The 241892-nt window shown below is 38.3% G+C and overlaps 4 protein-coding genes and 1 pseudogene across 7 annotated transcripts; 3 read left to right on the forward strand and 2 right to left on the reverse strand.

The window, feature by feature from the left end:
* Positions 1-57796: 57796 nt before the first annotated feature.
* Positions 57797-58994, reverse strand: LOC112651216 (SUMO-activating enzyme subunit 1-like; annotated as a pseudogene).
* Positions 58995-95051: 36057 nt separating this feature from the next.
* MYOCOS (myocilin opposite strand) lies at positions 95052-95304 on the forward strand. Its single transcript, XM_035714859.2, has one exon. It carries the CDS (start codon positions 95052-95054, stop codon positions 95286-95288), a length of 237 nt encoding a protein of 78 aa, XP_035570752.1. The 3' UTR covers positions 95289-95304.
* Positions 95305-117480: 22176 nt separating this feature from the next.
* Positions 117481-124080, forward strand: MOCS2 (molybdenum cofactor synthesis 2). 4 transcript variants are annotated; one of them, XM_025435421.3, is made up of 5 exons: positions 117481-117622; positions 120207-120334; positions 120895-121045; positions 121901-122024; positions 123961-124080. In XM_025435421.3, the coding sequence occupies exons 1-5, from the start codon at positions 117525-117527 to the stop codon at positions 124027-124029; spliced, it is 570 nt and encodes a 189-aa protein (XP_025291206.1). In that variant the 5' UTR covers positions 117481-117524; the 3' UTR covers positions 124030-124080. The 4 variants fall into 4 exon arrangements, with proteins under 4 accessions (XP_025291206.1, XP_048965236.1, XP_025291205.1 ...); XM_049109279.1 differs by having other exon boundaries at positions 121955-122024; XM_025435420.3 differs by having other exon boundaries at positions 117525-117631.
* Positions 124081-126730: 2650 nt separating this feature from the next.
* Positions 126731-228985, reverse strand: ITGA2 (integrin subunit alpha 2). The gene is made up of 30 exons (XM_025435416.3): positions 228734-228985; positions 202073-202193; positions 187514-187623; positions 184955-185046; positions 181915-182029; positions 181618-181745; positions 178644-178792; positions 173706-173856; positions 173255-173420; positions 171152-171228; positions 168791-168929; positions 167165-167310; positions 165175-165318; positions 158480-158683; positions 157625-157761; positions 154861-155000; positions 151577-151728; positions 149720-149830; positions 149073-149155; positions 148524-148665; positions 147287-147379; positions 146597-146673; positions 146426-146509; positions 142849-142951; positions 140984-141094; positions 139922-140026; positions 137622-137735; positions 134089-134178; positions 131311-131427; positions 126731-130616 (listed from the first exon to the last, which is right to left on the reverse strand). The coding sequence occupies exons 1-30, from the start codon at positions 228789-228791 to the stop codon at positions 130536-130538; spliced, it is 3540 nt and encodes a 1179-aa protein (XP_025291201.3). The 5' UTR covers positions 228792-228985; the 3' UTR covers positions 126731-130535.
* A 6010-nt stretch (positions 228986-234995) lies between these two features.
* On the forward strand, positions 234996-235367 carry LOC112651555 (60S ribosomal protein L36a-like). The gene has a single exon (XM_025434850.3). It carries the CDS (start codon positions 234997-234999, stop codon positions 235318-235320), a length of 324 nt encoding a protein of 107 aa, XP_025290635.2. The 5' UTR covers position 234996; the 3' UTR covers positions 235321-235367.
* The last annotated feature ends 6525 nt before the right edge of the window (positions 235368-241892 follow it).

The raw sequence follows: 241892 nt of genomic DNA on the forward strand, positions 1-241892 counted from the left end.
TCTTTGGGGTAAATCCCCAACAGTGCAATTGCTGGGTCGTAGGGCAGGTATATTTTTAACTGTTTGAGGAACCTCCACACAGTTTTCCAGAGTGGCTGCACCAGTTCACATTCCCACCAACAGTGTAAGAGGGTTCCCTTTTCTCCGCATCCTCTCCAACATTTGTTGTTTCCTGCCTTGTTAATTTTCCCCATTCTCACTGGTGTGAGGTGGTATCTCATTGTAGTTTTCATTTGTATTTCCCTGATGGCAAGTGATGCAGAGCATTTTCTCATATGCATGTTGGCCATGTCTATGTCTTCCTCTGTGAGATTTCTGTTCATGTCTTTTGCCCATTTCATGATTGGATTGTTTGTTTCTTTGGTGTTGAGTTTAATAAGTTCTTTATAGATCTTGGAAACTAGCCCTTTATCTGATATGTCATTTGCAACTATCTTCTCCCATTCTGTAGGTTGTCTTTGAGTTTTGTTGACTGTATCCTTTGCTGTGCAAAAGCTTCTTATCTTGATGAAGTCCCAATAGTTCATTTTTGCTTTTGTTTCTTTTGCCTTCGTGGATGTATCTTGCAAGAAGTTACTATGGCCGAGTTCAAAAAGGGTGTTGCCTGTGTTCTTCTCTAGGATTTTGATGGAATCTTGTCTCACATTTAGATCTTTCATCCATTTTGAGTTTATCTTTGTGTATGGTGAAAGAGAGTGGTCTAGTTTCATTCTTCTGCATGTGGATGTCCAATTTTCCCAGCACCATTTATTGAAGAGACTGTCTTTCTTCCAATGGATAGTCTTTCCTCCTTTATCGAATATTAGTTGCCCATAAAGTTCAGGGTCCACTTCTGGATTCTCTATTCTGTTCCACTGATCTATGTGTCTGTTTTTGTGCCAGTACCACACTGTCTTGATGACCACAGCTTTGTAGTACAACCTGAAATCTGGCTTGTGATGCCCCCAGATATGGTTTTCTTTTTTAAAATTCCCCTGGCTATTCGGGGTCTTTTCTGATTCCACACAAATCTTAAAATAATTTGTTCTAACTCTCTGAAGAAAGTCCATGGTATTTTGATAGGGATTGCATTAAACGTGTATATTGCCCTGGGTAACATTGACATTTTCACAATATTAATTCTGCCAATCCATGAGCATGGAATATTTTTCCATCTCTTTGTGTCTTCCTCAATTTCTTTCAGAAGTGTTCTATAGTTTTGAGGGTATAGATCCTTTACATCTTTGGTGAGGTTTATTCCTAGGTATCTTATGCTTTTGGGTGCAATTGTAAATGGGATTGACTCCTTAATTTCTCTTTCTTCAGTCTCATTGTTAGTGTATAGAAATGCCACTGACTTCTGGGCATTGATTTTGTATCCTGCCACGCTACCGAATTGCTGTATGAGTTCTAGCAATCTTGGGGTGGAGACTTTTGGGTTTTCTATGTAGAGTATCATGTCTTTTATGGACTTTTTAAAACAGATTTTATTTATTTATTTGTGTGTGTGTGTGTGAGAGAGAGAGAGAGAGAGAGCAAGAGAATGCAAGCAGGGGGAATGACAGAGGGAGAAGGAGAAGCAGGCTTCATGGGGCTTGATCCCAGGACCCCAGGATCAGGACCTGAGCCGAAGGCAGACACTTAACCAACTGAACCACCCAGGTGCCCCTCCTTATGGGCTTTTTATCAGGGAGGACATGTTTTGCTATAAAATGCCAAATGAGAAGCAAAGGATAAAAGATTCTAGAGCAGCTTCCATAAGGGAGGACCAGAGAACAGAAACAAGGAGTTTAAAAATTATAACTCTGTGTTATGAATTAGATTCTCTTTATTGGTCTTTGCATAATGCAAGCAAAGAGTAGAATTATTTTAATTACACTTAGCTACTTTACTGGATTGTGTTTCTTTGAGTGAGACACCTTGGCAAGGTTAAGTCACTTGAAGCCCTGGGATTTATTTGGATCACAGTTGGAGGAAAGACACATTGTTCCTGAAAATTCATTTATTTGAAGTAAGTTTGGGCCTGGCTTCATGGGTATGCAGCGCGTGCAATGGCACAGGTCCCTGTACACATAGAACCCCATGTTTGCCAAATGTAGTCTGAAATTCTTGATAATTCTACCTCAGAATTTGTGGATTTTTTTTTTAGTTACTGAAAAGATTTTTAAAATTTAAATTCAATTAGCCAATATATAGTACATCATTAGTTTGAGATGTAGTTTTCAATAATTCATTGATTGCATTAACACCCAGTGCTCATCACATCACATCAAATTTGTGTTTTGTAAGTGAGGTCTCATGGAACAACAGAGCATGGGCATAGTTGGAGTCAGGCCATGTTTGGGAGTGGGGCCTAGTGGCAGCTGTCCTAATGTCAATAATATGGAGCATTAAATGGCACAGCAGAGTACAGCCTCCTGCCCACTCTGATTCATGAACTGAGCTATTCCTGGTGCAGAGTTTTTTTTTTTTAATTTTTTATTTATTTATGATAGTCACAGAGAGAGAGAGAGAGAGAGAGGCAGAGACACAGGCAGAGGGAGAAGCAGGCTCCATGCACCGGGAGCCTGATGTGGGATTCGATCCCGGGTCTCCAGGATCGTGCCCTGGGCCAAAGGCAGGCGCCAAACCGCTGCGCCACCCAGGGATCCCCCTGGTGCAGAGTTTTTAAGATCCTTGGGGTCATTCATCTGCCCAGAGTTGGGCCAGTGGGAAGGGGGTAATGGTTGACTGACTTTTTCTAGGGTAGCTCTTGGGAGGGGGAACCCCTGCTGGAACCTGATGAAGCAATTGCACATACTCTACTTCCCAAGGCCAGATATTCAGGGTCTGAGGGTATAGGGTGGGAGTGCTCTGGGAAGGTCTTCTCTCTCCCCCCACAAGTTTTCTTGTGGCCTCGAGTGCTCCTTTGATTGCTTTTCATTTGTGGGCATGCTCTTCCTACTTCCTGCATTGTGTCTGACTTGTGTTGGTCTCTTCTAGTCAGTTCAGAGGGCCTGTGGGGATTAACCACTAAATACAAACTGAATATTTCTGGTGTTTCTCCACGTCAATTAAATACTCAAATATTTCCATTTAGAACTGGCACTGTGTAGTATAAATATGGATGGTAACATTCAAGCTAGTAATTTAAAATGTTAATTTTCCTTTACTTAGGATGACATTAAGTAGCAAATATAAAACAACATGATAAGTAAAGAGGGATCATTGGGAAAATGACAAAACTTTATATTTTAGTTTATTTAATGGCATTCCTCACCCCTACCCAGGTTTTTGAACAAAGGCTCTGTGTGTTTGTGCATATTTGTTTTGTTTGCACTGGGACTCCCACATTATGTAGCCAGCTTTCACGAAAGAAATTTATTAATTTTATTTTATTATTATTTTTAAGATTTTATTTTATTTATATAAATAAATAAAATAGAGAGAGAGAGAGAGAGGCAGAGACACAGGCAGAGGGAGAAGCAGGCTCCACGTAGGGAGCCGGATGTGGGACTCAATCTCGGGTCTCCAGTATCACACCCTGGGCTGAAGGTGGCGCTAAACCACTGAACCACCCAGGCTGCCCTACGAGAGAAATTTATTAGACGTCATTGATAGAAGAAGGGAGAAGGCTTGTAGAAATGGATTCAGGCTTGAGATGGAAATGCACTCAAGATGCTTTACTGCTGGAGATGATAGAATTACTTTGAGTGGATAAAGTGCTGCAGAGCACAGGATGGCGCTAGGATTCTATGGTATGGCATTTCAAGCCATGACTTTAATAGTATATTTATGGAACTTTCATTTTTTTGGGAAAATGAATCCTTCCATCAACTGTAGCATGGAGCGTTGCTTGAATATAGGGGCCATTTGAATATTTTGACACTTAATGAATTTTCCCAAGATTTTTATATAATTCGGATGGTGTTTGTGAGGTTGTCTACCAAAACTTGTGTTCCACCTTCCAAAATGTAGTTATCACTGCAAAGTGGCAACCCAGCCAGGGACTACATTTCCTAGTCCCTCTTAATGCTAAATAGGATCATGTGATCTGGCCAGTAGAATACAAATAATGAAAATCGGGTGTCATTTCTAGGCAAAGGAGTTTAAGAAATGGGCGTACTTTTCTTGCTGCTTCTTTACTCTTTTTTAAAAGATTTTATTTATTTATTCATGAGAGACACACACACACACACAGAGAGAGAGAGAGAGAGAGAGAGAGAGAGGCAGAGACACAGGGAGAGGGAGAAGCAGGCTCCATGCAGGGAGCCTGATGTGGGACTTGATCCCAGGTCTCCAGGATCAGGCCCTGGGCTGAAGGCAGCGCTAAACCACTGAGCCACCCAGGCTGCCCACTGCTTCTTTACTCTTTTGTGGGTCAGGTGTAGAGAGATCCAAAGCTTAGGAAACAATAGAGACACAAGATGGAGGAAATCTCAGTTCCCCAATTGACACATGGAAGAAAGCTACCTGTAATGTGCTTATGGAACTTGGTCGTGTAATGACCAGTAAATAAACTTCTCGTGTTAAGCCTCTAAATCTGGGAAATTTCATTGTTATATAACTAGCCTGCTCTAACAGCTTTCACCAAACTCTGTAACAGACTGTCTGTAATCTTTTAAAAAAATTGAATCTATACTCTGATTTTACAGATGAGGAAATCAAAGTCTTGGCACCTAAATTACTTTTTCATATAAATGTAAATAGCTGCTAGCAGGAACCAGAGATAGATACTAGAGCTCCAGTCCTCTAGTCCAGCTTTCTCCTTTTGGTGATAAATTCTAAATTTAAAATATTTATCTATGGCATGCTTTTGGAAGCATTATTAGGTAGAGAACTGCAATAGCATTTCTTACTTAAACATCATATTAGTACTAAACTAGTCAATATATATTTTTTTAATGTTATATTGAGCATTATTCAATTTTATTAATCACAAAGTCAATCTTTTTCCTTTAAACATAATTTTAAAAGTTTCATAAAATTTTAATCTTTTGCTGTGCATGTTTAATTTTAAATGAAAATCACAAGAGGGCTTGATTCACTTATGAACAATTTTCTTTACGGCAAACTTTGTTAGAATGTTCATTAAAATCTCCTAAATGAAAAAAGAAATGCCAGTGGTGAATGCTATAGTTTAAAATTGAATGGCATTTTTGGAGAATGCCAAGAGATTTCTATGAATTCCATCACCAAACACTCTGCTCCATCAAACAAAGGAATCAGATAAAGAAAAAAAAGCACAAGAGAAAGAATGTGGACCTTGTCTTCTGCTTGAAAATTGAAAAGGAAAAAGGGTAAAAATAATCTTGTGCTTCTAGATTTTTGGTAAAAATCTTGGTCAAAGAATACTTTTGTAGGAAGATAATGTAATGATATATCCTTGTATAAGTATAGGAAAAATATTTTGGGTGGAAAATAGTGAATGTAGTGTATGTTGAGAGTGGTTCTCCTGGGGGAGGATTAGGAAGTTTTCATCATTTGTGTTAAGTATTTCTGTAATAATAGAATTTTGAGAATTAATAACTGCTTCTAAAAACAAAAAACCTTAAGTTAGGCACAGAGACTTGAATCAGACTATGCACTGTATCAGTTTTGCAAGATATTGAGCAACGTGTTCTAAAAATCCGTTATATCTTATAGTTAAGGAAACTATCAAAGGTGAGGTTTTAAGGCATAAAGTCATCCATTTGAGAGAATTTAGAAGTTGTAACTAAAGGCTTCTAGATGGAGAGATAGAGAGATATTTGTTAGGATTTTGTTGTGATGTGAATATATCATCATGCCCTTTACCCAAATTTCCTTTCCTGGTTATTCAAACTCTCATAACTATTTCCATAGTTAACACTGGTTTACTACATTCTTGGAATGGGGGTGGAGATGGAGACAGGAAGGAGCAGTATTAACTGAGAGAGAAAGCATTCTTCAAGGCAGGCCATGATCTGCAAAAATATCTCTGAGGTATCTCTCAAAGGCACTCCTGTTCTTAATTTTTGTTGAAACCATGAACACCTCTTTGATGTACTGGGTCTAGTAATACACACCTTCTTCCTTTCCAGCCAGCCATATGAATTTATTTACATCACAAGCCTCTGCCAGAGGCCAGGAAAGAGATCTGTAGTAATTCCAAACACAATCAAAAAAGGAAGTGGCTCAGTAGTTTTCATAAAAGTCAATGACACCTATCAAATGGCATTAGAAATATTTAGGAAAGACTATTCATAATTGCCTCAAACTAACATGATAGTACCTGTCTCAAATGAAATTGCACATCACTGGATGGTCTTTTAAACATTCATCCAAAGTCATGCAGTCAGCAAGACAGTTCTAGCTGCCCAGCAAAACAGATGTTAAGTGGTAATTGTGCTTTCAAATAGAAATGAAGTCAAGGGTCTTCTATTGCTTTTGAGTATCTAAAAGGCATAACAATTTAAATGGAAACATTCCTTTATATTGTACTTTTTTACTCATAATTCACATTGTGTTGTCTGTGTGTACAGTCCCATCTATTTTTATAATTAGGAGGAAATCCTAAAAGCAGTTTCTACATAGAACTGCTAGTAAAATCAGCTGTATAACATTAGGCCTGTATTCACCTTATTATGTTGGAAGCAAATTTAATTATAAAAACAACTATATGCTGGCTAGGCAAACATAAGATGATTAATTCTTCAACTTATAAATTAAACAATAACTATGCCATACCACATCATACATTGATAGCTCCATTTTTAAAAACCAAGTCTTTTTTATCTAAAAGAAGTTTTTTCTGGTTCTCAAACTAATACTCTCATTTCTAATATCATCACTAATTCTTATGTACTGATTTCAAACATGCTCAGTAGTACCAGGAAGCATTTATTTTTGCTCAGTTGTATTATTTTAGCAAGTCTTACAGTACAAGCCTTTAAACAGCAATTTGCTTTCATAATCTGTGCCTCTGTGATATTTCATTCCAGCAGTTTAGAGAGTCTTCCAGTCACTCTCTTGTATGATTCAACCTCAGGACTTCCTAAATGAGAACAGAAGGCTCACTCAGCATTCTTTCCCCACTTTGGGGTAACAATGACCTTTCCTCATTACTTGAGGGCAGCCCAAACTCATGATTATGATGACATCTGCCAAAGATGTAGGACTGTTATCTTGTTCTAGCACTGAATAGTCAAGGGAGTTTGGCTAACTCATGTGTGTATGTGGATGCACGTATGCATATATATTGTATATATATATTTGCCTCTTTAGAAGATCAACATGTATTTACACAACACACTGATTTTAAAGGATCAATTAATCTTTAGATAGTAATGAATATATTCTATGTAAGTATACAAATTGCTAAGGTACAATTTAGTAAAGTACTGTTTTGACATGCAAAGCACTGACAGCCAAAATCCTATTTATCAAGTCTTAGGCTGTTGCTCACATGTTTCAAACAATATTCCATATTTAAAAAAATGTATCAGGGCACTTCCTTGAGATTGTGTTAGTAATATTTTCTAAAATTTGAAGGCCCAAAATTTAAAAGAATCAGCTGAATATATCCAGATACCCATATGTTTGGCATTATACCTTAAAACCCCTTGATATTTTTGTAGAGAACTCTTATCCTAATGTTTGAAGGCAGGTAGGTATGATCTATGTTAACTATGAAAATAAGCATTCATCCACAAATGGCCTTGCCCAGGCTTTGCCCAGGACTTTGCCCAGCATATGCTTAAGGGAGTTGGGCAATGCATTTAATGGAAATCAGGTGTTATGCCTTAGACACATAAAGTAGACTCTCATCATTACCTAAACATGGGATTTTACATTTGAAAGAGACACAAACTGCTATTGTTACCCATAGATACTAGTACTTTCTTGGACTAAGTTCCATTCAATGATAAATATATGACGACTTGTCTTACTTTTCTTTTTTTAAATAACTGTCTCTTTTTATTACTCTTGCCTTCCTCTCTTTCTATCTCCCCTTCATCAAGTTTCATTGGATATATCTGCTCTATTCTATCATCCAAACTTAGAGAACCAATTACGGTGTATTTCTTTAGGTTTCAAATCTAGGCTCTCTTAAAGAACTTAAACTGATACATACAGATGGCTAATCGACACATGAAAAGTATTCATCACTCATCATCAGGGAAATCCAATCAAAACTACAATGAGAAATCACTTAGCACCCATCAAAATGGCTAAAATGAACAACACAGGAAAAAACAAGTGGTAACGATTATGTAGAGAAAGAGGAGCCCCCTTACACTGTTGGTGGAAATGCAAACTGGTGCAGCCACTCTGGAAAACAGTGTGGAGGTTCCTCAAAAAGTTTAAAATAGAACTACGCAATCCAGCAATTGCACTATAGATATTTACCCAAAGGATACAAAAATACTGATTCAAAGGGATACATGCACCCCAATGTTTATATCAGCATTATCAACAATAGTCAAATTACGGAAAGAGCCTAAATGTCCATTGATTGATGAATGGGATGAATGGGTAAAGAAGAGGTTATATATATATATATATATATTCGAAGAGGTTATATATATATATATATACACATATATATATATATTCGAATAGTACTCAGCCATCAAAAAGAATGAAATCTTGCCATTTGCAATGACATGAATGGAGCTAAAGAGTATTATGCTACGTGAAATAAGTCAATCAGAGAAAGAAAAATACCATATGATTTTACTCATAGGTAGATTTTAAGAAATGTAACAGATGAACATAAGGGAAAAAAGAGAGGTAAACCATAAAACAGACTCTTAACTATATAGAACAAACTGAGGATTGCTGGAGGGGAGTTTGGGGGGAGAATGGGTCAAATAGTTGATGAGTATTAAGGAGGGCTTGTGATGTGCGCTGGGTGTTGTATTTAAGTGATGAACCACTCAATTCTATACCTAAAACTAATATTACTCTGTATATTAACTAACTGGAATTCTAATAAAAACTTGGAGAGATAATAAAAAACTTAAGTTGATTACTCATATTAATCAACACTAGTATATTGATACATTATCCTTTCCAGTTAAGCTCTTTGTAAAATTTTATTTTATTATTTTTTAGAGATTTTATTTATTTATTCATGAGAATACACAGAAAAGAGAGAGAGGGGCAGAGACACAGGCAGAGGGAGAAGCAGGCTGGGAGCCCGACGTGGGACTCGATTCCAGGTCTCTAGGATCACGCCCTGGGCTGAAAGTGGCACTAAACCATGGAGCCACCTGGGCTGCCCTCTTTGTAAAATTTTAATGATGATTCTTTCTATATCAGCTTTCAGACTGGTTGTGTAGTACAACAGAAAGGAATATAGAATTTGTAATGAAAATATTTGGGTCAAATTCTGATTTTTCTACTTAATCCTAGACAGTGAATCTTCCAGAACTTTAATTTTTCATCTATAAAATAGAAACACAAAGAAAATCCTGCAATATGTCATAATATGGATGAAACCGCAGGGCATTATATAAGGTTAAATATACCAGTAACAGAAGGATAAATATCAAATGGTTCCACTTATATGAGGTACCTAAAATATTCAAACTTATAGAGCAGTGAGTGGAGTGATAGTTGCCAGAGGCTGAGGAAAGATGAAATGGGGGGTTGCTAACAAGTATAAAGTTTCACTTATATAAAATGAATAAGTTCTAGAGATCTGTTGTACAGCATAATGCCTATAGATAATACTGTATTATATACTTAAAAATCTATTAAGAGAATAGATCTCATGCTAAGTGTTCTTAAAACAATAAAAATAAAATTAAAATAAATTTTGAAAAATCCAATACACTTATACTTGCCTCAGACATAATGGATACATTTTGGGGTTATCTGCATAACTTATTACAAACCAATTGCTCTGAAATTTCCCATTGCCCATAGGTGGGCTATGGCAGCCATGTTTTCAGTACCTAGCCCCAGCCTGCCAGCCAAAAATGATTGGATCAGGAAAGGATATCTTTTCCAACTGGGCTGATCAGAGTATACTCTCCTGGGAACTTGAATTGATACTGAGTAGTTATAATTTAGCTGGGCTGGTCACTTGATCAGAGGAGGAATAAACTGGGAGTCTTGATCGTCAAGTTGGGCATAATGAAACAGATGTACAGAGAGAAACAGAGCCAGAGATGAAGAGTGAGACCCTCAGATCCTCCTGGCCTTCCCAGGTCCTGGTTCCAGCCATTTTTGAGACTGGTTGCCGTTTGGGTTTCATGAGATAATGATGATGGTGATGATGATGGTGATGATGATAATGATGATGATGATGATTTTTTTTTTCTTAATATTCGATCTGGGTTTCTTTTATTTGCTACAAGAAGCCTTGACTAAGCCATCATAGGTGTGCTATGAGGATCAAATAATATTTAGGAGCCTTTGTAAAACCATATTGAACTATATACATATATATATATATATATATACACATTTTTTATATAAATATATTTTTAAAAGATTTTATTGTTTATTTATTTATTTATTTATTTATTTATTTATTTATTTATTTAGAGAACAGGGGGAGGAGCAGAGGGAGAGGGAGAGAAAGAATCTTAGGAGACTCCATGCTGAGCACAGAGCCTGACTCAGAGCTCTTTCTCACAACCCTGAGATCATGACCTCAGCCAAAATTAAGAGTTGGTTGCTCAACCAACTGAGTCACCCAGGTGCCCTGAACTATGTGCGGTGTAGATAGCTATTGCTCTACCATTTCCAGTTAAAGAGAGAAGTAAGAATAAATTTGGCCTAGAATTGAAGAAAAGTAGCCCTGAAAAATTGGAATTGCCTAATTTAACATTTTTAAGCCAAATAAATTTTGTCATCTATATTTTTGGAAGTGATTGGCAAAAATCTAATAATATAATAAACTGAGAGAATTAGTGGAGATCCTAAATCTTCATATATAAAAACATCAACCAGTAGAACTGAGATTAGTGATTGAGAAGTGGAGGCATAAAAACAATTGTTAACAAATATGCTCTTTTCTTATGTTTTTTATTATTTTGTTTACCTGTGACTTTTAAGTATATATTTTGTGTTCATTCTTTCCAACCTGAGGGTCAAGGTTGCCTGGCCTGAAGACATGGGAGTGCAAGAGTAGATTTAGAGAAAATGGCCCTTAAGTTCATATATACACCAGTCATTATCTATAGATGCGATAAATATTTTACTTTGTATTAAAAATGGCTGATCTTTATTAAACGATTACCTAATGAATTGTATGATTTAATTCTCACAACAAGCCTAGATTTCATCTCCATGATATAAATGTGGTATCTGGGACTTAGAGTGATTTGGTAACTTTTCAGTGTCAGTTCTCCCAAACTCTTAATCCATAATTTCCAGTATAAATATTATTAGGTTGAATGAAATTGCCATTTGTATAGGCTGAGAACATGCAGATATTAGCAATTTCATGATTCATGTTATTATTTTCTATAAGCTTAGGTGAAGCACTAATGCATTTAAAAACATAACTGAATCTAATGTAGTTTAGCAACATGTATTTTCCCATGATGCAGAAATTGAAAATATAGTTAAGGTCTTATGAACACTAATGCCTTTGGTTTAATTGGGAGATGACATCTCAGAATAACATGAATAAGGGAATAGGCGAAGTGAAGCAGGGAAGAAAGAGAAACAAATACTAGATTATAAATTTCTGAGCTTGCCACAGCTTAACACACACCCAGACACACAACATGCACACACACACACACATACACACACACAGAGCTAGTTACTCAGGCATACAGGGCATCTTCTTATGCACACTGTACCTGGAACAGTCTGTTAGGGACTTGAAGACAAAGGAGTTTATCTCCTGGTCACTTTCTGTTACCTCACTGAGATACCCAAAGGTCAAAGTTCAACCTCTCCAGGGTAAGTTATCTGGTCTGTATGGGAAGATCTCTCTCTCATCATCTGCATCTGGAAGTTGTGGGAAAAGTCAGAACCCACCATGGGTTTGGTCTGACTGGTCTATATCCACTATTGATTCTGACATAGTATGCTGACTAAAGGTGGTGTTGACACCTAGTTCTCACTTGGGGGAACCGTGAGAGAGCATTAGACTATAGGCCAGGGCGGGAACAACTGAGGACTCCATTCAGCAAGTGACTGAGGCCCAGATGGCTGGGTGAGCCAAGAAAATCTGGGCAAGCTCATAAACTAGATCTGGTATGGGAGAACCTCAATCTTATTTGAAGCTTTGAAGAATTCCTGGTAATCTACAAGGCTGAAAGTTATAGAAAAACATAGCATCCCCGTCCCCCCATTAAAAGATTGATTATTTATTTTTTCTTGGATTGCCTTGCAATCAGTCATTCCTAATGAAACCACAAAGTTTTAATATTATGCTTTTAGATTAATATAATCTCCCCCCCCCACACACACACACTGGAAATGATAGCAAACTAACGAGCAAAAAACTAGTGTGCAATTTAGGAAAGATTGACTAAAACCACTTATCTGGTACAAAAGGATGTTACATCATTCATAAATATTCAGGGCTCATCTCTATTTGAGAAATAGAGATTTTCTCTTTTGTCCCCCGGGGACCACAAATTAAGTTTTATTGAAATATAGTCATGCTTATTTGCTTACATGCCATTTTTGCTTTTGTGCCACAAAGAAGAGTTAAATACTTGTAACAGAGACTATATAACCCACAAAGTCTAAAATATTTACCATCTAGCTTTTTATAGGAAAAGTGTGCCAACTTGTGCTTTAGGTTGCTATCTGTATTCTGAGATTCCCCAAGGATTCCACAGACACAATTTTATATAAATACAGCTTGCCATCAATTGCCCAAAATAAATTTAAAATTCGGCTAAGATGCAAGGACATTAATAATTACCTGTTCTTAAAGCTCAAACTTATATATGCTTTTATGAAAAAGAACTGGGATATGCAAACAAAGTGCATATGTGTATTCCTCTATCTGAAACAACTTAAAACTACTTGAAGACTTTGGATGTGTGTTTCTTCCCACACATAATTTAGAGCAGTTCTGAGTGAATGTTCTCAATTGGACATGAGGTTCTGAACACCCTAAGAATAAAGACAGTGTGTACTCTTGGCCAGTTGAGAAGAGTTGGTTATTTTTTGTTTGCCCTGACAAGTTGTCCCACCTCCCTCTTCAAAGACTTGTCTGAGTCAGCCACCTTTTCTCTAATTTCTTTTCTTAGACTCTTCCTACCTCTCAAGATCAAACCTGTTTCTGATAATTTCACAAACTAATCAACAGTCATTGTGCATAAGGCTGGGAAGGAAAGCTAGCAACTAAAAAAATACTTTGACTTTTATTCTCATTGGAAAGACAGCACTTTTCATGACACAGTGACCCTAAACACTGCTGTATAGTATAGATCCTGAGAAATATTCAATTCTTCCAGATAGCACTTGATCACATTACTATTGTTGTTGGATAAGTCCCATTTCAGTATTGGCCAGAACTGACCTTTCATAGTTGATCCATTCTGAACAGCCCATGGCTTGAGGTGTTAGGATGTTAGCCAAACTGAAAGAAATATAATACTAGAACACTGTGTATTTCTATTTTTTTCTCTTTAGATAGGTTTTCAAGAAGAACCTAGGGATGGGAAAGTTGAATGGGGAGGAAGAGGCAAAAGAAAGGAGAGTAAAAGGCATTTTTCCATAATCCTGTCTTAGGATGTTGCCATTACAGCAGCAGCCATATGTTGGCTGTTAGTAGCATTGTCCCTACTGTTCTGCTCAGTGATATTACAGCAATCCTTTCTGGTGAACAAATGACAAGATAATGTGTTTGTCTGCCTGAGTGTGGAGCCTGCTTATGAATAGAACAGAGTAACTCACTTTTAGAAAAATCTTGCTTGTTCATTTCTTTCATGAACAAAAATCCTTTTCCTACCTAAGACCTATACCACAGAAGACAGACATGTTGGAAAAGGTTCCCAACAGGGGGGCTTTGGGTATCTGGAAACCTCATTTACTTGGCATGTACCTTTCAAAACTACCATGTTTTCTAGTTTTAAGACTATTTGTTAACTTTAATTGCAATTCACTGTGAAGCTGGCTAAAATTCAATAGCTAAATGGGCTAAAATTCAATAACTAAAAGGTCAATTACATAAGGAGTGGGCAAACTCGACCAGTTTGGAATTGGCTCAGGTTTTCATCTTATTTCATCTTATTCTTTCATGGTTTCAGATTTGATTTGAATATTTGAATATTTGGAATTGGCTCAGGTTTTCATCTTATTTCATCTTATTCTTTCATGGTTTCAGATTTGAATATTTCTTAAAGTTTAGAGCATAATATTTTAGAAAAACATACACAAGAGGAAAATAAGATTAAGTCCCAGTGTTGTGTGATGATATGACAAGTGACAGCATGATTTTTAAAAGTTCATAGTAAATACTTGAGCAATATATTATTTTATCTGCAACTTTCCCCCACCACCCAGAATTGTACTACTTTTTTTGAGACCATTTTGGTTCCTCTATATCAATTCATTTTTGAAATATTAGGATATGGAAATAGCCACACAGGAAATAATGTCTGAAGGTTGAAGAAAAAGACTGAAATATCTTATCTATTCAGACTGAATATCAATGTCTGGCTACAGTTTATCGATTAGCTTGTGACAAAATTAAGTCCTAGAAGTAGCTTGAGTCAAAGTACTGGAGGTTTAAAATAAAAGGCCAAAATGTCATCAGTTAACTCAATTTAACATTGTTATAATTTTTTAAAACACTTATTGCCTGCCCAATGATCTGGAAGACAAGGGAAGGTATCCAACTCTGTCATTGTCCTTGAATAAAGCAAGGCACAGGAGATAATTAATGACCCTTTAAGGCAAAATGGGATGTTAATACATTTCCAAAGCAGTTCATACTTTTCCAAGACTCTCACTTCACAATAAGTGAAACATAGATGGGTCAAGTGTTATTTTTCAAAATTTTACAGATGGAAGACTGAAATTCCAAGGGAATATTTAATTTGTCCAAGATTATGCAAGAATAAATGGTATACTGTGAGTTAAATAAGGTAACATAGTTTTTTTTCATTATGGGACTCCTAAGGTAATGGACACCAATGTTGAGAGCCAAAGGACATGGCCACTTAGACAAAGCTACACATATAAAAAGAGGTTAATGGCAGCTATTTATGAATCCACTTGAGTGAGTTGTTTCCTCTCCTGAAGCTAGAAGTGCTCAGCTGGTGCTCCAAAGTTCTGACATGCCCATTACTAAAAAGAAGCATAAAAACAGGAACAGACAATCCATATACTCTGTGTGTGTATAAACATGTGTACATATACATATATATGCATATATTTAATAAACCCGTACATACATTTTTTTATCTTATCAATTATTTGCTTTATGCCAGACATTGTTCTGGGTGCCAGGAGCACAGCACTAAATAGTAATAAAATAAATAATAATAAAATAAATACATATTAAATTAATAATATGAAAATTTTTTGTCTTTGTTGGCAACTAAGTTTAAGATTATAATTAACAAAAGCACAATAAACACACTCATATACCATTCATGAAAACATAAAGTGGTACCAGCATTTTGGAAATGGTAATATATATCTAAAGCATTCTAAAATGATAGCTTTAGCACCAGGATTTCAATTTATAGCAATCTGTACTAAGTAGATAGGGATGTATCCAACCATACTGTATATATGAAAGTTGTTTAGGAGAATAGATGCCTGTGGTGATGGATGTTAACTAAACTTATTATATTGATCATTTCAAAATATATATACATACATCAAATCATTATGTTGTACACCTGAAGTGAATACAATTATATCTCAATAAAATTTTAAAAATGAGGGTATGGACCAGATCAGTGATTGCATATTGGTGGCCTAAAGAATACTTGAAGTCCACAGATATGTTTTGTTTGAGCTGCATATTTGTTTTGGTTTAGTTTTTTGGGGCAATGAGTTGTATTAAATTTGAATTTCTTTATGGTGGCCAGTTTAGACACTGGCCTGATGACTCCTTATAGTCTTAAGTATGATTCACAAATTTATGTACTTGCCTATTCTCTTGTAGGCTTTTTAGATTGCAAATTGAGAATTAAATTGTCTCTCAGAGATAGGAGGGCCAAGAAGGCGGAAGAGTAGGGTCCCCAAATCACCTGTCCCCACCAAATTACCCAGATAACCTTCAAATCATCCTGAAAATCTACGATTTCGGCCTGAGATTTAAAGAGAGAACACCTGGAATGCTATAGTGAGAAGAGTTCGCGATTCTGTCAAGGTAGAAAGACAGGAAAAAAGAAATAAAGAAACAAAAGGCCTCCAAGGGGGAGGGGCCCTGCGAGGAGCCGGGCTGAGGCCGGGGCGAGTGTCCCCAGGACAGGAGAGCCCCGGCCCGGAGGAGCAGGAGCTGCACCGACCTTCCCGGGGGAAAGGGGCTCGCAGGGAGTTGGAGCAGGACCCAGGAGGGCGGGGATGCCCTCGGGCTCCCCGGGACAGTAACAGACACCTGCACCCCGGGAGAGTGCGCAGAGCTCCCTAAGGGCTGCAGCGCGCACGAAGGGATCCGGAGCAGCTCGGAGGGGCTCGGGCGGCGGCTCCGCGGAGGGGGCTGCGGGGCGGGAGCGCGAATCCACCAGCGCAGGCTCGGGAGCACAGGGCGCCGGGACACAGCCCAGGATCCGGCCTCCCCCGGGGACAGGCAGAGGCCGGGAGGGCCCAGGACAGCAAGGACGCTCCTGCCCCAGCTGAGCAGATCAGCGGCCCCGCCCGGAGCCTCCAGGCCCTGCAGACGGAGAGCTCCGTGGTTACTGCGGGGGCTGAATCCAGGGCTCCAGAGCTGCCCCGCCACTGGGGCTGTTCCTCCTGCGGCCTCACGGGGTAAACAACCCCCACTGAGCCCTGCACCAGGCAGGGGCACAGCAGATCCCCCAACTACTAACACCTGAAAATCAGCACAACAGGCCCCTCCCCCAGAAGACCAGCTAGACGGACAAGTTCCAGGGGAAGTCAAGGGACTTAAAGTACACAGAAGCAGAAGATACTCCCCCGTGTTTTTTTTTTTTTTATTTCTGATTGCTTCCCCCACCCTTTTTTCCCCTTTCTTTTTATTTCTCTTTTTCTTCTCTTTTTTCCTTTTGTTCTTCCTTTTTTCTTTTTTTCTCTTTTCTTTCCTTCTTTCTCTCCTCTCTTTTTCTCCTTTTCCCAATACAACTTGCAAGGCCACTCTGCACTGAGCAAAATGACTAGAAGGAAAACCTCACCTCAAAAGAAAGAATCAGAAACAGTCCTCTCTCCCACAGAGTTACAAAATCTGGATTACAATTCAATGTCAGAAAGCCAATTCAGAAGCACTATTACACAGCTACTGGTGGCTCTAGAAAAAAGCATAAAGGACTCAAGAGACTTCATGACTGCAGAATTTAGATTCAATCAGGCAGAAATTAAAAATCAATCGAATGAGATGCAATCCAAATAGAAGTCCTAATGACGAGGGTTAACGAGGGGGAAGAACGAGTGAGTGACATAGAAGACAAGTTGATGGCAAAGAGGGAAACTGAGGAAAAAAGAGACAGACAATTAAAAAACCATTAAGACAAATTAAGGGAAATAAACGACAGCCTGAGGAAGAAAAACCTACCTTTAATTGGGGTTCCCAAGGGCGCCGAAAGGGACAGAGGGCCAGAATACCTATTTGAACAAATCATAGATGAAAACTTTCCTAATCTGGGAAGGGAAACAGGCATTCAGATCCAGGAAATAGAGAGATTCCCCCCTAAAATCAATAAAAGCCGTCCAACACCTCGACATTTAATAGTGAAGCTTGCAAATTCCAAAGATAAAGAGATCCTTAAAGCAGCAAGAGACAAGAAATCCCTGACTTTTATGGGGAGGAATATTAGGGTAACAGCAGACCTCTCCACAGAGACCTGGCAGGCCAGAAAGGGCTGGCAGGATATATTCAGGGTCCTAAATGAGAAGAATATGCAACCAAGAATACTTTATCCAGCAAGGCTCTCATTCAAAATGGAAGGAGAGATAAAGAGCTTCCAAGACAGGCAGGAACTGAAAGAATATGTGACCTCCAAACCAGCTCTGCAAGAAATTTTAAGGGGGACTCTTAAAATTCCCCTTTAAGAAGAAGTTCAGTGGAACATTCCACAAAAACAAGGACTGAATAGATATCATGATGACACTAAACTCATATCTGTCAATAGTAACTCTGAACGTGAACAGGTTTAATGACCCCATCAAAAGGCGCAGGGTGTCTGACTGGATAAAAAAGCAGGACCCATCTATTTGCTGTCTACAAGAGACTCATTTTAGACAGAAGGACACCTACAATCTGAAAATAAAAGTTGGAGAACCATTTACCATTCAAATGGTCCTCAAAAGAAAGCAGGGGTAGCCATCCTTATATCAGATAAACTAAAATTTACCCCGAAGACTGTAGTGAGAGATGAAGAGGGACACTATATCATACTGAAAGGATCTATCCAACAAGAGGGCTTAACAATCCTCAATATATATGCCCCGAATGTGGGAGCTGCCAAATATTTAAACCAATTAATAACCAAAGTGAAGAAATACTTATATAATAATACACTTATACTTGGTGACTTCAGTACTTGGTACAATACACAATACTTGGTAGCTCTTTCTACCCTCGATAGGTCTTCTAGCACAACATCTCCAAAGAAACGAGAGCTTTAAATGATACGCTGGACCAGATGGATTTCACAGATATCTACAGAACTTTACATCCAAACTCAACTGAATACACATTCTTCTCAAGTGCACACGGAACTTTCTCCAGAATAGACCACATATTGGGTCACAAATCGGGTCTGAACCGATACCAAAAGATTGGGATCGTCCCCTGCACGTTCTCAGACCATAATGCCTTGAAATTAGAACTAAATCACAACAAGAAGTTTGGAAGGACCTCAAACACGTGGAGGTTAAGGACCATCCTGCTAAAAGATAAAAGGGTCAACCAGGAAATTAAGGAAGAATTAAAAAGATTCATGGAAACTAATGAGAATGAAGATACAACCATTCAAAATCTTTGGGATGCAGCAAAAGCAGTCCTAAGGGGGAAATACATCGCAATACAAGCATCCATTCAAAAACTGGAAAGAACTCAAATACAGAAGCTAACCTTACACATAAAGGAGCTAGAGAAAAAACAGCAGATATATCCTACACCCAGCAGAAGAAGAGAGTTAATAAAGATTCGAGCAGAACTCAACGAAATCGAGACCAGAAGAACTGTGGAACAGATCAACAGAACCAGGAGTTGGTTCTTTGAAAGAATTAATAAGATAGATAAACCATTAGCCAGCCTTATTAAAAAGAAGAGAGAGTAGACTCAAATTAATAAAATCATGAATGAGAAAGGAGAGATCACTACCAACACCAAGGAAATACAAACGATTTTAAAAACATATTATGAACAGCTATACGCCAATAAATTAGGCAATCTAGAAGAAATGGACACATTCCTGGAAAGCCACAAACTACCAAAACTGCAACAGGAAGAAATAGAAACCTGAACAGGCCAATAACCAGGGAGGAAATTGAAGCAGTCATCAAAAACCTCCCAACACAAAAGTCCAGGGCTATATGGCTTCCCAGGGAAATTCTATCAAACGTTTAAAGAAGAAACCATACCTATTCTACTCAAGCTGTTTGGAAAGATAGAAAGAGATGGAGTACTTCCAAATTTGTTCTATGAGGCCAGCACCACCTTAATTCCAAAACCTGACAAAGACCCCACCAAAAAGGAGAATTAGAGACCAATATCCCTGATGAACATGGATGCAAAAATTCTCAACAAGATACTAGCCAATAGGATCCAACAATACATTAAGAAAATTATTCACCAAGACCAAGTAGGATTTATCCCCAGGACACAAGGCTGGTTCAACACCCGTAAAACAATCAATGTGATTCATCATATCAGCAAGAGAAAAACCAAGAACCATATGATCCTTTCATTAGATGCAGAGAAAGCATTTGACAAAATACAGCATCCATTCCTGATCAAAAGTCTTCAGAGTGTAGGGATAGAGGGAACATTCCTCAACATCTTAAAAGCCATCTATGAAAAGCCCACAGCAAATATCATTCTCAATGGGGAAGCACTGGGAGCCTTTCCCCTAAGATCAGGAATAAGACAGGGATGTCCACTCTCACCACTGCTATTCAACATAGTACTGGAAGTCCTAGCCTCAGCAATCAGACAACAAAAAGACATTAAAGGCATTCAAATTGGCAAAGAAGAAGTCAAACTCTCTCTCTTCGCCAATGACGTGATACTCTACATAGAAAACCCAAAAGCCTCCACTCCAAGATTGCTAGAACTCATACAGCAATTTGACAGCATGGCAGGATACAAAATCAATGCCCAGAAGTCAGTGGCATGTCTATACACTAACAATGAGACTGAAGAAAGAGAATTAAGGAGTCAATCCCATTACAATTGCACCCAAAAGCATAAGACACCTAGGATAAACCTAACCAAAGAGGTAAAGGATCTATACCCTAAAAACTATAGAAAACTTCTGAAAGAAATTGAGGAAGTCACAAAGAGATGGAAAAATATTCCATGATCATGGATTGGCAGAATTAATATTGTGGAAATGTCAGTGTTACCCAGAGCAATATACACGTTTAATGCAATCCCTATCAAAATACCATGGACTTTCTTCAGAGAGTTAGAACAAATTATTTTAAGATTTGTGTGGAATCAGAAAAGACCCCGAATAGCCAGGGGAATTTTAAAAAAGAAAACCATATCTGGGGGCATCACAATGCCAGATTTCAGGTTGTACTACAAAGCTGTGGTCATCAAGACAGTGTGGTACTGGCACAAAAAACAGACACATAGATCAATGGACAGAATAGAGAACCCAGAAGTGGACCCTGAACTTTATGGTCAACTAATATTTGATAAGGAGGAAAGACTATCCATTGGAAGAAAGACAGTCTCTTCAATAAATGGTGCTGGGAAAATTGGACATCCGCATGCAGAAGAATGAAACTAGACCACTCTCTTTCACCATACAGAAAGATAAACTCAAAATGGATGAAAGATCTAAATGTGAGACAAGACTCCATCAAAATCCTAGAGGAGAACACAGGCAACACCCTTTTTGAACTTGGCCACAGTAACTTCTTGCAAGATACATCCACAAAGGCAAAAGAAACAAAAGCAAAAATGAACTATTGGGACTTCATCAAGATAAGAAGCTTTTGCACAGCAAAGGATACAGTCAACAAAACTAAAAGACAACCTACAGAATGGGAGAAGATAGTTGCAAATGACATATCAGATAAAGGGCTAGTTTCCAAGATCTATAAAGAACTTGTTAAATTCAACAGCAAAGAAACAAACAATCCAATCATGAAATGGGCAAAAGACATGAAGAGAAATCTCACAGAGGAAGACATAGACATGGCCAACATGCACATGAGAAAATGCTCTGCATCACTTGCCATCAGGGAAATACAAATCAAAACCACAATGAGATGCCACCTCACACCAGTGAGAATGGGGAAAATTAACAAGGCAGGAAGCCACAAATGTTGGAGAGGATGTGGAGAAAAGGGAACCCTCTTACACTGTTGGTGGGAATGTGAACTGGTGCAGCCACTCTGGAAAACTGTGTGGAGGTTCCTCAAAGAGTTAAAAATAGATCTGCCCCACGACCCAGCAATTGCACTGTTGGGGATTTACCTCAAAGATTCAGATGGAATTAAACACCGGGACACCTTCACCCCGATGTTTCTAGCAGCAATGTCCACAATAGCCAAACTGTGGAAGGAGCCTCAGTGTCCATCGAAAGATGAATGGATAAAGAAGATGTGGTTTATGTATACAATGGAATATTACTCAGCCATTAGAAATGACAAATACCCACCATTTGCTTCATCGTGGATGGAACTGGAGGGTATTATGCTGAGTGAAGTAAGTCAATTGGAGATAGACAAACAGTGTATGTTCTCATTCATTTGGGGAATATAAATAATAGTGAAAGGGAATATAAGGGAAGGGAGAAGAAATGTGTGGGAAATATCAGAAAGGGAGACAGAACATAAAGACTCCTAACTCTGGGAAACGAACTAGGGGTGATGGAAGGGGTGGAGGGTGGGAGGTGGGGGTGAATGGGTTATGGGCACTTGATGGGTTGAGCACTGGGTGTTATTCTGTATGTTGGTAAATTGAACACCAATAAAAAATTAATTTATTAAAAAAATTGTCTCTGAGACTAAAGTCAATTATGTTTATTTTTTCCTGGGATCTCTGGAAAAAAAAAAGATGTTCTCAAGACTTAATTTCTAGGAATTGATCTCATTTACAATTGCACCAAAACCCATAAGATACCTTGGAATAAACTTAACCAAAGAGGTAAAGGATCTGTACTCTAGAAACTACAGAACACTTATGAAAGAAATGGAGGAAGACACAAAGAGATGGAAAAACATTCCATGTCAAGGATTGGAAGAATAAATATTTTTAGAATGTCTATGCTATCCAGAGCAATTTACACATTCAATGCAATCCCTATCAAAATACTAATGACCTTTTTCCACAGAGCTGGACCAAATAATCCTAAAATTTGTATGGAATCAAAAAAGACCCCAAATAGCCAGAGGAATGTTGAAAAAGGAAACGAAAACTGGTGGCATCACAATTCCAGACCTCAAGGTCTCTTACAAAGCTGTGATCATCAAGACAGTATGGCACTGGCACAAAAAGAGACACATAGATCAATGAAACAGAATAGAGAACCCAGAAATGAACCCTTAACCCTATGGTCAGCTAATCTTCAACAAAGCAGTAAAGAATATCCAATGGAAAAAGGACAGTCTCTTCAACAAATGGTGCTGGGAAAATTGGACAGCCACATGTAGAAGAATGAAACTGGACCATTCTCTTACACCATACACAAAGATAAACTCAAAATGGATGAAAGACCTAAATGTGAGACAGGAAACCATCAGACTCCTACAGGAGAACACAGGCAGCAACATCTTTGATCTTGGCCACAGCAACTTCTTGCAAGACATGTCTCCAAAGGCAAGCGAAACAAAGGCAAAAAATGAACTATTAGGACTTCATCAAGATAAAAAGTTTCTGCACAGCAAAGAAAGCAGTCAACAATATTAAAAGGCAACCTATGAAACGAGAGAAGATATTTGCAAATGACATATCAGATAAAAGGCTAGTATCTAAGATCTATAAAGAACTTGTTAAACTCAACACCCAAAAAAACAAATAATCTGTTAAGAAATAGGCAGAAGACATGAACTGACAGTTCTCCAAAGAATACATACACATGGCCAACAGACACATGAAAAAATTCTCCACATCACTTGGCATCAGGGAAGTACAAATCAAAACCATAATGAGATACAACTTTATACCAGTTAGAATGTCTAAAATTAACATGACAGGAAACAACAAATGTCGCTGGGGATTTGGAGAAAGGAGAACCCTCTTCAACTGTGGTGGGAATGCAAGCTAGTACAGCCATTTTGGAAAACAGTATGGAGGTTCCTCAAGAAGTTAAAAATAGAGCTACCCTATGACCCAGTAATTGCACTATTGGGTATTTACCCCAAAGAAACAGATGTAGTGAAACAAGGAGCGCCTGCATGTTCATAGCAGCAAGGTCTACAATAGCCAGTGTGGAAGGAGCTGAGATGTCCTTTGACAGATGAATGGATAGAGAAAATGTGATTTGTGTGTATATATACAAATATTACTCAGCCATCAGAAAGGATGAATACTTACCATTTACATTGGATGGAACTGGAGAATATTATGCTAAGTGAAATAAGTCAATCAGAGAAAGACAATTATATAGTCTCACTCATATGTAGAATATAAGAAATAGTGCAGAGGATCCTAAAGGAAGGGAGGGAAAACTGAATGGTAAGTCATCAGAGAGGGAGAAAAACCATGAAGGCCTCTTAACTCTGGGAAACAAACTGAGGGTTGCTGAAGGGGAGGTGGATTGGGGGATGAAGTAACTGGGGGACAGGCATTAAGGAGGGCACGTGAGTGATGAGTGCTGGGTGTTATATGCAACTGATGAATTATTGAACACTACATCTGAAATTAATAATGTACTATGTGTTGGCTAATTGAATTTAAATTAAAAAAATAAAACAGAAAAGCCGAATGGTTGAGGACAAATTTCATTAGTTAGGTAAATTGCATTATTCAAGGAGAATTAGGTAAAATGAATAGTCTCAAGATCAGGTAAATCGAAGTATCAACTTGAAATTTAAAAAAAATTGGGGATCCCTGGGTGGCGCAGCGGTTTGGCGCCTGCCTTTGGCCCAGGGCGCGATCCTGGAGACCCGGGATCGAATCCCACATCGGGCTCCCGGTGCATGGGGCCTGCTTCTCCCTCTGCCTGTGTCTCTGCCTCTCTCTCTCTCTCTCTCTCTCTCTGTGTGACTATCATAAATAAATAAAAATTAAAAAAAAAAAAAAAAAAGAAATTTAAAAAAAATTAATTAAACTTAAGAATTCTGCTATAAGTCAGTCACTTTTGAATTTCAGAGATATAGAGTATTTACTGTAAAAAGTATTGCAAATGTATACAGGAAATATTTACTTTTATATAATATATCACAATAATAACAATCTAAGTATCCATAGATGGACAGAAAAAGTGTTAAATATAGAGACAATAAAATATTATCCAACCATAAAAAAAAACAATAAAATACTGCCTTCTGTGACAGTGTGTATGGACCTTGAAGGCATTATGCTAATTTAAATAAATCAGAGAAAGACAAATACTATGATGTCTTACTTATATGTGGGATCTAAAAAAATCCAAACTCATAAAAATAGAGTAGAACAGTAATTATCAGGGGCTGGGTGGGTGGGGAAATGGGGAGGTGTTGGTCAAAGTGTACTAACTTCTAATTATAAGATGAATAGGTTCTGGGGATCTAATGTATAGCATGATAACTATTGTTAACAATACTGTATTATATAGTTGAAAATTACTAAGAGAATAGATCTTAAATGTTCATAACCACAAAAAAGAAAAGTTACTATGTGAGTCAATGGAGGTGTTAATTAACCTTGTTGTGGTAGTTTTTTATGATATATACATATATCAAACCATCACATTATACACCTAAACTTACACACTGTTATAAGTCAACATATGTTAATAAAACTAGAGAAACAATAATAAATGTTGTATTTTAGATAGCTAATAAGAAAGTAATCATTAAAATGGAGAGAATTGTATCCAAAAGAGGCAAAATTTGATAAATGACATATAAAGTTTTTACATTGAGAAATATATATTAAAAATAGGAAATTGGGAGAGGAGCAAGATGGTGGAAGAGTAGGGTCCCCAAATCACCTGTCTCCGCCAAACTACCTAGAAAACCTTCAAATTATCCTGAAAATCTATGAATTCGGCCTGAGATTTAAAGAGAGACCAGCTGGAATGCTGCAGTGAGAAGAGTTCGCGCTTCTATCAAGGTAGGAAGACGGGGAAAAAGAAATAAAGAAACAAAGGCCTCCAAGGGGGAGGGGCCCGCGAGGAGCCGGGCTGAGGCCGGGGCGAGTGTCCCCAGGACAGGAGAGCCCCGTCCCGGAGGAGCAGGAGCTGCACCGACCTTCCCGGGCGGAAAGGGGCCCGTGGGGAGGTGGAGCAGGACCCAGGAGGGCGAGGATGCCCGCGGGCTCCCGGGGACAGTAACAGCAACTGCGCGCCCAGGAGAGTGCGCCGAGCTCCCCAAGGGCTGCAGCGCGCACGGCGGGACCCGGCGGGACCCGGAGCAGCTCGGGGGGCTCGGGCGGCGGCTCCGCGGAGGGGGCTGCGCGGCCCCGGGAGCAGCTCGGAGGGGCTCGGGCAGAGGAAGAGGCTCCGTGCGGAGGGGGCTGCGCGGTTCCAGGAGCAGCTCGGAGGGGCTCGGGCGGCAGCTCCGCGGAGGGGGCTGCGCGGCCCGGGAGCGCGAATCCAACAGCGCAGGCTCCGGAGCACAGGGCGCCGGGACACAGCCCAGGATCCGGCCTCCCCCGGGACAGGCAGAGGCCGGGAGGGCCCAGGACAGCGAGGACGCTCCTGCCCCAGCTGAGCACATCAGCGGCCCCGCCCCGGAGCCTCCAGGCCTGCAGACGGAGTTCCTGCCGGAGCTGACTCCAGGTTTCCAGAGCTGCCCCGCCACTGGGGCTGTTCCTTCTGCGGCCTCACGGGGTAAACAACCCCCACTGAGCCCTGCACCAGGCAGGGGCACAGCAGCTCCCCCAACTGCTAACACCTGAAAATCAGCACAACAGGCCCCTCCCCCAGAAGACCAGCTAGACTGACAACTTCCAGGAGAAGCCAAGGGACTTAAAGTACACAGAATCAGAAGATACTCCCCCGTGGTTCTTTTTTTGTTTGTTTGTTCTTGTTTTTGTTTTTGTTTTTATTTTGTTTTGCTTTTTGATTTGTTTCCTTCCCCCACCCCCTTTTTTTCTCCTTTCTTTTTCTTTCTCTTTTTCTTCTTCTTTTTTTTTTTCGTTTTTTTTTTCTTTTTCTTCCCTTTTTTTTTCTCTTTCTCTTTTCTTTCCTTCTTTCTCTCCTCTCTTTTTCTCTTTTTCCCAATACAACTTGCTTTTGGCCACTCTGCACTGAGCAAAATGACTAGAAGGAAAACCTCACCTCAAAAGAAAGAATCAGAAACAGTCCTCTCTCCCACAGAGTTACAAAATCTGGATTACAATTCAATGTCAGAAAGCCAATTCAGAAGCACTATTATACAGCTACTGGTGGCTCTAGAAAAAAGCATAAAGGACTCAAGAGACTTCATGACTGCAGAATTTAGAGCTAATCAGGCAGAAATTAAAAATCAATTGAATGAGATGCAATCCAAACTAGAAGTCCTAACGACGAGGGTTAACGAGGTGGAAGAACGAGTGAGTGACCTAGAAGACAAGTTGATAGCAAAGAGGGAAACTGAGGAAAAAAGAGACAAACAATTAAAAGACCATGAAGGGATCCCTGGGTGGCGCAGCGGTTTGGCGCCTGCCTTTGGCCCAGGGCGCGATCCTGGAGACCCGGGATCGAATCCCACGTCGGGCTCCCGGTGCATGGAGCCTGCTTCTCCCTCTGCCTGTGTCTCTGCCTCTCTCTCTCTGTAACTATCATAAAAAAAAAAAAAAAAAGACTCTGTTAAAAGACCATGAAGATAGATTAAGGGAAATAAAAGACAGCCTGAGGAAGAAAAACCTACGTTTAATTGGGGTTCCCGAGGGCGCCGAAAGGGACAGAGGGCCAGAATATGTATTTGAACAAATCATAGATGAAAACTTTCCTAATCTGGGAAGGGAAACAGGCATTCAGATCCAGGAAATAGAGAGATCCCCCCCTAAAATCAATAAAAACCGTTCAACACCTCGACATTTAATTGTGAAGCTTGCAAATTCCAAAGATAAAGAGAAGATCCTTAAAGCAGCAAGAGACAAGAAATCCCTGACTTTTATGGGGAGGAGTATTAGGGTAACAGCAGACCTCTCCACAGAGACCTGGCAGGCCAGAAAGGGCTGGCAGGATATATTCAGGGTCCTAAATGAGAAGAACATGCAACCAAGAATACTTTATCCAGCAAGGCTCTCATTCAAAATGGAAGGAGAGAGAAAGAGCTTCCAAGACAGGCAGCAACTAAAAGAATATGTGACCTCCAAACCAGCTGTGCAAGAAATTTTAAGGGGGACTCTTAAAATTCCCATTTAAAAAGAAGTTCAGTGGAACAGTCCACAAAAACAAGGACTGAATAGATATCATGATGACACTAAACTCGTATCTCTCAATAGTAACTCTGAACGTGAACGGGCTTAATGACCCCATCAAAAGGTGCAGGGTTTCAGACTGGATAAAAAAGCAGGACCCATCTATTTGCTGTCTACAAGAGACTCATTTTAGACAGAAGGACACCTACAGCCTGAAAATAAAAGGTTGGAGAACCATTTACCATTCGAATGGTCCTCAAAAGAAGCAGGGGTAGCCATCCTTATATCAGATAAACTAAAATTTACCCCGAAGACTGTAGTGAGAGATGAAGAGGGACACTATATCATACTTAAAGGATCTATTCAACAAGAGGACTTAACAATCCTCAATATATATGCCCCGAATGTGGGAGCTGCCAAATATATAAATCAATTATTAACCAAAGTGAAGAAATACTTAGATAATAATACACTTATACTTGGTGACTTCAATCTAGCTCTTTCTATACTCGATAGGTCTTCTAAGCACAACATCTCCAAAGAAACGAGAGCTTTAAATGATACACTGGACCAGATGGATCTCACAGATATCTACAGAACTTTACATCCAAACTCAACTGAATACACATTCTTCTCAAGCGCACATGGAACTTTCTCCAGAATAGACCACATATTGGGTCACAAATCGGGTCTGAACCGATACCAAAAAATTGGGATTGTCCCCTGCGTATTCTCAGACCATAATGCCTTGAAATTAGAACTAAATCACAACAAGAAGTTTGGAAGGAACTCAAACACGTGGAGATTAAGGACCATCCTGCTAAAAGATAAAAGGGTCAACCAGGAAATTAAGGAAGAATTAAAAAGATTCATGGAAACTAATGAGAATGAAGATACAACCGTTCAAAATCTTTGGGATGCAGCAAAAGCAGTCCTAAGGGGGAAATACATCGCAATACAAGCATCCATTCAAAAACTGGAAAGAACTCAAATACAGAAGCTAACCTTACACTAAAGGAGCTAGAGAAAAAACAGCAAATAGATCCTACACCCAAGAGAAGAAGGGAGTTAATAAAGATTCGAGCAGAACTCAACGAAATCGAGACCAGAAGAACTGTGGAACAGATCAACAGAACCAGGAGTTGGTTCTTTGAAAGAATTAATAAGATAGATAAACCATTAGCCAGCCTTATTAAAAAGAAGAGAGAGAAGACTCAATAAAATCATGAATGAGAAAGGAGAGATCACTACCAACACCAAGGAAATACAAACGATTTTAAAAACATATTATGAACAGCTATACGCCAATAAATTAGGCAATCTAGAAGAAATGGACGCATTCCTGGAAAGCCACAAACTACCAAAACTGCAACAGGAAGAAATAGAAACCTGAACAGGCCAATAACCAGGGAGGAAATTGAAGCAGTCATCAAAAACCTCCCAAGACACAAGAGTCCAGGGCCAGATGGCTTCCCAGGAGAATTTTATCAATCGTTTAAAGAAGAAATCATACCTATTCTACTCAAGCTGTTTGGAAAGATAGAAAGAGATGGAGTACTTCCAAATTCGTTCTATGAAGCCAGCATCACCTTAATTCCAAAACCAGACAAAGACCCCGCCAAAAAGGAGAATTACAGACCAATATCCCTGATGAACATGGATGCAAAAATTCTCAACAAGATACTGGCCAATAGGATCCAACAGTACATTAAGAAAATTATTCACCATGACCAAGTAGGATTTATCCCTGGGACACAAGGCTGGTTCAACACCTGTAAAACAATCAATGTGATTCATCATATCAGCAAGAGAAAAACCAAGAACCATATGATCCTCTCATTGGATGCAGAGAAAGCATTTGACAAAATACAGCATCCATTCCTGATCAAAACTCTTCAGAGTGTAGGGATAGAGGGAACATTCCTCGACATCTTAAAAGCCATCTATGAAAAGCCCACAGCAAATATCATTCTCAATGGGGAAGCACTGGGAGCCTTTCCCCTAAGATCAGGAACAAGACAGGGATGTCCACTCTCACCACTGCTATTCAACATAGTACTGGAAGTCCTAGCCTCAGCAATCAGACAACAAAAAGACATTAAAGGCATTCAAATTGGCAAAGAAGAAGTCAAACTCTCCCTCTTCGCCGATGACATGATACTCTACATAGAAAACCCAAAAGTCTCCACCCCAAGATTGCTAGAACTCATACAGCAATTCGGTAGCGTGGCAGGATACAAAATCAATGCCCAGAAGTCAGTGGCATTTCTATACACTAACAATGAGACTGAAGAAAGAGAAATTAAGGAGTCAATCCCATTTACAATTGCACCCAAAAGCATAAGATACCTAGGAATAAACCTCACCAAAGATGTAAAGGATCTATACCCTCAAAACTATAGAACACTTCTGAAAGAAATTGAGGAAGACACAAAGAGATGGAAAAATATTCCATGCTCATGGATTGGCAGAATTAATATTGTGAAAATGTCAATGTTACCCAGGGCAATATACACGTTTAATGCAATCCCTATCAAAATACCATGGACTTTCTTCAGAGAGTTAGAACAAATTATTTTAAGATTTGTGTGGAATCAGAAAAGACCCCGAATAGCCAGGGGAATTTTAAAAAAGAAAACCATAGCTGGGGGCATCACAATGCCAGATTTCAGGTTGTACTACAAACCTGTGGTCATCAAGACAGTGTGGTACTGGCACAAAAACAGACACATAGATCAGTGGAACAGAATAGAGAATCCAGAAGTGGACCCTGAACTTTATGGGCAACTAATATTCGATAAAGGAGGAAAGACTATCCATTGGAAGAAAGACAGTCTCTTCAATAAATGGTGCTGGGAAAATTGGACATCCACATGCAGAAGAATGAAACTAGACCACTCTCTTTCACCATACAGAAAGATAAACTCAAAATGGATGAAAGATCTAAATGTGAGACAAGATTCCATCAAAATCCTAGAGAAGAACACAGGCAACACCCTTTTTGAACTCGGCCATAGTAACTTCTTGCAAGATACATCCACGAAGGCAAAAGAAACAAAAGCAAAAATGAACTATTGGGACTTCATCAAGATAAGAAGCTTTTGCACAGCAAAGGATACAGTCAACAAAACTCAAAGACAACCTACAGAATGGGAGAAGATAGTTGCAAATGACATATCAGATAAAGGGCTAGATTCCAAGATCTATAAAGAACTTATTAAACTCAACACCAAAGAAACAAACAATCCAATCATGAAATGGGCAAAAGACATGAACAGAAATCTCACAGAGGAAGACATAGACATGGCCAACATGCATATGAGAAAATGCTCTGCATCACTTGCCATCAGGGAAATACAAATCAAAACTACAATGAGATACCACCTCACGCCAGTGAGAATGGGGAAAATTAACAAGGCAGGAAACAACAAATGTTGGAGAGGATGCGGAGAAAAGGGAACCCTCTTACACTGTTGGTGGGAATGTGAACTGGTGCAGCCACTCTGGAAAACTGTGTGGAGGTTCCTCAAAGAGTTAAAAATAGACCTGCCCTACGACCCAGCAATTGCACTGTTGGGGATTTACCCCAAAGATACAAATGCAATGAAACGCCGGGACACCTTCACCCCGATGTTTCTAGCAGCAATGGCCACGATAGCCAAACTGTGGAAGGAGCCTCGGTGTCCAACGAAAGATGAATGGATAAAGAAGATGTGGTTTATGTATACAATGGAATATTACTCAGCTATTAGAAATGACAAATACCCACCATTTGCTTCAACGTGGATGGAACTGGAGGGTATTATGCTGAGTGAAGTAAGTCAGTCGGAGAAGGACAAACATTGTATGTTCTCATTCATTTGGGGAATATAAATAATAGTGAAAGGGAAAATAAGGGAAGGGAGAAGAAATGTGTGGGAAATATCAGAAAGGGAGACATAAGGTAAAGACTGCTAACTCTGGGAAACGAACTAGGGGTGGTAGAAGGGGAGGAGGGCGGGGGGTGGGAGTGAATGGGTGACGGGCACTGGGTGTTATTCTGTATGTTAGTAAATTGAACACCAATAAAAAATAAATAAATAATAAAAAAAATAAATAAATGGATTTTGAATTTAAAAAAAAATAAAGTATGGGATGCTGTAAAAAAAAAAATAAAATAAAATAAAAATAGGAAATTAAGGGGCATGCTTTTGGATTAATTGACCCAATTACTTTGAAATGCTCAAAAGTTAGCAAAATAGAAAGTGATATATAGAATACAAACATTTTATAGACATCAGGAACTACTGTAAAGGCAACAAGTATTTTTTAAACTATGACTTCAGCGTATGTGTTTATAACCAATGTGATCCGATTCACAAACTCAGGTACCATTAAGTGGACAAATATTTATTTGTCCTTTGAGCAGGAAGCCCAGTCTTTTCTGCTTTCAAATGCCAGATGAATAAGTTTATGACAGCCATTGCTGCTTATCTCCACATGCTGCCAGTGTTTCTTCAATGATTGCCAACGGCTTGTTATCTTACAATGATGTCTCAAGCATGAAGCACCTTATAAGTAGAAATGTCTCAGCCTAGAAGGAGTATCACTGCAAGATGACAAGTTTTTTTCTACTGTCATGGTGAATTGTTAATAATACTCCTTTTCTATTTAAAAGCATCATGGTTTAAAAGGAATTACACAGCCTCCTTAGATTTAAGGTTAATGTACTATCCGTTTCCACTGCACCTATTTCTCCTCAAATTGTACTCACTTAACTCGAGTTGTTCTTTCCAGAGAGCTGCCAGCATCAATTACATTAACCTTTACCTCAGAACCTTAGATATTTGCTTGAGCCTGAACCACAAGCTTACACTCCTCTCTTTCTAAGGATAGTGTTATATCAGAGATCTCCTTGCTCCTCTTATCGCTACTGGCCCTGAGGTCTTGATCTACCCCAGTTGGTCTCCCTAGTTTTAAAACCAGGTTTGGAGCCTCTACCCTAAAAACCTCTGGACTCATTGTGGAAATTGATCTATCACAACCTTTGTGGTTAACTTCTCACACCAGATCTCTTACATGATGTAACAGTTTTGACAAAGCCCCAAAAGATTTTGTAATAGCTAATCCTGGAGCAATGAATGTCTTGTTCTCAAGAACAATAAGCAAGAGGGTCATCCACTCATGTGATGCTTCATAGGACAATAAAAGATCAACTTTTCTCATTTAAAATATTATACTACTTAACAATGAAAAGATAAATAACCCAATTAAAAATTGGCAAAAGATTTGAATAAACATTTCTTCAAAGTCGTATGAGTGGCCAATAAGTATGATGAAAAGGTGCTCAGCATCATTAGTCGTTATGGACATGCAAATCAAAACCACAGCAAGACACAACTCATACTCATTAGGATGGCAGTAATAATAATAAAATAATAATAATAATAATAAAACCCAGACAAGTGTTGGTAAGGATATGAGAAAATTGGAACCCTTATACATTGCTGGTGGGATTGTAAAATGGTGTAGCCAGATTAAAGAACAATTTGACAGTTTCTCAAAAGTTAAAATTTAGAATTACCATATGGCCCAGCAATACCCAAGAAAAATAAAAATTTATGTCCATACAAAAGCATGTATGCAAATGTTCATAGAAGATTATTAGTAATAGCTAAAGAGTAGAAACAATCCAAGTGAACATCAATTTATGAGTGGATAGATTAAATATAGACTATTTAATGGAATATTATTCAGTCATAAATAAGAACAAAGTACTGATATATGCTACAACGTGGATGAACCTTGAAAACATTGTGTTAAGTGAAAGAAGCCAGACACAAATGGAAAAATATTGTCATGATTTCATTTATATGAAATGTTCAGAATAAGCAAGTATACAGAGACAGAAAGTAATTTAGTTATTTCCAGGGGGTGGGAGGAGAGGAAGTGGGGAGTGACTGCTAATAAGCATGATTTTCTTGGGAAGTGATGAAGTTTTCTGGAAATAGATAGTGATGATGGTTGCACAACTTTGTGAATATACAAAAAAACACTGAATTGTATACTTTTATAGGGTGAATTTTATGATATGTGAATTACATATCAATTAAAAAATATATTTTGTTGCTTTGAGTCATTGGATAATTTGGTTTTAGTTCAAGATTGATGAGTTATTGTTTTTTTTTAAAGATTTTATTTATTTATTCATAAGAGAGAGGGAGAGAGAGGCAGAGACACAGGCAGAGGGAGAAGCAGGCTCCACGCAAGGAGCCTGATGATGCGGAACTCGATTGCGGGACTCCGGGATCACGCCCTGAGCAGAAGGCAGATGATCGCTGAGCTACCCAGGAGTCCCTGATGAGTTACTGTTAATGTATTTTTAGAGATGATGTTAAACCTAGAACTAGAGAGTGAGGGAAATGTTCTGTTTAAGGCAAACTTTGTTTGTTAAGTATCTCTTCAACCCCTACCCTACACCTATACAGACTTTGTATTATACTTCCACTACACATAATATAATTCTTTTCGGATTGGTCTATCCAGGTATCCCAACATAACATGAATACTTTTTCTTTTTAAAAAAGATTATACAATAGGTAAACCTTTAGGATGATTCATTGTCATTCATTTTCATAGGGTTTCCATTAAACAGTGAGATTCTTGTAATTTAAAATATGATGATATTCACAAAAGTTGGTTTGTATATACCATAAGAGATATATGAAAAAAAGTTATATTCTGAAAGGAATTGCAAACTGGCAGCTCCAGATCAACATCTGGCCTGCAAAGATGTCATACATCCTATAGGCATTTGAATTTATGACTTATTTTGAAAATTTGAGTTTATCAGAATTACTGGTATTGTCTTTTTTCCCTTGCCATTTCTCTTTTGTTCCTTTATTCCCATCCTCCTTTCTGTTCTTCCCTTTTTCTTTTCTTTCATTTTCTTTTTGTTTGCAAATTTGTGTTTATCACTTAATTAGCTCAAATTCAGAGACTGGATTTAGGCTCATTAATTCCTTTATTTTTGGGTTAGTATAGACCAATTTGGGTAAGGTGATACGTACAGAAACTCCCAGTGTAGCTTCCCATACAGATCAGGGGGATTTATCTCCTTCTGTATGATATTAAAATACAACTTTTATTATGACGGTAGTGACAAAGGTATCTCCATTTCCTCTTCCTAAGTTGGAAGAAAGTTCCACTTTAAGTAATGGCTTTCTCTGTTACATTACTTAAACAGAAACATAAATTAGAGGCACTGGGAGCTTGGAGTGGCTGATGAATTTAATAATATTACAGAATTTTCATAGATAAGATGGGCTGTCCTTAAGAGGCACATTTCCCACAATTCTCTGGTTGAGTTAGACAAAGGTCCATGTGAATCTAATATGGTAACACATTTGGTTTTTCTGGAAAGAGACTCCGAGACTGACTTTAGTATGTGGCATATTTACTGATGATGAACACCTGTGGAAGTCAAGCTGCGCTACAGGCCTGAGGAAGCCATGGCTGACTGCAGAGGAGCTCTGCAATTAGAAGGGCCCTTCAGAGTTGTTCCCCATTAGGCCAAGATGTCCAATCCTTTATACTCCCACATCAATAAATTATGAGATGTCAGTTGTTCCAGTTAACCCTGGGTAAGGAGATTTTCTGCAGGTGAGACAGTCCCTAAAGAGACTCACAGCTATAGGCATCAGCTGATGGAACCCTTAGCCGGTGGAACTATAGGCCCTTCTTTGAAAGGGCATCTGGTTGGTACATTATAGTCACCACCACAAATCACACGTAGAACGTTGCTATCGGTGTCAAGCAATTAATGAATCAATTAATAGCTGGTTTATGCACATAGCAGATATTTATGGAAATGGACTTCATTTTGTTTTTAGTTACTTGATGATTAAATTTTTGATTGATTGATTGGAGTTCGACTTGCCAACATATAGTATAATACCCAGTGCTCATCCCGTCAAGTGTCCCGGCTCAGTGCCCTTCACCCAGTCACCCCAACCCCCTGCCCACCTCTCCTTCCACTACCCCTTATTCATTTCCCAGAGTTAGGAGTCTTTCATGCTTTGTCACCCTCTCTGATTTTTCCCACTCATTTTCTCTCCTTTCCCTTTTAATCCCTTTCACTATTTTTTATATTCCCTATATGAGTGAGTGAAGCAAGTCAATTGGAGGACAATCATTATATGATGATGAATTTTAAGTCTCTTTCTCCCTCTCCTTTTCATTTTTAAGCTGGGAAATCAATGTGGACTGAAATGCCAACAACATGCATGTCAACTCCTTGGAAATCATAATTAGCTAGTCCAGGAATCCTCTCACCTAAATACCAATACCCTTTTTAGGACTAGGAAGAAAAGTAAAATGAAGCCAATAAAAGCTTTTCTGGGAACATTCCTGATCCCAGGAAGCATGAACTCTTCAGGATGTGTCTCAGTCATGATACATCTGCTTTAGATGTTCAGGAACTGGGTCCTTGTGAGTTTGAGTTAAACTGTGACAGGTGTAAGCTCTTCTGCATCTGGCCTAGACTTATTGATACACAAAATGCTTGGTAAGCTGGCTGGGTGAAGACCACTTATTTCTTTGCTCATTTTTTCCCCTCTTTTCTCATTTTCTGCAACCCTCCCAACAGTATGTTGTATTTGAAAAACAAATGATAACTCACAAATTCTGATTTGTGTTATATCTAGAATATATATTTAAAATATCCTTGGGCAATGCCAAACTAAATAAAAATTTTTCCCCTTCTGTGCTTCATTTGAAATGATTTATGCAAAACCTCCCTCAATAGTAATCTTTATATTTCAAAGACTAAAATATTTGTTTTGGTTTTGAAATAGTCTCACAATCTTTGTCTTCAGAACTATACTTAATGTCTTTGCAAATGTCAAATCTTCTACATAAGGCTTTTCCTTATTTTATTAAACACTAAATATGTATGCATGAATAAAAACTTTATATTGCATTTTGAAGTCCTTAAGCTTTCTAAGATTTTATTTTAAACATATTCTGGATGTTAGTATGCCCAATATGCATGTAGTTATTTAAAATAACTTCTAAAACAGAGTCATAGTTAAATTCAAGACTTCTCAAACCACAGAATAATCTTGGATATAAATTTAAGCCAGATAATCTGTTTTTTCACAACTTCCCTATAGCAGATTTGGTCTCAATTATTTTTTCTACTTTATTTCTTTAGATGTGGACTTTAAGTATCTTTATTTTTAGTTTGAATGCTGCTGATATTTAAGAAAAAAATCATCCTTGATGGAGAAAAGTACTGTATTTCCTCCAATTTATAGTTTGCATGAACTGATTCCTTTATATCTCTATTATCTCTGCAATCTAGGCTACTTAAAAACTTTTATCAACCAGCAGTCTGTTCTTAGTTAAAATATTTGAAAAGTTAGAAATAATAATTTAGTTTGGAGTGTACATTCCTCTGCTTAGATTGACAAAGTATATGTAAGGGAAAGTTTTGTCCACTATACATTTAGGTCTGTTCATCTAGTTACAATACATATAGTTGTTATAGTCATTAATCCTTATAAAGACAAAGAGAATGAAAAGATCATATCAATTAATTACAGATCAAAACTACAGATTAAATGCCAGATCAAAAATCAGAAGCTTGCATGCTATAGGGCATTGGGAGATGACTTTTATTTAAGTATTTGGCTTATATTTTCATTAGCTTAAATTGTAATGGGACTATAGGAGGCAGGGGAACATTGTTAGAGGATAGTTTCAGAATGGAGGAAGTGAATGATAAATAGAAATCACTTGTCTATTAAGTTTTATCAGGTGTGAGGGCAACATTTAAAAATATGTAACTTTTTTACATCTACTAAATTCAAATAATCTATTTCTTCACTGGATGTTGCAGTACCATATCTGTGTCATTTCCCCACACCTGCACCTTTTTTTTTTTTTTTTTGCATGCAGGGAAATGCCAGATAAGTTGGGTGAAGTGAGCCTCCTACCCTCTATAATCAGTGTCTGTGGGGGGGAGAGGAAAAAAAGATTTACTGATGACCATAATTTCACTACCAAATCACTAAGAAAATATTTCATTTCCAAGAACCCTAACATAAAAAAGAGAAAACTCCTATATTGCTGATGATTCAGTGTTGGCAAGGAAGACTACAAAGGCTTTGTCTAATAATGAATCATATGATAATGTCATGTTAGGTGACAAATAACTTAATTACCTTTAATCATTCACAATTTCAGTGGTCAGCTTATATGTTGCAGATGTGAGATACATTAAAAACACATTTCATATTATTGCACATTTTGGTTTGCTTTTTCCTTAAAACCTGAATGCTTTTCTCTGTCTTTGTGCACTGGAGTTGAGGAATAACATCCACTACTTCTCTAATACTCTGTCTTCAATCCCTGTCTTAGTCTGCTTGGGCTGCTATAACAAATATACCATAGACTGGAGGGGCTTAAGCAACAAACTTTTGTTATAGTTCTGGAGGCTGGGAAGTCTGAGATCAGGGTGCAGGAAGATTCTGTGTCTCATGAGTCTACCTTCTGATGGTTCTCTTCTTGCTGTGTCCTCACAAGGGAGTTCCCTAGGGTCTCTATTACAAGGTCACTAATCTCACTCATGAGAGCTCCAACCTAATCATCTAATCACCTCCCACTGGCCTTATCTCCAAATAACATTACACTGGGGATTAGATTTCAATATGTAAATTTGGGTGGACACAAACATTTCCTAAGAGCAGTTTCCTTTATTATATATACTTTTTTTCACTCTTCACCAGAAAATATCTCAAACAATAAATTAAGATTGCTATTTTTTGGAGGCACTCTCTGTAGATCCCTCACCCCTCCAGTCTGTGTTTGCAAATCTGTTAGACACTGAGAAAATCTAATAGAATTAAAACTGTGTTTCCTATTGGGGCTGCCTATAGCCTATAAAGATTCTTTGTGCAAATTTGAAAAAGACACCCCTTCCCCTGGCAGCTACAGCCCTGCTTTAGGGCCCAAAGCTGGAGGGCAGAACACAGGCCAGATTTCAGCCCCTGCTCAGCCTTCAGCTGGGCACCTGTTTGGCATGACCTGAGCAGCAATATACAGGGTCTTGTTTCTACCTTCCTTTCAGGACTGTTCACTGAAGTTGGGAAGAATGATAGGCAATAGCTAGAGCACAATGTTATTATTTACATTTAGTAAATATGGGAAATGTGATATAAACTTGGGATAGAAACCCAGAGAAGTTAAAAAATACAGTGGAGAGGAAGACTGGGTTTCTACTCTAAGTAAGAACTTTTGATTTTATTTCAAAACATGTAAGTCCACTTGGGTCTTGCTAAGCATGGCTCAAGATAACCCTGGATATCATTTATTGAGAAGCAGAGGCTTCTTTCTAAAGTGTATGAGTTCCTGAGTTTCATGTGCTCTCCAAGAGAGAAGGAGAGGACTTTCCAGATGCCTGATATCAGACTTTCCACCACATGTTGGCAGATGGAGGTTCAAGCCAGTTCTAATTAAATCTGAGAAAATCAAGAAATGCCAGACATTATGCTAAGAATTTGACATGTACTTGCTCAAATGATCCTCAAAACACTCTATGAGGAAATTGCTTTTCATGTCATCCTCATTTTACAGATAGGGAAATTGATATTTAAAAGAGTTCAGTAACTTACCCAAGGTCCCCAGCTGCTAAATGTTAGAGCCTAAGTTTTAACTGAGGCAGTGACCACAGGTATCACCATCTGGCTACACTGCCTGGCTTTACCAGGTCTGATGTCATAGTCTTAGTATGTATTTTATGGTAGGCATATAGGCTTGGCAAGCAACTCTATGACTCAGCAGTTCTAGCACAAGTCAGAAGGACTTACATTAAAATATTGGCATTATGAACCGAGTGAAAATAGCAATATATCAATATCAGTCATGTGCTTGTTATTTCTTGAGGTGGACAGATACTGAACTGGGTTTACTTATGGTATACAATGCAACATAAGCCTATGTACATATGACAGTTGTGTAGCATATCATCAGCACATCTATAGAAACAGCTCAAATGTTTTTCAAAGCTCTCAAGGGCTCCCCTGATCTTATTTGTTAATTGGTGATCTTTTGAATTAACATTTATTTTATGCCTTTTTCACATGTACTTGTCACTCATGGCTTCAATCCACACCTTCCTTCTTCTCTAAGCAGGAAGAAGGTATGGGTGTAGAAGTCTGGGTAAGAATTAGGTATTAAATTTGAAGTCTGGGCAACTTTCACAAGAGTCAATAGGAGGTGGTACTCAGCTTGCTTGAAGGATCTTGTTGGTGTGAGTAGAGAGTTTGAGGTAGGAGCTCTAAGGCACAAAACCCCTTGGAGTTTTCTAAATGTACAGGCAGGATAAGGAGGCATCTCAAATGACTGGTATTTCACTCCATACCAATTTCTGACAGACTTAGTTTCAAGTTGGTTTTAATTAAATCAGAGAAGGAAATGAAGGAATGTGAAATTGCCTCTATCCTGAATATCATAGGAAGGGCGGGCCACAGAATTTGTAATCCAAGCTGAGATCCTTTTGAAGGTAAAAGGGCATTCTATTACTGTAGGCATGAACTCTGTGTGTCCCAAGCAAATTAGGAGTGCAGCTCACATCTGCCGTATCCATATTTGTTTATCTTTGCACAGTATTTTAGAGTTTGGTAGCAAATCCATTACCATATGTAGAATATAATACCTATTTCACTCATGCATTTGTATAATTTATAAAACTAATTCCCTGAGCATCAACCACCACAGGCTCAATTGAACAGCTATCTTCTTGCTGGGTCATCCTTTATTTCTATTTAAAGTTTATCAAGTGTCCTTCCACCTCAGCAGTATGTGCTTTAGTCTATTTTATACATTGGGATATCTAAAATGTGGGTCTGAAAATTAAAAGTGAAAGGAAAAGCTAATCAGTGAAGTCAAGTATAATACACAGCTCTCCCAAATGAACTCCTAAATGCACACTATCCAGCTGGGTCTTCAAAGCCCTTGATAACGTATCCAACTAGCCAGTGTTCCTCCTGCTTCTCTGTTCTCTTGACTCCTCTGCCCCTGCCTTTACCACAGGCTTTTAAAAAAAATTTAAAGTGATTTATTTGAATTAACAGTTTACTGTTCATTCTGAAATCACCGAATACAATGACTTATATAGAACCCAATTAGAATATCCAGAAATTTCTCTAAAATTTTGTCTGAGACCTTGAACTTTATGGCAACATGGGTACCATCTCTACCACCATGCTAAACACATTGCTCAGAATGCAATGAAAATCATTAGCAATAATTAAAAACAAAAGTGAAAAGAATATTATAAATGAGCTTCACACAGTAAGATCTTAGGAATAGTTTTCTATAATAATGCTTACAGGATTGATAAACAGCAAACACTGAAAAAGTGCCATCAGAAGTTTGTACTATTTGCTGTGCAGTGAAGCAGAGTTTTACATGGTGAATGAAGGCTGAAACCAGACTGAGCAGCGCACATCACTGCATTCTTTGTTGCTGGTTCTACTGGCTGCAAACCATGTATCTACCAGAATAAGAAAACATAAACAAATCTAGGCAATAAATCATTATCAATGTAGTTTCAACAATGCCTTTACCACCCTTACCTTAATCTGCCTACCAACTTCCAAACTATCCTACTCACTTCTACATTGGTAGAAGTGATAAAAATGAGAGATACTAGAATGCCCTTCACTCCAAACCTCATCTGCGCTAATACCTGCCTAGCAGAACTGTATAAATTCCAGTTCAAGTGATCAAATTCTTCTAGTAGGATTATCTTCTCCTTTTCTAATGCCATATTTCCGTGTTTCCTATATTATTTATCATAGACTATTTTCTCTCTAGTTTGTGGGTAACCATGTAATTTATTACCCAAATCAAGATACTTTTGAAACTGAAATGATGTGCTGAAAATAATTAACAGATGTTAATTGTTCATAATGAAACAAGTGAAATGTGTCATCGGCTGATGACATCAACTGAAACATTATTTCATAATGAAACAAGTGAAATGTGTCATCAACTGATCAGAGATTTTTAGATGTGTGCCTATCTGCTCCCACTAGAATGTGAGCTCCAGAAAAAGGCAAGTATATTGGTCAGGATTAGTCAAGTATATACTTCAATAACGAACAATTCTAAAATTTAAGTGGCTTCATTAAGAAAAATTATCACACTACGTCCAGCGTGAGACAGTAGGAAGACTGGTCCATACAGTTACTCAGAATTCCAGCTGGCAGAGGCTCTATTGTGGCACTGTACCACCTAAAATAGTTTTCTTGATTGTCAAAGAAGGGGAAGAGCAACAAGCTAAGTAATGAGCCAACACTTTCTATGCTTTGGCCTTTCTTTAACTGACAGATCTCTGGTAGAACAAGCCACATGGTCTTGTCTAATTCCAAGAGGTCTGAGAAGTGCAGGAAAGCAGCCTAAATGTTTTGTGGGCACCATTACCTCTGTCAAAGAAAAGATCCTTCAGGGCCATATTTTTATATATTTATATCTCTACAGTGCCAAGCATAGTGCTCTATACGTAGAAAACACGCAATAAATGTTTGTCATATTGACTTTCGAGTGGTTTGACTTGACTCTTTTTGCTATATTTTTGTATATTGCTTGCCTACTCTAAGAGGAAACCTGAATTTTTGAAAGTGAGGTGTATGTCTGGAAAACTTACCTCTGTGTATCAGAAACAAATGTCTAAAAATAAAACTGAAAAAGGGCAGCCCGGGTGGCTCAGCGGTTTAGCGCTGACGTCGGTCCAGGGCCTGATCCTGGAGACCTGGGATCCAGTCCCACGTCAGGCTTCCTGCGTGGAGCCTCCTTCTCCCTCTGCCTCTCTCTCTCTCTCTATCTCTCTCTCTGTCTCTCATGAATAGATAAATAAAATCTTAAAAAAAAATAAAACCGAAAAAAAAAAAAAAGATGAGGAAAGGGTGGGAACTGGTTTTCACCATCAGACACTGCCACTCATAAGCATATGGAGGCTCTTCTCTTTGCCAAAACATCTGTTTGTGATTGTGTAGACATGGCCTCCCCGATGTGATCCACATTTAAAAATATGTTATTACATATTGATCTATGACTAAAGGTCACACATGGAATCTTGTGAAATTTACTGATGGCTTTATCACTGGGAGGTAGCACATAAAATTCATTCAAGTAACTCTCAAGCTGAATTTTTGAGGTTGTGTGCAAAGAGCTGGAGATAAAAACACATATTTGTTCTAAAACACATGGGCAAAGGTATTTCATGTGGGTTGCAGGACTTTTGGAGCATCTAACCATTAGAGGACTTCATCTGTGCCCACTCTGTATGGGACTGACATGGGAAGTGGAAGGGAATTAGGGAAGAAACAATCTTTGATATTGTTGAACAGCTCTTAACCCCTTGGTCTTTGAACTTATTCCTCTCTTTTCTTTTGTGACTCTCTTTCCTGTTTTTTCCTCTTACCTCTCTAACCACTTTTCCTATTTCTTTTCATAGCTCCTCTTCCTCCAACTTCTCATTTAATATAGTCCCCAAGGGAAGTTTATCAACTTGCATGGTTTTATGTGTTGCCTTTCTGCAACAGATCCAAACTATATTTACAAGTGATAAGTGAAGAATTCCAGTCTCCTAGTGCTCAGCGTCCAGGAGATATCAGCCTAAATTTCAGAAGGCATAAGTGTGGCCTTGTAATTATCTCACAACATGGACTTCAAACAGATTATTTACCTTCTCCAAGTTTTCTTTCATGTAAAATGGGAATAAAATTTGCTTTGCTTACTTTTGCAGAGCTGTAGTACAAGTAAAACACAGAAGTGGTGAGAAAGTACTTGGTTTAATGTACAGAACTATTAAAAACATCACTCTAGGGACTCCTGGGTGGCTCAGCGGTTTAGCACCTGCCTTTGGCTCAGGGCATGATCCTGGAGTCCCAGGATCGAGTCCCACATCAGGCTCCCTGCATGGAGCCTGCTTCTCCCTCTGCCTATGTCTCTGCCTCTCTCTCTCTCTCTCTCTCTCTGTGTGACTATAATAAATAAATAAATAAATAAATAAATAAATAAATAAATAAATAAAAATCTTTTAAAAAATCACTCTAAAATAAATATAAAACTATAGCCCTGACTACTTTCCTTACACCAGTTCTTAATTTGCATCTTTTTGCTGGACATTTATCTCCACATGGTTGTCTTCCAGGCACCTCAAATTCACCATTTCCAGTAGTAAATTTTCTGTTTTCTTCCCATGGGATTTCCCTTTCCTTTGTCCTCTGCCTCCTGCATTTCCCCTGTGAGTTTAGGCATTACCATCCACTCGTTTTTCTCAATCAAGAGGCTCAAGGGCATCTGTAACCCATCTTTTTATTGAATTTTCATACTTGCTTCTCCAAACAGTTTATATATCTTGTGGATTCTTCCCCTAAAATGTCTCTTGAATACACCCACCATTTCCTTCAGACGGTTGCCAGTCTTTTGTCCTATTCAGATTCTGATCTTTTTTCTTTCTTTGTTCAATCTATCAACAGTGTATTATCTCTAGCAATTATAGCATGCTATGGGAGAGGATCAGTGCTTGTAGACACAATATGTGCAATATAAGATAGACCTGGTATTTCATTTTTTTCTGATATCACTATGTGCCTCAGAGTCTGCAGTCATATTTCAGCCAACGGAAATATATTCCCTTAAATAATATACAGAGGCATCCTTGATGCCCTGGTCCAGGGAATTTGGTGCATGGTGAATCTTCTGAGAGAAAAAATGGGCTGGTGTATTCCCTTAGTTCAACCAAAATCTTACCTGCAAACAAGGACAACAATTATGGGATGGCAGCAATGCTACAGAACTCTACTGGTGTCACTTTTTTCCAAGTTGCTAATCCATGAATTACAATGGGATTTTTGGTTTCTTAAGTTCAGGCAGTGGTCTCTACATTCTACATCTCAAGCTGTGCGTTTCTGTATCCTGAAATATGTATTCATGGCAAAAAAAAAAATCTGTGTTTACTTTGTGAGACCAGAAACAAATGAAGATAAAACAAAAGCCAGCTTCAAAACTTTTTGTTATGTTTATCCTTCATCTGTATGTCTCCTAAAAACTCTCATTTTTCACTTATTTAACAAAAACTTGTGAATCAATTAAAAACAACATCAAGTCTCACATGCAAACAGAAGAATTGCTCTTTTTTCTCCACGTGTTTCAAATTAATTCAGTTTGTTCATCAGTGAGAAATAAAGCAGTAGACTGAATTCCTGGCAGAGGCTAATCTAGAATATCAAAGTATTGAAAGATTAATACAACATCAAGACTCAGAGTTGATAAGTTTCTTTTCCTGGAAATTCACTTGAGATCTTCCACAATGGTGCATCTTAGTACTTCTGAAATGCTTTCTTCTACTTTCGTTCAAGTAAAGATTATACTGAAAGGCACTGACCTTTCCAGTTTTATATGAGGCTATTGAACTAAGATTTCATTTCAAGGTTAAATTCATAATCATGAGATTGGTTTTGTTTTCTACCAAATCACAAAATTATAAAAAGTAGTTATTGCTTTAAAACTTAGATTATTTACTTTCCAAAAACCCTCCCTTTTAAAAGAGAATACTTACATAGCTCGGACTCTGTGCTGGTCATTTTCTAAGCCCTTTACATATGTTAAGTCATTTAATAGTCACTGTATAAAGTAGACACCATTATTTTACCCAATTACTTATGAGGAAACTGAGGCAGCATAAAAAAATGGAAAAATGACTTCCCATCTTCCATCTCATCTTGTTCCAACATGAAACTCCAAAGACCCTCAGACTTACTTACTATATTTATTTAGTCCTTTCTTTACTTAGGAGTTATTGCGATGTCATTCATTCATTCTACAAATATTTTTAAGCACAGACTGAGCCATCAGAAAGATCTGGTGAACAAAGATAATGGCACAGATCCTGCCATAGAAGAGCTCATAGTCTAGTAAGAAGAAAGACAAGCTAAAGGATGACTGCATGGGTGAGACAAGAGTAAAGGTATAATGGGACCCTGAAGCCAGGGAAGGAGGTCAGGAAAGAAAGAGTGACCTGAGTCCTTGAGATCAAGTATGGGTAGACATCTGGTGCTAGGAGCAGACTGCAGACAGCATGGAGATGGGAAAAGGGATTTGAGTAGATCTGTGTGGCTAGAGTATAGGGTGTGAGAAAAGAGCTTGAGCTCTGGGATTCAACTGAACTTAACTTTCTACTGTTTGACAGGTGACTTAGGACACTTATTCTGACCCTCAGTTTTCTTATCTTTAATAAAATAGGGTTAATACCTATCTTAAAAAGTCATGAGGATTAAATGAGATAACAAATGTATACTTGTTTCATATGGCTGTTGTAAGAAGTTACCACAAATTTGATGGCTTAGAACCACAGAGATTTATTCCTTCATGGTTCTGGAGGCCAGTAGTTTGAAAGCATGATCACTGGACTGAAATCTAGGTGTTAGCAGGGCTGTACTTTTTCCAAAAGCTCTACAGGAGAATCCATTACTTATCTCTTCCAACTTTCGGAGCTGCTGATTTTCCATGGCTTTTGGCCACATCACTTCAGTCTCTACTTCCATGGCCACATTTTTTCTCCTCTTCTGTATCATTTCCCTCTGGCTCTCTCTTATGAGGACTCTTCTGATTGCATTTAAGGCTTTCCTGGATAATCTCCTCACCTCAAGATCATTACTTGAATTTCATCTGCAAAGACTCCTTTTCCATATAAGGCTAACATTTACAGGTTCTAGGTATTAGGATCTGATCTTTAGACGGTCAATATTCAGCCTACTACAATATGTAAAAGATACTGGCACATCAGAGGCCCTCAGTGCATGCTAATTCCTACCTTCCCTACCATCCCTACCATTGCTACCATCGCTACCATCTCAAGTAAACCTGGGCCGTTGATGGGTCCTAGTCTCTTGTATCTGCTGGCCTTTCTATTTCTACAAAGGTTAAACAACTTTGGCTTCCCAGATAAGCCTGTCACTATAAAAATAAAAGGAACACAAAGATGAATAGCTTTGTGTTAATGCAGGAAATAATTCTTTTTTATTTTGCTAATGCGGTCCAAACCATTAAGATGATTATGTTGAGGACCCAGTGGTACATTTCAGAGAGGGCTTTTCTTCCATGTTTCATTTTGCCAGGCATGGCAATGGGCTTTGGATATGATTAGAGTAGATATATATTGATCTTTTTTCTCTAAGCATTACTCATTCTTCTTTGCCCAACAGCTCAAGTAGCACTTAGGAACAATTTAAGAGTCGAAGCACTAGGCTATGAGCTTTGGGATAATGCTCAACTTTACACAGACCCATCAACTCTTACATTTATTTTGATAAAGAGACAAATATTTTCATAACTCACCAACCCTAACTCAAGAGGATTTGAGATAAAATATTTATTGCCCTGAAAAAGTAAAAATTTGAATTCACTTATAAAATTACTGGTAATGGAGTAAAGAAGCAATTGGGTACCTGAAACAAATAATGACTATAAGAACATATAATGTCAAGGATGTGACCCACTCCAGGTTCCAAGGTTTGGCTGACTTGAAATTCTTTTACTTTGGCCACTGGTCATAACTTTGCACATTAGCACTTTAAAAGTCATCTCTTTACTTAAAACTAGTACACTAGCTACCAGTATATTTGTTCCATATTGGTAGTCATCTTTATTGCTCCCTTTTTTTCTTTTACTCAGATTATATCAATAAATATATCTTGGATACCTTCATGTGCTGGAGACATTAAGTTTACCTCCAAGGAACTTTGAGTCTTAACTTGAGTTTCTCCCAAAAAAAGCAGAAATTAGGGTAAGTACTTAAGGATGAGTGGTTTGTTTGAGCAATTGATCCCAAGGAACAGAAGTGTTGTATTGAGAAGTTAAAATAGAAACAGAGGGAAACCCAGTCCAAGAGTTGCGATTAAGCTAATTATTGCTGTGGCCAATTGAGTCTCAATCCTGAAAATTCATATAGAATGTGTCTTGAAAATTTTGGCTCAGGAGATAGTAAACGAAAATATTTATTCATTGGTTCCTGTCCCCCATTGGTCAAGGGGTCCTTGTACTTTAGTGTTTTCATGCTTCCGATTGCCTGAGTGGCTCCCTGAAGCAGGGATCCCAAGTGATGGTAGCACAAAAGCATTGGGGCAGAAAATGAGAGAGTTAGTCCTCTTAGCTGAGATGGATGAGGTACCGCCAAGTGCCAACTGGCCATAGGTGATCGCTGCACCAGTGTCTGGACTGAAAAGATAGGCCATGAAAATATGAGGCTGGGCATTATGTCCAATGCCTACATAGAAAGCTATGAGTGCAAAGTATAAACAGTAGTATATGACAGTTAGGTACACAATATCCCGGGCTATGCAGAAGTTATTACCAAAGGAGTAATAGATACAGAAAGTATATTTGGGGGTTTATGATACAGGTTTTTGGGACTGGATGTTCAAAAAAGTTTAACTGAAAAGGGTGGGTTTTAGTTTAGTACTTGAAGGAGTAACATGGTGGACATTAGTTGGTTTTCCACTCAGTGTCCACTTGTCCTTCTTCTGGTAACCAAATAGAATTATCTTTAAAGAATGACTCCTCCTGGGGATCCCTGGGTGGCGCAGCTGTTTAGCACCTGCCTTTGGCCCAGGGAGCGATCCTGGAGACCCGGGATCAGTCCCATATAGGGCTCCCTGTGCATGGAGCCTGCTTCTCCCTCTGCCTGTGTCTCTGCCTCTCTCTCTCTCTCTCTCTCTGTGTGACTATCATAAGTAAATAAAAATTAAAAAAATAATAAAAAAAGAATGACTCCTCCTTTTCCCTTAGTCCATATGCTTTAGCTTCCTCTAGGCCAGGGGTAGAACATATGACAGGAGCCAATGCAAATCAGATCATGGTGCTCCCTGGCCACTGGGATTGAATATAAGAGCAGTTATAATGAAATGAGACGTTTCCTGAAATTCTAGGCAAGAGATTTCCTCTTATTTGCTAGATTTAAAGCCAAGATGATGCAAGGTGTAGAATTGCTATAATTAATCTGTTCCTTTGAGGGTGAGGCTGCCTGAGGAGGTGGAGTAAAGAAAGAGAGACACTAAGACCCAGACAGAGAAGATGTTTGAGTCCCTGCCTCATGTAGTACTTGAAGCCAGAAGTTCCTTGGATTTTTCAAATATATGAACCAATAATCTCCTTTTTCTATTTAAGTCAGGTTTAGATGGATTTTCAGTTGCCCCCAACAATAAAAACAGCAACAAATCTTATAACTCAGGTAACTTTTAGGCACTTTCATCTTCTCTATAATTTATTCAATTTTTAGCTTTAATTGTAATTATTCCAGTGTTTTCTTCCTTGAGAATTAAAAAAGAGAAGGGACTATTTTCAAAACATAAAGAATCAAAATAGGGTAGAGGTAGGTAAAGTGTGACTTGGAAGTTTAATTGCGTAACGTGGCAGACAGATCTGTGTGCACGTCATATTTATAAGTATCTTGTAGATCAATCATATAGAAGAAAGGATCAGTAAAACTATAGTATCTTTCTCCATCTGCCTGCAGTGACCTTATAAATTTGTTATTGGCTTTATATGAAAACTGCTAAGGTTGCAATATTAACCAAGAGTCTAAACCAGACTGTCTCTGAACAACCTACAGTTCCAAGCAGGACACAAGAAAAGTGAAGATGAATTTGCCAAAAAAAAAAAAAAAAAAAAAATGTATCCTGATGCTAGGAAAACTTCTAAACAATGAGATGGCTATTTACTTATTTATTATATTTATTGGATTTGCCCATCACTTACTAGCTTCTAGCACAGTTGAGCATCAAAAATCTAAAAGGTTGAATGGTCACATCTGACATTATACCTCACAGTCTATAGTAAACATAAAAAAGTAAACCTGAGATGCAAATAGCATTTCAAATAGAGCTGAGTAGAAGCCCTAGGAAGGAAATTGGCCATGACCATGTTGATTTAGGTTGCTCAGTGGAAGGCAGCTCCATCAATATATCGATATTGATATATATTGATATCTGTATATCTATAGGTATGTCTACTATATATCCAGTTATACCAGTATGAACAAGAAATGATTTCTGAAACAGAGCAGAAAAAAAAAAAAGGAATGCTATGTAGTACTTGGTATAAAAATTGAAGTTTATGGGATGCCTGGGTGGCTCAGAGGTTGAGCGTCTGTCTTTAGCTCAGGTCTTGATTCTGGGGTTCTGGGATCAAGTCCTGCATTGGGTTCCCTATGAGGAACTTGCTTCTTCCTCTGCCTGTGCCTCTGCCTCTCTCTCTCTGTCTCTCATGAATAAATAAATAAAATCTTTTTTTAAAAAATTGAAGTTTATGAAATCAAATAGCATGCTTCTCTCTAACAGAACAAAGAATCGTTGCTCTGAACTAATGAGGAGGTGGCTTGGTTAAACAAAAATATTTGGATTTATTTTGGCTTGGTTTAGATTATCAGAAATACCATCTTCACATAGGGAATCATTTTAAAGATGATTTGGCTATTTAAAATTGCTCACCAATAGCTTGAATCTTTTCTGGTGTGACATATCACTATATCTGAGACAAGTTTGACTTTGTTAACTCCTGAGTCCCATGTTTGGCCATATTAACCTGAAAGCATGATTAGAGTTAGAAAAGCAACTCTGTAAAAGCTGTCACCTTCCTACTGAACCATATCCACACCTCCCCATGTGTCTCTGGAGCACATCTGTTTACTGACAGAGGTCCAACCAGTGTCCTCATTCACTCACACGGAACATCAGTGAGGGTTGCGTGTATGTTCTGACAATACATGTTGGCCTCAAACATAAGTTGTACAAATATTAACTGAAGTCCCTACAAAAATGACCTGGATTTTATCTACTTAACTCTTACATCAAAATGATTCCCATCCAAGTTCCTGCCCTCGTAGCTTCACGGTGACAGAAACAACAACAACAACAACAACAACAACAACAAATACTGCATTACAATTTGATTTTCACATCTCAAATAGCGCTATTTTAAGCTCACTGAAATAATAAAGTTTGTATATCCAGCAAAGTAAACTACTTTGGTAAAGAAGTGAAAATTTACTTAGGAAAAATAAAAGTCTGCCTTTCTCCAAAGTATATAAAGGCACATTTCTCCATCTTTTTCCCCCCTACCAACCCTTGAGACCCACAAATAGAGTTTTTTTTTTTTAAAGAGGAGTTTCTGGAGTTAAAAAAATAAGCATGAGATATTGCCTCAGATAATTTCAGCATATTTTATAGAGGAAGGATTTCGTGTTTGAATGATGATAGATACAGAATCCTACTCTTATTTTCAAATAGTTTCATTTAATGTGTTTTTCTTTATAAGTGAGAATAAGATTATGCCTTTCCTTTTAAGACTGGAATAGATTTTCTCTACTTTGGTAACTTTTTCTAGTTTTAAAAAAGAATATCAATATGTAACTATGTAATTTTACTTTTACCTAAAGCATATTGCTGTAGAACAGCAGTGGATACATAATGACTAACACTATGGTGACCTAGTTTGAACCAAATTCTTTCTGCTTATGAGGAAGAGAAAGGTATGCAAATTACCACAGAACCACAGGGAGCAAATGTAAGTAGAAGTCAAACAACAACTTGTGATCATAACCAGGACACCAGTCACACACCGATGTTTGCACATACACTTATTTATTCAGGAAGTAAAATAGATAGAAGCATCTATTTTCAACATAGTATTTCTAAGTTTGAAATGATGTGCTACGTGAATGGCAAGTAAATGGAAGAGTAAACTCGGGACTTTTGTTAGATTATTGAGCAATTTTATTTTTCTTTGGTTATATACTGGTTTCTTAAAGTAAATGTGGACTTGTTAAGGCTTGGTACCATGTTGACTCATCATCTGGTGTACAGATTACTATTTAAGAAATTATAACCCATGTATTCATTCAGTGCATATTTATTGAGAGTCTATTATGTACTAGGCACTATGTTAAGTGATGGGTATAGGGTAGTGAATGAGGGGAATAAAGAAGAAGAGATCCCTATCCTAGTCAATGAGGTTGTAATCTGTTTTATAAATTTGTAAGAAAGAATCAGGCACAGCAAACTCAATGCTTTCTTTCTTTCTTTTTTAAGATTTATTTATTTATTTATGAGAGAGAGAGAGAGAGAGAGGCAGAGACACAGGCAGTGGGAGAAGCAGGCTCCATGCCAGGAGCCCGACGCAGGACTCCATCCCCGGACTCTGGGACTGTGCCCTGGGCCAAAGGCAGGCGCCAAACCTCTGAGCCACCCAGGGATCCCCGTCAATGCTTTCTTCTATTTGGAGTCATCCTCCTGTCAGAGAGCATATTTTATGATCAACCTTTTGCCATGAGGTAGTAGGGGCCTTCCCTCAACAGGGAGGCCTGAAGTTTCCCACCTAATTACTAGATGAGTAAGATTCTTGATTCTGGAATGAAGTATCAGCATACCTGTTTGGTCTTATGCCTAAGATATTTTTCTTCCAAACATTCTCATTATTAGAAAAGTTAGCACTTTATCTGCCTGACTCCTAAGTTTCTTCTTACTTGGTTCTAGACTTGAATGGATAAGAGAAGGATAGTAATATTGACCTCTTAAAACAACAAGATAGACATATCTCTGCCCACTAAATAGCAGGACGACCAATGTCAAATTACTTAACTTCTGAGTTTCTTTACTTAAAATAAGACTAGGAAGTGATTTCTAAATTCCGTGGCTGCTCACATATTCTGTGATTCTATGATTAGTAAAAATTGTTTTAAAATGTAATTGATTAAAATTATGTTTTTACTATTAAGAGTTTAGAAAATTTTTAGCTTTAAAACTTATTATTGGTTGTGTAGTGCAAGTACTTAGTACTATGGTCAAATTTGGGAAAATACCGGTCACATGCAGTTTCTTTTACATATAAACTGTTCCATATATACTTGCTTTTTGTTGCATTGCTACAAGTTGTGCCTTATAAGAATTCTGGGAAATTTTGTTTTGCATGATTTCTAACAAAAAATGTTTAAGTATGACACATTTATCACTGTATTCACTATATTATTCAATGTATTCCTAAAGTAAAGAACTTCCCTTTGCAAAAGGCATTGATAAGAACCAAATCCTTTTTCCAATTTATACGTACAATGATTAGAAATATTTTCCATAGGCTAGCTTCTTGGTCCTCCTCCATTGTCCATATACTTCCAACTGCTATTGGAAGTATGTGAAATTGACCTACTTGAGAATACAGGAGGATAAATATGTAAGATGAGAAGCTTACATTTATTTGTTCAACATAAATATTTTTACCCTAAAAGGATACTCACATGAAAAACTCATATTATGGTAGTCTTTGGCCTGGACCTTCCTACTATGATGTCAGAAGGTCGGAATGTTCCAAAAAACCATTTCTTTTTAAAAAATCATTTATGTATTCATTCATTCATTCATTCATTCATTCATTCATGAGAGACACAGAGAGAAAGAGGCAGAGACACAGGCAGAAGGAGAAGCAGGCTCCATGCAGGGAGCCTGATGTGGGACTTGATTCCAGGACCCCAGGATCACACCCTGAGCCAAAGGCAGATGCTCAACCGCTGAGCCACCCAGGCGTCCCTAGAAACCATTACTATACTAAGATATGTAGAAACAATTTAACTACATAGAAGTAATTTTTTTAATTTTTAAATTTTTGTAAACAAAAATTTTTATTTAAATTCAATTAACATATAGTGTATTATTAGTTTCAGAGGTAGAGTTCAGTGATTCATCAGTTTTATATAGTATTCAGTGCTCATTACATCACATGCCTTCCTGAATGTCCATCACCCAGTTACTCCATGTCCCCAACCCCCTCCCTTCCAACGACCCTCAGTTCGTTTCCTATGATTAAGAGTCTCTTATGGTTTGTCTCCTTCTCTGATTTTGTCTTGTTTTATTTTTCCCTCCCTTCCCCTATGATCCTCTCATACAAGTAATTATTAACTACATAAATATATACCACTAAACCCAAACTAAGTGTATCATCAAGTTGGGTTCCCCTTAGTTAGATCTCAAGTATGCCTGGGCCCACTCTAGCTCCATGCAACACAAAGATAAATGTGACAGAGGATATCATGGACTGAATTGTGTCTCTCCAAAATCTGTATACTGAAGCCTTAACCCCCATTGTGACAACTATACTTGAAGATAAGATTTATGAAGAGGTAATTAAGATAAAATAAGGCCATAAGGATAGGGTCCCAATCCATTAGGACTGATGTCCTTAAAAGAAGAGAAAGAGATACCAATGATACTTGTGTATATATAGAAGAAAGGCCATGTGAGGACATAATGAGAAAGTGATCATCAACAAGCCAGAGAGAGTGGAGTTAGGAGGAACCAAACCTGCCAACACCTTGATCTTGGATTTCTAGCCTAGAGAATTGTGAGAAAACAAATTCCTATTGTTTAAGCCACCCAGTCAGTGATATTTTGTTATAGCAGTCCTAGCAAACTAAGACAGGGAGGAAATTTAAGTGGAAAGAGTCCGTGATTCTAATTGATTTTGATTAAAATATCTTAATTCTGAAAGTTTTGCAAAAATATGACTCAAATTCTGTTCCCACTCAGAATGTAGCAAGATGCAAGAAAACATTAACCTCAACTAACAATGAGAAAAATCTGTACAATCTACAAGCTCACAACTTTTCTTCAGCTTATCACAGAGTGAGATTGCAAGGCAACTAGGTGGATTGGATTCCAGAGGGTGACAAGCCCCTCCTGTGAAAGATGGACATAAGAAGTATTTCACCTTTGGCAGAGCACTGGAGGAAGGGACAGCCAACATAAAAAAGGGTAAGAGGAAAACAGCTGAAAATTCAACAAATTTGCAGTGGCAGAGTCCAAGTTAATTTGATGGTTTAGAGCAGAGGTCAACAAGTTTTAACCCATGAGCCAAATCCAGCTTTCTGCTTACTTTTTATATTTTTAAATCACTGGGAAAAACTCAAAAGAGAAATAATTTGTGACATATGAAAATTATATGAAATTCAAATTTTAATGTTTATAAATACATTTTTAGAACACAGCCACCACATTGTTTACTTATTGTCTATGTTTGTTCTTTGTACTACAATGGCAGAGTTCATTAGTTGCAATAGATTGTATGTTCTGCAGAGCCTAAAATAGTCACTAGCAGGACCTCTACATTTTTTGACCCCTGATTTAGAGCCCTATGAGCCCAGGATACACTGAAGTTGCACTTACTTGCCAGCTCTTTTCCATGCCAAGTCTCTACCATGTTCTTATAAGAAAGATAGGGGAAGGGCAGTGGAACAGAAAAGTCCCTTGGTGATATACAGACATAAAACTACTTCCACTTCCCCAGAACTTTCTCTGATTTGAGGCAAAGGCAAGTGCCAGGGGAGTTCCAGGAAATCTTTCCACTCTCTAGCTCAGGAAAAGAGTCAACATCTTTTAGGGAAGGGTAGAAGTAAAAGCTTCTGACGCTAGAAGCATAACGGAAAACTCTTCTACTTCACCAGTCTCTGGTCCTCACTGAAGAAGAGGTAGAAGCAAAAGGCATCTATTGCTGTTAGAGTGTAAGGAAACACTCTTATGCTCTGGATTTTGTATTTAAACAAAATAGAGATCTACTACCACTGAGTGAGGACTAATAAGTTCTTGTTGTGTAATACCTTTCAACTATACAAGAATTATTAGGCTGTGATAGGGGAAGGGACAGAAATGCTGAGTAAGTCCCTCTTCTGAGATCCAGATGTACAGAGCCCACCTATACTAAGGCTGGACTGGAACAATAGAGCTCACCACAAGCCTTGTACCAAGTACCAGCAGTAGCAATCTACTAGTTGAAGAGATACAACTGCCTACAAAGAGACACTCTGTGTGATATAGGTGTATAGGACTTGCTGAAAGGCATTGGTTGATCAGGAACATAGAATAAGAAAAATCCAACAATGCTACAGGTCATGAATTAGGTATAAGATAGCAGCTGACCACCACTGGAGGAAATTGAAGTCTGTGGTGCATTATAAGTAATTCAATCAATGGCAAACCAAACTCAGTTCAAGTATTGAGTAAATTGACTTAGCTCCCTACACAATAGTGTTTCAGAAGAGATATGCCATGTTCCAACTACAAGTAGCACTTACTTCGTCTTTACTGGTTTTCGTTTTTGTTTGTTTTTACACAAAATATTAAAAGACTGACAGAAAATTATGAGACATATTTAAAAAGCAAGGAGAAGAAAAGTTGACTTATTGTCAAGAGAAAAAGTAGTCAATAGAAGCAGATGAAAAGATGACTTACATGTTAGAACTATCAAAAACTTTAAAGTAATTATAATCAACATGTTAAAAGCCTTATGGAAAAGATGAATAAATTTAATGAACACATAAGAAGTTGCAGCAAAGAGATGGAAACTTAAAAATTATATGGAAATCCTCTGAATAATTCAGATATTGAATAAGTCTTTTGACAGGTTAATTAGCAGACCAGACACAGCAGGGAAAAGAAAAAAAGAGCAGGGATAGTCAATAGAAGTTATGCAAATTGAAACAGAAAGAGAAAAAAAACACAGCCAAAAAGTAGAACAGTGCATCAAAGAGCTCTTGATCACCATCAAATGGGGTAACGTGTAAATGGAATCTCAGAAGGAGAAAAGAGAGAAGGTGAGGTGGAAGAAATATTAGAAGAGTTACTGGCAAGAATTTCCCCCAGATTAATGAAGACAACAAACCACAGATCCATGCAACTCAGAAAAACACACAGAAGATACATAAAAAGAAAACACAATCAGACACATCTTAATCAAACTGCTGTAAACCAAAAAAAAACAGAACATCTTAAAGGTAGCCAGAATGAAAGGATTCACTGCATTTGGCAAATAAGAGAAGAATAATAGTAAACTTCTTGTCAGTAGCTGTGTATATCAGAAGACAATGGAGCATTGTCTTTTAAGTACTGGAGTGATCTTTTAAGTACTGAAAGGAGGGGGGAACTTCTCAAGCTAGAGAAGACACAAATTACAAATTATGAAGATCAATAATGAAAGAGAAGTCATTGGTTTAGATACTACAGACATTAAAAGGATAATAGAGACTATTTTCTGTCTTCTCCATTTCTACTTCATGTACATAGATTTGACACCTTAGATAAAAGGACAAATTCACTAAAGGCACAAATTCCCAAGCTTTTGCAAGAAAAAAAATAGGTAATTTGAATAGCCTTATACATCTTAAATACATTGAATTCATATTTTAAAAACTTTCTTATTGGTGTATTTTGCTAAACACTTTTTCCCCTAAAACAAAAATCTTGTTTCTATCATCCCTTTTTCAAGAACCAAGGAAATATAGAAAATATGAAACAACACAAACAGCTGCAATTGGGAGTGGGTGGGTAAATGAAGGAATGGCACAGCCCTTGAAAGCAACCTCTGGGATGGCCTGAACCACATCAGGGGTGGGGTCCCTGAGAAGACAGGCTCCTATGTCCTAGCTTGGGCCCAAATCAAAATCCTTATGGGGTGGGACCCTGGAGTCTGCCTTTATAAAACAAGTTTTCCCACTAATAGTGGCAAAGTCTGCCCTAATGCCCAAGGGAACTTTGGTAACATTTCCTCTCTTCCAAAATCCAGGCTGAAACCCAAACTAATCCTGAGCTAAAACTCAAGAACAGCACACCAGATGCCACCTGTTGTTTTTCAGGGTCTCAAGCTCTGGAGGAAATGCATTCTGTCTGCCATGTCTTTTCCTCTCTAGGGCACCTGTCTGCATTTGAAACTGTGGCTCCTCTAGTGTTTCATCGGGCCAGGACTTATTCCCCACCTGGAGTCATGCTCTTTTCTGTATGACAGCAGACGGGGAGTAAGTCCAAGAAGGTGGCAAGAGGATCCTAAGCAACAAGGCGTGTTGGTTCCTGGCAGGCATCTCCTGTGGGACCTCAGAAGGCTGGCGATGCTGCGGTGGCACCAGGACAGAGGGATGCATCAGCGGGGGCATTCAGGTGATGGCTGGCAAACAGCTCTCGATAGTGCTGCAATGGAGATAGCCAGTCCCTGTGCCCTTTGCTGAGCAGCTGCTGGTGCTTGGAAGTTGCACATCTGTACAAGCTTATTGCTCACAGGAAATGGTTTGTACTGGTCCAATGGCTTCACTTTTTCCCCACCTGGAGCTGCCTGCCTGGGGGTAAGGGGACAGGGCACACATGCGGGCAGCCTGCAGGTCAGCATCCTCAGAGCAGCCAAGTCTTAGGTTCACTTGGGGTGGAGGTATTCCACAAACCCATTCCCCTTCATGCCATCAAAAACGAAGAAGTTGTTGTGAGGAGGGTCCCTTTGAAACAGAACCTTCACAATTTCCTGGGCCAGGATCCCTCCAACCACTGCACACACACTGGGGCCATCTAGGAGAATAGTGTCTTCAGGGAGCAGGTCAGGACTAACAACCAGGGAGTCAAGCATGTTGTTTCAAACCTGGAGCAACAACTCAGAATCTCCCCCAAAGGTAACAGAACTAGTATCTCTTCCTTTACTTGTGCAGAACTTCAGGAGCTCTTGAAGGAGAAAGTAACCCAAAGTTGTGAACTTCAGAGCTACTTTTGCTTTATCACTGCTCCAGTCCACTTGTGGCCCTTCCTTAATAGAGCAAAAGACCACCTTCTTTTTGACCTAGTTGTTTCAGATGAATCAAGTTTTGCTCTTGGTATCAGGTCCATCTTCTTCTACCCATTGGCTAACTTTGGCAACTTTGGTTTTCTCCTCTACAAATTCATGCTCTCCAAGATTGGCAAATGTATACCCATTGTAGCCAAAAACATCATCTCCTCTAAAAAACTTGATATTATTTTTGTGACAGATCTGGTCAACTTTGACTTTGACATCCCTGGAGCAGCAAGTCAGACAGGTCATGTCAAACAGAGTGAAAAATGACTCAGGTTTCTTCTCTGTATTCTGGGTGTCCACCTTCATATCCACCACTGGGTTGAGATTTTGGGCTTGTTCCAAAGAGGCTTCAGCCCTTGTTACAGCCAACAGATCCAGTATGGATAAGGAACTGAGCTTCAGGGTCTTCTGGAGATACCTGTTTAGGATCCAACATGGTCAGTCCTTTCACTCCTGCCAGAATGAGATTCTTAGCAAAGTTAGCCCCAAGTCCTTTCATGCCAACAAGGAGCACCCTGGCAGCCGTTTCTAGGCCTCCAATCCCCACGGACTGTGCTACCTCCTCCTGGGTGATGTTGCTGCCAGCCTTCTCCTTCTGCACCATACCATGAGCTCCAGCTGCCTGTACTCAGGTTCTGTCCACAGCAACCGCCCATCAGCCCCACCATGTGCTGCCAACCTATTTTGCTAAACATTTAAGGAGGAAATAATACCAACTTTGTGTAAAATCTTTTAGAACATAGAAGAGTGAACCCCTCCCATCACAGTTTATTTATGAGGTCAGCATTACTCTGACAACAAAACCACAGATCAATATTCTTCATGCACAAAGAAAAAAAATCTTCAAAATATTAGTAAGCCAAATCCTACTATATATACTATAATGAGATGGACTTATCCCAGGTATGTAAAGTTGGTTCTAATTAAATAATCAATCAGTGTAATTTACCATCTCCATATACTAACTAATAAGAAAAACCATTATGCTCATCTCCATGGAGGCAGGAGAACATTTGACTAAGTTGAACAACCATCAGTGATAGAGTCATTAGAATATAGAAAACTTCCACAACCTGATAAATGGCATAAAATACCGGCAGATAACATCATATCAAATCATGAAAGAATAAATGCTTTCTCTCTAAGATAGGACACAAAGCAAGGATGTCCACAAAGGCATATAGGTAGGAAAGAAAGAAAAAAGTCTTTATATAAAAATGACCTCATTATCTGTGTGGAAAATCTAAGGAATTTATGAAAAGAATTAGAACTAATAGGTGACATTAGCAAGGTCAGCACACAATTATGCAAAAGAACAAAGTCAAAGGAGATATGCTGCCTGAATTTAAAATTTAATATAAAAGCTACAGTAATAAAAACAGTATGATATTAGAGAAAGAATAGACATATAGAGCAAATGAACATAATAGAGAATCCAGATGCATTAAGTGAGAATCTGCATTTTAATAAGATTCATAGGTGATTCACAAGTACATTCAATTTTGAGAAGCATTAAGCTAGAATGAGGATGAATGGTCTTAATCTACAATAAAAATGATCTCTTATTAGTTCACATCTCTTAAAGTGATTTTACCATTGATTAGGTCCTCAAGTCTCCAACTTAGGTGTTATCCTTGATTTTTCCCTTTTTCTCACCCCTTCCTCCAAGATCATATCTGCAAGTTCTATTGGTTCATACCTCCCAAACAGGCCTCAATTCATCTATATCCCTATTCCATGGCCATCCTATTCCAAGATGCCATTTTCTCTCCTATACTACTGAGGCATCCTGATTTCCTTACTTCTTTTTTCCCCTACAGACAAGTTATAAAACAGAGTGATCTTCGTGGAGCTTGTGTCCTAATGGAGAAGACAAAATAAACATATGAATAAATAAATGAAAACAACCATTATTAACTGTAATAAATACAATGAAGGGCATCAATACAGTGATGTGATAAACAGAAAGGAGGCTACTTGCCTCTTGTAGATAAAGACTATATAAGTAAGCTTGGGTTGTCCTAACAAAATACCACAGACTGGGTGGCTTGAACAACAAAAACTTACTTTCTCACAGTTCTGGAGGCTGGTAGTCTAAGGTCAAGGTTACCTCAGGGTTGGTTTCTGGTGAAACCTCTCTTTTGTATGTAGAGAGATGATGATGATGATGATGATGATGATGATTATTATTATTATTTGCTGTGTTTTACCTAGGCTTTCATGCAGGATAGGGGGCAGGGAGCATACTGCTGTATCTCTTCTTGTAAAGACACCTGTCAGTCCTATCAGGTTAGGGCCCTTATAACCATTTAACTTTACCTATTTACAGGCCCTATCACCAATAGTAATATTGGAATTAAGGCTTCCCTGCATAAAATTGGGTAGGTGGAGATACAATTCAATCCACAGGAAGATTGGGAAGGCTGCTCTATAGAGGTGGCATCTGAGGATCTGAGGTTTGAGGTGGGGCCAACCATATAAATAAGAAAAAGAGCATTATAGTTAGAGGGAGCCCATGGACATAGGACATCTTCAAGTACTGGAGTTTTGGATTATCAGGAGAAAAAGTAAATCTACCTATTCCAATCCTGGTTGGAGGTGAGACTTTACAATTAGACCTGACATCTTTGTATTTCTATTCAAAAGTCACTCTACCAGCATTTGAAATTGGCATTTCAACAAGGACAGAAAGAATACAAAAAGCAGCAGCCAATTATAGGCAGGTGGAAATTGCCACTTTATTTCCAATCCAAAACTAATACCTCTCCCTGAGACTGGTTCACTTAAGAGCCATCTCAATGGAAGATGACTTCTTGGGACATTTTATTAAGTATTCAATAGCTATATGGCTGTTCCACTGATGGCAATTTAAAAACATTACCATGAAGGAAAATTCCTTAGACAGTTCTAAAGTTCTCATTGGCTGATATACATGGAAATTCTTAATTTCAGACTAAGTCAACTGAAAAATATTTGACATCACATGTCAGCAAAAACTTATGGGTGCTCCCTGCAGCTCTCCACTGTTTACTCAAGCAGCAGCTCCCAGTGGACCGTGGTTGAGATGTGCTCTAAGGCAGGAATGGGGAATGTGAAATTCTGAAATTTTTCCACATTTATTCAACCACACCCCATTTTCATTATCTCTGTGCAGGGAGGTGAACAGAGAGAACTACTAAATACCACAATAAACATGATTTACTTGATTGATTCACTCTTTTCCCAGTGTAATCATTAATAGCATCATAGTGATATAAATGGGCTGAGTTCATGGGCAGGGAAGGGTTGCTTTCATGGCAGATCTTTAAGCGATTGAAGTCTTAAATTACTCACTTCCCATATGTTGTATTAGTGTTACTTTGTAGCAATCAGTTGACCAAATATTGTATTTGAAAAATTACCTTAAATGTTATTATAAGACATAAATTGTGTTGTTTGTGAAAAGAATACAAAAATAATACATGTTGAAAAATGCATTTGCTGTATATGTTTTCAACAAAACTTGTATATTCTTGATTTTCTCTAAGGACCAATTTCTGTTTTTGGTTTATACTAATAATTTTTTTTTACAAATAATTGAAAGTTTACTTTATTACAGATGGTATTTGTCTATAGCCAAAAATACTTTCCAAGATGCACCTTAGCTCAAAAAACTAGTTTAAAAAGCATCTTCAATGAAAACAGTCAAAACAGATGAACAAGAATCAAAATCCCTATGAGCATCATAATTGGCTATTTGCACCTCACTAGCCCTAGTTTTTTTTTTTAATTAATCTAGAATCCAAACGTGTAAGAATCAGAAAATCAGTTGTGTGACTATACACATGATTTAATGTGACACAGTTACTTGAAGGGCTGCCATTTGTGCTATGTTAAAAACAGGATCTTACACATCTCTCTAAACTGTACCAGATTAAACTGATCACTGAGTTTAATACAGTCGAGATTACCAAGTATTGAATAGTTTTGGCTAAAACTCTGAACAGTTGGTTGAATAGGCAGAAAAATTAATTTTTCTACACTCACAACTGTATCTTTAGATTTTTATATCAGCATGAAGGCATTTAAAAAAATGCCCTGAGTGCCTACTGTTTATGAAGCACTGAGCTAAAATGAGGAAACAAAATACATATGACACATCATTATATGTTATATTAATGTATATTACATATATTATACATCAGTGTATAATATACATTAGTGAATAAAATATATATTATCCATAATCATTAATATATAAATATCTGAAAGACAATTGATCTTTGATCAATTATACGGGCAATAAATTGCCTTTATGATAAGATTGTTATTAGAATTTAAGTAAATGAGATAAAAATTCCATTTCAAAAATGTTTTAAACTAGCAGTATTAGGTTGTTCTGAACATGTACTGCCACCCAATGGAGATGTGCCCCAATGGCACCAGTGTGTAGGTTCAGAGACCATACATCCTTTTGTGGAAATAATACAATGTGCAAATCATTCCGTGTGGTAGGTTTTTGGGTTTAGAATGCACTGGATTGCCCTAGGGGAGGGACAGATGGTGAACTTTAGGTAAAACTATTTTCTTCTGTAAACCCAGGGGGGGAAAAGCCTTACTCAAAATCTGATCTGAGGGGACTATAGTGAAATAGTGAAATTGCCTATAAATATCTTAGTGATATCAAGTAAAAGTGACTATTTCTTAGAAACATTACTAATATGCTAACAATAACCTTTTTGTGTTATGTAGAAGTTGTATCATGAAAAATTGAGGCTGGGGAAAAAAAAACACTGGAATAAACTACAGGTCTTCCAGGCTGCAGGTCTCCAAATTTTCAGCTTGATCCTTCTATTTTGTTTTTTGTTTTTTGTTTTGTTTCATTTTTCATTGAATCTGGTTCTTATGTATCATGGGTAGTTTGTAAAGAGTTCTGACTGCTCAAGAAGAGGTATGGATTAGAATGTCCCTTATGGTCCCTTCCACCTTCACAATTACATTTTCAATGCCATTGTTCAAGCCTCTGACAAAAAGTACTTAAAGAGGAAAAAAATGTAATTCACCTCCAAAGTTCTTAAAAAGACTTATGCTAGGTGCTTTCTAAAATATGTTAAATAGACATTTTCACATTTTTATTGACCTAGAACTTGAGAGTATTGTCCCATGGCAGGTTTTTAAATAAAAAGGTGTGTTGATGCAGAGTTTTGCTTTATTTAGAAAATCTATCATTCAGTAAAAGTTAATTTCCAGTTCAGTGATAATGTTGCTATGAGGCTCTTTATGTTCAAAGTACCACTTCCATTTTTCGCATAGGCCAAAGTAGCAGACGGTTTGGGGTGTTGGCAGGGACCCCGGCACATAGGAACCAGAACTTCTTTTTTTTAATTAAAAAAAAATTTACATTTGAAACTAATGATGTATTATACGTTGGCTAACAGAACTTTTTTTTAACTATAGCTGTTAAAAAGGTCTGAGCTTAGTAGTATCATTTTGGGCATGCTGCAACATTCTCTAAGCAACCGCATTACTGAATTTATCATTTGATTACCTTAACACCCAAGTCTCCAAAGAGAATAATTACCTAATAATGCATATTATGTGACTATTTAAATTACTATGAAGTGTGATAAGAGAGATTAAATTGGTTTAATGAAAAATGTTATGGTCAATTTCTTGTATACATCTGAACAAGTGATGGAAGCTATGCTTCATGTAGTCTTTGCAGAGTTTTTCTATTTATTGAAGTGTCAGAAAGTGACAAACCTGGAGGCAAAAGTGATGGAACATTATATCAATTGATCACCAAGTGAATTAGTACACTGTTGCTATAATTGAAAATTACTGCTCCATTAAAAAATAAATATTACATATTTTACAAAAATTATGCCAAAGATAGCATCTTTTAGCCAGCAGAAAGTTTCCATGATCAAATCAGAATACTTTAATAATGATAAGGTACTCTACTAAAAAAAAGTTATAAATGCCTTATCTATACAAGATGCATAGAGATACACTAATGACAAAATAAACAGATGGGAATGCAGTTGCTCTGCTAGATCCTTATTAATAAATTTGTCTTAAAGGATGTTGCTAAAGGGCTACGGTGGAATCTAGATACCTACTCAAGATAGAGCTCTTGTGTCTCACTTGCAATTCACTGGGATTGAGAATCATTGGAGATGTGCTTATGAATCTTGACCCTGTGCATCTGTCCTACTCTCTATTTATCTTACTCTTGGCCATATTCTCCAAGTGCAGAAATCAATTCCATTTTAATTCTTACAAGTTCCTAAGGGTACCAGTTAAAAAATTCACTTTTACAGTAATAGCTCTCAAATGCCCTTGGAGTGAAGAACTTTCTAAAATTGCCCAACTGACTCCCAGATAGTAATTTATGAACAGAAAGTTACTGGTTTTGATCTGTGTGGGGCCTACTCTGTAGATCAGAAGGTAAGTGGACAAATAAATATCTTCATAGACTGTTCACATTTTGGATTTTCATGGACTGTTCATGATTACAGGAGTAGAGTTAATTCAATTTGCCTAATTTTTTCCTATTATCTCTAACGTTGACTCTATCATTAATAACATCAATTATATATCCACTGTTTGTAGAACCTTCTGTTTTTCTTCTACTTTTGTAAATCCTTTTAAGGGAGATATTTTGTTTTCTTTTGACAAAATTTATATCTGTTATTCTCCCTTCCAGTGGACTGAGAAAACAAAGTGCTCTATGGGGGAGAAATATTTAATGTGAAAAGATTTCTATTTTGTGACCTCATCTGGACTTTCTAATTTGGACAGTATATAAAAAAAATGATTATTTGGGAGGATAAAAAGAACTTTTGGATTCTTTTAATAAATCAGTCCTTTATAAATGGGCAAAAGAACACAACTAACTAATGAGAGAATAGCGGTATTTCAAAAATTATGTCATATTTTATATTTACTTTTAGTAACAAAATGAAAACATTTAGAGTATCTATCTCCAGAGCCACACTTATCTTCCACTCTCCAAAGATGCACTCATAGACATCACCTTATCCTTTTTTTGATTCTGAGACTTTTTCTGTATCTTTAAGACTATGCAATGTTTCTTGTTTGTCTGTTCCTTCCCATGGTCATTGCCCAATGACACCAGGTCCAGCCAACTTCCATCCACAAGGATCTGGGTTTGCCCATAGCTTATTCTTCCAACTGTCCCTGATTTCTCCTCTCAGTTCTGTTCTCTGTGTCCTCAGCTGCAGCTTGTCCCTGGAACTATTCCCAGTTTTAGGAACTAGCCAAGAGAAGCTGACCCACAAGATGAGAGAAATAGAAGAGAGATTTCTCAGCTCTCTCAATTCTTTGGATCTGAGAGCTGCTGTGGTCATAGGAGCATGTCAAGTTCTAGCAATGCCTTTCCATTCTCATTATCAGCATTAGTCCCTTGAATCTTCATAACAACTCTATAAAGTAGATAATTCTTTTACAGATAAGGAAAATGAAATTTCAAGAGGTTAAACTTCACACTTACAATGGCACAGCTAGTAAGTGAACCAGGATTTGAATCTAGTTGCACCTATCTCCGAGAATCAGGCTCTTAATCACTATAGGTCATTGCATTCTAGACACTCAAATGTATAAACAGCATCTACGATATTCAGTTTTACCAGCTAAGCAAGTGAAATGTGGCACAAATGACCTAATCAATTATATTTTGTTTAATATATTTGGAGTTTAGAGCTTAGAGCCTCTTGAATTTAATGTTGAATATATAGTAGTTCATATTTTTGTGTAGTGATTGTGTGCTAGGGCAAGGTATATGACATGTATTTTCTCATTTAAGTCTCATAACCAACATGTAGAAAGGCAGGTACTATTATTCTTTCCACTGGAAAAAATTGAAAACAGAGGCACAATATGTTTAAATAATTTGCCCCAAATCAGAATGTTGGGAAGAACTGAGAGTTGAGCTAGGTATTTCCTACCCCCTATACTTTTACCACTTCTGATAGAATTTTATGGCTTCCATTATAAATGCTTCCTAAGAGTAGATATTATACAAAATGTTGTTTATGTATTATGCATTGAGTCCTCATATAAACCTAAAGAGGTGATATTATTATCTACTTTCTTCAGCTAAAGAAAACAAAGATAAGAGACTTTTAGTGATGTAATGGTAAGAAGTAGTAGAACTAGGATTTGAACATAGATCTGATTGATTAAAAACTGATGCTTATGGGAAATAATCTGAAAAATAAGAGGACAGTTCAAAATGGTGAGATAGCAGACCTTGAATTCACTTCTTCCCATGGACACATCAAATCTATACCTATATATAAAGCAATTCCTTCTGAAGAACTAAGGGTTGATTAAATAGCTTGTGCACAATAAATGATAGAGGGATCATGTAGAGAATGATAGATGGAGACATGGAACAATGGGAACCCCACCTTTGACATGGCACTCTGCAGTAGGGAGGGATATCATTGTGGGGCCCCTGCACAGACTCACTCACTTTGGGGTACAATAGAAAAACAGTAGTTTGGAAAATAACTAGACTATAAGTGAAAGAAATCCATTTACTAACCTTAGTACATCAGCCAAATGATTGGGGAAGTGTTAGAACTCTCTTTGGGGTCAAAGATGCTGGTGAGGGTCACTTTTTATGCTCTCCTTCTACCTTGATAGTGCCAGCAGGAACAGCATACAGGTGGTCTAAGTAGCCTGCTAGGCCAGGCATCCAGGCATGCCCTGGATGATTGGCCCACAACAGCTCCAGACATTTTGCCAAGGTGGCCCAAGGACAACGCACCCTGGGAACTCTTGGCCCAAGCCCACTCTAACTTCAGCCATCCTGCCAGGGTGTCCCCAGTGCAGCATGCCCAGAGATGCCCTGGCCTGTACCTACTTCAGCTCTTGCTATCCTGTTAAGGCAGACCTGGCATGGCCTGCTCCAGGAATCCCTAGCCCATAACAGCTTCAGCTCCAGACATCCTGCCAAAGCTACCAGGCACACACAGTCTACACAGATGACACCCCTACACAAGGCCACTTCTTCAAGACAGGAGAGGTAGATGTTTCAACTAATTCAGAGAAACATAGAAGCTCAAGTAAAATGAAAACCAAATACGTTTTGGATGAAAGAATAAGATAAAACCTCAGAAAAATATGCTGATGAAATGGAGATAAATAATTTACTTGATAAAAAGTTCAAAGTAATGGTTATAGAGATGCTCACCAAACTCAGGAGAAGAGTGGAAGGACACAGTGAGAACTTCAAAAAAAGTTAGAAAATATATGAAAGAACCCATCAGAGTTGAAGAATACAATAACTGATATATATAACTGATATAATACCAAAAGCTAGTGCAATTAAAATGGCAAAAAGTTAAAGACAAAGAGAGAATCTTAAAATTAACAAAAGAAAAATAGTCACATGCAAGGGAAACCCCATAAAACTATCACTGATTTTTCAGTAGAAAATTTGCAGGTCACAAGAAAGTGGTAGAAAATAAAATGCAGAAGGGAAAAACTTAAAACCAAGAACACTCTACCTGGCAAAACTATCATACAGAATTGAAGGAGAGAGAAAGAATTTCCCAGATAAGCATAAACTAAGGGAGTTCATCACCATCAAACCAGTCTTATGAAATGTTAAATGATCTTTAAGCACAAAAGAAAAGCCCAAAACTAGAAATAAGAAAGTATATGAAAAAAGTCTTACAGATAAAGGCAACTGTATAGTAGACAGTGGATGTGTCACTTACAAGCTAGTATGAAGGTTCAAAGGCCAAAAATACTAAAATCAACTATAACTACAATAAGCAGTTAAGGAATATACAAAATATAAAGATGTAAAATATGACATAAAAAACAAAATGTGGAGTGGTAGAGTAAAAATGTAGTAGTTTTGGAATGTGTCACAGTTAGGTGACTATCAGTTTAAAGTAGACTGAGATAGATGATAGATAGATAGATAGATAGATAGATAGATAGATACATACATACATACATACATACATACATACATGCTTCATGGTAACCATGAACCAAAAACCTACAATATATACACAAAAAATAAGGAGAAAGGAATTCAAATGTAAAACTAAAGGTAATCATCACATCACAAGGGAAGAGAAGAAAGGAACAAAGAACTACAAACACAGCCAGAAAACAATTAGCTAAATGGCAATAAGTACATACCTATCAATAATTTATTTTAATGTAAATGGGTAAATGCTCCAATAAAAAGACAAAGGGTGGCTCAATGGATTAAAAAAATTGACCTATCTATATGCTTCCTATAGGAAACTCACTTCAGATCTAAGACTTACACAGACTAAAAGTGAAGGGACGGAAAAATGTATTTTATGCAAATGGGAATGAAGCAAAAGCTGGAGTAGCAATACTTATATCAAACAAAATAGACTTTAAAACAAATATTGTAACAAAAGACAATAAAGGGCATTACATAATGATAAAGAAAATCCAAGAGAAGGATATAACATTTCTACATATTTATGTACCCAATTTGAGCACCCAGATATATAAAGCAAATATTAACAGACATAAAGGGAAAAGTTGCCAGTAATTCAATAATAATAGGGGACTTTAATACACCACGTATACCAATGGATAGATCATCCAGTCAGAAAATCAATACTATTTTTACTCTAGAAGTAGAAGTAGAAACTTCTACTAGAAGTAGAAATCAACTACTAGAAGAAACTAAAAAATCATAAACACGGAGACTAAACAACATGCAACTAAACAACCAATGAGTCAAGGAAGGAATTAAAGAGGAAGTAAAATAACTTTGGACAAATAAAAATGAAAACACAACAGTTTTAAATCTTTGGGACATAGCAAAAGCTGTTCTAACAGAAAAGTTCATAGTAATACAGGCTTACCTCAAGAAACAAAAATTCTAAATTATTTTACATCTAAAAGAATTAGAAAAAGAAGAGTAAACAAAGCCCAAAGTGAGTAGAAGGAAGACATTAGTTAGAGCAGAAATAAATAAAATAGAAGGGGAAAAGATTAATAGAAAAGATTAATAAAACTAAAAGCTAGTTCTTAGAGAAGACAAACAAAGTCAAGAACATGAGAGACACCTAACTCTGGGAAATGAACAAGGGGTAGTGGAAGGGGAGGTGGGGGGGGTTGGGGTTGGGGCGACTGGTGATGGGCACTGAGGGGGCACTTGGTGGGATGAGCACTGGGTGTTATGCTATATGTTGGCAAGTTGAACTCCAATAAAAAAAAATTAATTAAAAAAATAAAGCCAAAAAAAAAAAAAAAAGGAATTTGCAGAGAGAAAAAGGCAAAAAAATAAATAAATAAATAAATAAAAAAAGAAAAAAAAAAAAAGAAAAGAAAAAAAATCTCTAGCCAGACTATGGGGAAAAAAAGAGAAAGCTCTCCAAAATAAAATCAGAAATGAAAGAGAAATTACAACTGACACCACAGAAATGCAGAGAGGATCAGAAGAGACTACTAAAAATTATATGTTGACAAATTGGAAAACCTAGAAGAAATGGATAAATTCCTAGAAACATACAACCTAGAAGACTAAATCATGAAGAAACAAAATCCGAATAGATAAATTACAGGAATGAAATTGAATCAGTGATTTTAAAACTCCCAAAAACAAAAGTCTAAAACCAGACAGCTTCACAGATGAATTCTACCCAAATTAAAAGAATTAGTACCTATCCTTTCAAATTATTCCAAAAATTGAAGAGGAAAGAATGTTTCCAAATGCATTTTATGTGTTACCATGATACCAAAACCAGAGAGACACAAAATAAGAAAAGTACAAGCCAATACCCCTGATGAACATAGATGCAAAAATCCTTAACAAAATATCAGCAAAGTGAATTCAACAATATAGTAAAAGGATCATACACCATAATCAAGTGGGACTTATTCTGGGGATGCAAGTATGGCTCAACATCTGCCAATCAATCAATGTGATACATCACTTAACAAAATGAAGGATAAAAATTCTGTGATCATTTCAATGGAAACAGAAAGAGCATTTGAGAAAATTCAGCATCTCTTTATGACAAAAACTCTCAACAAAGTGCATTTGGAAGGAATGTACCTCAATATATTAAAGGCTATATGTGACAAACCTTTAGCTAATATTATACTCAGTGGCAAAAAGATGAAATCTTCTCCTCTAAGATCAGGAACAACACAAGGTTGCCCACTCTTACCACTTTTATTTAACATAATTTTGGAAGTCTTTGCCATAGCAATTTGGCAAGGAAAAGAAATAAAAAGTTGGAAGGGAAGAAGTAAAATTGTCACTATTTGGAAATGATATAGAAAATATAAACTCTATAATATAGAATATAGAAAACTCTGAAAACACTAAAAAAACTATTAGAACTAAGACATGAATTCAGTAAAGTCTCTACATAGAAAAATTGGTTGGATTTTTATATAACAATAAGCTATCAGAAAAAGGAATTGAGAGAACACTCTTTTTTTTCTAAAGATTTTATTTACTTATTCATGATAGAGAGAGAGGGGCAGAGGGAGAAGCAGGCTCCACGCAGGGAGCCCGATGCGGACTCGATTCCGAGACTCCAGGATCACGCCCTAGGCCAAAGGCAGGCGTTAGACTGCTGAGCCATCCAGGGATCCCCAACAATCTGATTTTTAATAATTTAACCAAGAAGGTGAAATAGCTATGTTCTGAAAACTATATTGTTGATGAAAGAAATTGAAGACAATACAAATAAGTGGAAACATATTTGTGCTCATGGATTGGAAGAATTAATATTTTCAAATGTTCATACTCCCCAAAGTAATCTACAAATTCAATGAAATATTCATCAAAATACCAAGAGCATTTTTGACAGAGTTAGAGCAAAGAATCCTAAAATTTGTGTGGAATCACGAGAGACCCTGAATTGCCAAAGGAATCTTGATAAAGAATAAAGCTGCAATTATCATTCTCCCTGACTTCAAACTATACCTCAAAGATGTAGTAAATAAAAACCACTCTGGTTTTACTGACATGAAAACAGACATGTACATTGATGAAATAGAGTGGAGAACTTGGAAATTAACCCACACATATATGGCCAATTAATCTAAGACAATGGAGGTGAAAATATACAATGGGGAAAATGTCTCTTCAATAAATGGTGATGGGGAAAATGGACAGCCACATGCAAAAGAATGAAACTGGAGGGGTGCCTGAGTGGTTTAGTTGGTTATATCATCTGCCTTCAGCTCAGGTCATGATCTCAGAGTCCTTAGAAGGAGCCCTGCATTGGGGTCCCTGCTCAATGAGGAGTCTACTTCTCCGTCGGCTCCTCCTTCATTTGTGCTTTCTCTCCTTCACTTACTCTCTCTCAAATAAATAAATAAAATCTTTTTGAAAGAAAGAATGAAACTGGATTACTGTGTTATACCATATACAAAAATGAATTCAACATGAATTAAAGACTTGAATGTAAGACCTGAAACCATAAAACTTCCAGAAGAAAACACAGGCAATAAACTCTTTGACATCAGTCTTGGCTCCCATTCTCTCCCTCTTCCCCTCTCTCTCCCTACCTCCTTAGTTGTTTTTTTTCCAACCAGTTTCTTCAGGTAAGGGCAACAAAAGATTAAAAAAATGGGATTATATCAGACTAAAAAGCTTTTGCATAGCAAAGGAAACTATCAAGAAAATAAAAGACAACCTATTGAATGGGAAAGATATTTGCAAATCATACATCCAAAAAGGGATTAATATCCAAAATATAAAAGGGACTTACACAATTTAATATTTAAAAAAAAACCCTAACAACTCAATTAAAACATGGGCAGAGGGAGTGAATTTTTTCCAAAGAAGACATACAGATGGCTAACAAGAACGTGAAAGATGCTCAACATCACTCATCATCAGAGAAATGCAAATCAAAACCACAATGAGGTATCATCTCACTCCTCTCAGATTGGCTATTGACACAGTCTTGAAAAGATCATGTCCCCCTTGCAAAATATGAAGAAACATTAGAGACACATGAATAGTTGTCCCCCAACACATACAACCAGTCTTGTAACAAACAATCTGCTGTTTACAAGGGGAAAAAAAAAGACAAAAAATAACAAGTGTTGGTGAGGATGTGGAGAAAAGAGACTCCTTCTGCACTGTCAGTGGGAATGTAAATTGGTGCATCCACTGTGAAAACACTATGGAGGTTCTTCAAAAAATTAAAAATAGAACTACTGTGATCCAGCAATTCCACTTATGAGTATGTATCTGAAGAAAACAAAAAACACAAATTTGAGGGGATATATGCATCCCTATGTTCATTGTAGCATTACTTACAGGAAACCAAACCATTATTTGTCAAGAAATGGAAGCTACCTAAGTGTTCATCAACAGATAAATGACTAACAAAGATATGGTATATAACATGATGGAATATTTCTCAGCCACAAAAAAGCTGAGAATACTGCCATTGGCAGCAACATGGATAGAACTAGAGGGTGTTATACTAAGTGAAATGTCAGACAGAGAAAGACAAATACCTTATAAATTTAATTGTATGTAGAATCTAAAAAACAAAACAAACAAAACTAAGCAGAAACAGGCTCACAGATACAGGAAAGAAACTATTGGTTACTAGAGAGGAGAGAGGTTAGAGGGTGAGTGAAAGAGGTGAAGGGAATTAAAAGGCACAAACTTCCAATTATAAAATAAAGAAGTCATGAGGATATAATGTACAGCACGGGGAAAATAGTTAATAACATTGTGATAACTTCATATGCTGTCAGATGATATATTTATTATGGGGATCATTTTGTAATGTATACAAATATTGAATCACTGTGATGTACACCTGAAACTAATAGATATTGTATGCCAAATATACTTCACTAACAAGTAATCAATCAATCCCCCAAAATAACTTAAAAGAGAGATTTAATAAAAACCCCTCATCCTCTGGCAAGTCCATTCATCCAGGGTTTCACTTGAGGTCTTCACATCACTTCTGCTCATTAGCAGTACTATTTGGGAGATGTAGTGTTTGAATCATAAGAAAATATTTATTGGAATGATTGATTTATGCCTAGTGATCATACTTAGTCATGGCATTAGCATTTTATTTTATTTGAGGGATTATATTGTTCATTTTAATGCTTTGAGTCTTAATCACACACAGGTTGACTGTCACAGGCAGACCATTAAAATGCATGTCACCTTCCACCCACTTCATCTTCCTGGAGTCCAAAAATCTTTCTACTGTGAACGGTGTCTAGTCACCTGAGGCCACTTAATAGATCTGTTAATGCAATTCTCCTGGCTTTTCTGGAAGCGCAACCAGTTCATTCCATGATGCTATTAGATTGGCCTCACATGATTATTGACCTGATGTGCCCCTCTGTGGCACTACCTCTCTTGGCAACACATTCTGGTTTGATAATATTTGCAAATACATTAAATTTTAATCTCCACTCTTGGAAGTAGCAGATCCTATTTGGGAATAAAAAGTATTGTGATTTTTGTCACTTGCTTTTTTTTTTTTCTCCCTTCAGGCCAGATTTTGGACCCTTTTTCTGTTTCATATTATAATTCCCAATTGTATCGGCATTCATATTTCCAAGTTGAATTTCATTTCACAATTTTTTTTGCCATATTTCTAGCCCCTCTTTTTCGTGGTGCATTATATCATCTATCACTGCAATTTTAAACAGCTGCCAACTTAACACATTTATCAAACTAGCAGGGGATATGGTTTACTCCCTGCCCTTTACCAGACCATGAATAAAGATATTAAAATAACCTGGTTCCACTCCAATACCACAGAGCCCTTACTGGACACCTTCCCCTGTCCAGGGATGGCCATTTATCACGCTTTTGGAATGTGTTGCTCTGGCTTATTTTCAGCCCATCTGACAGGGCTTCCTTAAGATAAATCTAATTCAAGGGAGATTTTTGTGTTGCAATATATTAGCTGTGATATTGAAGATCAGTTCTATTAGGTCTACTGAATTCTTTCCTTCACACTGATCTTGGTAATTCATTCAAAGAGGGATTAAGTGTGCCTGGCATTATGCACACTGCCTTTTGTTTAGAATTTCTTTATTCCAAATGTTCAGAATAAGCAGTTATGGGTACTTTTGATGAGGAAAGTAAAATATTCCCAGACACCCCATTATGTGTACATAAATGCCAGAAATGATTGCTGACTATAAACATATGTGTATTTTGAATATATATTCACATATATGAGTTTATATATATGTATGTATTCATATATGTTATCTGAGAGAGCATATAGTTGTGTGTGAAGCAGAACTCTTCAGGAGGGAAAGCACTAACCAAGTTGTCAAGAGGTATTTCTTCTACTTTAGGTTCAAATAGCTATATAGCTATTTGATCCAATTTAAGACAATGATCTTATGAAATCTCAGTTTCTTTATTTGTGAAATGTCTGGGTAGGTCATAAATATTTCTAATGTCCAATGTGGCATCTAAACATATTATTGCATATCCTTTCATTTATCTTCTATTTTAGTATCAGGGCAAACAACCGTCCTTTGAGATAGCCTGGGGAAAATGATGTGTTACATCTGAGTCTGTGTCTTTTTTCCCCCCCAGCACCAGATTAGGAGATTTGGGCTTTCTTGGCATATTAGCAGAAAATATTTGACTCTGGAACTAAACCACACAGCAGGAAGAAGTAGGGGGAGTTGCCAATACCATTATTGGTAGAACAGATGAGCTGCATTACATACCCTGGTCTGGAAGATTCACTTCTAAGTTTGCTCCTAAGGGTTCCTGAGAACAAAACAGAAACTTCTTTGCCTTTGCAGAGCTTTTCTGCCTTAGAAACTCACAGACTCTTAGATCTGGGAGCATATTTGTAAGTCAACTATCCAGGTCCTCATTTTAGGAGACCTAACTTATTACAACTCTCAGTGTAGGGCTATTTCCTCTGCATGCAAGGGACAGAAACCAAGGGTTTATAACCAAGGAGTGACCTTACCTTCAAGTTTCACTTGGAACAGGAGCTGAGGACCTGCTACAGGTAGCTGGGTAAGCAAGAGGCACAAGGAGATGCCTCAAGCACTGAGAAGAAGTAGGGAAGAATGGCAGGGTCAACCAACCCCACCCAACCTCAAAATCAGAGCAGAGGGCTTTGTCTTTGGATTTTCATGAAGTTTTAATTCACGATTTAAAGAAAAGACAAGTGGCCATGACTTCTCACCCTAATATTTCTCCCAGGTTTATAGTTCAGTGAAAACAAAGGTGAACCAAAAACTTAAGGGGGCATGCTCACTCTCCACCCCCAATCAAAGCACAAGAGTTGCAAGGCTATTTATTCACAAAGGCAATAAAACCAAAGGAGAGTCTATACTTTATTTAATCAAATGCATGCTATTTGAAAGCCAAGTTTCCCAGAGTAAATTATGTCCATTTTGCAATCACTGGATCTTAAAAACCATTTTACATGCTAACTAGAAAAAGAAAAATAATCACCCATTTTTATTATTTATTTATTTATTTATTTATTTATTTATTTATTTATTTTTTACATATTTTTTTAATTGGAGTTCAATTTGCCAACGTATAGCATAACACCCAGTGCTCATCCCATCAAGTGCCCCCCTCAGTGCCCGTCACCCAATCACCCCCACACCCCTTCCACCTCCCCTTCCACCACCCCTAGTTCGTTTCCCAGAGTTAGGAGTCTCTCATGTTTTGTCACCCTTTCTGATATTTCCCACTCATTTTTTCTCCTTTCCCCTTTATTCCCTTTCACTGTTTTTTATATTCCCCAAATGAATGAGACCATATAATGTTTGTCCTTCTCCAATTGACTTATTTCACTCAGCAAAATACCCTTCAGTTCCATCCACGTCAAAGCAAATTGTGAGTATTCGTTGCTTCTAATGGCTGAGTAATATTATTCCATTGTATACATAGACCACATCTTCTTTATCCATTCGTCTTTCGATGGACACCGAGGCTCCTTCCACAGTTTGGCTATCGTGGCCATTGCTGCTAGAAACATCGGGGGTGCAGGTGTCCCGGCGTTTCATTGCATTTGTATCTTTGGGGTAAATCCCCAGCAGTGCAATTGCTGGGTCGTAGGGCAGATCTATTTTTAACTCTTTGAGGAACCTCCACACAGTTTTCCAGAGTGGCTGCACCAGTTCACATTCCCACCTACAGTGCAGGAGGGTTCCCCTTTCTCCACATCTTCTCCAACATCTGTTGTTTCCTGCCTAATCACCCATTTTTATTAAAAATGTATAATTGCGTAGAAGAATTACTGGGAGAATGCTAACCAAAATATAAAGTGTTTACCTCAGGGTTTTTAAATTTTGGTAATTTTTACTTTCTCTTTAAACTTTTCATGTATGGTTTATTATTTATTTATTTATTTATTTAAAGATTTATTTATTTATTTATTTATTTATTTATTCATTCATGATAGATGTAGAGAGAGAAAGAGAGAGGCAGAGACACAGGAGGAGGGAGAAGCAGGCTCCATGCAGGGAGCCTGACGCGGGACTCGGTCCTGGGACCTCAGGATCGTGCTCTGGGCCAAAGGCAGGCGCCAAACTGCTGTGCCACCCAGAAATCCCCCTCATGTAAGGTTTAAACAACATAAGTAAAAATTATTATTTTTTGCTTTAAAAAGACAAAGTTAGTAACTTTGAGAAATATTAGTACAGGGCTAGCTTTCAGGTATCTACAGAATTTTGAGCTTGTGGTTCATGATGAGTACTTCCATTTCCATCCCTTTGATCTCTTCCTAAACCTCCACTACTTGTTCCTTTTCAACCCAACTCTGATGTTACCAATGATTTGTCCTTTTAAAAGACCTGATGTTATTTTATGTATCTTAATTCCCTGAATTTTCTATAGTCTAGGAACCAGTTGTCTATAGATTTCTTGAATACTACCTAAAATACTACCTAAGATAGATGAAACTATAAGGGTAGGGTCCTGATCTAATAGGATTTTTGCCTTTATAAGAAGAAACACCAGAGATTGTTCTCTTTTTCTCTGTACCATGTGAGGACACAGTGAGAAGGCAACCATTTGTAAGCTAGAAGAATATATTCACTAGAACTTGATTATGCTGACACCCTGATCTCTGATCTCAGACTTCTACCTTCCAGAGCTTTGAGAAAATAAGTTCCTGTTGCTTAAGTTGCCTTACTCTCTGGTATTTTGTTATGGCAGCCTGAGATAAGACAACTAGGGAGTTTGGACTTCATTCTACAGACCAGGGATTCTTTACAGAGAAGTGCGGCTGCCAGGGGCATTTTGGAAATTTGAGAGAGGGTGTTATTTTTTGGTTGTCACAATGATTGCTAAGTGCTATTGGCATTTACTGGGTAGGGGCCAGTGGTGCTAGATGTCTTCTTCTTCATGGAGCATTTCTATGTGATGAAGAAATGTCCCACATCCAAGAAACATTTATGTAGGTGAGAAACCTATTTATCGTTATCTGGGTCCAGAACCAATCTCCAGAACCAAACATAAAAATACCAAGCATTTTTATGCAATTTAACATAAACTGAAATTTCAGGAAGGTCATTACCCTGTAAATTGAGAGAAAAAGTATTTTTAAAATGTACAGACATTATGCACAATTGCAGAAAAACTTGCCACAATAAAACCATTCTTGATATTTGTCTTTGCAGTTCGTAGACGTATAGCAGTCAGCATTTGCAATTGTCACATGTGTGGTGTCTTAACATATAGGTGTAAACATATGTCTACTTTATTAGGTCTTTTAGTGGTTTTGTGTCTAGGTATTTACTTTTGAAAGATACTTTATTATGTTACTTTTTTATTATGTTACTTTAAAATTTTTCTCTATAATACAGCTAGAAGAGAATTCTAGTTTTTTTTGCTTTGTTTTGTTTTAAATGTGTATAGGAAGGTTATGTTTTATGTAAATTATATATGAGGATAATAAAAAGGACATGGAAAAATATTTGTTATAAAAATGGGAGGATTAAGAACTATTACTCTAGAAGATGGAGTCCTTGTGAAGAAATTTAAGACAAAGATTTATATAAACCTATTCAGAGCCTTTAACTTTTTCCTCTTGCCCCAAGGGTTCAGAGTTGGGAGACACAAAAGTCCCCTTATTACTTCCTTCCCACCCTTGGGTACTGTTGTCATAAGAAATCTTTTCAAGCTCCCACTTTGAAAGTCACTGGATTGATCCTTGGGCTTGACTATTAGTGACATAGATCAAATGTAGGAGGAAGTCATCACTCATTTCATTTTTTTTTCATCACTCATTTCAATATTACTTTAGCAACTTCATCAAAACCCTGATCTCTACTACTACCAATCTCAGAGGGATCCTGATAACCTGAAGAATGTTCTGCCCCTTCTCATGAGGATGCACTTATCTTAGGATGAACCAAATTCTGCATTCATAGTAACCTTGATTTTGTGCTCAGCACCTTATAGCTCTCTTGGTTTTGTGCTCAGAAAGGGTAACAAAGTGATCAGTTTATTTTTCAGCCACACTAAGTCACATACTAATAGTTCTGAAGTTGGCTATCAATACCATGAAAGAGTTTTGTAGAGGTCAAGTCTCAGTTACACTACATAATTCAGCTTCTTTGGGAAAGAAGCTGAATTATGTAGTGACTGCTGCTCTGGGAAAATCTTAGGATTGTTCTATGCAATGAATGCATAATAAAAACTAAAAACACTGCTTCTATAGGCTGGTGCTTTGCCTTGATGTCAGAGATGAGACTGGCAGAAGGATCACATTTCACTTATCATCTCTCCCATCCCTACCAAGAGGAAGAGTATTTCTTGATGCTGGTGATTCTGGCCCACCCTCTTCTTGCTCCTCAAATCCTGGAACTTATTCTGCTACATGTTAAGGTTCAGATCTCTGAAGGGGGAGTTAAAATTCTAGTGGATTTCCTGAAGATAGTAATTTGCTCCAGGTTGTGACAGTAATAAATTCATTGGGATGGGCTGAACTTTGATTAGTAGATCAGGTTCACTATCTAGCCCAAGGCTCTAGCATTTGAGATTTTCAAGAATATTCTCACTGTTTTTTGGATTAGTGACTTAGGAGACCACATTTATTGAAAGATGCAGGAAAATTCTGAGATAACAGGACCACTGTTCATGTGTTCCCCACATCATACTTCAGTCTTCACCATCTGGCTAGAAGTCCCTAACTTGCTCTTCTTATAAATGAGCTATACCTTCTGCTTTTCTTCAGAATTATCCTGTTAACATTGTCTAGGTTCTCCTAAAAGCCCATGTAATCCCTGTGCCACAGGTTCTAAATAAACATGCCACTTATAAAGTAGCATATATCCCAATTCTGGTCTCCTTACCCCTATTTTCATCATGAGTAAAACTTTGATTGGCCTCGGGTCCATCTTCAGGGCAAGAAGATAACACATTTTTTAATCAACTTCTTTTAGGCTTTTGCAATTTCACTGACACAAATTTAAGACAGAACTTATGATGCTCCCAACTACAATTGTGAGAGACATAGTATTTTGTGTGAAGAAAAAGTTCGTGAAGCTCTTTTCTGGAAATAGACTATGGCTTAAACATAGTCATACGCTTTTAACTGGTATCAATTTCCCTGATTCATAAGCCCTTGGATCAGATTGTCAGATGCCCTCCAGAGATTTTTTAACCTCATCTAATTTTGGAAAGGTGATAAATGGAAGATCTTGCAGACATGCCTTGTCTAGTATGAGTATACTCTAACACTATGTGTAGTGGAGGCTGCAATGCCCCACCCAGATTCCCCTACAGGAATGAACGATTTATTACCTTGGCTGTTGGATATGCTATCAAAAATAGTTTTGGCTGTCAGCCTTCTTCAGGGTTTGCCTCAGCTGAAGAGAACAGCCTTACTCAGTGCCATAATCCCTTTCGACGGTGGCCAATATTCAACGTGAAGGAGCTATAAAGCCTTTGTCCCTTCTCCTCAACTTGGGACCTCTACAGAATGATCTCACCTTCAGAATAACCCAGAGGATCAGCTGAGGCCTCTCCTGAGGCTGTATCCCACATTGATTTTTCCCTTGACTGATCTTTCTTCTTCCCATCCTTTCCACAGGTCTTGATCCCAAGAACAATACCTACTAACATCCTACATGCCAATCTTTGTCTTGGAGGCTGCTTCCCAGGGAATACAAACTTCAGTAGTTGGTGCCAAGAGTGCTCTGAGAAAGCAGATGCTGGAATATGATTTTGGGGCTGGGTCGCCCACCAATGACCTGAGCTTGGAGAATATGCATTGGACTGGATTCTTAGGGTACTGATCAAGAGAGAAGGAGCATAGGTTGAAAAATGGAGAGGTTATTAATTTGGGATCACATTGCTAGGGTACAGCATTTAACACCCTGGATATGGTGCACACTAGTTTTCCCCCTAAAAGCAAGGGAAAGTTATGGCCTACTCTAAGTGAGGCCATATTACTCTAAGTGAGCTGGAGTGCTAAAATGCTATGGCTGATGGAAAGGAAGATTTTGGAAGGTTCAGAGAAGTGGGCATGCTGGAATGCGTATGCCATAAGGCAGAAAACCCACTAAGACTGTGTTACACAGGAAAGCTTGGAGGATATACCACTTATTCGAGCAATAAAGCATGTGCTGGTGAGCAGGGTACTAACATCACTCAGAAGCTCCATTGGTGGCAGGGGGATGGTAAGAGATACTGTTGTAGAACTAAGCTTAAAACAGTAATGTAGATGATAAGACTCTGAAATAATAGAGACCAGGTGGCACCACTTTACCAAGAAACCCCAAGTGCATGCAATGACAATAATGAGTGGCAAGGAGGCATGGAGGCAGCTAACAGAGAGTTATGGATAGGGTTAAAAGTACATGGCCTCCCTAATGGCAAAAGAAATCAAGGACAGGTAATCACAAAACTGGGCAATTTACTAGTTTTCAGATCTGAGGCAGTTCTTAGAGCTAGAATCCTCTAACTGAAGAGTCAGGTAGCCAGGAAGAAGGATTTGGAATAGTATAACAAACATGCACAATCGTAATTCGCTAGTCCTTCTCAAAGGGATCTATAGCCATTTACTCAGGTAAATGTACTCTGGGGTAAGAGAAATACACATATATTTTGAGAACTTTTGGACACACGGTCTGAGTTGATGCTGATATCTACTAACCTGAAGTAGTCTTCATGGGCCCTGGTTAGAGTGGGAGAATGTAAGGAGTAGGTGATAAATGGAGATCTGGTCCTCATCTGGCTCCCAGTGGGTCTATTGGATCCATAGGCTATCATGTTGCCATTTTGCTAGACCCAAATGCATAACTGAAATAAATTAATTGGTACTTGTGACAACCCGTATTGGTCCTGGGCCTCTGGAGTAAGAGCCATAGTGATAAAGGTCAAGTGGAGCCTTGAAGCTGTCTCTACTTAATTCAAGAGTAAATAAAAAACAATATCATATCTAGAGGTTAAACCAAAGATATATTTAAAGACCTAAAAGGTACAGAGGTATTGGTACCTCTTGTCACATCCCTGCTTAATTCAGGATACTGGCTCCTGCAAAACTCAGACAAATCAAGAGGATAACAATAGATTACTGTGAAATCTACCAGAGAATAGCCCCTATCAAAGCTATTGTGTCAGATGTAGTACCTATTACTGGATCAGAATAACACAAATCTGAGAATGTGGTGATTTGCCATTCATTTGCTGAACGAATCATTTTTTATCCCTATCAGAAAAGGGGTTCAAGATGAGTCTGTCTTATTTGGAACAAACCACAATATATATCTTCAGTCTTCCCTCAGAGATATAGCTGGTCTTTGTCATCATATAGTCTAAAAAACATGAGTTCACTAGACATTTTGCAGAATATCACATCAATGACATCATACCAATCAGATCACATGAGTACAAAGTAGAAGTACATTTGAAGGCCTGGTAAGATACAAGCACTTCAGAGGATGGGAGATAAAACTTCTAGAAATTCAGGGTCCCACCACCATTTACGTAGCTGGTTATCTAGGGCATGCTGGGAAATCCCCTTCAAAGTTGCATTTATTGCTTATTGTACCTCCCACACAAGTAGCAATTCCAATCCTACTAATATTGCCCCAACTAATATGGTTTGTGACACTAAGACTGCCAGGTTTGAAAGGGGTCCAGAGCAGGAAAAGACTTGTCATTAGTTCCAAGTTACAGTGCAAAAGATCTACTGCACTGACCATATGATCTGTAAGACAGTATGTTATTAGAAGAATAGCTGATGGGAAAAGACACTGTATGGAGTTTATGGCAAGCCTCACTGGGGAAATCATAGTGCAGACCTCTTCAATTCAGCCATGCCATCTATAGTATGAAATTATATACCTTTCAAAAATAGCTTAAGGTATACTATTGGGCCCTGGTGGAGATAGAGCACTTCACCATGGGACATCAAATGACCATATTGCCAGAACTACTCTCATGAGTATTGTCAAACCTATCAAACCCAAAAAGTCAAGTGGGCCTAACATCAGTAAATCTTAAGATGGAAGTGGGCTTTCAAGAAAAGCACAAGTAGGATCAGTAGAGGAAATGAAGGTGCTATGAGCTGGTAGCCCAGACCTCCATGTCATCTACTACTGTTGCACTTGTGCCTTCCTCAGTTTACATCTATGGGAGAATCCTTTATGACCACGGAATAAAGGAAGAAAAAAAAAGTCCAAACTTGTTTTCCAGATAGATCATGTTAGGAATGTGAATGCAAGTCAAAAATGGATGATGGCTGCACTATATCCTCACTCAAGTGTGGCTTTGAAAGTCAACGGTAAAGGAAAGTCTTCATAACAAACAGAGCTACAAGCAGCAGATCTCATTATTTACCTTATTTAGAAAGAGAAGAAGCCTGAGGTTGGAATATATATAGTATACACAGACTTAACTGGCAGCACCAAATGATTTGGCTTCATCTTCAGGAACCTGGAAATGAGAAAGTTTCAAACTATAGATAGTGGACCTATGGGAGTGAACATGAAGTGTGAATATCTTTATATCTTATGGTATCTACCAAAAATCACAGAAGAGACACTAAATATCAGTTAATCTAAATGACTTGACAGTAGATATCAGCCAGAGTGTGCCATTGACTCCCCAGTGCTGTCAAAATGGACATGTGAATGGAGTAGCAATGTTCTCAAGGTTAAAGGGTATGTGTGGGCCCAATAGCATGAGCTTTTGAGGCTGAACTAACTATTGCTAATAACAAAGACCAGTGCTGAATTGCCAACAAATTGTGAGATATATGTGTCTGGAACCTAGGAAAAAAGGGTAAGATGGTGGTATACATTTGGTACTTTATTAGTATAGGATTAGTATGTTATAGGCTATGATCAAGGGGAGAGAAGATGATAAAACTTAGGAAATAACAGTAGTTAAAGGTCAGGCAAAGGAAGAAAAATTTTAAAGGGAAGTTGAGAAGGAGCTGTTAGATAGAAGAAAAATAAGTCAAGAGCCAAGGGAGGAGAGCTTCATATAGAAAGAAGTATGAACAGATTAAGTAAGATGTGGTTTAGAAAATACCCATTGGTTTTAGCAACAAAGAAGACATTAAAATTTTTGACTAGAGCAATTTCAAAGGAATCTTGAGAACAGGGGACTTGAAATGTGGTCGGGAACTGAAGAAAGGAATACAATGGGTGTTAGTTGAGTTTTTAAAGCAATGTACTACTGTGGGAGAACAGATAGGTGGTACATAAAGAGGAAAGTAGTATTTGAAATAGCAGCTATAGAAAAATAAGTTGGCCAACCATGTACACAAAGAGTCAAGCAGTGCTAAAGCCAAGCCAAAGTTGAAGTCCACAAGTCTGCATTGGCACCAATTTGATTTATATGCTTTTTCACGGGTGCTTGGCTTCTAAAGGTGGGGTCCAGAAGGCACATAGTTGGATTGATCTAGGAACTAGCATAAAGGTCAAAGTTTAACAGTGGGAAAAATGAGCTACAGTGTTCAGTATCCTGGCAAGTAAGATTATAGTATGATTCATCATGATGGAAAAAAAGAAAGGAAACCATGAAGAGGTGATGGTCTAGGAAGCAGAGAGATCCAAATGTGTAAGACCAAGAATTCTGGAAGCTAGGGAGTGAAAGAAGATAGAAGAATTAGTGGTTATGGGCAGATGTGATACACTGGGGTTTATGGTTTTATAGGCCATTCAGTTTTAGTTTATGGTAGTGTCTACCTTGAGACAACAGTATATCATGAAGTAGAACCTTTGATGGATCACCAGCCTGGGTAGCCAATGGTTAAAGCACAATGAATTTTAAAATTGTTAGAAGTAAGGAAGTCAACAGAAGTTGAATATGTCTTCATCATAGATGTTGAGGTCACCCAGAATAGTGATAGTAATTAGCTTTGAACATCTCAGCAGCTAAGGCACAATGGGAGATTCATGATCTTATTTAGTTCTTATCTTCTTAAAGAAAGTATTATATTGATCTGAAGAGATGCTAAATTCTGGAAATAATGATTTGGTGAATAACTTGAGGTATGACTCAGATGAAGTATGGCATTGCTCCAGGAACAGAACCTGAGTTCTGTAACAGGCTAGGAGAGGACCACTATTACTCCTACCATGTCCAGCAACTACAAATGCTCTTATCTTCTTTTCTAATTAGTCAAAGTGTAAAATCGCTGTTTTCTTTATGTCCCCAAAAGATAGTGGTAGGGATGTGCAGATAGGATGCCAATCATGTGGCTAAGATGTCTTCAAAAGTCTCTCTGCTGCTTAAACAAAATTCTGTGGTCTATGGGGATTCAAAAACTTTCCAAGAATGTCTTCTGATTCTACAGATGGTTTCCATTTCCTTAGTTTCCCCTAACTCTTAGATTTCTCACTCACCTACACCATTTTAACACCAAAGTGAAAATCAATGTTTCCTGCAGTTTTTGCTAGTAAGACAACAACAAAGAAATTTCTCAAATTAACTATTCTTTCTGAGTCAAAACTTATAATTTACAGCATATAATGGGTGGAAAATCAAGAGATAGCACATAGAATGCCATCTCAAGAGAGCCAGGACATAGCCTAAATAAAGTTTTGCTTGTCAACTCTAAAATTTAGTGTTTCTAAACTCTAAACCTTCATCATGATCATGATGATATCCAGCTTTGTCAACTTTCCTTTAATCACTTGGTAATGCAAACAGGAAAGTCCTTGTCTGTAAGTAGGAAGTTTGTACCTATTATTTGAAGACATATATACATCATATATATATGACATATATGTCTTTATATATATATATATATATATATATATATATATATCATTTTGTTACTAAAAGGGGGATTTATAGGCCCATCTATTTATAGGCCATACTATTCTCCTGTCTAACCTGAAAAGGAGAGGGGCAGACTGAAGGTGCTGTGTTTTGGCATAATAAAAATTTGCTATGGGGCAAGAGAACTTCACTAGATACAGTAATTATAGCTACAATTCTTTTTTTATTATTTTTTTAAAATTTATTTATGATAGTCATCAGAGAGAGAGAGAGAGAGAGAGAGGCAGAGACACAGGCAGAGAGAGAAGCAGGCTCCATGCACTGGGAGCCCGACGTGGGATTCGATCCCGAGTCTCCAGGATCGCGCCCTGGGCCAGAGGCAGGCGTCAAACCGCTGCGCCACCCAGGGATTCCCTATAGCTACAATTCTTAGAAGAACTGGTAGGGGGCAAATGATTTTTCCAGTTTTATAACTAGAACAATCTTTTTAGGGACTACCATTGCAGCAATACTTGATACTGTTTGCAGGGTGCACATGTGCTTGGAGAGTAGTGGTGTTCCCTCCTAAGGTATTAGGATAGATAAGCAACTAAAGGGTGCTGTAATGAAGACAAAATCTACCTATTAGCCAAGTACATATTGCTTTCAACTCTTGCACTAATCACACTCCCTCCTCCCCAACTAATCAGTGGTACTTTTATTAACTTATGTAGGTGGATGCTATTTGGCAAATTATGAAAAAGTTTGTTATATTTTTTAAAAAGTCAATAACACAACATCTGATTCTTGTTAAAAAAGTTTCTTCCCTTGAATACTTTCATTACTTTTGATTGTGGACTTATAACCAGTTGTTATTTCCATTGACTAACCCAACTTTTCTAGTTTCTGGTTCCACGTAACTGGAGCCCAATAGACTTAATAATATTTAAAGATGACTTGAGTTAAGTAGCTGAACTTTGCCTTAGCTTGAAACTGTGAGTTCAACTGTGCCTTGATATGCATTAGCTGCCTAATCAATCACTCAGCTGACTACACATTGTACTGTAGGAGAGTCTGTCTGTGAAAAATAATGGAACTGGTCCAGAAGAATACCCAACAGACTCTCAAATCATTAATTTTTGGATTAGGCCTTTACTTTGGCAACATGTGTACAAATAAACAAGCATGACTGAAATTAATTTATTGCATTCAAGAGACATCTGTAATTCTGCAGTTACTCGGCGAGAAAGAATTAAACAATTTCAGCTTTGACCATTTCCCTTTTTATTCCAGCTAAACAAACCTCGCCTTCCTAAATTACTCAGATCCTCTCTTCCAGCTGATAGGAAAACAAAGGGCCTCATAAATGAGCCTTTCTTTGTATTAATACAAATAAAAGCACAAGGATGACATTAAAGTGTCATGAAAGACCAGTTTGAGACAAATTAAAGACTAATGCTCCTTGCTTCAAGTGGATCTTGGGCATCTGTGCCAAAGTATTGCAGCACATGCTATGTGAGAGAACAGGATCTGAGCTCATCCCCTTACAGTTCTGAAATATGAAGGCTGGTGTACAAATCACCCTTGAATATCTTGTGTATCCTGGAAAGTTATATTCAACAGGACCTTATTTCAGATTTTTCCCTCTATTTTAATATATTTCTCTTTTTTAAAAGGGAAACTATTAACTAGAGAAATGTGAAAAATACAGTCTGTGAGATTGTCACAATGCCTTCTTATCTCACTAGGAACACTTTCACCAAAACTGCCAGCTGTCTAAGGGATGGATTGGACTCTTCTGACCCAGCATGAATAACCTAAGGCTAAAGAGCAGAAATGCATCAGGATAAATGACAGTCTTATTCCAATAATTGACAATGTTCCAGGGTTTTTGAGATTTCTGCCAAGATTAGAAAAATTTTAATAATAGGTGGCTAACTGGGAACAGGTTCATAAGTACCAATATATGTTACTGGAAACCCTGCAGGAAGAAGGACGGGGGAGAAAAAAAAGAAGGTAAATTCAGGTGGTAGGTAAATAGAAGAGGAGGCGAAGGAAGCCCTTTTATAATGATAGAAGGAAGCCATCGACCTATAAAAAGGCAACCTATAGAATGGGAAAAAATATTTGCAAACCATGTATCTGATAAGGGGTTAATATCCAAAATATATAAGAAACTCATACAACTCATTAGCAAAAAAATACATAATCTGATTTTAAAATGAGCAAAATACCTGAATAGACATTTTTCCAAAAAAGACATAAAAATGGCCAACAGAAGTATGAAAACATGCTCAGTATCATGTAGCATCAGGGAAATGCAAGTAAAAACCACAATTAGATATCACTTCACCTATTATCACTAACCTATTAGGCTGATTATTATCATTTATTTACTCTGGTTAGGGTGGGGGACATGAAGATGGAAAGATACTTAAAATGCATTTTTCCTTTTTCTACATAAGAATCTTTGTCACTTGGTGTTGTTTTGAGAGTTTTGTGGAAGTACGTTGAGTGGAATAAGTTCCATTCATTGAATACCCACTATGTATTTACTCTTATTTATTTTATTTACTCTTATTTATTTACTCTTATTTACCCACTATGTATTTACTCTTATTTAGTCTTACAACAACATCATAAGGAGTTTTATCTGGATTTATCCGGGTTTATAAGGAAACTAAATATCCAAGAAGTTAATACATTATGAGATTTGCTCAAGTCATACATATAATGGTAGGAGAGCTGATTGATTGAATCTGGATCTGGCTTCAAAGTCTGAATGTATTATATTGCCCCCCCCCCCCAAAGTGCCAAATTCCCTGAAAGCAAATTAAAATCTCTGCATTAGGCATTTAATTGTTCAAGCAGATTCTTTCTGTAAGTAAGATTTAATATTTAATTATATGAAAATGTCATTAAAAAATAGTCTCCATGCCTAGTGTGAGAGCCCAATGCAGGGACTGAACTCATGACCGTGAGATCAAGACCTGAGCTGAGATCAAGAGTTGGACACTTAACCAACTGAGCCACCCAGGCACCACCAAAATGTCATCTTCTTAATATGGGTTCTCTTCCATAAAATATTCTTTTCTAGATTCCTTTAGGACTCGGATGACAACAAAGTGTTCTAGAAGGCAGACATGGAGCCAGAAAATATACTTAGCATTTTGTGGACAGTTTCATGATACATAATTTGTAAGTTAAAAATATGAAATGATTATTGACTTACTAAGTTCAAAATAATTTATAACCCATTTTGCTCTAAAAAGAGCAAACTATTCAGTTGACTTGAATAATTAGCTAAATATTTCTTTACTCCTTCATTTGTCCTAACTAGATAGTTTCAATCTTTGGGGCCAGAGAGTATCATAGCCATCTTTATTTCTCCAGCAGTACCTAGCAGTTCCTGATATTGTAAGTGACCAACATTTGTTGAATTTATTCCTGCTGAGACAGCTTGACAATGGAGTGTACAAAGAAGAAAGGCTTCTATAGATAAGAACTGTACTGATTGTCTTTCAAAAGAGATAGAATGGTTTAGAATTAAGGCTAGATGGAATGATTCACATTTGATACTCTTTACAGATTAATAGATGACCCTTTTAAGTCTTCAAATATCAACAATTCACATTGAATTAAGAACATTTTAGATCTATCATTTTATGAATATTTTCCCAGTCCAGCAACAATCATTCTATACATTTATATGGTAATGGATTATTATTTTTGCTCTTTTATAAGGGAACAAAGGAGGCAGGTGCCCTGACGAATAAGCACACAGGCTGTATTTATCTCTGGGCTCCTCTTATTTATCGACAAGTTTATGGGTGTTACTGGCTGCCTTCTGTTTGTATTCTTTTTGCTTCTTTTTTCTTTTTGCTTTTTATTTGCTGGCAACTCTTACTTATACTTTGAGAAAATAAAAAGGGTACCTGACAGACTCTGGTTTTACTTTATTCTTTTTTTTTTTTTAAGATTTTATTTATTCACGAGAGATGAGAGAGAGAGAGAGAGAGAGAGAGGCAGAGACATAGACAGACGTAGAAGCAGGCTCCATGCAGGTAGCCCGATGTGGGACTTGATCCCAGGTCTCCAGGATCAGGCTCTGGGGTGAAGGCGGCACTAAACCACTGAGCCACCAGGGCTGCCCTGGTTTTACTTTATTCTTATCTTGTTTTTTACTTGCACAATATGAGTGCTATAATTAATATGGCAATGAAAATTCAATATTACATTGAATACTATATATTTAATACTATATTTCCTGTGACAGTACAAGGCAATAGTGAAAAATTAATAAATGATGATGGATTAAGAGTTTACTTGCTGTTAACTTTGGACAAGTTATATCACCCCTCCAGATTTCATTTTTAGCATATGAAAAATGAAGAGAATAAAGCGAATAATATACAAGGACCATTGAAACTTTAACATCCTATGAATGACTGCATGGTATAGATTAGTTCATTACTTCTGTTTTTCCACTAGGAGAGTCAAGTTACTTGTAGTTTTATGGGGTAGATGAGTTTAGAACACAGCTTTACCACTTATGCTTTTTTAAAAAAGATTTTATTTATTTATTCATGAGAGACATAGAGAAAGGCAGAGATATAGGCAGAGGGAGAAGCAGGCTCCCCATGGGGAGCATGATAGGGGACTCGATCCTGGACCCCCTCAACCGCTGAGCCACCCAGGTGTTCCCATTTCTGCTTTTCTTAACCAGATGCTAACTTCAGGGTAAATTAGGTATTTTTTCTGGTATCAGAAATACACTTCCTTCAACCACTTAGGGTAGGCCTAGAAAGAGATTCTTTTTACAATGCCTTCCACTAATGGGGTAAAAGCTTTCAGAAATATTACTATTCTCACTAATATTCAAGCTACTCTATTAAAAAAAAATGTTTTTAGCCTCCTAAAACTTTTATGCCCAGTAAGGAGAAGAAATAGCCAGAATTCATCTAACTTTAGATGAAATCATATACTAACCCAAACATAAGTTAACTTGGAAGAAATTCAATATCTTCACAGTGAACTTCTAGACAAAGTCTGTGAAAGTAGTTGCTATTTTTCATGAATATTGGGTGGGGAGGCTACCTAGCTACAAATTACACTGTACGAGCTTGGGAGTCCATAAATTATTTCTAAAAGATTATTGGTGATATTCTTTTGTTATGTAGAACAAATTTCCAGAAAGAAAATTACCAGGGTTGATTGATATCTGATATCCAAGCAAGTTAAAGTGAAAAAAAAAAAAAAAAAAAAGAACAGGAAACTTATTATAAGCGCCAATAAAATACTCACTATTTCCCCTTCTTTAAATGTGATTTCTTTTACTTTTTTCTTTTATGGGCTTCACTTTTCTGACTCTAGCAATATGTGATCAAAAAATGTAATGTGCTCCAAACATGGAGATGAATTGCAAAAGCCAGCCAGAGAATTTATTTTAATACTTTAGACTACCCAGAGGATTTGAAAATATATCTTAGATTTTTAGGGATTCTGGAATAAATTTGGATTATGCTACTAGCAATGGGTAACTAACACTTTGTGTTCACTACTAATATACATTGATATTTTTATTGAGATACAGAAAAATCTCTAAAGAGGCCCTCAGGTATCTTTTTGCTCCAGAACACTCATTGTTACTTCCTTCAATTAGCAATAAAAGAGTCGCTAACCATTGGCAGATGACAGTAATCAACTCTGTAAATATGTTCTAAATTCATTTGAATTTTATATGGAAATCAGTATGTCCTGAGTTGTGTCCCTTCTATCCAAAGAATAAATATCCAACTTTGAAATTAATGTTTAAGTATATGCTTATGTATTAATATTTAGATTTAAAAAATCTACAGATAGTTTAAATAAAAATGTATCATGAATGGATAAATGAATTGCTGTTTATATCTTATTTTTAAAAGTTTTGCCATAGTCTTATAATCTGCTCCAATATTTTGTGCTACTGTCAAAAGAGAACAATGAATATTCAGAAATGTCATTGCCTTCCCCAGATGGCCTGACTTTTGGAGATTTTTGTTCTTGAAGGTTATATACAATTCTGGCAGTTTATCCCATGAGGAGGTTATGGCCTTTGCAGCCTCTCAAAAACAAATAAAATAAATACCACTTTCTAAACTGTGCTCACAGAAAGATTTGCAACCACTCAAGTCTGAAGGGCAGTTTGAATTGATGTGCCTTGATTAGCAGACTCTCCCTATTCTGAATTTAGCAGACAGCCCACACTGACCTTGACTCAAAGACCAGCAGACTGACTGGCATTTACAATGTAATTTGGATGCCAGTGGATCATTTTAGTGTGCAAAACATTGGAACTTGGTAGAGGATGTGGAGAAAGATTGGTAGACAGGTAAAGAGATGTATGGATGAACAGAGATTGCCAGAGATGATTTTTGTGACATTGATTTAATTCACCACAGTGAGAAATAATTATTTTTTAAAAATGGCTTCTCCAGCCAATCTGTAATTTCTGGATTTGGGCAGAAATAATAGGTGCCTGGGACTTCCCTGTGCCCTAATGATTGTCAGATATTAGGAAAATCTTGCACCTAAGTAAAGTTGGTGGTAGATCTGCACCAGGAATTCTTGTCTCTACAGAAAACTGCCTAGGTTTGGTTGGTACCTTTAATACAGTCATCAAATTATACCTGGTTTTTAAGTGCTAGTTTGATCTAAGGCATGGCTTCTTTTATTTGTAGTAATCTTATTGTGACTACAGGAAAATCATGATTGAAGGTTATGTTGCGTGCATCTGCTTTGTATAAATGCTTTATTTCACTTGGAAAAAGTTCAAATTTTTGAGTGACCATGATTTTTGAATATTATAGACAGACAAATGAGGCTCTGGAACTTCAAGAGATAATAAGGAAGTGTTTAGTTTTTCAGGGATAACTGAAAAACGTCCCTTTATTTACATATGATGTGGTTATCTTAGAGGGCACTCAGTGTTTGCTTTCTCCCTACTTTGAGCCAACATACACATCACTCTGATTTCCTGAAGTTTCTTCACTCCTCCTTCTGCCAAATAATATCCCAGTCTCCTTTCAAAACTATTTGTAAAACACACATCCTTCAGGAACCTTTCTGGACTAACCTCACCAAGTTCCACTCACTCTCATAATATTCCTGTTGAGTTTTATTTTTATTTTTAAAGACTCAATCATTCATTCATTGATTCATTTAATATATGCAGCAACTCTGTGCTAGGCATAGTTCTAGGCACTTGAGATATATTAGTAGACAAAAAAAAAAAGATTTAATTCCTCAAGAAACTTATATTTCACCAAAAGAGAGTGTGGTGATTAATTTTATCTATTACTTTGGGTAGACCATGGCACCTAGATATTTCATTAAATCCCAGTCTAGATGTTACTGTGGAGGTACTTTTATAATGAGATTATTTGGTCTTTGATTAAAGCAAGTTACCTTCCATAATTTAAATGGGACTCATCCAATATTTGTAGGACTTAAGAGAAAAAGACTGAGATCTCCTGAAGGATGTATGTTTTCAGATTGCCTTTGTACATCAGCTGCAACATCAACTCTTCCCTGCATCTTTAATTTTTTTTTATTTATGATAGTCACAGAGAGAGAGAGAGAGAGAGGCAGAGACATAGGCAGAGGGAGAAGCAGGCTCCATGCACCGGGAGCCCGATGTGGGATTCGATCCCGGGTCTCCAGGATCGCGCCCTGAGCCAAAGGCAGGCGCTAAACCGCTGCGCCACCCAGGGATCCCTCCCTGCATCTTTAACCTGTTGGCCTGCTTTGCAGAATTCAAACTTGCCAGTGCCCACAATCAGGTGAGCCAATTCTTTAAAATAAGTCTCTCTTTCTCTACACACACACACACACACACACACACACACACGCTCAATTGATTTTGCTTCTCTGGAGAACCTTGAATAATAGAGATACATACAACAAATAATAAACATAATAATTAAGTAAATTATATATTATATTAGAAGATGATGTGAAAGAAAAACATAGAAAAAAAGTAGAGCAGGAAAAGGAGGACTGGGAATGTTGGGGATGAGAATCAGGCTGTTTTATTAAGTAGAGAGCCTCATTGTGAACATGAGATTTGAGAAAACATCTGAAGATACAGGGAGAGTTAGCCAAAGGGTTCTATAAAGAAAGAGCATGTCAGGCAGAGTGATCAACTAGAGCAAATTCCTAAGTCAAGAGTGTGTCCAGTGTATTCAAGAAATAGCAAGAAAGTTAATATGGCTGGAATGGAAAACACAAAAGATTGAGTAGTAGGAGATGTGGGCAGAGTGATAACAGAAAGCCATATAAATTAGAGTCTTACAGTCCCCTGTAAAGTGAGCCATTGTAGAGTGTTGAGAAAAAGAGTGATATGATTCTGATTTATGTTTTTTAAAAAGTTATTTTTGTCGGCTGTCCTGAGAATAGACTTTAGAGGTCAGGAGTAGCAGCAGGGACATGTGTTAGGAAGCTGTATCCACCAGCTATTGCTTAGTGAAAACCACCCATTTTTTAGTTTTTAGTGTCTGAAAATAAGAACTATTATTTAATTCACAATTATGTGGATTGGCAAATTAGAACGGGCTGAAGTGGCAGTTCTACTGGTCTTGCTTGCATTTGGCTACAGGTCTGCTGGGTGGCTCTGCCTCAGGGAGCTGCTTAGCTGATGGCTTGGACTAGGGATGACTGGGCCAAGTGATTATTCACATGATGGCTGCAGGGTTTCAAGAGAACAAGCAGTAGTGTGCAAGATCTCTTGAAGCCTACGCTCAAAACTGGCCTGCCATCACTTGGGGGTATATTATATTAGTTGAAGTGTGTTATGAGGTTTATACAAATCAAAGAACCAGAGGAATAAATTCCACATCTTGACAGGAGAAGCTCCAAAAGTAAATTACAATGGGGTATGCTATACCAAGGGGAATAATTGCTGCAATTTTTGCAAGCAGTCTACTATGGAGGCTATTTTGGATGTCCAGGTGAAAGATGATGGTTGCTTAGACTAGAATTGTAGCAGTGGAAATGGTGTGAACTGGTCAAAACCCATGTATGTTTTCAACATTGAGGGAACATGATTTCTTGATGGATGGTAGAGAGAAGAAAAGAGTCAAGGGTGAGTCTGAGGTTTTCAGCTTAAATAACTGGAATGATGAAGTTGCCATAAACAGAAATAGAGGAGATTGTATGTGGGACAGATTTCTGAGAGAAGATCAGGACTTTCATTCTGGCCATATTATTTAAAATGTCTGTTAGACATCTAAGTAGAAATGTGAAATAGACAATTTGATAATAAGAACATTTGACAGATAGGAGGAGGTGTAGCTGCCCTGTGGGTACGGAGTCTGTATGGGGCATTCCTTCCCGGGACCATGAGCTGAAGTGTGGAAGGGGTCCTATGCCGAGCTGAACTGGGATCAAAAGATTCACAGGTGCGGTGAACCCAAATTCCTTGAGTCCTCTGCATGCAGGGCCATGGCTCAGAAGAGCCCCACAATCAATGGCAACAACCTGCCCCATGGAGACCTGGCCTCCGAGGTGAGCAGACGCAGAGTCACCATGGCCACCAGAAAAGAGCGATTTACTAAGAAAAGTGATGAAGCCAGGGCGATATCCTCCACTCTGGATCTGGAGCAAGTCCCTTCTAGTGTGGCCAGCCCTACAGAACCTCCGGCCCCTCCTCCTTCACCAGTAGAAGACTGCAGAATCTAAGTGGGCTTCTATATCATTCTAGCAAAGTTCCCCTGATGTCTTGGGGGGTGTCTTTGACGACAGTCTTGAAACATCTTTCTTCTTTCTTTCCTATTTTTCTTGTCAATCACTGCTGAGTGTTGTTTATCCTCACTAGTTTATATAGAGCCATCTTTGGTCGTTCAAGTCAAGTCTCTGATATGTGTCCACATTTGGTCTTTAATTTGTGTCCTTCTATAGAACGTAGTAAATTATATTGGAATTAAAAAAAAAAGCTTAAAGCTGGAGTGATTCAACATGTAGCTAATATTTAAAACCATGGGACTGACCAGTATCACCTCAGGAATGATTTAAGATAAAAGGAAAGAACAAAGGCTTGAGCCCTAGAACTAATATACTAATACTAATACAATACTGATTCTAATACTAATATGATGCTCCTAATATGATAGGAGTTCAAGAAGAAGAGCAAGAACTGATAATGGAGGCTGAGAAGGAACAGAGAGTGACATGAGGAAAAAACATACTAAAAGAGGGCAGTGTACTGGTGGTCATAGTAGTAACGTAGTAGTAGTAGTAGCAATGGTGGTAGTAGTATAATAATAGCAGCAGCCGGGCAATAGTTGTAGTATAGAAGCAGTAGTACAAGTAATAGTGGTGGTGGTGGTGGTAGTGGTAGTGTGTAGCAGCAGCAGTAGGAGTAACATAGTGTAGTAGTAGTTGTCATAGCCACAGCAGCAACAATGGTATGCTCCAAGCACTGTTCCACATACTTCATGTGGATTATTATTGAATCTTCACAATAATCCTTTTCTTTATGAATGAGGAAAATGAGTCACAGAAAGGAAACTAACTTTTCTAGAATCACACAGCCAGTATGTGATGACTCCAGAAGTCACATGTTCAGACATTATGATTCCAGAGCCTTTCCCCTCACCACTCTGCTATACTGACACTCAGGAAGTAGGAGCAGTGGCCTCCTTAGTTCTGGGGTTACAACACATTACATTTTAGGCATCGGATCCAATCATCATTTACTATGAAAGCCATGCTCCTGGTCCTATAACCATTCTTCTAGCATACCTTGCTCTTATTTATTTACTTAATTATCTCCACTTCAACCTAAAACCAGTTTGAAGTAGCTTGTACAAATTATCTAGCATAACTAAAGAATAAGTGATGGGCTTGGGCAGACACTTTGCTTCCATAGATCCTTCTAATACCTGACATAATTCTGGTAGGGAAATGATAAAATTTGCTTCGCAACCAGATTAAGAAGGTAATATGTAAATTTGATAAGCTCTTTCTTAATTGTCCATGTTTTTCATAGCATGAATGGTAAATGTCCTTTATTATTAAGTATCAGCAGCATGTCAAGCTTTTTGTGCCTTATTTAATGAAAATATTATCTTTGAATTATAGACTCATTATAATTGTGAATAACATAAAGAATAATGTTTTTTTCCTATTCAAATTTGGCCTTAGAATCACTTCTATCTATTTCAAGTTTCTCTAAGAATGATACTAACACACTTCCTATTCTTTCTATTAATATACAATGCTTTGACACAGTACAAAAATATGCCTTCAGCCTAAATTATTTTTGCCATAGTGGTCATTTAAATCCACTGTTGGAAGTAATAAAGCAGAGGTGATGGTGGGATATCTAAGTAGAGAAGTCTGTAAGCAGGTAGGCTAGCATCTAAGACCTTGGTTCAGTGTTATCCACCTAAAGCACAGTGTGGTAAACTAAGTGTGATTTTAAACCCATTTGAACACAGGAGAAAGAAAAAACTGATGCAAACTCACATTTCTGTCATCAAACTGCCACATTTGGAAGTGAATACATGTTTAAAATGAGACATGTTCTTAATCTCTCTTGTTGCCTCTAGTTTCTCTGCTCTTAAATTCATTCTTTTCACTACCACCAGATCAGTCATATTAAAGCCTCACTCTGTGTTTCTTTCCTGAAAATCTTTAACAACTATCTATTACCTATAAGACCCATACAATGCTCCCCTAGCTTGGGCAGATGGCTAACTAAGGCATCAGCCATACCCAACACTTTTCTTCTTTGCTATTCCCCTTATAAAGGCTGAAAAGCAGAAACCTTTTTCTCTGCCTCTCTTTCAGCTGTAAGTGGCCACTGCCTCATTTTTGGAAAATGAGACATAAGACTAGCGGGGATCCTGAGAAAGATTGCTTTTCTGATTAAAAGAACATATGTGGTGGTTACTATTCTATCTCTTTGTTTTGTGGCTTCATCATAAGTATAGTGCCTGGAACTTTTGCATCCATCTTGTGACCAAGAGGAGATAGATATAAAGATAAAAAGTCCCTAAAGACGGTAGAGCAGAAGTAGAAAGATCCCGGTCCATGAGAACTATTGAACTGCTGATACAACTCTGAGATTACCTGCTTCTAGATTTCTTGTTAAGAAAATAGTAAACGTCCATATGTTTTTGTCAGGTTTTCTCTTTCATCATTCCTAACTAACACAGCTTGGCATTCAAGCACACTATCTGATTTAAAACTGTCCTTCCATATACACTCACCTTTTTTACGTGTTTCAAAAAATCTCTACTAGTTTCCATTTCCAGAACACTTCCTGGCCTTTCCTGCTTCAATGACTTAGCTCATGTTATTTCTTCCACTTGGAATTCCTTTTTTGCATTCTTCCACCGACACCCTCCTTCCTTTTTTTGTCTTTAGTCTTGCTATATATTCTATCTAGTTTTAGATGTCCAGCTTATGTGTCACCTTCTCCATGAAAGCCTTCCTGATCTTTCTAGAGATGATAGTTCCTTTCTTTAAATTCCCATGGAACTTAACCATGTAACAAAAATCATACCAAAACGCAGAATATAATGACATGTATACATGTCATTTCATCTTCTAAACTGTAATCTTTGACTAAAATTTGACCCATATATCATTATTTCCCCTGAGGTGGGGGACTTTGAACTTCAGTGTTCAATTTTTTTTCCTAAATGAGTTGATGAATGAATAAAGGAAATGGATTCTAAGTCTCTAAAATATAAAGTAGTGTGGAGTAAGTGAATTGAGAAGTGGTGATATAGAGAGGACTCCCTAGATAAAGCCAAAGAGCAGAGTATTCTCTCAGTGTAGAGGCCACAAAAAATCCTATCAATTACAGGACAACCTAAATGAGGTTTTGGTCAATTGCAAGAAATGAAGCAACTCTTTGGTCTCAAGTAATATTTTGACTGTTGGGTGGTTGTGCTTTTCTGCATAGTTTTTGTTACATTTAATGAGAATTTGGCACATGATTCTATATATTCTACAAGGGAAACTGGGCCCATAAAATATTCTAATTAAAAATTTTATTCTTTGTGGTTTTATTCACATGTTTTCTTTGTATTATAACCTAATATGCTTGCTTAGAAAAACACATTTCATTGTTTTTGAGTCATTTATCCATCTTGAGTTTATTAAACTTGAATTAAAATTATTCTAAAAACAAGGCTCTGTTTTCTACACTGGAACTTCAAAAACTTTTGAAACTAAATAAAGTTAAAATTCAAAACACTAAGCAACTATAAGTCTTAGAAATGCAAAGGCCTTGCCCATCTCAAATATAGGCATTTATTACAGTAACATGGGAGTCATTTTGTTTCTTGGTCTTTTCCAGTCGAGGTTGATTAATGTGATGTTAAATGCCTAATATTAAGTAATGAATTAAGTTACTTATCCTGTACCTAGCCCCTTCCCACCCACTTGTAGCAGCAAAGGGTGGTTAAGGATAAACAATTATGTGAGTGGAAATAAATATACTTATGTGTACAGACAGACATATCCATGACCTTGAAGAAAGAGAAAGGAAGAGAAAAGCTATGAGAAAAAAGCTTTCAAATATTTGCCTCTCTGTCTCCATCATGTTTCGTAAATACGTATTACAGAAGAAACAAAAATGCTTAGCAAATAAGGGAAGCCCGTCAGCACTCCCTAAGGACTGCTGTCACTACTAGATCTTGATAACAGCCAGCATTCTAAAGAAATATAGTTAAATCATGGACTTTTTAAAGTTAAGACATCCAGAAAAGTCATAAGTCCTGATTACAGATTCTGGCATGAGCTAAGTAACAGTTTTTAGACATAGTGTCCTCTTAGTTGTAAACCCACATATGGGGTCCTTTACTGGCCAACTTCAGAGTCAATCTCTTCATGCAAGCCTGGAACTCTATCTACTCCTTTCAGATCTTTCAACAGTTTTCAAGGAGTCAGCCTTCCTTCTTTCCAGAAAGCAACCACCCATTCTTTCAACTTCATGTCACTAACATTACTCATCACAGAGAAGAAATAGACAAGGGCAATCTTTTTTTTTTTTTTTTGTATTTTGGAAACTGCCCAAGGTTCCAAATTTCTTTCAAAATAATCTAAGTAGCTCTCTGGTCTGTGACTCTCAGTTTTTTCAGGGGTTATTATAATTGTTTTTTATGCTGGGACACCTGTACCCCGATGTTTATAGCAGCAGTGTCCACAATAGCCAAACTATGGAAGGAGCCTCGGTGTCCGTTGAAAGATGAACAGATAAAAAAGATGTGGTTTATGTATACAATGGAATATTAGCCATTAGAAACGACAAATACACACCATTTGCTTCGACGTGGATGGTCGTGGATGGTAAAGGGGAAAGGAGAAAAAATGAGTGGGAAATTTCAGAAAGGGAGACACAACATGAAAGACTCCTAACTCTGGGAAACGAACTAGGGGTGGTGGAAGGGGAGATGGGCGGGGGTTGGGGGTGACTGGGTAACGGGCACTGAGGTGGGCACTTGATGGGATGAGCACTGGGTGTTATTCCATATGTTGGCAAATTGAACACCAATAAAAAATAAATTTATAAAAATAAAAAAGAATTGTTTTTTACTTTGTTCATTCATTCATTCATTCATTCATTCTTTCATTCACTTCTTTATTCATCAAATATTTATCAAGCACCTCCTATGCAGCAGGCACTGTTCTGGACTCTGAGAATACATCAGGGGACAGAATACTAATGGAGTTTGCATTCTAATGGAAAGAGATAATTATAAGCAAATAAAAAAAACCCCAATATGCCAGATAATGATTAGTAATGTGAAAAAAACAAGCAGAATTATGGAAAAAGAGAAAGCTAGGTGGGAGGACTGCTATTTGCATTGTGTAGTCAGTAAAGAATGTTCTGATAATGTGCACCAAGGAGGAAATGAGGGGTACACTATGCAAATATCTGGGAGAAGAACCCTCTGGCAGAGCAAACAGAAAGTGCAAAGATCTGAATATGTTGATGTGTTCAGAGATGGGCTGGAAGCCACATGACTGGAGCAGAATGGGAAAAATTTGTGGAGGAAATGACATTAGATGTGACATAGCTGAGGCCAGATCAAAGCCTTATCATCCATTTGAAGGGTTCTGGCATCTACTCTAAGCAAGAAAGGAAGCCATAGAAGAATTTTTAGGGGAAGAGTGGTATGATCAGGTTTAAGTCTTAAAGAGTCACTTTGTTGAGAGTGAACTGTGGGGGTCAAGTTTAGGAGAGTTCAGCAAAGAGAACAGTTAGGAGACTACTACAATAATTCAAATTCTAGATGGGCTCTTGTCATAAAAATTTATATATCTAGCCCTGTCTGCATTGGGTGGTTTTTTTTTTTTTATTTTTTTATTTTTTGCATTGGGTGTTTAACCAAGATGCTCACCTCAGAGCCAGCTTCTGGTTATAGCATTTCCTCACAACCATTCATAACCTGCCCTGATCTCATTTCTGCACATGGACCAACATCTCTTTAATCTATCTACATTCAAGTCAGCCCTGTGATACTATCCTAGGGAAGGAAGATACTCAGCTTTATGGCTCTCAGAGTTTCTTCCTCTGGGCCTTAAATGTTTTTGAACAATCTTGCATTTGTATCTTTCTCCTCTTCCCAGCTATCTCTGCTACCTCCTGTTTTGATACCTCTTTCATTATTTGGTCCATTTTTTAAAAGTCCTCTTGGTCTTACTCATACCACATTAGGCTATATGTTACTAAAGCTGGTTCTGGCTTTAGTTGGTTTTTACTCTATTTACTTGTTCTCAGTGGTGCCTGAAATGAGTCTGAGGTGATGTGTGTTCTATGGCAAGTGACATCATCCTAGGGGCACCAGTGCCTCATTCTTTAGCATTAGCAGAATTTGTCCTGCTTCCTCTATCCCTCAGACTTCCTACAAAGTTCCTATTTCTAGTGTGAGAGATGCCTCTGGTCCAAAGCTCATTTTCGGCACAGTAGTGACTGACAGGCCCTGAGCCTTCATTCTATTTTTCAGTTCTGACCACCTTTTCCCATTACCTATGCCAGAGGTTGCTGGCAACCCACCAGCCATATCAGCTCCCAGATGTGTTTCATTTGGCCCATACAGTGCTGCTTAAAAATTTTGGATAATTGCCAACACTTAGAAATGATGAGATTTATATAAAAAACTGAAATTTTCATTTCTCTTGAAAAATTGGAAGACTTGGCTAAACTAGATATGCACACTCACATAGCAAATGTAAACTGGGGTTGAGTAGCAGCTGCATCATTTGACAGGGGCATGCACTCTGCTCTGACTCCCAATTTTATTGGTCATATTCTCTGCCTGCTGGTCCCTCTAGATATTTAAGTGCAAAGCCTCTCATTCTCTCATACTTCACTAGCCTTTCCAAAATTATTCTAGAGGTCTCCAATGCCCTTGAAGAATTTTTAAAGATGAGAGTAATCATTTAAAATTGTACTTTAAGGGATGTCTGGGTGGCTTAGTCAGTTAAGTGTCTGATTCTTGATTTTGGCTCAGGTCATGATCTCAGAGTTGTGAGATTGAGTCCCACTTTGGGCTCTACCCTGGGCATGAAGCCTGCTTAAGATTCTCTCTCTCCCTCCAAAAATATAAAATAAAAAAATAAAATTACACTTGAAATAAAATTAACATCTCCTGCCATATAGGAAGAATAAGATACAATTTCACATAGGAAAGTGACTAGTTTCTTATATCTCCTCAAAAATAATAATCCAAATTGATAACTGGCTACTTGTCCAGTTTAATGCATCCTGTATAATCATTGGATAAACACCTTGACCTTCCCTTTGGCCCAGCCATTCCCTGCCCCATTCTAGCAAAGTCTTCTGAAATAAGATTTATAGAAAGATCGACAATGCAATGTAACTGTAGACAGAGCTACTGGTGCTGGATTTGCTACTTCTGACCTATTGCCAAAGATTTTATTGCCCCTTGATCCATTTTCAGGTATCTGTATGGTGAAGGAGGGATTCTCTAATATCCCACCAGAGTTACTGAGCAATCTCTACTCAGTGGGGTATAAATATATAAAGGTTTTATTTCTTCCAGTCACTGCCTTCAACCATGCCTCATTCATTTTCCATTTCTTGTCACTTAATACCATCTGGGATAGATCCCATAAATTTCCAGTCACTCTGAGCCATTAAAACTCAGTTATTTTAAAGTATCACTCTCAAATTTGATTTAAATCCCTTCCTTCCTTTGTGATCTTTCTTGTGTGGTCCCTGTATGAGTCCTTTAGAGGGTCCTCTGGGACCCATCCACTCTGCAGTTCCCTGACCAGGAGAGCGAGCTTGAACTCCACCTCTCCCACTTCCCATTCACTTGTATCATCACTCTACAGCTTTTTGTTAATGGAATCCCTTTGTCTGGAGGACATCATTGTGGGCATGGCCAGATGCCTAAATCTGCTACTTTCTGCAGTACCCACTTGACCCACAGTCAACTTTCTCATCTTTGCCACCAAACAACAGTAGAGGAAACCTTCGTCTTTCTCCCTTCTGTTCTTTCTCTTTACATGCTTTCTTCCCACCCAGATAGGCACAAGGACAAATCAACCAGTTAACTGCCTAAGCAGACATGTGACCAGGGCATCCATCCATTTGGTCCCATGCTCTGAGCTATTTTCTTGGAGCCTCCCAGTCACTTGCCTTGGTGATGGGAACACCCTTCTCTTCTCCCTGGTGAAAGAGAAGCAAATCATCTGTCATCTAAACCCTATAGTTTCCCTGAGTGAAAGGCATCAATTGACTTTCACCCTAACCTCTTCCCATCAGATTGGAGGAAGGAGGCAGTCACATGTGGGAGGGTCAGTTCTGTGGACTTCTTGTAAGTCCTGAGGGAGGTGTCTGACTGCTCTTTTCAGAATGCAGGGACTTCATGATTTCACATGTGTTGTTCTCTGTTTTGAGACTTGCTGCCAAGTTAGGGAAAGCCTGCTCAATATCCTGCTACACTGTTGTATTTGAGCTGGCTGAATCAGCTAGGGTAACTCCAGTTATGAGTGACTGAGAACTCGACACAAAATGGCTCTGCCAGTAGGAAGTATATTGTCTTACATAATTAAAAAATGTCAAGTGGAAAGACCTGGCTTCAAGCCCTGTTGATTCTTGGCCCAATGATATCCCCAGGGTCACTATCTCCACTCTGTTTTCTCTGGGTAATAACTGGTAGGTGGAAGAGTCTCAGGGTTCTTATGCAGCCCCACTCAAGATTCATGCCATCTACTTTCCCAGTTGTTCAGATAAAAATCCCGAAATGTACCTTGGCTCATGTGCCTATCCTTGACCTAATTACAGTGTTCAGAGATGGCTGATGACGCTTCAAGAACCACTTAAAATTTGGAAATAACTTTTCTTCATCTCTCCCACTTCCTATGATATCCATCAAATGAGACTATGGATTTTCTAGATTCACCCTTGTCCAAACATAGCCTGAGGGCATTAGATACACTCTAGGACCTAATTCCAAGGTGTAAGGCGGGTAATATTATGGAGTTATTGCTGGGTTTCAGAGAGGCATGAAGAATAGTGGTTAAAAGTTTGGGGCCTGGGAATCAGATAGACCTGCATCTAAATCATGGTTGTACTAGGGCAAGAAAACTTGGGGAGTACTTAACTTCTCTGCAACTCAGTCTTCTTAACTATAAAATGGGAGTATTGATAATACCTAAGTTATTGGGTTGTTAAGAGGATAAAATAAAATATGCATGGTACAATTATTATTGTATAATGCCTGGGACAATTAGGTGCTCAAAATATCACTTTTTTAAAATATAATTTTTATTGCTAAATACTTCCTCCTTTGTGTAGAGAAACCAACACTTGGAAAAACATGTTAACTTATGGAAGTTTTCAGCAGTGTCTGGAAGGTACTAATTTGACACTATTATCCCAGGGGGTAAACAGATTTTTCTGCCAATTCTCCTATTATTCTTTGCATACAGCAAGTAGATAACTCCATTGAAAGATGAAGGGTGGAAGAGACCTAAGTATGTAAAATGTCTTAAGTACTGAGTGTATGTGTGCACGTGAATGTGTATTGTGTTTGTGTATGTACTAGGAAGCTCATGCTAGGATTAAGCTAATAGCGATTTACTGATCATTTCCATAGAGCAACATAGGATACATTGTGGCATGGTAATTCCCCTATGAATTTAGCAACACTCCCGAGACACTGCTGAGGCCTTCTACTTTTAGATTTATCCTCATAAACAGGAGAAAAATCGAAGCATTGTTGTTGTTGTTGTTTTTTTTTTTTCATTTAAAGCATAGCAGTCTTGCCAGATTTCACATTTGAAGCAAACTAAAAATATTGATAGCATGAATTCAGTTTTCTAAAATGCATTTTAATATTTATTAAAAAAAATTAAGCAGTACTAAAGTTTAACATGAAAGGTTTCTTTTTTCCATGGACTAGGAATACACCTTCCTGAAAACTAAAATGTTATTTTCTTGAGGAACAGTAACAATGAAGGTGATTTTCCCAAATATACTGTGTGAATTATGTTGAAATATTTGGTATAACTATATAAATATAAAATGAAACAACAGCCCATTATTTCAAATGGCCTTCCATTTATTGAGAATAAGATGTCAATTGGTGCCCTCTTGTGGAAGTAATTATTTTCTGTGCTAAAAAAGAAAATCTATGTAATGTGTTATACCTGCCATAGATGTGTTTTTTCCAGGCACTTTTGATGACTTCAAGTTAATATGTAGTTTTGTTTACATGTGAAGTCCAGGAGAAGATTTTAGCATGAAGCATAATTATGGTCTTCACAGATTTGCGCTGTAAGACTTCTTGAGTAGATTTGATTTATCATCTGATCCAACTGTTCTAAGAACTTTAATCAGAGTTCATTTACGTACATTCACATTTTACCTCAAAAAGTTGAACCAAATAAATATATTAAAATACAGATAAATATACTTTCACAGGCTTTAACCCTGTTGTGACTCCATCAGATTTTTTTCTTCCAGCCTCTGCCCTACCAAAGCTTCTCTTGATGGTTTTCCTCTGGGGATCTCTGGGATAGCTGACCCATCTCCTGAGCAAGTTCGGATCAAGTGGGAAAGCCTCTACCAACTTCATGGCAATGGCCACCTCCATCTCCTTAGTGGCTGGTCATCCTTGCTATATGTGTCATATGAAGAACAGTTAGACTGGCCCAAGACTAAAAGTGATTCCTGAGCTATAGAATTCTATAGAATTCTATTCTATAGAATTCTCTGATACTCAAGGAGTAGCTGGCCAGCTGCTGAGCAGGCATTTGGCAGAATGAATTTAAGCTTGGTTATTTGGACTTAGTGATGATCTTCATGGTCTCTTTCAACTCTGAGATTCTAAAGCTCTTCTTTTTAACCTTATGGCCAGTCCCACCAAATAAACCAACCACTTCAGTGGCTCCTCTTCAAGATGTCTGTGTAGACTTGAACCTGCTCCTCACAGCATCAGTCTGTACGTTCCTGTGGAGTTGCTCTATCAAGTAAACCCCCAGAACCTTCACAGGGCCAATCAGAGTGTACATTAATCAAGTCAGTGGGCTATAATAGAGATATAAGCCCTTTCACTATTATTTTTAAAGCTATAAATAATCAAGGAATGTATAAATTATCTCTAGCAGGCAACTGTCAGGCATAATTATAGGTGGGATGCTGATTCATATGGGAAAAAGGAAAACACAGAAAGTGCAGGTGCATATATTCAAAGGGGTGAAGGTTGAATGTGGGCTTTGGGCACAAAGGACCCAGATACAAACCCTAGCTGTTGGTTATTAGATGAATGATACTAGGTAAATGTCCGAGCTTCCTTCATCTTAAAATAATGAGTATACTTACCTTGAAGGCTTGTGGTAAGAAGTAAATGACATAAAAATGCAAAGCACAGAGCATGGTATTTAGCACATAGAAGGCTCTTGAAAAACATTGGTTCTTCTTATTAAGGGGAAGAAATACTATAAAAGGTGAAGTCATAGCCAGAAAGGGTCCTTGATGTTCAAGGCTTTAATAAGCATGGAGAAAAAACACTAAATAAATGTTTCTTGTATATAATTAAATTATGTTCATTGAAGATCTCTAATAGGCTTACTTCTTGAATCAGCAAACCATCTCTTCATCTTCCCAAATATTTTATCTTTGATTATTGACTGGGGCATATTTTAATCTCTCAGCATTTGGATTCACACAGTATAAACACTCTTAGCTGACTGTTCTGTACAAGCAGAACACTGTAATATGTACCTAACTTGGCTTTTCATTAGGGCATCTCTGAAACCTGACAGCAAAACCTTTCAGGAAATTACAGCTTTTAGGTCCCCACAGTGGGAGACCTATGGAGAACCTTGATAGATGAGTCCTGACTATTCTTTAGTTCAATTCAAATTATAATATTGGTCAGGTCTATAAATTGGTGATTACATTTTATTCAATTGAGAATAATTTCATGAAACTTAGTAGCATTCAAAGGATGTAAAACTGAAGAAAAATTCTATCGGTGGATGGTATTTGTAATTATTAGCTAAAATGGTGCCATCATGTGGCAAGAGCAAAAATAGCATGTACCCAGCCAATTCTGAAGTAGCAATTTTTTAATTGATTTTTAATCAATTGATTTTGATAATTGAATTAATTGATTTTAATTAGTTAATTTCAATTTAAAATAGTGTACTTCAGGGGCATCTGTGTGGCCTAGTGGTTTGAATGTCTGCCTTTTGGTTTTTGCTCAGGTCATGATCTCATTATGAGAGATTAAGCCCAGGGTCAAACTCCATGTTCAGCAGGGAGTCTGCCTCTCTCCCTCTCCCTCTTCCTCTGCCCCTCCCCCTGCTCATGCTCTCTGTCTCTCTCTTAAATAAATAAAAAAAATCTTTAAAAAATAATGTATTTCAGATACTATATAAAATGAAACTTTATTATTTTTTATTTGGATGACTTTAAACACACATAATTCAAATGTACATAAAATGTAAAAGCCTTTTGATTTAATTTCTGTGGTCTGAACCCAATGTGGACAATAAGTGGTAAATTTGACTCCTGAAGCTAAGTGAAGCATGAAGTCTGGATCTGAATAATGTTAAATATTAGATTGCTTTGCTTTGCTTAAGACTCTACTAAATAATTTGATTGATTCCCTGAGTAAAAATAAATATATAGAGTGCTAAGAGAATTGACCAGCATAAAAAATATAAAGGCCAGATTTTGTGGTCAATATGGCAGGCTGACTACATAAAATTGTTGGAATTTCAACAGGATATATCCTCAATGAGAGAGACAGAGATAGAGAATGAATGAATGAGGTATCAATGAATACTTGGAAGAAAAAGTGCAGTTGGAGGACTTGTAACTAATGAGGTTAGAGGGAGTTGTAACATTGTCTAGGATGTCTAAGGAGAAGGATACAATGGAGAAAGTTTAGGTCTCAGAAAACTGGGGCTGGAGCAAAAGCCCAAAGGTGTGTAGAAATAAGAACATACAGCAAATACAGGATTTTTAAATTAAAATCTATACTTAGGTTGACCCCTAAACTCCCAGTCACAACCCTCACTGTAGGCACACAACTCTAGGCAGTCAGAAGCTTATGCCTCCAGAAACAAGTTGGAATGTATCTTTCCAGTTTCTATTCCAAAATGCTATGGAAAAGCCTCTTCTTCTGGCTAAGATGAGTAATATGGACAATATTTACCCTTCCAACTGAGACAGCTAGAAAAAGTGGACAAAATACATGAAATAACAGTTTTTAGGATATTGAGAAAATCTTAAAAACACAGACAGAGAGGAGAAAAAGCCACAGTAGGTGTAGAGAAACAAAGATAAGGTAACAGAAGAGAAAATAAAAACTAGAATGCCATGGAGAAACAGCTTCAAAGTACCAAAAAAAAAAAAAAAACTCAACTTAGAATTATGCAGTTATTTAATATTGTGTTCTATATGTCAATGAGAGAGAGATCAAATTGATTAATTGTTGTATCCAAATCTTCTCTATTCCTACTGATTTTTTGTCTGCTTGTCTATCAATTGATAGACATGTATCAATAGACATGTGTTTAAATCTACAATCACAGTTGGGATTGTGGATTTAAATGTGATTGTGGATTTATCTATCTTTCTTTTAGTTCTGTCAATATTAGCTTTATGTATTTTAAAGCCATGTTATATGGTATATACTAATTCATTTTTTTAACTAATTTATTTATTTATTTATTTATTTGGTATATAGTGATTTAAAAATGTTATACCTTCCTCTTGAATTGACCATTTTTGGGGGGTGAGGAGGGGCAGAGGCAGAGGGAGAGAGGGAATCTTAAGCAGATTTCTCACCCAGAGTGGAGCCTAACTCAGGGCTCAATTGCACAACCTTGTGTTCATGACCTGACCTGATTTCAAGAGTCAGATGCTTAGCCAACTGAGCCACCCAGGCGCTCCTTGAATTGATCTTTAATTTATGATGTGATATCTTTCTTTATCTCTTATAGTTCTTACTTTAAAACCCATTTTGTTCTTTGTGAATATAGTCACATGAGCTTTCTTTTGGTTAGTGCTTGCACAGTATATCTTGTCTTCATTCTTTTCTTTCCGATCTGCCTTCTCTCTTGGTGTCTCTTTCCCTGTACCAAGGTCTGAAAAATACCCTTAAAGAGAAAGCTGGAATGAAGGTGAGGCTTACCACATGCGCTTTCTTTCCCTCAATGCAATCCAGTGTGTACAGATAGTTGTTTGATATATCTTTCCAGATTTTAATTTTTTTGTGAGAAGGTAAGCCCCAATCCGGCTACTCAATCATAACCAGAACTGGAAATGTCTCATCTACTGTCTAGCTTCCAACATTTTTCTTTAGTTGTTTTTCCTATTCTTCTCAACCTTATGGGTTTATGTCTTCTTCCTTTCCCCATACTTTCAGAGGGAGAAGAAGTAAACATACATGTTCAATCCTGCCAGGTTTAATAAGACACTCTCATCTATTTTATGCTGCAGTTTTACCAGAAATTGGTTTCTTGCACGCTTGGTTTCTTCCCTATCCCTATTTTCCCCCACTTCCTAACCAATAGTTCCCTAAGATCATTTCCTTAATAAATACAGGTGTATTTGCGTCCTCATTTCAGCTTGTGCTTCTGGGGAACCAGGCCTAAGGTATTTTTTAAAAAATTTTAAAAATATTTTATTTATTTATTCATAGACACACACAGAGAGAGAAGCAGAGACACAGGCAGAGGCAGAGGCAGGCTCCGTGCAGGGAGCCCGACGTGGGACTCGATCCGCGGTCACCAGGATCACACCCCAGGCTGCAGGCGGCGCCAAACTGCTGCGCCACCAGGGCTGCCCCTAAGGTATTTTATTATATGGTAGTATTTACCTCTTAAATTAAAATGTATTTATATTTTATGTCCCGTTTTTTCATATTAGTTTTAATCAATTTTTGCTGACATGTATTTTCCCTTTTTTATACTTTACTTTCTGTTTCTCAATTCACTGATACTTAACATGTAAAGATTTGTCTAAATGCATTTATGCTGATTACAATGTGGCTGAATTCCCCCTTTCTCCACCTCTGTCCCTTTCCTTTATTTTATGAGTGATACTGGGAGGGTCAGCAAATATGGCACATACTACAAATGGGTCCATCTCCTATTTCTGTAAATAATTTTATTGAAACACAGCCATTTACGTAGCGTCATTGGCTGCTTTCATGGTGCAACAGCAGAGCTGGGTAGCTGTGACAGATCACAGGCTTGGGGTATCTAAATATTTACCATCTGGCCCTTTACAGAAAAGGATTGCTGACTCCAGAGGTACAGAGAAGGAAGCATCTATAGCCTGAGGGCATAGGGTGGGCTGAGTAAAGTATTGGAAGAGATTTTCCTCAGCTAGGTCTGTGTGCAGCCTCTGTTGGCCAAACTAGGATCTGTTCTCTTTTGTATTTTAGTTAAAGGTCTTCATCTGGGTTAACTTCATAATATCTGTTATATCCCTTTACATCCAGGGATAAACTTGGGCTTCAGATCCTCCTCCACTTCTAGTTGGATTTGGAAATATGGGACTTTTTTGCCACTTTTAAGGAGAGGCAGCACCACCTGTGGTCTTATCTTGTATTCAGGCATCTGTTGTTTCTACTCTAAAATTGCTGACAGGGATGTGATAAGTGGGGTTGACTCCTTTCGTGAGCACCTTTAAGGCAAAGAGGACTTTTCCAAGGCTGACACTAAGGGTTCTGGGTTCTGCCTCTCCTTGCTCTTGCAACTGCCTCAAGTTAATTTTTTTTATTTCTGAAGGGAAATATTTCCTTATTTCCTATTTTTATAAAGATTTCTGTGTCACCAACTCTCCTTTGGTAAGATTTTTCAGGTTTTTGTTTTCCTAAGTTCTCCCTCTTAAGAATATTAAGAATATTAAGGAATAGTAAGAGCTTTCTAGAGCCCACACCATGCTCCTTAAAAGAGCCTGGTATTTTCTATTTGTATTTTTCCTTCTTTTTCTCAGACCTAGCTGAGAAAAATCTCTTCCAATACTTTACTCAGCCCACGCCATGCCCTCAGGCTATAGATGCTTCCTTCTCTGTACCTCAGGGGTCAGCAAAACTTTTGTGTAATTGTATTTTTTTATTGGTATAAAAATACACCAACCCATGTGTGGTGTATTTTTCTGTTTGTTTTTTTTTTCTTTAATCTATTTGTGTGCTTATCTTAGATTATGCAGACATGAAATTTTGAGATCCAATTTTTCTCTGCCATCCAAAACTGGAAGATTGTATATTGGCTTCAGAATATGGTTAGTGAAAAGCTGACCATTTGCAAAAAAAAAAAAAACCTCTTCTGTATTTACTTCCCACTTAGGTGAAGGATTTGCAAATGGAATAGCTAACCACAAGGGGGCGTGTTTCTTTTGATTTTCATTTCTTTGAATAAACTAATGTATACCTAGTGTATCCTGGTTTTCATTGAAAACGACCAATGAATAAAATTACACAAGAAAAATGTGTTATTTTGTAAATAATTTCATTCAATTGCAAAACTGCATCAACAATATTTTGCATACCTACAAGGTACAAGGCACTCTGGCAAGCTCTTTATTCTTTGGGCAACCTGTTAAAATGAGTAATTCCGGATGAGAGTTTATGCTGAGCTAGTTAAAAAAAAAAACTGTTGTATTATCCATTTTTTAAGTGAGGAGTTCAAATACCACCCAAAATATATTAAAGACATTAGCCATGTGTCTACAGATCTTACACCACACAGTTGAGATTTCCTCAGAGAGAGAGATTTTCACTTTTCTCAAGTTCGACTACACTTAATAATAAGGGCCTGCATATGGACTGAGACTTGAAATATATTCCTTCCATTTGTTAACATAGTATGAGTATAATCTTCAACTTATACTAGACAACAATACTAGATACTATTTAATAGCTGAAAAACTATGGCAGAAAATATTTGGGAAAAGTAAGGAATTTATTATATCACACAATTAAAAAGTCCATGGATAAGGCTTCACTGGATTCCTTTTTAGACTTATTTGTGCTCAAGCTCCTCAAAATGGCCCAGAGTAGATTCAGAATCATATCTTCAAAAGTGCATGTGTGTGTGTGTGTACACATGTGTATGCATGTGTGTCTTTGTGTGTAGCTTTCTACTGAAAGTGAAAATCTACTTTGGCTTTCAGAACCTCCCAGGTTCCCTTTATTCTTTTCAAAATCATCTCACCAGGCTTGCTTTCCTACTTGCTCTCTTATTTTTATTTTTATTTTTACTATTTACATTCAGCCACACTGACCTCTCTTAATCCTTCAAACATGCTGAGTCTTTCCTACCCAAAGCCAGGTTGCCTCTTCCTGCAGCACTGCACAAGTCTGGCTCCTCTCATCCTTCAGATCTCAGCTCAGGTCAGGCGATGTTCATTTCCCCCTGCACAAACCTGCATCCTGCTCCTTCTCTACCCATTTCCTTCTAAGCATTCATCACAAACTGTTCTTATTTGTTGCTGTTGTTGTTTTACATATAGTGTCTTCCAAACTAGAATGTAAGTTCCATGAGGCAAGGATCTTGCTTTTCTAGTTCACAGATGTGTCCCTGGTGCTTAAATAACAATGAATACTCAATAAATATTTATAGAATAAACAAATGGTTTCTAAAAATCAAGCAGCACAGAAACTTTCAAAGAAAAAAGCAAAAATGTTTTTTAAATCATCTATAATTCCATTACCTAGATATGGTAACAATTATCATTTGGTGAATGTTATTGCATGCCTTTTCTCTGGGCATTAAAGTTATATATATATATATATATATATATATATATATATAATTTTTAAATGCAATTATACTTTGTACTATTTTTCTTTTTTAGATCTTTCTTTTACTTGAATTTAACAACAAAATAATTGAAGGAATTACAAATCATCAGATTATTTATTCATAAGACATAGCTGCCCCTAAAAGATCCTTCTAAAATTAAGAAACAAGATTATGGAAAAATACTAAGAGGCTTGAGTTGTATTTTGTAACTACATGTTTCAATTTGGGACAGTTTCTATAACCATTTTTTATTATTTCAATGTTATTTTACATTTATTCCATAACCATAATCCCACAATTGTCTTTGTTTTATAAAAATTTAAATGGATTAAAATCTCATCTTCAGTTTCTTTGTTTTTTACCATTAACTTCTTTATTACTGAGTTTTTAGTTTGATTACTCTCTTGATTGACTGGATTTTTGTCTGACAACATTTTATAAGAAGGGCTCTTGAATATTGCATTTTTTGAGGTTTTGCAGATTTAGGAGTATTAGCCATTGGCCTTTTACAACACCCCCTTGGCAAATGTTACACCCAATGTAACATTTTGGGTCATGCTTTTGTTCTTAGTCGCTTTTAGATATTGCACCATCCTCTGGCATTAGATCTCACAGAGAAGTCTAAGGCTGTTGTCATCATCCCCCTGCTTTCCTGTTTGTGAATATAATTCCTTATCCTTGATGTTAAGCAACTTTACAAAAATATATGTCAGTGTCAGTCAATTCTTGTCCATTTTTCTTGCCACGGGCTACTACCTGGTATCTAGCCTCATTTCCAATACTTCCTTGCAGGGGTCATGTCTACTCTGCCAACTATTTGCCCTTCTGTGACCTCATAATGCTGCTTGATATCCCGCTAGCTTGGCACACCTTAGTGAAATTCCCTCATCCCTACCCTCACTCTGACATCCCCTGCTCCTCAATCTAGCGGATTGAGCTCAAGCATGCCTCTGTGAAGACATCCTATACTCCTCAGGGGCCCAGCCACCTTTCCCTTACCACTTGCATGAAATGTCACATGTGCCTCTAGTATCGCATTTTAGTACACGGACTTAACATTTATGGGTTACGACTGTCTCCCAATCAGCACTGAGTTCCAAGGGGAAGCGTGCCTGGCTTATATCCACAAAACTGTGTAAGCAATTTTTTTAAAATTTTAAAAATTTATTTATGATAGTCACACAGTGAGAGAGAGAGAGAGAAAGAGAGAGAGAGAGAGGCAGAGGGAGGAGCAGGCTCCATGCACCAGGAGCCCGACGTGGGACTCGATCCCGGGTCTCCAGGATCGCGCCCAGGGCCAAAGGCAGGCGCTAGAGCGCTGCGCCACCCAGGGATCCCTGTAAGCAATTTAAAACAGAGTTCTTGTTCATAAAAAGTTGGAAATGCTGGATGGATAGATTAGCAATCGGACAAATTCCTGAGCAGCTAGTGAACCGGGAAAGTGTAAATCTGACACAGTGCGAACACTCGGCCTTTGAGGGACGTCGACCATACACGGGACGTCAAGGGCAAGCCTACAGGTGAGCAAGCGGCGGAGCGGAACGCAGGTGACGGCCCGGTGTCCCCTCTCCCGCACGTCGTCCCCGCATCTAAGAAGGCGGACGCGAGCTGCCAGGCCTCCCCGCGGCCCGTGACACCTAGAGCGGGAGCTCCCGCCGCTCCCCGCCCGCGAGGGACCCCTGAACTTCGCGCGGAGCAGGTGCGCAGCCGGAAGCCCCCGCGGCTGCAACCCTGCGCGGGGCGGGGCGGGGCGGGGCGCGGCGGGGCGGGGCGGGGCGGGGCGCGGCGGGGCGCGGCGGGGCGGGGCGGGGCGAGCTCTGCGCAGGCCCCGCGAGGGCGCGGGCGGAAGAGGCCGAGGGGCTGCGCCTGCGCACTCCGCCGACCTTGCTCCGCCTCCGCGGCCGGGACACCGGAGCGGGGGCCGCGGCGGGATGGTGCTGCGGTGTCAGGTAAGGGCGGCGCGCCCTCGCGGTCGCATCGGCCCCCCTTTCCTCCGCTCCACAGGCCCGGCCTTGCTCCGAGGCGACTTTCGTCGAGCCTGACGTCCGCGCCCAGCGCCCCCAGCGTCGCCCTTGGGCGCTGCCGCAGCCGGGAGGGCGGGGCCCCCCGCGAGCTCGGGGTCTCCGAGGTGACGGCCGCTGAGGCCTCGGAGGGCGCCCTCGCCCTCGCGCTTCTCTGGCTCTGCGTTTTGGCAGAGACAGCTTCCAAGCCCATGCGTTTAACTCCCGAGTCCCCGAGAAGAAAAGGGGCTTCCTGGAGACGTTTGCAAACTCTTGATTATGTGCAGACCCCTTGACTGTTTGGTAGAGAATGATTTGCACCGCGAGCGACAGGTGCGTTAGTTCACTTGCCCGAATTTCTTAGGTACCAGGCTGACGGAATAGGTGTGTTCTAGGAAATACCAGTTGAACCTGTTGTCAAGCCCACCTGCCTTTGCAAACGTTCGGGTTCGTATGTTGCATAACCGAGTCCTTGGCAGCCGGGTTCCCTGCGATGTGGACAGGAATCAAAGGTCCTGTGACAGCCGTGAGACACGTGTCCTCTCTCTCTCTCTCTCTTTGGTTATTTTATTTGTGTAATTTCTCTCCGAACTCAGACATTAGTTCCCTGCTTCAGTGTTTATAAAAGGTGCCGTCATTTTTGTGTCAAGAACAGCTTCGTGGTCTTTTAGAAGATACCGTTAAGGTTCTGTTGTGGCGGGCTTGGAGATTAGTCTGAATTGTGCTCCAAACAAAGAGCTTTCAACATTTGAACTTGCAATTATACCAACCTTTTGTGGGCGATTTAATTATCTCTAACTCATAAAATTTGCCTTTGAGTAAAGTAATTGGGAAGAAGGACGCCTGCAGTGGCTCAGTGGTTGAGCACCTGCCTTGGGCTCAGGGCCCTGACCCTGGAGTCTCAGGATGGAGTCCAGCATCGGGGTCCCCAGGGGGAGCCTGCTTCTCCCTCTGTGTGTCTCATGAATAAATAAATAAAATCTTTCACAAAAATAAATAAAAAGTAATTGGAAAGAAAGAAAGCCCACCGAGACAGATAAGGTCTATTACTGTTATCGTTAAAGGCATTTTCTCTCCTTTTCAGGTTGAAGTGTTGTATTTTGCAAAAAGTGCTGAAATAGCAGGGATACGCTCGGAGACCATTTCTGTTCCACAAGAAATAAAAGCATTGCAGCTGTGGAATGAAATAGAAGCACGACATCCTGGGTAGTTAAAATTTTGTAGAATGCATATGATTAACGCTTTTTAAACATTGAAAAGTGTGGAAATGATTAGAGAAAAAAAAACTAATTTTTATTTCCGTGCTTAATGTCAAAAAGGGTCAGACATTTTTCTGGAACTACTAATAAATTCTGGTGTCTAAAAATACACAATTTCCTAAAGAAGGCTAAAGATATATTACTAAGAAAAACTACAGTGAGCTGGAATACTGCCAAAGGGACATGATTGTATTTGCTTTTATAATTTACAAAATACTGAAAATGTGGGTTCCGCATTTTTATGACATTAAATGGAATTGTTATAAATTAGGTTGAAGACCTGTGCTTTAAATTTTATGTTCGCCCCTTCTTTGGAGAACTCAAACTAGGAATTTCTAAGATTAACAGAAAAATGAAAGCTCACAAACCTTAGCTACTACTGCTGAATTGAGTTTTCATAATATTTGATTTTTTCTGGTTCTTGAAAATCTTTAATTTGCTGCTGCTGTTCCTACCTCAAGACCTTTTTGCAACAAGGTATAATTATGGCTTATTTGAAGGGGTTCCAGGAATATTAATTGTGTCACTTAACTCAGTATAGATTTGGAAGTCTTAGTGCATCATAAAAGATACTCCACAGTGTTGGTTTAAAGGGAAAACTATTTCTTGATTTCATATGTTTTAAGGTTTTTTTTTTTTTTTTAAGAGAGAGTGAGTGTGGGGAAGGGGCAGAGAGAGAGGGAAAGAGAATCTTAAGCAGGTTCTGTGCTCATCATGGAGCCTGACCTGAGGCTGGATCTCACAACCCTGATATCATGACCTGAGTGGAAAATTAAGTCGAGTGGTTAATGGACTGAGCCAGCCAGCTGCCCCTTTGAGTTGCTTTTAAAGTACCCTGATAATCCATGAAATGAGGTGGGGCCTCTGTCCTGCTTTATTTTTAACCTTTTACCTATTGGAAAATACCTGGTCTTGTGGGAAAATTCTGAGATATACTTAGTTTGGTTGTATGCTGAGAAGATTTCCTGGGAAGGGCATGTACCAATTAGGAAATTTCTCCCCCCCCCACCCCTTGTTCTCTTTTTCTTGACCCAATCTAAATATTGCATAGTCTAGACTCCTTTTTTTTTTTTTTTTTTTTTTTTTTTGAGGATGGGAGAGTTGTTTGTTTAAATCCCCAAACATAAATCTTATTAAAGAGTTGTTAGCAGTTTACTGTGTTCTTTGTGGTGAATAAGTATGTTCTTGAGGGGATATGTATTTTCTCTGCATAATATAAGTTGGTTTAATTAGTAACTTTGCAGATGGCACTTCATGAAATAATGTAATATTTAATGTATTTTTGTAGCTGAAGAGATTTGAGGTCTAAACACAACATTGATACTTTTAATTATACTTTTTCCCCTTTAGATTGGCTGATGTCAGAAATCAGGTGATATTTGCTGTCCGTCAAGAATATGTCGAGCTTGGAGATCAGCTCCTCCACCTTCAGTCAGGAGATGAAATTGCCATCATCCCCCCCATTAGTGGAGGGTAGTGCTCTGGAGCCATTTAGGTGTGTGAGGTATATTTTTCTTAATCAATTTTGTGGAAGTGGATCACATAGGTGACAAGTTGTGTATGATTTGCTTTAAGTATATGCTTTTTGTAAGTCTGTCTGCACCAGTAGTTATTGCTATAATAGAAGAATTGATGCAGACACACTTAACACGAATCTGCGTATTACCTCTACTTCTGTTCTCTTGTAAGCAGTTTAGTTTTATGTCAGTTTGTCATGTTCATTCTCTCCACTTAAAATGACTTATTGAAATTTTATTTTGTGTCAGGCACAGTGCTGAATCCTGGAGTATTAATATTCCTATTTTGCAGAAAGGAAAACAAATTCGAGAAAAGACTTGTTTATGATCACACAGCTAATAAGTGGCAGAGCCAGTGTTTGAATTCAGATTATTGGATTCTCTGTACTTTCTCACAAATATGTGTATTATTACAGGATAAAAGCTCTCCTGGGCACAGAGAAATATAGAAAAATTACACAGCCAGGAAGTAAAAAAGATCACTGTGCCTAACAAGAAAGTTACCATTTTCCAGGTATGAAGAAATAGGTAGCTCTGAGATCCATGGCATCTTCCCAAACAGCATAGTTTTTATCTAAGGGTATCTCTTGGTATAGTCTGGAGAGAGAGAATAAGGCTTAATTTACTGTCAACTGAAGAACAAATCATGTAGAAATTAATGATTATCTCTAATTAAAAAGTTAAGAATGAACGAAAACTTTTTTTTTATTTTTAAAGAATGAACTAAAACTTTCTTAATGTGATAGGGCTTTTCTCCCAAATCAAGAGTAAATACTATACTCAATGATAAAACCTTGGTTTCATTGAAGAAAGGAACATATAAGGATACCAGTTTGTTTTTTTCACTTGTTTTTTTTTTTTTCTCTAGTCTGCTGGAGGGCAGTGGCCCCAAAAGTAAAGAATATATATTGCGAAGCAAATTGCCCATCATACTGATAAATACTGGATCTTTGTTAGTCCTACAATTTGGAAATAAGTGTTTCTTGTTAGATACGTATCTCAGTTTTACTGAAAAACTGGTCACCATATCACCACCATGATTTTAGAAAAATGCCATTTTTTTGAGTTTGGAATTTATTCAGAAATAGTATGCTACCATTAAAGGTGTGTGTGTGTGTGTGAGTGTGAGAGAGAGAGAGAGATAGAGAGAGAGAGGATTAAAGGTGTTCTTTGGAAAGATTAGGAAGATTACTCAACTGCATTATGTATTGTTAGAAAGTGTTTGACAGGATTTGTAACGTGGTTTTAGAATCCATGTCCTTATAGAATCGAGTTGTGGAATTTGGTATGGTTTGAAGTTCATAAACCATAGACCACATTTGGATTACCTGTTAAGTTATTGTAAGAAACTCAGGTGGTGTGTACAGAAGATTGAAACATCCTATAATCCAGTGGAATGTGAATATTTATGCTTTTCTTTCTTTTTAGTAGCTGGAAGCATAGGGAAGAGAACGTTGGATTGGAATCACCTTGGATGAGTCCTTAACTGCTCTGAGCCTTCTTTCTCTTGTCTTTCAATGTGAATGAAATCTTGCAGGATTTATGATTATATACAGACTCCTCATCCTTCTCGGTCCAACCTGCGTGCCCAGTCTCAGCCCATCTGTTTTCTCCCTCGAGCCCTGAGTTCCAGCCTCCCTGTAGGTTCTGGAGCACACTTCTGTCTTTCCTGTCCCAGAGGCTTTCTATTTGCCATTCTCTCTGTCTGTGCCAGAGATCACAGGCATGTTCCCCTGTTTTTTTTTTTTACAGTACTGCTCTTTTATCTATCAGTTCTCACCTCTAAATACTATCTCTTGAGACAGGCATTCCTTGACCCTCTTATACAACCCCTCCCCTAGCACCCATGCTCTGTCTCTGAACGCTGTTTATTTTGATAAGTTACTCCTATTTATAATTTTTCTTTATTGCTTTGCTTCTCCCATTCCTGTGTAGGTACCCTGAGGGCAGGAGCTAGATTTTTTTGTTCCCTGGTCCTTGTCTAGTGCATGGGGTTGTTCTCTTAGTATGTAATAGATGCATGATGAAGGAAATGAGAAGTGCAAGGCAAAGGGCTTTGTATGACATCTGGTGGTAGGCACACCGTTCATTTCCTTATTTCCTCAGTTACTTAACTGGGATTATGTCCAGTATGAAATAAGCCCAGTTCCTGTGGAGTCACCATGGTTTCTGTTCTCCCTCTCTCCTTTTTGGATAAAGAAAAAGGCAGTTCTAGGTTTGGTGTGTGGACATGAAGTGGTTAGAGGTAATGTGCATGGAGATTTTGATGTCTGACCCATATCATGCTGGAAGATAAGAGCAACAGTTCAAAAATTTGGCATAAAGTGGCATATGAGATAGATTATATTTTAAGTGATCATGTTAATGGTAAATTCCTCTTTATATCGTGCTTGATTCATTAGGGATATATACAAATATGCTGAGTTTTGCTAAAATTTTACACCTGCTTATTTTTTTATCATTCTCTCAGGTCTAATGTACAAAAAACAGAAATTGAAACATAATCTGTACGTTGGGTGTTTGCCTATAGTACTATTGTTAAGGTTTATTATTATCTTGTAGGAAAGATCTGAATGAAATTGAAGAGAAACCTAAAGATATAATAAAATTCACTGCTGAGAAACTCTCCGTAGATGAAGTCTCACAGTTGGTGATTTCTCCACTCTGTGGTGCAGTCTCCCTATTTGTAGGTGAGTTGTCATTTTCACATTATCTGTAGACTGCACAAGACAGGAAAAATTAGTGTTTCCCATGTTCAGTGTTAATAGAGGATTTAAAGATACTGAGAACAGTAAGCCAAGATTACCCATGGTGGTGGGTAGAAATTTTTTTAGTTCTTATTTTGTTTTAGTAATCTTCAAATTAGCATATGTTAAAGGCTTTGAAGGGCAGGATTAAAAGTCATTATTAGCAGGGAGAATTCTGTATTTTCCAAATATTGAGGGGAAATATGGTGATGATACTAACTTAATGATAATCCTAGGAGCATGTTTCCCTTCCTGGTTTGTCCAATGAATATTTTTGGTATACTTGCCTAATCAGTGTCATTTTATTTCCTTATCTTTGTGATAATTTTTTTTTATTTTTCTAACCAAGTTTTTGTTTTGAGAAAGTTTGATAGCAATTTTTAGACAAATGGTTATGTTCTTGTCTATTCAAAAATAATCCTCTTTTCTATTAATATGTTACTTCTATTGTAAGGAAAAACCTTATTGTAATATTTTTCTTTTTCTTTCTGTTTTCTTTTTAGGGACTACAAGAAACAACTTTGAAGGGAAAAAAGTCATTAGTTTAGAATATGAAGCATATCTACCGATGGCAGAAAATGAAATCAGAAAGATCTGTAGTGACATTAGGCAGAAATGGCCAGTCAAACACATAGCAGTGTTTCATAGACTTGGGTATGATTTTCTTTAGCAATTTAAAAGTTAATTGCTGCTGTTTCCCATTTTTGTACTGATTCTGATTCTAGAACCTTCCATAGCAATCCTATATTACCAAGCAAGGAAGGTTTGTGAATTATTCTGGCCCACAGAGTGGAGACACTGGGTGCCTCTAGGGCTGTGTGTTGCATTGTAACATTTGGAGAGTGGCTGATGCTGTAACAAAGTCCAAATGTAAACAGACAGCAGTGCTAATGTGTGCTAAAGTCCTTAAGGCTTTTTAAGAATTGTTTCATAGTCTGGACTCAGTTTGTATGACAAGTCTGTTAGTAGATTTTTTTTTTTTTTAATGTAAATGCCTTTGAATGTTATTAAATTAGTTTGCCTTTTCGTACTGCTAAAAAGAGTGGAGTTCCAGGCTTCAAAAAGAACCTAACAATTGAGGTTCCATCTCTGTTATATTCCATTAGTTTGCTATTTTATTATTAATTATAATTTTTATCAATTATTTTATATTTATTTCTGTTTGATATTTTAAAATCCACATTATACTCATCATGCAGTAAGTTTGTGTCTCTGGGTATTACCTGGCACTGTGCCTTGTTTGAATCAGAATCAGTAGGCCTTTTTCTCAGTGCCCATCAGACTGGTCTAGTGGGTCAATGATAACAAAGTAGCTACAACCTCAGCATCCCCTCTGCTGAGTGCAGTTGGGATAAATTACTGTTTTTTTTTTAACTAATCTGGAAATTTATGTAAAAACAGAACTGAATGTTGTAAGAATTCTTTACTGGAATTTTTTTTCATCTGTTCAGTAGATTACTTAACTAGATTCAAAAGAGATGGCATTTTGGTTTCTTCATTTTGTTAAAGCTTAGTTCCAGTATCAGAAGCGAGCGTTATCATTGCTGTGTCCTCGGTCCATAGGGCCTCATCCCTCCAGGCTGTGAGCTATGCCATTGATACTTTAAAAGCCAAGGTGCCCATATGGAAAAAGGTAAGAGAACATCTAATGTTGCCATTTGAACATGATTTTTCTCATAGATTTTTAAAAGATAAGGAGTAAGGTTACGTATAGAACTTGTATTCATGGGTCTTCCCTGACTGTATAGAATCATGTTCTTTTTATCTGTGAAATAGGCTGTTTATGTAATGTCTCCTTTCCAAGGTTTGCTAAACCTGAAAAGTACATGCTTCAAAGAATGCATGGCACAAATTAGGCCTCACTAGATGGTAACAACTAGATCTCCTGGTCTGGACTGTTCCATTGGTTCATGTACGAATTCATTTTCTTTGGATTAGAATTCCCTTGAATTTCTTTTGCTGAGTGGGAATAATGCATGGCTATTTAGGCAATAGCTTAAAAAGATTTTTCAAGGCAAAACAGCAAAGAACATTCTAGAATTTCTTTTTAGGAAAAGAAAAGGGTGGGGTATTGCCTCTTCTAAGAAAATGCATAGTGAATGGATATTAAAATATAAATAGGAAATTTTAACTCATATTCTGCCAATACATCTGTCAATAAGAGCAAATCTCTGGTTAAAGAGGACATTCTGAAGGGTGAGAAGACCCCACTCCCTAATTTCTTCCAACAACGGTGGGATTGTTCTGAATTCTCAAACTTGTGATTGCACTCAAGAGTCTAGAATTACCCACAGCATTTTGGCTGGTAGCAAAACTGAGGAATGAATTGAATTAACTGCTCAGATTAGAAGGCCAGAGCAAAGGACCAGAAGGTGAGTCTTTCCCAGGAGCCTACCACCTCAGCCAGTAGTGGAGATAAGCAAATGGGACTCTGACAAAGGGCTTGTGAAATTCAGGGACCGTGTTTTCTGAATAAAAAATGAAACCCTTTCATAGAAGGGTATACTTTGGGATTTGAAGTTAGGGTATCTGAGAGAAAACTGCCTTAGTGAAGCTCAGATAGATGGTGGCTTTGCTATGAACAGAGCTGCCACAATGTTGATGGACTACCTGAGGCAGTTTCCTGACTAGAGTGGGGTAGGGAGGGCATCCTACATTGAGTTGTGAGCCTGTGCAGCAGAGGTAACTTTCTTTACCAGGGAGGAAGAAAGGCTAGCTAGCTGATAGCAGATGAAGAAGGTAGGCGCCCAGGATAAGGGAGTGAGCAGGAGCTGGGACATTCTCTCATTTTTACACTTTGAGAGCTAGCTGAGCTTTCTGTTTTACTTTTCTGCCTGAGGAGGTTGAGAAGTGTGTACAGGTATTCAGAGGAAAGTCAAATTTAGATTTCTGTCCCTCAGAAATAGAATCTGATAGGAGAGTGAGAAGAAAGAACAATACATTTTTATTCCCCTCCCTTCCAAGAAGTATCTAAATTCTTGTGAGTTCTAGTCCCATCTGTACTTTGAGATCATTGGTGATCTAGGCAAGATGTAGGCAGGTGGATGGGGCCCACACTCACAGAGCAGTTGTCACTAGGGTGCAGCCCAAACCTACTTAGGAATTAGATGTGTGGTCACTTAATTTCACACCTAGTGGAAATCCCCCTTCTGCCTATGGAAATGAGTAAATATAAGATTTTTAAATTTGGGACAAAATGATAGCCTTAATATACAGAAAAAGGCATATTTAGAAATGTTGAAGTAGTAGGTGTGTTTAGAAAGAAAAAAAAAATGCTTAAAACTAGAGGTTCCATCCTCCCTGCATGACCTTGCTCAGGCTGTCCCCTGACATGGTCCCAGATGGAATTGTTTATTCTATTCTTTGGTTGTGCCTTGTCTTGTCTATTGTTTCTCCCACGTGATTGGAAGTCCTTAAGTATAGGGAACATATTTATTTATTTTTCTACCTTCAGTGTTGGATTGTTAGAAGAGTAACAGATTTAAATAGACGTGATACTCATTTACCTGAATTCTTCAGATGTAGTTGAATTCACTCTGTTTTGAACCTGTTATGGTTCTGTTTTTCAGGAAATGTATGAAGAATCATCATCATCTTGGAAAAGAAACAAAGAATGTTTTTGGGCAACTGATGATTAAGTCACATTTTTTAAGAGTACTAAAATTAAATTTGGTGAACAACTGCCTTTATCACATTTTGATTTTTCTTCTCCAGAAGTTAAGATAGTTTACTGAAGCACAATATCTTCTTATGTTACACCAGTGGGACAAAAGGGAGAAAAAAAATAAGTGTGTGTCTGGGATGAGGGTTTTTGCAGGAACCAGAGATACAGGAAACGCTGTAAGGAAAAAACAGAAGTGTAATTTAAGGAAAAAACGGAAGTCTAATTTACATGTGAGGAAAGATGCCTGTGGTAGACATACTATGCTATGAAGTAGGAAATTCAGATTACTTATATTTTAAGTATTTTTCAGTAAGCAAAATGAAAAGGATTTTTTTAAAGTAATAGATGGTCAACAAGTGAAGTATTTTGTGATTTTGTGAATATTTTCATTCTTTGGTAATGATATTGGAGTCACAATATATTTCGGTTTGTTGTGAGGAATAGTGGTCAAGAAGCCAGTACTTTGAGTCTTGACCTCAGATCCCTGAATGAACTTAATGGAGAATTTGAAAACAGATTTGATGTCTGAATCCAGCTGCTACTTTGGTTTTCTGCTGCTGGGTCTCCACTCCACTGCTCTTGGACTGCTGATGTGGCCTGCTGACAGTCCCCCCGCTGCCATTCTTCTATCTCCCACTGAGGTCACTTCATCCTCCTTGGAGCCTTCTGAGAGCTAATTCCATCCTAGAACCCACTGTCCTCACTGTGGCCTTCAGTCTGTGATTGGGCTCCAGCCCCTACCCCACCCCCGAACCCTCTTTGCTGTGGCTGGTGTGTAACAAGTTTATTTTGTCATAGGGTCCTTACTTGTACCTTTATCTGGAATGCTCTTCCTCCAGATATTTCCAGTCTATTTCCCCACTTTATTTCAGCCCCCAGTTAAATGTTATCTCCTCAGAGAGCCTTCTCTGACTATCCTATTTCAAACTGGAATCCTGTTCCCTTACTCTGCCTTCTGTCTTGCTGTGGACCTTTATGCTACCTGATATACCATATCTACGAGTTTAGACTATGGACTTCCTGAGGTCAGTGCAATGCCTTAGCTACCACCATGCACTGAAAAGTGATGTTGGTGTTAAGAATTGTGCCCCCAATTAAATACACCTAAACATGTGTAGTTGTCACGCTCACAGTTGTGTAAAGGTATCAGGCTAACTGCATGAGTGGGCAGGTTTTCCCCTCTAGTCCCTCCCGAATTCCCATCCTGACATCTTACCTAGCTACTTACTAGCAACGAGTTTGCAAGAGAGGTCTCTTAAGGCCTGAATGATTTGTGATGTAGTTGGTAGCTGACCCAGCAGAGGGCAGTAGAGCCAGGGCTACAGCAAGAGCAACTTGAGTCAAATTTTTAGTCCATTACTTTTCTTTCTTTCTTAAAGATTGTATTTATTGAGAGACAGTGCGCACACACATGAGGGGGAAGGGGCAGACAGAACAGGAGAAGCAGACTCCCTGCTAAGCAGAAACCCTGATGTGGAGCTCCATCCCAGGACCCGGAGATCATGACTTGAGCCAAAGGCAGACACTTAACAGACTGAGCCACCCAGGCACTCCAGTCCATTTCTTTGGCATAGAACTAAAAAGTAAAATATAGTTAGCCTTTTTAAGTTAAGTTGGAGTGGCTCTTCGATGAAAAGTAGTGTCTGACTTTGAATAAGATTATTTCCAATGTTTAATTAGTATCTGAGTTTATTAAGGAGTTAGGATGAGGATAGAATTTTTAAAAATGCTGTTTATAGTTTTTAAAAACTGACGTAGAATAGTAAGAGGAATTACTTTTAAAAAATGAGTAAATACAAGATTTTCCAATTTGGGGCAAAATTGTGGCCTTAATATATAGATCTATCTGTGATAGAGCTAACGTTCTTTTTTTTTCATAGTTGAAGTTTATGATGCATACCAGACACACTAACTGGTGGCAGTTCTGCAGTAAGCTGCTCTTACAACTTAGTTCACCACAATTGGGATGGGCAGAGTTGAGGGTGTTTGAAAGATCACTTGATCTGGGAATGGGAGATGTTTGTGCATCACTGTAGATGGAAACACATGCCATCAACCTTTGTTTGTATTAACTGTAATTTAAATGTCAGTAAGCTTGATGACACATAATAACTTCAGCATATTTAATCCTTAATGTATTTAAACCCTCCTGCTTACTACTAAAACAAACAAAAACAAAAAAGAAAACCTTGCAGATGAGTGCCTTGGCAAGTTCCAACAGTTGGAGTAACTTTTTTTTTCCTCTCTATTCCAAGCACACATTTTATTTCAAGAGATAAATTGTGTTTAGAGCAGTACTTCTCAAACTTTAATATGTAATGTATGAATCATCTAGCGATTGTTAAACATCCTGTTCAAATTCAGTAGTTCCGGATGGCATCTAAAGTATGCATTTTGTGACAGGCTTCCAGGTGATGCAGTGCTATGTGTGGACACATTTAGAATCTAGGTTTTATACTTAGTCCCTAAACCATGAAGGTAGTTTCAGGTTTTTACAAAACATCCTGTGGTCACTGCTAGTGTAATCTTACCACTGTAGGATTAGATACATCCTCACTCTTACATTGAGTCTTGAACATGTTCAGAAGCAAAGTGAGTGCGTAAGATAAATACAGTGAAATATACGAGCCATAAAATTAAAACTCCACAAAGTAATGTAGCTTTGTTTTTAAAACAATTTTAATTTATTGATGTATGAAGAGTGGTTTACAATTAAATAACACTTTTGATTTTCATAGTTGAGTTTTTCTCATACTAATGTTGATTACTTTTCCAGTTCGTTTTTCAGAAATGTGCAACTTGATGAACATGCATACATTTTTATATTTTTGGAGGAGAGGGAAAAAAAGGCAAAAACCAGTTACAAAAAGCAAATATACTTATTACATCTTAAAGATTTATACTTTACATGAAAGAAAATACCAAGACCATTGTTCTTTAAGAAATATACAATTCTAACATAGTTGTGCAATATATATACATTTTTATTTTGACTTTATCTGCCAAGATAAACCTGGTACAGATGAAACCATCTTTTTATATTTACATATGGCTACATTTTCATTATTTAAGGTTTAAAGTTATTTTAAACTTTACCCTCGTGTTTATCTTTTACCTCTAGATGTTTAGTCTCTAAAATTGTTTAAAATGGATCTGCATTAATGTACATGAAGGGCAGAGTCCTGAATAGTCGTGGATGCAGGTATTTTCTGTGTGCAAACTGAAATAGCAAAGATGGGCCAGGGTGCTCAGTTTGAGGGATCTTGCTTTCTATTTAATATCTTAACTGATGAGATTTTAAATATATTAACTTATAGCTGTATATCAGAATAGATAAATACATTATAAATTTATACCTTTTATAATAACTTTTAGTATAATCACTTATGTGATTATGATAGATTGGTTTTAGTTTTCACAGTTAATAGATAACTTCTATTTTATAAAAACACTGCCAGCCAGAAAAATTTCTTTCCAGTTGGGAGTTCTCCTTTTGCTGCTAAAATGAATGATACACAGTATTTTACAAATGGCTTGTGGGGCAGCTATGCATGAAGCAACTCTGTTTTTAATTACATTCTACAGATCTTGTCTATATGCCATTTATGAAATGGAAACTTTAAGATGGTATCTTTTAGACCCCATATCATACTTTTAAAAGTATGGCTGAACAGGAATACATAACTTTTTTTCAAGCATTGGATTTTGTTTTTCTTTAAATTGCTTGGATAAGTATTTGCCTTTGCTTGAAAGGGCTTGAGAAATACTCATTAGAGCCCCTGCCTCAAACTTGTGATCTGATGACAGAAGTTGTGTACTTAGAGCACTCGCTTATAGTGCAGCAGGGTTCTCAATTGGGGGGATTTTGCCTCCCAGGAGACGTGATACAGCATCTGGAGATATTTTTTGATTGTCACAACTTAGAAGTGCCAGGGATGGTAATCATTCTATCATGCGAAGGACAGTCGTCCCTTGCCAGAATGAATTACCTAGGCCCTTGAGTCAGTAGTGCCAAGGCTGAGAAACCCTGTGCTAGTGTAATAAATGGTACAGAGACAAGTGGCTAATTTTTTGGTTTATAGTAATACAACTACTTCATGGAGACAATGCCAACAAGGTAGATTACCTAAGCCGTGGCATGGCTAAGACTCTGCTGCTCACCGTGGGTATGTGACCAAGTTCAGTAAGAAAGGTGAGGCAAAATAAGATGAAAGACCTGTTGGAGTTCTTTTATAGCACCCTGAAGAACTAGTGTGTTTATGTATACAGTAGTTACATGGTTTATGAAATATTCTTTATCGACTTAGTGATGTTTTTCCTCCACTCTTTTTAAAAGAAGTTTTGGACTCAGTGTCCACACAGCTGTTTTAAGAATTGGGCTCTAGCCCATCTAGAGGATACTGTGTTTTTGCTACAAACCCCTGATATTTTATGGCTAACTTTTTCCCCTCGTTTTGCTTTGTCAAATACAAAATAAATCACTAAACAGTGCAGGTAGCTCTAGATAGCTTATAGGAGTTGGGGCCAGGAAGGCTGTCGGGGCCAGAGGCACACAAGCATAGACCTGTTTTCAAAGTCAGGTTTTTGGAGGATTGTCTAGTTATAGGAAATCCAGATCATAGACTTTTAAAGCTAGAAGCATTGCTGCTGAGCTCCAACACAGCCTTCCTATTTTAATTTTTTTGATTTATTTATTTATGATAGTCACACATAGAGGCAGAGACATAGGCAGAGGGAGAAGCAGGCTCCATGCACCGGGAGCCCGACGTGGGACTCGATCCTGGGTCTCCAGGATCGCTCCCTGGGCCAAAGGCAGGTGCTAAACCGCTGCGCCACCCAGGGATCCCTCCTTCCTATTTTATAATGAGGACACTGCAGTGTAAAGAGGCCAAGTGACTTGACCAAAGCTTTAGGTTTGCAGTTTCTGACATAAAATAACCCTCTACTGGCTTTGCTTGGGCCCTTCTCCCTCCAGGAGAATGTATGGGCTCAGAAACAAAAGAAAGTGTAGAAGGAGAAATCGGTGGTGTTTCCCAAGATAGTTCATTCCCATCAGTGACTAGGATGCTTGTTAAAATACGGACTAGTAGTGCATGTCATCCCTGTCTGACCAAATGTCTCAGGAGTTGGGATGTAGCAAGCTACCTACTGAGCAAACTTGCCCGGGGGGAGTCATTCTGGACATATAAGTCCTCCAACAACACACAAACACAGAGGGTGTACCTGTTAATTTGGTGGTTTTCAATGTCTCCTTGTAGTTGCTTGCAAATTCCTGAGGCTTTTTTAAACTTGTTTACACTGTCTAAACTTCAATAATTAGAAATTAACTCTGGCTTATATTTCTTACCTGTTTAGCAGTAAATGAAAATAGCTCCCTGGAGTCAAGGGGATTATTCATGTAAATATGTGAGAGGATTTCTCTTCCTCACACCTGGTGTAGAGCAGCTGCTCCAACGAATGGGAGATTTGGACGAGGGCCAAGGGAAGGTGGCTAACTCTGAATTGCTTGGAGAGAAAGGCATGCCTCAGGTGGCTTCTGGAAGACAGGCACACCAGGAGGCGGGAGAGTGGTTTAGTATGGAAGGAGGAAGGATGGCAAAGAAATTATTCCTCTTCCAAAAATTCAAACTAGGTCCCTACCATCCAGTCACATCAGTCAGGTGGACATCCTGAAGGAGAAAGGAAACTTCCTACATCCTCTAGCAGCTAGGATTTTACTATAAGTGTTGTGATATTAAAGATTTTAAACAAAAATTTGTGCTTTGACTTCAAAACTACCCTCCCCACCCCCCGCCTTAAACAGAGGTTTCTTCTCTAGGAAGCATACCCTGGGTTACTACCAGGTATCCAACCAAGCATGTTTTGATAAGTACGTCCTACCAAACAAGGGACTGAGGAGGCAGCTCCAGGCTGACAACAGCAAGTTTCACCCTGCTTTATTAACAAAATTATCACTTGAAATAACCTGTGGCAGCTTTAGATGAGCAGCATAAGTTGAAGACCTGTTTTTTTTTTTTTTTTTTTTCTACATCAATATCCAAACTAATTCTGTATCTATGTCAGGTCCTTCCACTTTTGTTGTTACTGTTTAAAAACAATCACTTTCAATGGTTGGAGTGCCCCCCCCCCCCCACCAAATCTAAGAAGAAAGGGTATATTTTTCTTTAAGACTTCTCATGTTTGGAAGCATTTCATGTTTCTGACACAATGCACGTTATAATGTAAACTCTGGACCAGCCAGTGGAAAGATCACTTTCCCTCCCCCCCAATATAAAATAAATCTTTTACCCGTTATACTTCTAGCCACCCCCAATCCCCCAATTTCTTCTTTCCAAACTGACCTGCAGTTTTCGTAAAATAACAGGCTAGTTTACCCAATTACACATTAAACACTGGGATTAAAAATAAAATCCACTTATGCGAATCGCAAACCCTGGGTTGCGGTGCTGCTAGCTTGCACTGCAGGGAGTTGGCCGGGGCTCAGCTGTTGAGTTCTGTGGTCTCATCAATCTCATCTGCATTTTTGGACATTTTTTCATATTTTCTTTTGAAGAAGCCAAGCTGTAAGATGATGTAAAAATTTTACCACCTATGGGCTAGTTATGGCGTCTTTGTCCCCCCTTGGCCGCCCACTAAAGCACCTCTGGGAATCCCTGGGGCTCTGAAGAGGATGGGGTACAGACTATGACCTAATAGCAGCTTATTAGGTCATTAGGATCTAAGCTGATATTAGGTCATAGTCTTAGAGGAAATAATACCCAGAGAGTTGAACTGAATTAATAGTTCCCAGGGTCTATGTATTTGCAGCTGAAGGAAAACAGAGGTCTGGATGTAAAGCAGGTTAAAAAAAATAAAAGTATATAGGGACCATGACCAAGGATATAAAATCTTTACTGAGTGTCTTCAAGGACATAAGTGAGAATTTGCAAATAAATTTGCGTTTCCTTTTCTCTTATGATGGAGGAGATACCTTATGAAACTTAGAGTTACCATTTGAAAAGGAAATTCAAGGCAGATGTCTTTAGGAGATCCATGGTTTTTTTTTGTTTTTGTTTTTGTTTTTGTAAAGATTTTACTTATTCATGAGAGACACAGAGACATAGGCAGAGGGAGAAGCAGGCTCCCTGCGGGGAACACGATGTGGGATTCCATCCCTGGACCCCGGGATCACGACCTGAGCCAAAGGCAGACCCTCAACCACAGAGCCACCCAGGCGTCCTGGAACTCTGTGGTTTAAACATGAAAATTTTCTTACCTTCCATAAAACTGCAACCAGAGCTAATAGCAAAATTATTCCAGCAATTACGCTTCCTATTATAACTCCAGTAGGTACTTCAGCTTTCTCATGGGGTTTCATTATCGTGATGGGAATCTGTAAATGTATATATGTAACAGTTGAGTTAACTAATTGTAGCACCCAGAAAAAGTGAGGTGGTCTAGTCAAATTCTCCCAATTTTATAAATGCTGGTCCAGAGAGGTGATGTGACTCACTCATGATCTCATTCCTCAACTAAATGTCATGAGAGAAAATGCTTCTGCAAATTACAGGCAAGGAATACAAGTTTTCTAGTTTCCTTTAACTGTGTCCATATTTGGTGGATATGTCACCTCTGACAACCTCCGATGCTTTATTTATGAGATAGGAACTTCAAAGTTGGGCATAGAGGCTCATCGTCAAGTGATAGCATTTGGAGTCCAGATTTGGAGAGGGGAGTCAAAGACCAAACAAATTAACCACCCAGATCCCTTGTAATTAAGCAACAGCAGTTTCCTTAATATTGGTTTCACTTAACTCTCAAGAGTACTTGATGTGGATTGTTAAAAAGTAGATGTAACAGCTTAGGGCTCAAGCTAACCTTTTCAGTGATAAACTATTCCTTGAGGCTACTTGTAATTCTTTATACCCACTTCCTGGGAATCTTTGTGACCTTGTAATAGAATTTCTGCCTTAAGAGTTCTAATGGTAAAATGATATCTTTTATGTACGGATTATATATATATATATATATTTTTTAATTGCAGAAAGAATCACTACTGTTTCCTCTATAAAGTGTATTAATATTAAGAGCTGCATTTTGGGCAAAACCAGTCCTCAGAACCTAATTTATTGATTGATTTAATACTACAGTGGTAGATGATCTGCTTCTCATCGCAGAATTTATGAGTTGGACTGAACTTTGTCTTGCCTTTTGGTAATTATATTTCTTTTCATTTATATTTTCAAAAGCTAAAATAAGGCTTTATAATTGAGGAATAAAGTAACTAAATTCATATAGTCCGCTGCTTAATGTCAGTCAAACCTGTACTCTGCATTCCAGAATTTCCTAGTCTGGGGTCCATGGATCCAGAGGGATCCGTGAATATAAAAATTTTTGTATTAGATTTTTAAATGGACTGGGATTCAAATAAATTTAAGGATCACTCAGCTACCTATTGGGATATATATTTATATATGTTTATTTAATCTATTATCTGGATTCCAAATATTATTATTATTATTATTTAAATTTTTATTTATTTGTGATAGTCACAGAGAGAGAGAGAGAGAGAGAGAGAGAGAGAGAGAGGCAGAGACATAGGCAGAGGGAGAAGCAGGCTCCATGCACCGGGAGCCGGATGCGGGATTCGATCCCAGATCTCCAGGATCGTGCCCCGGGCCAAAGGCAGGCGCCAAACCGCTGCGCCACCCAGGGATTCCCGTGGATTCCAAATATTATTAAAAAATTATCCAGATTATTTTGATTCAAAATATATTTTCATAGACTATAGTTGGCTTTTGTTATTTATCTGTATTGATATGAAAATACCAAGAAAAAAAATCTAAAGCTGTCATTAAAATTCTTGGATAAATGTATTGATTAAAAATTGAAATTAATAGTGGTTTCTGAAAAAAAGTCTCAGATGTTCCGAGAGTCTGAACAGTACATTTTTCTAAAATGAACTTTTAAAATATCTATAGTACTGGTAAGTTCATAATACTTTGAATTTTAAGTCCACATTTCCTTTGGCTCCATTTCTGATTTTCCATGCCCCAGCCTCTGAAGAGAGGGTGTGGGCCTTTGCTGAGGGTCCTAAGCCAGGGGACGAACAGCATCCTTTCTTGGAATCATTTCCCCTGAGACCAGTGGGACACCAGGGCGGGGAGTCCTACTCCCAAGTATTGAGAGAGGTCCAGAGTTCACAGGGCCATTGGCTTTTTAATGGCTCCAGCAGTGGACTAAGGCCAGCTGCCAGGCTGGTCTTGGGGACAGAGTCTTAAACTGAGGCTTCCAGTTTTTAACAAAAGCATTGGGAGGAAAATGCTCGGGGCTCTGCCAGCTGATTAGCTGAGCATGGAAATCCTGCTATATCTAAATATGGCATATTCCAAGCAGAGTTCACTGCAAAGGAAAGTTGTCCTGTGCCAGCCCTTAGCACAGTGAGCCTTTGTTTTCTCTGAAAGTACATTTCTTTGTTAGACTTTTTTTTTTTTTTAAATCAAGGAGAACATTTATAGTTTTCTAGACTATAAGAACTAATGAATGGACACTTCACATAGTGCCAGTATCTAGCTATAAGGAATACTTAAACCCTTTAATAAGTGCCCTATCAAGCATACTTAAGTACTTATCTTTAAAAAATAAATAATTCAAATAAGCATGACTTGAATGTTATAGCCTAAGATCTAGACTGTTCTGTGAAAGCAAGAAGAGAAAGGAAGAGTGGGTGCTGCTGGTGTAGGGATATGGACTAGGGAGCCACAGACAAGAGCCCCTTTCGTTGTGCCTTCCATTGGACTGTCCCTTCTGATCCAGCTTTGCCAACATCGGTTGGGGGCGGTAGAGGGAGTGGAGGATGAGCATATCAGTGAACTCTTTTTGGGTAGCCAACACCTTTGCCAACAAGCCTTACGAAAAACAAACCTCAGGTTTTTAGAGTTTCTCTAAGATGCTAGTACAGATGTATAGGTGAGAAGAACCACTACTCTTTAGTTTTCAGAAGTGAATGCCTGTCAAAAGACTAGTGCTCACTGAGGTGATAGGATGCACTCACCGTGACTGTGTTTTCTTCGATCACATATATCTGAGGGTTATAGGTGTCGATTTCTGCAGATGCTGTCAGCTGAACAGTCTGGAAAGTTGACTGGAACATAAGAACAAAGAATATGTTTTACCCTGGCAGAAATTAACACATAAAACTTGGCATGTTGGGACACCTGGGTGGCTTGGTGGTTGAGCATCTGCATTTGGCTCAGGTCGTGATCCCGGGGTGCTGGGATTGAGTCCCACATCAGGCTCTCCACGGGGAACCTGCTTCTCCTTCTGCATATATGTTTCTGCTTCTCTCTGTGTGTCTCTCGTGAATAAAGAAATGAAATCTTTAAAAAAAAATTGGCATGTTATTTATTTCCTTGTGGAAAATGACAAGAGCAAATGGCACCTATGAGGCCTCAAGAATCTTTGTGTTCCTAAATTGGTGCTACATGTAGGACCACACATGGAAAGTGCCTGAGGGAACTTAAAACGTGTGGACACCTGGGCCACAAGAGCAAATTAAACCAAAACTTAGGGGCTGAAGTTCAGGCATCAGCAGGTTAAAACCACTTCCAGGTAATTCTAACTTGAAAACAGGGTTGAAAAACAAGGATTTAGAAGTGAAGTTTTTTAATTGGGAAAGCTCATGGTTCAGATTTTTTAAAACTTTATAATGTTTGCATCGTGAGGGAAAATTGCAAGCTTGTTTCATATATTTATCTGAACAAGCCAAATAATGGAATGGAAGATCTAATTAAAACAGTAAAAGTGGGGCAGCCCGGTTGGCTCAGTGGTTTAGCGCCGCCTTCAGCCCAGGGCGTGATCCTGGAGACCCGGGATCGAGTCCCACATCGGGCTCCCTGCATGGAGCCTGCTTCTCCCTCTGCCTGTGTCTCTGCCTCTCTCTCTCTCCTCTGTTTCTCATGAATAAATAAAATCTAAAAAAAAAAACAGTAAAAGTATACTTAAACTGGGCTATACATGTCAGTAGCAGACACCCTGAACGTTTTGTCATGCTGCCATGATTAATAATTTCAGGTTTCCTAATCTAAGTGTTTCTATTTAAAAAGTTACTGGATTTGGGGCAGGCATATAGGAAGGACACATATTTTATGTTGTTAATAGTAACCACATAATATAACTTTACATGTATTCCTGGATCTAGCTACAGAAAAAATAATCATTTTTTGGTGGATACATTATTGATGCATATTTTATTTGCGTAAAGCAAGTGTTGGGACTGATGCTTACTTTGAAATAGCGTACAATGCCCAGATTTAAGAACTGCCTTCATATGCTCTGGCTACTAGGATTCAGTTTTTCTGGTTACCAAGGCACATGTTTCAACATACTTCATGAGGTAATTTGCTAAATCATATCTGGGAGCCAGAAAGAAAATACATATCCAAAAAATGAGCAGTTTATTTCCTTTCCCCCAGCTCAGTCTCTGATTAGTTTTAATTTTCTCAAGATGGAAGGTTGCATCAGAAGTTAAGCCTGATCACTTGTGTCTTAAACACATATTATTGGGGAAACATTCACAGTATCGATAATGGTTTCCTTAAAAAATATAGCAATTAAGTGATGCTATTTTCATAGTCCCTGTAGACTAAAATTTCTTGACAACACTGATCTATCCTCCCAGCCTGCCCCTTTGCACAGCTGTGCACATGATATTACACAGGGTTTATAGTGGTAGGTACACCACACATACCCAGGAGAGTGAAGTAACACACCTGCTAGCACTCAGCAAGGCTTTGCCTTACAAACGGCAGCCAGCAATGCCATTGATTTGGAGGCCTGAGCAATCACTTTATGATGAAATTACTTGACATGTACACTTGCACTGCATCAGAAGAAGGGTGAAGGAAGTATGCTAATGGACTCAAATACAGGGAATGAGAGTTGTATTTCAGACTGGATCTCCTAGGTGGCCTGAGAACATCCATTTGGCTGTTGAAATAGCTGGAAACAAGGTGGGGATAAATATTTGACCTTTTATGGTAGAGGAAGATGTGTGGGACTCAGATAATTCTCATGGGGGTTTTCCAGCTTATCCAGAACCATTGAAAAAGCATAAATACACGTCATCAGAAATTTACTCCCAGAAATGAAACTGCTGCTCCTGACCACCTTTGGGAAGGTACTTTTAAAAGTCTTAACAGTTAATAATGTAGTTTTTAAACAAACTCAAGAAAACCCAAATGCTTTTTACAGAGCTAGTATGATTGCATTTTGATTTCCAACAGCCAGTTTTCCTTCCCAGCTGGCAAAGGTTGCTAGGAAAACATTTGTTCCTCAAATCCAAGGAGACAAGAACCAACTGGTGAAATCTGGCCAAACTGCATCAGCTGGGATGGTGGTATAGCTCTCTGCATGCTTCCCATCTTATAGGATTTAGACGGATCTGAAAGGCTTGAAACCAAACATAACTAACAATAAAATAAACACAGACAAGAAGAAAACCCAATTCCTCACTCCTGCACTCTCCCACTTCTCTGTTCCCCGCCCTGCCTTTCACTATTCCTCTTTCTGTTATGTCTTTATCCAAGAATATTGCTTATATTTTGGTTCCAGGGACAAGTTTGGAGAGAACTTAGTTCTCTAATCTTAAAACTCCATGGCAGGGTATGGGGTTCTTGGAGAGATCATGAAATGGTTAGAATATAGGGAATAGAGTATAGATGGTTGGCACCTTGAGGATTGATGATCTGTTTAAAAAAAAAATCCACAAGAACCACAAGGACTCTTGGAAGTTTCAGACTAATTATTTTCCTGCCTTGAACAAAGCCAGTGTTGATAAAATGAATAGCTAGCTACTTACGCAGATTTAAGGAGCCCTGTCCGTCCTATTTTTCATGCCAGACTGAGATTCTGGCTACCAAAATCTCTGCGAGAAGCAGATATGACTACTGCCGAGTCACACCTGCCAAATGGAAAAAACACTGACATAGTTTTGACACTTTCTTCAAACTTTTCGTGAGATTGGAAGGACTGGGGAAAAAAAAGTGTATGTACCCCGGGCTTTCACCAGGGAAAGGGTAAAACAGGAGAGCAGAGTGGCTCCAAGGTTTGAATATAGGAAGATGGATCCTTATGTTGGCTTCATCTACATGGTGAGCTGAGATCAATCAATTAGCTGGGAGCTCAAGGATGGAGACAGACTGTACTTGGATTTGGTCATGTTAGAAGTGACTAGGAAGTCAGGAATATCAGGAGCATGAGGACAAAGACAAACTAGGTGACCCATGGTTCCCCAGGACAGCATGGGATCTTGAGGACGTCCCAAAGATTCTGATATACTAGGGTATCGTGGAGTCTCTGCAGCTAATGCTTTATAAGCACCCCAGTGATTCTGAGGCACAACCAGAATCTGGGCAAGCTTTGGAAAGGGATCAGAAATGTATTGTCTTCCAGGGTAAAAATCGCTCTGAGTCATTTGGGCATTGCTGATATTAGCCGGAATACTTGTTGACAGGTATGAATTTATTGACAGTGAAGCCTTATGCATCGTTACTATTGATAAGCCCAACAAATAAAGCTTATACTTACTGCTGCAAAAGTCCCGTTCCAAATTCTGGTAGACACGTTAAGGAAGTACTCTCCTTTGACCTGGAGGTCTTTCAGCCAGCAGGTAACATTGCTACATGAAGCAGTTCTGCAGTTCTTTCAGGTTGGAGTCAAGGATAAAAGGAAAGAGTTAGTATGAGCTTAAAAAATAAATGCTAAGATTTTACAAAGATAAAACCCCGTGCTGGGAAGGACTTAGGGAAATAGGCAGTCTCATGAAAAGGGAGACTGTGGCACTAATGCTCCAAAAGGTAAAAAGTGCACACCGTTTGGCCCAGCCATTTCCCATCTCTATGGATGATAATTGGAAATGCGTGGAGAGGAGTATATCACACCTGTTTATTGCATTACTATTTCTGAGAGTAAAAACACCCCCCCTACGAAATAATTCATTTTTATCCCCAATGTACTAGTTAGATAAGTTATTGAATATACATGCACAAAGTGCAGTGCAATTTAGCCTCTTTTTAAAAGATTTTATTTATTTATTCATGAGAGAAGGAGAGAGGCAGAGACATAGGCAGAGGGAGAAGCAGGTGCCCCACAGGCAGCCTGATGTGAGACTCAATCCCAGAACCCCAGCATCACGACCTGAGCCAAAGGTAGATGCTCAACCACTGAGCCAACCCAGGTGCCCCTGCAATTTAGTCTTTAAACATAATTGATAAAGGTGCATTCCTTAGATGAAAAAAAATTGACAGTAAAAGAATCAGTGTTTGCCAAGGGTTAGGGAGGAGGGAAGGATGAATCGGTGGAGTGCAGAGGAGTTTTAAAGGCAGTGAAACTATTCTGTATGATACTATCATTGTGGATACAGGTTATTATAGATTTGTGAAAATCTATAGAATGACATCTGAGAGTGAATGCTAATATAAACTATGGGCTTTGGATGATTATGATGTGCCACTGTAGGTTCATCAAATGTACTGCTCTGATGTGGGAGGGGGTTTGAGAGTGGGAGAGGCTGTCCATATGTGGGGGGCAAAAGGTAGTTGTGAAACTTCTGTACTTTACAATCAAATTTGTGTGAACCTAAAACTGCTCCAAAAAAGTCTATTTTTTAAAAAAAAGTCAATGACATATTAACCTAATAAAAAAGGTGGCATGGTCTATTTATATAACAGTATACATATATCTAGATGTGGTTAATTCTTAGAGGTATAGAGAAGGATGTTCACTCAATACTGAGTGGTTGGCTATTAGCTTTCTAGAGGACTTTAGTTTGTTGTTTGTGTTTTATGTTCACAGTGAACACTTGCCATTTTTACAAAATCAAAGTATTTTCAAATTAAGGAAAATGCTCAGAGGTATATTTTGGCATACCCTGAGATGAGTTTCTCCTGGGCATTTTTATGCACTACTGTTTAGATTTAAGCCATACATTGTAATTAGACCATAAAAAAAGAAACTATTTCATTCTGTTTCCTATATCCACACCCCGATCCATCACAAAATAAAATAATTTCAATAGAAGAAAACCAGAATTTCCATGTCGTGCTTAGAGGAGAACTACTGTTTGTTTAGGGTTACTGTTTGCTAAATGTTTATTATTTGAGTACTTATATGTGCTAAGCATCGGGCAGCCCCCGTGGCGCAGCGGTTTAGCGCTGCCTGCAGCCTGGGGTGTGATCCTGGAGACCCCGGGATCGAGTCCCACATCGGGCTCCCTGCATGGAGCCTGCTTCTCCCTCGGCCTGTGTCTCTGCCTCTCTCTTTGCTCTCTCTGGATGAATGAATAAATAAATCTTAAAAAAAAAAAAGAAACCATGAAAGCTAGAAGTGGGAAATATTAAAAGAAATATATGCTAAGCATCATACCAGATGCTAGACTAGCCTCTTTCTCAAAGAAAGGCACATCACTCTGGAGCAGGAGATAATAAAATATTGGAAAACCAAGAAGGGTGGCCGGAGAAGCATCTTAGGAGCTAAATAAGACCTCAGTGATTATGTGGATGAAGGATGCAAGGCATTTCCCCTTCAGAGTGCCTGCCCAGTTCCCTCTCAGTTCTTTGCAATGCTTGCAAAGTGCCTGATACAAAACAGTAGTTTCACATGGAATACTTTTGATTTCATGAAATCCAGTACTTTTACATTACTGGCATAAGTAATAATCCCAAAACCTAGATTTGAGGATTTATTTTCGAAATCTTAATTCATACAGGCCATCAAAGCCAAAGCAAGAAAAATCTATAATATGAGGTGATAGGAGCAGAGAAGTGCATTGATTTCCAGGTAAAACAAATAATGCATCACCCAAAGTCACCCCGTTAACCTATCCTCACCAAGTCTTTTATGTGCCGGAAATTTTCATTCTTGAAATACACAGAAGGAGATGTATGTCCGATTTTCAGTGGATTTATTTTGGCATTACAACTGATGTCACCGGCCTATAAAGAAGGACATAAAATCAATTTCAGGAAGCAAAATCATTATGATGTTCCTTTTAACATGTTAGGAAATCCTGTGGTCACATGTCAGGATGGAGGAGGGATTGTTAGGCTTCTTTCACATTACTGAACCTGCCACACTTCTTGTAATTACTAATGTAAACTTTGAAATATTCAAATGTCCCTGATGCAACCTGGTAGGGTGGCACTGGTTCTTACAGCCTGATACGTAGAAGACTGTTTGAAATAATAGGCTGTGACTGACTGAATTCAGGGTTTTCTGTGGAACATTTTAAAATTTTGATTTCCTGTAGTCACCTATACACATCACAGGAGTAACGCTACCGTAGAATTTGCTCTGAGTGCCAGTCTAAGGCTGAGCCGGTGTCAAGGGTTTTGGCTAGACAGGGCTTCTCAATCCAGGCTGCATGTTAGAACCACCTAGGGGTGGGGGCTTTTAAGGAATCTTTGGTACTAGAGCCTTCGTCTTGAAGATTCTGATTTGAGTAAATGGGAGTGGGCCTGGGCCTGGGCTGGAAACAGCTGATAAAAATGAGGAGCCAGGGTTGATCACTAGCAGGTGAAAGCCCAGGCTGACATCTTAAAGACCAGCTACTAACTGTGGCTGCATAGACCAACTAGTCTCCCATGGTGGGTTCAACCTCATACTTCCCAGTTGACTACTCTAAGAACAGGACTCTAACAGAATCAGATCTTCACCTGGCCAAAACAGAGCTTTAGGAATAATTTCTGCCATCTGTAATTGCTTCCTTATAACAATATCCTGCTTCTAATATGAAACTGATGGCTAATTAATTGGCACTCAGGATGCATGGCATTAATCTTCTCATCTTTCCATCCATATGATATCAGACATGATCACCACAACCTCATGGGATATTTCTGTATTGAAATATCAGAAGTGCACACTTTTATAGGCAATTCAGTTGTCCTTACCTGATCTGTGTGCACCTCAGTCAGATACATTAATGGGTTCTTTTCTTTGGTGTATTGAGGGATGTGGATGATTACAGATGCCATGCTTACTGGAACACTTCCTGTTGTTACCTGTGAAGTATGGAAGAAAACATTCTGGTTATTGCTACATCATGCACCTATTGCCAAGGAAATGCTCAATAACGTCTTTGTTAATGGAGGGCGACTATTAAGTGGTAAGATTGAGTCCATTGGAAAGTAAGCATTGTTACTTTAGAGTCACACCCAGGTCTCTGTGTCTCACCTCTTCATGGAGAAATTAACATTTACAATTTAAACTGGTAAATGATTTGTGAATTAGCAGTTGGTTAAAGACACTTACTGTCTGTTGAGTTGGGCTACCAGGGCTGACATTCCACTCTGTCCCTGACTAACAGTGTAGTTTGGGCAAGATACTTGACCTCTATATGCTTTAGTTTTCCTCATTTGTAAATCAAAAATAATGAGTAACTTAGTGGATGTGTGCAGGTACAGCATCTGTTCTTATTGGTGGGGAGTCTGTTCTAACTGGGCAATGCTCAAGTCTTATACTGGCTGTTAACATTTTAGATAACCATAGGGGGGCATCTGGCTGGCTCAGTCCGTAGAGCTTGCAACTCTAGATTTTGGGGTTGTGAGTTTGAGTCCCACATTGGGTGTAGAAACTACTCAAAAATAAAATCTTAAAAATAAAATAACTATACGAACAATAATCCCACCAATTTTGTAACTAACCTGGGAATTAAATGAGTTAATATAGATAACATATTTGATAACTTATTATACCCTATGAATGTTATTTTGTTACTACTAACTGATTAAATATGCTATTAAAGAAGTAGTTGCTAAATACTAGCCACATGTTATAAATTCCAGTATCAGAATCACAAATCAGGAATTTTAAAGATTTCTTTCTTTTTTAAATCACCAAATTGTAGGGTTATAACCATGTAACTCACTAGTAGGAAACGTAAAAAAAAAAAAAAAAAAAGGTATTCATTTAAGGTAGTGAATGAATTCTTTTTACTTTCCAAATTTTCAATAATTTATTATAAAATAGCCATTTTCACAAATTTTTTTTATATAATTGATAACCTTTAGATTATAATTGCTTACTAATAGCCAATGTAAACTTACTGAAAGATATTTGTATATAAATGGTTTCTCAAATAAAAGTGATCTCCCCATGATAAACTGGTATGTTAATTATATTCCAGAGACTTTTGCCCATAGAAATACCATTATGTTAATACTTTGTTGATTAATGTTGAACATTTGCTTCCAAAATAAATCAATTATTTTTTTTATCCAGAACACATAGCTATGCACAAAACCCAGCTGTTCACTTATTGAGCCTTAGTGGTTCTCAAAGTATAGCACCTGCACCACCAACATCTGGAAACTTGTTAGAAATGCGCATTTTTAATCTCACCATAGACCTACTGAATCAAACCCTGAGGATGGAGCCAGGTGACATGTATCTTAATGTTCCCCCAGGTGATTCTAATGCATGCTCAAGTTTGAGAACCACTGGTACCTTTCAACTTTTTACTTTCTTCTCTTCCTGCTCTCCTTTTTCCCCTTCCTTTCTTCCTGATTTAGTATTTTTTAAAAAAGATTTTATTTATATATTTGACAGAGAGAGAGAGAGAGAGAGAGAGAAAGAGAGCAGGAGCAGGGGAAGCACCAGGCAGGGGGAGAGGGAGAAGCAGATTCCCTGATGAGCCCCTAGGCGGGGCTCGATCCCAGGACCCTGAGATCATGATCTGAGTCAAAGCCAGACACTTAAATGACTGAGCCACACAGGTGCCCCCCTGATTTAGTATTCTTATGACAGGCTTACTAACCTTAATGGAGAAGATGAATTTTGGACCAATATCTTCATAACTGTGCACGATAGAAGGAACATTCCCATCTGAAGAGACTTCATAAAAATTTATGTTGGTGGATCTGTTGGATGATGTTTGTAAAGCCAAATATTTTAGTTTTGCTGTTGTTTTTGAAGCATAATACTTCTTTTATTTAAATATCTTCTAGCTCATATTACAAGTAAAAGTTTATATTTAGTTATAAAAACCTAATGAAAACAAATGCTACTTATAGGCTAATGTTTCCAAGGCTAAAACAAATTCCTTTAAAAACATTTCCCTTCCTGATCTTTCTGCAAGATTCTCTGTTAAATATTTACCAGTTGTAAAGTTTCTAAAATAAGTACAAATATATTACTTTAGAACTGATAGAACTCAAGATTGCTAATATACTGGCTGCCATGTTAATGCAGTGCACACTTAGTCCTTGTTGATTGGATGAATGGATTTAAAAGCCAGAGGATTTTCCACTTGGGTGGCTGAAATGCAATGATAGGGTGCTGGGTTTTAGATCCTGCAGTATTTTATACTGGATGCCTGTAAAGTAGGGCATACATTTTCCCTGTTATTCCTTCTCCCTATCCTTCTCTAGTTCCAAACCAACTCTAATGCTTTGGTTTGAATTGAGTTTGGTCAGTCTGTTTCCATGACTAGTGTAGGGACCATGTTTATGATGACTGACCTAGAGGTTTTATTAGACTAGACATAGAGGTATCAGATGATACGATCTGTTTGCTTGGGGTTGCCAACTAGGGTTTGCAAGTGAAGTGAGGACCAGGTCAGAGGAATCCCCACAGGACCACTCAGACTGGAACATAGCTGGACACCCTTCCCTATGCTCCTCACTCATCTCTAAGGCTGAGGCTGGATTCCAACCAGGATAGCTTCACTGGGACTGTAGGGGGGTTAGTAGCAGGAATAGGAGTCTGAAAAGCAATATTTCTTCCCCCTGGACAATTTATCATAATTCTAGTATGTTGATTCTATTTCCTAAAAAAAATTGAACTGGATCTTTTCTGAGATAATTTTTGGGCTTCTTTATGGAACTCCTGTCTTTTTTTATACTTAAAAGAAAACCCACAAACTTTTCCAAATTCTCAGAAGGAAAATATGTCCTAGGAGACTCAAATAGATGTGGCATTTGTCAAGGTTATGTAGATGAAAGGAAACAATGATTTGTCAGCCTTACATGGAAAATGGGAATGCTGACGAGAATTCAAAACAGAGAGACTGGCCGTATATGCATGAATTATTCCCTTACCTTCCAAAAGACCTTTGTATGAGCCCCTAAAAAGAGTCAGTTTCTAAATTAGTATGCTCTGTTTTTGCATTTTAAAGAGAGCTGACATTTTTCCATGTGTTACTTAAGTTTTCCTTAACTTACTTAAGTGTGCATGATCAATGTATTTATAGGCAGTTAGCTATCCTCAGGGGTCTCCTATTTTAGAAGTAATTCAATCATGATTTCCACCCATAATATTTACATAATATAACTGCACATTTATCAAAATGGTTGCTAAGGGATACATTCAATGATTGGGTAGGACTTTTTCAAAAAAATTGCAAAAATGTTATTTTTTATAGTACTTGTGATAGTTAACAAAATAAATATGCAAAACAACCAAATATCTCATTAATTTTGAATTGGTTACATTAACTATGATCCAGCCAGGAATAGGATGTTAGATCTGTATGTCCTGATACAAAAACTTATCTAAGATTACATAAAAAGCAAGGTTAGAGAAGGATTTTATTATTCTATTTGGGTAAATATGTGTGTGTGTGAGTGTGTTACATGCATATATCCTGGTAGATGAACAAACCTCCAGTCTGGAAGATATTCTGAAAATAGGGAAGTCATCTCTGGAATGGCCAGAGGGTGGGAGGGATGACTTCGCTTTCCATTGTCTATCTTTCTATAGTGTTTTAGATTTTATATCCATGTCTTTCTTTAAAGAAACAAAACACAACAAAAACATCAAGAGGAACTATCTGGATAGTAGGATTTTTAGTGTTTATACATCATAATTCTCCATATTAATTAAAAAAACCCTTTTTGGTATATTTTAAAGAGCATTAGACAGTCTTAAAATCCAGTATACTATCACAAAAATATAGAGCTAAGACCTTATTGAAAGTGAAGTCTCACTTCAATCTTATATTTATTTCATGTTAAAGTATCTGGAAATATTGGCCATGGTGCAGAGTAGAATCCTATAAAGGCTGTATTAAGAAAAAGCATTTATGATAAGAATCAATGTAGATAGGAAGAAAAGACAGGTAATGTGGTAATATCAATCTCTCTGGATGCATTGGCCTTCAATCCTTTTAGCACCATGGGTCCTTTCGGAATCTGCAGTTAGTGATTAGTTTTTCAGGGATGGATGACTTGTGCTATATTTTGTTCTGCTTTGGCTGTTTGCAGCTCACTTGATATAGAAGGATTCTTTCAAAAAAAAAAAAAAAGAAGGATTCTTTCATCTTTGGTCATATATCTTGAGCTCTAGACATAATGACACATTTTCCTTTTTGTTTTTACTCAGTGATCTACTGCATGACCTGTGTTCCATGCTTTTAGGGGTTGGGTGATGTGGCAAGTCAGAGAAATCCATTCTCCCTAAACACTGTTTGCAGCATGGCTTGTTGGCAATATACCACAGGACATGTGTGCTCAGAAGCTCCCAGCATGCCTCACTAAATGGAGAACTCTGGTTCCTGGGCTGGGGGTTGAGCATCACCTTCAGCCTGTGTACCTGCATAGCTGTGCTCCAGTGTGTCTGCACCCATGAACCTGACTCATTTCTTGATGAGAGTTAAAGGTGATGCATCACCCTATTCATGCCTATGGTGTTCCACGTAGCTACTTCTCAAGACACCTGCCCTGCTGAACAATTCAAGATAGCTGGTACCAACCAGTATCCTATTTCCACTGCCTTCAGCTATGCTTGCTCTGGCCAAGCAAAAAAAGAGAATACAGCATTTCTTCATAAATGATCTCCTTTGGCAAATGCCTCATTTCCAGTTGGTTGGGAAAAAAACTCTAATATGTTATGTCAGGAATTTTCCACCCAGAAACTAATTTTCCATGACTAGATGTCATATTTGTGGTGGACCTACTATGTGTAAAGCGTTGTGCCTGGCACTTCAGTGTTTAGAGATGGGGCTATTGCTTGAGTGCTCATGTGGATGGTAGGGAGCCGATATGGAGAAGAAAGTGGTGGCAACTCCTCAGGGCCCGGGGAGTCCTGCTTTGACCCCTTGGGAAAGTGTGCATCTCCTCTGAAGGGCTGCAGAGGACTCTCACTGTGGCCTGGGCAGAAGGGCTGCTCCTCTGGCTTTCTGATATTGCCCTCTGTCTGTAAACCCAGATAGTCACTCAAGATTCTCCTAAGGACTGACGCATCCCTGGGTTTCTGTTTTAGTTGACAGGGGGGAAATATTTAATTCAAATTTTCCAGTTAAGAATGAACATATGGAGGATTTCTTCAGTCCTGAGCCAAATGTGTTACAAACCAACTGACCTCAGTGGCCACAGGTGACTCACTGTTTCACTCACCTTGTTATGTGAATATCGGCGTCGTACCGCAGGGGAGTTTTGAAGTTGACCAAATTATCTGCCTTGTTCTCTTCATAGCTTTCGCTATTGAAACAAACATTAGGAAACTACTTAAAGAGGAATATTATTAAAGCTCACCTATCATCAATTCATGATTTCATTACGTTTTACCTTAAGGCTTGGAAACTGACAGATGCCTGATTCTGAAGGTTTTGAAGATTGAAGTCAAAGTTAATAGTGAAAGTCACCTATGCACAAAATTAAAATTCATTAATCCAGGATGGTTTATACTCAGGGACCAATTAACAAAAAGTTCCCCAGAAAAGTAAACTCACTCCAGTTTGATTGTGAATTTTATATGCCTTAAGCTTTTACACTTGTATAATATCTGTTCATCCACCTTGCTTTATTTAGCCTGCCACACCTTTAGAATCAGAGGGTTCACCTTTCAAGTGACATGTGCAGATCATCACATCACAGGCATATCTACGTGTCAGAATTGGAAAGTTTTGTGCCGATGTGAAATTTGCTTGTCAGGGGTTAACATATACTATCTGTGGCTTTCTACAGCATTCTGACCAGTGTTGGTCAATGTATTCAGAAAACAAAACAAAACAAAACGGAAACCCCTCCTTATTGTATATGCTTTTGAAATGAATTGCATGGAGGGGGAAGGAAATCTCACTTTTATTAATAACTTAAAACATTCAGATTTTTAAAAAACTTCCTTTAAATATTCACCTAGTTATTTTGTGATACCTGTCAAATGGTGTTACGTAACGAAGAAGGTGGAATGGTGGTGAATGAACATGAGTGCCAAGGAGGGGCTAGTGTGGATTTAAGAATGTAATGAAGTTGTACCTGTTGCTCCCTCTTCAAAGCAGGGTAGCCTACATCACAGGTGACAGTCTTCTGAGATGAAGCAATCTGGCATGTTACTTCTGTCCCATCAACCTAAAAGAGACCAAGGAAACAATGACTGATTGGCATATAGTGTGCATGTGTGTGTGTGCGTGTGCACATGTGCATGTGTGAGCACATACATGCTGAGAGATGTATAAACCACAGGGGCATTTTAGCAGCAGAGCTGGTTCACAATGAAGTAATTTATTGTCCCCCAAGACTTGAAAATCTTAGATCATCCAGGTAGCTATTATACTACTTTTATTGCCAAGCAGGACACCCAATGAGCCAAAAGTGAGGTCAAATACTGGAATTTCCCCCCAGAAGTAAATCCTAGTTCTTATATTTCAGAAGCACAAAATAACTTCAATCCAATATTCAGAAATGCTGTCTTTAATACATACCTTTCTCTCAATGTGTTTGAAATTTGTAGTTTCGAGAGAAGAAAACAAAATCATATGTTGGTGTTTGCATTTTAAATAATTTAAAGAATCTTTTTTAGTTCTCCTTGGTGCTTTTTTTTTTCTTTTTAAAATAAGAAGTTCTCATTTGGCACAGGAAATTGAAGCACCGAAGACAGAATAGATTTAGAACACTAAATCTGTTAAGTTCGTGTTGACTTTAACTTGGATGGAACCATTTTTAATCCTTTTATCAAGTAGTGAATTTGGGAAATCTCAGCTTTTCCCTCTTCTCCCTCTCATTGCTTGGTGGCAGGGGAGGGGCCAGAGGGGCATTCATGGCCAAGTGTGTTCCTGGTATAGTGATCGAGTCAACATGATTAACTGACCTTGCTGGAATGCATCATCTTGGCAGTCGCAAGACTTGTGGTTACAAAGCTTGGACTGGGCAATGGGACTCGAATTTCTCAGAGCAAGTGCAGCTTGAAGTATCTGTGCGGCACTACGCAGCCTCCTCACATAGATGGCTTGAGAAGACTTATGGTAGTGTCTGGCCAAGACTTAGGGCAAAGGAAAAACTGACCAAGCTGTGAAGCAGAACTGGGCTCGCTACAGAATCAGCCTACACTCTCATGTGGTCTAACTAGTTGGGAGCCCCCAAAGTTAGGACTGATCACACCCAGAAGTCAGGTGCTTCTTCAGACAGCATACAGGACTCGGGGATGTGAGTGTGAGCAAGATGGCCACTAACAACAAAAACACAAGAGCAGTGAGCTCAGAGTGTTACCACCTACCGGCATGGACCAGGAAGCAAAAAACAAATTTTCTGAAAAATCCACAACAATTCTAGTGTTGTATGCACTTTCCCTTTTGTTTTTCAGGGTTATTGAAAATGTTAACCTTCTGTTTTGGTTGCTGACAATAAAAGGTTGATCTCTGTTAAAAGGAAAAAAGAATTATTAAAGTTACAAAGGTCAGTGTTCAAATACTTCACTCATTTAAAAAATTAAAAGATAAAACTTTAGATTTGGAGGACTGAGAAAGTTGTTTAATAAATCATCTCATAGTAAAATGATATGGACAACAAATAAGTCAATGCTATTAGATTTTCTTCTTCACTTATTTTAATTACATTGCAGGGAGAAGAACCATCCCAATACAAATGGTTTTAGATTTCTTGTTTTCCCCCTTATAGATGGTAGAAATTAAAATTCAGATTTTAAGGGTCTTTATTAGTTATGGATGTTTCTTTCATAGAAAAAATCTCCATAAACATTCATTTGAATAAAGTGATCAATGTATCTTATTTCCACACTTTACACTGAGCTCTAAAGCAGACTTACTGAGCAGCTGACAGATGTTGGACATTCAGAACTAGATCTGAGATGCAAACTCCATCATCCCCACAGTCCTTGTAGAAAGGGATCTACAAAAAAAGGAAAAATAATCCCACACATGTGCTCTTGAGTTAGAAATCATTGTGGAAGGATCCATGTAGTATCATTCCATCTATATAAAGCTCAAAACCATGCAAAACTACACAATATTTTAGGAATATATGCATGATTAGCAACATAGGAAGGGAAGCGTCAATAAAAGCAAAATTTGAGGTGATGATTTGCCTGAAGGAGCAAGATGAAGATGAATGTGATAAAAGTAGGGAGGGATACAGAGAACATAGCTATTTGTTACATTTCTTAAAAGTGGTAAGAACAAGGTGTTCAACTTTATGGTTATTTATTTCCTCAACAAATATTTATTGGACACCTATGGTGGACCAGGCACCGTTCAAGGGTCTGGGAATACAGCAGTGAAGAAGACAAAAATCTCCATCCTTCATGGAACTTGCATGTTGGTGAACTTTACACATATTTCACTTAGAAAACTAACAATTTGAAAGTTATGTCCTAGGTAGCTTTTGAACACGACTGCAGTGACTATGAAGCTTTCCTAGCCAGTCTGAATTCCAGGAAGGGTAAACCACACTTACACTGAAGACTTTGGCCTTTTCAGAGTAGGCTTCGAGGGCAGGGCTGGTGCCAGGGTGTTCCAGGCTGATGTTCACATACAGATCCAAAGAGTTGACAACATCAGAGGGCTTCTAAACACACAGACACAGTGAGGCAGTTTACTAGGGCACGGTAGTTCCCAAACAAGAAAATGACCACAATGAGTTCACAATTAACAACACAGTCCCCTCTCAATTATGGAGAATATCCTCATTTTGAATTCTCAAGACTCTTGCTTCTTCTTTTCTGTCCTAATTCTGTTCTTAGCCTCTCCACCAGCAAGACACTTAGAGACTTGGGGTTCAGTAAAGATCTGAAGCAGCAATTCTTAGTTGAGCTCACCAGAAATCTTGTTATCCATACACAATTTATGAATATTTAGAGGATATGCCCAGTTTTAATATTTAAAAGACCTGTCAGTACACAGCTCTTGGGTTGTTGGCTAGGTCTTTTCAGTTCCTACCGCCAAGACTTAAGAGTTCTTAGGTATCCTGACCAAATTTCTGGGAGGAAATATTGTAACTGAGAGGGGAAGGTTGCTCAGGGCTGGCTACTGGGCAATGACAAGAGAACTCCCTTCTTTAGTCAAAACCTAACTCACTCTACAAAATTAGATAGATTTCCTTAGATGGCTGCAAGGCTGGCACACAGGATGGGCTTAGTATTGATATCCAATATGGTGTATCTTAACCGAATGAGATCTCTTCGCTGACCCAAGGCACATATGCCTTCTTAAGAACTTCACAGCACACATCAGCATGAAAAGGATTATGTGTGAACAATAGCTTGGCTGACTTCATTCCCCCAGAATGGAATGCATGTTTCATTTGATCTATGACTTAGCACAAAAATTGGAGAGAAGGAGATCCAGCTTCTAGCCCTTTAAAGAATCTGGATAATTGTGCATCTTAACGACAAAAAGGTCCAGGCCTTCATAAGTAAGTCTCCTTAAACATGAACAAGAAATTAAGCAATGCAATTGATTTTAATTCCTCTATTAACTCTGTTTTCCCAATCATACTTAGTAGTTTTTGAGATGTGAACTTTGTATCATTCATCTAATATCAGGAATATCTCGGAGTACTCCTTAAATCGGCATATACCTCAGACCTTCAAATCCAAATTTCTGATGGTGGGAACCCAGAATATGCATTTTATAAAAGTTCTCTTGGCAATTTTTATGTATCTTAAACTCTGAGAACCATGTTCTAGGAAAGTTCTTAAGCAGCTCTTTTAAAAATGCTTTCCTGAGGAAATCACACTTTCAAATACCATTACATAGTTCCTAGGGGAAAATAGTCCTATAATTTATAAAATCCATTTCCTGTTGGAAATTTTCCTTCAAGAAGCATTTTTCCTACTTGTGAGATTTTCAAAACTCATGTCAACTATAGTAACTGTGGCATAAGATTGGAGCAAATAATTTTTACCTCATCCTTCACCTATGTTAACTTAAATCCAATAGTGGAAATCACAATTGGAATTGTCCTTTTAGCAGCTTGAAAATAAAAATTTTCCCTGATAAGAAAATACTAAAATAAAACTGTCTACTAAAAGCCCATCCTGTTAAACATTTAAGAAAGAAATCTTAAAGATTTCTTTAAAAATATCATTTTTTAGACTTTCAGTTGTAATCCTAAATAAAATTTCATACTAGTAACATTTTCATTGAATGTGACCATGTACTAGCAGAAAAAATATTATTTCCCCCCATAAAATTAAACAAGAAAAGCATTAACTAGAAGGGCAAGCATTTTCTAACTCCCGAGTTTTCTTTTTAGACGTAGACCATTCATTAGTTACTCAGAGGAAAAGAGGAAAGAGGACTGTGGCCCCACCTGTATGTTGATGGTGTACTCAGCGCAACTCTGTGCTTGACTTATGAGCATATTCTTCTGCAAACACCTTTCATTATTTTCTTTAAATAAACCTCTGGAGGTTACTCTGGATGAATATAAGTTTGCATCAATTGTGATATTGTATATAATGGCTATGAAAAAAAATCATAAAGAAATGTTATTACAAATAAACCTTTACAGAAAAACCATCCCTGCCTTATTGTATCTTACTGGGTGAATTCAAGGACTTTGAGAAAATATAAAAACAGTCTTTACACTGCATTGTGAGCAGTGACCAACCATGACATTTGTAATTCAGGCTCTGGTATGATGTAGGTGACTGTGGATACAGACAGATGGGATTCAAAGCATGGTTTGAAGCAGTGTGGAGCAAAGCAGATTTGCCACCAGGAAATCTACTGAGTGAATTTGGGCAAATTACTCACTTCCTCAAGCATTGGTTTCATCATCCCTAACATGGTGATATGATAAAGAAGCAGTTACTGAGTGCCCGCAATTGAACACATTCTCATATGTTACCTTATAAAAGTTTTGCTATCAACCTGGAAAATGGATATTATCTCATTTTTCAGATAATAGAATAAAAGGGGTAAAATAAACCGGCTCCATTCACAAAGCATGGTCAGAAATAAAACTGGGGTGATTTTGAAATCAGAACTCATGTTCTTTCAGCTTCCATGCAGTTGTGAGGATTAACTGCTATTTGAGGATTAACTGACATACTTTGAGAGAACACTCTAGATGCTTATATGAAGGGAAGGCACGCAACTATGCAGTCATAAGTTTGGAATCAGACATACTTGGTTTGAATTCTAATTCCACCATTTATGAGCTCAATGGCTTTAGGCAATTTGTGCAACCTCTTTGAACCTCCATTTCCTCATCTATAAAACAGAGATAAACTACTACCCCAGAGAAATGAAAATGAGAGAAAAAAAAAAAAACAGAATACTACTACTAACCCAGGGAAATGAAAATGAAAAAAAAAATGCAATAAAAATTGATGCCAGTAGCCAATATACAAAGTATCAGAGCCTTTAACTAGAGTCTGCTGCCCAAAACTGAGGAAGGTGATCTGATGATATTCAAAGCATCAGCTGCTTTATCTGGCCTTACTCCGTCTTATTTTACTCTTTTCAAGATTTTAAAGGTGAATAGACTCCCAAAATAGATTAATTCTACAGATAACCTTTAAAATACCTATTAGAGATATTGGATAATTTTTCTTGCTCCAATGACTTAGTGAAGTTAACAAAGATAAAATGCAAGTGAATCAAATGGACTGAAAACAAATGATGAAAATAATACAAAGGAAACACAATGACAGGAAGGTGAACACAGCCAGACATAGTTAGTACACATGGTAATACTAGTTCATTTTTCTCAAGTAGTCTCATGAAAAGGATAGCCTCCTAAGCAATATACTAATTTTGGGGGGGTTATTAACTTTAAACCAGAGTGAACACCTGATACAATAAATAATAAAGACCATATGCTTTATAAATTTACAAAGTTGTGAAGATGGGATTCTTGTCTTACATACTTTTATTGCCAAGCAATTAAGTGACAAAGGATCATGACTGGCTTGTCTGTGTGGACCTGAAGACATCAAGGAAAAGGTGCCCAATGGAAAGGAAGCCCAGGGAAGGACATTCCCTGAAGTCAGAAAGCTGCTTTCAAGTTATAGCAAGAGAAGGGTTGAAGCCCCATCAAAAAGAGGAAGATTTAGGGGATAAATCCAGGCTTTCAGGCCTGGAGAGCTAACCAGCCAGCCATTTCTGCCAACTAATCTATTTCCCAAATTAATGTTTTAGGCAGACTAGCCACTTAATGTTTTTCCCCCAGCTTTTTAAAGATGTATTGGAGATATAATATTGTATCAATTTGGGGTATACAATGCATATTGTTATGTATGTAACAATGTATGTTAATTTATATATGTAAATATTAGAAAATGATTACAATAAGGTTCATTAACAGATCATCACCTCACACAGTTGCAATTCTGTGTGTATATCTATATGTATGGTGAGAACTTTTAAAATATACTTTCTTAGCAACCATCAAATATACAACACAGTATTGTTAGCTGCGGTCATCATGCTGTGCATCACATCTAGTCACTTAGTATTTATACAGAAATGGTTTTTGACTCAACTCTCCTGGCTACTCAAATGCACCTGCTACAAGGCAAGCCGTGAGATGTGCTACTCAGAGTCGGGTCAGTGTTTGAAAGCCTGAAAGGAAAAATGCCAGATAGATATGAAAAGTAGGAAACCATGGAAAGCATGCCAAGATGTGGATCTAACTTCTGCTTTAGGATTTTAACCTATGTATTTCTTGGTATGAATCATGACAAAGGCTGGAAATAAAGGGGCAGGTTAAAGTTGGTTTGTTAACCGCTTAATGAATCACTTATAGGAACTACAGGTGTCTGAAGGTTAGAGCCAAAATCTGATGGAAGGGGGATGAGAACCCATGAAAAAAACAGCAAGAGAAAGAAGGCTGTGTTGCATCAAGTACTAAGTCCATTGCCATGCTCTGCAGGCACTGGAACAGGAGAGATGAAAGTGAGGGGTGGTGGTTAGGAAGGACCTGGCCACACCCTGAAAGGGGACTCAGCTGGTCCGAGAGAGAGATGACAATTCCTGGTGACATTTGTCCAGTTTTCCTTACTCTTTCCTGCTGACAGAACACATTTCAGATTTTTATTCTCTTCTCTGGATTGTTTAGAGCATTTTAAACACTGGGGCACAAACCACCTATTGTTTTATATTTTCTCTTATTTCATGCATGTTAATTCCTCAAGAATAGGAATATTTGGTACTTGTGCTGAACACACCGTATCTAGATCATGCCATAACCGACTATACTAATACTATACTAATATACTATACTATACTATACTATACTATGCCTATACTAATATAGGCATACACTAGTATCATCCGTGTGTGCCCAAGATTTGAGGTAAAGAACCCATGGGTAAAGAAACTTGGATAGAGTTGGGAGAGCCCGAGACTAGGTCACAGAGACAGTAACTTTCTGTGGCAGAATGTTACCTTCTAGAGACAACTGGGGAAGATCTAACCATACCTTCCATGCGTAATTAACCATTCTCACACACCTCAAATGTGTGTCAATTTAAATGTCTGCAAGACCCTTCCTTCTTTTGGTCTATAAACCCAAAGTGTAGGTTATGTTCACAACTAAGACTCTACAAGCAAACCTATCTCCACACAGATTACTTCAGGTCAACCCACCCACTTGATCGTTCTGCTTAGTAGGTCTAAACTTGGCGCTGAAACAGAGCTTGAGTGTTATGTCAGCATTCTTGTTGAACAAAGTAATTTTATCTGGTGTGAATGAAGCATCCACAGATACATCAGCAATGCTTTGTGACCTGAAAGACATAAATGGAAGTAGGTAGTTACTGCCAAGTGTACATGTTATTACCTTCACCTAAGGGACCCAGGGCCAGCATTATCAAATTATTCTCTGCACAATCTAAGCACTTGAGCAGTATTTCATATATGAAAGCTCTAAAGTGGCAGGTAGGAATTATGTCTTCTGTGTTGTGACTCTATTACCAGCCCAATCCACATTTAATTTTTTTCGTGTGTAATGCATGTGTAAGTGCAGGATGTGAGTTTACAATCTCTTTGCAAATGAAGTACAAAGTCATGGTCCTGGCCATGTTTTGCCAGCTATAGAAAGTGACATTTGCTCTTCTCACAAAAAGAAGGGAGAGAGCAGATGGCAAGGTGGGTGTGGCTGCGGCCGAGGAGCATGGCTGAGGCTGTCTCCCTGTTGCCTCCCTTAATGGTTGGCAACAATTCTTTGATGTGTGGTATGTGACCATGATATGATGGTGGCAACTAGCCTGACACCAGAAAATGGCCGAGGAGCCTCTCAGGCAGGGAGCTAAAGACCTCTGACTCTGGCACAGCCCTTTATATATCTGGAAAGCTTTCACATACACGTGGTCTCATTTGCCCCTAGAACACTCCTGTGAAATAGAACAAATATTGTCTCCCTTCTGATGAAAAAGTCTGAAACCAAAGATATTTGGTAACTTATCAATTTACTGAGTAATAGCAAGTGAAGAGTTAGAATTCATGTTCTCCTAGTTCCTCTGTCAGTAAAATTTTGTACTTCATCATAACGATCCTTGTGCACATGCTGCATTATTTACAGAGCAGCAGGTAGTAATTAGTAATTTCACTGCTTTGAAAAGTACCACCGCAGAAAACATTTTTTCTTTAATTTCAGGTATCATCTTTTAAAGGACTTGAGTCAATTGAAAAATTATTTTGTCAGTTAATTGTATACCTACAAGGCCCCCTAATAAGTAGTCATAAAACATCTAACAACATGTTCTCAAACCTACAAGAACTAAAATGTCAAGTGAATGTTTTCTGTAAGTTAATATCTTTTAAGAGCATCTTTTATCCCATTGGAGATGGTGGTATTGATTGAAATGATTTTGTTAACTTGTTTTTTAGAAATTATTCTTAGCAAGTTTCCCAGAAAATCCAGTCTCTGCACCTTATAGGAATGTGACCACAAAATGGCATAAAACTAGCTTGACTGATACCTCAATAAATTGATCTGATTCCATGTGTCTTGACTTTTTGAAGAATCAAATCCACTTTCAAAGAAAAAAGTCTGGCCATCATTGGCTATATTAAAAGGTATCGGGGTGCCTGACTGGTTCAGTCAGTGGAGAATGTGACTCTTGACCTTGCAGTGTGGGTTCAAAATCCAAGATGTGTGTGGAGATTACTTATCAAATCTTTAAAATTAAAAAAAGGGAGTGTCACAGTATAGCAATTATATTGACTATGAAGGATGAAGCCTACCAAGATGGCTACAGGGGGATGTTCACTGAAAGGTAGGATTTCTTAGAAATTAAAAAAAAAAAAAAGTTCTGTGACTATGCCACCATATACTTTGTATTTTTCTAATGGCATGATACTCTTAACTGATTTTATTCAGTAAATATATTTTTGAATCTGTCAGTCTTAAGTGTGATCTGTGAGTTTCCCCCCACGTGAAGTTTTCATTAAAATGATACACCTAAAATAATGCATTTTGGGTGGCTCAGCCGTTGAGTGTCTGCCTTCAGCCCAGGGCGTGATCCTGGGGTCCCGGGATCGAGTCTCGCATCGGGCTCCCTGCATGGAGCCTACTTCTCCCTCTGCCTGTGTCTCTGCCTCTTTCTCTCTGTGTCTCTCATGAATAAATAAATAAAATCTTAAAAAAAAAACCAATGCATTTCATCTTTTAAAAGTACACGTGAAATATTGTAAATAGTTTAATGAAACTCAGAAACAATACACCAATATGTAATGTTTCTCTGTTCTTGAAGTATTTGGACATTTAAAGTACATTTTTCAACAGAGACAAATGAACGAATGAAATATATTTTTTTGGTGGGGGAAGACTCTTAATCTAATTCTCAATTTCTTTCTAATTCCAACCAATATATTTGTCTTTGTCTTTGAATCACAGCCCTTGAATTCCTTATTGTTCCCTCTTGCTCTTCAACTGCTACTGAGGTCAATGAGAAGTCAGCTAAACCTAAATAATGGCTTCTTGTTTATGACTAATAATTTCAAAAGTTACTTCATAACCACATGAGAAGTTACACTTTACTTGTGTGGTCTGAGTTTTCAGTATTTTTAGGGCATTCTCATGAGGCTTCCTTTCTGTGAGCGGAGGTAAGGTTATTTGGAAGATAATATTCAGAAATATCTTGGATACCATTTCAAAGGCTCTGTCTCGTCTATGTCCTTTTTCTGCTCATCATATAGAGAATGGTGATAGCAATGGTAAGCAAATATTTTTTTTTCTCCTGTAAGGAAAAATACTTTTCTTCCTTTGACACATAAATTATGACACATAATTGTCCTGGAGTCTTCTAGAACGCGGGTAGCATTTCCACAATTTCAGCACAATTATCTGCTCTACTTAGCAGGTCACTTTTTAATTAGCTAGTTTGTGTCTGGCTTTCAATTGACTCACCAGAGCTGAACCACTTGCCCAAAGGCACCAATGGACACGTCAGTGATGGAATCCCCATTTAAATCACCATAGCCATCCAAAGATCTCCCAAAGTACTGGAGCTGGCTCCTAAAGGCTCCATTGGATCCCAAGATTTTCTGTAAGAGCAAGTTTTACATGAAATGATAATGTATAACAACTGAGATAGAAAAAAAGGGAGCTTCTACATTGCATAGTTAGATTCTCTACATAGCCACTTCTCAGGTTCTTTTATTCTCCACAAAATTCCATTCATTTTTCAATCACAGCTTTTCTCATCTGTTTATTATTCTTGCAGCCACATCATCACAGAAAATCACCAAGTCATCACCATGACTCTTTTAACATAAAAAAAAAAAAAATCACAATGCAGCAGCAGATCAGTGGACTGAGCAGGATTTGAAGCAAGCTCAGGTCATGGTTATTCTCCTAGCCCACATCTTTCATGACTTTAATGGAAAGTTGCCTGATCAATGAGGCCCCTTGGTCACCCTTTAAAGTACTTAATAACTCCCATCCCTGAACATTAAATTAAAAAAATACCTTATTTATTATGATCTGGAACACTTTATATCACTTATCTTATTTCCCCCCCCTCCCCCCCGTCTCCTCCACAAAAATGTAAGATCCATAAAGGGCAGAATTTTATCTGTCCTGTTCTTTACAGCATCTCCAGAACCTAGAACAGTGCTTGACACACAACAGGAGGTTTACTAAATGTTTGCTTAGTGAATGAATAAGGTTCTACACTAGGTGGGATGGGTCAGATTACCTGCATGGTAGCTCTAATATGATGATACTCACATGTAAATGCATCACTATGGAACTCAGGATTACCTGGGAATATCTCATGCGAATGGTGCCCTCGTGACCATTGTAGATATACACAGCCCCAGAGTTCTGATTTTCCAAAGGCGAACCAACTATTACATCATTAAAGCCATCCATATTGATATCTGAAAGAGCTGCAATTGCTGAACCAAACCGAGCATTTTCAACACCATTGGGGCCTTCGAGAAACTGGTGCCAATTCAAAACGCCCTTGCAAGGGGGAAGAGAAGGATGATTAAAGCAAACTTTCCAACCTCCACCTTGAAAATTCACAGCAAATGATGCTCAAACCAATTGTAAACTGTTAAAAGTAGGCAAGATTTCAAACCTTGATTTCAAAATTCTCTAGGATGAGAATTATAAATGAGAATTCTAGCAAGTAAGCTCAAAGGATATGTGCTCACAAACTGAGATGAAAGGGATGGATTCTCTTTACTGTGGCTGTACCACCTACATACCACACTATCCATATCTATGTCTCCTTTCCCCCTTAATATTAGAATCTTTACTTCTTTCTAAAACTTTTGATTTAAAGTTTGTTGATAAAAATATAATATCTTGAATAAAATTAAGGTAGAGACACAACAGAAAACACAATATCTTAATTTAGACCTTAAAACTGGGATCCCTGGGTGGCGCAGCGGTTTGGCGCCTGCCTTGGGCCCAGGGCGTGATCCTGGAGACCCGGGATCGAATCCCACGTCGGGCTCCCGGTACATGGAGCCTGCTTCTCCCTCTGCCTATGTCTTTGCCTCTCTTTCTCTCTCTCTGTGACTATCATAAATAAATAAAAACTAAAAAAAAAATTTTAGACCTTAAAACTTACTGAACAATGGCATAATTATAATGGTATAGGAAGTAGAAAATGAGACCACTAAGTTCCGATCCAAGACAGCAACCCTGAATTCTCCTCTTGCCTGGAACACATCAGATTACACCTATTAATAGGACAATTCCTCCTGAAAAAGTACTGAGGGCTGACTGGACAGCTACTGAACAACCACAGACAGAGAAAATGGCAAGAGAACACCAAGAGAGATGAAGACAAAGTAACACAGGGAAACTGACACAGTGAGGATGCAGAGGACTGAGAGGGCAGGAACAGATTCCACTGTCCTTAGGCACAGAAAATAAGCCACAATTTAAAAAGAGCGATTAGCATTTAAAAGAGGCAACTCTAGAACTCTGCCACATGGTGGAGGAGCAACAGGGAAAGCCCTCCAAGTCAGAGGGATTGGTTTACATTATTACCATCCCACCTTAAAAGCCTAGGTCAGAGCAGGGTCTGGTCAGATCTGGTTATCTCAGTGAGACCTCACTGACCTCAACAAGCTCAAGGTCCTCAGGCCCACACCAGTGTCAGTGATGCTGGGATACAAAAAAAAAAAAAAAAAAAAAAAAAAAAGAAGTCACAGTTTAAAAGGGCCAAGGAGTGGTAGGAACACTCTCTCCTCATCTACCTCTATAGCCCAGATTGGAGCACGGTCCAAACACCATAAGTAGTGGGTTCAGATGCCATAACAGGCAGGTCCCAACCCTATAAATGGCAAAGTCCAGTCATCATAGGATGCTTGCAACATCAGCCAAGCCCAGGGTCTATAGGCCCATACCAGCTTCTGTGGTGCCAGGGCACAGCAAATAAGCTGTGGAATCTAGGGTTTTTGTTTTTTTGTTTGTTTGTTTCTGTTTTAAATTTTTTAATTAAAGCAAAGCAAGTATTATTTTTAAATTAAAAATGTCTTGTTTTATTTCTTCTTTTTTTTCCTTTCCAATTTTATTTTTTTCTTCTTTTTTTGCAAAAAGCCACGGTTTATTTTTAAGATTTTATTTATTTGAGAGAGAAAGCACAATCAGAGGGAGGGGCAGAGGAAGAGAGAGAAGCAGACTCCTTGTGGAGCAGGGAGCCCAATGCAGGGCTCAGTACCAGGGCTCGATCCCAGGACCCTGGGATCATGACCCGAGCCAAAGGCAGATGCCTAACTGACTGAGCTACCCAGGAGCCCCCACAAAAGCCACAGTTTTAGAAGAGTAACTTCTAAAACAGCCACAGCTCCAGCCAGCCAGCCAAAAAGTCATCAAGCACACATAGTCTGCAAAGGGGCACCATTCTTAGCTGTTCTTCCTAATCCATAGAAATACAGAAAGTCAAGAAAAATGCAGAGACAGAGGAATATGCTCCAAAAGAAAGAAAAAAACTCAGAAAAAGAACTAAATGAAACAGATAAGAAACATGCCTGATAAAAAATTTAATGATTGTGAGGGTACTGGGCTAGAAAAAAAAGGGGAAGATCTCAGTGAGACTTTCAATAAAAGCATAGAAAATATTAAAAAGAATCCATCAGAGTTGAAGAATACAATAGCTGAAATAGCAGGGGATCAATGGAGTTGAGGATGCAAAAGAACATATCAGCAACCTGGATGATGGGGTAATGGAGAGAAACAGCAGCTGAATAGCAGAAAGAGAAAATTTTTTAAAAAGACAGGTTAAGAGATATCATGGACAACTTAAAGCAAACAAACATTTGCATTATTGGGGCCCCAGAAAAAGAGAGAAAGGTGGAGAAAACTTATTTGATGAAATAATAACTGAAAACTTCCCTAACCTAGGAAAGGAAATAGACATCTAAGTCCAATAAGCACAGAGAGTTCTAAACAAGATGAACCCAAGGAGGTCCACACCATGGCACATAGTAATTAAAATGTCAAAGTTTAAAGATAAAGAGAGAATCTTAAAAGCAGAAAGAAAGAAACAAAAAGTTACTTAGAAGGCAAAAATCTATAAGCCTATCAGTTGATTTTTCAGCAGAAACTCTGCAAGCCAGAAGAAAGTGGCAGGACATATTCAAAGTGCTGAAAGGGGAAAAAACAAAGAAACAAACAAAAATACCTTATACCCAAGAATACTCTACCACGCAATATTATCATTCAGATTCGAAGGAAAGATAAAGTTTCCCAAATGAAAGATAAAGGAGTTCATCACCACTAAATTGGCCTTACAAGAAATATTAAAGGGATTTCTTTAAGTGGAGAGGAATGGTCATAATTAGACATAAGAAAATTATGAATAAAAGATGTAAAATATAACATACTCATAAAATGTAGAGAAGGGAGTAACAGGGAAGAGATGGGAGAAAAGAAAAACGTTCTCCCATTTGCCACCTTTGAACCACCTTTGGAATGTCTTTGAACTTAAATGATCATCCAATTAATACTGCTATTTACTTGGAATGCTATATATGAACTTCATGGTAATCACAAACCTAAAACCTATGATAGACACACAAAAAAGAAAGAAGCCAAATATAACACTATAGAAACTCACTGATCACAAAGAGAATGAAAAGGAATAATAAGACAACTAGAAAATTTTAAAAATGGCAAAAAGACATACCTATCAATAAGCACTTTAAATGTATATGGCCTAAATGCTTCAACCAGGGACATAGGGTGACAGAGTGAATAAAAAACAAGACCCATCTATATGCTGCCTATAAGACACTCACATCTCAGACCTAAAGACATACAGACAGAGAAACATTCATCATACAAATGGAAGTGAAAAAGAAAAAGCTGGGGTAGCAATACTTATATCAGATGAAATAGACTTTAAAACAAAGACTGTAACAATAATCATTACATAATGATAAATCCAACAAGGGGATATAACAATTATAAATATCTACACATCCAACACTAGAGCATCTAAATACATAAAGCAAACATAAATGGAAATAAAAAGAGAAATTTATGATTCTACAAATAGTAGGGGACTTTAACACCCTACTACGTCCATGGATAGATCATCCAGACAGAAAAATTAATAACGAAACAATATTTTAAATGACACATTGGACCAGATGGACATGGAGCATTCCATCCTCAAAAGAGAATACACATTCTTTTCAAGTGCACATGAAACATTCTCCAAAGTAGATCACCTATCAGGCCATAAAACAAGCCTCAAGAAACTTAGAAAGATTGGAATCATACCATGCATCCTGATAACAGTATGAAACTAGAAATAAGTTATTATATATCGAGAAAAAAAAGGAGAAAACACAAACATGGAGACTATACATCATGATACCAAACAACCAATAGGTCAATGAAGCAATTAGTCAAAAAAGAAATAAAAAACATAGAGATGAATGAAAATGAAAATACAATAGTCCAATATCTTTGGGATGCAGCAAAAGTGGTTCTAAGAGGAAAGTATACAGAATATAGTGATACAGTCCTATCTTAAGAAATAAGAAAAAGCTCGAATAAACAATCTAACCTTACACCTAAAGGAACGAGAAAGAAGAACAAACAAAATCAAAGGAGAGTAGAATAAAGGAAATAAGAATAAAAGACCAGATCTATTTTTAACTCTTTGAGGAACCTCCACACAGTTTTCCAGAGTGGCTGTACCAGTTCACATTCCTACTAACAGTGCAAGAGGGTTCCCCTTTCTCCACATCCTCTCCAACATTTGTTGTTTCCTGTCTTGATAATTTTCACTATTCTCACTGGTGTGAGGTGGTATCTCAATGTGGTTTTGATTTGTATTCCCTGATGGCCAGTGATGTGGAGCATTTTCTCATGTGCTTGTTGGCCCTACGACCCAGCAATTGCACTGCTGGGGATTTACCCCAAAGATACAGATGCAGTGAAACGCCAGGACCCCTGCACCCTGATGTTTATAGCAGCAATGTCCACAATAGCCAAACTGTGGAAGGAGCCTCGGTGTCCATCGAAAGATGAATGGATAAAGAAGATGTGGTCTATGTATACAATGGAATATTACTCAGCCATTAGAAACGACAAATAACACACCATTTGCTTTGATGTGGATGGACCTGGAGGGTACTATGCTGAGTGAAAAAAGTCAATCGGAGAAGGACAAACAGTATATGGTCTCATTCATTTGGGGAATATAAAAATTAGTGAAAGGGAATAAAGGCAAAGGAGAGAAAATGAGTGAAAATATCAGTGAGGGTGACAAAACATGAGAGACACCTAACTCTGGGAAATGAACAAGGGTAGTGGAAGGGGAGGTGGGTGGGGGGTTGGGGTGACTGGGTGATGGGCACTGAGCGGGGGCACTTGGCGGGATGAGCACTGGGTGTTATGCTATATGTTGGCAAATTGAATTCCAATTAAAAAAAAAAAGAAAAGGAAAAAAAGACCAGAGCAGAAATAAATGACTTAGAAACAAACAAACAAAAAGAAAAATTAATGAAATAGAGTTGGTACTTTGAAAAGATAAACAAAATTGATAAACCTTTAGCTGGATTCAAGAAAAAAAAAAAGAGGACCCAAATTAAAAAATAAATCAGAAATGGGAAGTAACAACTGATATCACAGAAATACAAAGGATTATAAGAGAATACTAAAAAAAGCATATACTAGCAAATGGGACAAATCAATCAATCAATCACATCACTGCAACAAAACAAAGGATAAAAATTAGGATTTCAATAGGTGCAGAAAAATCATGTGACAAGATTCAACCTCAATTCACGATAAAAAAAACTCTCAACAAAGTGGGGTTAGAGGGAATATACTTCAACATAGGCCACATATGAAACACATGTAGCTGACATATATACTCAATGGGGAAAAACTGAGAGCTTTCCTTCTGAGGTTAGGAACAGAATAAGGATGTTCACTCATCATTTTTATTCAACATGATACTGGAAGTCCTAGCCACAACAATCAGACACAAAGAAATAAGAGGCATCTATGTTGGTAAAGAAGAAATTAAACTGTTACAATTTGCAGACAACATGATGCTGTATATAGAAAAATCTGAAAAATCTGTTCAGCGAGGAGCCAGACTTGGGGCTTAAATTCCTGGCCCTGAGGTCACTACCTGAGCCAAAATCAAGAGTTGGATACTGAACCAACTGAGCCACCCAGGCACCCCTGCTTTAGAATTGTTTTAATTGCCTCTGTTTGAGAGCTAATTTTTACATTCATTTAAATAAATAAGGTAGAACAAATTATCACAACAGCAAAATGTAAAATTTACTCTATCAATACCAGCTTCCCTTTTTTCCCATCCTTTCTCAAATTTTCTATGTCAACTTGTGCCTTTAATTCCAGTTTTCAGCTCCAAGATCATTATACTATGGGCATTGATTTAGAGAGCTCCGTCTAATTAGAGTATGCGAAGTTTTATGTTCAAGAACTAAAAATCCCAAGAGCTACATGTATACATGCCTAACTGCTGAACTAAGCAACAGCATTTCCTGACAAACTGATGTAGAAAGCATCCAAACATTTGCAAAGTCCCTGGTACAATTTGTCTTTTTCACTGTAAAATGTTAACAAGATAGTTTGTTCTGTATTATGATCTCTTTACAGTAAAGAAGAAAAATTGAAGGAGATACTTGGAAAATATACAGATGTGCATGTATTTCAAAAATGATGTGCATTTATACTGACTTTGTATAATATATATTCAAAGACCCTTCATGGAAAACAGCAGTGCACCATACATTTAGCTCTTTCTCTAAAGGTTATGCTTTTTAATGTGATTTTTAAGATTATAAATTAATGGTTACATCCTCAAAGTGATGAAATATAAACCATACTACATATGAAAATGATCATTAAATAATTCTTTATTCTGCAAAAATGAAGATTAATTTACCAATACTGAAGGAAATTAAACTAAGTCAGTTTAACAATTTTCTTTACCCTTGTGATAGTACCTTTGTTATAGTAAACAGGTAGACTTTTCCTTCTTCTTTCTTTAGGTCATTCATGTACATTGGTGCACCCACCAAGAGTACATCTGTAATGGTGTCTTTATTCACATCGACTGAGCACAGCACACTGCCAAAATAGGAGCCAATCTGGAATGATAGAGCATATTAACCTTAGAATTCTAGGACTCATACACTCCTAACGTTACACTGTACTTTCATTTACTCACTCAACAAACAAGAATTGAGTGCTTCCTACTTGTAAGGTGCTAGAAACAGTAAGATGAATAACCTAGTGCCTCTCAGTTTGTATCATGATATAACACTTGGTTGTTAAAACAAAGTTAGCGTGCACATAAATCACTAAGAATGTATCTTTAAAATCCAGATTCCAGAGACCCATTTCCAGAGACTCAGAATGGGTGCAATCCAGACAACAGTATTTTAAATAAGTACTCTAAGTGTTTCTGATGCTGGTGTGTGTGTGTGGGGTCAAAGACCACATTTAAAGATGAAACACTTAGAAGGTCTGTGAGGTGTGTTGTAGAGAAAGGCAGGAAGGGAAGAGGGAAGTGGGACAAATGTCTGTGCATGCGTAGTCAGATAAGTTATAGTAGAGGCAAGGGCTAATGCTGTGTGAGCAGAGTGCAGAGGAGCTGGAAAGCTCACTAAGATTAAGTGTTATTTAAATGGCATCTTAAAAAAACAAGAAGTTTTCTAGGTGGAGAAGAGTGGACAAGCATTGTGATGGAAGTATCTGTGGCATGATGCTGGACAGGAGGGACGTTCTCCCATAGACTGGGACAGATGATCAGGTGAGATAGAGTGAAGCAAGAGAGGCTGGCGAGCTGATTGTTCAGTGCATGCCTACATGAATACCTCTTCAGGATTCAGAAATGAGTAAGAAAGGATTCGTTCTATAACACGGTCATTGTTTTCCTCAAAAAAAAAAAAAAAGCACCCTTCTTTAAAATATTAAAGAAGAGAGAAAAATATGTGACCAAAGCGGATTTGTGGTCAAGGAAGTCAACGACTCAGGTCCTCTTACTCCTGGAAGATCCATAGACACAGTAGGATCACACTTAATCCTGGAGAAGGGAAATCTAAATAGTTGGTTTCTCTGACTCAAGGACAGAAAATTTCTCTTGGTTGTCAGAGATCAGGGTTGCCCATTTTAAATATGTGCCAAGCTCATGGGTCAAATCTTCTTAGTAAGGAAATAGGATTCTGTTGGCTGGTCTTTGCTCTAGTAGGCCATGAGTGGGAGTTATCATAGGTTCTGACTACCAAACAGTCATGCTGAGAAGAAAGTGGCAGAAAACAGAGTTGCTTTAATTTTAGAAACCTTAAAGCCACAGAACACCTTGACAGACCCAGATGTAGTAGCTTAGTCTTGACAATGCTATACCGCTTCCTTCTCATTTTTCCTTTAGATCATTGGCTCCTGGTAGGAGCTTGCCAACAAAGCTGTGGTGAGGTGCCTGTCATTAGGACTAAATAAAACCCATGTATTATTAATCTGGAGAGTCAAAAATATGCAGTTGGATATGACCAAACAGCACAGGCTTTGAGGATACATAGAACTGGGTTTTAGTGACAACTCAACCCCATGAAAGCTATTTGACCTTAGGAAGGTAAATGCTCAGCAAATGCTCAGTAAATGCTCATCCAAGGGGGTGGTAGGTCTCAGTATTGTGAAGATTTAAGGACTATTTTTTAAAATTTTACTTAAGTGCAATGAACACATAGTGTATGTATTATTAGTTTCAGAGGAAGAGTTCAGTGATTCATCGGTTGCATATAACACCCAGTGCTCACTACATCAAGTGCCCTCCTTAATACCCATCACTCAGTTATTGATTTAAGGAATATTCAAATACAGAACCAGCCACAGGGTAGGCACTCAATAAATGCTAGCTTCCAGTTCTATCAACTCCTACTCCTATGTCCCAATTGTCTGTACGAGTAATTTCACCTGCTACACGATGGAATTTACCTGGTCACCTCGGTGAGCCTGAATAACTGTGACATTGCCATTCTCATCAACACTGTATAGCACTATCTGGCCAGTATAATTTGCCCGAGGAGCACCAGCAACAAAGTGGATGTCTTTTCCAGTAGAAATTGCAGCCACCGAGTAACCTAGGAGAAAAGGAGTTACAGAGTAGGTACTATTGAAGAGCTCAGCCAGATGGCTGGCAAAGTTAGTAGACTTGACCAGAGGTCCTTTTTTGTTGGGCAGGGTGGTGTTAGAAGGTGGAGGAGGGTCAGTAATGAATCCTCCAGGCTGAGAAGGCATTTTAATTCTGAAAAACAAAGCAAGCCACTCTATATCATTTACAGAGTTTTATTCAGGGTAATTTACTGACAAGGGCAATCCGGCAGGCAGGCAGGTGGGCAGGCAGGCAGGCAGGCAACCCAGGACAACAAGCAACTATTCTCCACCTCTCCTCAGACCTTCATCTCCAGCACTTATGGAGTGACAGGCATGGCGGTGACATCACAGGGTAGTTATTTAAAGTGGTGCCATCTGTATGCCAGAGGCTCACTACTAGTTGTCTAAAGTGCTACCACCTGTGCCAGAGGGCTCCCTGTTGATTATCTAAAGTGTGCCAGAGGGGAGAACCAGACAGGGCCAATGATGAAGTCAGTGCTGTGAGCACTCCTTCATGGGGATGCACAGTTCCTAGTGTGCCCAGGCATATGAAAGAGGGCACATCTTCCTTCTTCTAAGATGAACTGCTCCTGTCCTTTGACTGGCAGCATGCCTGGCCTGGGTGGGATACCTAAATCTAAAGCAGGCCCTAGATTCTGGGTTGTCCCATCGGCCACTCATGAACTTGGCACTGAACAAGTATTTCTTGAATGAATAACTACATGAGTTTAAAAGGCAATGTTGCATAGTGGAAAGAACATAGATTTTGGAGTCAGACAGTCCCCGGTTCAAATTCTGGATTTGCCACTTTTTTTTTTTTGAGAGTTGTTTACCTTTGGGAATGTTATTAACCTCACTGGCTCTCAAAGGTAAAATGGGGTAATGATACTTTCTTCAAAGGGTTGTTGGAAAGATTTTTTTTTTTTTAAGTTAGGCTCCATGCCCAGCATGGGACCTAATGCGGGGCTTGAACTCATGACGCTGAGGTCAAGACCTGAACTGAGATCAAGAGTCAAACACTCAACCAAATAAGCCACCCAGACGCCCCTGGAAGGATGTAAATAGAATTGCCAGGAACTCAGGCAGGAGCTCAAGAACTGTCCCATAGTAGGTGATCAGAATCAGACCAATAAATCAAGCTGTTTATTATAGGAACAAAAAGACTAAGAACTCTATAGTAATATAAGACTACCACTTACTGTATTGGCTTTTAGAAATGACTTCCATTTTAGCACAATCACAGCTGCTTGAATAACCAGAAGAGATCAGCAGGTGTAATACAGTGTATCAGTAAACAGTTTTAGGATAAGCGCTGATTTTCAAAGAGGCAACATAAACATGTGTAGTAAATATAATCACTATATGACACTTCAAGTGTTTTGCTGAACCGATCCTGAGATTCAGCAAGGAGCCAGTTTAAAAAGAAGGGAACTTAAATTTGCCAAGTCAAATGCTGCTATGCCTTACCTAAATATGAACTGTGATTTTTATCTTGCAGAATTTGGTCAAAGGCTTGTTTAGGAAAGATAAAATGTCCATGAGATGTCTGCTGGACAACAGTCCCGCTCCAGCCATAAGCTCCTACTGCACCCAGCATCAGAATATCCTAAAATAATTGAAAAATGAAGATCATGAAGACAAACTACCTTTAAAGCACAAGAATGCAGAGTAGGCAAAAGACTGAAATAAATGGTCTAGATTTAAGGAGAAAATGATGAAGTAAAATGCTTATCAATGCATGTTGATATATGTCCAAATTGTTTTAATAAATTTTGCGCTGGAAAACAAGCCTTCCCCCAGGCCATGTTACCTTGATAGATTCTATAGATAAATCCCTACTATACTACAGGAGGAGCAGATAGCCATCTTCCAATTCCCATTCAAAAGCACACATCTGCAAATGCTGAACACTTGTGAGCCTCCAACCTCACGTATTTGTAAGAAAAGCTCACAGCGGAGGATGTGAGGCATGCTTGAGAAATAGGAAGTGCAGCTGGCAGAGGGGGAGAGGTGGGGCTGCACTGCTATCCAGGCATGTCATCGTGGGAGGCTCTCTTCTGATCTATTCTATTTTTAACATTCTTCCTCTTTCCTCTTGATTCCTTCTCAGACGTTTCTCCATCATCTCTTTCCTATCCCATAGGCTATAGATACCTATATCCTTTCAATAGGAAAATAGCACCGCTACAAAAGGTAACCAACTATACAGTGTGATGTTCAATCTGAGCCATTGGTCAGGCCCATTGGTCAGGTCACGCCAGGAGGGGGTGGTGCACAATCAAGGAAAGGCTGCTCTGGAGGGACTCAAAGTCCTACCTGCATAGTCAAAATTGTAAGTCATTGTAGAAGGCAGGGTTTGTTGGGATGGGACTTATTATTTTTAAGTTTTTGATCTTAGATCTTAGAAAACATCAAAGATAGGGATTTTGGATCGAAAAATATAACCTATTAAAAATAGAGCAAATAAGAAAATGTGTCCCACTTTGAGGACTAGAGACCATGAAATTATGTGAATGATTGTCATAAACTTGGGACTCTGAATCAGGGGTGCAGGAAGGGACTTTAGGAAGTGGACAAAAACCTCAGGAAGTTGTGTTAAAATTCTCCGTGTGTGGGTTCATTAATATTCTTTCTGAGGGAAAATCCCGTAACTTTTATGAGCATTCCTAAGGATTGGTGATCCAGACAAAATTAGCATCTTTTATTCGAGAGGAAAAAAACCATGCCATCCCTGGTCCTTCATTCTGGCAATCAAATCCTCTTTGTTCATACTGTTCCCTAAGCGTTTCCAGTGTCACCTGTCTCTGTATCCCTCTGCTACTCCACTGAGACTCTGAGCAGAGCTGGAATCAGAGCAGGAGGAGGTGGGTGTTTATTAGAAGGAAGAATGGATTTTTCTGGGCTAAGAAAGCTTAGGGACCGTCTCACATGGTCCCTAACTTCTCACTTTTTTTCAGCTATCTTCTGTCTCTGCACTTAGAAGAGATACTCCAGGGGTGCCTGGGTGGCTCAGCGATTGAGCATCTGCCTTCAGCTCAGGGTGTAATACTGCTGCGGGCTTGGGATCAAGTTCCATATCAGGCTCCCTGCAGGGAGCCTGCTTCTCCCTCTGCCTCTGTCTCTGCCTCTCTCTCTCTGTCTCTCATGAATAAATAAAATCTTTAAAAAAAAAAGAGAGAGAGAGACTCGAGCAGCTTAGAATTCAACAGTGGCACTGATGACAAGAGTTTGTGTTTTTTGCTTTCTTAAATATTTATTTATATGAGAGCGAGTGAGCGTGTGTGGATGCGAGCTGGAGGTGGGAAGAGGGAGAGGGTGAGAGACAGAGAGGATCTCAAGCAGACTCTCCACTGAGAGAGACCCAATCCCAAGACCCTGAGATCATGACCTAAGCCAAAATTAATAGTAAGACACTTGACCAACAAAGCCACCCAGGCGCCCTAAGAGTTTGTGTTTTTTTTTTTTTTTTTTTTAGAGTTTGTGTTTTTAATAAACTTCTCCAATAGTTAATTGATTTAAAGGAAATTCCTGCAATGATAATCCCTTGAATTAATACAGTACCTGTCCCTTGGAGCACTCATAATTTTCTTGCATATTATCATTTTTTTTTCCATAAAAAAATCCCCATGAAACAGGAAAGAAAAGGCATTATTATCCTTCATCTTTCAGATGATAAATCATCAGCACAAAGAAACTGAATGACTATGACTGGGAATCAGAACAGTTGATCACTGGATGGCTATTTTTTCCATTCTATATATTAAGCTACTGTGCCTAGTAGTGTTCAGCCAAATGATAGCATGGCTGGAAGTTATCTGATATACACACCTTTTGAGGAGAGTAATCTGCACTGAATCCCACTTGTGACATTTCCATCTGGAAGTTGTCTCCTCCTTGAATAGTACCTGGGAGATGGTCATTTCAAGAATTCTATCACTGTTAATTTTTAAATCCAACTTTCAAACACATGTTCATGCACATACACACATGAATACATGCACACATGTACATATGCATATATATACACAACCACATATACCCACAATGTTCGGATGTTTGCTCAAGAATATAGAGCTGGCAAATTCTGGGAGGGAGAAATCACTAAGAAATACAACAAAGTTGTTGTTGTTAACAACAACCCACGATACTCCCAAGGTAGTGTTTGAAGTTGGTGTTAATTTTTAATATGCATTCATATATTTATTGGTATGCTCATGATGATCCTAATACTAAAAACATAAGGGGATGAGGTAAAATAAAAACTGAAGTGATGGCCTTTTAAAAAAAAAAGTTATTATTACCAGCCAAGAAACTGAATTTTCAGCTTTTAAATATTGTTACTAATAAGTGCACACACATCTCAGATGCAGTTGGAAGAGCCAGACAGTTGATGTGTAGCGAAGACCAAACAGAGGTACCTGGGTTGGGTTTCAGGATCCAGGCTTCAAGACTGAGTAGGAATTTTACCAATAGGGAAGTTTGTCCTACTTCTACATACGTGCTTGCCTCTGACACTCAAATCGTAGGACTCCATTCATATTCACTTTCCATACAGTGCAGTCAAAGTGGTTGTATTTCATTAATCTTCTCAAAAAAAGGAATAAATTCCTGGACTACCACTTTGATATAGAGAGTGATATATATAATGTAAACTATATGATACAGTTACTTGTTTAGAAGATGTAATAACTCACCCAGGATGAGAAGAGATATTTTTTAAAAAGATTTTATTTTTAAGTAATCTCTATACCCAACATGGGGCTTCAACTCACAACCTTGAGATCAAGAGTTACACACTCCACTGATCAAGCCAGCTAGGTGTCCCAAGATAATTTTTAATAATGTAGAGCAGTGCTTTCCCAAAATCCAGAATAGCAGATAAGGCACAAAATCATTTCTAATCATCATCTAGGTTGCACTGTGATTATTCATGTTCACACCACCACAAACAAGCATAAGTCATACCACAGGTAGACAAATAACTTTATATTATCTCAGGGCACATTAGATTTTGATAATGTTTTCAACAACTTAGAAGCACCACTGGAGGTTTAAAGAAGCAATAATATTTTTTGGATAGAAGTCTCCAGTGGAAAACCAGGAGAAGATAAGACTGAGGATTTACTACTTAATTTATGCAATGCCCTTGGACCCAGCTTCTGAAAGAGGACCTGACATATAGTAGGTGCTCAATAAAATAGGCTCTTTGTTGCTGAGAGCTATTTGGGTTAACTATCAGAATTTGGGCCATGTGGGACTTTTTACCAACTGGAAAATGTGTGCTATACAGTAACTTCTTGAACATGTGGTATTTATACACTGACTAGACCTTCCAAGGCCATATAAGTATATTATTGTAGATCTGGTAAATAACATGTTTCCTTGAAATATGAACTACTAAAAGTCTTCACTATATTTTTCTAATTTTAAAAGTATACACATTTGTTGTAAATGAATTCAAGAATTTCAGAAATCATATAACAGTATAAAAAGGTAAAACTTCTTATCATTATAAAAACTATGCAATGTTAAAAGGTAAATTTATTTACAATGATAATAGATATTACTAAATTACTTTCCCCCAAAAAGCTATACAATTTATAATCTTATCAAGACTGTATGAGCTTCTTTGCTTCGCCATAATATCTCCAAGCTTATGTTACTAATCTTCATTATTTTTTAGTCACAAAGTGACATTGATTCAATTTATAATTTAGAATAATTACTGAAATTGGGAATATTTTCTTATTTTTATTAGCCATTTGTATCTTATCATTTATAAACTACTTATTCATGTTGCCTGTTTTCCTTACTGAGTCATAAGAGTTCTTTTCATATAAGGCATAGGCAAGTGAACATTAATAGAGCAAGATTACGGCAATAAAATCAAGAATTCTTGAGAAAAGTTTTTGAAAGATGGAGTTGTCTTACCTTCAATGCTAAAAATTTGTTCTCCCAGTGTTCCAGCCTTTTCTAATAGAGCTGCTTCATCAGACACGTTGAAAAAATATCTTTCTGTTGGAATACTGGCAATTGCTTTAATTTCTTTTATTAAATTCTTAGTATCAAGGGCATTTCTGTTTAAGTACCCAAGAACCTTGAAAACAGAGGAATGGGGGGGGGGGGAGTCATTCTACTGTACTCTAATATCCCTACTAGCACTTTCTAGTATTGTATTTCTGAACACAATAGAGCCCTTGGAAAAGTAAATCCACACCCCCTTAGTCAACAGGATTGAAAATCAGCAAGAAGTAGAGACAGAATGAATATCTTTTCTATAAAGCTGTGAGCAGCAAATGAGAAAGTGCAGTCTTGGGAAGTGATGCTATAAAGCAGCACTTACCCATCAACTGAAAGACAACTAAAAAGAAAATCTACTTACTGCTATGCCAAACCTCAGTATATTGTCATTGTTGCATTGATCAATCACCGCTTTCAACATTGAACCATCATGTGATTCACCATCAGTTACAACCACCATTACTTTGGTGGCACCTGGTCGTCCTCCAGCAGCTGCTGCATAAGCAAAATCTCTGTGGCAGATAAGATTAAAGACTCAATATCAAAAGATGAAGCTAGTATGTGGACCTCTGGCTAGAAATATAAATGTGAAACTAACTTCTTTGAACATGACCTACTGTGACTTAAAATTTCTGTCAGGTCTGGTGACATATTTACCTACATTCTATTTGCAGCTTATAGGGAAATATATAAATCTCACGTGGCATTAACAATAATTTCCATAGTTTCCATAGTATGTGTGTTTATGTATTTACATCAAGAATCCTTAGAATTATTTTCTGATGAGAAAATTAAATTCATTAATATTAATCAACAGAGCAAAGATATTCAGTCCTATCACCAGTTTTACTCACTGGATCTGCATTTACTTTCTCAATATGAAATTGTTTTTTAAAAAGTAAGAAATATACTTGGTAAAAGAATTTCAAAGCATTGTTAGCACCGCCTTCGGCCCAGGGAGTGAATCTGGAGACCCAGGATCGAGTCCCATGTCAGGCTCTCTGCATGGAGCCTGCTTCTCCCTCTGCCTGTGTCTCTGTCTCTCTCTCTCTCTGTCTCTCATGAATAAATAAGTTAAATCTTAAAAAAAAAAGAAAAGAAAAATGTGACATCAAGCCACTGTTCCAAAGGTAACCACCTTTTTTTTTTTCCAAAGGTAACCACCTTTATCACTTTGTTTCCTTATAGAAATCATTTAATCAGATGTATGTGCATAGTCTACTCCTCAAATATTCATGAAAATGGGGGCATGGTCTATACAGTTATTTTTCATTTTGATGGAAATCTTTCCATATTGCACATATAAATCTCTCCCTTTTTTTAAAGACTTTATTTATTTGAGAGAAAGAGTGAGAAAGAACACACAAGTAGGGGAGAAGGGAAGAGGAAAAGGAGAGGGAGAAGCAGACTCCCCACTGAGCAGGGAGCCAGGTGTGGGGCTTGATCCCAGGATCCTGAGATCATGACCTGAGCCGAAGGTAGATGCTTAACTGACTAAGCCACCTAGGTGCCCCCAAAGCTCTCCTTTTTAATGGCTGGATAATATTTCATTATTTGGGGGTAACCATAGTTTAACCAATTCTCCATGATTGTGCATTTAGGTTATTTTGAATTTTATAAGTAATGCCATAAAAATGTCCTTATGTATAGACTTTGGCATACTTTTCCAAATGTATCAGTAGGATCAAATCTTAGTAGTGAGATTACTGGAACAAAGGATTTATACATTTCAAACTTTGAAAGATATTGCCAAATTGAACTCTAAAATTTTCTACCAGGGCAGCCGTGGTGGTGCAGTGGTTTAGTGCCACCTGCAGCCTGGAGTGTGATCCTGGAAACCCGGGATCAAGTCCCATGTCAGGCTTTCTGTATGGAGCCTGCTTCTCCCTCTGCCTGTGTCTCTGCCCCCTTCTCTCTGTCTCTATGAATAAATAAAATCTTTAAAAAACATTAAAATAAAATAAAATTTTCTACCAATTTATATTACCATAATGTAAAAAAATGCAAGTTTCTCCATATCCTTTCCTTAACAATGAAGATTATTAAACTTTAAATTAGGGACACTCTGATAAGTGAGAATATATAACTGTTTTAATATGCATTTTTTCATTATGAAGAGATAAGAAGCATTTTATGTTTATTAACCATTTGTATTTTTTTCTCTCTGAACTCTTGATTTTTCTTTACCTTTGCCCATTTTTCTTTGTTTTGTTCATTATTTTCTAATTTTTCTATTTAGTAAGATATCTTTGTTAGTCAAGAACATGATCTTTTGTCATATATATCATAAATATTTTTCTCAGTTCATTAATCTTTTAAATTTTAGTGGTATTACTTCTATTACTCCTGTATAGAAATTGAATATATATATATTTTAAAGAGATTTTATTTATTTATTCATGAGAGACACACACACAAAGAGAGAGAGAGAGAGACAGATACATAGGCAGAGGGAGAAGCAGACTCCCCACAAGGAGCCTGATGTGGGACTCGATCCTGGGACCCCAGGATCATGCCCTGAGCCGAAGGCAGATGCTCAACCACTGACCCACCCAGGCATCCCAAAATTGTATATTTTGACATCAACTTCATTAGCTTTTTATGTGTGTCTTTATATTTGACATGGTATTTTAAAAGAACTTCTTATTTCTAAGACTTGTTTCTTTAATCACACAAGTTTCTCATAGTCCTTTAATAATTCCATTTTCTTAGATTTAATTTTTTGGTGTAGCTGAAATTTATTTTGATTCAAGGAGTGATTCAGGGATTCAGCTTTATTTTGTTTCTAGATGGGTTTCCAATTGTCTAATAATTTTTTCCCTGTCTATTGGATTTTCTTCTTGGACATTCTTTCTGGGAAATGCCACCCACTCTTTTGGACTACCTATCACCTATATGGTGACACCTTAAAGTCTACATCTATTTCCACTCATTCTCCTATTTCAAATTTATGTATTCAATGTCTGCTGAATATTTTCATCTGAATGTGTAAGGGACACTTTAATAGCAACATGTTTAAACTGAGAATATCATTTTATTCCCTATAACTTTCCTGTATTCTACATAGCAGAATGTAGAAGTATAGAAAAATATTTCATATTTGTCACCAGAAAAATTTGAATACAGTACTCACATTAAATATTTGCTGAGTGAATTATACTCTTTATGACATATTTAGAATTCATCGTGTGTGATTATAAGATTTCTGAGGGTAGAAACTGCCTCATTTGTTCTGATTACCTTCAGGTCTTGGAATATTATATCATAACCACAAGCACTCCATGAAATAGGATAAATGGAAAATGGCAAGATTTACTAAAAGAGTGTCAGAATTCTATTTGATGTTATAAAGAAACAGATCCTTCCTCCCTCACCCTGCCCCCCCCCCAAAAAAGATAAAGAAAGGGAATTAACTTCTGGAAAGTGTAAGAGGTTAGGTGATTCTCTGAACAATGGAAGGACTTCTACCAGCTTGGGAACTAGTGGTAAGAGTGAGATGATGGCACAGGAGAGAAAACCAAAGTTCTGAAAAGGCAAAGAAAGTCACATCTTAACAGACAGTTGCCATTCTTTCTGAGAGGAGAGCTTACCCCTCGGCTCCTTTCAGGGAAAAATAGCGCATCTATACTTCCTGCTGAAAATACAGTCCCTCTGCAGTTTGTAGTTCTTTCTAGGCCATTTTCTATGTCAACCTACTGCTCCTCTGAGTCTAGCTTACCAGACCATAAGGGGCACTTTGCCAAATGGCAACTGACCAGCTTCCTGTGAGATAGCATATCCCAAAAGGACATCTCAATAGGGACAACAGAGATTAACCAAACCATTCATATCTTCTCTTATAGGATATTCACTTCTGAGACATACAGAGAAAGTCACCAGTTGATAGAAACAGCAACTAGAATATACACCCAGAAAAAAGGAGGTAAGAATACAATAGGAAATGCAGAAATAGAAAAGACAGGATGTGGTGACTGACCAGATGTGTACTATTAAGGAAGAGTAGAATGAATAAAGAAAACCAGCAAATGCTTACTTTGAATGACTGAGAGGGTGGGGGGAAGGTGGTGGCACGAATCAAAATGGAAAAGTCATGAGCATGGGTAAGGAAAAGAATGAGGCTGGTTTAGGATGTGTTGAATTTGATAAGTGAGTCAACACTCCAAATTTAAGATATTCAGTGTCAGCTGGATATCTGTGTGAATTTTCAGAAAGAGTTCAGAGCAGACCACATAGCAATGCAGTGACCTACACAGGGCTAATGCAGATGTTATGAGAGTGAAGACAAGGCCTAAGAGAAAAGGGAGATTAAAAAAAAAAAAGAGGACTTTTAGTGAAGAAAAAATAGGAAAAGGAGACACTAAAGAGCTAAAACTGTTGACTAAATGTTGGCAGTGATTCTAAAAGTTTCTGATGTCATGGCAACTGGGGCTGGAATAGCAGTGTGTGCTCCTCAGCAGCAAATGGTAAGGGAAGCTAGAGGATGAGGTTTGAGGCAGGACCACTGGGTTACTGGCTGATGAAGAGAGCCATGTTTACCTGGTGGCAAGCCATATGTTTCAAGGAAGTGGAGGAAGGGAGTAAAGACAATTTTTCAAGGATATGGTAGTGGAAGGAAGAAATGCACAACACAGTGACAAAAGCGGGAAGTAGGTTTAAGGGAAGGTGAAGTTATTGTTCTCATTTATTATTTAACAATAGGAGAATCTAAAAAAAATAACAATAGGAGAATATTTAGCATTTTTTAAAGGTATATGATTAAAACAGAGTGAAGATAAAAGCAGGAGTGCTGAGAAAATAGAGAAACTGGGCTAAAAATTAAGAGTGTTATATAGTTGTAACATTCATATTGCTCTGGATGTAATAAACATAATGAACCCATTCCATTCAATTCAGACTCCTAGGTCATTAACATTTAAGATTCTATGACCTTTCTTAATATGCATGAAGTGCTCCATTAGCTCAAGTCATCTGTGCCCTTGATAAATATTAACAAATAATTGCAGATTGCTCCATTTCCTACTTAACCTAAGGTCTTTTAACATTGTTTCATCTACTTCATATAAATCTTTTTAAAAAATCATGGAATATCTTATAAAAGTTCTAGAAATCAAAGATTTTAAAATTTCATTTCCTATTGCTTTCTCAAAGTATTCAAGTGACAGAAGGTTTGAACTTTCCTTCTTCATTACTGACTTAAGAGTGGGTACCAAGTATGTCATTTTTGTCTTTTTTTCCTTCTTTCTTACTTATAAGCACTTCTATTTTATCAAAATATTGGGTTATTGTCATCATAACTTACTTTGCATATTGAATTGCTTTGAATGTATTTGTGAGGTCTCCACCATATTGGTATGTCTGGGATGTTGCTTCAGTCATTTCAGCTTTGGTTTTGAAAGTGTTCAGGTTAAATACAACTCTTGGTTTGTTGGCATACTGAATTAACCCCACCTTCAAGAGAGCAGAAGTTCATTAGATTTGTCATTGTTATAAATAGTTTCTAAATAACCAATATAATCAAATCAAAAGTGCATTTGGATCTGGGCTGATAGTATAAGGGAACGACTTCTAATTTTGTTCTTAAGAATAGTTATTTTTCTTCCAATGGAATAATGACTTCTTTGTTAGAGGCTGTCACTATTTAACAGTAGTACTTGTTGATAAGCAAAATGATGTCCTCTCAGGTATGAATTGGTTCTCAAGAGTAATAGTTATAGATTTTCAACTATAATAGTTCTAGATTATCTGGTAATAGATTTTAAAGCACTGTCATAATATTTTAATATGGATAAATATTAGAATAAAGTTCATAACAATAAGATTAATATGATATAAATTTTCTAATTAACAATGGATATAAGCATGCAAACAATTATAAGCAGTCACAGATGGAAGATAATAGCTCATTAATTGAGAATAAATGCATATTAAACAAAGAATTAGACTTGAATAAAAAAACAGTAAGCTAATCAACACAGTCAATTTGGACGTATTTATTGTTCTGGATTTCCTCTAATCACAGATTTCAGTATGCTTGGAAGAAAGCTGCTATAAGAGCATGTGGGCAGGAAGTTTCTGGCCTTTGGAGAAAATGCCACTAGAGAGAGTCTTATCTGAAAGGTCTGAAGACAACAACTTCTGAACAAGATGCTGGAGTATATATCCTGATCCTTTAGATCAAGAAAGCCAAACATTTCTATTAGCACCCTTGTTCTCAGTACTGAAATCACCTCTATGCCTATGTGTTGGGTAGCTTTCAGAACAGGAAGTAGCAATAGGAGATCAGTGATAAAAAGGTCTCTAAAACAAAGGTCAGTATATAAGGAAGATGTGAGGGGCAAGGATTTCTGAGTTCAATCAGCTACTTTTGCTAGGAAGCAATCAAATAGGCACTGGGAAGATGTGAAAAATATGATATTGCTGGGTCCCTCTCTTTAGGATAGGATGGAAGATTTGAGAAAGAGGAAAGGATCAAAAATAACTCTACAGATTTAAAGTCTAATATGAGAGGATGATGTTGGTAACTCCCATGACAGCCCCAGAAATTCTGTGTGAGAAAGGGGAATGACAAATAGAAGACTTAAAGAAATGTATTATATTAGGACTTGCAGAAAGTTCAAATTTAGGTTGTAAGAAAAAAGAGGCTGTGTAAAGCACCTCTAGAGATGAACAGGATGCATTGGGGAAGGGAGATAAGGAGAGGAAGGCCATAAATTCCATTCAAGAAACTATTAAATACAGCAGATCTCATTTTGGGGATAATCCACTTAGAGACAGATAAAATAAGCAGATATTTATGAAAAATTCTCTTATGATGGGCCTTAACATTCTGCTATACAGAGATCAGTGCTATACTTAATCTTTTTTTAAAAAAAATATTGTATTTATTTGAGAGAGAGAGAGAGAGAGCATAAACTGGAGGAGGAGCAGAAGGAGAGGGACAAGGAGACTCCCCGCTAGGCATGGAGCCTGACATGGGGCTTGACTTGAGTTTGATCCCAGGACCCTGAGATCATGACTGAGCTAAAGTCAGACACTTAATCAAATGAGCCACCCAGGTGCCCCATACCTAGTCTTATTCATAGAATTTTCTGGTAAAATCCTACAGTGAAAACTCCAAAGTTTCAGTGGACATTGTTGTCTTTTTGTTCTTGAAAAACAATGTCAATGGGGAAAACATATTTTGTAATATTGTACAGGAAAGCAGAAAATCAAATTTCAGAGTATTTAGGGGAAATGTTACAACAATTGTTACTAGATGTTGGATGCTAAGGCATCGGATGATAGGAACAACCTAGGAACATAGACTGGTAACTATGAACTGGTCCTTGTTGATATTGGTTCAATGTGCTTCCACAACTAGAATGACCCATAAAATGGCAAATCCAATAAGAAAGAAAGAAAAAAGACCCGAAATTTAACAACAAATGCTATTCAGTTTTATGAAAGTGGGAAGTTTCTGTTCCTGAGTTTTGAATGTATCTCAAGAAGATGAAAGAGCAAATTAAAGACTCATTAAAACACAGACAGCTAAACAAAATTATTGAAAAGACTTGTCCTCTGTAAAAAAGGAAGAATAAACTATGATAAAACACTAAAAATAATAAAAGACAGGATTATGCTGTCTATGGACTTCTTTATTAAAAAAAATCCCAGAATTCAAGGACAATTGTTTTACTAGCAAACAGTAAACAAAATAAATTATTAGTCCATGTGGCTGTCAAGAAAAAATACATACTGGATTTTAAAATATATTAATAAATTCATGAGTTATAGGAGGGAAAAATAAGCAACTAAAGAGGATTAAAATGCTATATCCCAGGGTACCTGGGTGGCTCAGTCAGTTAAGTGTCCAACTCTTGATTTAAGCTCAGATCATGATCTCAGAGTTGTGCGATTGAGCCCCATGTCAGGTTCTATGCTGGATGTGGAGCCTGCTTGAGATTCTCTCTCTCTCTCTCCCACTGCCCCTCTCCTCAGCCCCACTCTTTCTCTCTCTCTCTCTCTCTCTCTCTCTCTCTCTCTCATGCACAAAAAATTCTATATCCCATATCTGATGCTTGTGTCAGAAATAGAAACCTCACAGCTCAAAAACCAGCATTGGGCAAAGTCATAGAACAACTCAATGTAATACAAGTTTCAATTAACTGTTAGGATTACCATTAAATGCATTTAATGTGGGGATCTGACAAATGTAAAACTTAAGACCTCATATCTAATAATATTTTCTCAGAAAGAAAGCTGTGGGTTAGTGTAGGTATTATCCAAATCCATACCTGTGTTTTTTTGGGGCCTATATCCAGGCCTTGGACAAATTTTTCCAAAAAATTCTTTACTGCTTCCCAGGGATAGATACTGTTTGATTCATCACATACAACCACAACATCTATGAGGGAAGGGCAAGCTACACAGGAAAAGATGAAAAAAATAGGTTTCCATAGGTAAGTCAATCTTCACACAAATGGCACAAAGTAAAATGGACTTGAGGAGTTGAGGGGCGGGGGTGCTTGACAAATCCCGCCTTCCCCCTTCATGTGAGGCATTGCTCAGACCTGTGCATATTCATCACTTACTCTGGGCTGCAGGTGCAAAGCTGGTCAAGATCTGAAAATCGGGACTGACATCAGAACAAACACCGGTGGCGTAGTATTGGCTTCCACACTGCTGTGCCCACAGGGGACCACACGTCTTCAAAGAAATGAGAGCAGTGACAAAACATACAGAAAATTTTAGTCCTCTACTGCTCCATTTGTGAAACTCAGACATCATCTCCATAATGTTACAGGATCCTAGGAATCGTCAGCGGTTGAAACTAACAGACCAATAAAGCCTCTGAGAGGAAGTGTCTCAGAAAGACAGAGGAGTGAGAAGTATGGGAGGAATAAGGGGCGGGAGGCAGGAGAAAGAAGGGTGCAGGGAGGAGCCCTCTGGTCACCCACCAAGCTAGAGAAAGAGGGTATGTGCCTTCATCTTTGGTCTCTCAGGGCCTGGGCCTCAGGGGCTGTCTCTGTAATGGAGGATAATCATACCTGCTATCTTTTAAGGTTGTTGTAAAGACTAAATGAGTCTATAGATATGAAACATTTAGGACAATGCAAGGTAAATAGCAAATGGTACATAATTACAAGACAGCATCATCGCTGTGGTTATTCTTGAACAGAGATTATACTCTTCACCTATACTATTATGCTCTCTCTAGGCTACCAGTCATACTCTCCAGCAGAAACCAGAAGCCCACAAGCCCCAGGGTCAGGCGGGACCCTGGCCATGTTCTGGGCTGGTACAGACACCGTGATGAATGAGGCATTCGGGCCTCACATGCAGGTGCAGGTCCCTGCCCACTGCCAGCCCTGACAGTTCGTTCACATTTTCAGGGAGAGCCTGAGAGGACAAATGCTTTGTGAAAAGCCAGTTAAAAAAAAAAAAAACAAAAAAACCACACTCTCTGGGCTAAACAAACACAATGAGGCTCATGAACTGCCAGTTTTAACTTTGTTATAAAGTATTTATTTGAGGACTTCTGATCTTCCCTACTTGTATTTCCTAAAATGTTCAGTCATTCCAGGCTGGCACTTGTCTCCCTGCCCACATCAGACACACTACAATTCTTAATATTCCCATTAGCCCCACCTCAAATCTCTCCTTTTCAGCAGCCCTTGAATGCCAAGAACTCCTGCTTAAGTTGTGATTAAATTGCACAGGAAATGTTACATTAAATAATATTAAAATTGCCAGATGTAAAAGGACACTAGATCTTAAAGGGCGTCTACAAAGTTTAAGATTTTGTAAAGCTGTGGATTAATTATTAAAACTTAACACAAAAGTGTGAACTTGCAAAAAGCAATTGGAAGAATAAAAGGGAACTTGTTTGACCCAGTTTAATTGTTGGTTGCTCAAAGGAAAAGCAGCTGTGTTCATATTTCATCTCAATGAATAAGCCATAATTTTTCCCCTATAAAACTGGTTCATTTTGCCAATTAGGGGAAAATCACAATTGATGCCTTTGGTTAGTTTACCAAATAATGGATAGCAATGATTGATTCTTATATCCCCATCCCCAAATTGTTTTTTAAATCACCTTGAAAAACAGTAACTCATGAAGTATTCAAGACTTTTTTTAAAGCAATGGAAAACAGCATTTAGAAGTTGAAATTAGAATGCCAATTGTTAATGCCAGAACTACATTCCTGCTTTAAGCCCAGAGCTTAATAAGTTTTTTTTTTTAAATGTGATGATTGTCAGTCTTTTCCACATAATTCTTAAGAATATCTTAAGATTTTGACCTTTTAGGTATGTAAAGGAAGCTTTGGCTTTTTTTGTTTCTTTCTTTTTTCCCTTCTCTCTCCCTCCCTCCCCTTTTCCTTCTTCTCTGCTTGCTACGTTGGTTATTAAGTTAATCTCTTGGGTTCTCTAGCAATTTTTAATTTACTTTATCTGGAGTTACACAATAAGAATTTTGAAGTACATTCTGTAATCCCTATATCTCAATGTTCCTCTTCCTGAATTTATTCAACCTTAAAAACAAACAAACAAAAAAAAAGACTTTAGAATATCATAAACCATGAAGATTCATTGCAATATTCATTTATGCTTTGAATAACACATATTATAAGCAATACCAGATGTCTGAATACCAATGTCTGAATACTAATATCTACTAGTAAAAATAGAATAATATTGTTAAAAATTGATATTTTTAGAATAATTCAGTTATACAATAGGCTTTTAAGTCAATATGTCAATGGTATAGGCATAACTAATGTAGAGTTAAATTAAGTGTTCTATGTTTATTTTAACAGAGCAACGTAACTAGGATTATCTATGAGCTGGTGGAAATGTCAGTAAGATTGGGTTTTTATTTGCCTTAAAAACTTTTTTTTTTGGTACATGATGGTTTTCATTTTTTTATATAGTCAAATCTTTTCAACAATTTCCTATATGATTTCTTCTGTTAGTTCTAAGCTCAGAAATTCTTCCATCAGAAAATTTCCATTTTCTTCCAGTTTTTTATATGAACTCTTTAATTCACTTGAAAGTATATTTGGATATACAAGTTATTAACTAATTAATTGTCCCCAGAGCACTTGTTAAAGAAGGTATTCTATCTCACTGACTTGTGATGTCTTTTCACAGCATTCTAGAGACTGAGAGTAAATACTAACCTGAAATAAGATGAGAGCCAAGTCATGAGTTAAATGATATCAGGGTCATCAATAGTTATAGGAAAGGATTAAAGACAGGAATACCCTTCAGCTTTGAAATCCACTCTTGGAATTAGCAGTAACTATCTCGAATATTCCTACAAGGAGAAACAAGGCCTGGAATTCTGCTATTATCAACAAATGTTAAGCACACTTTCCAAAGGCAAAGAGTTGGTGTTCCTTGTGTTACTTTTTTCTAGGAGGTTCTATGGCAATGGTTTTGCTGAATATCGTAAGAATTCTATACATCGACAGTATTTCAAGTTGGATATCCACTTTGCATCATTTATAAAACTCTAATATTTACTCTAATATTTAAATGTCAAGATTTGATTTGATAGGTGGGGTGGTAAGAAGACACTAACTTGATACTTTCTTGAACTGGATGAGAATTTGAAAGGTAAACACTCACAAGAAATCCTCCGGTTCCCATGTTCCTTGTGAGTGTCAAGCCAAGGCTCATGTTGGTTTTCATTTCGGTAACATTGGGAATGCTTGTGGCAGCTTTCAAAGGGAAAAAGATTTTAAAAAGTGAATCATTTATTTAAACTTGTTAAATTCCCCCCTCCCCCACACTCATGTTTATGTGTAGCATTGAATTTAGTGTCATATATCCAGAAGCTCACATTATATAATTAGATGTGAAAAACTGAGGGGCCTTCAGTGATCCAGCAGTTTGTACATTTAAATGTGTGAGGTTACAGAATGTAAGGGATCAGAGAGTGGTGTCTGCTTATAGGCATTTAAATTTAATTTTTTTAAAAACAAAGTGCTGCCCAAAGAAACATGTCTGAGGATACTATTTGGTCTCCAATTTGTCAACCCACTCTTTCCAAGGTCACGACTACTCCATCTAATGCTTTATTCTGGATCAGAAAAAAATATATCCTTAAAGTGTTACCCCAAAATGCCATACAGTAGAATCTGTCCCAAAGCATTAGTGAGTGTGTATTTTAAATGGAAATCCTGAGACTAGCTGTGTAAAATAATAAATACTTCCCCAACCTCCTCTCCTCCACTGAACTAGGGTGTCATCCACTGTATCCATTCTTGAGCTATGGAACACTGCAATTCTCTTCAATAGTGTTATTTATGCAATTCTCTTCAATAGTGTTATTTATTCAACTCCCTGCCAAGCCAACATTGCCACTTTTAATGGCAATGTTTTGGGGTTTTTTAAATAACTTTTTTATCTCTCTTGATCCAGGGTGATTGTTTTATTACCTTTATCTAAAGGTCATTCTTGGAACTCTTCCTTGTTCTCTTTCCTTTGTGTCTTCAAGAAGGGAGTAATTTTTCTAAGACTAATTTTCTCATGGACCAGTGATGTTAATTCCAACCAGTTAATTCTATTCTTAACTAATAGTTACTCCCTTTCATCACCTCCTTCTACTCTCCCTACAAATAAAATAATTTTCTTTTTATGAGGAAAATCTTCACTCAACCCTGCTACTCTACAGAACTATTTTCCCAATTCTCCTGCACTCTTCAACTTCTGGAAACAAAGGCCTACCTTTACTCATAGAACTTATTTATAGCCTCACATGCTCCTGAATTCTTTGTGACCTATTTTCTCCCCTCAACACTACTAGATTCATACTCTAGGCAAGATAGTTGCAAAGTATAATCTGCTGGAGTGCAGAAAGAAAATGATGGAGCTGCTCTGTGCATGTTTTTATTTAATTAAAAATAAATAAATAAATAAATAAATAAATAATTAGTTTCAGGATTAGAATTTAGTGATTTATCACTTATATATAACACCAATGCGTATTCTTTTAAATTTATTTTTATTTAGTAATACGTCAGCACATGCATATAATTTTTTAAAAATAAAAAATATATACATTGACATGAGTATTCAAAAGTTAGAGGTGATATGATTCATTGGGGTGATAAAATATTCAAACTACATAATAAAACCTTTGAGAATTCACCCTTAATGTCTATATTTTTATTATTTTTAGAAATGTTATATAGATGTATATATGTTTATCATATATCTTACTTATGTTTTATATAGATGAGTGTTCAAAATGTTTGGAGAGCACTGATCTAGTTCCCCCATTATCTCCTTATATAAGCTTATGATCTGTACTCAGTCTTCATACTCTTCAACCTCTGCAGCATTTGATAGCACTGATACTCCTTCCACCTCATGTTTATTAAGCTCTTATTATATGCCAGAAATGATGCTAGAAATTAAGTATACAGAGACATATAAGACACATGCCCTTACTTCTAAGTCTTAATCACTGTTTTTGAATCTCTACTTTCCCTTGATTTCTTAACACCATATTTTCCTAATCCATACTTTAGTTTTTCAGAACTCTAGAACTCCTCAGTGCAGTTTTATTTTTTCATGATGATGATGATTCAGTTGAATAATTTTTTAGATGCATTGGGAAATACTGCATGGAAATATGACCTATTTAGCTTTTCAGTCTTGCACCTCTGATAATTTTTTGCATTAATAGAAAGCATCTGAGATACGGATAAGTAAAACAGCAATTCCAAACAATTACAAAATATTCCAAATAGTGACAGTTTTTTTTATTCAAATGCAATCAATTACACAAGACTAGAAACAGTGTTTCTCAGCATCTCTAAATGCAACACTAGTATTGACAGGTCTATACCGAATGGTTTGTTTGGAGGAGGGAGAGAGGTATGGATGGGCTTAGATTTCTGTAAATAATCAGCAAAATAATCCTAACCATTGATGGAAACTGGTCCACAGTCTAGGAGTAGATGGTCCAAGAGGCAGTACATTTCCCATGCATTAGGTCTTTCAGTTGTGTTGGAAATTTGTATACAATTCGATCCCACATGACTAAAGATATAAAGGCCAAAAAGCTATCTATATTTCTTTAAGACACACTATGGTTGATTTTGTTGTTATTTTTAGTTATATTTATAACAAAAGAGATCTTGTTATTTGTAAAAAATCATATTGCTAATTACCACTTACTTTCCAAATTCAGTTTTTCACATGTAGCAGCGGACAAATCAATAGGACATTTATACACATCTCCCATTCGGTTTTCAGGAAAGCCACTCCAAGGTGAACCAACCAGTAACCTAGAAATAGGAATTTTTTTATTAGACATAAATGTTAGCTATAGTTTCTTAAAGGTTAAACTGACCACAAAACAATGAAAAGACTCCCCACATTTAATTTCAATTTTTAATAAGAAAATAGTTCATATTTGTTCAACTATAATTTGTCCTTTTACCTTTTCTCTTAGCTGATTGAGATTCTTGATGAATATCTGCAATACATTATAGAAATAGAATGCAGGCCATAAATGTGATCTGCATATGTAATTTTAAATTTTCTAGTAGTCGCATTAATACAATAAAAAGCAAAAGTGAAATTAACTTAAATAATATATTTTATCTAACTTGCTATATCCAAACTAGTATGCAATCGTTATAAATAAAAATTATTAATGAGCTATTTGACATTCTTTTTTCCATACTAAGTCTTTGAAATTCAGTGTGCATTTCGTACCTGGAGGACATTAACGTTTCAAGGGCTCAGTAGCCACACATGGCTAGTGGCTGCCATCATAGTCAGCACAACTTTAAAGAATGAAACAATATTAAAGTCAAAAGCAAAAACTAACATTTATTGAGAACTTTTTTCATCTTAAGTGTTTTCATATGTTAACTTACTTAGGTTAATTTCATATGTTAATTTACTTTCATATATTAATTTACTTTCAGACGTTAATTTACAAATTTCATATGTTAATTTACTTAGCATATGAGTTATCTAAGTGGTTTTACTGTTTATTGCCTATATAAGAGGATTCTTAGCAAAAATAGAGCAAATATACTGTAGAGCTCTCCTTACGTGTAACATGTTTGTAGCCAGAACACAGGATGCAGAGGTTGGAGATTGGTGCTCACCTTCCCCTTTTGGTTAGTTTCATTGCCTACAGAACTTCTCCAACTAGACACTAAGGGTTTCCGGGTGGAAATATTCATCTAACATCTCTGGTCACAGAAGAATTGACAGGAAGAGCCCATATAACAGTCTGATCTTTAGAATCTTTAGTAGGCTAATTGCTCAGCAGCATCCAGTTACTAAGGACGCATATCTGATTCAATATTTTTTTCCTTGTCAAGGTTGGAAGATTAGATTAAACTTAAATTCTTTCATAAGCCCTCTGTATGAATAGTTTGTCATGATTGATTAAACAACATGTGCCTCACATGAAATGCTACAGTGGATACAAACAAAACAAAACAAAACAAAACAACAACAAAAAAAACTAAGGTGGGATCCCTGGGTGGCGCAGCGGTTTGGTGCCTGCCTTTGGCCCAGGGCGTGATCCTGGAGACCCGGGATCGAATCCCACGTCGGGCTCCCAGTGTATGGAGCCTGCTTCTCCCTCTGCCTATGTCTCTGCCTCTCTCTCTCTCTCTGTGTGTGACTATCATAAAAAAAAAAAAAAAAACCCAAAAAAAAAAACTAAGGTGCATGCCTATCTACTAAACCTAGTAAAACTGTTTAAAATATATAACAACTAAAACAATAACAATACAAATGAACAGAAAGATACGAATACATTCACCTCTGGAACAAACATTAAAATGATCAGAGGATGCAAAAATGGATGAAGGTGGCAGTCATCATTATCAGCAGAGGAAGAGTATGAATAATCACGGAAAGAGGAAAATACAGAGTATTTTGAAAGACAGTTAATGATTCACACAGTTAGTGAGAGTGAAGTATAACTGATCCTAAAGCCCAGGTGCTTAACCCTCAGGTTATTCTCCTTCTTCTTAGATGCAAGAGGGCCTGGCATAGGACCCAGATTGGGAAAACCATCTGGACAAATGGGCTGGGTTCCAGAATAATCAAGTACTGGAAACTGATGGTTAGGCCACACCTACCGTGATGAGGGTGTGGCTGTGTGGTATATAAGGAGGCTATGGGCTGGAAGGACACCAGCCAAGGTCATCTTGTAAGAGCACATCCATTCTGTGGGCCCAGGCTGTACTATTCATAATTTAGGTAAGATCAGATTATATTCAAATAGTACTAAATGTGGTAATTTGGGGGACCTCTATTGTACACATTTTCCTCACTATCCTCATCATCCATCCTCAAGGAACACATTGAAGGATAAAAGTTTAAGTGTTTCTCATCTAATTTAACCATCTTACTCTTTAGAGCCTTCAGCAGTAAAGCATCCACAGCTACCTATTTCTTAATGAGAAATCTCAAGGCTACTTGCTGTTTCTTATTGTCTCAGTGTTCCCTGGCTGCTCCCCCCACCCCTGCCTTGCTTCATTCAACCTCACCAAATCATTCAGGATTTGATAATCTCACATTCAGGAAGGGGTATGACATCTCCACTACTGCTGTGAGAGCTGTGGCCTCCTACGTTAATCAAATGTAAAGAAGAGAGAAAAAGAAGCATCTGCACAATTGTGTGCCTTTCAATAAAAAGGATGTGAGAGTATTTGTAATTCTCTCAAAGAATACATATGAATCTCTGGCAGCATTATGCCATATTAAACTCATAACACAGTAAACAATAGATAACACTGGAAAACCAGATCATTTTGGTGACTGGTTAAGAACAAGGGCGTCCTCCTCATCACATATGACTCATTCTTTAAACATGATGAACAACATTAGTAAGTAGCCTACAGGTCATGCCAGTGACTACAGAGAATGTTTCAAAGACCATTGCTAACTCCTTTATTGGCAACATTTCCAGTAGACTCTCTCCACTTCTACCCAAAGGCCCAGTGAAATTGTGGTTCCTGACAATTCACCCTTATAAGGAAAGGCTATGACATCACCAGTGGCTACTCCAAGTGAACTGTGACACTCTTACATTAATCAGAGAGGAAGACAAGGGAGGCTGGTATATTTATTTACAAAATCTTATGTAATCAGCTGTAACAGGAAGAAACATGCCAAGAGAGAATGTTACAAAGGTGGAGGTTAGTGAGTAAACCCTGCTAAGTATGGTAAAGCTTCTTTGAAGTAATGGATATAACTTAATCACAACCAGACAAAAGAGTTGCATGAACAATCGTGTGTGCTGATTCTCAAAACAAAATAAAATCCCAAGATATAAACTCTCTTTCATACAGTGAAACTGGGAATTCTTCCAAGATGACTTAAAATAACACTTACTGTTCAATTATCTTGTGGGGGAAATAGTGATTATGTAGAGTTCCAAAACATAGCCAATTTGCCCACCTCCAGTGGAATTCAAAATACTTTGTTTAGTTAGTAAACAGTATTTATGGTGGTGTAGGTAGTTTTAAACCCACAATCCAGGGGCTGTTATAAATATCTTCCTTTGGTCTGTGAGTCTATAAACTCTCCCAAGTGTTCCTTTAATGCTAGCAATTTTTCTAGAGATGACTGACAGAGGTGTACTTAAAATAGTAGGGCAAAACATGTTTTCTTTGATTCAACAAACACTTATTGAGATCCCGTGGGGCTGAAATTTTGCACAACTCCAGGGGATACCATTTCCATATAAATAGTGTGCTCTGGTCTTGTTAAGTATGCAACCTGTGAGGCTGTACATGGTGTCCAGACCTACTATGCACCAGACTTGATTCTAGGCACTGGGGATACGTCAGTGAATAAGTCAGTCAAAAATTTCTGTTCTCCTGGAGCTTACATCCTAGTGGTAAAAGATAGAAAATAAAACTTAATAAGTAAATAAAACATATCCTGATGGTGATCAGTGATTTTTGGGAAAAATGAGGATAGTTGGGAGTGTGGTGTAGAGGGTGTTGTAATCTTTATTAGAACGGTCAGGGAGGGCTTCCCTGAGAAGGTGTCATTTAAGCAAAGAATTGAAGGAGGTGAAGGAGTAAACTATAAGACTCTGGTGGAAGATTACTAGGCCGTGGGAACAGCAAGTGCAAAAGCCCTGTGGTCGAACCTCAGTGTATGAGGAAGAATGTGGGAAGAAATGTGGTCAGATCGGTAATGGGGCCAGATCGCATAAGATTGGTATAACATTCTAAGAATTTGGCTTTGCCTCTGAGTGACATGAGAAAGCCATTGGAGAGTTTTTAGCCCAGTAGTGATGTGATCTGACATATTTTAGTAGGATTCTGAAGACTGCTCTGTTGAGAATTATTGCACTAGGGTAAAGGTGAAAGAGATAAAACACTTCAGAGGCAAATGCAAAATCCAGGCAAGATTTGGGGGCTCCTACAGGGCTGGTGAGAAGTGATCTTATGTTAGATATATTTTGAAGGTCGGGTCAGCTGGATTTCTTGAGAGGTCAGTTTTTAAACACACACACACACACACACACACACACACACAGTCAAGGATGGCTCCAAGTTTTCTTCCCTAAGAAACTAAAGGAAACCAGTGGTCATGATCAGATAAGGGGGATACTATCAATAGAGCAAGATTTTGAAATGAAGTGAGCTCAAGAGCTCAGTATGAGGTATTTTAAGTTTGAGATACTATCAGACATCCAAGGGGATATTTTACTTAGGATTAGAAGCTTATTGTACACATTAATGTAAGAAATTTCAAAGTCTATAGTATCTAAATATAAATACTATTCCTTATGTTGTTTAGTTCCAAGTCACTGAAATCACAAGGGGTCTTGTGAGTTCTCTATGGGTACTTGCTTCCTGCTTGTAATGTAAAAGGAGTTTATGATGCAAAGAAGTCACCTGTGAAGACATCAAGTCTTCAGGAAGGAGGAAGACAGATAAAGATAATTCATTTTTAGCTCCTGGTTGGGAAATACTGTTGTTATAAATTTAATTGCTAAACCCTTTGGCATGTGTTGAAAGGCAATTTTAGTTTCTAAGCTTCATTATGCTACCTCTGACTCCTTCGGCTGCCAGATTGCTTCCTTAAATAAGGGGATGGCTAAACCCTCAAGGTCTTTCAGTTCACTGATGTGGAGTCCACCAACCTCATTATTGCTAAAACATCTTAAGCCTATTGTTCTGTTTCATAAAAAGCCTGGAAATTAGCTTTTGCACTGGAAGCAAATGAATCAAATAAAAGCTGATTCTGTTATGTTGGCTCACCCAACACGTGGTTTTCCTAGAGTTAAAACCAAAAGTTGATATATTCAATTTAAAGCCTTGTGCTAATATAACTCCCACATCTTTGGAAGGGAAGGAATAATTTTAAGACCACCACATTTTTATAAGTTGAAGCTCTGAGATAGTACCTTTCAACAAGGCAGATGGTTGTTTTATTAATGATAAAATATGGAAAAGCAACATTTATAAACAATTAAACAGTTTATAAAGTACTTTTTATGTACACTCTTCTCTTTGATCCTTATAGAGGTCAAGTATTACAACTATTCCTGTTTTCCTATAAAAACCAAGTCTAACTGTCTAATTGGCAACAAAGTCTAGATCTGCACTCATGTCCTTTCATTCCAAAACTCTGATTCTATCATAGTAAGTTCTGCTTAGAACTCTTCTAGAGAAGTACTCCTTATTTGCCCATCTTATTGGCCATAAACAAATTAAACAGTTTCCACTTGTGCCACTTTGTATTCCTCAAATCCCTCTTTGGATACAGCCCAGTGGAAAAGTTTCAAACAACTGGCCACCAGGAAGGTGTGCATATATTAGCCCCATTCACTTGTGTAAATGAACTTTGTTCCAGGAACAGACATTCAGCCGTTAACACAGTGGAAAGCTTAAATTGTAAGACAAGCTAGTGAGGCATGGAGAATTTTCACAGATCATTGAAGGTCTCCAGACATTTGGGAGTAGCAGATCTATCCCCGATGCAAGTCACAAAAGATGGGTGTGTGTGTGTGTGTGTGTGTGTGTGTGTATGTTTGTAGGTATACACACAAATTTGTGTCCAGGGGCAAAGGGAGAAGCAAGTCAAAGCAGGGGATATTTAAAGTGCCTTTTCTATTATAGATTTTTTACTTATGATAACAGAGACCATGGAAAAATTTAGCCATACAGATTATTTAAACTTAGTGGAAAAGAAATGAACAACTATGGCATAACAAATATAGGTGGATCAACACCAGGGTGGTCCGTGGGGTTTTAAAAGGTACTTGGTTCACTATTTATTCTCCCCCTACTGTCTGCCTAGAGAAGGTTCTTGTTGATAGGAGACGTGCCATTTTGCACACCTATATTAACAGTGTTGAGTGATAGTTTAATTATATGGCAATAACATAATATTTATAAGAATATAAGTTTTTAAAGTGTAAGACTAGTCAGACTTCTAATGCCTTTCCAAAATCAAAAATTGGACTCTTACAAGTTAGTGAAAATAAAATGGAATGAAAGAACAAAAAGGAATTATATGTCATGGGTTTAAAATAAAAGCAAACCCTGAGAATAAACAAAGTAAGCATGTTAAATGGCACCGCCAGGATAACCTAATGGCAAGAGAATTTTATCTTTGGAAAAAGACATAAAGGATGATATTGGCTAATATTTAAAGGCCATAATGAAAGACAAAGACATGATTATTTTGGAAAAGGGATCAGAATAGCATTCTTGGCCAAGAAGAAGAAGAAATGGACTGAAGCTAATCCAATATGCATGGAAGCTAATAGATGACAGATGAGAACTGGTTGAGAAACAGGCAGTGGAGGGAGGTAGGGAGGAACTTGTTATTAAAAATCCTGATTTTTCTTCCTATGTATTTTTACACAGTGCTAAGGAGAGTGCCTCCTTATATGCATAGTGATTTTGTTTTTTTTAACAGTGGATATAATTTATTCATTTTTTTAAAAAAACTGGATATAGTTTATTTCTGTTTTTTTCAGTTTTTATTTTAATTTCAGTCAGTTAACATACAGTGTAATAGGAGTTTCAGGTGTATAATATAGTGTTTCAACACTTCCATATGACACCTGGTGCTCATCACAAGTGCACTCCTTAATCCCCATCACCTATTTCACCCAACCCTCTGCCCTCACATTCCTTCTGGTAACCATCAGTTTGTTCTCTATAATTAGAGTCTGTTTTTTGATTTGTTTCTCTCTCTTTCTCTCTTTTTTTTCCCTTTGCTTATTTGTTTTGTTTCTTAAATTCCACATGATAGTGAAATCATAGTATTTGTCTTTCTCTGAGTTATTTCACTTAGCCTTATACTCTCTATCACCCAAAAATGTCATTGCAAATGGTAAGATTTCATTTTTTGTGACTGAATAATATTCCATTATATATAAACTACATCTTCTTTACCCTCTCGTCAATAGATGGACACTTGAGTTGCTTGCATGTCTTGACTATTGCAGTTTATGCTGCTATAAACCCAGGGGTGCACACATCCCTCTGAATTAGCGTTTTTGTATTCTTTGGGTAAATACCCAGTAGTGCAATTACTAGATCATAGGGTACTTTTATTTTTAACCTTTTGAAGAACCTCTATACTATTTTCCACGGTGGCTGCAACAGTCTGCATTCCTACCAATAGTGCAAGAGGGTTCCCCTTTTTCTGCATCCTTGCCAACACCTGTTGTTTCTCATGCTATTGATTTTAGCTAACCAGGTGTAAGGTGATATCTCATAATAGTTTTGATTTGCATTTCCCCAAAGGTAAGTGATGATGAATATCTTTTTCATGTGTCTGTTGGTCATCAGGATGCCTTTTTTTGAGAAATAGTTGTTCATGTCTTCTGCCCATTTTAAACTGGATTTTTTTGGGGGGTGTTGCGTTCCATAAGTTTTTGTTTTTGTTTTAGTAGCCCCATTCCCAGTTGGAGCCCAAAGTGGGGCTTGAACTCATAACCCTGAGATCAGGACCTGAGCTGAAATCAACAGTCAGATGCTTACCTGACTGAGCCACTAGGCACCCTGAGTTTTGTAAGTTCTTTATATATTTTGCATACTAACCCTTTATTAAATATGTCATTTGCAAATGTCTTTTCCCATCTAGTAGGTTGCCTTTTGTTTTTTTTGATGATTTCTTTTATTATACAGAAACTTTTTATTTTGATGAAGTCCTAATAGTTTATTTTTGCTTTTGTTTCCCTTGTCTCAGGAGCTGTGTAAAAAAATGCTATGGCTTAAAGAGCTTACTGCCTATGCTCTCTTCTAGGATTTTGATGGTTTCAGGTCTCACATTTAGGATTTTAATCCGTTTTGAATTTATTTTTGTATATGACGTAAGAAAGTTTCTTACTTTTGCATGTAGCTGTCCAGTTTTCCCCACATCATTTGTTGAAGAGACTTTTTCCTGCTTTACTGAGGATTAATTGTATAGTTGTGGGCTTATTTCTCATTTTTTATTCTGTTCCATTGATCTATGTGTCTTTGTACCAATATCATACTATTTTGATTATTACAGCTTTGTAATATAACTTTAAGTCCAGAATTGTGATGCCTCCAGCTTTGCTTTTCTTTTTCAAGATTGCTTTGACAATTCAGGGCCTTCTGGGGTTCTATACAAATTTTAGGATTCTGTGTTCTAGCTCTGTGAAGAATGCTGTTGATATTTTGATAGGGATTGCACTAAATGTGTAAATTGCTTTGGGTAGTATAGATACCTTAACAATCTTTGTTCCTCCAACCTATGACCTGGAATATCCTTCCCTTTCTTTGAGTCTTCTTCAATTTCTTTCATTAGTGTTTTATAGTTTTCTAAGTACAGGTCTTTCACCTCTTTGGTTAGATTTATTCCTAGAGCACTTTTGTTTTTGAAGTACGTTACCTTTTTTTTTTTTTTTTCAACTAAACTACAGATTTTATTTGGATTTTACCAGTGAAGTGCTTTACTTTTATTCTTTCACAAGGTGCTCAAAACATTCCAGTTTGATAGGGATGGCCCTCTCTGTACTCCAGAGAGGTTGTAGACTTTCTCTAAGTCACCCAGCTAGCAGTGGGGAAGCTGAGGGTAAAACCCTTGTGCTCTGGCTCCTAATATGACAAATATCTATCTATGAGAGAATGAAAAGATAGATGGTGACTGTCATCTCTGTCCATGCAATGCTGTTTTGTAACAGAGATTTTCATTCAAAATACTGAATGAAGTTGATATTACTTTATAAAGTTTATATGACAATTATAATTTAATATTTTTTATAAATTCCAATTATTTTCTGCCACTCTCCTCCTTGGATATTTAAAAAAATATGTATGCTTGGAACATTTCATCTTTGTTTTGCATTAATCTACTGTATGCATATTACTTCTTAGCTCTGTAATCTTAGGCACACTACTTAAACTTTCTAAGTCCGGGTCCCCTCATTTGTAAAAGGAGTAATAATACAGCCATTGTGAGCATTATGCATTTGGCAAAGAAAGAGTCCTCAGTACTTTTAAATATTGTAAATATCAGTAAATACCAAATACTGTTATTCCAACCTATATATGACATAATCTTTGATATGTGTATTGAATTGAATGTTTCTTATTTATCTAAAATTCTCTTCCATATATCCTATAGACAAGTTGGTACATTTGTAACACACTTAGAGCTTTATTCATATTTTTCTTAGTTAGAAAGTTAGAACTATAATATAAGCTCATATATAAATGGAATTTTTTATTGGCCATAATATATGTTCATTATATTTCTCTTCTTTTCTTAAACAAGCATGCACTAGTCCTTGCTGACACAAGAAATTACATCTCTTCCACTGGAAATACCCCTTACTGCCAGACAGTTTTGGTTACACAAGTGACTGTTCTAAGGTTTTTGAGTCATATAATGAGCTCAGACTATTCATGCGGCAGGCCTTCGGATTAGACAGAGACAGTACATAGCACCATAAGCTTCCAGGAAATGACTTTAAACATATCTCAATCCTTTGTATAATTGCTTCTGATAAGAACTGCATCATCTACATTGGAACATCCTGTGTGTATGATGGAGGCCTCAAAGTGACATTGAAGGGAGAGCAGACCACAGCTTTACTTACAGAGGGGCACACTGCTGCTCTGCTTGGGAGGTAATCTTGCCTATAGATAGCTTATTTGAGACTTAAAAAAAACTCTAGAATTCTCAAAGCCACATCACTACTATTTCCAGAGTAAAAGTCCACAGTGCAGTAAAAGTATAATAAATAAAACAAACAAAAGCATCAAGATAATTTTGTTAGGCTCTTGTACAATCCAGTGTAGACTACGCCTATAAATTCTTAGAAACATGGGACATGGGCAGCCCGGGTGGCTCAGCAGTTTAGTGCTGCCTTCACTCCAGGGTGTGATCCTGGAGACGTGGGATCAAGTCCCATATCAGGCTCCCTGCATGGAGCCTGCTTCTCCCTCTGCCTGTGTCTCTGCCTCTCTCTCTCTGTGTCCTTTATGAATAAATAAAATCTTTTTTTTTTTTTAAAGGAAAGAAACATGGGACATATGGAACAGTTGAAGCGGTACTTGAAAAATAAGGAGCATGGTTTAAGAAAACTTAGACTAAAAAAAAAAAAAAAGAAAACAGACTAGAGCCATAAGCAAGTTGTCAGAAGGAAGGAAAGGGCTGAGAGATAGAGTTGGGGCTCAACAATACAGATGGTAAAGAAAGTCAAAGAAAGCTTCAGAACAAGCAGTAAGAGAGTAAAGAAAACAAAAGAGTGTGTGAGTGTGTGTGTGTGTGTGTGTGTGTGTGTGTGTTATATAAATCCAAGAGAAAAAGACTCAGTTATTAAAGGAATTCACAGTAATCCCACTTTCTGTGCCCAAAGCTAACTTGATTAGTATCAGGAGGAAAGTTAATGTTTAAACAGTCCTTCTCACATCTGCTACTTCTATAACGTCTGTGCAGTTTCATAAATTAGGAGTGGAGACCGGCATAGTGCCAATCGTCAAAACAAATAGGCGATTCTGGATTTCAAGTTTCATACTATTTTCCTTGAGCCTGAGAGCCGTGAGGGCCGCTGGTCCTAGCTGTGGCCTGCTCCAGCAAGTGGGAAAAGCCATTGGCTGCCTCTGCCAGGCACCTCTGCAGCCAGGCACCTTGGCAGGGCCAGGCTCATGAGAGTGGGGCCAGGAGCAAATCTTGTCCGTCAAGTGTCCCAGGCCGTGGGAGGAAAAAATGAACTCTTCACAGTAAGATCATACAGTTAGTGACACTGAGGGAACACCAGCGCTATTAAGCACCTGGGGTTGGCCCTTACTATATCTCTGGTATTACTCATGGTTGCAAGCTCTACATATCGATCTTCCTCTTTGGCTCTACTCCACACTCCTTAAAGGTATGGTGGACGTTTCCTACGCTGTACCTCACCCTGTGTTCCGCCTGTGGTGGATTCGCAGATCACGTCCATGACTCGACCTCTTCTGCTGCTTTGCTTTAACAAGGCCAGCAGGGTGGAAGGGCAGACGGGCATGCCAGGCTGGCTTCGGCTCTCTTTCCTTCCAGCTGTGCCCTGCCATCGGATTAGCCTCTCAGGAAGCCTTTCTCTTCTTGTGTGCCAGGGTACGCTCGTAGCAGCTGGTGTTATAGACAGGCTTGAGGGAAGTAAGGCCTTGATAAGCCTGACATTACACCTTACCAGAAAGCTCTATACTGGAGTTAAAGGCATTAGACCAGCCAATAACAGAGCGGTGACTTGTTTCCCAGTAGTAATTGTCCTGTGTTTATACATCTTTCAGGAATGTCATAAGAAGGCCACAGAGGGACTTAAGAATGTCTCGTGTCGTTGGTCTGGACATAACCTGATCAGCACCAGAATCTTATCATAGTTGCTAAGACATTCATCTTTTAACAATGTTTTGTATGCTCAGAGAGAATAGTGGAGAGAGAAAGGATGTATGGCTGCCTCTCACTTTCCTGGGACTCTGCTTGCTAGATCCCTGTCAACATTTTGTCCTGGTTTGTCTTATTCAACTTCCAACCTGCAGTGTGGCCAGTAGTTGAGTTGCCCTCCAACCCTTGATGGGTTTATCATCTCTAATAGCATCTACTACTGATGGTGGCTCTTTATTTTAGATATACCTTGTCCCGGAAAGAACAATCTTTACCTTGTCATTTAAAAAGAACCTCAAGCTTGATTGCAGATTATCCTCAGCAAGGCCACACTTATGAAACAGAACTTCAGAGTCCCTCCAAAGGTCTTGTTCAGCTCATACTTAAGTCAAACTACTATAGTTCACTTCATGGAGTACCTCAGGTGAGTCATTTGGAAATAGGGCTTTCATTCAATCATTCAGCAAATAATTATTGATCCCCTAACTTGGTGCCAGATAGCACTCTGGCTTCTGAGTACATGCCACTGGAAAAAAACAATGCACTTCTGTCTCTTCAGGGCAGAAGACAGACGATGAGCATGCAGACAAAGGTGATTTCAGATAGTAATGACTAATCTACATAAAATAAATTTACACAGAAGGTAGGAGAATGGCCGCGAGGTGTGCTGAAGTGCTCATTTAGGTAGACATGCTCTGAAAAGTTTCTATGAAGAGAAGACATTTGAGCAGAGACTGAACAACGGGAACCAAGCAAGCAAGTGAAGATCCTGGGGAGACTTCTCCTTCCAGGAGAAAAGCATTTGCAGAAGCTTTGACATAGTAATGAGTTTAGTGTGTTCAAGGGACGGACAGAAGACACAATTCATGGGGTGCAAGAGTGAGGGGGTAAATCATGAGACAGGATAGGTACACTGAGACCAGATCATGGAAGATCCTTTAAATAATTTTAATGTATTCTAATTGCAGTTGGAAGCCACAGAAGGTTTTAATCTAGGGAGTGACATTATTTGAATCATGTATTTAAGCGTTCATGAGCCTGTCCTGAGGGGTAAGAAGGGAAGCAGAAGGTGGGTTAAGAAGTGGTTGCAGCAAGGACTCACGTTGGTTTGAGCAGGGACTGCAGGGAAGATAGGGTTAACCAGCAGTCTGTTATCACATGTATTTTGGTGGTGGTATCAATGGCACTGACTAATGGATGAGATATGGGGGGAGGTGACAGAAAGAGAGGAGTCAAGGATTTTTGGTCTCATCACTGGTACAGAAAATCAAATATTTATTTATTTATTTATTTATTTATTTATTTATTTATGTATGTATTTATTTATTTTTCAAATATTTATTTAAGTTTGGTATGTTAAGTTTGGTATGTAGGCATCAATGCCGTGATGGTTGTTCTGGGTATCTACAGTTCAGGAAAGAATCGGGGCTGGACATGTAAAATTGTGGGTCATCAGCAACTTTATGTGCTAGATTCCAAGGTCAAACTATTCCAACCATAACATCTTCCTACGCTCTTGACTACAGTTTATGATTAACAAAGCATAATAAGATAATTGTTAGACATGTGCTCTCATACCCCAAACGATGTCAATAATTACTACTCTTTGGGTTTTTAACCAGACCATTCTTATCCTTCCAAATGACTGACAAACTGCAATGCACCTTGCTTTCCAAGTCTCCTCATATTAGTTAATGCTTTTCTCCTGACTATTCATTTCCTCCCCTTGAGACCCACCTCATGAGTCACTTCCTTCAAGATGCCTTCTGACACATAGTGCCCTCTTGAGTGATAATTTCATTTTATTTCCTTATCACACAGATAGGCATGCTTCAAAATGTGGATAATCTGGATTTTAAATGTTTCCTTAAATTTAATTTTTGAGCATCAAACATAAGTTCACACAGAAAAAATACTATTAATTATAGCTTTTACTTGATAAGCCAACAATAGCCCATTCAATCATTGGAAAGAACGCTAAAGGATCCACTTTGCAAGCTATAGGGTAAGTCTGGAACCTTCCGCTGCAACAGGGAGATAAGGTTCCAGTGGCAGGACTCTTGTGACCAGTGAACAGCAGGACTGGCAAGGGAGGAGCTACAGTTCTTCAACTTAAAGACAACTTTCAGAATCATCTGAATTCCCCTACATTATTTTCATTATTTCTATGAGAAATTTAAACCAGCTGTGGGGGTATATATTTCCATATCCATGAAGATAGTGCATATAAATGTAACCATGGTTTAAATGTAACCATTACACAGCATTAAAAAACCAGGTGCACTTTCAGGCAAAAACAAATGATAAAAATGCACTAGAGAAAGCTAACTGTAAATTTTGCATGAAGTCTTCTGAGAATCCTGTGCCACACAGAGGAGGGAAGATTGACTTAGAATGACCCAGTAGATACAGCCTTGCTGAAGGAAAAAATTTAGGAGAAAATTCTACCATCTGGCCAAGAGGCAGCATTAGCTAGTTGACCATTTACAAAAGCTCAATGGTGGATACCTGTTTACAGAATAAGAAATGAAAACAAACCTATCTATATATCTATCGATCTATCCATTCATCCACCAGCCCATTGTCCCTCCCTTCCTTTCCCTCCCTCCATCCCTCCATCCATTAATTAAATGGTCAAAACTACTACAATAAATGTACTACAAAATATTTAGGAAAAGTTTTCTATCTAGGTTTTAAAAAGTACCATTACACCATCTCATTAATTATCAATCTCAAATTTATCAACTCTGAAGGAAAGAGCCATCATTTAAGGATATTTGGGGGCTATCTATTAATACTATACTTATGTACTAATCCGAACAAGTAATTGGAATTGAATATTAAATTTATACAGTATTCTTATTGAAATCATAAAGAGAATATTCTTACCAGTTGCCTTTTGGATTTATAAACTGCTGGACTGCATAGCCAAACTGTTCACTTGAAGGACCGGAAAATATCTTTGCTTCTAGGAGACCAACATTGTATGCCATACAACAATTTAAAATGCCTATAAAAAAAATGAAAACATAGTCCATATTTACAATTTGTGAATATAAGTTTGTAATATAATTCTCATGGGCCACTTAAAAATTTGTTTTATATAACATTTATTCTCCTTATTACTGTTTACTAAGAAATAATAGCTAATGCTTTTTTTTTTCACTAGCTAATGCTTTTTAAGTTCTTATTTGGGGCTCTGGTACCATGCTCAATACTTTCTATGCATGATTCATTACCTCATTCATCCTCATAGCATCCCTAGGAGATGATTAATATTACATTTGTTTTGCCAAGATTTCTAAGGTTTCTGGAGATCAGCATGTCATACAAGTCTAAAGGAATAAGGGTAAGGGAAGAATTTGAACACAGGGCTGTCTGATTTCAAGTTTGAATTGTTAAACCACATTACCTCTAGGGACTCTTAAGTAACTTCAGTTCTCTTTGTCCTTCCTAACACAATGAGACTCCTAGCTGCCCAAGGGCAGAGGCTGAAGGCTATCTACCTTTTCTCCTAAATTCCCCTGAAGATTTTTGACATGGATTCTGCATGAAATATATGGTGGAAAAGCACTGCTGACTACATAAAAGGAGGAAGAAAAATCACAGCTCCTTGAAAACTACATCATTTTCTTTCAGAGGAGCTCATTTTTGAGGATGAAAATGTAGGGATGGTGTCCTATCACTTTTATTCCACTGAGAACTGTCAAAAGTGGTTTTGGTTTTTGATGCTTCTTTCTGAAGTCTCAAGAAACAATAATCATTTTCACAAACAACAAAGACTTTGATAGGCTAAAGCTCTGAGAGCCTTTTTTTGAAAAACCTTATTTGTGATGGAAAGGGAAGAGGGGAAGGAGTGAGGCTGATGCCTGTCAGTCCTTCATTCTAGAGAAAGCAAGCCGTGCGTGGATACTAGTGCTGTCTGTGGGGATGGGAGTGCGCTTCATGCTGTTTGACATCAGGGTTTATCTTTGCAGACACTGAAGGCAGAGGGGGTTCTTTAAAACTGACCTCCACGATCTATTAATATGTGTTTTCACGGAAGAATAGCCCACTTTCTGGGCAGCAATGAAAGCACACAGTTCATAAATTTATTGTTTCAGGCACTGAAAGACTGAGAGAAGAGGACTTGCTCTTCATTGTGCTGCATAGTCCTGGGAGCTGATTCTGCGCAGTGGCCGGAGCATTATGAAGCCCGCGATAGAGCTTGGGGGACTTAAGGTAGTTACTGTGCTTCTCTACGTGCCAAAGTCATTCCACCATGGATCTGTTCATTCAAGAGAGCTCAGCTCATTATTTCTTAGAAATGTGGTCTGCTGGCAATAGAAGGACAAATAGCAATTTTGAAATACGCTATAGCAAAATCCACATGGCTGTACTTTCACAAAATTTCTCTTACATCTATTTTTCACATGTACCACTGCTCCTTCTTATTTTTCAGGAAATAAAATGCAGAAGAAAACAACATAGCAAATTAATCATGGAAACAGAATTGACATTCAGAACATGAGTGTTTTCAATCAACAGTTTAAAGATTTTATTTATTTATTTATGAGAGACAGAGAGGCAGAGACACACAGGCAGAGGGAGAAGCAGGCTCCCCAAGGGGAGCCCAAAGTGGGACTTGATCCCAGGACTCCAGGATCATACTCTGAGCAGAAGGCAGATGCTCAACCACTGAGCCACCCAGGCAGCCCTCAATCAACAGTTTAACTTCAGGCTCTGGGCTCCTCCCTGTTGGACAGACAGTCGCACCTGCCGGCGCAGGGTCAGCCCGGCGGGAGACACGCTGATGAAGGGCAGAGTGGACAGATCGGGCCCTACCGGGTGCCTGGTCACCAGGGCTGCTGTTAACTCTGGCAAAGTGGATACTGTCACCATCAATGACCTCTTCATTGATCTCAACTACATGGTGTACCTGTTCCAGTATGATTCTACCCACAGCAAATTCCATGGCACGGTCAAGGCTGAGAACGGGAGACTTGGCATCAACGGGAAGGCCATCTCCATCTTCCAGGAGCGAGATCCCGCCAACATCAAATGGGGTGATGCTGGTGCTGAGTATGTTGTGGGGTCCACTGGGGTCTTCGCCACCATGGAGAAGGCTGGGGCTCACTTGAAGGGCAGGGCCAAGAGGGTCATCATCTCTGCTCCTTCTGCTGATGCCCCCATGTTTGCGATGGGCGGGAGCCACAAGAAGTAGGACAACTCCCTCAAGATTGTCAGCAACGCCTCCTGCACCACCGACTGCTTGGCTCCTCTAGCCAAAGTAATCCATGACCCCTTCGGCATCATGGAGGGCCTCATGACCACCGTCCAGGCCATCACTGCCACCCAGAAGACCGTGGACGGCCCCTCTGAGAAGCTGTGGCGTGGCGGCCGAGGGGCTGCCCAGAACATCATCCCTGCTTCCACTGGCACCGCCAAGGCTGGGGGCAAGGTCATCCCTGAGCTGAACGGGAAGCTCACTGGCATCGCCTTCCGTGTCCCCACCCCCAACATGTCAGTTGTGGATCTGACCTGCCGCCTGGAGAAAGCTGCCAAATATGCGACATCTAGAAGGTGGTGAAGAAGGCATCGGAGGGCCCCCTCAAGGGCATCCTGGGCTACACTGAGGACCAGGCTGTCTCCTGTGACTTCAACAGTGACACCACTCTTCCACCTTCGACGCCGGGGCTGGCATTGCCCTCAATGACCACTTCGTCAAGCTCAATTCCTGGTATGACAATGAATTCGGCTACGGCAACTGGGTGGTGGACCTCATTGTCTACATGGCCTCCAAGGAGTAAGGGCCTCCTGGACCACCAGCCCCAGCAAGAACAAGAGGAAGAGAGGCCCTCAGCTGCTGGGGAGTCCCTGCCCCAACTTAATCCCCCAACACACTGAGAATCTCCTGACCTCCAATTTACATCCCAGACCCCGAGGAAGGGGAGGGGCTTGGGGAGCCCTACCTTGTCATGTATCATCAATAAAGTATACTGTACCCAGCCAAAAAACAAACAAAAAAAACCCAGTTTAACTTCACCTCATGGTGCAGTACTTAATAAATGCTATTTAAATATGTTACCAAAGCTCCAACATACCAGCAAAATCTTGGGGAGATGATGTCAAATGCCCCTACTTTTCTAATATCTAACACTGGAAAGGCCACATATGACTGTAATGATGTCATTTTGATTAATTAGACTATTAATTAGACTTCAGCAGATCACATGACATAAAATCACATTGGAATTCATTTTATCATCTAGCAGCTAAATTTCAATTTATATATGTTACATATAAATACATATTTATATATTACATTAATATATACATGTTATACATACATATGTATGTCACACATAAGTACATGTAAATACATGCATATAAACTATTATTCAAAAATATAAATTAGATCATTTCAGATCATTTAATTTCTCTGCTAAAAATATCTCAGTGTCTTTTATTTATTCATTTATTTTTTTCAAGTATTATATACATATTCACATGTACCACATTTTCTTTATCCATTCATCAATTGATGAACACTTGGGTTGCTTCCGTATCTTGGCTATTGTAAATAATGCTGCAACATTGGGGTACTTACATGTTTTTGAATTTGTGTTTTTGTATTCTTTGGATAAATACCAGTAGTGGAACTACTGGGTCAATGGTAACTCTATTTTTAATTTTTTGTGGAATCCCCATACTGTTTTCCACAGCGGCTGCACAAAATTACATTCCCATAAAGTGCATAAGGGTTCTTTTTCCTCCGCATTCTCACCAACCCTTGTTGTTTCTTGTGTTTTTGATTTTAGCCATTCTGACAGGTGTGAGGTGGTATGTCAATGTGGTTTTGATTTTCATTTCCCTGATGATGAGTGATGTTGAGCATCTTTTCACTTGTCTGTTGGCCATCTGGATGTCATCTTTGGAGAAGTGTCTGTTCGTGTCTTCTGATGATTTTTAATTGGATTGTTTTTCTGGTGTGGAGTTTTATAAGATTTTTTAAAAAGATTTTATTTATTTATTTGACAGAGAGAGGGAGCACAAGCAGAGGGAGTGGTAGGCAGAGAAAAAGGAAGAAGCAATCACCCTGCAGAGCATAGAGCCTAATGTGGGACTCGATCCCAGAACCCTGGGATCATGATCTGAGCTGAAGGCAGATGCTTAAGTGACTGAGCCACCCAGGCACCCTCTCGGTTTTTTATATATTTTGGATATTAACCCATTATTGGATATATTGCTTGTAAATATCTTCTCCTAGTCAGTGGGCTGTCTTTTTGTTTCGTTTATGGTTTCTTTCACTGTGCAGAAGCATTTTAGTTTGGTTTAGTCCCAATAGTTTAATTTTGCTTTTATTTCCTTTCCCAGAGGACACATACCTAGAAAAATGTTTGTACAGTGATGTCAAACAAATTGTTGCCTATATTTTCTTCTAGGAATTTTATTGTTTCAGATCTCACATTTAGATCTTTCATCCATTTTGAGTTTATTTTTGTGTATGGTATAAGAAAATGGTTCAGATTCATTCTTGTGCATGCATCTGTTCAGTTTTTCCAACACCATTTGTTGAAGAGACTGTCCTTTTCCTATTTTATGTTCTTGCTTCCTTTGGTCATAGAAATATCCCAGTATCTTATCCATGCACCAAGAATAAAATCCAATTTTCTTACCATGGTTTCAAATGCTATTCATTATCTGACCTTATATTATTGGTGACTTCAGTTTTACTACCCTCCTTTGTCACTATGTTCCAGCCACACTAGCTTTCCTTCTGTCCTTTGAGCACAAGCAGTTCATTCTGCTTATGGCCTTAGCAACTGCTTGACCCACCGCCTACCACATTTCCTCCCAACTCAGCATCTATGTCTTGGCACCTATTCATTATTTAGGTCTCTGCTTTCCTCATAGAGACTTCCCCTGACTCTTCTCTCTAGCAGCAACACTCTACTTCATTAATATACCACTATCCCAGCACTAATTATCTGAAATTATCTTCTGTATCTGCATTATTTTGTGTCTTTTCCTGCCTAGTAAGACCTAAACTCCTTGAGAGCTCAGATTTTATTTCTTTTATTCATTCTTATTTTCTCAGCATCTAGTATATTTGTTGAATGAAATGAATTTTTAATTAATATGCTCTTCAATGATAATTTGGAATATAGGGAAGTTTAAGGGACAGAAGATCACTTATATCATTTTAAATACATACCTACAACTAACTCACTAACAATGTCATCATTTCACACTTAGCCTATGATAACTAATTAGCTTATGTAAATTTGATGTAAGTATTATGTCTAATTCAATATCTATCCTTTCTTTGAAGTCCCATTATGCATAGAAATATGTTTCTATATCTGTTCTCATAACTTAACTGGCTAATGTGGAAAATAACAACCATATTATCCCTTCCCCTACAACCAAGCCCATATGTCTGTACCCACTGAATTATCCAGTAAATGGATCATTCAAAACATATTTATCTAGCCCTTTTGTTCATTGCTATATCTTCAGGAACTAGAAAATGCTTGGCACAAAACAGACAAGATCTCTACTGTCTTTGAGCTTCTTCCTGATAATTTGAGGACAACCAAAAAATTACATCATAATGGGATGAATATTAAATTTCAGAGAACTACAAAGAACCCTGAACCAAAAGTTGAAAAGAGGGTAAATCTAAGTTTGAAGGCTTCACAGAAGAGGTGGTAATTAATCTGGACCTTGAAGGACAAGCTGAAATTCATAATATAAAGAGAAAGGCAAAAGTCATAGGGCACAAGGGACATCCTGCTCAGCAGTATAGAGATGTGAAAGAGAAGAGAAGGGGATAAAAAAAATTGGCACAGAAAATCATAGATTGTTTTATTAATTTATATGTTTGCAGTTCTGCATTGGACATAGTGAGTTTCAAGGTGACTTGAGCTTTGTCCTGCCAGGGACATATTATTACCCAAAATGTAAATCTTCCCTTTGTGTCCTTACGTGAATGTCTGTGAATACAATAACAGTGCAGCAAACTCAAAGTATTGATCAAAGGTGACCTTGATGTGCATTTGTTGACAGTAATTCAGTCGAAGTATTCCAGTGAATCTCACTGGAATTTACTGCAAATTTAAGCATTGTATCCTCTGGAAGTCTAACTCATTTCCTCTATGCCCAAAATAATTGATTATAACTTGGCTTGTTATCATTTTAATATCCACAGGCAAACCAGATAGATAAGCACACCTTGATTAATATAGAATTATTTTTTCTTGCATTCGTTTAAAAAATTTTTAGAGAACCTCCTGCCCTGAGAGTTCCTGCTCATCTCTGAAAATGATGTTTGGGGAGTCTTAATAATTTAAGAATTAATTTCAGCAAATATGAAATTTGTTCTCCCACTTTATTCTGGAACCCAATTTTAAGTTATGAGATAATTCAAAAGAGAAATATATGTTTGGGGATTAGATATAGTTAATCCAGTTTTGTTCTCAAATGTAGTGAAGCTCAGATAGGAAAGAAATCTTTTGAAAACAAGAGCAGAAATAAATGTATAAAACAAAACAGATCATTCTATATTTGCCAACAAAAATTTGTCAGGGGAAGTTTATTGACTTCCAAATGACCCATGTTTGTAGTAAAAGATGGCAGAAGGAGGGTCTAATTTGTGTGGTCAATGCAAAATTTAAGAATGTCTACATGTGTTGAAGGGCTGGTGGGGCCCACTTTTCATGGAAGGGGTTCATTTGCAAAAAGGTCCAGGGAAATATAGGGGAAGAAATTCATTTTAAGAGAAGAGACTCAAGGTCAGTAACAGGAGGTAGATTTGGGAAGAGCATGGTGTTTTTAACTAGGATGCTCAGATTATACTCTGGCCCATTCCTGCAGATGTATGCTGGCATTTTAGGGGGGAAATAGCTCTGCGAACCAGTAAATAAAAACCTAATAACTCTTCCAGTTAAAAAATAAATAAGTCACAGAGATATAATGCACAGCACAGTGAGTTCAGTTAAAAACATCGTATTGTATATTTGAAAGTTGCTAAGAAAGTGTATCTTAAAAGTTATCATCATAAGAAAAAATTACATGTAGTGATGGATATCAACTAGACTCATTGTGATCATTTCACAATACATACATACATAGAATCATTATGTTGTACACCTGAAAGTAACTTAATGTCATGTTAATTACATCTCAATAAAAAAATCCAAATTAATCATTATATCTATATCTAAATCTAGATAAAGATATATAAAATGGTCCTCCTCAGAAGCCACAGGGGACTGCCAGGAGCAGAGGCATAGGTTAGTGAACCAGGGATTGCAGGGGCAGCAGGAAGTTCTAGCAATCACCAAGACCCTGGGGAACGCTCTTAGGGGAAAGCCACATTTCCCAGGAAAATTGTGCTTAAGAGACCAGGAGAAACACTCTTATCTAAATCAGGGACAGGTGAGACTCCAGGGCTGGTCTGTTGTGGGGCGAAATTTCTCTCCATCTGTGGGTCTCTCCATCTTCAAGTCTAAGCTTGAAAATGAGTTGTCTGCTGCTAGAATATAGTGGTGTAACAGGTATGGGACTGACATTTCCAATTCAAAAGGAAGAAATTAGAAGGAATGATGGGTCATAGGTACCAAGAAAGTTTAACATAGCAGGTCAAATTCCATTAGGTTTAAGGGCCTGAGAATAATCCTCTGTGGCTCAAGGCTCTGTCCCCTGAGCCTACAACAGCTCTACTGGCCTCTACTTCTCTGTCCCATTAGTCCAAGGTGGCAGCATTGCTGCTGAAACAATAGTCCTAAAAGCTCATAGGTCTCCTGTGTACATCATGGGGTTCTGCGCCATTACACAAGAGAGTTCTCCACAGACCTTTCCTGGATAACCTCATCTCTATTGCTGACCTCTGCTGAGATGGTTGTGAGGATCCATGAATCACATGCCTAATCTGTTATGCAAAGTTTACCAACCACACCCTTGGCCTTTTCGTTAGAACAACACTTTCTTAACAATGAGTCTCCTAATATTAACTTTCATTTTTGCAATCTGTATAGGCTGAGAGTGTCTCATCATTAGGTACTGTTCTGTTTTGCTGAATTTCTCAATTTATCTCATTCCTCTTGCACTTTACTACATTCAGCAAGGAAAAAGCAAGCATCACTTTCAACATTTTGCTGGGAAAATTTTCAGCTAAACATCCAAATTCATTGCTTGAAAGTTCTGCTTTCCACACAACTACAGGGCACAATTAGTCCACATTTTCTGCCACCGTAAAAAGAATTACCTTCCCTCAAGTTTTCAATAGCATGTTTCTCATTTCTTTCTTGAGAACTTCACCAGAAGCAGTTTCAATATTCATGTTTCTACCAACACTCTCCACAAGATAATCTTCAAAGACTCTCTATCCAAATAAGGTAATATACACAGATTTTGGGGGGCAAGGATGTAGACATATCTTTTCTTGGGGCAGCAGTCAGCTTCATACAGTGGGTAGGCCAAGAATGTAAGATCCTAACTGCTGTTTACCTGGGCCATTTCTCGGGGTTGTGTTTACAGGGAGCAGCCTTGATGGTTGAGGTAAGATCTCTCTCCAGGGTAAAGAATAAGTTTGCTGACTTCTTGCTGTAAAATAGCAGGTTCCTCTCTTGTAATGCAACCTAGTGTGAATGCAGGCATACATTTGGACCCCTTCACATAGTCCCCATACGACTTCATGGAGAAGCAAAAGAGTTAATTATGTAAACATGCTCATGTGCATGGTGCATGTTGTGTGGTAATAACGTTCTTTGTCTCTGACTCAGGAATCTATCTTGTGTCATCTGTCAGCATCAATGAAACAGTAACAGGCTAATGTATTAGCTTGTACTTGGGGTGCAATCAAATACTGGACCTGAGAGAATGGAGAACAAAAACGCCACAGTTGGGAAGTTGGAGGTTGAATGACAATGAAAATGGATACCTCCTGAGAGTTCAGAGAAATCTTGGGAGAGCATTGTATTTTCCTACAAGGGTGGAATAGAAATTTGAAGGAGTCTTATATCAGTTTGAAGAAGCAGAGAGACTCCAGCTGACATCTGAGTAATAATTCCCTGCCTCATGGTTTGTGTCTATCTTTAAAAAAAACAAAAACAAAAAAAGAAAACAGTGTATGCATGTATCATTTATTTAGCAATTACTCTGTGTTCATATTAAAGAAACATGTGCATCAATTCCATGGCCAGAGATAAATTCATTAATAGAATATTAAGGCTATAGGGGTAGCCTTATAGATAAATTGCATCCCTTCAAATTCCTCTATTGAAATCCTAAGTCTCAATGTGATTATATCTAAAGATAGGGCATTTAAGGAGGTAATTAAGATTAAAAGAGGACATTGGGTAGGACCCTTATCTGATAAGATCAGTGTCCATATAAGAGGTAAAATACCAGAGAGTTCTCTCACTGTGTGATCACTGAGATAAGGCCATGTGAGGACACAATAAGAAGACAGCAGTCCACAAGCCAGGAAGAGAGGTTTCACCACAAACCAGCTCTGATGGCCCCTTGGTCTTGGATGACCAGTCTCCAGAACTGTGAGAAAATAAATTTCTGTTGTTAAAGCCACACAGTCTGTGATATTTTGTTAATAGTGGCCCCAGTAGACTAAGACAGGGAACAATCAGATTATATCAGAAAATTTCAATTTACTATTCTGAGTTTGAAAGATAATTCTGTCAATTAATATATGTGCATATACAAATACAGGAGAGATATACACTAATTCCACTTATGTCATATAAAGTTCATATTTTTTGTAGAAAAAATAAATCCAAGTTTCTTCCTGACAAAGTAACTGCATCAAGTCTTGGGCTACTGTGGCATGTAGTTAGATGATTTTGAGATCCTTTCATATTTTTTGATCTTATAGGCTATGAACATCTTCAGAATTCTTCTTAAATTCATTTATTATGATTTAGTGCCTCTTGATAACTCGATAGATTCTCTCTCTCTCTCTCTCTTTTTTTTCATAAAGATGCCATCTGGCAGACTCACTGTCTCCTAGTGGCCAAGAGGACTGGGAATACCCACTTATCAATCCACTTTCTAGTTTCACACTTTATTCCTAAATTTCCTCTTTATGAAAGAAGAAATTCTCCTTTCCCCCCCACCTCTCTCTCTGTCTCTCTGTCTCTCTCTGTGTGTCATTCTCTCACACACAGAATAGCATTTTTTTGTGCATTTAGCAAGTCAATGCCTGCTGAATAACTTGCTCAGTAACAAGATATGCCTCACATATCCTGAGGCAATATATGGAAATAACAGGCATAACTGAAGTGAATATTTCCTCTATTAAATCTCTGTTCACAGGCCACTTCTCTATAAACTTTGGTTCTTCCCCTCCCATTCCAGCCTGCACACACCACACTCTTCTAACTTCCTTGATACTCACCATTTGCAGCTCTTATTGTGGTGTACTGCCTTGAAATGTTACTCCTCTCTTCTCATATATTCATTCTCCTGGAGAGCTGTCATCATTTTCTCCCCTACCTGTGTCTTACCTCCTGGCCTATTCTCTCAGCCCAATTCAGCTGGACTCTGACTCTTCCTTAAACACACTGATCCCCAGCATTTTGCATTCATTCCCTTGGCATGGAATATTCTTTTCCCAAAAAGGGTCATGTTCACTCTCACTGCCCTTCTGTTTGCATCAAAAATCAATCCATCAAAGCTGTCTTTCCTCACTACCTGTGATGGGCAGGGGGTTCCCAACGATCCCCATCTCCTATTATTCATGCCTTTGTGTGATTCTCTTCCCTGTGACTTCAAACCAATAGAACTGGAGATTCAAAACATAGAATTGAAGTTTGGGGTAAATCACTTCTGTTATTATATTACATAAGACTGTAACTTCTGTCTTGCTAGCAGATGCTCTCTGTCTTTGATAAAGCAAAGAAGTCCACAGGGCAAGGAACTCAAGGCAGCCTCCAGTGGAAGCCAAAGAGGAACTGAGGCCCTCAGTACAACAGCCCTAGAGAAAATTAATTCGGCCAACAATCAAAGTGAACAGAAATGGATCATTCCTTAGCTGGTCATTTAGATGAGGCCTCAGCCCTAGCTCATACCTTGAGTACAGCTTTAAGAGATACCCTGATGCAGAGCATCTAGTGAAGCCAGGCCCGAATTCCTGACCCATAGAAATTGTAAGATAATAAAGGTATATTATTTTAAGTCATTGCCTGCATGGTAACTTGTTATGTAGTAATAGATAACTAATAAATAACCCCATGTAAAACAATAACTGCCTATTTATCACCCTCTGTCCAGCAATCTCTATCCCCTAGTGAGGCATCACTACCTCACATGTTATAAATCTATCTCTTGTATTTGTCTGCCTCCCTTATTAGAATCTATACAGGAAGATCTAAGTTTTGTGGAATTGAAAATTCTACAATTTAGGGCAGAGTGACTCTTTAAGGAAAAAATTACAAAATTATGAAACAAAATTCAGGTATTAAATACTTAATTATGGGCAGCCCAGGTGGCTCAGCGGTTTAGTGATGCCTTCAGCCCAGGGCGTGATCCTGGACACCCAGGATCTAGTCTCACGTCAGGTTCCCTGCATGGAGCCTGCATCTCCCTCTGCCTGTGTCTCTGCCTCTCTCTCTCTCTCTCTCTCTCTCTGTCTCTCATGAATAAATAAATAAAATATTTTTTTAAAAACAATACTTAATTAGGATGAGAAAAGCAATCCTAGCAAATTACATACTTTTAAAAGCTGAAAAACCTGAAAAAACAATATACACTTTACTGATTGTCTAACATACTTTTGTAATATCTTTTTCCTACAGTTTTTGGCTCTATACCTTTTAATGACCTTTTCATTTGACAATTTATAAAATCATATTGCCTAAAAAGTATTCAATATTTTTTGGCATGGTAAATTGAATCTTTTTAAAAAATATTAACTAACTAATTAATTAGAAGGGGGGGGCAGGGAGGAGCAGAGGGTGAGAGAGTCTTAAGCCCTACTCAGGTTTGATCCCATGACCCCAAGATCACGACCTGAGCCAAAACCAAAAGTAGGATACTCAACCAACTCCATCACCCAGATGCCCAGGCATGGTAAGTTGAATTTTGAAAAATATTTATTATTTATAGTTAAGAGTTCTTTTCATTTTTATATCTCTTATCTGTAATGTCATGTGAATATTTAGGACTGTTTTCCAGTATCATAAAGGAGCTATAATATTTTAAGTTCCCTCAAGTTTTCTTTACAAGGATTAATCCTGAAAACCTTTGAATTGGTGACATTTCTCAACCAGTTTGTTGTTGACATCTTTGTTGAAACATGCTATGTTAGGGTACAAAAGAGACAGTGACCTCAACTTTTGCATGTCAGGCTGTGTAGACACTTCGGAAGGTGCCTGCAGAGTGAGAGTCCTTGAAACTTAAGCTTCTCTTGTTTAATAGTAAATCTATTTTGTCCCTGAGAATAGGGAATCTGCCTATTTTCTTTACTGCTATATTCCTCAGTATTCATAAGAATGTCCAAGACATGGTTGTCAATAAACTGAATCAAGAAACTGCTGATTGTTTCACCTTTCTTTTTTTAAAAAAATATTTTCTTTGTTTATTCATGAGAGACACAGAGAGAGGCAGAGACTAAGGCAGAGGGAGAGGCAGGCTTCCTTCAGGGTGCCTGGTGCAGGACTTGATCCCAGGACCCCAGGATCACGATCTGAGCCAAAGGCAGATGCTTAACCACTCAGCCACCCAGGTGCCCCTTGTTTCACCTTTCTCTCTAAGAATAACATATAATGGGAGATCAATAAAGAATTTTAGAGAACATTTAACTTTGTTTTTTATCTAGTTATAGGTGAACCCTATAAAGAAGAGGTGGATTATTTTGGGAGGGTGATGGAGTAGCAGAAGTATGAGGATTTTTTTTAAATTGAAAAATCCACATGCTGGGCAAGTCTAATAGTATCTCACAGTACCTAAGAACTTAGGGTGTGAATGCTCTGTGACCTTGTGCAAGTTTCTCATCCTACATAAGCTTTCACCTGTGAAATAGATATAATACATAAATCTACCTCATTGTGATCAGACAATGCATTTAAAACTCTCAACCCAGGGACGCCTGGATGCCTCAGTGTTTGAGCTTCTGCCTTTGGCTCAGGTCGTGATCCCAGGTCCTGGGATTGAGTCCTGCATCAGGCTCCCTGCAGGGAGCCTGCTTCTCACTCTGCTTATGTCTCTGCCTCTCTCTTTGTGTCTCTCATGAGTAAATAAATAAAATCTTAAAAAAAAAAGAACCAAAAAACTCTTCGACCCAGTGCCTAGTAAATGATGAGCACTTAGTAAAGACAGCTGATTTCGTTGGTTGTGTTTTGTTCACTATTAATGTCATTATATATTACCAAGGATAGCACAATTTTTGTGAAATTTATAAAGGCATACTAATTTGTGATCCCACCTTCACCTCTATCATGAAAAGCATATTCTAACTGAATTTCCATTTAAGTTTCTGAGAGTTGATGTGTATTAGGTAGGGGGACGACACATTGTTCCATTTTGCTGAGGCATACTCAAAGTATACCAGGAAAGCCAAGAAAACATTATCAGTTGGTGGATTCTCCAGGAAGTAACACAATCAGGAAGTGGGGTTACTCAGATCCTGACTTTACACTTTGAAAACAGACTTCAAACTCTAAAGTGTAGCTAATCATTACTTAGAATACGTATGACAATGAAAAATGGTCATAGGTTACATTAGATAATTTGAACACATACACAACCACAGGAACTCATTTTCAATAGCATTGTCTTCATGATAAGAGGACAAAAATGCAGAAATAATGTAGAAAGTCCTCTTCTGTTCCTAAAAAAACACAAAGCAAGTAAACTTAGAAATTACCGGCCCTCTAGAAATAACCATATATCATACACAGATTTAAGCACTATGATGGTTGGCTTATAGCTATACTGCTTAAAAAAAAAGAAAAAAGGTAGTGCAAAATCCAAAAGCATAAGATGACCTTTACAACTGCTTTTGGATTATAGTGGCATAACATCTTCCTGCTTTCATTAGGAAAGAAAAATGCAATTTTTCTCTGAAGGACTTTGAGTGTTAAATTTTATAATCAGTAAGGATCTAGATGCTACCCTTTTCCTCCACAGGTGATTTTAGAAATGAAAAGCAGAGCTCCTGAGGGGATGCCTTGAATCCTCCAATTCCCCCAGGGTCTGATGCAGCTGCCACAGGACAGGCACTACATAAATGTTCCTTAAAACAGATCTCTTCAATAAATGGATGATGATAAAAATGGATGAATACCAAGTATATGGATATTTTAAAAACAGCATCATATATACTTTTCCAGTCTGCAAATTACTTTGCCATTCATCATCCCCTTTGATCCTCCCATTGGCCCAGAAAGGTAGGGAAGAGTTTGCCTGTGATATGCAAAGTCACTGGGAAAAATGGCAATTAGTTTACTCTTCAGGGCTGGAGTTCTTCCATGAAGCCATGAACATTAAATGTGCTCAATACTGGCACTTTGTTGTATTGCACTTTACTTTATTGAGCTTTATGTTGTGTTTCTTACAAACTGAAGGATTGTCGGCAGCCTGGGTGGCTCAGAGGTTTAGTGCCACCTTCAGCCCAGGGCGTGATCCTGGAGACCAGGAATCGAGTCCCACGTCAGGCTCCCTGCATGGAGCCTGCTTCTCCCTCTGCCTGTGTCTCTGCCTCTCTCTGTCTCTGTCTCATGAATAAAGAAATAAATAATCTAAGAAAAGAACAAACAAATTGAAGGATTGTGACAACCCTGTGTCTAGCAAGTCTATTTGGTACATTTTTCCAATGGCATTTGCTCACTTCATATCTCTGTGTCATATTTCGGTGATTATTGCAATAATCAATATTGCAATATTGATTCAAACTTTCCCATTATTATTATATTTGTTATGATCTGTGGTCAGTGATATGACTTGCTGAAAGCTCAGATGATGATTAGCACTTTTTAGCAATGAAGTATTTTTAAATTAAGGTATGTACTTTTTTGGATGTAATGCTATCTCACACCTTTTTTTTAAGGATTTATTTATTTATTCATGATAGACATAGAGAGAGAGAGAGAGAGAGAGAGAGAGAGAGAGAGAGGCAGAGACACAAGCAGAGGGAGAAGCAGGCTCCATGCAGGGAGCCCGACGCGGGTACGTGGGACTTGATCCCGGAACTCCAGAATCAGTGCCCTGGGCCAAAGGCAGGTGCTAAACCGCTGAGCCATTCAGGGATCCCCTATCTCACATTTAATAGATTATAGTATAAATATAACTCTATATACACAGGGAAACTGGAAAATTACTTAACTCACTTTATTGCAGTGTTTGCTTTATCGTGGTGGTCTAGAGCTGAAGCCTTATGATCTCTGAGGTACATCTATCTATACATGTTTGTTTAGTGTAATGGATCTCAGCTGGGAAAACTTTGTTCCTCATGGGTATTTTGTAAGGCCTGGACATATTTTTGGTTGTCACACTTGAAGGGGGGCGGCTTCTAGCATCTAGTGGGTGAAGGCCATTGATGCTGCTCAACATCTTACAGTGGACAGGACAATACCTCCACCCACCCCCACCTTATCCCCCTGACCGAAGGAATCATCTGGCCCAATGTCAATAATGTCCATGTTGAGCAACTCTGATGTAAACAATGAACTGCCCTGTAAGCACAATTAAGTTGATTAGGTTACTGTGGTGGTTTTAAAATCTGTCTGGGAATTATTTGATACTCTTCCTCTCAAGAAAAAAAGTCTTCTCCCTCAGAATCTAGGTGAGACTTTGTGATTGCTTTGATGCAGAGAGGCAGTTGCATGATTTCTGAGTCTATGTTACAAAAGGCCATATGGTTTCTGCCAGTTTGGTGGAAGGGGGGGGGGGAAACATATGTCTTTGGATCCCTGAGTCATCCTGCAGGAAGTCAGGCTATCAGAGGGTGCCATGATAGCAAGGCCATTTGATGGGGCCACACAAAGAGAGAACTGCCTACCCTCTTATAGTAAGCACATGAGAAACCACAAGCCAGAACTGCCCAGACAAGCTATTCCCAAAGTCCTACTGAAGAAACCATCAGAGATGACAAATGGTGGTTGTCATTTCAAGCCACTAAGTTTTAGGGTGAGGGGTTACATGGCAATAGCTAACCAGAACAATCTCCAAATTCAGTTACTTGAAATCAAGTGCTCTAGTAAACAGAATATCCTCTCTCCCTCTAAACCGTCTGAAAGAATGAAATCTTAACTAGAGAACTGCCACTCCTCAAGTGAAATGGATTATAATCAGCCTATGGAAAATAGGTCACCAAGGGGTAGTTTGTTAAATAGGTTTACAGAAGTTCTGAAGAACATTTTGAAATTATGGAGAACACACTGCAGGTTGGAGTCTTGGGCCTTAGTCATTTTGAAAACTGATTATTATAAAACTGAGGCATTTACTAGATGATCTCTTGATGTTGTCCCAGGCCTAGATTCTAGACTATCCTAATCTATGCATAGTTTTCAAAAGATAGGCATTTTTAAATTGTAACATAAAAAGTGCACCCTAATGAATATGAAGAATGAAGATTAAAATAAATATGAAGAATCACCTTACATCCATCAAACTACAAAAAGCTAAAAAAAAAAAAAACTACAGCAAGTAAATTAGAACCTAATATTGGTGAAATTTGTAAATTCACACATTATTGAGAACTAAACTGTTCAATATGGAACAAGAGCTAAAAAATACACATAATCTTTGACCCAGTAATGCCTCCTCTGGAAACTGTCCAAAAGGAAAAAGGAAAGAAAAAGCTTCTTGCACAATGATATTTATAGCCACATTATTTACAGTAGGGGAAAAAGCCCACAGGAAACAACCTAAATATCCAACAATGAAACAATAGTTAGCCATGATATGGCAGGATGCATTAATTCAAAGCTGTAAATACAAAGCCCATATAGAAATGTACAAAGATATTAAGTGAAAAAAAGTAAGTTGTTCATATTCATATAAATGGTAAGTATATCTATAAAAATTACTTTCACACTTATAAATGTCAAAAGAGAGAAATACAAATATTTTTTCTGTTAAGGTGACTATTTTAGTATGTGTCATTTTTCTATAAGGATATTAAAACACTCTGCTTTAATATTCTGAAATTATTAATCACGCTTAGTATTTCAATGGACATATATACCTCACAGTTATCTGAATGTTCATTTTATGTTTATTTTTTTAATTTTTTTACCAGTCATTTTTCTGAGCACTTACTATATGCCAGGTCCTGGGAATACTGTGATAAATAAGATTGAAGGTGATTTAGAAGAATGTGTTCAGTGAGAGAAATAGTCCAACTGAAGCTAAATTATGGGTGCTAGCTTTATGAGAACAGAACAGGGAAACCCAGACAGCACGTTGGGGAAAAAAAGATGTCTACACTGCCCTCATGCTTTTATTGATCTTGTTACTTGTCAATACTCTAATTGGACATTTCAAGGCAAAGAAGAGATATCTTAAAAGCAAACAAACTCTGTCAAAGAAGTGAAGAAAAAAGATCAATGAAAGTAATATTTTAATATTTTAGCCAATTCAGATAAATCAACAAATAGAGACTTTTTTTTTTTTTTTGGCATATTCTAATTGGAAAGAACTAGGAAGTTTTTGGCTTGGCCTTATTTAGAACGTTTTTGCCCCGGGTTACAGTGGCTGTCATACATGTCTCATGCTGTCATCACTCAATTCAACAGAATTCAACTGGGCACAGATGACAAGGACATGGGCCCTGTCTTCTCAGAGTTTGCAATCAATGGGGGTTAGAGCTGAGTAAATGGATTCTTGAAATAGAAAGTGACAAGTGCTATGAACGTGTAGAGGACACTCGGATTGGGGTTGGGAATGAAATTGACACATAAATGATGTGCGGAATAGGGGTGGGGATAGAGAGTATTTCAGAAAGAGAAAGCACAGACAAAGGCATGAAACTGTACTCTTAAGAAGGGTTAGGGTCATATCTCACCTAGACCATAACAAAAAAGTAATGATAAAATGATGTCTGATAATTTGGGGGCAAAAATTAAATACTGTCATAATAAAGGGGTTTTTAATTACTATGTGCTATGGTCTGAATACTTGTGTCCCCTGCCCCTCCCCAATTTCATATCTTGAAATCCTAACCCCCCCCGCAAGATGATGGTATTAAGGAGTGGGGCCTTTGAGAGGTGCTTAGGCTTCACCCTCATGGATGGGATTGGTGGCTTATAAAAGAAGCTCCAAAAAAAAAAAAAATAAATAAAAATAAAAAATAAAAGAAGCTCCAGAGAGACTCCAGCCCCTTCCACCAGCTATGAACCAGGAGGAGGCCTCTTGCCAGCATGTGACCATGCTGGCGCCTGATCTTGGACTTCCATCCTCTAGAATCATGAGCAATAAATTTTTGTTGTTTATAAACCGCCCAGTCTGTGGTATTTTGTTACAGCAGTCCAAATGGACTAAGACACTTTGACATTTACATAAATTATTTATTTAATCATCTTTTAATTTTTCATTAAGGCTTTTTAATTCAGGCTATTTATTACATTTTTATGCTGAAAAGAAGATAGACATTGCATATAAGTATCCCAATTTTCAAGACTAAATTATTCTTTTTTCTCCTCAACCATGTTAATAGGTACACAGAAAAATTAAGTCAATTGTTCTGAAAGATCTGTTTATACAGTAGCATTTGGAATATGACTTTAGAAAGGTTATAAAATCCAGAAGATTCAGTGTCCATATTCTAACAAGTGTCCATGAAGCTATTTGGTCAGGACCTGAAGGTAACTGGTACACAGTTTGGAATAGAGTTATCTGACTGAGCTGACCAGAGGCCAGCTTGCATTCAGTCTGTATTTGGACACGGTATCCATGGGAATGAGATCAGGCGTGCACAAAGACAAACAAAGGCCACCTTCGAATGAATGAGAGGGAATGACAACTGCCAATGTTCAAGGCATCCATGGGCACAAGAGCTTTGCTCATGCTTTTCAAAACACAATGAAATAATCTCTTACACTGACAATACAGTGTCCATCACTCCTTTATTTCCATTGCTCTGTTTAAACACCAACCTCATTTTTATACAGAAAGCCTTTCAATGCTCAGGAGTTATGTATGGCTTCTGTAGAAAAACCATCTCTAGTCACTTTAAACTCCTAAAAGGAAGTATTGCGGTTATTCTTTCAGAACATAGAATAATAATGCAGGAATCTTCACCGACAAAATTGCACAGTTGCCGTGAACTGTTTGGACAACAAGAACAGACAACTCTTTCAAAGGAAGAACGATATATTTGAAAACTATTAACAGTCCCAATATTCTGTGGACCTGAAAACATTAGCAAAATATGCAGTTCAAGTTTATACTGGTTAGTGTCATTTATATGTACAAGAGTCAGCAGGCACAGACTGGAAAAAAATACTTGTATATAAGCACTTTGAACTAATTGTAAGTTTAACAAAATTAAGCACTGGCATTAATTTCTTTTCTAATTTATATGATTAAATGAAAATGTTTTAAAACACTTTGAAAACACCCTGAGTTACACAGAATAAAAGGCCTTAATATTTTACTAACAGAGCTTTTCAAAGCCAGCTCTAATTCTCTGTGTTATATGGGACTATGACTTCTGAAATGACTTTGAGGATCTTTATTATACTGGATAGAAATAAAGAACTAAAAGTTTAACTGGAGAAACCTACCTATAACTCCAAAGAACCCTTCTTTGTTAGGAAATCTGACTAAAGCACAGATATTAATTCTGGGACCAGAATTTGAATTCTCTTACATATTACACACCCTAAAAACCATGCGAAGCTTATTAATTACAGCTATTTTAGTGTGGTAAATCTGTTCTGAAACAAATATATAAAAGGGCTCCCTCATCAATCCAAGCAGCCACACTGGGGGGTGGGGAGGTACCTATGCCCACAGCTTGGCTGCCTCCCTCTGCAGTCCTCAAAGTCATCAGTTTCACCCTTGACTCATCAGTTCATGTCTTCTCCATGTCAGACCCTGGAACCCCATGGAGACTGCCCTCATCAAGGCTGTCCAACATGCTTGACTTCTGTGAGGAAGATGATCCAACTGACCAACTCTTCCCTCTCAAAATATTTGTGTGGCGCCCCACTTCCTGCGATCTTTTTTCTGTTTACTACTCCCACCGCTCCTCTGCCCCTGGCATCTCCTCTTCCTCACCTGACCCTCTCAGGTAATCCCTCGTGTTGTCACCGAAGCCATCTGCTGGTCTCTGCCTGACTCACCCATGGCATGTCTTCAATGACTCTAGTCTCCTCTGACTCCTAAATCTCTACCCCTGTTGTTCTCTCTCCTGCTTCTAATACTGCAGTATATGCAACTGTCTCCTACCTAGACATGCACTTGGATGTCTCAAACAACCTAGATGCACATGTCTAGGTAGTAGACAGTTGTATATACAGCAGTATTATATTATTATATTATATATTATAATTATATAATGTACAATATAACATGTCCATATTAACATAGATTAATAGATAATAATTATATTAGCATATGTTAATAATACATGCTATTACATAGCATGTCTATAAAACATGTCTATATATGTCTATATTAGATTTTTATGTTATATGTAATAATATGTATATTATGTTATAATAATAAGTTGCCTTTTTTCCTCATCTCCCCCTGTCTCAGTCAATAGCAGCTCCTGGGTTCTCTACATCCAAAACCTAGGCCTCAGTCTTTTCCTCTCCTTCAGTTGCTGCACCACAGTAAATCTTTTGCCAAATCCTGTCTGTTCTCCCTAACTACTTTACAAACCTGTCCCCTGTTACCTTTCTCTACTGCTACTGAGCTTTGGCACCATCGTCCCCCAATTGTGTACTAAGCTAAAACTAAGACCAGAACCAGTTCTTTATCCTTAGTGCTTTTGGGGCCTTCAGTATGGCCTCTATTCAATCCACCATCCTCCCTGCCTCCAGTGATCTATGCAAGGAGCCAATCTGATCATGTCACTCCCCTGCTTAAGGCCTTTCAAAACTATCCAATTGTCCTAAATAGTCCATTTTTCTTGCTGCAGTTTATAAGGCCATTTCGGGTCAGATGCCTGCTAACTCTCAGCTTTCACCCTCTGTGAATACCTTGACCAGTATGTTCTGGACACAATGACCTTCTCCTTTCCCATTCAAGCATCTAAAACAATTGATCTAGGATCTAGGAGACTTGTGTCCCATTCCTGGTTATGTTACTTTCTATCTTATATTGTCACTAATAGCCAGTTTACAAGGTGAAAACTGGACTCTGACCCTTGAGGTCCTTCACAGTAGATTTGAACTGTAAAGATTCTTTGCTGTTCCCATGAAGATGTGCGGGGAGGCTTAATACTTAAATGCATCACAGTGACATTTCTCCATCCTCTGAACTCAATATTAAGTTCTGTACCACTCATTTAGCAATTAATTATATATAACCAAATGATATTTATTATGTTATAGAAACTTATATTACACATATATGTTATAAGCATAGACAACAAAACAATATGACGAAAACAACATAGCCAAGTTTTAAATTACACATTTTTTTTTAGGCACAAGGAGATGGCTCTAAATATCAATAATTCAGAAACTCAAAGAGAATATCAAAGACCTGCTTTCTGTCTTTCCACTGGGCCAGTGTACTGGCTTTATCCTCCAGATAGCTGACATTAAGGCTATCAGATGGCTACAGTTATCCCAAGCTCCACATTTCAACCTGGAAGTATGTTTCTTAACCAATGTCTCTCTTACGAATGAAAATTCTTTCCCAAAAGTCTCCAAGCCTATCTCCCTCCATGTCTCATTGCAGTCACGTGCCCATGTCTAACACAAACCCTGGAGAGAAGTATGAGACCATCAGGAATGGCCCAGTGCAATCACAGCTCGAGGTTCCCTGCCTCTCACTCCACTCTCTTAGCTGTGTAGAGGAAGAGGCGGCCCCATAACTGGACTTCTGTCAGAAAGGAGGACGGCAGGGTCTGAAATTGGTTTGGTACCTTCCAGGGACTGAGACAATGTCATCATCTCATATTTGAACTGGTTTCCAAATAGACTATAAACTCTCTGGACCATGTTTCAAGTTTCCTATGGCCGGGCCTAGCACATTGCCTTACCTAAAATGGTTACTCCATAAAAAAATGTTCAAATACTAGTATTATGGAATTCACCACAGCTGGATGAACAAAGCAAACAGCAATGGATCATCTGAAGAGGCATCAAAGGAATCACTTTCACATACAGAATCTATTGTTGTTTCAGGACTTGTGTGTTCAGGTTAATCATTAGTCACCATAATAAATGAAACAAACAAACAAACACAAAAATCCTCCGATCTTTGACTTGCCAATTAGAATGACAGCCTTATGTGGTTCTTCCTCTTTTGTGCTGTGCTGAATCTTTCAGTAACATCCCAAGGCTGATAGTCCAGACAAAGGCTTTTGACTTAAGTGGTAACATTCACATGACACCAGGATGATATTTTGGTCCTTTGCCATCTTTCCTGAAATACTTTATTTTTGACATACTGACTTGAATTTGTTTTTATTTCACGGAATGTCTAAAATTCCATCACTAGAAGCTCATCTCTTTACATTAACAGGCTTCTCTCCCTTCTGATAGGCCCACGGCTATTAACACATTAAGACAGGACTAGTCATCACCCACCTTAGAGGGAATTCATTTGAACTGACGCATTCACTGCCTGTCTTGGTGTTGAAACATACCTGTCTTGGTGGTCATCTCACAACAAGGTGGTACAGGCAATACCGGAATTTTAATTTGTTAGGAAAGACAAGATACAGCTCTAATATTTAAGCAATTACTTGCAAATCTGGCTGCATGTCAGAAGTGCATGAATAATTGTTTTTAAATAGTGATCCTGAGCCCTGGTGCATGAATTTAAATCAAACAGAGGTTCATGAACCAGGACTTAAGAGAGCAAAGCGTCCTTGAAGTCGGGTAGGTATAGCTGGAGAGCCATGGGGTGGGGAGTTACTTTTTAAAAGGGTGGGTTTACAGCTGCACAGGTGCTGAGGATAAGAGGGAAGAGGCACTTTAGGGTTGGTCCCAGAAATGAAAGATTATCTCAAACTTCCCTTTTAGTCAGAAAAGAAAATTTTTTCTACTTTATAATTTTGCCTGGGGTTGTCTCTTTTAATGTAGGAAAATTGTGAGTTGCAAAGGGATAAGAAGAAATGGGGAAAATCATGAAGGCAGTGAAGGCAAAGGGAATAGCCTGGAAAATTGCACTTAATATGGTCTGATCAAGTGCAGTCAGAACACAGAAGGGTGTACACAGGTGTATAGATATGGCTTTGAGGTGTGTGTGCCATGTCTGTGTTTATGTGCAGTAGGTGTACTTGTGTCTATGTGTGTGCATGAGGAGTGTAGCAGAGAAAAGCCCAAATGGGCAGGCCAGGCTGCAGCCAGATGGCAAAGAACCTTTGCCGAGAAATGTGGACCTCACCCAATACGAGGTGGGGAACCACCAAACGTTTGAAGCAAGGGGCTGATTGGATACAACTAAGTGTCCAGAAAGATAACATTGGTGACAATGACAAGAATGGATTAGAGGGGTAAGAGATAAAAACAGGAAAACCAGTGTACCATTGTCCAGACGCGAAGAAAGTAAGGGTCTGAACTTGGTGGTGGCAGAGCTGCATAAGGTGGGGAGGATGGATAAAACTTGGAAATGGGCTGTGAGGTTGAAACAAGGGAGAAGATTCCTGGTTTTAGCATCTTCATGCTAATACTGCTGCTGGTAAACAACAGTGGACGATACGGGAGAGAATTTTGGGGGGCACTTGTTGACTTCAGTTGAGGACGCATTGAGGCCATGCTTATTTGACATCTGGGTGAAGATTGTTGGTAGCAGATGAAAATACTGATCTGGAACCAGGAGAGAAGCCTGGCTGGAGATCCTGACTTGAGGGGGGAACTAACCCAGAGAGAGAGAACTGGTAAAGATGAAGACTAGGATTCAGGATGGAACCCAAAACACCTAGGACTGGGCAAAACAGATGAGCCTGTGAAAGAGAGTGAGGAAGAACTGCCTGGAAAGCAGGAGAAAAATAGGGAGAATAGAAGACAGAGGTGGAGGGTGTTCCAGGAGGACAGAGCTTCCAAATTACATGTTAAAAGAAGGATTAACTTATTCTGAGAGAAATTAGAGTATTTACAGCTTGACAGGAGCTAGGGAGAGGATTTGAAGGTATTCATTAAAGAGGCGGTGACTCTAGGCCAAGGTGCCAGAGATAGGGAGAGAAGGTGAGGATCGTCTGTGGCTTGGCAGCACACTGTAGAATGTAAGTGCCATCATGCATTTTAAAATTACATTTTCCTTTCCTCTATGTATCTATTGTTTAGATTAAGGATGAAATAGGCCCCTTTGGGTCTTTCTCTTCCATCCTTCATCTGCCAGTTACCATTTTGACGACTCTAGGCACTTAAACCAAGAAGTGATCAATGCAAGGTGATATATAGGAAACTGAACTTTGGACACTGCTTTTTCTTTTTTTCTTTTTGGACACTGCTTTTTCTTAAATACCCATGGGAAGGTTTATAGAAAGTAAATTTGACTCTAAATGTTAAAATGAGATTTGAGAGTTTTAAGTGTCTACATTGGTTGCATGTATGCTGGAGAGGATGTGAGATGTATAAACACACACACACACATATTGCTTTTTACGTTCCCATTTTTGGTATTACACAGTTGTACCTGTATATGATTTATAAACATCTATATGTGTATGTGGAGAGTAATGATGAATACTCAAAAATTTTACATACATAGGGTAATGCCAAAAAGATTCAGCTATCACTGACCTAGAGGCTTAATTATTCATGTTAATCTGGGATATTCATGGTATCAGAAAATGATATTGCTTCCCTAGGAACCTGGATTGATATCACAAACGACAGAGCTTGATTATGATCATCCTGAGTTAAGAGAAAACTTGTTTCTTGGGTGTGCAGATAACTGGAACGAAAGGAAGGAATAAATATAAAAAAAATCATTTGTACACATGTCATTTCAAATCACCTCTGCTTTCTTGCACAGATTTGTCCTTATTAACTCCCTCCAGGTTAAAAATCTCTATACCTGACTTTATGCCTGGCAGCAACACATTCCACTGAAGTATTTCTCACCGCTCTTGAAAAAACAAGCCTCAACACTTCAAAGATAAGAAAATGATGTTATGTTTCCATAGCTTCTGTTAATAATGGGTAATTAAAGAGAGATGAAAAGCTCGGATTTAAATGTGTATTAGTTCTTGGGAAGGTTGTGCTGTTCCAGAGACTGATTTTCAAGTGAATCCAACTTTACTGGCAACTCCTCAGTTAGGGCTGGTTGTCCCTCAAAAGACTCTTGGGGCACCGGCACAGAATACCCACGAGGCACCTTTGTCTAAAGGGTTAGACTGAAAACCTAATGATGCTTCCTTTCTCCTGGGAGTGGGGATGGTGGCGCTATTCTTAACTCTGCCTGGGAGAAAATGCTACAGGGTTCTCTGGGTTAGGTTTCTTCCGTAGTAAAGGAGAGCTCAGCTACATCCCTTAAAGGAAGATACGAAATATTTATATGTATTAGGAAATATTTATTTTCTTTGTAAAAACACTTGAAAAACAGAGACCATTTTTTGTTTTGAGAGCTGTTCAAGCCACAGCATAGAACGTGACCTCTCCCGCCCCTCCTCCCGCTGAAGTTCTTAGACTGAGCGCACCCCGGCTGGGAGGAGGCTGCGCTCCAGGGACGAGGGTCGCACGACTTGGTGCAAAAGGCGGCGGGTGGGCCTCACGCCCAGCGCCCGCAGCCGGGGGTGCCGCTTCGTTAATTCTCTCGTTGGCAGCGGCAAAGCTCAAGAAAGTAAAAAAAAAAAAAAAAAAAAGGAACTTTTCCCGGCCTGAGTCGATGTTAAGTCGGACAGCAGCGCTACAACAATCAGAGGAAGGCAGAAGGGAAGGAAGAAATGCCCTCTGCCAAGTGTTGAAGAAGCGCTAGGTTTTCCTGTGTCCTCTAGGCTTGGAGACATCCGGGCTGCAGCCCGAAGACGCGGGGGCGCAATTCACACCCGCGGGTGCAACCGGGCGTCGGGGGCTCCCGGGGGCGCGTCGGCATCGCGCTGGGGCGGTGCACGCCGCCTCCCGGAGCCGGACCCCCGCACCCCAAGAGCCCTGCGGGGCGGGCTCGGGGCAGCACCTGCTGCCCACGCCGGGGTGCAGGGCTCGGCCGGCTCCGCGCACCCCGAGTCCCCGCTCCGCGCGTGCAGCGAGGGCGCGCGGGGCCCGGCTGCGAAGGCGCCTCAGCCACAGGGCGGGACGTGCCCCGTGCGAACCCGGCGGGGAGGAGCGGGGAGCCTCTCCCTATTCGGCTCTGGATGCCGGGCAGCCCCGGCCCACGTGGGACCCGAGCAGAGCCGCGAGCCGCGAGCCGCCTGCCCCGGCCCCGGGCCCCGCGCAGGTCCCTCCCGCGGCGGCGGCGGCTGCGGCGCGGACTCCCGCTTACCTTGACCGAGCACCAGCAGCAGCCGCAGCGGCGCGCCCCCTGCGCGTCCCGGCCGCATCCTGAGCCTGCCCCGGGCGGGGGCGGGGGGGGCAGCACTGCTCGCTCCGTGCACAGGAGTCCGGACCGCGGGCTCCAGCCGCCGTCCCGAGGGCTCCCTCGTCCCGCCAGGCCCAGGCCAGGGAAAAGTCGCCCGGCAGCTCCCGGGGCTCCAAGGCCCGCCCCGGCCCGCCCCCCGGCCCGGCACACCGGATCTGCCCCGCCCCGCCCCGCCAGCCGGGTCCCTGCACCCCCCGCCCCGCCCCGGGCACCTGCGCTCCGCCGCTCCCCGGCCCCGCCCCGTGGGTGCCCAGAACCAGACTGGGGGCCGGTCACTACCCCGCCCCCGAGGCCTCCGCCCTTCTGCAGGCTCCGGGCTCCTGGGGGGGGGGCGCCCGGGGGGGGCGCCCCCCCAGGCGGCGCAGTGCCCCGTTCTCCGAGCCCTTCCCAAGTGGGTGGGGGAACGGCCAAAAATAAGCGCAGAATGACCAGGTTAGGAAAGAAAGAAGATCTGCTCACAAGTTATGATTATCCGAGGTATATTTAAGCAAGACCTGTTGCGAGAGCACCGTGTGTGTGCGTGTGTGTGCGTGTGTGTGTGAGATGAATCCCCATTCATTCCTCTCCTCCAAGATAATAAGCAGCTGATTTGATTACTAAGTTTAAGCGATTCACTTCAAGACAAAGAGAGGAGTGAGAGCCCATATATGAACTTGTGACTCTTCCTCTTTGTCTGTATTACACCATGACCATTTTATTCCTTTTTTTTTTTTTGTTTTTTTTAGTCTCAGATCTGGAAAAAACAACATTCTGTAACCATATCTGGGATTTTTACATACCAACCTAAGAAATAGGATATTCACTTTTCTTTGAATCTGACTTTTTTTCCCTCCAAAAGCCTACAAATTCCCAGCATGTTGCTGAAACCAGAATTCTTCCAGTGACTATTTTTATGAAATAATCAGATGTTTTAATAAATCAAACTTAAGGAGCTATTAGACTAATCATTATTATTATCACCATTCCAAATCTTTATGGGGCAGGTAATAGAGCACTATGGGATGTCTAGGATACTGCCACTCGGAAGTAAAGTAGTTTACCATGGGAGGACTTAATTGATTGGTCAAAATCAAATGCTTTCCTTTCCCATAGCGGAGTCCAGAGTCTTGAATTTTTAAAACACTAAATTGGTATTCATCAGGTGCTACTGCTTATCCTCATGACTATAAACTTTAGAGCTTTGAATTCAAACTGTATAGCCGCTGGTTCTTTCCTGTTTTCTTACTTATCACTTACTAATCCTGCTTACTAATCCTGACAAACACTTGAAGGCATTTTTTTCCTGACCTGTCTGTGGTACTCACCTGCTTACTAAGACTCCCGCTAACACCTGAGAGCTCTCAGGTGGCCGTTTACTAACCCTGACACCCAACCTTGACTCTCCTCACAGGCTTCTTACAGGAAGTCAGCCAGTTTGAGGGAGATGAATATCTGTCTGTTTCCTTCTGACTCACTGAAATGTGAGTAAGTGTTTGGAACAGACCCTTGTTTGGGAGGCGATGTAGTTCCCTTCATGTGAGAGGAGGATCTGTGCTTTGTCTCTGGGTGCTGGGGAGGCAAATGCTCCCTTCTTTGCTGTTGTGCTCACAACGGGACAAATTAGCATTATGCCGGCATGAGGTAGAGAATAGATCAGGAGCTAAATTTTTCCAGAGTAGGCAAAAATTTCAAAGTTCAAGAAACAAAGAGTTGACTCCTGCCCCACATTAATCTTAAAAGTATAAAATGTTCCTGGGACAAAATAGTTGGAGAACTCATGCCTTAATCTTCCTAGGAACTATTCTGCCTAGGTATAACTGTGCTGGACACACATTCGGAGGAAATAAGATCAAGGCAGGGCTTTTTGAACTCTTTGGTCTCAAGGAGCCCTTTATACTTAAAATTTTTGAGAATCTCAGATGAATGGATAAAAAGATGGTGAAATAGATATTTTCTAACACTTCCAAAGTCCTTTACTGCCCTTGGGGTGGAGTCCCAGTCCCACTCTGGAGTCTCCAGGTCTATGGTGCCTCTGGGGCAGGTGGCCTCCTCTGACAGCCTACTTGATTTGCTCCTTCAGGTATTCTCAGCCCTCCTTGGAGTACTTAGGGGCCTTGGAGGGGGCTACCGAGAAAGCCAACATCAGCAGAATGATGCCTGAATTCTAAGACTTATTAGATGTGAGAGTTAAACTTCGGAGGGACTGGGGTTTGGGGTGTCTTGAGACTGGTCTGCTCACGCCTGTACTGGGTGAATTGGCTCATGACTGGGGTGGGGCTACCTCCTTAGACTTCTGAAGGACAGTCTGGCTCTTTCGCTAGGCCCCAGCAACTTCTAGTCATACACCAAGTGGATGGTGGCCCCAGCCACAATGCCTCCTCAGCAACCATGCTTGTGGCACCATGGTAGTTCACCTCTGTGCACAAGGACCAAGATGTTGGAATATTATTCAGCTGCAAAAAAGGACATTTTGCCATTTGCAATGATGGATGAAACTGGAGGACATTATGCTAAGTGAAATAAGCCAGACAGAGAAAGACGAATACTGCATGATCTCACTTACATGTGGAATCTAAAAAAGCCATCTCATAGTACAGAGACTAGAATGGTGGTTACCAGGGCCTGGAGGTGAAGAAAATGAGGAGATGTTGGTGAAAGGGTACAAACTTTCAGTTATAAGATGAATAAGTCCTGGGTGCCTGGTGACTACAGTCAATAATATTGTATTGTATATTTGACATTTGCTGAGAGAGTAGATCTTAAGTGTTCTCACAACGAAAACAAAAAAATGGTGACCATGTAGAAGTGATGGATATGCTAATTATCTTGATTGTAATAATCAGATCATTTTATCTATTTTTTCCCTAATGGTGTATATACACATATTTATACACATATATACAAACTGTAATTGTCAATTATACCTTATTAAGGCTGGAAAAAATATGGAGGATCCCAAAGAAGTTTTGTTTATGTGGATTATTGCTACCTGTATTTACCATGCAAGAAATTGGAACAGATACGTTCTCTAATATTTATATATTATGTATTTATGTATTAATTCAACAATAAGGGTCTTATGTATTAACATAAATAACATATTCTACAAAAAAACCCATATTTCCCCCAAGTAAATAAATCATGAGAAGAATGGCTTTGTCTTACATTTTTGCCAATCTTTTTAATGTCTGGCTTAAAAAATAAACACTTGATTTCTCATATCTGCTCCTGCATCCAATATGTTCTGATGTGTAGTTTCAGTGAAATTATATTAATTTGGTAATAATTTGGAATTAATCTGGTATCACACAGATGCAGATGAAAAAACAGAACATAATTGTGGATACACCTGATACTGTCCCCAAATGCAACAAGTGGTAGCTTCTTAAAGACTAGTTCCAATGTGGAATCTGAAACCACATCAATAACCTTTGCCTACCCTAGTGTGTCGATTTGCAACCTCAGGAGTCCCTGGGGTTGAAATTTGAAGCTGGCCCCCATACATGGAGGGCAAGGAGAGAGAGGAATGAGGCAGACATCTTCAGATTGAGGGGTTGCAGTTTTAACAAGCAAGGGAACTTACACGCTAGGTTTGTCTGTGGCCGCAAGATGAGTGACTCTCCACATTGCTGCCAGCATCCTAAGTTTATGTAGAGCCCCTAACAGGCAGGATTTAGTCATATATACAGTTCATATAGTCTCAATAACACATTATTTTCTCAAAGCCATGTCCCTAATGTTGCTTCTACATTTCAAGGATAGGGGAGGGGATAAGGAGCCTCCAATGTCCTGAGTCCAATTTGCAGATCAATCAGTCATAACCTCCTCCAACATGTTGTGCATTAAAATTCATCGGCCTACTGAGCACTTTGAGTAGATCTTTTACCCCTGCAAAAGTTTTGTCCCCTCATACACTGGTCATTTAAAAAATATTGGTTCACTGAGTTGTGCAGATTTTCCAATTGTTGATGCATTTCAGCACACAATATAAAAAAAGAATCATATCACCTAGCTCATCACAAAAGTCTTTACATTTTGGGAAGCTGTCAGACTCATGCTAGCACATACACATTTTCCAAAATTTCAATTTTCATTTGAAAGCTTGGATTTGATCATTGGCAACACATACTATCAGTGGTTCTATGTGAATAAAAGACCATTTCATTCATTTTTGAGAAATGTCTACCCAATACCCCAGCCTGAATAATCATAGTCTGTCTATCAATTGTTCTTTCAGGTAAAATGGGTGTTCCATGAAAAAAACATGGCTAGTTTGGTTTATGAATCATTGAGACAACCATCTTGACTCCGGGTGCAACACAAGTGCTTAATGTGTATTCCCAGGTTTACTCATGCAAAATATTTAAAGGACATGTACTCAAGGGTTGAGATTTAATAAAGGTAGTTAATTTTTACTGCTTTGTCAAGGACATCCTTTTTGTTGTTAGAGAGAGATAGCTCACACACAGGAACACAATGGGGGGTCAGGACAGAGGGAGAGGGAGAGATAGAATCCCAAGCAGGCTACATGCTTAGCATAGTGCCCAATGCAGAGCTCGATCTCATAACCCTGAGAACATGACCTGAGCTGAAATCAAGAGTCAGATGCTTAACTGACTGAGCCACCCACGTGCCCTGTTACAGACATTCTAAGTGAAACTAGCTCTCTCCTTCCTCCCACCTTTCCTCCTCCCCTACTCTGTCCTCTTCCCCCATAATTCCTCCTTCCTTTCTTCCCCTTCCCCTTACCCTCTCCCTCTCATTTTTTCTCTGAGTATCCAGTGGTGAAGAATGCAATAATTACTCTTACTAATCATTGTTCTTGTACCATAGGGTAAATGTGAACACAGTGAAAAATGCAGATAATATCTCAGTATTAGTATAAACATATTTTGGACCTACTGACCACCAAAAGGGTCTTGCGACATCGAGGGGCCACATTCTGAGAACTGCTAAGGGATAGAGTAAGGCCTCCCCACTCTTTTCTTTCCAACTCTAGGCTGGAGTCTTTTGGAGAGGAGGCTTGAAAGAATTTTCCCCAGCATTTTCTATGACCTTTTTTTATCTTCAAATCCAGGTGTTTGCTTATCTCATTCCGACATGTACAATCACCTAAACTAGAAGCCTCTGCTTTCCATCCTTAGGACTACCATCAGGCCTTCCTGCCACCACACCATCTCAGCTCTGTCCTTAACCTTAACGTGGTGGTCTATCCATTTCCTACTTCCTCTGCCAATGCTGCTCTGTTTAGTTCAAGCCCTTTTGCTCTTTCCTCACAGTGTCAGTCTCCTATGCAATCTCTCTCTGCTTCCTCCCCTCCTATCTGCGATATACTCTATACCATCATCACAGTTATTTTTTCCAAAATGCAGGATTAATTTGCTGAAAATCTTGGGAAGTCTACAGGATGAAGTCCAAGCACCTTAGTGTTTAAGCTCCCAGTTGAACCTCGACCTGCCCCTGCTATCGCTCATACCAAAACTCTTTCTTTTGCATGTATTATGGTATGACTTGAATTTAGTTATGGGTGTATACTCTACCTTCTCACTTAAATGCTGGATCTCTGAAACTTCCCTGTTTCCATCACCAGCGTCTAGTCCTGTACCTGGCAAATAGTTCCTAAAAATTATCACTAAATTGAATTTCTGAAGAGTTCTACATTCTTCTCCCTATACCTGAAAAGGGTAGGGAATGTGAAATTCTATGTAACTCTTAGAAAATTTGCAAAGAAGTAACCAGTGACTCCTCAAATGTTACCCAGTAAATCCATGACAAGACTGAGTAAAATTCAGAATCCATTGCATTTGATTCACCAACAGGTCTCCCGGCATCTCTTGAGTTGCGTGACATCCAAAAATAAAACAGATACTTTCAACTTAAAAAGAAAACAAATAAAACTAAAATAATTCTACGTTCCTTAGTCCCTGGAACCATCAATCCATCTATGCATTTTATTCATACTTCTGTTCTAGCATTACAAGCATTAGCTGTCTTTGTTTTCATGTGTGTGGCAGACACGCAAAGCAACCTGCCAGCTCTGTCCACTGATTTCCTTCTGGAAGTCATCCTGCCTCCTAGTGACATGGAGAGACACCTGGCCCAAACTGCATTGATTAGATTTTCTCCTAGAAAGTTGTATTCATAGTACAGAGATTCTAGAGGATCTTTGCTGACCACATCGTCTTGCAATGATGGTGAATGTTCCTAAAACCCGCCAGACTTTCTGCAAGAAGTGTGGTAAGTACCAACCCCACAAAGTGACACAGTACAAGAAAGGCAAAGATTCTCTTTATGCCCAGGGAAAGCGGCGTCATGACCGGAAGCAGAGTGGCTATGGTGGGCAGACTAAGCCGATTTTCCGGAAAAAGGCTAAAACTACAAAGAAGATTGTGCTGAGGCTTGAATGTGTTGAGCCCAACTGCAGATCTAAGAGAATGCTGGCTATTAAGAGATGCAAGCATTTTGAACTGGGAGGAGATAAGAAGAGAAAGGGCCAAGTGATCCAGTTCTAAACTTCATATTTTATTATGAAGACAATAAAGTCTTGATGTTATGTCCACTTCAAAAAAAAAAAAAAGAAAAAGAAAAAGAAAAAAGAAAACAGAAAGGAGAGACCAAGTCACTGAAGCATTAATACATTAGAGAGAGAGAGAGGGATTGCTTTAGTTCTTTTTATCTTTCTGTTTTCTGTTTCCAGTCATTTGAGAGACCTGGCTGACCATTACATGAAATTAATTCCCTGTATCCTCCTAATATTTTCTTTTTTCTTATTGGACATCCTTTAGGACAGTGACCATGTCTCATTAACTTTACTCACAGTCTCCAAAATAGGGCCTGACACAGAGTTGTTGCTCAGTAAGTGTTTCTTCCAGTAATGAATAAACACATTTATTCAACTAACATCTATTAAAATGAACCAGAGAAAAGAAGAAGTTAGGAAGTTTGTCTCTTAGAACATGGAAAAGCTCAATAAAGGGAAAACTTTATTCAGTTGTACTTCAGGGATTTTTTAAAAAGATTTTACTTATTTATTTGGTGGAGAGATGGAGAGAAAGAGAGAGAGAATGAGCAGGGGGAGCAGCAGGCAGAGAGAGAGGGAGAAGCAAGGCTCCCAGCTGAGTGGAGAGCCCAATACAGGCTCAATCCCAGGACCCTGGGATCATGACCTGAGCTCAAGGCAGACATTTAACCAATGAGCCACCCAGGTGCCCTTCAAGAAATGTATCTTATGATGAATCAAGCCAGCTCTATGGCTATTTGTCACTCTGCTGTCTCTGGAAAACTTGGGTGTTTCAGTTAGAGATATAGATAGTAATGAATGTATTTTTCAAGGAGGAAAGAGCAAACTTACTTAAACTAGCCTAAGTCAAAGAAATGAAAGGATATGAGGAAGTTTCAGAGAACCCAAAGATGTGAATTAATTACAGCCTGGTCTAAGGGACCTAAAGTGGAGCCTAGAAAAAGCAAGAAGACAGTTCATTTTATATAACTTTGAGCAATGGTGTGAGTTGTTGGCTTTGCCTCCCTGTATGTACCTCCTCTTTGCCTCCCTCATGTACCTCCTCATGCTCCATCCTCCTCATTGTGGACTTATTTCCCCTTTAATTCCTCATCACTTCCATGACCCTAAATCTTCAAACTGTAAGTGCCTGTAGTTTCCATGGCATGTCTCTAGTCCTGATTCTAGGAGACCTAATTTTAACTCAGTACATGATCTTCTTCAATTTGACACACTCATAAGACCACTCACCATGACAATCTTTTTTCTTAGGTCCTCTGCCAAGAATACACAATCTTTGATCCTGCAGGTAGCTTTTTTTTTTTTTAAGATTTTATTTATTTATTCATGAGAGACACACAGAGAGAGAGAGGCAGAGACATAGGCAGAGGGAGAAGTAGACCCCTTGCAGGGAGCCTGAGGTGGGACTCGATCCTAAGACCCCTGGATAACACCCTGAGCTGAAGGTAGATGCTGAACCGCTAAGCCACCCAGGCGTCCCCTGCAGGTAGCTTTTATTCTTTTCTGAAGCCAAGACCCTTCCTTTCTCAGTCATTTTGCAATTTAACTTATAGTACATCTTATGAATCACAGTAACTCTTGTTTTATTTGAAGTAATTTTGATTAGCCAGTTAGGTTGGAATCTGTCTTTTTAGACGGAAACATATTTTGAACGTTTAACATAAAAAAGTCAAACGGAGCCAATTTTGCCATTAGGATTTCTTTGACTAGCAGGTCAATGAGAATGAGCTTTGTTTACACATCAAAAGAATGAAATCAGTGAAGATGGGAGAGACTCAATGGATTAGGAAATTAGATTTGCCAGGAACCTCTGTCTTAATCATTAAATCTTTTCTGCTTCTACATCCTTTATTATGCTATAGGAGAAAGTGAAACATCTATTCCTGGCTCATAAGTTTGGTTCACCTTATGGTCTTCTAGTATTTGTCTTGAAGTTTCCTGCATTAATTCTCCTCTAGACTTCTTAGCTCTCTCTCTCTTACATTTTTAAAATTTCTAACATGATCCTTCACTTGGATTAAGTTGGGAATCTTGTAAAAACATCACTTTTGCCATTTATTCATTTACCTAACACATATCTACCACATGCAAAGTAATAGACTAGGCACTATGGTGGGAACAATATGCTATTTGGCTGTCTTTGTGAGCTTGAAATCTCATTACCAAATATTATCTCCAGAGTCTTGCTATAGATGAAATCATATGAAATATATAAGTAGAGAATATGGGAGTTTGGTCTAGTTTATGCCATATAGTGGAATGAAAGAAACTTTAGGCACATTTTTCTTTAGATTTGTTATGAACCTTTATAAAAGTACAGTTATATGGAAAATGGCATTTTCCATCAAAAACTTCTAGATTCAAAGGTAAGTGAAGATGTTTCAAGGCTTAAATTTGTGGAGGCCCAATATTTTTAAAGCCTATAAAACCGTACACTTCCATATGGTATAGTATGGCAATGTAGTTCACTTACTACTTAGAGTTGTGCCCCATGACATACACATAGAGGTAGTGGCTTTCACACAGATAAACAAACTCAACAGCCCCGCCAGTCTCTGAAGAGATCTCATTCAAATGCCCAAGTGTCCTCCTTTCACTGTTTCCACTTATGTAAGTAGGGCCCTTCACCCATGAGCTATTTTTTGTGTCCATGGATTATGACTTACACATATGCACTGGGAGGTCAGTGCGTGTTGCTATTGGCCCCTGGCAGGCCGTGCCCTCCATAATCACTAAATAAGCATAGATTCCTTTCCATTTTGTCAACTAATGATGACTTCAGACTTCATGTTGCCAGGTTTACTTTAAGGCAGGTTGAAGACTCTGCCTTAAAATAAGGAGGCTGCTACCTCCCTGTAGACTGACATTCTCTTAGAGGGAATCCCCAGAAGGCTTGCTTATGCCCCAGTGCATTACAAGATCCAGTCAGATCTACCTGTAGCCCATTCTTCCCTCTCCAATCCCTCCCAGGAAGCATAACTGCGTCCAGGGTAGAAAGGTCACAAAGTGTTCAAACAAGTTACGACATTGTATCCGGAAACACTATTTCCTCTTGATCTTCGGCTCTGCTTTTGAGTCTGGCTCAGAAAATTTTCCACCATATTTCCATGCAATTTGGCTTCTGTTCTTTCTCATTTTCCACTTTCTCCTTCCCTAAATACCTATTTCCACATGACATATATGACTAAAACTCATCTCCAGCCCTAGTACAAACTTCTTCCATATGTTTATATATATATATATTTTAGTATAAGATTTTAATCGTGATTATGTTTGTATTTTCTTTAACAGCTGCATTGAGGTATTACTGACACACAATAAACTGTACATATTTAAGTTGTTCAATTTGATATGTCTTGGTATTACATATTTATATTTTAAGATACTTTTAAATACTATTAAAAGATTTTTAAAAATACAGATAGTTGTGTAGGGGTTTGTGTGTGTGTGTGTGTGTGTGTGTGTGTGTGTATTCATGTACGCATGCATATTTGTGTGTCCTTCCCCTAAACAAAGACTGGAGGGTTAGCCTGGTAGACTCATACATCTATTTGAGGTATTAGACTTCCAGGGAGGGAGTGTAAGGTATAAAACATTAATCCAAGAAACAGGTTTTCAAGGGGCAAGATTAATTTGAGTAAAGTAAGGTGTCAGTTCTAAATCCTAGACTGTGTGTGGGTGGATATTAAAAGGCTTACAAAGCAAAATGGTAAAAATGGTACTAACATTCTAGGGATAGAGTAAAAGATAGTGATACAGTTTTGGCTAAATTATAACACAAGTGGAGTGGTAAATACTCTTCTCATTTCAATACAAGCATTACTGGATCATAAACCAGAGGCGGGAATGACTAGAAGTTAGAAGCCACCGAAAGTGTTCAGAGTACGTTATCCCAAAATATGCCCAAAATATGTGGCATATTTTTTTATATTTTTTTAGCTAAAAGAGATAGAGACTAAGCAGATGCAAGAAAATCTCTCTCCCTTTTCCTTTCCAAAAGAAAGGCAGGTTAATTCTTAGTCACCAGCGACAACTCTAGATTGGAGAGCACACCAGAGAAATCTGCAAAACAAACCTTATGCGCTGGCCCTTAACCTTCATGAGTTTCTCCATATATTTATCTTTCCATATGTGCTACCCCTAAAAGCCTAAACCACTTTTTCTTTGTCTTGTTATTTGTTTATAAAATTGTTCTTTGTTAAGATGCTCTATAATCTCCAACTTCCAACCACCCTTTTGAGTTACCATCACTGAGTTTCCCATGTGTATGCTTGATGAATATGTTATTAAGCTTCTGTTTTGTTTTTTGTTAATCTGTTCTTTGTGCATCCAACTCATAGGGCCCTAGCCCTAACACCTAGGAGAGCAGAGAGAAAAGTTTTTTCCTTCCCCAAACCACCAAGCATATACAAGTGATCAAAACCAAGAGCAGGAGAAAACCACAATGACTAGGGCACCATGCCATGCCATCTGGGTTGAAAGTTGGGACCATCATGGTAGTTAGAGGAGCCGAGGAAAAGGATGATAGGAAAACAGTGTTGCTGCTAATTGATATCTGCGAGATACACATTCTAGTAACCTGTAGGAGATCAGAAGCAAAGCGTTAGGCCTGGAGTTCCTATACATCTCTAAGTAGGACTTGAGCCAGAGAAACATTATTGTAATGCTATAAGCTAACTACTGCATGCCTCAGGCAGAGAATCTTCTGGCTGAGACACATTATACATTACTGCATAAAGATTGCCTTTTATTTTTTTATTTTTTGCCTTTTATTTTTTATTATAGTCTATTTCTATCCCCACCCCCAAATTTGTGTTACCTTAAATGCTCCTCTTACTGGCTCTCCATATTTGTAGCAAAGCAGCAGAACTTCCTGTATTTATCATCTTTGGGTTGTAGGTTGCAGAAATGAATAGGTGGATGAAGAAGAAGATAAGTGACAAACATAAAGGCTGATCAGAAAAGATTAGATCAACCAATTCCGGAGTCATTTTCTGTACATTAATATATGACTTAATTTGAACCAAAACAAAACCTGGCTGTTGCTATTTTACATGTTTAGAATATAGATGTAAGTTCTATAAACTGGCAAAAATAAAATGAGCATGTTTTTATTTGTAAAAAGTAATCATTTATTATTGCCATCCACAGTAAGAATTACAAAAAAATCATTTAAGATAGTTTAAATAAGTTATTCGGAATTTAAAGGAAAAGGCCTAAACTGTTAGCCTAAATTATCATAGAAATTAAAAATCTATATATATTAAAGAGACTACTCAGGATGAGGAGCTGAGAAGAGGGGAGTAAGATAACTACTGTGTACCAAGTGCTAAGAATGCACATGCATTGTTATTTCAAATTTATCTTATTTTAGCTACTCATCACAACTTATGAGCTGGTATTATGTTCTCCACTGTGTGAGTGAAGAGGCTCATTCTTAGAAAGCCAAGGTCAGGACAGTTGTCCAAGCAAATGCTGCTAGCAGTGCCAGAGTGGGCATGCTGACCCAAGACTCTGACTCCGTAGTTCATTGTCTTTCCACTATATTAGGTGGCAAATTATACTTTGAGATACAAAATTTCAGATGGCACTCTTCAAAACTGCTTTATAAGGATAGGAATCATATACATGTATCAGGTTTTTTATGCAGCATATAAAATCTGAATACATTTCAGCTCAGGCACTACAAGGCATAAAACTATTTTGAGTACTAGGCATTTTTCTCTTTCAAGGCCAGATTGTCTCATAGGAAATACAAAACAAAAACAGCCAACTCTAATACAATCACAGTGCCCTCCAGCCCAGCATGACTGTAACTTTCAAAGACAATAAAAACTAATAAAAACAAAATACATCCATACAATGGAATACTCTTCAGCAGTAAAAAGGAATGCAATGATATATAAACAACAGGGATAAATCACAAACACATTTTGCTGAATGAGAAAAGGCAGATACTTTATGAATTCTTTGATATGACCTTGAAAAAAGCAAAAGTAAATCGACAGAGAACTCAGATCCATTAAGGGGGCTGGGGACAAGGAGAGGAAAGGACTGAAAGGTGCATAATGAAACTTTTAGAGGATAGAAATATTTTATATCTTGATTGTGGGGTGGTTACATGATTTTGTACATTTTTCACAACCTGTAGAACTGCTGGTTTGAAAAGGATAAACTGCTATATGTAAGTATCTGAACTATCATGACTTAAAACTTTTAAAACCCAAAGTAAAAAGAGAGGTTTATAGAAAGAGATAGGTGGGGTAAAGTCTGGGCTATAGAAACGCCATCTGGGAAAGAGCTCTGGGGGAAGTGAAATTAGAATGTGAGTTAAGGAAACAAAATGCCAATGTTTATGCTACAATGTCTAGGAAAGGAAAGAAGAGAGACTAATTCTTCATATTTAATTACATCTTTAAAAAGGCACTTTCAATGTAAGCACATTTGCCTGACTTGACTAAAAATTGATTAAAGAGAATGGATGTTTCTTTTCATAGTCAGTGTAAATAATACTTAAACATAAAGCAAATGCTTCATTGGAGAGGTAGGTAGCCCTAGGATGCC

The sequence above is a fragment of the Canis lupus genome, chromosome 4 (genome assembly GCF_003254725.2).
Source record: "Canis lupus dingo isolate Sandy chromosome 4, ASM325472v2, whole genome shotgun sequence".
In the NCBI taxonomy this organism is placed as follows: Eukaryota; Metazoa; Chordata; class Mammalia; order Carnivora; family Canidae; genus Canis; species Canis lupus.

Coding starts and splice junctions, on each gene's coding strand:
- MYOCOS (XM_035714859.2), top strand. CDS start 95,052: ATGGCTCAGAAGAGCCCCACAATCAATGGCAACAACCTGCCCCATGGA.
- MOCS2 (XM_025435420.3), top strand. CDS start 117,525: ATGTCGAGCTTGGAGATCAGCTCCTCCACCTTCAGTCAGGAGATGAAA. Junction 117,632..120,206: donor GAGCCATTTAGGTGTGTGAG/GTATATTTTTCT, acceptor ATTATCTTGTAG/GAAAGATCTGAATGAAATTG. Junction 121,046..121,900: donor GCAGTGTTTCATAGACTTGG/GTATGATTTTCT, acceptor ATTTTGTTAAAG/CTTAGTTCCAGTATCAGAAG.
- ITGA2 (XM_025435416.3), bottom strand. CDS start 228,791: ATGCGGCCGGGACGCGCAGGGGGCGCGCCGCTGCGGCTGCTGCTGGTG. Junction 185,047..187,513: donor TGAAAAACTGAATTTGGAAA/GTAAGTGGTAAT, acceptor TCCCTTTGAAAG/CTGCCACAAGCATTCCCAAT. Junction 142,952..146,425: donor GCCGATATTCACATAACAAG/GTGAGTGAAACA, acceptor ATCATCCAACAG/ATCCACCAACATAAATTTTT.
- LOC112651555 (XM_025434850.3), top strand. CDS start 234,997: ATGATGGTGAATGTTCCTAAAACCCGCCAGACTTTCTGCAAGAAGTGT.